The sequence below is a fragment of the Anomalospiza imberbis genome, chromosome 3 (genome assembly GCF_031753505.1).
Source record: "Anomalospiza imberbis isolate Cuckoo-Finch-1a 21T00152 chromosome 3, ASM3175350v1, whole genome shotgun sequence".
NCBI classification, from domain to species: Eukaryota; Metazoa; Chordata; class Aves; order Passeriformes; family Viduidae; genus Anomalospiza; species Anomalospiza imberbis.
The window spans coordinates 18,292,722-18,581,079 of record NC_089683.1 but is presented as its reverse complement, the minus strand read 5'-3'; the positions used below and the strand labels follow the sequence as shown (position 1 = coordinate 18,581,079).

Sequence of the window (288,358 nt, the reverse complement as noted above, 5' to 3'; positions counted from 1 at the left end):
AATACTTCAGCCAAACCCAGACTACACAAGGGCCTGAGCATCAAGTAAAATAAATTTATGCAAAATTAAACAAAAATGTTTTACTCAAAAGTTTTAAAAAAAATAAAAACCCAAACTGAACCAAATAGAGCAAATTACTTCTGAGACTTTTTAAAATTCTGTTGGATAATAAAATTAAAACTGCAGATAGTACCAGGGTCCATTCAAGCAAACATCATATTCATGGACTTTGTGATAATGTTTAAAACATTTTCTAATTTTTCAAAGAAGCATATAAGTTCCAAGGGCCAGTGCTCATTTGTCATTAGTAAGAAGGCTGTTATTTTGTGCCTGGGATGGTTTGGGAGAATATTGCCCAAAAGATAGTCCCCAAACCGTCATTCCAAGTAGAGAAATGTTGGATGTATGAAAGTAGCATTATTTCCTTTGAGCTTTTATCGCTCACAGTTTGGACCCAAAGATTTTGTTTATTCTCTCCCTAAATTAGGCGATTTTGTGGGCTGGCACTGGCCAGCTGCCAGGCACCTGTGAAAGCCACTCACTCCCCTCTGCAGCTGGTCAGAGGAGAGAAAATTTAACAAAGGGTTCATGGGTTGAGATAAGGCCCTGGAGAGAGATCACTCTCTGAATACCATTACAGGCAAAACAGGCTCAACTCAGAGATATAAAATGAATTTATTACTAACAAAATCAAGGCAGAATAATGAGAACTAAAATAAGCCCTTAAAAAAGCCCTTAAAATAAGCCCATCCTTCCAGCTTTACTTCATCCCCCTCAGCAGTGCAGGGAGATGGGAATGGGGGTTATGGTCAGTTCATCACCTGTGGCTTCTCCCACTGCTCAATGAGAGGAGTCCTTCCCCTACTGCACCGTGGGGTTCCTCCCACAGGAGACAGTTCTCCATTAACTTCTCTGGCCTCTCTCCACGGGTCTCCCACAGGGTCACAGCCTCCTCTCAGGCATCCACCTGCTCTGGTGTGGGTCTCCTCCATGGGCTGCAGGTGAATCTCTGCATCCCTGTGGATGCCCACGGGCTGCAGGGGCACAGCTGCCTCACTATGGGCTGCACCACGGGCTGCAGGGGAATCTCAGCTCAGCTGCTTGGAGCATCTCCTGTCTCTCCTTCTGCACTGACCTTGGTGTCTGCAGAGCTGTTCTTCTCATATGTTCTCACTCAGCTCTTTTGTGGTTGCAATTACAACTGCGCAACAACTTTTGTCTTGATTTCTCCTGAACTATGTTATCACAGAGGCATTACCAACATCTCTCATTGGCCTGGCCTTGTCCAGCAGCACATCTGTCTTTGAAGCCATCAGGGATTGGCTCTGCCAGACATTGTGGAAGCTTCCAGCAGCTCCTAACAGAAGCCACCTCCGTGGCCCCCCATGCTACCAAAAACAGGCCATGAAAACCCAATACAGTGGAAAGAAACCCCTTTCATTATATAATTCCAAGGGATCTCTGAGAAGAGATGGTGCCAGTAACTTTCCTTGCTTTTAGACCAATCCTTGGCATGGTCTGAGCGTAGGCATGATTCAAGGCACCATCAGCCAGCCAGAAATTTTTGAGGCAGCCTCTCTGCTTCAGAGCATGAGAGACTTCTTCCTTTTTTATTTTTTTTTTATCATCACGGACACAAGCTGCTATATGCAGATGCTCTTATGACCAAACAACAGTCCTGGGAAGTTCCTTTTAGTACTACAATCATGGCCAGAGGCCCCCATACACCACAGCCAAGCCTTTCCTTGAAGACATCCCTCCTGGGAAGAGTTTGTGCTGTTCCTCCTAATAACTGCTCACTTCTTTTTTTACTGTGGACTACAGGAACTATTGCTGAAGGCTACCACTCCAGGTTCTGCTGTGGAGATCTGAGCCTCTTGTTCAGCCATGGAATATATTGCTCTTATTTTAGATAATTTTCAAACTATTTCCTAACAGCAGGAAAAGCAGAGGATGGAGACTGCAACACATGGCACATGTATATCCACTTTTGATCCCCAGGACCCCCTTTGCAAATGAAATCTTGTACTTTATAGAGCTTCGTTTTCCCAGTAGTAAACTATTTAAATGGATAACCACATTTAAGCTACTCCTGGGGAAGAGCCAATTTAAGAAAAATCATCCAGGAATTCACTGCAAATGAGATGCTGCCTCTCCAAAGACCCTCTTCCTTGCCATCATGGTGACAGGCTTGGGATCAGCTTCTAACAGAATACCAGAAAGTTGGGAACTTGCCCATTATAACGTAAATTAAGATGGTTGGAACTATATAGACAAAAAAGGGGTCTTTCCCCCCAATTTTCCCCCAGAAAACTCCCCAGAAACAAACTATGTATCTTTCATGGCAAATAAAAATCAGTAACCATGTTAGAAATACTGAGTACAGCAAGGTGATTAAGGTGCAATTCTTTGGGACAGTTAACTACTGTAAGGAATTCTTATGAATTATGTATTGCATTTCAGACACAGAAAGGTGGTTGATGCTCCAAGTATTTCAGAGGCATTTTCACAATGCCCTTAACTACATGTTTAACTGTCAGTCGGCCCTGAAGCCACCAAGACTAAATGATCTTTGTAGACCCCTTCCAACTGTAATTTCCTATCCTACATCTAGTTTTTCTTTTTATAATTTTTATTAGACGGGCTATTGTAATGCTGTTATTATCATTATATGTATATTTATACCCCAGTTGAAGATGGCAGTAAAACTGTTATTGATTCATTATCAGGAATTCTGGGATATCAGCTTTAAGATGTGTTTTGCATCCACAGTTGGATCTATTCACAGGTGTTCACAAGCATTGAAACTTATAAATCTACTGCACAAAAAAATTAAGCCTAGTGTTCACACAGAATTTTTAAAGGGAACTACCTAATCTGGTCAGGATCAGTCCATTTAGCTGCTTGAATTGTTACAATGCAGAGAAAACTGCTGATCAACAGAACTGAAAAAATATTTCCCAGGAGTAAATTGGCATTTTGTCTTGGGAGAACAGATGTAATGTTCATGAAGCAGTACCTAGAAACAGCCAGCCTGTACTGATGGACAGAAGAGTTTCTCTGTCCATGGGTGGTCAAGCACACCCACAATTGCAAAATATGTCTAGCCTGGAAAGTGAACAGATATATAAATATCTCTTAGGATCACACAGAAAACTCTCTGCTACATGATGGGTTTTGTGACCTCTGTAGGGCTGCCTATTCACTCCAGCTTCCTCTTACTCAATGCACGCAGGAATGTGTTCCCCAAGAAATGAAAGTGCTATCTACTGCAATGGTGAGGTGCCTCAAATTAGCCCAATGGCTTAACTTTCTCTTCTGGCTGTTTTAAATTCAAAAGTCACCCACAATGAGCATGTTTATTTTTGATTGATTCGGTAGCCATTACTATTGCATTCATTAATTGTGGGCATTTCAAGGGCGCTGAAGTGTATTAATTGAAACAAGTTAAATCAGCAGTCATCTCTGGAATTATTCCTTTTCACTTTCTTTCTTGAACTAGTTGGCCTTGATGTCTTTGACTAAATCACCTGAATAGCATTTCATTGGTATTTCTAATTTATGCCACTATTCTGCTAACAGCCATCCATAAATGATCAGGGCTAATTTCCCTAATCTGTGGACATTTGAGAAACACTCTATTTTTTATTGTTTGCTCTTCAAAAAGTGAAGATGCTTCTACAATGGTTTGCTAACTCTGGAAGCTTGCCAGCCTTACTACAATTTTCAGCATTGTTCATGTCAAGAAGAGTTGGGTAGCATGAATCAATGTATGCCAAACTGGCTATAGGTCTATGCAGGAGGTCCACAGAGGTTAAAGAAACTTGTAGGTCAGTTGTAAGTAGTTCAAAGAATCCTTCATTTCTGCACTTTTGAGATTTTGCTTACAGCTCCCTTATCTACCAAACCAAAATCCCATTTGGTACAAGCAGAAGTTCAAAAAGTAGAACTCCTATTTGGCTCCTAGAAATAACATCTTTCCTTCTTTGGTAACTACAGACCTGCTGGCCCTAGTGTCAGGAAAAAGTATTAATTATATTGCCACTTTTAATCACATCAAGGGAGAGGTCAAATCTTAAAAAGCACAATAAACAGCTTTACACAAATCAAAACCTCCTTAATCTCCTTCTTTTACAGCCTGTTAAAAACCTTGAGTAACAAATTCACAAAATCTATTTTGTTTTATTGTGGTGGGAACTTGGGAATTTGGCTTCATCAATGCAAGTTATTTTAAAATCAAAAGAACACAATTTACATCTACAGTAGAGTGCTTGTCTACTGGCATTCTGTGATGGCTAGCTAAGGATTCACTAGCCCGGCCAAAGTCAAGAGTCATCCTTGGAATTTAAGAACCTTTTTGAAGTTACCATTTGACTGACCTTTCTTGTCTTCTTAATGTCATGCGAGCCAGTGAACTGAAGAGTAAAGTTCAGCTAAATCCAAAACTGTGCTAAAAGCACTACACACGCACGTCCTTCAATTTGCTTTTCTTCCTGTCGAGCATGACGAATTAATAGAGCCCTCTGAAGTTTACTGATGCAAAGCACTCAGTTGGATTCTCTTCCAAATTAAAATAACAGTATTCTTCTATAGATCTTGATAACACTTTTAAGAAATTGTGAAATTACCACCCTTCTGGTTTCTCTGAAATAAAGGTGAAACCAATTCAGAAATACACTTCTCAGCTCTTTATGGCAAAGCCAATCACTGAGAAGAGAGTATATTTCAAGACCTCCCACATCACATATATTATAATCACAGCTTATTCCTTGTCTGATATGGTAATTGCAGGCACAGAACTGCAGATACTGACTGGTAGAAACAACCATTCTGTATCTACCAATCTGGTAGGACTCAAACCAGGCTGAGTACAGAAACTGTCAGCCTAGTTGTCAGCATCACATTATGCCCAGTAAGCCTTGTATTGCAAACACTGCTTTTTTCACTGGTTATGTCTTCTGAAACATCCTTTAAAGGATAAAGCCAATGTGATTAATGCTAGAGAAATTAGATATTCAGCTACTGTTTCACTGGGACGTGACAGCCAGATATTAGACTAAATTACACAAAACCCTAAAAGTTAACTTTCAATCTACAGTATTTTTTGCTGATATTCTTCTGATTCAGATATTTTAGGAGTTCTGCAGTACGAAAACTTGTTTGTTTGTTATTTTTTCCCTTTACAGGCAGGCTCACAGAGGTGATACATGGAAATTGTGATCAAACTTACTGACTATCCCAAGGAAATCTGTTCTTTTGACAATTCAGCCCATGCTAAAGTACTGACAAAACCTGCAGAAGGCCTTACTCAAAGTTCATAGACCATGTTTTTAGAAACAGTCAAGACAAAGTACTTCTTTTCAAGTTTCCTTCCTTGCAGAAGTCTAAGGCCTAAATGCTGCCAGATACACAAGGGTGCTAAACTTTTAATCTTGCAGCTCTGCTTTTATTCAAGTTCATGGTCCACAAAGACCCTTAGGTCTCTTGACCAGAGCTGTTCTCCACCCTGTGCTTGAGTTCTTCCTTTCCAGGTACATACAGGCCTTTGCTTTTGTCCCGATTGAGCTCCAAAAGGTTCCCATCTATAAGATCAATGAAAGTTCCAAAAAAACCCCTAAGTCAGGAATACTAGTACACATTTCCTTTATTCCTTGCTTCTGGTTAAGCTCTTGCTAATGTTGCATACTCTTTCATTTTTCATAATTAATTTAAATTATAAATTCTTAATTTGGCTAAATTAAAAATTAAAAAAAAAACCTTTAAAATGAGACTCAAGGACCTGTTAGTCCAAAATTGTATTTCAAACAAAACCATTTCCTTACTTATAAACTTGTTCGCAGCTATGGTGACCTTATGCTAAAATTCCTGCTTAAAGGGGGAAGAGTGATTATAAGCCAATTACTTGTACACAAAGAAAAGCAGTACCAAAAATATTATGGTTCTTATTGGAGGTATTAAAATAATTACATTATAAGGAAAACAAACATTCAGAAACCTTCCCTCTTTACTTCTCAGTTTTGTGGCACGAATTTAAACAAGTTAAAACAGTAAACAACCAAATGATCATCAAAAGGTCACATCATAAAATTATGTTTTCACATGTTTTGAGCTTTCGTAAAATCATCTGAAGTTTCACTGTTTTATTTCTGCTTCATGCTGCTTTTATCTGTCCATACTTGGGTATTTGTACTTGAAACTGAATTCTTCTATGGTGTTGGAGAAGACACGGTGTGGGGAGATTCAATAAAGAGAATTGGTCAGATATTTTGTTCCAGTTAAAGAAATTCCTTACACGGGAGCCACAATGCAGTGACATATTAATATCACCACATGAATGTTCTGATTTTTAAGTGAAAGACCCACATGCCATCCTCTCCCACTCTCAAATTAGTTTAGCCCAAACCCATAAAAAAAGACCCCAAACCTAAAAACCACACTTATCCATAAAAATGTAACCATTTTAATGGGAGTTAGTAAAATTTTCCATCTCCAACATTATCTGCTGATATATGCCTGATACATCACACATGTTTGCAAATCCTCACAATGAACAAAAATAGAAACTCATGTCTCAGCCTAGGTAGGAATTGTAACTTACAGTATACTGGAGAGAAGATAAGTAATTATTCTTCCCATTGGAAAGGTGGTATCTGTCACTTCAGAAGATGTACACTCTATGTTTTCATAGAGAGAGTTCAAGGCTCCGAATAACCAAAGTCCATACTGGGTTTAGAGTTCCCCAGTAATCGCAGTTCTGGGCCATTAACAGACATCTGAAGCACAGGTCACGGAGCAGAGACCCTGTTTTTTTGCATCCTATTGCTGACTCCCAACAAGGAGAAGCTGTCCAAAGGAAGAACTGTGCAGAAGTTGGATTTAGTAGTATTGTAATTGACCAAAAAACACGCTGTAGACAATTCAACTGGATGCCCAGCATCAGCAAATTTCAATGACAACAATGTATTTCTATTTCTCTTTATAGAAAGATAAGAGTACCAAACTCTCTCATGTGAAAAGATTTATTTCTGCCTTTCATTCTTATTTGAAAGACACATGAAACAACAGTGATAAACACCACTGAAGAGACCCAATGGAATTAATAATTGTCTCTCCATAACAAGACTTGGCTAGCCAGCAATAAGTGAGACCTAAGAGCATGCAATAGGAAAAGTTTTCAATAGCTACTTCACACACATACAGGACTGGGAATGCTCACAGACTGGGTAAAAAATGGCCATGCCTGTGTAATTAAACACTCTTATCAGGATGGACATACACACAGGAGCCAAGTTAAAACTGTACAGGCAACCTTAATTATGACTTTTCTTGACTTTGAAATTAAAAATGCAGAACTAGATTAAAAGAACATGATTGAGATTGCAATGTCATTTGGCAGTGGTGCCATGAAAAAACAGGCACTATGATACAAAGTAAACTTGACCTTAGCAGAAAAGAGAATCATAAGACAACACATTTGGGTCATTGTATTTTTTGTAATAATAAATCTAGATGAAGCAATGGCAAATACCAAAATTTAATAAAAACTGTTAATGATAATAACAAATAACATCTTGCAAAACCCAGTAACATCTATACATCTGCTTTTTTTGTTAATTATTGATTTCAAACTATGTTTTCATTGCTTATCTATTCCACTTAATTGTAGTGTCTTCTGGTCTCCTAGTTAATCCAGCCTTGTGTCCTGAATTATGTACCTATGTTTTTGGTGAAAGGCAGAGCCAACACACAGATTTTTTTTTAAAACCTGAATGAAATAAAAATGTTTTGATGCACCAGTTTTGTTTCCCAAACATGACTTAAATTATTCACTAAGTTCTACTGTTTATTCACTACGATATAGTCTTAGTATATGAAAACCCTATACATGTTAGAGAAAACATAAATCCCCCATGCCATTCTTGCCCAGGAACAGCTGGGAATGGATGGATGGTTTTTACACACCCCTCACCACCCCCAACTCAGCCATCACAATCACCTGTGAAGGGCTGTACCTACAGTCTCTCATTTTTAAGGCTATCTGAAACAATGGAAAGAAAAAAAACCTTCCCATTTAGTTTTGGAGGAATCTGAAGGAGGACATGATCCTGAGATGATGGCTTCTGGAACATACAGCCATGGCAAGAAGGTCTGAGCAAAAGCTGTCACCAATAAAACAGTCTGCAAGTAGAAAGTCTGAGACATTCCTCACATTTCAGCAATTGGAGCATAGAAGAAACCATGGAGATTAACAAGGGAGTATCTGAACAGAGAAGAAAGCACATGAGCAAAGGAGGGTCAGAAAATCAGACTCAGATAGGAAACAGCTATGTATTCTTTGCATAGAGGATTGAAAAGAGAACTGTACATGAGATCAGCCTTAATGAGAACAGGCCAAGGGAATAGTATCATGGCATAATTTCAGACTTATGTGAGAAAACAGAGGAATTTACAAATCACAACTATTTCCTTGCTCCAGTACGAATTATATGTGTACATGAATTTGATGAAGGATTGGGAAAACTTATGGACTTCTAGACGCACAAAAGCTTATCTAGGAACATGTATAAAAATTAAGGGCATTTTTCTTATCTGGTGCAGTTGTCTGCTACTGCTAGGCCTATAAACAGCTCTAGAGATTCATTTAAATTAGTTCAAATGCTGGATTTTTAAACTATTATTATATAGTGTAATATCATCGTAGCAAGAATCCAATCTGAGGAATTATCTGAAGCATACTGAAATAATAAGAAATATTTCCAAAGGATTCACTGAAACACAGGTATTTTCCTCAGTTTCTGCTTCTAGCATGTCCAGAGAAAAAGTGCAGGACATGTTCAGTATAGCTGTCAGGTAAGAATCCAGTCAAACTAGAATTTGTCTCAAGATGATGTGATTATGTGCAAAACATGACCCACTCTCTGGCTGCTCCTGTATCCTCTGAGGAGCAGACTGAAAATAGATGTCAAGTTGAATGGCTGACTTTGTAGGAGAATAAATTTTTCGAATTAATTAAACTTCGTGTTTTGTTGTTTCCCCTCCTCTGCAAATTATCCAGGAGTAGATTAAAAATTTTATATTTTCATTTAAATCACAAATCAGACATATAGTCTGATTCTGAGCAAGTTCAAAAATTCCCTTACTGGTGTTTTTTTTTTTTATTTTATTTTGTTTTGTTTTTTTTTTTTTTTATCTGAATGGTTAAACATAGTAGAATAGTTTTACATTTGAAAGGAAACAACCCCCCCCAAACTATTTCCACAAATACTTACTTACATTTATTTACCATTTACTCTTTCTATGAAAAATTCTGTCAGCAAAGCTTTTCACAAAAGAATGTCCAAAGAAGATGGAGGGACACAAACAAGGAAGGCAAGTAAATATCTGAAAGCATTTTCATGCTGTTCACCCATTCTCTTATTTGCAAGGGCAGAAGCCATTGTGTCAGCTACTTATGGCAATCAAGTATAATTTGTCACAGATGTCCTGGTAAGTTTTGTACAATATGAAATCAGTCAAGGTTCAAACAGGTCTTGGTCACTAGTCTGATCTTGGGGACACTACTCTAAGGCAGCCTTTAGAGACCTGTGGTTTTTATTGGCTTCATATCTCACAAACAAAGTATTTCACCCAGCCTTTACATCACCTAGCTATCCTTGCTCATTATCTACCTAGGTGTGTTAACCAGCATTTCTTATATGAAATAAAAACATGTTATTCTGACACTGCGGTTACTGTCTCCTAGCAACAGAACTTCTTCTTAATAAGGCACTTGTTATTTTCAGGGGTCTATCATGAATACTTTAAATAGCCTTAGTTTTTTGTATAGATTCCCTAACCTGATCAATTATTTTCTTTTTAAGTTTGATGACCTATGAAAATGTTTTATAATTACCATAATAGCACAATAATGTGATCTCTAAAACACAAATCTCTTTGTACTAATGTTTCATTTCAACACTGCAGTTGAATTGAGTGAAAGAAAGTTATTTCTCACATTACAAGGGATTTCTGTTTAGCCAGTTTTATTCTCATGAGTACAGATCCTCATAAGCATTTTTGTAACTTATTACAGTAGATCACAAATAAGCATACCATAAAAAGAGAGGAGAGATTCATGTTTTACTAGTTTTTTCAAAAAAAAACCCAGTGATCTTTCTGGCTTTGATCAACACACAAAAAGTGGATGTTTAAAGGTAAGTGACAGTAGAAAAGAAAGGAAAGCAAAAGTTGGAAAAAATAACGGGAAAAGCCCAACTGAAATTACTTAGGCTTGCAATCTAGATATCTGGTGAATTTAAAACAAAATGCTAAGGTAACAGAACACAATATAATTTGTATCTGATGGACTATTTTATTCTTGTAAACTTTTTTTGTTCTTGTCAATCTTATAAAATTATACCTTCTCAGGGTAATTGTTGAATTCATGCAGAAATAAGTGCAATGCAATTTTACTTCTAAAGATAAATCATTCATTTGTGAGAAATGAGTTTGAAAAAACATAATGAAGGTATTTATTACTTCAATAATTTTTAAAATTGGTCAAGGTGATCTAATGTTCATATTTTGGTGACAATGTAGACATCATTGCAATTGTCACCTGCCAAAGACTGAATACACATTTAAAGTTATGTATTTCACATGTTATGTATTAATGTACCAAGTTGCAATGTCAATTTGCAAACTGCCTGACCTACAGTTTATCTTCTCAGGTGGACCTAAGGTCAATATGCAGAATGAGTTATCTAAAGAGGGGAAAAAGCAGCCAGAGGACAGAACTGTGCTACTGTCCAGCTCCAAATATACTGACCTACCACAAGGTCATGAAAGCCTGCTTGAGAAGAGAAGGCTTCAGAGCAGCTGAACAAGCAGGACATTTCCCAGGCAGGACAGCTTTCTTTGCTCCACTACTGAAAAAGGTGATGAAGAGGAGTTCCTCTGGCAGCAGCTTCTTTTGGTAGCCTCTGAAACCTTACAAACCCGTGTTCCCCTGATCCTGGAAGACCTCAGGATATTTGGGGGGGGATAGCTAGAAAGCTATGTCATAAATGTCCCTTTATCCTCAAGAACAAGGAATTTGCTAAATCTATAAGGCTAGCTGTGGGTGAGCTAAAATGTCACCAGGGACTGAGAGGGAGGGTTTGAGAAGTACTGAAAAGTCTATTGTAATAGAGAGAATTTCACTTCAGTTGGCCCCATCTTTTTCAAATCTCACCTTCCCAAGTCATCAACTTGACTGGGTAGCCCAAAAGGTTTTCCAGTCAATAGGATAACTGGCACAAACACTGTGCTATGTAAGCTAGTCTCATAAAGACATAAATCCACTTCACTGAACTTTTTGAAGATTAAAAAAAAAAATTGCCCAACAATGAACACTAGTTGCCTAAGTAACAGGTGACACAAATTGAAGATATTCCTATATAGAGGAAAAAGTGCCAAAGTATTTGAAATATAACTGAAACCCAGTGGAATGGATTGTAATATTAAGACAATGGAATTCAAGTTTACCAGTGACACAGTACATCACTGCATCTACATCCTCCTTTCAGCGACAGTGTGGAATTTAAGAATACCACGCACAAACCCAAACGGGATACTCCAGGTCATCCACTCCTTTCAAGTAGCAACTATCACCAGAAAAACAGATAAAATCTTTCTTTAATGGTTGCCCATGTTGTGGAGGATTTGAAAAAAAAAAATATATTGAATATCATTCTGGTAAACAGTTTACACTTAGATTTTTTGAAAAGCACACAGTTTGTTTAGTGAGCACATGCAGCAGCAACAGAGAGTGCAATACTGAGTTCCATTGACAGAAGTGTTTAAAACTGACTTTAAAAGTTAGTGGCTGGTTTGAAAAACAGTTATTATGTTGTGTTTATTTTCTTCAAGCAGCATGTGGTACAGAAAATATAAAGAATACAGCAAGAACTTGTAAAAGGTAATGTTTCAGTTAAGACTATGATGATGATATTTAAATAACAATTACAATTGTTATTATTAATATTAAAATTGCTTTGAAAGGACTGATGAAAACCACAAATATATAAATAATGAGAAAGTAAAGATAATTACAGTAGAATCTACTATTTTCTAAAGGATACAGGGCTTTCCAAAATGTTGTTAATTATTGATAAATCTCTTGAAAAAATAAGGTAATTTGTAGATGATTACAAAAACATAAAAATAAAAATTGGTTTCATTGTTAGAAGTCTATAAAAAGTTTAAAAAAAAAGTGGGAAGGTGGTGCTGATATGGCTTCTAAGATATCTAAATAGATCATTCAAAAATAGACTACAAAAAAAAATAAAGATGATAAAAGATAAAACTATTTCGGTTAACAAGTTCCATGGTAACTAAGTCGTCTCAATCAAATCACTAACCTTTTCTGACTGGTATGAGTTTAGTAGTAACATTTCTGTTGATAAAACATTTAGATTAAAAAAAAAATTGCTTAGCACTATATGACATATTGATTTAAAAATCTTACTGTTTTAAAAATGACAATATACACAAGTAGTGACATCTAACATGTACTGAGGGTCTCAAAAACTGCTTTAGCAGAACATTTGAAAATAGGGAAACTAAACAGTGAGATTATTCAAAGTTCTCTTTAGGTTGAAGTCTCATTAATATTTTTAATCAATGATTTGAGGATATTTTTGATGAATAAGAATAGAAAATCTTTGGCAGTTAAACACATTAGTTGACAGAGATTCGTGGAGTGGTAGGTAATGGGGGAGCTGCTTACTGCTACAAACAATCTGAATCACTTACACACAAATCCTCTGTAAAGAAACAACACAGGTTACAGTTAATGGGGGAGATTTTCTCAGTTCACTCCTTTTACTGAGGAGAAGACAGACAGGATCTGGTTTTACAGAGTGGTTCTTTTCTCATTTTAAAAATCAAGCTGCTTGCAAGGAGATTACATTTAGACAAAGAGTGGCAAAACTACTCTCAGTGACTTAAATCTGGGACAAGAAGAATAACTTAATAGTCCCCGTTCAACAGTGCAGCCTCCTGAGCTTCCCATTTTCCCCGAGTCTGGTGATGTTCTGGATACCTTTTGTTTTGGGGGGGGGTGGGGAGGAGGTAAATGGACATTTTTGTCCTAAAACTTTGGTTACCTATTCCGCAGAAGAGCCAGGAGATGCTCAGCTGAGAACACAACTCTGCAGAGATTTCCTGTTCACCAACATGTACTCCAAGCAGCCGGTGCTCAGCCTGAGAGAAGTTCACAGCATTTCTAGGTGAGTGCACAAGAGCCCACCACCACCACAAGCAAGGACAGGATGAACAATGTGTGTAGGTGCAACACAAAAGCTCAGTCACACAATCATACAGTTGGTTTGGAGAGACATTAAGACCACACAGCTCCAACCCTCCTGCCATGGGCAGGGATGCTCAATGTCAAAGGTAAAAAAACAAACCCCTGCAGTGCACTAGGCCCAGACACCTGAAGTACCAAGTGACTGGGAAACAATATATTTGGAATTTCACTTTACTGTATTGTCCAGTTAATTGCAAAGGCATAAAATAATCATCTTGTGCATGCTGGCATCAGTACTGCTCCTACAAAAATATTTGCAAAACAGAGACGTTTATGCTGAGAGACTTGAAAATGTGATTTTCTATGTATTTTAAGGAGAAATTAACATTGTAAGTCCGTTTAGAAGGTCCCTAAACTTGGCAAACATAAAAGTGGTAGTATTAACTGCAATAGTATTTGGCAAATTCTGTAAGCTATCAACAATTTCAAATCTTCAATGAGTAAGACATAGACAGAAAGTATACAACATAATTAAGTTCACAAATAAAATTATTGGAAGGCATGTCTACAGTGTGAGTAGATAGGGCTTAAACATCCAAGCAAGTGCCTGACCATACTCATTTACTTACTTTGCACAGCAACAGGTGTGACTAACCCTAGTCCAAAAGTGTCAGTGCAGCATTTCTCTTTGGCTAATAAGCCTTCTCTGGCAGAGCTCGGTCGCTCAGGTGCAGAGCCCTGTTCCACACCTATTTCACTTCCATCCCCAGCACTATCTAACACATTCCCTGGGGTGTCTCTGCACTGCAGGAGATTATCGACTTGTTCAAGAGGTGTTGTGACTTACACTGTTAAGCACTGGCTGTGAAGAGAAGGATGTCATTCTAGCCCTCAACCTAAAACCCAGACCTGCTTTCCTGTCTTTTTGTGAGCATTGCAAGAAAAAGCAGAGCTGTGCCACACCCCTGGAACTAACATAAGAGGAACAGGCAGCAACTGACAGAACCAGAGGACACAGTCTCAAGCTGTGTCAAGGGAGATATAGGTTGGATGTTAGGAAAACATTTTTTACAGAAAAGGTGATAAAGTACTGGAATGGCCTGCGCAGGGAGGTGGTGGAGTCAGCATCCCTGGATGTGTTTCAAAAAAGACTGGATGTGGCACTGGGTGCCATGGTTTAGTTGAGGCGCTAGGGCATGGGTTGGACTCTATGATCTTGAAGGTCTCTTCCAACCTAGTCATTCTGTGAATTCCGAATATTCCACTGGGAAACAAAATATATGCACTGATGGAAGCGGCCATCATTAGCTGCATCTGAAACATTCTTAATTTTGAATTGAAGACAATGTCCAGTTCCATTCCTGTGTTTAAGTATTTCTTTATTTGCCTCAAAAAAGCAAACAAAAAATACCCCAACACTGCAGATGTGAGAAGGTGAAGGCTATGTGGAAAAATCTAGTAATTATCTCATTAACAAGAACAAAATTTGTCAACTAAGTGTGCTATAGTATAAATTTCTCTACTCTGGATAAGAAACAGCACAGAAATACTCATGTCCTTGACTCAGCAGAAGCTTTCTCCATCAAGAACAGTGGGACCAAGGTTTAACTCAGAATGTCTGTTAATCACATGGACAGAGTAAGATTTATTGCATCTCTCATTTCTCACTTTTTAAGATTTTGGGATTAGTTTTCGAGGAAGACACTCAATTTAAGGGACTGTTACTTAGCAACCATAATCTGGTTTAAAACAAAGCTGTAGCCTGTGCTTTTCTTTCAGCAAGGAAATAATAGATCTCTGTCTTTATGTGCTTCTTAACAAATAAATAGCTGAGGAAACACCTAGACTGAACATCAATGGAAGGCTGCAAGCAACCTGCTGGTCGAAGAAGCATCCTTACATTGTTTGACCCTTTCCTCATTTTTGCAATCATGGCAAAGAAAGTCTCAGTTCTTAAAAAAAAACCACAACATATTTACTTGAAAAAAATGTCATCCGGACAGTGTTTGCTGGCTGATACAGAGCAGCCATGCCCATGGATGTGGGAAATATTATGCTTTTGAAAAAAAAATGGGAAGAATAGATACCTGGTGGGCTTTGTCCCCTGCAATAAAGATGCAGAAGATAGCAAGAAAAGCCAGGGAATATGTACTACCTAACTCTCAAAATCAAATATCAGAACAGAACAACTTTCTACCCATCTAAGACTCAAGCAGAGATCCCACAAAACTGCCAAGCATACTGGAGCTAAGCTGGACCCAATTGTATACTCTGACAGATTTTGGTGCTCCTAATCATCGTACATAACATCCTGAGCTACCCAAAGGCTTCAAGAAAAGGACAAGGCAACAACATATGGCCTAACAGACTGTTCATGTCTTCTCCTAAACAAGGCACAGCTTCACCTTAGACTGACCTTGCAATTACAGGCTGTGGGGAACAGTTAGGCACTTGGAAACAGCACAACAAATGGCAGAGACAGGGAAAGACTTAGAAATACTGAGTGCAGAGAGCCCTTGATAGGTAAGCCATTAATTCTGGTCACAGTGTCTGAGACAATCCTGCTCCACTCAGACCACTTGCTATCAGAATCTTAAAATGCAGCCTGGGAGTAGAAGAATCCTTTACCCTCTCCCTTCCTTTGCAGATGAAACAATGATAAAAGTTCCTCCAGAGATGAGCTTTTAGCAATTTGAGGACATGATTCTGAAAAAAAAAAAAAAAAAAAAACCTCCCCAAAGTGATAAATTTAAATAACTGAAAAGCAAGCAAAGTGGGTTAACATCCCAGCTTCCTCCAGCAGCAAGAATGGAATTTGAACAGTTTTTCCAGAGCAATTATTGAGTAGCTAAGGAAAAATTGGAATGCCACCTCAAATAACTCATGTGTATATGACATAGTTCAGGAATATTAATAAAATCCACACATCCAGAGCCTGAACTGATTAGAGCTTACGAGATACTGGATTCTGGGCAATAACCTCCCAAATTTACCGTAACTATTCTGTACCTAGTGTCATTCACGTGGGGCAAAAATAACTTGTCAACTCTTGACAAACCCCTAAATCTTAGAAATATGCTATTTTAAACTGTGAATTTGTTTTGGCTTTCTTAACTAGTCTTGAGCACAAAAACTTAGGGATAAGAATGTCCTTGTATGACTTCTAGACTGGAAATTGGGGTTGATGTATTTCTTTTAAAAGTACAAACATTAACATACATGTATCTGATGTGCATCAAAAATAAACATAATTATTATTTGCAAATATGCCAAAATCCAAATTGATCTTGTAATTTAGTGGAAAAAAATTATGTACACTGACCAATCTACAGGACTACAGTTAGCAACAAGTATGACAAGTAATTTGCATTTCTTGCCAGAAAACCAATACCCTTCTTTTACCCCCTCTAAATCAGAACTGGCTTTACATCAAGTGCTAGAGCTTAGGAAAGCTAAAATATGTTTTTCCTCTGTCTCATCCTTGTGTTTCACTGTGAAGGGGTTATTTCTCCCAGGAACACAGTAACAGCTGCTGGCTCTTTCCTCCATGATTTCACATGACACATTTCTCACTGGAGCTTTCAGCAATTTAATCTTATTGCCTTACTGCTTTAAGTGTTTCTTTCAACATGCTCAATGTTGTATACATAAAAATTAGATATGAGGAGTGAGGGGAAAATCCCTTTAATTCAACAGATTGCATGAAATGCCTCTGTGACTGAAGATGCTACAGCCATAGCTGAGTTTTGGGTGCAGGGAGAACATTTATTTTATTTCATTTTTTTAAAGTGCAATATGTGCTAGACAATGTTTATGTGGAGACTAGTGATTTTAAAACTGCCATTCAGTTTCCCACCTCCATCAGATCAGGTCAAGAATCTTGGAGAATTTACCTCAATGAGGCAGGAAAGAGGTCACCCATGAGGGTAAGAAACCCCGTAAGAGAGATTGCTCAACACCTGCACCACTGTGTCAGAGCACTCTGCTGCTAACAGAGGGCATTAGCCAGGGTTTGCTCACATTGGTATGGCTAAAAACCAAGGGGATAAAATTCAGACACAGCACCCTGATCAAACTTTCACAAATTTCTGACTGTAAAAACCATCGTGTTCACATTTTTACATTCAAAAATTAACATTACATCAATTAGTTACAGTTTCAGCTTTGAGGACTCTGAGCTATCTCAGCCAAAGACAAGAAAGGAACCCCCAGGAGGTCACTCAACCCTTACTTGTTTATTCAGAACATGAAATCTAAATCTCATTGATCTTCTGATCACTACAAATTATCGGTAAGCTCTGCATTAAACCAGGCTGTTGTAAATTGAGGTTGACAGTATTATCACTGAAATAAATGCATGAACCTTGTGTTTGCCAAAGTGTGACCTCCTGGACAAGGGGTGTGGCACTGTAGCACTGCTAGTACTGAGATTTTTAATCCAGCTACCACTCTCATACAAATTATTTAAATCGCACAATTAATTTTGCTAAATAACATTTTTTCACACTAAACCTGCACTGCGACTTAAAAATTAAATAACCCAAAAGGATATCAGTGCAACATTCCCATCTTCAGGTGCAGGATCACAAGACTCACCTGCATCAGGACATTAATGCACTTCCAGCCAGCCTCCTTGAGTGAAACCATCCTTTACAGGCATTCTCTCACCAGCTTGCATGTCGGCAGGATAAAAATTTGAAAGAACAAACCCAGAAATTAAATGTGAGTGTTTAGACCAGAGAAGAAACCTTATTAATAAAGTGATCGACAAGAATTTTTATATTACAGGAAGCAAAGAGATTACAGAACATAACTGGCAGCTGATTTAGGGAGCTGGCATGATTGCTAGGTTTGCTAACCAAGTGTATATTAACATCTTTCTCTGGTTTTGTCATTTTGTTGGAGTTTTTTTGTGTACTTGAAGATTACACATATTGTTCCTTAGTCAGGGCACTGTGTCGCCCCCTCAATGGTAAAGAATTACTTAAAAAAGTAAAAAAAGAAAGAAGAGAGAAAGAAAGATTTACTTAATCCTTTGAAAGTTTTTTGTTGATATGGACCAAGGGTAACATTTAACATGAGGCAAATTACATGGTTAAAATTATAAACAAGTAAAATTTCTTTGACAACCAAAGCTTTTATGGAAATGTGGAAATTGGCATGCCATGTCTGAAAGACAGGCATGTACCTGGGAAGAAACTGGGGACACCTAGAGAGAGGAGTTCCAATTGTAGAAATTTGCCATTTTTGTACATTCTTTTCCTCTTACAACAGCTAATAGGAATGATATGGTGTATCTACATACAAACATATTCACTTGATTAGTGACATGTTTATGTTACATTATCTTATAATCAAAATAGTTCACTTGAGTTTGAAAAGCCTGAAGAAATCCTCTTGACAAGAAACCTCAAGATATATCTACAGATGAACTGAAGAACTTTGGTTTGTAATTAAGGGATAGAGCCAGTAATTGCCTTTGGAGTCTGAAAGATTGGCACCACAGTCCCAAGTTATTTTAGGCACCTGTGTTACAAAGTAGAGTTGGGAACCTCGCTCTGTGCACACCTCCCTCCCTCCTTGAAGGATACCCTGAGCAGGGCCTACCAGTCATCCCAAATGACATCCAGTGGTACTTGTCCAAAAAATGATTCATCTCTTTGGGCCACAAATAGAGCATTCAGAAATCAGGGCATAACTCCACAGGCACAGAGTAGGAGGCAAGGTCTTATCTCCTGGCTCCTGTTGCTTTGGGTTAGAATAAAAATCCATCTGGTTTAATAATCTATTTCCTACTATGTTCAGTAGGCCATAATTAGAGGAGATTTTAAGAAATGGGATGAGAATAAAGTCATGCTTCCTGGTCATATAGTGTTGATTGTCCTAAGTTAGAAGGAAAAAGGCTTTCTAAGTTTGTGTGGCACAATCAAAGGTACATGGCACCTTTTAACAGCCAAAGTACTCTTCATGAATTCTTCATTAATTCCATTATTTTGTCTCTCAGACCATAATATATGACCAAGTTTCACAGTTTCATGTGTGGGAAGTAACATTTTTCTAAATTTGGTTATCTCTCAATTCTTCAAGTGTGAGTAGAGATGAGTAACCATTTCCTCCCTTCCATTTTTTTTTAGGACCCTGTTGAGGACAGTAGCAGCTCCTTAACTCTTGATCATCTCTATTACCCTTTTCTAGTTTATGTAACATCTCTATTGTAGCACAGAGACCAAAGCTGAGGCCAGTATTCCAGATGTGATACATTCAAGATTTATACAGTGAAATAATAAGGTTTTTCGGTTTGCTCTTTCACAGATGAGTATTTCCTAACATTTGTCTTTTCAAGCTTCTATTTTTTGAACCTTTTCTGAGCCGTAAGTTCAGTTCTTGGGGTGATGGGGAAGACCAAAATTCCCTCTTCTCTACTCTTTCCCACACCTCCCCCTGCCTTTATGTTCAGAAAATAGTGCTATAACAAGAAAAACCACAAAGGTCAAATACTCTCTTCATCCTCAAATTCAAAAACTCACTACTGAATTAATAGCCCCCACAGGCAGGAAAACAAGTAATTCTGATAATTTCTCTTTGTCGAACTAAGGAGTGATTTATAGTGATAGTCAGATATCACCTGATAGAGAACTTTTCTGTAGTAAAATGAAAACTCAACATTCAATTTTCTGAGGGAAAAAAACAGGAGGAGGTGACCCAGCTTCTACTTCTGCAGCTACTCCATGGCTCATTCAGCAAAAGATCCAAGGACAAGATACAGATTCCATCACATTTCCAGTGGCACCAGATCTAAAAACTCCAGAAAATACCCAGTTTAGATACTTCCCAAACTGATTTAAAAACAATAATTAAAAAAAAAAATACCTCCTCCCCACTGAAATTTTGCACATCAGTCTTGGGGTTTAGGTTACAAGGACAAGTTTTTAGAAACACCAAGATTACAACAGGCAGCCTGACTGATTCCTTCATGATTCGAAAGGGGAAAGTCAGGCCCAAACTAGACTCACACATCTACAGCCAGGAAGCCATTTGCAGCACAACATCAACAACTTTATTGACTCATTCTGGACAATGCTGCATATATATATATATTTTTTTTCTCCCTTACAGGTCAGTAGATGGCACTCTCTATATTTACTATCTTTGTGTTTTGCACACTTGTCAAAGAAATGCTGCTTCTCCTCAACCACAGTAGTAGATCACAAGTCCTTAGACAGCTTCTCTTAGAAGGGAGCTCTGTGCTTTACCGACTCCTTAGTGCAGATTTCAGTTTTCTCATGGCATACTGTCCAGTCAAGTTTGTTGATAAGGACCTGTAAACCCATGGAGACATGAATTTCACATATGGTGTGTCCTTTATGCAGTTAATGAACAATCCACTCTCCCATCTACAGTGTAATGGGCCTCAAAATTGGCCCTTTCTACAAAGGCCAAAAATGGTTCAGCATTAACAAAGCATCAGCATATGACAGCAAAATGAGGTATATGTTAAAAGAGAGCCCTCTTCATTTACCTGGTCAGGTCACTATCCATTTAGGGTCATATTGACTTCATTTAATTGTTTGTTTTTCATATTTGTAAAGCCAGCAGAGCCATGGGAAGGCAGACCTAATGCTTTTCTGTGCACATCATTTACGTAAAGATCCTTCAAACTGAAACCACTAGATAGTTTCATTTACAAAAAGAATAATAAACCAGTTGGAAGTAAAAGCTAACTGTTCCACAAGACACATTACAATCCAAAAGTAGTCCAGAAAAGAAAGTGAATCTAGGGTTGGCTGCTTGTGAGGGCGCCTGGAGAAGGCAGGCAGGTTTGGATTCCCTGCTGTGCAGAGCACTACTCTCATCTGGGCAGGACTGCAAAGCATCACACCAGTGAAGGAGTCTCACATGGGGGCACTTGGTTTCTATAAAAGCCCACTTCACACAGCAAGCTAAGAGTCATGAATACTGAGCAAGTCTAAACCCTTGTTTATCCTCACAGATCAGATGGGATCAGAAGCAAAGATGAGAAGAAAATACACGCTTTTTTTTTTGTTGTGCAGTGTTATAGCAAGTGCCACCCCATCAGCTAAATGGGGTGACATAACACCAATATAGTCCTTTAATACTTCCTTTTCTGAAAATGTTTCTAAACTATAATATATTAAATTTGATAAATACAATTACTACCAGCATTTAATTGATTCTTGATTACAATCAATTATATTTCTGAAACAATCAAGCAACCTACAATTAAAAGTAATTTGCTCATTAGCATGCCCCTACTAGAAAATTACACAAATGCATTATTTATGTAATTAGATACAAATACAGTTCATTATTCCACCTTTTATTCTATTGTTGCAAAGCTACACTTGTAGAATCTTGCTTTATAACTCTCCTTGCTTTATAACTCTCCTTTCTATTGACATGGAGATTGCACATATTTTATTTACCCAATTTCAACTTAGAAATCAAAACCTGAAAAAGACTCAATCCCTACAAAAACTATGATTAAAACATTCATGTGTCATATGGGTAAAAAGTAAAGGTAACAAAATATTTTCTAGGGGAAAACTTCTTATTGAGTTGAAAAAGGCAGCTGTAAATTTTTAGAGGTTTCAGAAAAGGAAATTATAATTTCTGTGTGCTAAGGCTCTTATATGAGAATTTGAGGGTGAGCATAAAAGAGGAGTTAGTAAAAAAATTACTGTGATTAGGCTGTTTTCAAGACCAAAACCAACTAATGGCATGTACTTACTCTATTATGGCATAAAAAACAGTTCAGAATTTGACAGTCATAACCATGAATTAAAGGATCTAATTTTCAGATGTTTTAGTTCTCTATATATTTTACAATTACACTTATGGCTATGATTGTCCAAGCCTGCTATGAAAATGTAATAAAATCCACAAACCAAACTCCACATCAAAATAATGTAATAACGTAATAAAATCCACACCAAAACACCACAGCTGCACCTGGTCAGACCAAAGAAAAAAGGACAGATTTGTGAGAACTGGAAGGGGCACCACTGGCCTGAGAAACAGAGGAAAAGAGAAAAGCATACTGGAAACTCATCAAGCAAGGCATGGTGTCCTGTCTGCTAACTGATAATAGTACTGCAGTAATTCCAAAAGGAAAATAAGTGAATATAGAGAAATGCAAAGACCTTTCCTCTGTAGAAGACTTAATAAGAAAAGTCTGCCAGACCTGTTGCCATGGGGCTCTGAAGCAATGGCTATCAAGACCTCACTTCTGATCCCTTATGTGGGGTGACTGCCACAGAATTTAAACCCCAAGATACCTAAAACAGTGGCCAAATGAAAAACCCAAGCAACAAAAGTCTGGAAATTTCTATGCTTAAGTTGCAGCAACCCTCATTTTTCAACAGCATTACACTTTACTTTCACTTCATACAAATGTTTTTGATATTTATCATTACTATGTATTATTATGATCATTAATAATTGCTTGTCATACACACATTGGTATTAAAGAAAAAAAAATTAGAAGAGTGAGTTAGTATCTAACTGTTGCTGGTTTCACTTTTCTGTATGAATAAAGTTCCCAGGGTTAATGGAAAAAGAGTGGGGTTTTTTTTCGGTAGAGCACCCAGGCAAATCCCTTCTCTCATCTTCCATAACCCTGGTGCACTCCTCAAGTGAGCTCACTAAGCTTCCACTCTCATCTGCTGGACAAATGACAGAGCATAAAGATAAGATATTCAATAATTGCTCATGCTTGCATTCTTTAAAAGTTAGAAACTGCTAATGGTAGGGAATGTCAGGAAATTACTGATTGTTGCTCCATCCACAGAGACAGTTGAATATGTAGCACACTTGTGGTTACCTCAGATACCATCACAAATTCTTCTTCCTAATTTTTAAGACACTCAGAAGATGCTAAATATTCACTCATTCCTTCAAGCCTGAATGAATTATCTGGAACTTTGGTTCTTGTTTTGCTACACAGGCCAGTAAACCACAGTCAGAAGCAGACACTTGAAGAAAAAAAGCAGCAGAACTCAAGATAGAGAGAATTCGTTCTGATGTTTAGACTGAGTAGGAATTTCTAAGCCCCACTGCAGTTCATTACACAGCTCCAATGAAATCAAAATGCACTAGTCTAGCCTGCAGTCCAATGTTATTCCTCATTGTGTCTGGCCTCACTTATAAAACACTTCAAACTTCATCTGTAAAGAAGCACGGCTGCCTTCAAAGGCATTAAGTCTTAAAAATCAGAGGAAGGTTCTTCCAAGCGTGTTTATTTGATCCAAAACATTAACATGCTGACAGCTGTTGAGCTGCTTCATTTAGCTGTCACAACAGACCATGGAGCACCATAGTGAAATGGACACTTCTGTGTCTGACATCTGCCACTCCTCCATTAACTGCTGCTTCACCACAAACATTCTATCGAATAATTGATTTGGCGAGGTGTATGCAACAAAGTGTCTTTTTTTAATGCATTAAAACATCTGGGGTTTTGCACTGAAAGGCTCTGCTGAAAGTAATAAAGTCCAAATAGAAGATTTTTAAACTGCCAGGTTTTGGCTATGGCACGAGAAGGATTCCCACAGAGAGGTAGCATGCCTCATCTAGTTAGGAAAGCATACCTTCTGTAAAAGAAGTTGAAAAGCCTTGCTAAAAATATTAACATTGTAAGCTTTAATAGAAATGAAATATCTTAGGAAAGCTTCATCTTCACTGGGCTGTTCTTAAATCCAAAATATCTGCAACTCAGTGGGAAACACAAGTCATATGATAGCAATTTATAATGTTCCACAGCAGAGGCAGAATAGAGTAGCCTTAATATCCAGGGGGAAAAAAAATCATCACAGCAGACAACTTTACAAAAATTAATCCTGAGAAACACAAAGTTCTCAGGACTCTTAGAAGGGATTGTAGTGCTTGAGAATCAACAGTTCTCAAAACCAGAATGAAAGTCAGGAATTCTCCTACTATCAAAAAAACCTAATGTCTGGGTTTGGAATTGACTGAAGTTAATACAAAAAACCTCCTTGAACCAAATTTGCCAAAATTGCAAGGCAAGACAAGGAATGCCACTGACATACCCACAAGTAATACCAGTAAACCATAAGACCTCATAGCAAGAGACAGCCTTTGACTTTCCCCTGGAGATGACAAAAGAATGATTCTGTGTATTTTCTCCACTTTGTAGAAAGTATGTTTGTAGCCCCAGATTTAACTGAGTATCTGAAACTGAAGCATTGCCTTTTAAAGACTTAAATAACATAGGTTGAAGGAATGCATTCAAAATATAAGTTCTCTGTTATTTGCCATCTGTCTTATCGAATGGACACATATGAAGTATGACTTTTGGCTTTATCCAAATGCCTGCCATTGATCTCCAAGATAACAACCTTCTTCAGAAACAGAAAATAAATAGAGAAAACTTACACTCTGCACCTTTATACATTTTACAGAACTGTTAAAATCCAAAATGAAATTAAAAACAATGAAAAGCATTCTTTCACAAGAAAGCAAAACTTGGCTGGCAGTGCCTTTGGAGTGCATCCCTCAAACACTGCTATATGATACCCCAAGGGTGTAGCACCTGATTAGGCTACTGGAATAATATCCTTTGAGAGTTTGCAATCAGCTGAGATGGTAATTCCAAAATGGGAACTCTGAAGAAGCTGATTTACTGTGGATGGGAAGAAAAAAGGATGTGAAAATAATGAAGATTGCTGACTTGTACATCCCACACATTACAACTTTTCTGTCTCATTTTAGAGATGTTCTACATGCCACTGGACCTAAACAATCTCATCTACCTTTAAAGTCAGATCTGCTCTGGGCAGGTTAAGCTAGGTGATCTCTAGAGTTTCCTTCTGGAGAGCCTATAATAACAGGTACCAAAGACTGAGGCCTCCAAACAGGAAAGTAGTTCTAGTTACAACACTTAAGTCTTATCAAAGTGCTGCTTTGATCTAGAATCAGGTGCCATTTAAAATAATTTATAAGAAGTGGGCATAGCATTACTGGGAGTAATGCATACAGGCAGGTGGGACTAATCCTTGATTACTAACAGCTTCCCATTACAGTAAGAATATTTTCATCCCTTTTTAACAGGCTGAGATCATTGCATAAATTTCCTCTATGAATAAGTACTTTCACAGGGCAATTCATCAACATCCTGAGATAAGTGGGATGACTTGCTCTATCCAGCTGGCCCTTCCTCTCCAATGACTACAGAAGGAAGAAAAAACTACTTCAGTCCAGAAGTCTGGCTTCTAGACAGATCAAACTCAATGACAGAAATCCCTTAAGTTACTGGCCAGGGAGGAACTCACTGGAATAAGGGTGTACATCCCTCTTCTTTACACAGCTCTGAAGGTGGCAGAGAAACATAAGCCCCACCCAAGAGCTATAACTAGTCATTACTTAGAGGTAGAAAGAAGAAACATGACTGCTGTGGGTTTAACTTGTGAAGTGTTAACTGTGAGTACATTACAAAGCCAAACTATGCAGAGCTAACATATGCACATCTTTCTTATCTGCCTGAAAATAATTTTCAGGGTCAAATTCACCAAATATACTAATAGAGGCAACTCCAAGTGCACCTTTAGTATCTTCTTAGACTATTAGTTCTTGTTTTACTTAATTTCAGTTTTCCTCAAAAGAATTACTAGGTGCATTTGTGTTTATCAATTATATTACCACTGAACTGTTTTATCTCAACAATTTAATGGAAAACTGAATTGCAGGGGCTTAGAATGGACTTTGAAAATGTTCCTAAGCAAATTATAGGTTGAAGCTTCAGGAAAAAAAAACAAATTAGTTTTGTTTCTTAATTTACTTTTGTGCTTTTAAAAAAACAACAAAGGAAGTGTAGGTGTTGCAGAAATTTCTGCATCTGCCAACATAAATGAAGACCCTCTTATTTTGGTGGTGTTATATAATCTGCTTTACTACAGTCTTGCTACATGGGTTACTGTCACACAGGGACAGATCTAGCCCCAAGATAAAAGCAGTATGCCAGGCTGCCTGATGCTAAAAGGACATTTTAACTTTCTTAGACCCTCCCTGCCCACAAATCCAGGCCCATTTAAATGAAAAAAAAACACCACTATTTCAAGTGCATTCATGAAAACTATTGAACAGTCATCACTGAAATAGTTTGAGGTTTATACTGGCACACAGCAGTGTAGAAACTGCTCCAATGTTTTTCAAAGATCAACAGAGCTGGAGTTCTGCATTAACACATTTTAAGGGCCCTTCTTAGAGTGGAGATTTTCATCAGCTGCACAGCCCTGCAAGTTGGCTTAAGTTCTTGTTACACTGCCACGGGCTAAATTCAAAATCCTAGCTTAGCACTGATGGCAAACTACAATTAGTACTGTTACTACACTGGAAAAAAAAATCATGAAATCCATCATTTTCATGGCCACATAAAATTTTACCAGGAAAATGTCCAACTTTTCTGACTTCTGTTCACCTCTGCTAATTTCCTTCTTTGGATTTCATATGAACTGCTATATTTTATAAAAGGAAAAAGAACGGCCAGAAAAACAAATTTGTGTGAAATTTGACATTGGGACAAAACTTGTAATTTCTATTCCTCTACACATTCATGGAAATGTCAAACAAAATATACTGACTGTCATTCCAGACAACAAATAATGTTCATCTAATTAAATATTTTGTTCTGGACATAATCTAGCATCAGTCATTCAGAGAACAACAGATGAAATCTATACCTTATAAATACGTGTTTTTAAAAGAATTTATCCAGTGCAAACGTTCCCAGTATTCCTACAAAAAAGTAGCATACGTTTGACCCATTTCAATATCCTCCTGCAATGAGCTACATTATTAAAATAAATATATTACAAGAAACTAAATCACAGCAGTAGAATATTCTATCTTATTTTTCTAAATTTGCTTTAGACTACCTTGAGTACTCTGTAAATTCCTGGTAATTTACCAAATAATACTCATCACAACAGTGAAGCCAAGTATTTTCAAAAAGAAAAGAGTTTGCACAGTAAAAACCCTTTAAGTGTTGTTTGAGTGTCTTGTAGTAATTAAGGTGAAATTCCTTATCACATAATCCAGTTGTAGGTCTAAATATGTTATTTTATGCTTGGAAGTTCTCCTCTGTGGAAACCCAGGGCACCGGGAATATAACTGCTCCAGGAGGGTCTCCCCTGCCAGGGGAGCCCCCAGGGAGTTGCCCAACTTGGGGCCAGCAAACTCACACTCCTCTAAGATCATATATGAACATTTAGAAGATAATAGTCTAATTATACATAATTTTAAGTAAAAGTCTTTTGTGTCCTTCTTATCTGATACAGTCAGATCTTCTTTTCTAAATTCTTCTTGAAAATACCCACAGTTTGGTATATCTCACTACGTGTTTGGAGGAGAAGAAAATGGGAAATTCATCAGTTTGCAGCTAACAGTAACTTATTAATAGCTTCCATACTGTGATGTGTTTGAGCAATAAATAGAAGAATGCCTAAAGGGGATATAAGGAGAAGTCATTAAATGCTATAATACACAGAGGAGCAGTGACCACTCTAGCCCTCTTTTTGTACTGTGTCTACCTGCAGCTGTGAGCCATGCTCAGGTAGGAATATCAATATCTTGCCCATGTTTCTGAGCTGTACTTGAATGAAGAGACATCAACATTTGTGCTCCAGTAAAGGCTGGGAAGGAGATGTTGGATTCGATGATATCTACTGGTATAAAGCTAGAAGGAGAGCTGAAAAATAAGTCAGAGGTATATCTGTGATGAGGAGGATGCCAAAGGACACAAGAGTCACTACAAGAAGTCACTTGAACAGCTATACAGAACAGCATGCAGCCACAAAGATTAACCCAACAACTCACAGGGAAGAAGCTGGTTGCTACTACGATGTGAAAGTCAGGCAATGTTACAACCAGAAGCCATGAGTTTAAGAGCAAGTACTCTGTCCTACAGAAAGTTGGGACTGAACCCTATGGACATATCTGACCTTTCATTCTTGAAATCAGGCATTAATGCCATTCTCAATGCACACACACACAAAAAAAAGTCAAATAGAGATGATAGCATGAGAGACAACTAATAACTGAGGTCAAAAATTCTGCCCATTTCCATGTAAAAGGACAGAAGTGTTGTAAGACATTAGCCTTGCTAAATCATGACTTCCTCATTGACCTCAAACACAGGAAAGGAGCTTACTAACTAGGTCAGATCACTAAAGAAGAGCATAAAAGAATGACACAAACAGCCGGAGCACAAGGAAAGAGGTCAAGACACAGAACATGACTATAAGAAACAAAGGAACACATGATCACAGCTGAGCAGATATCAGGTCAGGCAAACATCTGAAGCCAATCTGCCAATAGCCTGCCCTTAAAGTGAGTGTTCCAAAACACCAAAGAACTTGCATTATCTAAACATGAAGTAGAAGAGTATATTTATTTTTTTTAAGAGGAAAGTCTCAGACTGGTCAAATGAGATAGATACAAAAAAGCTTTGAAAATTAAGTTCCTTTCTCCCTACTACATCTTTACATTCTTCCTCGTCAATCTTGTTTGAATCCAGCAGCCACTTTGCCCGTCCTAGGTTATGAATACTCCAGCCTCCTTCTGACCCATATGCCTATCTCCTGTCTGTCTCCTAAGCTTCCCTCTCCTCATTTGACCTGTTTCAAAACCAAGATGCCACAGTCTACCCTCCAGAAACATGTCCCTCCTAAGCATGCTCTTAGGAAAGGACCAAATATCCTTCTCCAGAAATTTCCATATAATTCCAAGTTCAAGCAATCACAAGAATTACACAAGCTATTAAACACAAAGTATCTAGGCAATAAGCTGTGAACAAATAAATCAGGTTCTACAACTAGAAAGACTACATTAGCCAATGGTTCAGAGAGAATGCAGAGAAGATGCAGAGAAAGCCAGAGAGATTTTCTTGCATTAGTCTATATGAACGAGATCTATCAGTGTCAAGCTGAATTAACAGCAACAACAGTCAGAACTCAAATAAGAACACAGATTATTAATTACATTTTTCAAATTTAATTGGCCTGACAAGTATCAGTGAAGATCTATTTTAAAATAGTTGAACTGACATGAGGACTGATAGCAGCTCTGTGATGTCTCATGTCTGTGCTTTGAAGAACAGGAAAGAGGAGCTGAGAAACCATAGACAAGTCAAACTGAACCTCATACTGATGAACATTTCTGGATAAAGCAATTGTGTGCAGCTATATGGTAACAAGACATAAGTGGCAATCAATATGAATTCGTTAAGAATGAACTGACAAAACAATCCAATTTCTTCCTGTGTTGTGGCTAAAAGGTCTTTTTAGAAGAAGAGGAGTGATTGTCATTCATCTTGACTTCAGCAAGTCACAATGAAATCTGAAAACAGAAATTAGATAACTGTACCCACAAAGACCAATGTTTCACTATCAAATAGAAAGATGCATTGTATAGTGCTTCAGAGGGTCTGTCCAGGGTCTAGTCTTTTTTCAGCATTTCTCTTAACAATCTAGATGATAGATAGAAGAAAACATTGCTGACAACAATAGGGATTGCAAGTTTGTTGGAGGACTGGTGAACGATTCAAACAGGTTTTAACAAGCTGAAGAAACAGTGCTTACTCAAGATAAGATAAAAATAAGCTAGTTAGTAATCTGTTACTAACTAAAAGAAGTGGGGGGTGACACCTGGGGACTATTTCTGATCTCTGAATCACGATAATAACTGCACAATGATTTTAGGTATTTAAGGAAATGCACACACAGGAGATGTTCAACAGAAGATCAACAAGAACTATCAGAGGCAGGAAACCTAAGGCACAAAAGAGAAACAACAAGAAGGAAAGATTCTGTTCTCCATACCAGTGATGGACAGAACAAGTAATAATGGGCTCAAATACCAACCAGAAAGATCCAGCATAGATTTTAGGAAAATCACTCAATTGAAACTAATAATGAAATATTGGAATAGATTGTCAAGGGTAGCTATGGGTTTTCCATCACGGATGATCTACAAAATAGAACTGACAATCTGATTCTCCTGGGACACAAGGATGGCTTCTCCAAGTCTCTTTCAAGGCAGATTTCCAAAACAATAAATGGCTTTCTCCTTTCTTAACGACATTCTATCAAATACCTAAATTTCCTTAGTATAAACACAATTTGTTGTACAACAGACACTGATGCAGCATTTCTTGCTCTAAATGAGTTTATGGATGTGGTAATCCCAAATATGAGAAAACACTGGTGGCATCTTTGACAGCAAAAGTAGGGAGGGAAAAAAACACCTTAAAAATAAATAAACCAGGAGATACATTTTAGTTTTGATCTTTTAGCAGAATTACATTTATCCCACATCCATTTTCCCCTTACCAATAATATGCTTTCTAGTAAGGGTTTGGTTCTAACTGCTAAGTATGAATCTCCAACATTATTCAAAGTTTCCAGCCATAAAATAGTATCATTACTAGACTTTACCCAAGAATTTTCCCTGATGATGACATGTTGCTATAGAAGTCAACCTCCAGAGCAAAACTGGAAGGAAGAAGTATTTCAGTAATCACATCACTAATACAGCCCTAATAAGCTGAGGTTCATAACCTCTGGATGCTGATGGAATCAGATAAAACTGCTCTGACCAGTGTTTTAATCAATTATAATGTTTGCTGAAGGCCATGGTAGTGTAGCTTATAAATATATGGATGCTTTCTTCACTTTACAAGTGAAAACACAAAACAAGAACTGAATACAAAAAGACTCAATACAAAAACCACTAACTTCAATCCTTGGAATGTTTCAAAGCCAAAGGAATTTGGAGGCAATGATGAGATGCTCCAGCAAAGCTTCCTTACTTCATTAAAACTGTTGTGAAATAATTTCCAAGTATCAGGATGATACAATACCATTCCTTGTTAAGCTTCAAAACTTCTGTCACAGAAAATCCGTGATATATATCCAATTAAATTTGTGGCATATATCATATATATACATATATATATATGTGTGTGTGTGTGTGTGTGTGTGTGTGTGCAAGTTCAGTACACCATTCTGCATTGTGGCACCCATGCTGAATACATCACAAGCAAGCAATACCACAGCAGTTCAAAATAATGCAAGATAATAATAGAAAGGAAGATGGAAAATGAATTACAGAGGAGACATGACAGGTGAAGTCTCCAGACAGAGATTCTCAAAAAAATTACACTCAATTATTCACCCACCACCAAAAGCATCTGCTGAAGAGCAAAAGAATCCTAAAGTAAAAGAATTGCTATTGCTTCTAATTGCTTATGTTGCTTATAATATTTCAGACTAGAACATGCCCTGTCACAAGCACACACTTATTCTCATACCAGTTTTCCTTCCCACGAACGGTCTCAGTAGCAAGCCTCCTTCTGAAAACCATGTCATCAGACAACAAGTTTTTTGCCTTATGATATGCTGATAACAACTGAATTTTCTCAGGTAATTCTCTATTTCAATTTAAGAAAGAGGACAACTGGATTTTTTTTCCCCATAGCCTAAGTCATATATAAAATTATTATTAATATAAAATCTCTTGCCAAAGGCAAAACTATATAATCTCGTATCAAAGTCACAATTATGAAATCGCTTATTCAACTTACTTAAATAGAGAAGTGGTTATGACATGCTTTTGGTCAAAAAAGGCTTTTCATTCACAGTAATTGCTGGCTTCAGTGAATGTTATGTATTATTGACAATCCTGAAATATATTCAGATAGTTTCACTGTAGGGAGAGTATCAGGAGGATGGAGCCAGTGTGGTGTCAAGCCGTAGGACAAGAGACAACAAGCAGAAACTGATGTCCATAAAGTTTCACCTGAATACAATGAAGAAATTCTTTACTCTGGGTACCTGAACACTGGAACAGATTGCCCAGAGAGGTTGTGGAGCTCCTACCTCATTGGAAAAATTCAAGAACCATCTGTTTGCAATCCTATGCCATGAGCTCTAGGATGACCCTGCTTGAGCAGGGAGGCTGGACAGATGAGCCACTCTGGTCCCTTCCAATGTCACTCATTCTGTGATTCACTCCACCAAATAACCAAACAACTTAAAAAACAAAACCAAACCAAACCAAAACACAGCCAACCAAACCAAAAACCTCATCCAATAGGCTATGTCTTCATACTGCAAATTATCCTTAGACAGTAATCTGGAAATCAGTCTTTGATACAGTTGTGTTAGGAATAACATAGATATGTGATTATAGAGTGGCTAATAAACAGTTAATAAATAATCTGGAAATTATTTCTCCTAGTCATTTTTCAGAGTAAAATTGACAAATAATTGCTACCAGAATGGTAATGAAATAATAATATGCATTAGATAAAGTCCAGCTCTTTCCCATAGTTATATAAATCTGGCACATTTGAAAATGGAAAAAAAAATCCTATTGAGCTAAAGTGTAAATCTAAAACCACAACAAACAAGAGGAACAAGTCTACAAAAGGTGCTGTATGATGTCCTTTTGATTAAGAGGTGTAGTCCACAGTGTCAAGTCATTCCAAAAATGTAGTTATACAGCTTTTACACATTCACTTTTTTTATTACGCATACTTGTTGACAGAACTCAGTATTTTCTTTTAAATCCCCATCTCCTATTAGAATCTATTTTTTTACTTTAATGCTGTTAATTGAAAATGCTAACACTGCACTTAATTGAGGTCTCCTCTGAGCTTCCCTCTGAGACCAAGGAATGGGTTTCTTTAAGTTCAGTTAGTTTACTGGATTCTGATCACAGGACAGAAGTAGCCTCAGCTCCCCACTCGTCCTCTGTCTGGTGAAAAACAGAGCCATGAGGGAAAGCTATTATTTATCTTCACTAGCGTAACAGGAAGGAAGCTAGCTTCCAAATTTCCCCATATTTACTCCTGGCTGCATTTAGGGTCAGAAGGAAGAAGCAAAGTAAAGATGTCAAGTGATGTAGCTCAAACTCCCAAGCACTCAAGGAGAATTTTATCAGGCTGAATATGCTCTCTTCCAGGTCTCACAGCAATATTAAACTAATCTAACAGCAGAAGGAGTCTGACTATTCAACTTATTCTGTATTCAGTGTATGCTCTCTTAATTGTTTCCAATTACTGCACTTCTTTTCCTGGAAACAGATCGTGCTTGCCTGTGCTTGGCACCTATTAGCAGTGGCCTCACTGGAAGCACAGTGGCTACATTTCTGTGCATCCATCTGTGGATGCAAGACTTGATTGCATTGAAACCATGCTCGACTTGCCCAAAACTTGCAGTTTCACTCTACCCAAGGAAGGAACCTGGCTCATTTTTCCAAAAAATAAAGAATTACCTTCTCTCATTTTCTAAGAGCCTGATGGAGCTCTTCTCAAAAAGAGAGAGTTTGCTAATCTGGTCTTTTTTGTCTAGCCAGGAACTCTTATTTGCACAGGACAGTGCAATTTTTTTTTTTTTTTTGTTAGTTATTTACACATTCATTATTCTCCTAAAACAGTTATTCCTAATCTGCATGTTAAAACTTACCTGTGGAGTAAGCCAAGTAACTTAAACCAACAAAACATCCAGAGAATATTGGTTCAGTGCTTAAACTACTGTCTGTAGCTTTACTCACATCAGAGATGTGATTAGGAAATGTGATATTGTACTTACGTTTATATTATTTATATAATATTTATGTCTAGTTATAATTTCTTTCCCTTTCTTACCTGGATGCATTTGAATGAGCTTTCGAGGGTATTGTGCTTCTCTGGTTAGTAGAGGAAGTTTGTTTATTCAGTTTAGAAGATAACCTGACTGATGCCTGAAAGTGGGTATTAGAGAGACCTGGGATATAAAAAAGCCTTCTCATTTTGTTCATTTTCTCTTGGATAAAATCAGTCATATTCCAGGCAATGTCTGCTTGGACTTCTAAAGAAACCTTTACTTTCATGTAATGTATATGATTCACTTAAGCTTGTTCTTTTAAATAACACAATTTTTTTTTCCAAGCAAAAGATGCCTACATGACTTTAACAACAGATGATGGGTTTATAGAACCACAGAATTATTAACATTGGAAGAAGAGCTTTAGGATCTTCAGTCCTTCTTGGATAAATACAGTCTCACAGGCCTGTAATTTCCCAGATCCTCTGTCTTTTTGTAGCTGGGGATCACATTTGGTACCTTCCAGGCACCTGGGACCTCCCCAATTAGACAGGGCTGACAATAAATGATGGTAAGTGGCTCAGTGAGCACTTCTGCACCTCCCTCAGTACCCTTGGCTGGACCCCATCCAGCCCCATAGTCTCATGATCATCAAATGGATGCAGCAGGTCACTGACCATTTCCCCCTACATCACGGGGGCCTCATTCTTCTCTCCAGTGTCTTCTGATGAGCACTTCAGATACCTATCTTCCTATTAAAAGCTGTAATCTCTACCAAAATGGACTGCTTGCTAAGAGATCTGAATGTAGTAACAAAGAATCGTGAATGGCAACCACTGCCTTGCTTTCCTGTTTTAATGATGCTTCAATTAAACAACTCATCTTGGTAACAAGACTGATTTATCGCGATTTAGAACAGAAGCTAATTTTTTTTAATTAATCCCAAGATGTTTATAATAATAATAATAGTAATAGTAGTAGTAATAAGAATAATAATGCTGCCTCACCAGTACTCCTGGTTTAACATGCCTCAGTTGAGTAAGTACTCACTACACAGAAGCCATACAAAATGTCACCTGTAAACCACAAACCTTTGGCTTCTCCTGCACTGTCAGATATGCCAGGTAGCTTTCACATACTTACAATGCAGCAAGGTTGAAAAATAGATTACAAGGACAGAGTAGTACAAATCCCCATAGAGAAGCAGTGGTCAGAGTAGTAATAAACATGCAACTGCTTTCACTGTAACTTTGATGGCCAAGACAGGAGAGGTTGGGAAGAGGATAAATCTCTATTATCTATCTGAAGACAGTCTTGGCTTCAGTCTTCACTAAACAAGGAAATGTTATTTTGGTTTGCTTTGCCCAGAACAGCACTTCAATATATTATTACACCTTCACTAAGGAAACCAAATGAAGCCTGCTCAGACTACTAGCAGCCAGGGAGATCATTTCCAGCTCCCACAGTTTCTAATGTAAATTCAGTCTCCACTCACTTACTACTGAGAATTACCTACTAGCAAACAAACAAGCTCTGAAGCCTGAGTGCTCTCTAAGAGGTGGGGGCTCTGTGCCTCTCAGAGAGCAGCACGTGCCAACACACCACATGATGTGATCTTCTACCAATGCTATTCCTTCACCATCTCTGGCAAATAAAATAGTTGCACTTTTAACATTAGCAGGAGCCACTTCCTGACACAAAGGCAAAACCCAACTGGTCAGCTGATTCCAAATAAACAGCAGCTCCCATTCCACATCCCCACCCCTCACAGAGGAGTGAGCTGGAATATTGCATGAGAAAGTCCTCCTCAACCTGACACCACGCCTCTTCCACACTGGTTCCATCTTTACCATGTAACAGATCACACATACTAACTTTGAGAGGAGTGAAACTTGAAGACAATGAACAGAATATGAAGAACTTATTCCAATGAGTTTATGTTTATAATCTTTTATTAAAATGCATGGCTTCTTGCTCATCTGGCCCCAGTTTACAATTAAAAACTCTACAGTCATCCTTGGACTGCCATACCTTCTAGGTGGCTCCAGATTCTCCTCAGAATTTTTTCTGTACTCTTTACACTCCACCTCAACATGCAATTATTCAAATCCCCAGCAAGGTCTCAGAAAGGTTGTTAACTTACAAATTTTAGTTTCATACTTCGTCTTAAGTATTAAATATTTCTTTGAACACAGTGGTCTTAATTTACCTGTGCTGGCAGTTTAAGTTGGGTAGAGCTTTATTTCCAACATATGGCCAAGGGCTTCTATATTCCAAAAGATGGTAACATATTCTGTCTCTTCTCCATTAACTGTTCTTTTTCTTTTTTCTTTTAATTATTTAGTATATACAGGAATAGTTTAGTACATAAAACTACAGCTATTCCTCATTGCATGAGAACTTACATAGCTGCACAACAATACTGTTACCATAGAATATCTGCTCAGACAATCTCCCATTCCTGAAGTAATGTCATCTGGGAAAGAAATAATTAAAGAATCTAAAAAAACAATGGTAACATTATTTATCTAATCACAGAAAGAAAGCTTTTATGGCCACCCCAAGCAAAAAGGTTTCACTGATACATGCATGTTTTACCACATAGCCTGGATTCCACATCAAACCACCAGTTAAAAATGCATCTTCTCTTCAAATATAAAACCAATATCTACAGCAAAAGTACTCCCTACTAATTCTCCTGGTCCACAATAACAGACTATTTTGTGCATTTCAAAGAAACATTAAAACCAGCTGTAGCCCTGAGAACTGGGAATTATGCAAGGAGAAATCCTAACAAATCAACACCTTGACATCAGGAATGCATAAAAAAGACATTATAAATCCTTATATAAAGATTGTATTTTTAAAATGGAAAAATGTAGAAAAATATAAACCAGATTTTTTTTACATACTGGTATGATACAAATTGACCTCTGTTGTTTTAACAGATCTAGTTTTGAGGTTTGATTTCATTGAATTTTGAACACTCGAAATTTTATGTTTTACAGAAAACCTGGAGGAAAAAAAAGTCCAAATTCTTCCTTTCATTTACTAGAATTTTTTAGTTCAGCACAGTATTATGGAAAAAATATGGGAATGATGATATGGAACAGAACTTTTCCACGTGCTGTTTTTGCAAAGTAGAGACAATATTGATACAATATCAAAAAGAAAAAAAAAATTAAGCAGCCCTTTTAAAGTTGAAAACTTCCCTATGCATTGTGTAATAAGCGAATTCACAACTGATGCACAAACCTTTCCTAACAGGTCACCAGCTGTTGTCTTCGTATATCCCAGTTTGGCCTGGATGATTTGGATTTCAATTTCTTTGCTAAGCATTGCAACAAACATTTATTAATGTCATTAGAGTTTCAGGCATGCCAGACACTTCCTCAACCATCATTTAACAACTCATGAAAGACGCTAACATGTCCCATGTTAAATGTATTTCCATCCCTAGTGGGATGAAACAAATTGGGAAATGGCATTCCCTACTATAGACTTGGCTCTGCCTCCCACAGCAACTTTCAGAGCTGGAGCAGAATCAGCTAGAAAGGGAACAAACGGATACTGCAAATGCAGGGCAGAGAGTAACCAGCAAGGAATGGGGTACAACAGGGATCTGCAGAACTCAGCAGTGAGCTGAGTTTTGCCTCCCAGTCCTGAGGTGCTGGTAAATGACAGCTCCTGCTGTGAGACAAGGACAGGAGAACAACGAACAAATAGAAAAGAGGACCAAGATCCCTAACATGTAGGACCAAAAGCCCGTGTTGCTCTGCTGCCTGCTGGAAGGCCAGTGGTTGTACTTTGGGTAACACTGGTCTTCCTCCTCTTAGCACTAATGGCCTCTCCTCAATTCTCTTTTGTTAACACAAGGATATGCAGCAAGTCGGGCAAACATCTGCCCCAGGCTCAGCGTTGTTGTTGCCTCAACACTGGTGCCTAGAGCCAAGCTCAAGGCCACGGGGAAGCACTGGAGTTCAGATTTCAGCATGAAAGGATGACACCAAAAGGATTATATCCCAAACATCACCTACAGCCTCTGCAAACTCTTACAGTTGGAACTGGCAGAGGGGGCCTAACGTGAGCTAGTGCGAATCCTTCATTCCAGCTAGGGTATAATTATATGCTTCTGCTTGACAATGTGACATAGCAGGGGCAATGAAATATCCATTTCACAGTGAGGCCAGAATGAGATGGCTACTATGGATGGTTAGGCTACTTAATTTATGTCTCAGAACTCATTTGAATTCATTAAGCATTGCCTACTATATTCAACCTTGCTATAGATAGCTGCTTATAGATTTTATAAGAAATAAACAATTTAGGCATGGGCAATTTATTTCTTCCTGCAACCAGACTATGTTTTGTGAAATTGCACACTACGGACAAATACTTACAATATCTAATTTATAGAAAGTATGAAAACCAAAGACTTCAAACTGTTTCAGAATGATAGACAGAAGCAAATACATTAGAGGAAGAACAAAAACAAACAAACAAACAGAAAACACTTAAGGTATGGAAGAAGGTGCCTCAAACAGTGAAGATTAATGTTTTACAAGAAAGCCACTTATCACTTTCTGTATTTGAAAAATAATTAACCATGGGGTGGCATTTTTAAAGAAGAAAACAAGGCAAACATTTCCTGAATTCTTACAAAGTAAGAATGTAAATATGTGAAGACTTGACTGGAATGAAATAGAATCCCTCAAGTATGAGTGCATTGTTTCCTGTCCTTTAAAAACAGACTAACTCAGTGTGCACTTCATTAGTATTCTAATTGTCAAGTAGTGCTCAGTGGTTGTCTCAGGCTGTCTGATTAAAAATTAAACAAAATTAATTTTTTTCCATTACCAGATGCATTGAAGGTATAGGGTATTTTTAATTTTTCTTTTTTTTTTAAATTAAACTCCTATCCCAACACTTAGGATCACATGCTATCATAGTGGAGCAGTAACTCACTGTATTTTGCAAGAGTAGACCATGAAAACTACTTAATTCTGAATTTCAGTGCAGAGGTGTTATTCTTATAATGCACTGCTGCTGTTCTGTTCAGTTCAGCTGATCTTTGTGCCCTCCAAGGGTGAAAGAAAAACTGATGGGACTGTGGCTGTAGAACATGGCAAACAGCTCCATGACCTGCAACTCGCTGTGGTGCACATAAGACAGCTTGTTTTCATCTCTAAATGGACACTGTGCTTTGGTAAGGACATTCTTGTGGATGTGATCTTGGCTTCTGAGCACTCAGGCATTTATAAGTAAGATCTGGACACTGACAAAGTAGTCGCTTCCAATTATACATTTATCTAACATAAAACTGTACCAACAGGTGTTCCCCTGAATCATGAGGGCATTACTAAATATCAACAGAAAACAGTGTTTCAATAATGCTAAAAAGGATGCCCTAAAAAGTGAATTTCTGAACAGAACGTCAAGACCCTGGCAAAGATTTTCAGGCACATCCACAGACATCTCTTCAATTTACTCAAATAACTTAAACCACCTTGTGCCTTTGTTTCTTATAATTACAATAGGGATCCTTCTTTCTCTCTTTTAAAGTTAGATACGATGTAAACAAAATTAATTATGTGAGCAGACACTCTAGCTGTAGAGGATAAAACTGAGTCTATGTTCAGAATACCAAGATTAACAGGACCCAGAGTGTTCCCAAGACACAAGAAAAATATACAGTTATTATTTTAAGCTACAGCCAACTAGAATAACATGCCAATCAGTTTGATCAAGGTCAAGGGAGGAGTCATGTTAGACTTAAGTTTTTTGAAACTTAGACTATGACTCATTGTTTCATTCATGTTAAGCATGCTGGCAGTGACATTAACTATAGCATTTATAAAACTATTTTAAAAGACCAGGAAAAATAATGAACTTGCTAAAAAGTTGTACTGAACACACTAAGGTTGCATTAACCAACACCAAAACCTTCAGAAAAAGTACTGAGTGAACCTAGCAAGACAGATTTTCCTTTGTAATCAGGCTCTCTCATGCTGGGAACAACATACATAGACAAATACAGATAACATGATCAAGTCAGTTCTTTTTTTTATTTTGGAATATTGGTGGTTAAAAATTTTTATTGGCCAGGAAACAGAGCTTAAGAATTGCAGAATTCTTCTTAATACGACCCAGTTTATGCTCTCCTTCAGAAATTTTTGAGGGCTGTCAGGTATTGCTATGATATTCAACTTTCCTGCTGTATTTCCATGTGGCTTCTTCAGTGTCTTAAGCACATGTTGGTATGCAGCCACAAACACTAGGGCTGGACATAATCTTTCGGTAAGGCTCAGCAGAATTCTTCTTTCCCTGTGGAAATGGTGGTCTCACTTGCAAGATTATGCATAAATATTAAGGACAAAGACTAGGAAATTAAATTAAATCCCAAATTTGTTTCCTTGCAACAGGGCCATATCCATATAAGAAGTAAATGTTATTTGCAGTGGTGGACTGGAGCAGGTTAAGAGGAAAACAAAAGAGAGAATTAAAAGTAACAGGGCAACTCATTCAAAATTACTGAATCTATGCAAGTAGACATCAGATGGGGCCATGAAGCTCTGTTAGCATGTATTTTTTTTAATCAATTTATTATCGTTTTAGAGTTGATCTGAACACTGTCAGACCTTTTGTATTTTATACTTGATTGTCCAAGTCATTACTCTTTGGACACAGAAAGTGTTTAATGCCCAAATGCTTCATCTATAGCCCTGTTAATATAGTGTTAAAAGGTATTTTATTATGGAACAAATAACAGCGATTCACATGGGATATGTAGTGGCATTTAATACCAGTAATCTTACAAAATGTCTTAAGTATGAAAAGCTATTCTAATGAAAATGTCTTCATGTTTGGAGCTAAACATCTCTGTGACTTTTCATGTCCAAATGTAAAATATCTACTACACCCAAAAATTTGCAGGTTTTAAACTGAAAGGATTCTTTCCTGCAATGAAATTGTCTTGGCACCTTAAAATAAAATTCAGCAGCTTTAAACATCCCCAGTGTCACCTACTATGCTTTAACATTGTATAATCAACAGCTGAGTAATCAAACAAACAGTCCAAGCATACCAAAACTTAATCTTCACCCACCCGACTTCATTCCCTAGGCTGTGACTTTGCAAATTCTTTTTTGGGAGGTGAACTAAAGCGAATAGCTGGATTTGTAGTAAAGGGCACCTCTCTAGCATTACCATTTTTCACCAGAAACACCTACAGCTTCCCATTCCACCTATAAAGGAAACTGCCTACACTGCGGAGGAAGAACCAAGAAATATTGGCCTGCCCTGATGTTAAATCATTATGGCTATGACAGGCATTCTTACACATGATGCATGTGCAGCTGCAAATAAGGTCACTGTGTTTTCTCCTTGGCAGTTAACACTACGTGCTGAACATCTCTGCTTCCATTTTAAATTTACGCTAGCTTCACTCCCTTAAAAATTAGATGAAAAATTTGCAAAGTAATTAGGTTTCTATGTCTAATTAGAGAAGACTTAATTCACTACTGGTATATTTCACCTTTCTGTCAGCTAGTTTAGCAATGACTTTCACATATTCAGAGTTTTCCATACTGCTGAGCTCCAAACTAATTTGCAACCTTTGGATATTGTTATGTGCTTTGACAATAAATAACAGAATCCCCAGATTTCGCACTATGTTGTAAGGTGAGCCTTACGACAGCCACATTTTCAGATAAAAATCAGAGCTGCTGGGCTTAACACAATCATGGTGTAGGCACAAATCAGCTCCACATTGTGTCTGCAGACGGTCCTGTATTTCTAACAGCACACAGGCTTCATCAACAGCTGGGCACAGGTAGCATCCAAACCTAAACATTATAATTACTGTGAGAGCACAGAACTGTGGCAGTGTATATACACACACATTTCTGTCACCAGTTAGAGCAGATCAGTGTGGCACTGATAAAAATCAATGGCAATGAGCTTATTTAGAACAGACAGGAGCCTTGTCTTGAAAAAGCTACTTTTTTGTCAATTACACAAATTCATTTTAGCAAAGCAGCACTGCTGTACTTTTTAAAAGAATCTCATTAGTACTGGCTTAGCATTAGCTTGGTTACATTTGGAAAATCAGGATTCAATTCATTTGCCTATTGTAGTAGTATACCCTGGCGAAGACAGGATTCACTAAGAACTACTGTGGAAGACAGCTTAGTGAGAGTGTGCTGATAAAAAATATTATTTAAATAATCTCACTACAAGACAGCATCTCTCATCATGGATGCTGGCCAAGTGCTTCCAATATTTTGTGAGTTATGCAGCCAGAGGCAAAAACAAACCCAACAGTCACCAGGAGGATTTGTGGGGCTTCCCCTGGTAGCTTCCCATCCAAGTACAATGCATGCTTTCTGAGATCTGATACCAAACGTGGCAGGGCTGCTGCTAAGAGGGTCACCATGGGATTATTTTAATGTTCACTGAAATGGAAGCAATTTATTACATACTGCAGTAGTATTGCTTTCATTCAAATTATAAGAGGTTGCAAGCAGCCTTTTAAATCTGCTCTGCCTTTCCCTCCGGTCCCAGCTTACCTTCCAGCTTCTTGGAAGGATGATGCTCTGCGAAGCAGGCTTTGGAGGTTATACTAAGAACAGATCATTCAGTAAGTACTCTGTTGACCTCCCAGAGCATGCAGGGCTAGAAACATACATCTGCATGCCTAAATTCAGTTTCCCCAATGGCTTAAGAAAGGGATGCATCTGTGGAACAAGTTTCACACTTACTTGAATATTATCATAAAACATTTACATGATTTAATTAGATTATGTAAATGCTTTACTCTGATTTGAAGCTTTGCAAATCATAATGTCATGCTCTAAATTATGCAAATATTGAAAATGCTTTTCACAGCAGCAGAAGCAAAGACACAAGTGAGACAGTCCTGACACATGCCATTCTGCTGTTCTCTACTCATGGAAGACCACACAGAATGCATTACTGTAATCTTGACTTTTTCTATTAGGATTTCCTGCAGAGGATGTAGTTATTTCGTGCCCCCACTTTATGCTAAGCCCCAAATCCGAATTTGATTTGGAAAATGTTCTGTGGTTTATATCCACATCCTGACTAAGCAGCAAATTTTTCACAATATCCTTCCCCCTCCTCTGACACAACGTACACTTCATGGCAAGGAGATCTCAGCAAGATCAGATGCAGTAAGAGTTATTCATTGAACCATCTTCCTAAAGTGCTGAGCAGTGGAAAAGGGAAGTAGGTAAAACCTTAGCAAATGTTTTTCTCTGAAGTTAACTTAGTTCTGCTGTACTCCTGGAGAGAATAGTGCTGCCACAGTAGAGCACAAGTCTGTAAGAGATCCTGCACCTCATAGGACATTCTTTAGACAGAACAGGCCTTTATATGATGTACAGAAATAAGTTACAACAGGTAGAGATGGTACCAAATTATTTGGAGACAAAAGGAACAATCACGTGAGTCAAAAGAACCATCATGAATGAATTGCAGGTATTAAACTGTACCGCAGAGTTCGGTAGCTGAATTTTAGCAGGACTTCATTATTCAAAAAATTGCTTTGTTACTATTTTCCAATACAAACTGAGTGCACCAGCTTCCTCTTCTTCAATACAGCAGTTCAGTGTATCTGAAACACTGAAGTCTGATGTTGACAGATTTCAACTGCCAAAATGGACCCTTAAAGCATGGGGTCTCTAGGGTCACAAATCTTTCTATACCATCAGAATACCTCACCTCCAACTCCTACTATCCCCTGATATTTGGACACCCTCCTCCCCAAACTGATGATCCTGTCCAAAATTTAAAAAAAAAAAAAAAATCGAGTTTATGAAAAATCCTAAAATGTTTAAATTCTAAGGCAAGGGAACTTAGAGAATAACATGTCAGAGAGAGAGAGATTTCTTCCCGGGGAAGTATGGCTTCTCCTCAGCACACTGTTAAAGTGTACCCTACTTCTTTTCAGCCATGGGTGAGCAGAGTAGTCTATGTGCAAGTCAGGTTATGTCACATGGCCATTGGTATATCCATGCCAACACAAACCATCTGGGGTGACACCTATCTCTAGCAGCAGCCCGCATTCCTGGCTAACCATAGAATAATGCTGTCCATTTTTATCTTACACAGACTACCACTCTTAGGAAAGCTGCTCTCTCAGCAATCTCTGTCACCTCTGGTGTGCTGCCTGGCTATGGTTATGACTTCTGAGAAAGCTGATGGGTTGTTAGAAAAGGCAATGTGAAAGTCTGGGGGGAAAAGCCACACAAAATAAACATAAAACTGCAGACAAAGGTAATCCTGTTTGTGGTGGGAAACATTAGCAGCTGAAGGGTTCAACGGGGAAAAGACATCAAAATGCAAAGGTCTAAAATCCTAACAGGACAAATGGAGCTGGAAGATGGCCACTCTAGAACTCTGTTCCAAGCAGCAGAGAGGGCAACATCTTCCTAGCCAGGAAAATTCACTTCAGGTGTATCCCAGACATAAGACCCAGACTAGTGCTAGACCCAACGGCCTGTTAGATTTTTGCCTGAGACAGGCACACGCCACTGCCTTTTCCCACATACCTTGCCCTGCTTGCAGCTCTCAGATTATCATCAATATCTTGTCCATGACCACAAGAAAATACTTGTCTGCAACACACTTCACCTGTTCCCTTGCTCTGCTTGCTAGGCTTGCCCATTATCTGCTCACCTCAGCCAGTCATCACAATACTGCTCACCTTCTGGTTTTACAGCACCCTTTATATTCAATACTCTTCCTAGGACAATCCACCTAAAATGACACTTTTTTCACCTATGTGGGAAAGTTACAGCAGACAAATACTAAACTTGCAGGGAGAAATTTAGTTTTAAAAGTTCCATAGAGCACTTTTCAGGGATGCATGAGTGCTCTCTTTGCTATAAGGATAAAATTGATGCTCATCACTACTTCATAAAAAGTGAAAACATTCCATAAAAAGGCAAGTCATTTTGTAAAAACAAGGGGTAAGAACAACACCCTCTCAACCAAATAGTAAAGTGGTTTTCAAACACAAAGTAGTAAAACTCTCATTACCCTTCCCAGCAGAAATGATCCCACAATTAATAAATAAACCAGACCTGACTTAGCCTGTGTCATGGGCAATACCAGAAGAGCTCTAGGTACTTTTTAGCTCTGACAGGCCTTAAGTCAGGTCATAAGGCTGTCATACATGCCTGGCAGCAGAATTAAGATGCTCTTATTCCAGGTCCAACAATCTCTTTCCTGTGATAGGAATCCTTGAAATGAAACTCCCTATCCAAAACTGCACCCTCCTGTGGTTATCAGATGAAATAAATTGAGCACAGCTGACTGAAATTATTCTGATTCAATTATTTCAACTAACATATTTATCAGCCTCCTAAACTCATAAATCATAGCAATCTCTGTTGGGAAATTCAAAATTGATGTGGCCCCGCCTGACTCAGAGAAGGCGGTAGGCATCTGACAGCCTTGAGGAGCAGCCTTGTGTGAGTTGATTGAAATTTCCAGCAGTATTAATCTTAATAACCTCAGGTAGCTTCCTCCCCACAGCCTATGTCTTTCTGTGCAAGCAGCAAGGGAGGGAGCACAGCAGCAATTACTCCCTGGTTCTCTCCAGCTGACTCTGTTTTCTGATGAATATGAACATGTCAGTCATGCTCAGCCTTCATCCCTTCTCAGCTTTCAGCAATGACCAGTCCAAAACCTGCAGAATTTGTAGGACACAGAAACAGAAACCAGACTACCTCTCAATAAAGCAGCATGAAGACTCAAAACCAAAAGATTTTTCCCCTGCTTTACAAGAAGTGCCTGTGAACTACAATAGAAAAAATATAAAGCATTTTTCTTAGTCATTCACAAAATAGATTGAAGATATTCAAATTGTATTAATGCTGAAAATAGATGATTAAAACACAGACCAGAAATACGTATCCATCTAGGAAACTGAGCTCAAGTAACCATCCCTCACAAGTGACAGGATGGTCAGAAGTTGCTGAAGTTCATTGGTGTTTGCTTTGTGATGGATTAAACAGCTTCCGTTATGATGAGGCTTTCATTTGTGCCTTCCCCAACAAACTTTCCAATATTAATATGCACCAGATTTCTTCCACTTCACCCAGACTGACTTCTAGGAAAAAAAAAAAAAGGCAACATGAAAACATCTATGGCTCCATCCACCTATCAGCTGCTATTGGCAGACATGTATCCACCCAAGCCTAACTCTTTCATACATGAAAAGAAATGTGTTATGCAGTTACTCTCATGATGATAAAGACAGATTCTTAAGAAGATGCTTTCCTGTTTGTGCATATCATTATCCTGAGTTGCATAATCCTTTGCTTGGAAGCAGCTTTAGATAGGTAACCTCTCAAAATATTATATGCATGTATTGAGATATGGCTGGAAGTCCTCAAGTGCTTTACCCCACAAAGTGTATGCTGGAAAACAGATCATTCCTATTCACAACCTTTGCAAAGTCAAGTTCCAGGCATTCTCCCCACCCACTACTTTCCAGGCAGAGTCAAAACTTGCTCATTATTTGCCTTAGCAGAAACTCTTTCAAATTATGAAAAACTAACACTTGCAGGTTTTTTTTTCCTTCAAGTGTGTCTGAAGAAAAGTTCAATTTACCATTATATATTATGTTCCACCTGATCTCCTTGGAAAACAGAGTGATGTAAGGGAAATCATATAAGCTGTTGGGTAAGAATTCTAGCAATTCTCTGTAACAAAATGCATAATCCCCACTTTGTTGCATGAATGTGATCTCTTAAGTTCTGATATTTGCCAGTATTTTGACTGGTATTTATAAGAAAAATCTCTCAGTTAAAAACAAACAAAACATTCATAATTTGGCTAACATGTCCTCATTTTGAAACACATTTCCTTATCCAACTCTGTGCACTGCTGTTCCACAAAGCTCAAATATCAATACCATTTCTGCTATTTGCCAGTCTCCCTTGTCTTCTCAGTCCTCTGCAAATGTTTAGAAGCTGGCAGTGGCTCAGTGAGTTTGTCTGCCAAGTCTGTTGCCACCCCAGGATTCAGCTCATCTAGACTTGCTGATCAGTAAGTGTGTGATATCTTTGGGTTTTCCACATTCTCCTCAATTCATTCTGCTTAGGAGCTTTTCCACAGTCCCTCCTGCCAAAATCCTGAACTCGGCACAGCATCAGAATAAATGGACAATTTGCTGAGAAGGTACATTAGAGGGTCTTCCCTGCTCAGCCCAGCTGCTTGGCAGCTGTGCTTTAGCTCCAGGGCAATGGCAACCATTCGCCAAGCATCTTCACACTGGGTGCTTGACTCCTGGATTTAGTAAAATTCATTCATCTCCTTCTCCCCAAAGCTATCTTCTGTGCTGGAACACTAAGACTCCGTTATGAAGCTGGAGCAGCCATAGCACGAAAAGCATCAAACAAGTTTTCTCAAGAGTAGCTCAGAATCCTTTTGCTGTAAAGTAAGTTAGTATGGAAGGAAGAGTGGGCTTCAGATACTTTATTAATCACATCTAATATCTTGAGATGTTCTGACTACGACACTCCCTTGTAGTCATAAACAGGGGGATAAAGACTGTTGTCATAAATAAATATTTCTGCAGATTTAACTAGTGTGACTCAAGAGTAACAGCCCACTCAAAATTTTCTTCCTGCCTCTCATCTTACTGGTGGCTTGGGTTAATTACCCCATCTGATAACTTCACATCAAAAGGGAAAGAATAATGAAGAGCTAAAAACCCTAAACCCCAAGAATGTACATGCTTGGACTAATAGCTTATGGATTAGTAACTAACCTACATGAACCATCTTCAGTATCAGAACTAAAATGCTGCAACATAAATGGTAATTCTCTAGTGAATCAGTTAACATAGGAAGATTAACATGGTAGAAATTTAAGGACTTTTAATATCATGGCCAAAACAAGCAGATAATATCATTGGGTTTTTTAATCCTTACCCTGTATCCTTTTCTTCACTTACTGCCAATTTCTTTCATCTTAACTACTTCTCTTTTCCAAGTGATCCAAATTTCCCTGATCTTGTCCTTTTCAATTCACTTTTCATTTTGTATTTGTCAGTCTTCCTTTTTACTTTTTCTTCTCCTCTGTCTTTTACTTAAAGTCTGTTGATGTCATTTTCTTCTCACTTTGCAAGATTCTCACTGACCAAAGTGGCAGGTGGAATGAGCAAAAGCAATGTGCAAATTGTTCAAGGATCTAACCATGGCTTCATACTTTGGAGCTCCCTTTATGGGAAGGCCAAGCTTTGTGAAAAACCGATTTGCAGTTTTCTCTCAGTCATTTTACATGCTATTCCAGAAATCATAGGCTTTCTGCAGCTTCAGAACAGCACTCATATCTCAGGCATCACAAGCCAATTTTAAGCACTTTCTTCATATCCTCTAGAAAAAGAAAAAATATCCTGGATATTCTCTGTGAAGCCAAATGGAAGCTCATAGCACTACAAACTTGTATCCAAATGCTGATCTTAATGATGATTACCTACTTTTCACTGCTTCAGTTAAATCAAAGGCGTATAAGATACCACATGGTGTCTTACAGGGTCAGACTAGTCAGATGACACTGTTGAAGTCCATCTTCAATCAGCTGCAGAATTTCAGTCTCAAATACTGCCAGAGGTACCAGGCTGAAAGATTAAGAAATTCCAAATGCAGAGGCCAACCCAGAATTAATGCTTTCTGTTTCCTGTTGGGAAATTCTATCTTCTGGGAGCTTAATTCTTCACAAAGCACCATTTTAAACTAATTTAAGTGTTGCACATAATCCAGATCATATGGTTTCTTCTTTCCACTCAACTTAAAGGTACAAAATAAGGACTGTGGGCCTAGAGCAAACACCCAGACTAAGCCACCCAATGTTCTTCATTCACTCCAATGTTGACAAGCTATTCATTAACTTCATCGGCTCCAGGATAGATCAAGCTCATTTTAGCACTAACATCACAGGAAAAGTCCAGGCCAGTACTGACTACTGTGGTTTGGTGGTGTGTTGGGTTTTTGGGTTTTTTCTTAATATTAACTTAGCACCATTTTAGTTCAAGTTAAACAGATTGTTATTTCAAGCTTCTCATTAAATGGCCAGGATTTGTATTGACTTGGATCAGTTTCACTTAGATCATGCTCAAAACCTTTATAAAATATTATAAATTCATTTCTTCTTCAATAATTCACTTTCTGTGGAGTAAAAATACCACATATCAAGCCATTTTGTAACTCCATACCAGAGACGTATTAATATACAATTGTGAAAAGAAAAAGATTTTCAGCACCAAACTTAGAAAGAAACAAATTTTTAGACAGCTAGACTGACTTTTAAAGGAATTTTTAAGGAATACTATAACTCACTTTTTCAAAATCAAGACCTACTGACATTTCTTACCTGGACACAATCTGAAAAGAAAGAAAAATAATTTAAGAGGTGTTTGAAAACAGAGTAATTTTGTGCTTACCAATGGTGACTGTATAAACAGAATTCTCTGAGACACTGGAAACAACCCAGAGCTGTGAGATCTGTAAGATTGTGATCTGAACTTCCAAAATAGTGATGGACTCCTTGCTGTACAGAAATCTGCTTGCCTTGGTCATTATTGCCAAGGAATATTTTGCAACAATATTGTTTCTAAACACAATACTAGGATCCTGTAAGAAATTCACCTGAGACATGAGAGTTTTCTGAAATCCCCTATAACACAACTCACAACAAAAGTAAATATACAGAAAGAAACATGCAAAGAAACACACAGGAGCAATGTGCTGTCTTAGCTCTAGACACAAAACTTTAGAGACTAAGTTATTATTTTTAATTTCCGTTTTCTACCTTTTCTGGTAAATAGCACATGTCCAGGAAGTTAATTAAAGACTGGAGAACCACATAGGTATTCTCTACCAGTCCTCTTTGTAGTGTCCACCAATTGATGGCTCAAAGGATTTTTCTAAGCCAGGGATGCTGACATTATATTTTGCAACCTTTATTGGCTTCATTTTTCAAGTACTGTTTCAGTTACTTCCAAGTCATGTAAACTTTAAGATTAATGAGATTTTTTTTGGTTTTTTGCAGGTTTTTGTTGTTTTTTTGTTTTGTTTGTTTGTTTTTTTTTTTCCTGGGGGAAAGGGTTGTTAAAGGCAAGTGCCGTAGCTCACCTTCATGCCTGTGAAGGCCACTTTATTTTGTATGCATTGAGCCACCATATGCAGATTACATTCAATAACCTCTAGTTCTGGTATCAGGAGAGACAGTGAACAATCACTCCCTATTCATCCTCTCCCTCTGCCACTTTTGATTTTATGGACTTTTATCATTCTGTCTCAACCATCTGCCTTTCAGTCTATTTAGTTATCCTCATACAGGTGTAGCATGCTATTCATCATTTCTGTCACTCCATTTAAAATCTTTCCTTTTTACTGCATTGGGCTGAAGATGGAAAAAACCACAGCTACACACAGTATTATGAATGCACATACACCAGAGATTTATGAATATATATTATTTGGTGGTATTAACAATGCTTTATTTTCTTTACTTGCTTGCTAGTAATTCCCAACATTTTAATTAAAATTTTGACCCCTATTAAGCTGATGTTTTTAAAGATCTATAAAACCCCCAAGATCTTACTTCAAGTAATAGCCCTCTTGGTGGTCCACAGTATGTAAAATAACTGTTTTTTTCCATATTAGTTGCTTAACATTTCCTGCACTGAATTCCATCTACCATTTTATCATCCATGAGATAATGCCATTTCATAATTCTTTCGTCATCTTTACTTCTCTGACCAGTTTGCCAGATTTTTCTGTAGCCCTTTTTCCAAAAGGTCATGAGTATACTATGAAGCACATGCCTAGGCACAGATCCTTGTGGACTTCCCTGGTAATTTATTTTTTACCACAAAATGTGATTATTTATTCCTGCTTCCTATTTCCTTTTAATCAGTTATTTAACCATCTTAGAACCCTTCCTTTCATCCTACAGCAGCTTGCTTGCTCCAACAGCCTCGAATGAAACCTCGGCAAAAGCCTTCCGTTTCAGAAGGTCATTTCCATATTGCTGCCAGGGATGTACACATAGCCCAGATCCTGCTATACAGACAGCTTTACAATTTTTCATTCAAATTGGACCTGCTTGTCCCTTCCTTTCCAGTGTTCATCCACTCTCTTCTTCCCTGTTGAGTGACACACACATTTAACAATATTAAAACAAAAGATTTCTTGATATTATTTGTTTACAGAGCTTTCCAGTTCATATAAGCGTACAATATTAAAGGAAATACAGCCACATAAAAATTAGCCTGAAATCTATCCTGCATTTATTACATGTTAAAAATCAAGTCAAATCAATGCTAGGCAATTTCCCCGTCACCTTCACACTGCCAGCCATATACACCACCAGACAAAGTTTCATTAGACCTTTATTGCTAATGTGAACAAAGTTTTAAGGAGTTCTGCTGCATACCAAAGATATACTGCAGAGGATTTTTCACTTTGTTTTCCAGAGGGGAGGGTGGGGAGGGTGGCACACAGGTGGGACAGACACGATACCCAAAAAGATTTTGTGTCTGATGAAAAGCTCCACATAAAAAGCAGCAGCCCAGCCAAGTATTTTGATGTTCAGACAACTGAAGTACTACTGATTTAGAAATGTAGCTCTTCTTACATTATACAGGTGAATAGCTCATGCCTAATTACAGACTGAAATTATTTGAAATAGCACAAGTTTAAAATATAAACACAGAAAATCAGATAATCAGAATTTCCAATGAAACATCCATTCTGGAGCAGATAGGTAACATCATTAACACAAACGCAAACAATAGTACAGAGGATTTAATTGGATTACTTCACTCCTATGAATTTTTCCAAAAAAGCACCTTAAGAAAGTTAGAAATGGAATTCAACTGTCATCTCTTCTGGATGTTTTGGCCTATAGCAGTCAGTCATGTTCTCCAAATGTGATCTCACTGAAGCAGCCGTGTGGACACAACAAATCACATTTGGACACTTCGATCCAAGAGTGGGTAAGGACAAGCAGAGGTGAGCAGCACGCTGTCCCTCACCACTAACACCAAGAGTTGCCATAGCAACAGGAGGGATCACTGGAAGAGGTTGGTATTGATCTTTCTATCCCATGTTCATTGCCATTTCTTCAGAGTAGTCTTACACAATGCTACCAAAACCAACACTGTCACACATACCCAAGTTCTGAAGCTAAAGGGAAATGATAGTGTTGAAAAGGCAGCAGGGAATAGTTAATTTTACAGTTAGTCTGTGTACACGAAGAGCAAGCAGCGAATCTTCATCTTAGTGCAAGCTCAGCTGGGGGAAGACAGGATGTCAATATGTACAGGAATGTTTCACCATGCCTTCCACCTACGTTTGAAATTTCCTAAGCATTCGCCTACAGCGCAGCATCTGCCTGTTCTCAGCATTTGTAACAAAACAGTTACCGATGTCTAGGTCACCTATTGCAAAAAGTAGGATACAGCAAAGGATATTTTGTGCTTAGTTGCAAGCCTTTAACATCATGCCAGCATACTGCAGACTGGCATGGATCCAGAAGGGTAAGGAAGTCTAAGTAGACAAATATTAAATAGATTTTTCAGGTCAATAGTAGCATAGCTCCAGAGTCCCTCACAGCACAACTTAACCTATAAATATGGGATAACACATTACGCGAGTATATCAGAGATTTTGGTAAAGACTAATATTATTTCCAGTAACAATACATAGCTGAGAACTACATTTAGTTCATAATTTGCAGGACGTTACTTTGTTGATACTACCATAAGGCTCAAATGAAAAATATATTTTGAAGGTTTCACTTCCACAAAAAACATTCCTTCTGAAGACATGTAAAAATGGGAGAAAAAGTGTTTAAAATATTAGATGTTATTAAGAAAGCCTTTTAAGACCACTCCCAATCGTATTTGAAGCCAGAACAGCTAACAGAACGTGGCCCTAGCTAAAAGCAGAAGGCTGCTTTTTCAAGAAATGTAGAATATTATTCTTGAAAACAAGTAGATAATTCCTGCTATATGAACCCTACATTGTCCTAGTTTTGTATCAGCATAATAACATTTCTGTAATTCATTATATTTGCATAAAGCTGATGTAATAAAGCAATAATATGGAATGTACCCATTATCACCAGAAACTTTAGAGTTCCCAAAGTGATTAGCCCCTTAATCATCTAGGTAGCACAGCCTTCAGAAAATGCATCATAGTTTCTCAAGGCAAATACAAAAGACAATATTACCAGTACAGATATTCCTAACAAAATTGTAACTTTTTTTACTTAAAAAAGCCAGATCCTGGACAAAACCTTTAACAATACCTACCAGTTGTGTACATCAAGTTAACAACTCCAGAATAACTCAAACAAATTATAACAGTATATGATATTTAAGGGCTCTCGGAACCCTGTTAATAACCAGTCTCCCATCATAACTTAAAGATGCAAATAGCCACGGGTCTGCTGAGGACCATTCAACTGCATACACGCTATCTTCATGTTCTTCATAGGTAGCTATTACACTGTCCTGAAGGGGCTCTTTAATCCTAAAATTGAAAACAAACACCAAAAAAAAAAAAGTAAGGATTTGTGAACACACTTGATTTCAAAGGCCATATTAAGTGTCACTAACATCTAGATATATAAAATCCCATTTAAAGTATAAGAATGCAGTAGTAGGTTCTAAGGGAATATTTTATACCTTATGTTTGCATGTACTTATGTCTTACATGACAGCAAAGTCAAGTCAGTGGAAAAGACCCCATTTACAGGGACAAAGTAACTCTTACTCTAGATTTCAGTGCATTTCCTGTCTCTCAGAACCTATACTAAGCATCTCTCTCTCTCTCTAAAGCAAGTTAAACTACCTGGCATGATCTAAATGCACAACTTTTTACAAACATATTTTCTCTCATCATGTATCATCCCATCCTCTCCCCCTTCATTGTTAAATGAATTCTTAAAATAATACACAGTCTTAGAGATATGTAGATGGGTAAGAAGTTGCAGTCCCTAACATCAGTCTCTCCTGTGCTGCCATCTTGGACCCATTCTCTCCAGAATTATGGAAGGGGGATGAAGCCACCACTCTGAACACTGATTTTTCTCTCCCATTGCTAGAATTATGCAGCACCAGATCCTCATCTACTATTGTATACTCCACCTCCCACTGCAACAGCCAAGCTCCTGGTCACCTACATCATAGGAGTGACACAGATTGCCTTCTGCATTGTAAATATTCAAGAGATTTAGGAAATTCTCTGAAGTCCAAACCACTCAAGAGTCATTGATTCTACTCTGCTAACTGAGCACAGCCCTTGCCTCCATTCCCAAGGCCAGTCTCTCCTCTCAAAGCACCACTACAGTACATTATTCTGTAGCTACAGGGTAGGGGAATTTTCAGAGGATGACCCTAGAGCTCCCTTCAGCCACAGAGAGACTTGTCTCTGTCTCACAAGAATCAGTCAGCCCTTCAGAGACATCCCTCTGCCTCCTAGAAACAGCCTTGCAGTACAGCTGCAACTCTCCTCATGGAAAGCAAAGTCAAATAGCCTTGTGAATGCCACTCAATCATTTAAACAGATGCTGCTACTAGAGAAATGAAGTGTTGCTATTGGCTGTCTTTGCCCTTTCCTGCTGCTCTCTGAAAGCATGCAGTTCTGCAATCACAAAGCCTGGAAGGAAGCACAGTATAGGATCTTTGCAGGTTATCACTGCCCCACCCAGCCAGCTGAGCCAGCTGCAAACCTAACACTGCAACTAAAATTCAATTGAGTTTAATGAAGAAACCAACAGCAGACTCATACTGTAGAATAGCTTCAGATATGTATTTTCAAGCATTTCTACCATTTACTTGTGCTACATTAAAAGTCAACTAACCAAAAAAGGTCACAGCGCAACCAACGCCCAGTCCCTGGTTAATTGCAAAGAACAAGCTTGTTTTGCAGTTCTCCTGAATATGAACTTTGGTACAAACCATCTAACAGCAGAGCTAACAAACACATACAGACACTTCATCTCCTGCAACGTGTTTTTCTAACTTCCTGCTAACTGACATGCCTGGTTAAGTGAAAGTTGGTCATGTCCCCAGACAGCAATGTGCTTCATGCAGTGCTCACCCACTTACCCACAACTCCATTATTCTGAAGGTTTCAGATGTCTCTCTGGATAAGCAGAGGAGTAATGCACAGTGCACATGGCTGTCAGGGGACACGACCGACTTTCAGCTAACCAGGAATCTCAGTTAACCAAAGACTGGATAAACAAGAACAAATAAGCTTCTAGATTACACTAGTTTCTGTATGCTCACAGTTGTTTCAGTGTTTCATTTAAATAACACAGCTCATCTAATTTAATTTACAGGAGTCATAAGGGGAATGAGCATTCAGGAAACAAGCCTGTAGATGAATTTCTGTTTGGCATTTCCATTTATAACTACAGTTTTTAACTGGGTTTTATTATTGTCTATACACTGAATTTCCTCTTACAACATAACATAATGACATAAGGAGCCAACTTGTTTGTGATGAGTTTTTTCCTCACAACAGGAATCTCCTAGAGGCAGACTACCTTACCTGACGCTAAGAGATTTCCAAGAAAACACCTCAGATTTCTCTGCATTTTGGTTATGTTTGCATTTTTTTGGTAATCCAAGAATAGATTGAGGGCACTATTTTTGAATCTATATCAATCTAGGGTACTTAGAATTGTTCTGTTCCTGACTCGCACAATGATTTATGCACCCCAAATAAAATTTTACACGTTTTTTACACGTGTAAAATTTATTAAAGAATATACATGTATATTTATTAAAGAATCATCTCAGATTAACAGGAAGAGTAGCTGTACAGAGCTGGATATGAAATAAACTTTCTTCTACACTACTTTAATGTATGTATAATTCACATGGTTGCCAGAACACAGAGATAGCTGGTTTTATTTAAAAGCTGCAGGCTATGGATATAAAACCAGCTGTGTATAGCTATATATATAGCATGCATGTACAAAACAGCTATGTACAGCATGGATAGCTATGCTATATAGCTAGCTCAGTGTACCACAGATGTAGGTGTTTGGCCTACTGATTCCATGATTGAGAGACGGTGCTGTGCAAGGCCAGCAGCTGGATTCAATGAGCCTTGTGGGTCCCATCCAACTCAGCTCATCCTGTGATTCTGTGACTGTATTTGATAGCATACTTGCTAATCCCTTGTTATGCCTCACAAGCTTAGTAAGCTATTTTCTTCCTTGCCCGAGATCTTCTTGACCCTTAAAATGCTTCTTTAGTTTCTTACTTTCCTATCTATTTTGAAGATTTTATTCTGACCAAACTAAAATTCCTTTTCTTCTATATGTTCTTGCACTGCACCAAGTGACAATGCACCACATTCTTTTTGCCACCAAAAAATTGTAATATGAAATGTGCAGTCTCTACCTACATCATGCATAAATTTCAGACCTGTGCCACACAGAGCTGAAAATGGACCATGTTTTCTCTGTAGTCTTATTCAAATAGTACGACCCCAACCAGCTTCTATGAAAGGAGAGAAGCTTTTATTTTACTAGATAACTTTGAGGTTAGTTGTGTTACAGATTCAAGAAAGAAGCCTGTTCAGCCTTGGATAATTGTTTTCATGTGGAAAGCTGTTATTTCCAATTACTTCTCATGGTAACAACCACTTAAGTTTGCAGTGCTTGCAATTCTGTTTTGTCACCACAGTGTTCAATAAAATATGGTTTTCAGTCAGCAAAAATCATTAATTCCTTATCACAGTCAAAATTAAATCCTCTTTAATCTAAAAGTCACTATGAAATAGAAATAAATCAATAGAGCGGCAGCATGTACTGCAGCATCCAAAAATGAGTCCTGAAAAGTACAGCACTGGATTCTGGATTAAGCCCATGGATACAATTTCCTTTTGACTTCAAGAGAAAATTGTTTCTGGTAGGATTAGACAACACACTGCTTGCCTTTTCACTCACTTTAAAAAGCCTGAATTCAAGTACATTTATTCTTGAACACATTGTTTATAGACAATAATTGGCCATTCATACTGTTCAAAACACAAATTTTTTTAATTCAAAAAAGAGTTTTCTGAACTGCTTCCCCAGAAAAACAAGAAAACACTGTTTTTATAGAACAGGGCTCATAGATGTCCTAACATGAAAAATAAATTAAGGAAGGAATACTTACTGATGAGGGTTAAAGAAAGAAATACTACAGGAAAACCCGAAGCTTTTAAAGAAAACAGTCTTGGAACCGAGAAGTGCTGCTGCACGACATTTTGACCAGCTTCTTACACATCTAACAAAGTAGTCCTGAATCCTGGCATTCCCCAAAACAGAAACTATTTAACCTGTTTTAATTAAATATGTCTCTTGGCTGATTCCATAGCATAATCCTATGACTTCTAGGTTTCTCCAAGACATTAATATCAAAAACAAAATAGCATCAAATTTAACATTGCTGACAGCTGTGAAAATATCCTGAAAGTCTGCCTCAGCACGTTTGGCAAATACTTTTCAAAATATCGACGCTAACAAGTCTCTCTCCTGAAGTCACAGATACATATACAAAGGTGCTACGCCAGATTGCACAGTTCATATGTAATACTGTAAAACCACATGATTTATTATTCAAAAATCTCTAAACCACATTTCTATCATGAAAAGTAGATACCACCAACTTCTTTAGATAGAATTTTGAAGAAAGTCTCTTTCTACAGAGAGGGCAGCCACCATTTTCTCTTTGGTCCATTCCAATAGCAGAAGATCATTCTACCCATAGCATCTCATTAAAAACTTCATGATCTCAAGTGACATACTCTGTACAGGAAGAACTAATCCTTTACATCTCTCAGCATTAAATATAAAATATTGAGAAATGCTTGTCTTAGATCTTCTGTTTGTATTTAAGGACATTATGGCTAACATCTATGACAAAAAAGATGGAAACATAAGCCTTCAGGAAAAACACTAAAACTGTATTTTCTGATAGGAATTTCTGGTACAATCTTCAACAGATAACAAAGATTATCATTATTTTAGAACATATTGTCAAAAAATGTAACATAAGGGAGAAGGCAGCATACTGACCTTAGTAATCAGTTCTGCCAGTGAAAACAGCAAACATCTTAAGCCTGTAAACCCCATAGAAAACTAAGGGAACTGGTAGCTTAAACTGCAAAATTAAAGTTTTAGGATGGCTTCCTTTCCAGGACTGAAGTATAAACTCAAAATGTTATTGACCATATAAATATTTTCATTGTTATGGATACAGAATAAGTTTTTTCTCTTACAGAGTAAGTCTTCCATTACCAGTTGAGCCTTGTCACAAAGTTCTGGCTACAGAAGTCATGAAGAATAAAAACACAGCTGTAGATGTAGCATGTACCTTGCTGCTGGTGCTCCTATGACTCCAAATATTCTTCTCATGCTGCATATCACCAGCATACCAAACAGAGACCTACACAGTTCATATTTTAAACCTATAAGCCAAACAAACATATTGGAGTAACTGAAGAAAAGGAATCCTGACTGTCAAGTAAAAATGGCCACTAAACTGCAAGAACCTAGTAGCTTTCCTCTATTGTTAGAAAGAGTAATGTAGAATTAAAATTACTATCAGAATAATTTAATACAGTAACATATAGACTCACTCACTAACATCAGGATTTTGGATGACCAAAGACTAAAGGAAGGATATAAGACACTCACTACCTCCCTTAGGAGGAAGACAGTTCCCAGTGCTCTTCTAGTATCTTACAGGGAGCTGACAGTCACCTTCAGGAGATTTAGAACTCAGGCAAGTTCAGGGTTGAAGGGAGAAAGTTCTTGCAACAACCGAGTGCAAAGCCATTAAAGAAGGAGGTCAAGGAGAAGCCGGACAAGCAATTGCATCCACAGATGTGGAATGATCCCATGTTTTAGAAGTTTTGTTCCAACTTAGGCAGTGAAAATCACTCCTCATATTTTTATCCAGGCACATTAGCTTTCTTTTGGGGATGAAACCTAAATGGATCCAAGTACTCACCCTCATCTGTTCTATTTTCATTTATTTTGTACACTTTTCTGAACTAGTGTAGTGCTTCATTCTCAGCTGTGTTTTTTGTGGGTTTTTTTCCCATATTTGAACTGTGCTTTAAATAATCCAGACTAGGGACTTGACCAGAATATAGCATAGCTGTCCTTTGGTCACACGCCTATAGCTCTTCTCTGTGGAAAACTCCAGCCTCCTCTTAGACTACCTGTTTTCAACAGCAGTTTTGTGCTTCCCATGCAGAGAGCACTGATGCCTTTCTTAATTCAGTGTAAGAAAACACAGTTGGCATGTTTCTCCTAGACAAATTTCACAAAAACCATGCAAGCACAGCTGGCATGTTTTAGAACAAATGAAAACACTGTGAGAGCAGATAAACTCAAGAATATGGCTAATAGCAAAGGAAAACCATATATGGAAGAATCAGAAGTTCCCAAAGATTATTCAGAAGGCAGTAAATGTCCCTGAACTGCAAACAGTCTGGGGCTAGGAACATACCCAGAGGCACTACATCTCCTTTTTCCTACTTCTATTATTTTTCCTCCTGACTACTATGAGACACATGACACAGGGAAGCTGCCTGCTCTTGCCTTTTTTGACTGATGAGAGAAACAACAGTAGCAGTTAAACAGTAGGGAAAACACAGACATGACAGAGTCTGATCTAAAGCAGCAGTTAAGAGGAACTAGTTGATTTCAACAAGAGACAGATCTTCATGCAACAGTCCTAGTTATATTGCTTATTCAACCATGTTCTGGTCTCTAAGATGGGAGCAGATAGGCCCAAGATGTCAACACAGACAAACACTGAAGGAAGAAAACACTAAGAAGAAATTCTTATGAAGAATGGAATCCAGCATCTTTTAGTTTGTCTATTCATTATGCAATGAACTTGAATTCTTTTCTTTTGAAAAAAATTTAACTGCAAATTATTATTTTCAGCTGGGAACCTTAAAAACCAGACAACTACAACAGTAAATCTGGCAAGAATTATTGAGTGGGTAGACTCATGCATAGCTCTACACAGCTGAACAAGGAAAGGCTAAACTGTTTTGTCTCCAACCAAGAAATACAGTAAAAAACAGGAAATTTACTCTAAAAGATATTAAAAATTAACAAGTCTTAAGGATCTCAGGAAGGAGATTAAACTGTGCAATGTTTTCAAAATATGGGGACTTTACTAAGTAGAAAAAACAATAAACCTTTGAAAATAAAACTGACACATACTCATCATTTTTATATTTAATCCAAGGAGGTTTTTCACAAGTGATTGTGTTCAGGACACATAAAATGCAGAAAGAGTATTTTCCTTTCTTTCCACTTGATAGTTTAACCTTCTGAGAGAGATATGGTACTCAGTCTGAAGGTGACTGGCTAGAGACACTAGTTGTATAAATATTTGCTTCTCCTGGTATATTTCACAATACACCTGAAAAAGACATTCTCTTTATCAGTATTTATGTGCTGTTTAGTAACAAATCAGATGTCCTCCAAAACAGGATAAATGAACCTTGTGAGACTATAACACTTTCCTGAAAGTCTAGAACATACCCAAACAAAAAAACTCCAAAAAACAAACAAACAAAAAAAAACCCAAACACACCCCTCCCCCATTAAACCATAGAGTGAAAACCTGTATCTTACAAAAGAGACAGTACCTATGGAATGGTGTAACACTCTTCACAGAGGTCTCTAGGAGGCTATCAGAGCCGAAATATTTGGCACTAGTGGTTGACTAACAAGAAGTATTCCCAACAGCTGTTATGCCCTACTTCATTTGTGCACTCAGAACTGAACAGACATTCATTTGGCAACAGTTCAAGGCTGCAGCAGCTTGCAAACATCCTTCTGACTCAACTCATAACAAGAGGGCAGAAGAGGAAGCCTAAAACAAGATTTTTACAGTAACAAGCAAAGGTTACAGAAGATAATGTGCTTTCCCAGGTTTTACAGAAAACAGATGAGCAACTGAAAAGCATGTATTTAAAAAGCAAATGCAGAATTGATACTCCTGTAGCCTCTGGGAACCGGCAAGGGCTCTACATCATTACTGTACAAGTAATTCATGATGTGGTTTACACTCATCCCATCGCCACAGGAAAAGATGCATTATATTTGTTGTACTGCATTAGATGACCTTGAATTCAAAAACTCCTATTCTAGAACAATGACTTGTGTTTTAATGAGGCAACCTACACCGTCCACAATCCACAGAAGTTCAGAATTCCAAATAACCTACTCTACAATGTCTGTCAGAATGCTATTTACTTGTGATATTTTTAATGCATTCCCACCATATTAAAAAAAAATGTGGTCTCTTTCTCATTTCGACTAATGCTATTTATCTTCCATCCAGAACAGAATAAATTGCAATCTCCAGTCAAAGATAAGGAACCAAAAGATGTTCTTGCCCATGTCAGGGAGTTGAAACTAGGTGATCTTTAAGACACCTTCCAACACAACCCATTCTTTAATTCTATACTTAAAACACTGTAACTCAGTTACATTCCAGAAAGTAAGTATATACTGCTGATGTGAGCAAATTTTTAGGTATTTAATTTGATACTCCTTGATTTTTCAGGCACTTATAATACACAGATAAAAATCTTCTAAAGGAATCCTGTACATTTAAAATAAACCATTTCTATATATGAAGTAGCTTTCTTACTTAGTATTAAAAAAGAATAGTTTCCAGGTCCTTTAAATGAAGCCAAAACATCAAAACTATTCGGAGCAAAACTGCATGTGTATTAATAAAATGAAGGTTCAAGAGCAACCTTAAAAATGCAACTAGAGATGCAACCTAAACTTTATTTAGAATTTTAGCTGGAATATCTAGGAAGCACAGCTGAGCAACTAGGGGATCTTTTCTGTTATTTCCTTATCACATCTGACTATTGTTTATTTTAAAAGATCATTCAGGAGTTAATCTGCCTGTGTAATTGCAGACAGCTTTGTAGAGCTCTCCAGAAGAGGGCAATGGAGCTGGTGAAGGGTCTAGTAAGTAAGTCATGAGGAGGGGTTGAGGGAGCTGGGGTTGTTTAGTCCGGAGAAGAGGAGGCTCAGGGGTGACCTTACTGCCCTCTACAACTGCCTAAGAGGATACTGTAGCCAGCTGGGCATCAGTCTCTTCTCCCATGCAACAAGTGACAGGAGAGGACACAGCCTCAAGCTATACCAGGGTATGTTTAGGTTGGACATTTAGAGAAATTTCTTCACAGAAAGGGTGATCAGAAATTGGAATGGGTTGCCCAGAGAGGTGGTGGAATCACCTTCGCTGGGGGTGTTTGAGGAAAGACTGAGAGTGGCAATCATTGCCAGGGTCTAGCTGACACAATAATTTTCAGTCATAGGTTGGACTCTGATCTCAGAAGTCTTTTCCAATATAATTCATTCTGTAATTCTGTGATTCACTTTGTAGGAAGGAAGAGTTTGCTGAAGACCACTATGAAAGCTAGTCAAAAAATTAGAAAGCCTCAGCCCAACCTCAATCTACAGAACTTCCTATATACACATATATACACAGTTAGTTTAATAAAACCCCATCCCTACAAAATTCACAAGGAAAATATTTGATTCCATACAAACCAAGTGGATGGGTTTACAACATTTGCCAATAGCATGCAGTATTCTCTACCAAGAGTGCTGAAACCAAGCTTCTGGTTTTCTTGATCTAGGTCTGATGAGTTACTGGGTTCCAGAGCAGTCAGAGATATTAAGAGCAAAATTATTTAAAAAAAAAAAAAGTATTTATACTTCATTTCTTCTGCCCATGAAGAAGCTCATCATTAGACTGGTAACATTTCCCAAAGGTCCTAACACGTAGACAGCAAATACAAAAGCATATTTTCAAATTCTAACTTAACCCAGATTATTCTACATGCTTGACTTGAACCAGAGCTCCCTTAAAGTGAATCTTTTCACCAGCCCAGTGGACTTTAGGACTGATCCTCAGCATCACCATTCCCCTCCTACCAGTGAACGTGGAGTCACCATGCCAGTGACATTTAAAGAGTGCGTTCCACCCAAGACTGAATAAAGAACAAAGTGGGAATTCTAACTACTTACCTGAAAGGCCTGTACACAAAAATCCTAGTCAGCAAAGAAAAAATAGCATGTAAACCATTACAGTGAAACAGCAAATTATAAGCATCTACATAAAACTCAGGAAACTTCATACTTCTCTTCTTGATGCTGGTCCTCTTGGTCACTGAGTTCATCATCATCTACCATATGGCCAAATGGTTCAGAAGAAATTGATACCATATTAGACAGGATAACTCTGCTATCACTGCTTCCTGTAAGGATCAGCTGATCATGAGAATGATTGTATCTGACATTCCAGACCCTAAAAAAGTTCAAGCAGATAGAATGTGAGACTATTCATGGCAGATAGTGCATCACTGTTAAACAATTTTTTTAAGAACAGCACTAAAAATTAATCTTTTCAATGTTTTAAATTTGCATAGAAGTAGCATGCCTCCTTCCAAAGACTGTTTTTTTGCCATCTTCATTAGGCCTTTAAGCTTCCATGTCATCTGTTTTCCATGAGGCATCATTAAAATTCAACAAGTAAATAAAAAAAACAAAACAAAAAACCAAAACAAAACAAAAAAAACCAAATCACACCATACAATGCTATCATTCCTTGAAGGTATATGCCAATTCATTGTTGAGTAAGCCAGATAAATACTTAAGTCCTAAATACAAAAATTCCCCAAAGCAAAATATGGATTAAAAATAGCCTTTTAAACAAAAATCTCACAACATTCTTACAGTGAAATTGAAAATAGATCCTAAAACAAATGTAGGACTATGTTTCTCTTCAGTTTTTACATTTCATATATTAAGTTAATATCAAATGTCTTATGGTTCTTGTTTTGTTGATGTTCTTTGAATATTCTGAAGAAAAAAGGTATAAATAATGTGCCTGTTAATTCCCATCTTCATTTCCCTTAAAGTAGCATTAGGAAGTGGATCTATTTTGCAAGAATTATTCCAACCCAAATTTTATAAAATATGAATAATTCATCTTTTCTTAAGCACTGAAATTTGCAGACATCAGGCAAGATTCTCTCCTTACTCCAGCCACAGGCCAGTGCAGTAGATACAGGCTCTAAATCTTATTTCAGAAAATAAAATTATTCACTTGCATATTCTGACTTAAGGACTGTGAAGAACATAAAAAACATTGAGCTGCATTACTGAACATTTCAACCATGTGACAACAGAAGGATAGATGGCAGCTGCTTAGTTACTTCACATCAGGTGCAGCACATTGGGCTCCATTTGGGAAGGCACACCTGTGTCCCAGCTGGGCCCCACGGGCCAAGTTCTGTGATGTGCTTCTCAAAGGTGCACCCCATCTCCCAACAACGTTAACAACAGTTTCTTGCCAATTAGACTAATGTTATCTAAACTCTTAATTTACAATTACACAAGGAACACTGACATGCTGAAACTTTTTCTCTGTGCAAAAAAATGATTATGCACAATAGTACAAACACAGTTTGCATTGCTCCTAAACGACAAAATAATTAGCTGAATAAATTATATAAGCCATCCACCCACAAAACAGCATGCAGATAATTTGTTCTACCAGTGGGAATGCTCCTCTAGTGTCTTCACTGGTTCAATGACATTTCTCGTGTCCCAGAATTTCACCTTGCAGTCATCTCCACAGCTAGCCAGGTAGTACTGTTTATTTGGATTAAAGTCCAGGTCTCGTACCAGCTGTCCGTGTGCATTTTCTATACAATATATCTGCCTGTAAAACATTAAAAAAATTTGAATGGTCTATAAAAAGCTGACTGCATGCCACCTACAGAAATCTGTTTCCCTGGAAACTTGCATAATCCCCTTAGCACCCACAACCTAGAGTTCCCATGGCTAGTGCAGAGTTTAGGGAATTCCCAGTTGTTAACAACAGTGACTCGTATAGATTTCTCAGCTTGCTTTGATGCTTTGCACCTTCCATGTTTGTTTCCATTAAGATCATCTGGAGTTAAAAGGAAATAGTAATTCCAGATGATTCTAGCACAGCTCTGTAATAACTGTTATAAATGTCTGCTACTAAACCACAACAGTTTCAGGTAAGAACTTCTTCACCCCTAAGTAGTTATACTAGTTCCCTATTTATGACATCTACTTCAGTAGGAAAAGCTGAGATGCAAAGGTTGCAACAGATATCAATGACAGCTTTTTATTATTGCTCTGTACTGAATTTACCTTCTTGAGCTCTTGCATTTATCACTAATTTACCTGTGGCCCTTAAACTACTCAGCCAGACACAACCACATCCATCTGGACCACTTTAGAAAACATCTGTAGTACTGCTAACAACCTAGCATATCTATTCAAAACACCATGTGCCATCAGTTTGTGTCCCTACCTTGCCTCTTAAACTTAGGGATTGTCTGATTTTTCCTGTTTCCACTATTGTATGACCAATATATCATCTAAAGTTCTGCTTAGACTTGACTGTCCCCTACAATCTTCACTGGAACTTTTCAACACTCCATGAGCTTTTTGTTTTTCTTCAAATGAAAAATGTTTCTCTTCAGTAAACATATTGACCAAAAATTCCTACTTCTTGTGAAAATTACATATACTTATGGTCTTCTGTCACAATCAGATAGTCTCTTGCTGTTAATACTTAACTACTAATACAAAGCAAAATAGCTCCAGAAGGAGAGATTCAAAGTTATCAGGTCTGTACTAAGCCCTATCTTGACAGCTCTGGCTGTCACCAGTGAAATTACTAAGATATCTAGCATCAACAGTCTTCTCAGAGTTTGAGAGGCTAAGGATATCATTCAGGTAAGCCTTTCTACCAAGTATTCTAGGAGTGGAATTCAAGCTTCCACTAATCTTTTTGGAATACGTATATGGCAAAAATACTAAGTCTCAAGCATGCTTGCTGTGGTAAAACACATCCTTCCTCCTTCACTGCACCTTTCACTCTTTCTTGCATCACTTAGAGATGTGTATAAGGGCTTAAAAATACTACTGTCCATTGTATATTCGGACAACTCACCATGAAAGACTTTATCCCAACTTAACTATTATTCTGACCATTTGATCTCTTTCCTCCCCAGATATGAATATTCTTTTTGTCACTTTTCACCCTATCTACAGCAATAATATGTACACTAAACTTTCTACTTACATCATAAGATTAATGCCAGACCACATGAACATTTTCTCCAGCTATTGGCTCCACTTTCTCATATTATTCTTCTTACATATTATTTAGAATTTAGCCTTGGAGTCTGAATTTTCCTGATAAAGTTCTCTCTAAATCCAATCAGCCTAGTGTCCGTCTTCTCTGCTTCACAAGCTCTTCTCTGATTAAGACTGCTTCTTAGTCTAGTCTAGGACTCTTCCTGAAAATCTTTTATTTCCTCTCCCCTTCTTTGTTTGTTATGTACCCCCTCTATCTTGCAGCTATCATAACCACCGTCTGCAGGAGCGGCTATTGTAGCTGCTTCTAGTATTTCTCTTCACTTTGCTGGTAGAACAATTTTCTGCCCTTGATTCCCCCCTCCCCCTTCTTTTTATGCTTCTTATACTGCCACAGTTTATATTGCCCTGACTTTAAATTCCTACTTCTAGCCTATCTAATTATTATGAAATATTCACATAATAGACATATTACAGCCTAATTGAAGTTGAAACTTACTATTGCACATACTTTTTGAGTATATTGCAAACAGCTCTTTAGCATAGCCTAGTTATCAAACTGGTTTAAGGACAAACCAGTTTTAAGGACTTATTTACTCTGGGCTTTACTTAAAGTAAATACAATAGTGGGGTTTGCTTCTGTTAACCAAGCTACCACTTTCACTGAGAATCCAGACTACAATATCCACATAACCTAGCTTTCATAGAAGTTACTCAGAGAATTTTTTAATGCAAGATAGAGATGCTTCTTCTAATGAGACAGAGCATGAAGCAGACTTTACAATATTTAATATTCTCTCTTCAAAACACAGGCTTTGGTGAAAGAGCTGCATGCTATACATTAGAAAAAGAATTACAAAAACATTACAAAAAAAAGGAAATTAATAAAACCCCTTCTTCTTTTGTCCTCTCTTTCCACTCTCGTCTTTATAAGGCGTCTTTATAAATTTAAGTATACACATTTCATAAAATTAGATTTTTATGTATCAGTTTACAAGGCAAAGAACAGGACATTCAAACATGATTTTCAAACACTTCACAGGAAGTGACTTTTAATTATTGTACTTTTAACTTTCCTTCATTAAATGAATCTTTTTGGCAAAACCACAAAGACTAGCAAGCAAGGGATTTATTGCTACAACTCTGAGCTGGCAGGAACCACTGAACTAAATTTAAAGTCATCACCCTTTAAAGCAACAGAAGTTATTACAAGACATCAGTCTTCTCGGTTTAGTGATAAATTACCATGTGCTAAAGGGATAAAGTGTACTTTTAAAAAAGCTAGAAGAAGCTTTAGTAGTCATGGCAACAGATGTGCACAACATCACTCCTTTGCTTATCAAAATCACAACTAAACAGGGGGGGAAATGCCTTATTAGGTATATTCAAAGCTTTTATTTGGTTATGATTTTGACAGATTCAGTGATTTCTTATAACCAGCATGCTACAATCATTAATATAATATAGAGCACTGTTAAAATCAGAATTGAATGGCGAACTTGACCTGTGAATTGCCTTCGAAGATTAAAGTCACCTTAAAATGTTATGAAGATAGTTCACAGCATAGTCAGGACTGTTGTTAAACCATTTTCAGGTTGAATTACAAAACAGCTTCATTCAGATAATTCCTATGTATTGAACAAATCCTTGTGAGACTAATACATGGTTCAATAAAACTCAATATACAAGTTAAAATTGAAGCTGAGGGGGAATATCAGAGAAAACTTTTTGTTAAATTGTAACTATATCAGCTACGCAAGCCTTTCTATTCCTTTTATAAACTGTAGGTTTGCCACTTATCATTTCAAATAAAAAAAATTATGGTAGGAGCAATGCAAAAATCTGCCTCCAAAGGAGATTGTCTTTTCTAGAGAACATGACTGCAAGCTCTCCTTACCTCATGCTCCGTGTATCCCAGCCTCGGACAGTGGTATCATTGGCTGTGGCAATCTGGGTACAATTGTGGTGTGGACTCCATCTTCCTGAAGTAAATTTTAATTGTCCTTTCCCTTCCAAGGCTGTGGAACTAGAGAGCTAAAATAATGAAACAAAGCTGGCAATGTTTCTAAATGTAACACTAAAATGAAATTAGTTGCAATGAAGACAAAGCTACTCAATAGCCTATTGCTGCGAGTGCAACAGTCTACTAAATCCAAAGATTGAAGGGAAAAAAAAGTAAAGAAACAACAAATAAAAGCTAGAGCTGATTTCTGATCACTAATTTTTGAAAAGGCTTATGCAGTGTAATGTATGCCGAATTATTAGAAGTACTTTAATTCTATAAATTAAAACCTTTTCAGATCATTGTTGTAACAGTAGATAGACAATACAGGCACACTGCACAGATTTGTAGCTGCCACACACACACATACATTTAGCTTCATTAGCAGTCCTATAAGATTTTTTTCCATGTCAAAATGCCAAATTTCATCTGTAGTAACAGAATTATGGTGTCAAAGACTCTTTTTGATGTATGTATAGCAGCTTCTAAAAATAATGAAGTCAAGGCCCATTTGCCCATGTCACCACATACATGCCTGTTAAAATAACAGTAGATACTAGATTACAAATCTACAATCTGTGAGATAAAAAGGTTTCAGTTCCAAAAACAGGCTTCTATGTCCTGGAGCAGGCAGCTCTACATCTCCACAGTTAATGAAAAGAAGGTCCTAAGTAATAAACTTTCTCTTTGAAGTTGCATAGCAAGTTATCCCCTAATTTCATGTGAACATGGGGGAAATCAAAGCTGCCTACACTGCAAATTACTTTTACTTCCAATCACTTACTGAAACCGTTTAATACCTAAAGAGGGAGGGGAAAACCAAAATATTTGCATTTAATTAGGTATAAAATTTACACAAATTTCAAGCAGCTACACAAACAGCAGACTTATTTGGTCATCTTTCACACAACTTTCATATTTCAAAATGTTTCATTATGAGGTATTTCACAAAAGCAGATTACTGCACTGGATCCTGTTGGATCTTAATGCAACATCAATACACTATTTAATAGTAGATTTCACAGCACAAATATTATGCTTTGATGGATGAAAAAGACTAAAACATACAAACTGTTTACAATAACTTTAACTGATATCAGCAGCAAAATATGCTGTCAATACTAAACTGCCTAAATCTATTTGTATATTGTATAAATGTTCATGTATGTATTTTTCTAAATTTTTATTACTACAGCTCCAAGAATATCGTATCTCTTTAGCATTACGATTAACAATCTAGAAATTCCAACTAGAATTTTTTTTAAAAGAATGTGGAATTCCCAGCATGCAAGAGATATACTGCTCATGTGTTAATGAAAAATGTAACACTGTGGCCAAACCTACTCCTCTAACACCATTCCTCCTCTAGAACAAATGCTGTTCTGAAAACCTTTCTACAACTTGCAGGTTATTAATAGAAACAAAAAACACTGCATAGGACACTGGACAATAAAATTCACTTTTTGTTTTTTTTGACAGACACTAGATTCCAGGCTCAACAGAATATTCATAGCTTGTGTAGGCAATTTCAAAAATTAAAATAAGTTTCTTCAGTAAGCAGACTTGGCCATTCAAAGTTTAGACTGGGGGAAGGGAAGCCATGTTAACACTACGACAGAACCAACAAAGGAAGTATATTTTCTCACGTATTTAAAAAAATCTGCTCTTGAGATGGAAAGTATCATATATTCAAAATATGACTCAAGGCAGATGGTCTTCGTCAGCAGTAGACATTACTTTCTCCAGCATTCCAGACATACATACATATATATATATATATATATGTGTGTGTGTGTGTATCTTCTCATTTTAACTTTTATAATGTAAGCTACTATAAAAAAATCAAATTTGTCTTCTTTGCAGTCAAAAGTTTAGGGTTGAGGCCAGCACACACATACTGTGATATTTCTTAACAACATATGAAAAAAATCACCTATATGCTACATGGGCCAATTCACCCTTGCCTTCATAAGCAATTCATAATTAAATTAAATGACATCTTTCCTTATACAGATGTCCAGCTATATGTACAGCCAAGTTCTTAATTGACTCAGTCTTCTTTTTCATGTCATCTGTGAACCTGAAAACAACTTTAAGAATTTAAAGGACAATTTGGAGATAAAGAAGAGAATTTTCACACATAAAAAGGAATTCTAATCTAACAGAAGGAAGTTGACAAGTTTCCTTCCTAGACATCCAAGAAATAAAGGAAACAAAACTGGTAGCTTAGAATCACAAATGCAGGTTCAAAAACTCCTGAGTTGTAATTTTAATTCATACAGAATATATGGACAGGTAAGTGCTCTTTTTATCTTGAAACCTTTCCTCCACTTTAAATGCAGAAGAGCTAAAAAAGAAAAGCTTCCTAGAAAAGGGAAGGAAAACATGACATAAGTGTATTTTAAAAATTATTCTTGCATGAAGGATCTGTGCTGCCCAGGGGACGAAGACATACAGGTGTGAGGGCCTCACTAGATACTTTAGGTAAACAACTCACAGTATTATTTTATAAATACAAAATGGCACATACATTAAGGAAAAAGGAAAGGAATAGAGTAAGATTGAATGTCTACTTTTAGACAACAAAATTAGGACTTACTCTTGCAACGTACAAGGATCACACTGATTTCAGAAAAGGAGTCTGGAGAAAATGAAATCTTGAACAGTTTAAAATGGTTACTGGAGTATGGATGGATTTTACACTATTCCTAAATGCTTAGCTGGAACAATGCCTAAATCTGGTGGCACAAGAAAAAAACTAGATGGGCAGCATGATATTATACTACAGTTGCATGAGAGCACCACTTTAAAATAAGAAAAAAAAAAAACCTCTAAAAATTAAATAATGTAATATTATCAAAATAGAACTGTTTATGTTATCTTCAGTGAAGGAAGGGGTTTTACAAAAACAAAGTACCAAAATATGAAAAAAATCTGTCCTAGGATATCCTAGATCTAGGACTGATGTCTGTGTATACAAATCAAAATATCAATGACTCCAACTTATTTTTGTCAAAATATCAAGGGCTGAGGTTGATTTTCCTGCTTCAAGTTTTCATTACATAAGGTCTGACTTGGAAAGAGGAAAAAACAGGCACTATCCTTCAAAAAAAAAAAAAAAAACAAAAAACAAAAAAACCCAAAAAAACAAAAAAAAACCCAAAAGAAAAACCAACAAAAAAACCAACCAACCCAAAACCCAATATATATTAAATGTTAAAGGCTACAGAAATTATCTAGGAGAACCAGAAGCAGCATGGAGAGTGAACCAACTGTTCATGCCTTCTTCCAAGAAAAGAGCTATGTGACCAAGAACAGAACAGGAAAGTACTTAGAAGAAAGATATATTAAGGGCTATACTAAGTAGGCAAACTCAAGCAGACTATTTTGAGATTGACATTAAAAGGCATGAGTGTTTTTCTGACTTGTTATTGACAAAAACAGAAAGGTTGATGAGGATTGTAAATTAAGTTCAATTCCTCCAACTGCAGGAAACCATACCACATAGTCCTTTCATAACTGTTCTTGACTCCCAAACCATCTTAAAACTATCTGCCTTTTCAAATTGCCTCATCATATTGGCAGCTCAGAGCTATTCTCAGAATAACTAAGTAACAGAATTCACATATTTTTAAGTGCTGAGTTACAGTAGAAGAGAATTTACATTACAGTAAGAAAATATTTTTCCTTAAACACATGTTTTCTGCTTTATACTAAAAAATTAAACTAAACATCAAGTTCATCCTCTGAAATACATTGTTATTTCTATATGCTGATGATGCATTCCAAATTCTGCCAGCAAAAAATTTCATTATTTCACTCCTACTTCTATTCTATCATTAAGGAGACCATTAAATAAAATTGATTCCAACCCTATGAGCTGGTTTCTAGTCTCATTCTGACCCAGTAATTTCCCTTTTATTTTTCTTCTGATAGTTTTCTGCTCTCCTATAGTTAATCTGTATTTATTCCGGTTGCAGTAATAACGGGGAGCTAAAAAATACTCCACTAAATTCCACAAGGTATTTCCTGCCTTGAGAAATAGCACCTTTCTTGCCAAGAAAGCATCTCATGCTTATTCCTAACATTATCTCCATTTGGATACATTACTTTTTATCCAGATACCCTGTGAAATCTTCCCCAAAATATATTTTGCCTTGCCTGGAATGCCACTGCTTGATATTATCTGTTGTTCTGAACCAAGACCACATGAACGCTGCTAAATAATCCAGAGAGGACAAGAAATCGAAAAGGAATATAATTATAATAGTTTGGATTTAAATGATCACAACCACACCTCTATTTGCCCCCTTTGTGAAAATATATGAACACCAGAAAAATATCTAGATTTTAATATCTCTATTTCATTTTGTTCCACTCATCTGCCATGCCAAACATATTGCATTTACCCAAGGAAGAGTTCTAGCAATTTGTTGACATCTGACCTCAAATCTGTACACAGAAATATTAACTGTTGTCTTCTCAGCAGATTCTATCCACACCTTGTGCATTGTCTGGGCTTCTCTTGGGTCCAGCTAATGATTATAAATGGCAAAGAATAGCTAATTTAATTGCAAAAGGTAATGATGCAGTGAGCATAAGATTAGTTTCACCCCAGAAGGTAATGTCCTCAAAACAATAATAAAGGGAGTGATCAAAAGGACAGGAGAAGCTTGTCTTAATGTAAATACAGGCAAATTGAACACTGTAAGGCAGAAGCAACTTAGCAAAAAAAAAAAAAAAATCACTGAAAGAAAATTAAAAACAAAATCCCAAACCAAAACCAAAAACCCAAACAAACCCACTGAACTGTACAGTAAATTACAGTTAGCAAATGTTTCCTATCCCAAGCTGACTAGATAATTCAGAGAATGAACACACCAATAATTTTATTACCAAGAAGCTCTGAATCTATTGGGAACTGTAAAATTCTTCAGGCTAATTTTAATGAAACAATGTGACTTTTAAATCACAGGCAGATACAGAAAAGGAACCAAGTAAGACTCTGAAGTTTTGATAACTGTAGAGAAGCAGAAATTCTGGCCAATACAAAATTTTAAAGACACAGATATTTTCAGTTTTTCACCCATATTATACCTGAATTTTAGACAAACTTTCATAAACATGAAAGGTCCATAAAGACTAGCATTTGGTTTACCCCTTGCTATTAACATGGCCTATAATGTGTACTTATGCAAAAAAAGGAAGCATTTGAAAAGTGTTGTAAAAACAGGAAGACCAGTAATGCACCAGTGTAATGAATACCTCCTTACCTCTATTACCTCATACAGATACAGCGGACTTGATCTTACTTTTAGTTAACAATGCTAATATTATTCAACTTGAACAGCATCATGTGTTTTTTACAAAAAGAGAAAACAATTCAAACACACTGACATTCCTATTATTTTAATCTTAGGCTCTTGATTTAATCAGTTATAACAACACATATACACACACAAAAGTATATTGTTATTTTACTTATATAGCAATATATATAGCAATATGGGTCTATAGCAATATGTATATTTTGTAAAGATGTTCTCCCCTTAGCAATCCCTTCAGAATATATAAGTTTAGTAGTGTTGAGGAAAACATTCAGTAGAGGTAGCTTGGTGTGCAGCTGCAGTGCCAGATGCAGACTGAGCTCTGGATGGTGGAGAGAAATGAGGCAAGGGGCTGGGAAGAAGCACTGACCATTTGCACAACAAAAGGCACAGGGACCTGTATCACAGTCACTTGACTGGACACTCAGAGAAACAGCAGGAGCAGAGGATTGAGAAGGATGACCCCAGACTTTTGCTGCATAGACTGGGAGGGTACAAAACCCCATAATTTTATTTATTCAGAATCCCTCATGAGAGGCACCAGCCCAGACTGTTGTTTTGCTGTTGCACCGTAATTAAATGACTTAAGGGATGGAGAGGACTGAGACGCCGCTATGGGAAACTGGGTATGTGTGAGGGTGGGGCATGCAGCGAGTCAAGTGGGGACCTGTCAGCCCCCTGGAGCTGCCCAAAGTCTCTGCCCATGCGAGTGTGACTGCCAGAGTGACTCCTGGATGGTCAGACAGGGACGATTCCTCAGCACCAGCTACATCCTGCTTAGCCACTGCCTGCTTGAAACAAAGCACGTTTAGGTGATAAGACATCAGGTGGCTAAGAGATTCCAAAAATGGACAACCTTTCATCTTAATGAAGAATAAAGACAACTTTTCTTGTCATTTACATAACCTCTGTGTATCTGCATATAAAGGAAATAGTGTGGGGTTTTTTGTTGTTTTGTTTGTTGCTTTTTTTAAATTTGCCTTAACATGGCTCTTTTTTATGTGGCAAGACCTGATTTCTTTGCTTTAGGCTGTTCTCTATCTGTTTTCCAGAAAAAAAAAAAAAAGCTCTTTTTTTATTAATATCTCATTAATATCTCAAGCCTCTCTTTACATTCTGATCAAAAAACATGAAAATACAAATCATGTGCTTTTTAGAATTATGATATATTATGCATGCAACAATCCCTTACAAACAGGATATTCACAGAAAGCTGTTTCACCAACAGTTCATTAGCCTGCAAACACTCCTTGTCCATGATGATAACCAAATGGAAAATATATTTAGTACTTACCTCTACTAATGCTATCTGTTTTATAACCAACCTGTTCTCACTGATTTCTCTCACATCCTAAATACTACATCAGCAAAAGCTGGGGTAGAGTATTGATTTATGGAGGAGGGTTTGACTCTTTTTTTTAAAGAGAAAGCCAACTGTGTAACAAAACATTGCTTAGTTTTTTTATTGCTCCTTGTAACTGTCAGACCTACATATTTTTTTGCGTATAAAATTGCTACAAAATAAAAGTTATTATTTTTCAGCCATATATATGGAAGTAAACAGGGAGTTAATCTCTTAGTAAGGAGGTAATCTTCAAAGATTTCAGAAATGCACCACAGTCACTGCTAGTCCTGAAAAAGCCTATGATACTGGACTTCAGTATTGTCTTAATTTTCAGCTTGTCTTAATTTTCATTTCTAGCAAGTCTAGCACAGGCCTCTTAAAGAGATGCTTATGCTTTTGTCAGTCTTGTTCAGCTGGACTCCAGCTAGCTCAGGAATCTACAGACATGTTTAAGACAAATTTGATGCAGACAAAAATTCAACATTCAAAAACTGCAAGAATTCCAGTCATCTCTGAAGTGATTCACTGGGCTCAAGATTTTGATGCATGGAGGTATGTTTTTTAATAGTCAAGTTTCAGTGAACTTTCTCCATCAAACTTCACTTTAAAAGCAGTGTATGACTTGGTATTGAAATAAGTATAATCTAAGAACAACTCAAAATTGCTGGAGCAGAAGACTGATTATGCTAAACAGTTATTCTCAGGTAAAATTTTAATCACAAATAATTCTTGTTTACAGTACAATCACATGAGATACTAGATTATTTTAGATGGAAATATAGAGGATCAGTCAAATTCAATATCAAGCCTCCTCAGAGCCTGATAGTAAAATCTGAACATTGTTAACTTCTGCAAACACAGTTTTTTAACAAAGATTTTTAAATGCTCCTATCTGAAGATGTCAATTAAGGGTTGATATATCTACTTCATTGGGTAAAGCAGTTTCTTTGATACAGAATTTCACATTTGTTTTTATTATTTTCCTTTCATAAAAAATAAACATATAACAAATGTCACAAGTTAAATTCCCTTAACTCCTTTATCACTTACTTTGCCTTCTAGAGTCCTTTTGTGCCATCAACATTTGATGTAGTACAAGAATATTTTAGAAGTGCCAATTAAAAGAATATTCTACATGAGTAATGCTACTTGAAATATTGAAAGAATCTGCAAGCTGAATATTGCTTTGAGGATAAAAATACTGATTCCCCAAATAATGCTGAAATTACAAAATTTGGTAGCATCTATTCTTCTCCAAAATCACACAGATCATAATTCTAGCAATGGAAGGAAAATGGAAATCATATCTGCACACATGTCTGAATGATAGAGTGGGGGTTTAGTTTTGAGAAAATAAATAGTATAAGACGACAAACCATACAAAATTCTAGTAAATAATTGCCAAGCAATATAAAATGAGGAATAAAAACCCCTTAAAATTTGGCATTCATGACAAGATTTCCACAGAGAAACTGATAATACACCAGACAGCATCCCAGTGGAAATCACAGAATCATAGAATGGTTTGGGTTTAAAGGGGCCTTAAAGATCATTTAATGCCAAACCCCTGCCATGGGGGAGAGGTCAGGATTAAGAAAAAAATCTGACAGTGTTATGAGAAAGTGGTCAAACAGTGAAAATACTAATTAACATTTGCTGCCGTGCTCACCCACAACAAACATTCAAAAGAATTTCAGCGAGGACAGAATTTCACAAGGAGTGAAAGTAGGAGAAAGGGAAAATGCTAAGTTGCCTAGCAGTCTCAGTGCTCCAAGGAGAAATGAGGACTCATAGCATGGAAGCAGTACCAACACCAAAGTAGTTTTTCAATATTGCAGAAAGGTTTGTGTATTATCCAGACATTAGGAAAGAAATACTGACTAATGCAGGTGAAATGCAAATCCAGGGGATACAATGCCACAGACAAGTTCCTGGAGGTAAGCTGTCAGAAACTCTCAACATCAGTTTGATAAAAACAAAGCCTTGGAAGGCAACATAACAACTATTGAAGTTGCAGATGAAAAAAAGAGCTGAAGTTTCTCATCTAGAGAAGGAACCCATAGGGCTTATTTATAAACATACAGTATTAAAATATATTATATGACATTGTCATCTATTTGTATGCAGTCAGGTGGTATAAACAGGGAAGAGTTTATGGACACAGTGTCTTGACTAACTTGGAAAAACTGATTCTGCAGCATCCAGGAAAAAATTAACCCTGAGCTGAAGAGTAAAAAGTGACAACAGATCAAGTGAATATTAATGTCCTTGACATAAAGAGTTTACATTTATAAGTTCAGACACTGATCTAAATGACTATACAGAATGAATCAAAGTTTTCTATATACATTCTGTAATATGGCATAATCAGACAAAAATCTATGCCAATGACACTTTTTTATATATGTTCCTGAGTAAGACATTTTTAACAGTAAGTGAAATAATCTGAATAAACTGTACATTACTAAATTAAACTAACATTGAAAATTCAAAGCAGTACATAGAAAATAGAGAAACTTATATTATGCTTATACAATCAAGAGTTGTAAATTTAATAACGGGCTGCATGGCATTAACCAACCTGAGTTACTACACCATTATCTGCATTCAGTAACCACTGGCTTTACTGATCATCAATTTTTCTATTTGCAGATATTCACCAAATCAGCACTGCTTTATTCTACATTACTTACTATAAAAGCAGTAGGACAGTAAGGGAAACTCTAGAACAAAGAAAACGTTTACCCACTAGCAACAGATACTAAAATACTATTCTTAAACACTTATTTAAGACAGTGGTAGAATATTCATTTTCCTCACCTACATTAGGCAACAAGATACTTCTGAAGGAATAGTTAAAAGATAAGCAAATTCTAGGCTAAGAAATATTGTTGTTTGGACTACATTCAAGTATAGCATGTTTTGTCAAAAGAAAATTTCTTACCACAGCTTTGGCTGAACTTTCCTGCAAATCCCACAATAATATGTTGTTATCAGCCAGTGAAATAATCTTTTTACCATCTCCCATCGGTTCCCACATAACACTGTAAAACAGAAACAGAAAAACAAAATAAATAAAAAAATAACCCAACATTAAAATCCAGAATTTGAACTAGAAGGACATTTTAAATCCTGTAGCTCTAATCTATACCAAAATATATTAAACCATAGTCCTTCTGGTTTCTTTTAGGTGAAATCCACCACATATTTTAAGTCCAACTCTCCCATTAACTAGCAATTTCTAGCAGTCATTCTGCATACACAGAAATACAACCAGAGACCTTGATGTACACTAATTTTAGAAGGCTTTAGTTTGAAACCTCAGAGTTGTTCATATGGAGTGTTACGCATCCTTTTTGAAGGTGCACCAAAATCATAAGCCTTAGTTTTGATGCAATTCTGCAGCTGTCATCATGACTTAATCAGTATATACTTTTAACCTGTGATTCACTTCATGCTATACAGGAAGGAATGCAAGAAATCAGTCCTCCTCTCTTATTCTATCTCTTAAAAGCAGCATATTTAAGCCAGTCAGTATGGGCAACTCAGCTAACTACACGCACTCTCAGCCCTAATAAACTTGCTGGAGGTAACAGTAGGATTGAAAGAATACTCTCATTTTATGAGAATAGGCTTCTATTTTTGTAATTTTGTAACACTTTTATAACCAAGTTTTGCAACCTCCCAATAATCTAGAGTAACAATATACCTGAAGGTAGAGATCACAACTTTAGTATCAATAGGTTAATGGAGAAACTTCTTTCCATTTTAAGACTGAACCTTCAGCTATCTAAAAGCATTTGATATGCTGTTTTCAGCTTCAGAGCCCAGTTGAAGTCCCACTGCTTGAAGTTTATCACAAGTCCATGACTAGACACAAGTTTTCTAGTCATGGACTTCTCACAAGTTTCTTACTTCTCATGGACTAATCACAAGATTGTTTTGCTTTTTGTGTGAATCAATTCAGTAACTGGATGTTTGGAGACTGAAATGTTATAATTTATGGTTTAAATATCCTCATGAAAGACTTTTGCCTATTACAGCAAAACTGTATAAAAGCTGCAGAGAAAACCACTCAAACCCTGAATGGGGCCTTGGGCTGCACATAGATGGAGGTAAGATAAAGTGACTCAGGCCTGGGCTGGGGAAGAAGAACACATTCCCAGAGGGACCAAGCTTAGCACCTTTGGGGACCAGACCACAGCCCAGGGCTGTCAGCTGCCAGGCTCAGACAGACCCTCACACCAAAGGGTTGGGGGAGAGAGGCTTTGGGTGTATGGTGAAAAAACCTCTGGTGAGAGGCGTTGAACGCCCATCCTCTGCTGTGCAGAGCTCAGCTGTGGGGCCCCTTCACCCTGGGAAAGGTGAAGGGGATGTCATGGTCCCCCAAAGGCCCCCCAGACCCTGCACCAGAGCACTGCAACATGATTCAACAGATCCACAGTGTTGCAAGGGACAACATCAAACTTGCCCTCCCCAGGGAAGGCACATGGGCGTTCCACCTCAATATTATAAACATTTTTAAAACCATTGCATTCCATTGCTTTGTGGTGGTAGTGGGTAGTGGAGGACCCTCACCACCAAGAAGCCAGATGGAGGGGAGCCACGAGATGTCACTGGGACCCTCAGAAGGCTGATCTTTCTACCTCACCCCTGTTACTCTCTGCCCCCCACCCCTGCACATCTTTTTCTATTTCTTTGTTTTCCCTTTCCAGTCTTTTCTTTCTTTTATCTTTCTATTCCTTTCTTACTTTTTCTCTTGTTTTCTCTTTGCCTCTTTTCCTATTAAATAAAATACATCAAGTGTTTTGGCACCAACATCTAACCTAGTTTAATCAAGTTTTGAGGTATATTTCAAACCTTTCTGGGTTTGATCCATTTTATTCACAGAGACTTAGTTTTCCTTGCTCTTCTGTGTTAATTTGGAATGTTAAAGATGAAAGAAGGTTGCACAAATAGATGCAGCCTTGGGTAACTAAGCCCAACATTAGGCAGCCACTAGCAATCTTCCTAACCCTGCACTGCACACTATGCATGCTTCTATTTTATCCCAGATTTCGCTTTACTCCTATATTCCTAAAACACTGGATATAATCTGGCTGACACCAGATCCAAGTGATGGAACTTCATCTAATCTTCATCTTATGCTATAAAACACAAGGAAAAGAAAATAGGAAGTTGCAGGTAAGAGAAAGAAGTGACAAAGTATCTTTTTTCCCACCATTCATACAACAAAACACAGTTATTCTTAGCTGATACCTTCCTCTCAAATTACTCTTGCTCCTGGTGTAAACAGTTTCATCAGTTTTTATTCTGCACTTTTAGTAAAACAAGCATCAGATACACAAGGCAGATGGCTGCACCTGTTTGCTGTTTTGTAAAGAAAAGTCTGGAACTAAAACTGAAAGGATGCATTGGCTGACTTCTTACCCACTGAACTTTTCTGTAAGGCAATGCAACAGAATAAAGAAAGGACTAACTTCTGCACCTATATTCTGCTGGAAGCATGACCTGCATCCCTTATTGTGTTGCCAATCCATGAAAATTACCTACCTATAAAAGCCCATTTGTAGTGAGTTTTCTTGTATTAGGACAAAATCACTACATTTAGTACATTAAGCTACCATCATGTTTTCAAATGTGTTTTACCAAGAACATGGTACTAGAACAATTCTATGATTTATTTTAAATTTGGCTGTTTTGTCTGTAGTATTGCCAATCTTATTCAACAATACACACTTTTGAAAAGTATGGTACAACTTGGAAAAAACTTAGAAGCAACTGAAAATGAGTGTTAATAATAAAAAAGATGACATGCAGTTTCAATTACATGTTCACCTACATTTTGCCCATAACAGTGTTAAGAAACCAACTGGCACTGCCATGTGTATTTCAGAATTTCATTTAGTTGCGCTGCACAGATACATCAATTAGATCCTTCAAATAGATGAAAATATTTTATGAAAACATATAACAAGATAGAGAAAATTAACACACTATAACCTGCATGTGATCACAACTAACCTTCCACAATCTGGTTTTCCAATGTGAAATTGAAAGATATCAGGATGGCTGAATAGCTAACTAAGAAATCTTCAAGTTGATTCTGATCACATTTATTTAAGTCCATCATTTTATTTACATATTGCTGAAAATATAACTGGTATTTGTTTGTATATCTACATGTTGATCTATGTAGATATATTTTTAATTACAGACAATGAAATCTGGTTTGACCACTTACCCTTTAAGAGTCTTTTCAGCCAGAGATCAGTATTTTTTATGCCTGTTGATATATCTGCACCTTTCCTACATGAATCACTGATTTTTTTCAGTCGCAAAAGCTAGATTGAAAACAATTTCTTTGATGTTTTCAAAGGTACATCTTTCCACATCTTTAACCATCACTGAACTTCAAGGTAAAAGAACTTTTCCAGCTGAATACAGTGTACTAATTAGAGCCAATTCTAACTGAGCTGACATACCTTGCAAAGAAAAGGTCTCTCCAACATTCACTCTGTCCTTGTGGGATGCCCATTTTACCTCTATTTCATTTTTCATTTATGGGTGTGGTTCTGGTGATCATTCATTAAGATTTTTTAATCTTAAGTAGAGGTTACTCAAATCACTTTTTGTAATATGTTCAGCTATGTTCTGTACTCATGACTGAATGTCAAACATGTAATACTATGGAGAACAGGAATTATTGGTGAGTGAAAAGAAAAAGTTACTTTTGAAGCAAGATACAAATTTCAGAGAAACTGAAGTTTTCATTTAGAACAGTTTTCAGCATAGCAGAAATGGTGATAATGTCTAAAAAGGAAAACAGATAATCCAGGCAGTACCATTTTCCTCAGTGTGCCAACAGTTGCTGATGCTTACAGTTTTCAGAAATGGACAAGAGAGACATCAAATTCACAGCTGCCACTCAGAAACTGAGTGGCAACTTCACGGTTGCTCTTTAAATAATCTATAAACAGAAGATAAGCAATTATATATGTTGTATTTTACCCTATTTTGTTATCATCTAACTCAGGATGCTTCAATTAAGCTTGCAGCTACTAGTTTTTAGTATAAAAAAAAAAAATTAAATCCTACAGATAACATTACCTTAGCAAAAAATAAGAGTATTTAAAATAGTCACTCAAATGCACACATGAAAGGACCCCATTATCTTCTCCTATGCAGAAAAGATAGTTAACACCTTTATCAATAAACATACAGAGCTTTTACAAATGAACAATTCAAAGTCCTCCATTATAGACTAAGGAAGAAAAAAGCAACATGGAAACACTTTCACTGACATGAACTGTAGTTAAGCCACAAGTGCATTAACGTTAACACAGCAGGCATTAACAACTGCATAACTGCAATTACAGAAGTAACAACCATTTATTTCTACAAATGGAAAAATTTTGCTAGACTGAAAACTCTCGTGCATTGAAAAATGGAAAACATACCCATGCATTTGGTAACTCAGCAGACCATCCTGCAGCTTCCCTGTAGCCCACCAGAAAAATTCACATATTAAGAACGCAAATATTGTGCCTTCTTTGCACTATGATGATTCCAATTTAAAGATTACACTTGCTTATCAGATAATCAGGACATTAATTCTAAGAGACAGGAGATCAGACCAAGTACAGCCTGGAACCCACATTCTTGTTCCCTACCCAAGTGCTCTACAAAACAGCCGCATTTCTGAATGAAATCAGTTCTGGCTATTTTACAGTGTACTGAAGTCTGCTGCAGGGAACACAAGTTACACTTGATCTCAAAATTCTCAGACACTGAGATCTAATTTAGAGTCCAATTCAAGATGCGGTGAAACGAGAACCACAGCTTCCTAAAAAACAAACCTAGAAGGTAAGGTGAACATTTTAGCTAAACAACTGCTAAGCAATGAGAATTAAGAAATGAAGGGTTATTTTGGACAAGAACCCCAAAGATAGCTGGGCTTTATTGTGACTCTTGCATTATTATTACATTCAGAAAAATTAAACTGCTTTACAAACAAATAAAAAAGCATCCAAACAAGGATGTGCCCCAGAAAAATCACTAAATTCTAATTTTTTTTTTCATTAAATTATCATTGTGTAGGTCTCTACAACACACTAACCACGGAGCAGCTGCTGCCACAGACACCATTTTTATTCTGTTGCTTGAACAGGGCTTTAAAAAACCCCAAAGTGAATATTATGGATATTTGACAGGTCAGGAAAGAAACATGTAACTGGCTTGTCCATAGACCAAGTAAGGTGGTCAGCCTAGGAAAAACATTTTGCTAGTATCAGTGTCTGTCAGGAAAGCACACAGTTTTGCAAATCTCTTGCCCAGCCTCTGGACACCTCAGAATGACAATATTTTTTTCCATGTACTAAGGCAAAAATTAAGGGCTGAAACAAATTTATTTGCAAAACAGCTGGAGTGATCAAAAACAATCTCTGCAGACTTACTTTAAAGAAAACACGTATCTACTTTTGAGAGGGACAATTTGAGTATTTTCATAAGGGATTTTTCAAAGATGGAAATATGGATATAGCATATCCTTAATAATTTATGCTGTTTGTAACAAACTGTGTGGTTGGTCAGGGGAATAATACCTAACAAAGCAGAATATTCCTCTGAGTATATTTCTCCAGTGAGTTAAAACATATGCCTAAGATGATATAGGTTGCCTAGATCTGCACTGATAGTTGAAGAAAATCACCACTCCTGTTCAGAAGAACAGAATGCTAAAGTTTACACAGACCTAGCATAGATGTACCCTCTAACACCTCTAATCCAGCAACTGTTAATTCTGGGGGAATTTGAGGTGAAGAGACTGCAAAAAGTAGCTGGGACTGTAACTAATGTGGTCTCCCTAACTTACCTCTATATCACCATTGCCCGAGCCTGAACACTGGGATGGATGGACTGTGGGAAGCTGCAGGGCACCCCTTCAGGTCTCACGGACATTTTACCAAATAGATACACTTAATCACAAATGTACCAGGGTCAATTTTTTCATCCAATAAACATCCAAGAGACATTTCAAAACCCTGAATTTTTAACTACTATGTATGCAAGTGTCAGCAGCAACATTGCTGTATCTAGAGTCATCCCAGAATATTGTGCTGGAAAGAATACTACTCTAAGGGATAAATATTCTAAATAATAAATGCTTAATGGGGTTTTGGAGAGCAAACTGGAATCTGATACCAAGAAAACAGGGGCACCTGTTCAGTTAGTTCCTCATGAACATTTAAATTTTTCCTGCATAACTAATTTTTTCACAGTTCTGCAACACTGGTTTTTCTTCAACATTTCTCACTAACATTTTAAGCAATTCAGTAAGACTGAACATAAAACTATTATAGTAAATAGAGTAATAGTAGAATAAACAGAATTATCTATCTCACCAGCAAAATCAGTTGAGGCAGACTTCAACCCTCACTTTTTTAGTGGTATGAATAGCTTAAGTGACATTACAAAGAGGAAGAAAGCCCCTTTTAAAAATAGTTCGATTTTCTTTCAGTGGGGAAAAATCTCAAGTAATTTAGCAGTAAAACTGGGGAATATAACAGCATGGTGAGTACAGAAACTAAACTATGTTCAAGTTGGGACAGAAAAGTGAAATAGTACTCTACAACCCCTCTTTTGGTTTTTACTTGTAGAGTAACACAATTCCTACACTATTTTCTGTATCATGATTTATGAATCCAAACTAAACACAAACAACTGCAAAGAACTCATAAAAACTAATTTTCATTCAAGCATATGGTATCTATTTAACTTATTAAAAGTTATAATTTAACTGAATACATATAGTAAGTTCACAAAACTGAATAAATAAATATTTTCCCTTTAGTATTTGCTTCAGTGTCAGATTTTAGCTTGACTAAGTTTCCCTCTGCTTTACATGAGTAGAGTCAAATTCTGATTAAAAGCTAACATAATAAACAGGGCATATAATACAAAGTTCTATTATTTCAGCATCCAATTAATGAATCACACTTATTCCCTAGAAAAAGTGATTACATTGAAGAGCTTAAAGTTTTAAAATTGCATGATACTAACCATTCAGAATTACCACAAACATTCAAGGGAATGAAAACAAGAAAATGAGTGTTCTAAATTCCTCTGCTGGTTTGAGACATATTTTAAATGTAAGAAAATGTAAGAAAGTCATCTAATAGTTGAACAGTGAACATTTGTATTTATATATAATAGATTATTTTATTTACAATAAAGACAAATCAAAGATTCAAGAGATCAAAATCTTGTTAAGAATTCAAGATCACATGGAATTATGAAGAGAGCAGAGACATAAATACAGTTTAAACTTTTACCAATTTAGAAAGGATCAAATATATGAAGGGCATTATCAGTACTGATAAGAAGCTGTTAAGATACATTCCCAGTGAAAGTTGTCACTTGGTAAGTTATTCCAAAAAATTATCTCTATACTTACTGTAATATCAGAAGTGGCTGATGGAATATGCGGAATGAACCAAGTGTGGAAGAATTACTCTTAAACGCTGACAATTTCAGATAGCTCTGAAATTTTGTGAATCATGTGAAGATACAATTAATATCTGCCAGGCAGCTGTTAAAACCCAGCCCCCCTTGTCCCCCCACCCAAAAATGCAGAGTTCAATTTATACACCAGAATATGCAACTGACAGTCCTAACACTCTCAAAGAAACTTCTATGCAAATATCAGAGGGAGCTCTGTCCTCACAATTATATTTCTGGTAGTGGGACATATGAAGTGTTAAAATACGATAAGGTTAAAAAAGTTAAGATTGCATTTGTTACATGTCTTTGCTATAAAATATATCTAACAGTTACTGTTCCACATATTCAAGACTCTATGATCCCTCTAAAAGTCTTGTTACTTTCAGGTTTATATTCATTAGGTACAGACTATTAAATTATTTTAGACTTTATTTTTTTTAATGAAACCCTAAGGTAGAATTTTTACACATATATCCTGAAGCCTACAGAGAGGTACTATAGAAGAAGTAACATTGCTAACATCATGACAGGAAAGAGAAGTGATACCTGAATAACACATGAAAGTGTTAGAGCTATGAAAAACACCATTTTCACTTTTGAGTTTCATATTCTCTTACTTCTTGGCGTTTTTACTTGAAAATGTTTTGGTATGGTTTGTTTTTTGTGGGCTTCTGGGTTTTAAAAATAAATTTAAAGGCCAAAAAAGTAAGTAAAACACTACTGCATTTCAGTCATCTGTCTTCATGGCTTCAATTATGAATGAGCCTAACTTTGATGAGGTGACTGTGTGCATTAATGGAATGAGCATGATGAAGCAATAAAATATTATGTATTAAATCTCTACTCAAGTTGAAAAGACTATAAGAGCGAATAATTGTACTCCTGTAAAAAGCCAACCTTAATGAGGTTGATTTGTACCGTGTACGGCCAAGGAAGAGATGGTACTTCTCTGTACTCTATTTGGAGACCTTCAATTAAATGCCAAATAAAATCTAAGTATTTCAAATCTGTGGGAATAGCTCATTTATAATAGCTTTCTCCTTTGTGAATTTAAAGTTCTAATTTAATATTTTAGTGATAAACATCCTGGAGTTCTTGAAACATCTGTGACTCTAAAGAATTTATAATTTCTCTTCCTCTCTACATTCTCTTAGATATGGTAATATTTGCATGTTCATATCTAGGATTGATTGAGTTGGATAGACAAAAAAAAAAAAAAAAAAAAAAAAAAAAAAAAAAAAAATCAACCTGAGCTAGTACATCAGCCTAATGAAGTAATCTATCATTATTACTAACATATTCATTCCTTTCAAACAAATTTTAGCAGCTCTTGTTTTCTATATAAAACATGAATTCTTCATTCCTCACCTTTCAGGCTTCTCAGAATTGAGCCTCCACTTATATTGTCTCTGTAACCTCCATTCATTTTCCCTTTACAGTTGTATTTCACTATTCATCTAACAGTCTCCCCTTATTTATTTTCATTTTATTCCACATTTACTCCATAGATCACAGTCCAACTTACTTCAAATTTTCCCCTCTCTTTTGAAGTACATAGCTTAGTACTGAACAGGATCTACCCTATTTTATATCTGCCTATTTTATATCTTTGGAAAGCAAAAAGTAGGATGCTAAGCACTGAGAGGCAAGCCTGCTTCCAGTAGATTCAAGAGAAACTCCCTGCTGTGTTATGAATTCAAGATCTCACAGATTATACTTTCTCTTATGGCCTGTAGTATCTTCCTTCTCCAAGGACTATCCTGTCAAGTCTACTACCAAAAAAGTCTGCAGCAAAACAGAGAGAAGTAGAACAGGAGGTTACTGTTCTAAATACTAAAATACAAGTCTTCAGGGGTTTAACAGACAAGAGTTCTGGGGATTCCTCCAAGCTGCACTCAGAAGAATAATCAAAATCTCATTAACTGCTGTCCCGTTTCCTTGGCCTCTCCTATGTGCTAAACAGTACGTTGGACAGTACTGCTTCTTGCAAGATATCCAGTGGCAAGTTCCTTTAGTTGAATCTTACAACATCGCATAGATCAACATGCTTACTGTTAAAAAGATTTAACTCTGTATGAATACATATACTTATCTACAGAAGGAATTTATTGAAGAGATTTTTTTTCTTTTTAAACACACGAATTTCTGTGTGTATCTGGGGTTTTCCACACTGAAAGTAATTCACCCAGTATTTTTGCACTTGAAATCCTTCCATTTTGGCTTACATGAGGAACAGCAGGCAGAGGATGAAAAAATCTTAGGCTAGAATCAAACAGAACAACTAACAGGCCTACTTTTTGGCCTATTTTAAGCATCTGTTTAATTTTCTGTTTATGCCATACAAGAGTTTGAGTAAAAATGCTGATGAGTCCCAAATACAAAGCTTGGAGTCAGTAAATCTCAGAAACTAAAAATGAAAGGTTATACTCATACAGTATATACAGTATATATATATAAGTATATATATACAGCAGCTCATGCAATCCAGATAAAATGGAACTGTAGAAAAGCAAAATTATTTTTCACTTGCTTGTAATGTCTTGGATATTAGATTTTTGCCAAATGTTTTGTCAAGACTAGAAAATTATTTCAAAAAATCTTGAGCGGGCGGAGCACAGTGTTCAATCACACACCATCAAAGTTTAAGATTTTAATCACAATCAATTGAAAATCCTCTTTTGGTCGTGGTTCACAAAAGAGAATTGGTATTAAACAGATGTCTCTGTTGGTTTTTAGTAAGAAATTTCAGAGAAATTGGAGCACAGAATTCCATAAAGAAGATGAGATAAAGGTAAAAAAGTGCAGAATCAGTTCTTAACATCAGTACAGAGTTGAACAAAACCAATACCTGACACACCAGACCTGAAAAAAAATCCCCCCTTTGTGTTTCTTAGTGCATGATACTGGAAACAAAAATCTATGAGGTAAATTTCAGCTACCAGGCTTACCTTGAAAAAAATATGATAAGGAAGTAGAGCAGGGTAAACATGAGCAAAACTACAAGCAAATAAAGCCCTGAGGAGGGTAGTAGATGCTAGAATACATAACCAGTTGCATGTTCAAGATAGTTTTGCTTTTTTCCCTGATTTACAATCAAAACCGAATTACTTATGATCTGCAACCAGACCCATAAATCTTATGAAGCATCTGTGCAATGGATACCAAAACACACAAAAAATATCTTCCTACAAGCTGCTATCTGGAGCCACTGTCACAAAGGCTGACACCAACATTACACGCTGCACCTCTAAACTGTACTGGCAACTCTGCCCACTCTTCCAGGTCCAGCATGTAAAGATATGAGAGAAGCCCAGTTTTATATTTAATCTTTTTTAGCATGCATTCTGACTAATAATACTCAAAATTAACTTAAAAAATGAAGCCTGTATCCAATCATTCATGGCTGCATTCACACTGCTCTACTGCATGCTGTGGATTAAGCAACCCCTTAAAGTGCACGTGGTCACACTAAACTTGGGTCCAGCATTCAGCCTGCGGTTTTCCAGGCAAAACATAAAGGGTATGTATGCTCTCATGGCAAGGCAAATAACAGATCCTTCTTAGTGCAAGTATATGGTGCTAGACCACCACTGATCTCATAGTGGTTGTGTACACCAGAACGCTGGTCTTACATAGTGGTTTGAAAAGTGTTTACACTTTGCATTGAGGAAAATAGTTCTTCTGATTTCTGTTTGGTTCTAACAGCAACTGAACCCTTAGTGTCTAATGGCGTCATGTTTTTCTAAACACTTAAGTAGTGTAATACAAAAAATATTTACCTTGCTATTTGTAGCCAACACACCACTCAGTGGGGTGTGGCCTTTATGCGACGTGTTTACCACAAAAGGCCTAATTTACTCATTTATGAGTTGTGTCCAATATGAGTGAGACAGGAATAGAAAAGTCTGCTCTAAAACAAGATCCTCTAACTCAGTTGTGCTCACCAGAGATGATGTGAGTATTCTGTTTACACCTTTTATCTCCCTGTAACACTGAACTTTTCAAATCTCCATGCATATATATACACATGCACATAGGTAAAGGGCATTAAATAGCAGTAGATAATTGTAAGACTTAAATACTGAACAAAATCAGATAGCAGATGACTGAAAACTGTGCATGAGCTTGTTATAAACTGTAATCAGAGCAAAAAAAAAAAATTCTGGGCATTCATATAATTCACATCCTGATAAAAAGCAGTGATATGCCTCCTATTCCTCCTTTAGTGATCTGGCTACCATATAGAGTTCTGGCATTCCAGCATCAGATAGAAACTGAGTATGGAAAATTATAAGACAAAAGGCACAAAGCTTAAAAAATTAAAACAAATAACAAAAACTCTCCAATTTAGCTTGGAATATTAATTATCAAAAAGTGTCCACAATAAAAAGTGAATTGAAATAATAAAATAATTACAAGGAGGAGTGCTCATATTAAAATATGTAGCAAAGAATTAAAGGATGCTACTACGAAGAAATTTAACACTCATAAAACCTGTATCTCAGAAAAAAGTCATCTATACCATTTCTGAATGCACTGATATGTCTTATCTTTTCAAGACCTGCCTAATAGTACCTTCAATTTACTCTTTTTCTTTGGTTAAAATTTAATCTGCAAGGCTCAAACTAGACATCTGTGGTTAGAAATGGATACTAAAAACTTATTATATGTCCTGCATCTGGTCAGGAAGCAGTGGGAACATGTCATATACCCACATCCATAAAGCACCAAACTTGCAAATACACAATGGACAAATTTAACTTCCTCTTAAATAACAAAAAGGGAAATAAACCTCCATAATAACCTCTGCTGTATTGCAGCTCTCCTTGTCTTGACTTATACAACAGATAAAGAGTACACAGGCACCATGTAACATAATGAATTCTTATCCTTATGAAACAATAAATTACTCACACACTAAATCAGTTGAGTGAAGACTAAAAAAGAAAAACTTAGGTGCAACATCAAATTTACATTCTAAAAGATTCAAATTCTAAGTATTATACCTTTGTGCAACAAAGATGGGGGCAGGTGGAGAAGAACACTTTCAAACAGTACAGAGGCTGTTACTCCATATGTGTTTGCAGGACTTTAATAAATGTTTTTAATCTATGAAACATCTGGGACTAAAAATCCAATTTATACTTTTTTTTTAAAGATGGAATACTTTTAAAGTGCATAGCATAGTTTCTACAATATAAATCTGCACAAAACTAACAGCATGGGTTTATCCTTTAGGCTTTTGCTAGAAGTATAAAATATGCAGAATCCTACCAGGCCATATTGCCATGGGCTGTGTTGTCAAGGTGACAGAGTAGCTCCAGGGTTTGAGTGTTGCTTGATGAATCATCAGGGGATTCATGACTGCCTGATTCCAATTCCTTCGGCATCCTCCAAACAGCAGCACATGTCATGACTTTAGTGTCTGAAGCTAAGCAACAGAGAATAATGTCAACAGATCATTGTATAGGAGATGTATTTTGTACACACTGCACCAACATTTACACAAATCTATAAGCAATGCACATCTGCTGCTTGAAATATTAAAAAATATTATACCAAGATTAATTCAAAGAATGCACAATGTGGCTACAGACACAGACCTCAAGTTAGCAGTCAAGTTGCTGCAAAACTCCTAATTAGCATGTATTTGACATGCGTCTCCCTGAACAAAAGCAAAATTAGGTGCTCATGAAAACTCTTTGGGACGCGTGTTTTCCAGGTTTCATTCCCCATACTGATGTTAATGAAAATGACAAGTTACACTGCTTGATTCCTTAACAGTAAAGATACAGACATCATTTAAACACTTTTAGCAGCTATCTTCAGTTTAATCCAGAGAGTTATCTCATATTCTTTACTAACAGTAACTGTTTATTGCAAAATTAGGTTTCCCAAGTAAGTACGTGCCTCTAACCCCAGCAAACTGAAGGCTTCCAAAAGACAAACTGAACTTACATACATATAGCAAAGTATTACAATGTATGAAGAACAAGGCAACTGTAGATTGAGGAGAAAATACCATATGGTCTGTGTACATACGGCATTGCCCATCACCCAGTACAGCAATTTGTAGCAGTGCAGAATGGGAGGAGACCAGAGCAGCAGTGCATATGTTCACGCTGTTCCAGCCACTGGTCCAGGGTTCACTGAGGATGAACGGGTCAGTGTGATCCACCCCAGCAGGAACAAAGGAACCAGACACAGCCATGGGAAGCAAAAGCAAGGGGAGCAACTGCTGGCTGCAGGATGAGCTAAATAAGTCCAGAGGATAAGCAGCAATGAATGATACATCTTCTTTTCTGAGGTCATTTTAGAGGCCTCTATCTCCAAGTACATTTTAGCTGATTTTAGTCAAGAGTGCTTGATTACAGAGCCGTGAGCAAATGTGACCAACTTCATCAGTGGAAAGGAAAGTGGCAGCAGCTGTATGTAATGAGAGTGTTTTCAAGAGGAAGCAAGGACACTGAAAAGGCCTTCTCAGGCTAAAATGGTACTAACAGAGGAAAAAACATGTATTATAAAGGTCACCAATCTGGATATTCTATATGGAAAAAGAGGCACCCAAACAACACCGAATAGGACAAAAAGTAACTGATACATAGTAAGTCCTGAATACAAGAATGCAGACATGTTTAAAATGCAGTCATATGAAATTAAAAAAAAAAGGTAATTAGGTCAAACCTGTAGGAAAAAAGGCCATTTCTGTAACAGGAAACAGGGGTAGGAGGAGGACTTAGTATGATTTCAGAACACACAATCACTGGATATTTGATAGATTGTGCTGAGCATAAATTATATGTATGATGCTCATAACTGTTCTACAGTAATTTGGATATACAAGTTGAATACAGTAAAAAAAGACCATACATCTAAAGATGATAGAAAATCCCTTATTTATCAACACTTAATTGAATTTTTTGCTAATTGTAGAACATGCTAACTAAATAGCTAATTTTGAATCATTTCAGGTAAATTGTTTACTCCAGATCCACGTGCCACTGAGGAAGAGAAGAAAGCAGCAGTGGATGGCTACCTTTCCTTAGCAAAGGGCAAACCCCACACACAGTGTGCTTTGTACACCATGCAAGTAATAAATAACTTTAAAGTATAATATAGCTAAAAAGGAGGAGATTTATCAAACATTTCACTTCAGTGTGACAGAACAGTAATGAACAGTTTCTGGTAGATTAAAACTACTAAAAGGTCTGTACCATGTATATAAAAGCATTATCTTTTTCACTATTACCAAGATCACGGCAGAGAACCACAAAAGCAAATAATGGAAAACAAACTACATGTTCCTCAAGCCATCTTTCCTCTCCAGCACAGCACTACAAGTCTTATGAGAACTTCAAAATGTCACAAAGAAATTTAATATTCAGGAAGCAGAGTTAAAAAAAAAAAGTAGCCTGCACAAAACATTTGTCAATACACTGATAGGTCCTATCTTCCCCAAGAATTACCTAATAAATAATACCTTTTTCTTTTTAGTTGAAATTTTACCTACAAGTTTTCAAATAGTAATCAGTGGTGATTCTTAAAATTTGTGGTACAATCTGTGACATAATTAAAAATGAAGAATCAACTATCACTTCTGAAATAGTTTTGGGATGGAGGGTTGTGTTTTGGGTTTGCTTGGTTTGGAGGTTTTTTTGACATTTTTGGGGTGGTTTTTTGTTGTTGTTTTTTACAAACTAGCTAACAAATAGAAATTTTTATGCAGCCAGATTTTTAGAAGAATATAGAGACTGATTTTAAGTATTGTTCACTTTTGATAAATTTAAAATTACTTCTACTAGAATATATGTAAGTATAATGAGATTATGAAGGCCATCTTACATAGTAGCTGCCTGAATAGAGAAACCAAAGGGGCCCTTTCCACTCATGTGTGACATGTACAGCAATATTCAACACTGATGTTTCATTACCCTGGTTCAGTTTCAATTCAGATTTCTCATTTCATTTACAAAAATCTGCTGTTATTCCACTTTTCTTAAAATTCTCTGATAATTGTGAAGCTGCCTGTAAAATTTGCATGATCACCTCCTACACCACATTTTTTTCTGAAAAGTTACAGCAGACCACATTCTTATGGTTTCAGCTTTTCTTGCTAGTAGATGGCTAGGTGGTCCCAAAATTATTTCACACTGTGGTTGGTAAAACACGGAGCAAATGTATTAACATTTCAATGCCCTGTATCTCTTCAAGAAGCATTGAGAACATGTCATATACACACACCCATAAAGCACCAAACTTGCAAATATACAATGGATAAATTTAACTTTCTTCTAAATTATAAATGATAAATTTAACTGTCTTCTTCCTTTTTCCAGAAAGGAAAAGGAAACAAATCCCTGTAATAAACTGCAGTACTGAGCTCTCCTTGTCTTAAGCAAGAGAAATGAGTAGTTACACAGGCATCATATAATATGAATTCTCATCCTTAACAAACAATAAATTACTTCCATATAGGCAAATCAATTCAGGGAAGACTGAAAATCAAAGACTGAAGTGCAACTTCAAATTTATATTCCATAAAAAGATTGAAATTCCAAGTATTGCTGCTTTGTGCAGTAAAGGTTTTAGATTGAGGAAGGTGGGGAAAAATACATTCTCAAGACATCTTTCCTCTTACCACAGCACCACAGTCTTAAAGACAACCTTGAAATTATATTTTTGCTTCTTCAAACTGGAGTATTAGTTCCTTGCACAATCAGATTTCCAGACTGAAAACCCTAAAACAACTAAACAAGCATAATTTTGAAGACTGAAGGAGGCCAAAGCATAAGTGTATATGTTTGTGTGTATATATATTGAGAGAAAACCCCCGCAGCAACCTGAGGTGATCCAGGGTCCTGTAACACTTTGGTGGTTTGAAAACTGAAGTACAGGTTGGTGCAGAATTTCATACGCAGAATTTTGTGCAGTTCCATGCCTGTTTTACTTCACTGGGGCTAGTGGTGAAGGATAAATTAAATTGCACATCAGAAATGGATAACGATAAAAGCCAACAAGCGCAAAACTTTGACACTCAGCACAGACATTATCCTCTGCTTTCAGCTGGGTTTGATGATGCTCAGGGAAAGTGAGAGACCACTTTCCAGCTGCTGAATGTCCATCCATCTTGAACAACTGTATGTGCATTGCAAATATTCTAATTTTAAACTTTGGAGAAACTCTGGAATTAGATACATGGCTGAAATCTGTAGAACAAAGACTTTATTCAGAGTGCTGCTAACTTCTCCTTGGACAGTTCTGACACTTTGTTAATTCCCAGATGTGTGAAACCAAAATGGAATTTCCACAGCTATCCAGAGAAGTAATTTTAGATATGGCTGGCCTTAAGGAAGGCTTAATTTATCTATATATAAGGAACTTTTTAAAATATACCATTTTCTCTCTTGTAAAAGAGAGGGCAAATCTAAGTGCTGTGTCACTCTTCTGATAGATGAAGTGGAGTTTCTTCTGGGCCACAATTCCTCTTAATCAAATAACCACTAGCTACAAACCTACAGAAATCCACAAACAGGAACTCTCACTACATAGGTATCGGAGCCCCACAACAAGCTTCCCATGGCCACATGAAAAGCTCACTAGCAGTGTCCAGTATTTGTGGCATTACCTATATAGCCTTATTTCCCAAGTGATCATATGAAAATTTAAAAATCCAGTGTTACTAGGTAATTTCACCACCACCTCTGTAGCGCCATTGCTTATCTAGAATGCCTACAGGCAAAGAGAAACTCCAGGTTTTCCCATATTTTACTATCTTCACATCACATTACTGCACATACACATACAAAATGAGTGTTTTTATCTACTAGCTCTCATATTATCTCTTTAAAATGCTAAAGACAAGTATGAAACTAATATTTAAAAGACAATGCCAGTTATTCTGTAAAAGAAAGAAAAACAAGCTAAACACATAGTGTCTCCATATCGTCTTCCTTTAAGGAAGGCTTCTATGCCTTCCTTAAAACTCTTTATATATTTGGAAACCATTTTTGCATCCCTACTTCATAATGAAATGAGTGTTTATGTCACAGCACCGATGCAGAAGAGAACAGATAAGGTTGTGTTGAAGTTTTATCACTGAGTGTATTAACAAAAATGTTACAGGGTTTAATAAGCACTATTGAACTTTCATAGAGACTAAGTCAAAGGTTTGAAGCAGGATGTCCCACTGTATTCCTCACACATTGTTCACATAAAATGATCCAGAAATGAGACAATTAACTACTGAATGTTTGTCATTATTCTTCCTCATTCAAGAGGGGGAAATATTTGTTCCTCCTCATCCCTTATCTAATTCATCCTACATCTTCAGTCTATCTTTTACTAGGTATAGCTTAGAATGGAGCTAAATATACTTGTTCAACCACAGCAACCCTCTGTTAAGCACCGTTTCCCCAAGTCCACCAATATTATCTCCTGGGCAGAGGATAATATCTGCTAAAGTGACTGCACATAGTTTCATCTACTGAGTTCTGTTGAAATTATCCAGGCTTACAAACAAGCAAAACAGAATTTAAGGAATAAACAAGTAATCCCATACTTTGACAGCACTGAATTAGGAAGCAGCTACACATGAAGCTGGTAGCAATAAGGGTACAGTAATCAAATGTAGGAAATAAACTTTGCTAAGTTCAAACTTTGTTGAGTTCAGCCAAAGTCTAAGAGATAATCACAGCTATAGAACATGAGGCCATCTTTGGTGCCTACTTTACAAGTTGAGCAAGTGAGAAAACCCTCTGCATGCAGAGCCTACAATTTGCAAAGGGTCACAACATGGTCAGTCAATACCAATCTTCCCTGCAGCACTCAAAAGGACTTCTCAATGAGGACTATTTCCATGACAATTTTTAGCTTTATACTACCAGCTGGCTCCAACACAGGAAAAAAAAGTAAAAGCTGTAGATTGGTGGGACATCCCATTTATCTTCATCCAAACACTGTTCCCCTTGGAGAATTGCTCCAACTTAAATTAAGAGTAAGAAATAAGCCTGGGGAAAAAATACTGGCCTGAAATTTAAAAATAACAGGAAATTACTGACCAGAGTTCAAAAACAAACATGTCTGTAAGGTTAACTAAAAGTACCTGTTACTCCTTGATAAAGGTCCTTCACACACAACAAATCAATTTGTGGCACTGCTGCTGCTGAACACAGTAGCCAGTAGACATCCCTTAAAAATTACACAATCATTTCTGTACTAGATGCAAAAAGAAAAACCTGTGGATATAAGAACACTGCTGATTCCAGATGTAATACAGTTGTTCAGGACACTGAATGACTGAAAGTCATTCCTGCTGTTGTAGAAAATTAGAATTTTTTATGAGCTGGTAATTTTTTAAGCTAGAAGGGATGGCCTGCATACTTCACACCACTCTTGATTTTGCATCAGCAATTCCTACAGTTGAAGACTTGCAGAATGAAAGAAATGAGCTTTGTCACATTTCCAGACTTTGACAGAAGAACTTAAAATTTTAAGAAAGTCAGAATTCTTTATAAAGATTCCTTCAGAAAATGCCACAGACTGCAAAACTACAAAGAATGCAACTGAACATCAGATACTATAAAATCTGTTTATACAGTCTTAATTTATTCTCTTTAATAAATAACAGCTTTAAAAAGGACTTAACACGCAACCTCAGTAAACATACTAAGAAACCAATTGATATCTGGACCACTGATGCAGTAAATCAGAAGAGTCAAACAAGAAATACACAGTCTAAATTGTCCCCAAGCAAACAAAAAAAATCCCCAACAAAACAAAAGGCAAAAACCCCACCTGAAACTACTTTAGAGAGACTTTCTTCAAATGTTACTAAAATAAATATGAAATACAAAAAAATCTAAAGAATATATGGAATACAAAACCAAACCCTCAATGTAAGTGTGGATACTAATCAATATTCTGCAGTTTCAGCAAACGAGGATTAAGTACATTCAGAATCACACCAGCTCTGTTCGTCTTCCTCTTTCAGGTGTGGACAGATGCACATTTGGAACTTGCTAAAAGTCAGTATTATTGTTCACCCACGTTCACTCACTGGAGCTGTTTCTGCAAAAGGGAAGCTACTATCTTTTGAAATAAATACAGATATTAGAAAAAAAATACAGAAGAAACTTATTTTAAGAGGAGTAATTAAAATTATTTTTATTATTTCACAACAAAGTTTAAAACAGTATTTTAAGAAGTTAGAACCCTTCTTAACCAAAGTGTTAAGTGGATATTACTATAATATAAATGAAGTACAAGAAGAGAGTCCATCAGACATTTATGAATGCTACCACCTGCCCCTCCCATCCCTCCACTCTTACCCAACATATTCAAGTGTATCTTAATCCCAATTATACAGGTCCATATAGAACAACATTCCAGTTCACTGTTGTTCAATCAAATACCTTTCATGCTTCTGGCATCGCTTGCTGAATAAACCCCACCCTACTGCTGCAGTCCTGACCTGTCAGAAGCTTCCAGCAGACCAGATATAGATCCTCCATAGCCATATAATTTTACATACCACTTTAATCTTTGTGTTCAATTATTCTTTATGGTCTTTCTTAATGGAACACAAGATATGTCACCCTTGATTGCTCTTCCTTCTCCCAAAATTCAAGTCGATTATTGCTAGCCTCCCAGTCTCTTTCTGAATAATTCCAAAACACATTTTATATGTACACCAGTAATTTAGTATTTTAAAGTTAATTCTTGATCATCAATAGCTATACACACCCGACTGCACTATCTACAGGAACAATATTTTCATATTACTTTTTGCTGTCACTCTACTTCATTCCCCTGTGTTTAACCTTGAAACCTGAATGACAATGCTTCCTACATCACTGCCTGCAGACATTCACACTGAAGCTGGAGGAGCTGAAGTATCAGTGCCTGACAGGGTTTGCTCTTTGATCAGCTCAGGTGGTGCAAAGCCAGCTGTCTGCAGTTATTCTGTTGCCCAGGGAACAACAACTGAAGTGTGTACTTCCTAAATCTGCTCAGGAGGCCCTTCTGCAGCATTGCCACAGCAGCTCGTGCTGTGCAAGGCTGAAGTGGTGAAGCTGCTATAGCTACAGCCCAGCTGGTGCCCATTAGTGCTCTCGGTATGACAGGAACAAGCAGCTAGTGCTCAGAACCCTCCTCCCTTCCACTGACAAACAGCACTCTTCCTTATCAATCAATGTGAACATTCTTCTTCGAGTTTAATAGAATTAAGAAATAAAACCAAAATATCTCAGGTATGCATATTTTGTTTTAAAAAAGAATATGACTTTCATCCTTTTTAATCAATTAATAAAAAATAAACTGTATTCTGTTTATTCAACATCATGTCCTTCACAGTGAAAAAAAAAGAGGGGGAAAACAGACCATTTGTTTTCTGGGTTAGTAACTTCATCTTTTGTCCTAAAAGCCTGTGTAGTTCTTGATTTTACAATTTTTCTGAAATACAGAGGGTGAGATATATGTAGGAATAAAGAGCTAAAAGCAATTTAATTTTCTTTCCATTACTTAAATGCACTTTTTAGCTAACAAAAACCAGACATTTATTAAAAAAAAAAAAAAAAAAACACTGAACAAAACAAAAAAAAGCAAACCCACAAAACATGGAAACACAGCAGCAGCAGCTCACTCTTTATCCTAATAATAATATATGTTTGCATTGTATATACACATGTCCAAGGAGGTTTTAAAAACCTCACCTGCTGCACACTAATGCAGCTGGAACGATCGAAGAGTGCGCAAAGGCATGGGGTATGACATGGAGAGACAGGTAAACCCATCATTTTCTAGGGAAGAACAGGAGGAAGTGTGCAGAAAGCAGGCAGTCAAATTGGAAAAGGCATAATTTGCACTTTTTTATAGTCTGATGCTTCCTACGCTATCCCAAGGTGATTTGAGACAATGTTTCAGCACAGATCTTTTTTGACTATATACTCTGCAGATATACATCTGTTTGAGGGAGGTCAAAATTTACTGATTGCACTTCTGGAACTCTGCCATATGGGGACAGCCCAAGCAAAGAACTGCAACCATTGCTATACTGATAAGCTGAACTCTGCTCCTCAGGCAGAATTTGGCTGCAATAATGTAAAAGCTACAACAACAGTCAGAACCACAAAACAAAAAGGTATTGGCTGGCCATATAAAAATAATTTGTGAGATTTAACTCTGTGCTGAGGAAAGCTGCACAGTATACCAATAAAACTTAATGAGGGATATTTACATGTTGGCTTCTATCATCACAAAGGCAAGCAGAGCTGAACAGCACTGTCCACATTGCTACTTTTACACACACAACAGTTGTCTCATGGAGGCACCATGGCAGCTGTCAGTGAAATAAGGTGAAATTAAACCAATGCACTTAAATTCCCACTTGATATTTCATAAAGCATTTAAAACTGCATTCCTTAACAAGTTGATGGAAACTGCAGACCACTTATCCCCCTGTTGAATCAGGCACCTTAACAAACAGTTACATATTCAAGAGTATATCTATATAACCTCAAGCATTCCCATTCTACTCCATAGGAGTTCCAAAGACAAATGTAACTTTTGTAATAAAGTCTGCCACAAGCAGGACAAATACCACTCCATCCAATACAAGCAATTTACATGGCTGCCTCAAGCTTGACGAATCAATCTTGACTAACCACTAGCTCAATTGGAAAAGGTAGGTTCACTACCCTTTACATCAGCCTTCCATGGTCTCCACTTGGTACTTCCCCTCAATAGAAATCCAGATGTGTGGCCACAACCAGCAGACACAAAATTTCTTCCAGCAATAACTTGGGATTCAAAGCTTAGATCTCAGAATCATAATCTGCTTGTATCTCTGCAATAACTGGACAATTTGGGTAGCTAGCTTCCAGATGTGCTCACACATCAAGCAAAAGCAATTAATGGAAGAAAATAATTATAAACAACTGCAAGCTAGATACACTATTTTGAGATACACTCAGTTTTCTGTTCATTAAGTCAGTTAAAAGTGCTACAATAAGAAAGGTATTTTTACTAATACAAGAAAAATAAGTTGTGGTTGGGATTTTTCTTAGTTCAAGGTATCAACTACTATCACATCCAAAAAGTCTACAGAAAAAGACTAAATATTGCCCTACATTAGTCAGTAGTTTTCTCAACTTGGGGCATTCAAACAATACATCATGTTAGTTGGCTGCTATAACTATGCAGTTCTCATTTGTTTACATCTTAGAAACACTCACAAGAGAGAAACCCTATGGCAATTTTTTATTGAACTCAAGTGCAGAAAGATATGTAGCACCTTCCAAAAAAAGCTTACAATCTAAGAAAAGTAATTATGAAAACAAAACCAAATAGAAACAAACCCAGAAATACCTTGGCAGGCAAATCTTCAGCTCAGGGATAGGATACAATTCCTTTGCTAGTACTGACCAAGTACACCTTATGTTAATGTCAAATACAGAGTCTTATTGGTGTGTACAATCTCACTGGGATTAGAGGTATGGATCTTTAGGAGGGATGTATCAAGAAGGTGAGAAGGGAGAATCACCCTTTATGATCAGCAGCAACCAGAGTGTATGGAGCTCCCAGCTCAAATGAGAGATTACGGTTTAGGATTAGAAGGTAGACCAAAGCGGCAACACGCAGATGGTGTCTGCTAGAAGGATGAAACAAAGGATAACACAATCTTCTGCCAATGAGAAGGAGTTTCATATTTATAGTCTCGGTCCTTGTGTATGACTTTAATAAGCTCAGTGTCTAGTGGTGGGGTCTTTGCTATCCTCAGGATTGAGGGATCCCAGGCTGCCAAGACCAGTGGGAAAGTCAAGTTAGGAAATATTTAAAGAAATTGGATCCTAGTAATGCATCCACAAGAACTGAGGAATAGACAATGTATTTATGAGGCCAGTTTCAATTAACTCTGAAAGGTCATGGTGCTGGAGAGAGGTTCCTGAGGACTTTGAGAAAGTAAATGGCATTCCTATATTTAAGATTGGCAAGAAGCATCTATACACTAGTCAGTCTTCCCTTAGTCCCCAGGAAGGTGACAGATTTAGGAGAATCTGAAAAACATTTCTAAACATAAGGATTGGGACTACTCAGTACAGATTTATGAAGGAGAAATCATGTCTGACACATACAATTGCATTCTGCAGTGAAAATTAAATTAAAAACAGGCTTGGTAAAAATGGGGAAAGCAGTTGATGTTATTTACCTTTAACGAGCCTTTGTTCCATAATGTCCTCACAGACAAACTGAAGAACAGGAGGGTTGGGCTCAAAACTGGTTGAACGGCAATTGTCAAAGAGTTGTGGTCAGTGGTATAAAAGTCATCTGGAGCCAGTCACTACTGGTACGTCTCAGGAGCTGACAGAGTGGCCAGCACTGTTTATCATCTTCATTAATCACCTCAGGGAACATCAGAGGGACAGAAACAGGATGGAAAAACAGAGCAACAGGTACCTCAAAGTTCAACAATGCTCTGCAGAAAGGGCCCTGAAGGTCGTGGTGATTGCAATTTGAGCATAAGGAACAGTGGAGAAGTGCTGTTAGTCTACTAGATGGCATGTGCACCCACAGTGGAGATCATAAAACTATGCTGAGCTGCAAAATAGTCACAATATCAAATGAGGCACAAATATTAATCTCAAATTCTCATACTTCCTGTAGCTGCCATTCAAAGTGCTGCAGTAGCAGAAATGTCCTAAGTTTTATGTCTAATGGTCAGAAACATTGATGCTTGTTTGATGACACATAAAAAAAACCCACCTCATACACACAAGAGAATTAAGGCTGCAAACTATCACTCAGAATCAGGAGAAAAATCTCAAACTAAAATAGTCTTCAAAACATTTTAACATGTTTCATATGAGGACATGAAGATAATAGAATATGCTACAGAATTGATGTCATCATATAACTACAATAACTCAAGATTTGCTACTTTATAAAAAAATTATCATTTTTCTAACTATTTAAGCTATTGCTAGTACTTAAATTGTGATGTTGATAAGTCAGCAAGAGAGAAAAAAAAAAACAAGAAATAAGAAAAAATCTTTATCATTCTCTTAAGGGTATAAAGCAAGAGACACTCCCTTGGCCTCTCCAGCTTTCCAAGAAGGATGGGATAATGGAAAATGAAAGCAGGCTATCTTTTCATGGTAGAAAAAATGTCACAAAACATGGAATGCAAAAAAAGTGAGGTTGCAAAATGTCATAACATTTACTGGAAGGAACTTGCCAAGTATACTTGGCTTCCCTTGTCTTATTTGGGAATAACTCTGAAGTCTAATACAAAACTAGACTAATATAGAGAAAAGCAAGCCTTTAACTTTCACTTATGTAACAAACTCGTTGCACAAGAATGCCTAAACACAAACTATAAGAATTTAGGTGTTTCTGCAAAATGTTACTTAGTGCAACAATAGCATCGACTGGAGATAGCAAAAGAACATATTCTCTTGCAGTCTTTTACATTTATTGAGATCAATATTTGAAAATAGAGTTTACAAACTACTTCAAATTAGAGGCAGAAAAACACTTCTTTTGTTCTAAGTTAAAAAAAAAATAAGAAGAGGAAGAGAATTAAACCTTCTAACAGTGAAAGAGAGAAGTCTGATAATTTAAGAGATTATCCCTCAGTGACAGCACTAATTCAGAAGCATTTTATCCACTTTCTGCATTTAAAACACTCTTTTCAATATCAGGACCATTCTGCTACACTTGAATTTCTGTCATTTTCTCTCCTCCCTCTTCTGACATTCATTTTCTTTTGCTTCATACCAAAAATGTTGCAATTATCCTGATAATCGCTGTCAGATAAAGATGAGATCCTAAATCAAGAGATAACAAGGATCTGTGCTTCAAGTTAATTATATTATACATGGTCCATGATCCCCCAGCTCCTGCACTTTTCACTATGCATCTGCTCTTACACACTGGCTGAGACACTGCTGAGCTTAACTCCTACAGCAGTCTCACATACAAGTAAGGTTACAGCACAGACTATGATATGACAGCGACGTTACCTGTCATCTGGACAGAACTTAATATACATCTATACATAGAGGCCTTCAAATTTAAACAGAATTAACATGGAACAATTTCTCAAGCTGTTCATCACTTGGGTAGCATTTTTTCATCACGTGGATGAGAAAGTCAAGCATTTAATTTAAAACCTTACTGCAAGCTACTTGTAAAGAAACACTGAAATTACATACAACAGCTAGAATTCCTGGGAAAAAAAAACATTAAAAGAACATTAAGAACACCAAGGACATTTATTTCTTCCTTCAAACTATGGGAATAAATCTTCTTCTGTACATCCCACCACTACTGCTGAGAAGAGGGAATATTTAAAGATGCATTCCACTTCTGTGCCCATTTTAATGACTGTAGCATATCCCATGGCTGTACCAATGATTTCCCTACACAGAATGCTTTCATTACAGCAAGGCAAAAGTGTCACCTGCTGTCTTCAATACTAAGCAGATGAAGCATCACCAGCAGCATTATTTCCAGTATCCTTACGGATGAATTTTCTCTGCTGAAAGTTTTTTTAATACATGAGTTCACTGTGTGTAAGTGCAATGCACCAGACAGCCATAACTCATTGTAGATTTATTGTTTTGAAATAATGGATTTTTAAAGGCAAATTATTTCCAACAAAATTAAACATCAGTTTTGTGTTTGTATGCTCTGAATCCATAAATGCAAGCTATTTGTAAGAAGTAACCACTGCACCAGGGCACCTATCTTGCTTGAAAAAACCCAAGTGAAAACCAGGATGTGTGCACACACATGCCCACCTGCATGTGGAAATTTGCAGGTAACAGCTTTGTCCAGTCACACTTCCTCTTGCCCTCTGGTGGCGTTCAATGTCCCTACATGAAACACAAGTGCAGAACCTATTTTTGCAGGAGTTTAAAAATACATTTGAACTAGGACAATAAGTGTGTTTCCACGGATTTGAATAAGAATTTGAATTCTTAGGAGAAGCAGGGGCAAGCACAAATGCAAAAGATGACAGCAACCTAGAAACTTACTAATTACGCTTTTAAATTTAGATTAGATAAAGATTCTGCTTTTGAATTTTGTTTTATCTCTTCTTAGTAAAAGCAATTAAACCAGCTTTATCTCATGGATTTAAAACAAAGATTTTTCTGAAAGGCCGAAGTTAAAACCAGAGGAAACATTCCACTGTGAGCTCCTGGAACAGCATCATTAGTCTAACAATGTCAACTACCTAATCTTGCAGACCTGACATTTTTAGGTAATTTTATGCCATGGAAAATGAGAGAATAGAAGGACTCAAAAGATGAGCTCCTCTGTTTACAAAAGTTAGTTAATGCATGTAGAGAAAAACAGTTCAAGCCATCCCAACATGATGCTGTACTCTAAAGTGGTAGTTAGAGCTCAGGAAAAAGCTTTTTATATCAAGATTGACAGTTTTCTGAGCCTTATGTGCAGCAGTAGATGAGGAAGTCAGCAAAACATTGGCATCCTTACAAAGGGCACTGAGAATAAAAGAGAAGTGATTGTTTCACAGTCCCATGAAATCCTGATAAGCCTTCCTATGAATTCAAAAATCACCAAGCTGGCAAACAACTCCAGCACATGGTCTGATTCAGCATTTGGTATCTGAAAGCAGATAGAAAAGAAGTACCTTCTTCAGAAGAAAGAACTAGTACAAATTGAGACAATTATCATTGCTCGAAACTTAATTTTGCCTCAATGAATGCATGCATGTAATACCCAGTAATTAAACATTCTCTTCAAATTGAGCAGCATGAAGCTTTCGCTTTAATTCATCAAGATTCTTTAAGAAGAAACTCCACAACACCTACTAATCCTTATCACAACAAAACCACCCCACGGCACCAGACACTGTAAAAATGCTATACAAAAAAGGATAACTGTTTCAAAATAGCTTCTTTTCTAGAAGGCTGAAATTATCTCTAATATTATATTACTCTTAATTTTGTGGAATAAGCCACACAACAGAACCACTGTATTACTGAGATCAGCAGAACAGAAATTCTTGACCAGATCTTCATACCATAATTTATTTTATATACATCTTTATCACATCTTTAATTTCTGAAGTACTTGCATGTTTCTCTTCAATAAATTCTCCAAAACAAACAGTCTCTGTATTTTATAGAATTCTTCAATGGAGAACTATGACAGGTATTTTATTTTTTGGCAACTTACTTAAAATAATGTCAAGTGCAGGTCTCCAGCCCTGAGGCCAGAAAGCAAAATCAAACTGAATTTTTTTGCAGGTTAAGTTAAAAGAAGGAGGCTACACTCCAACTACTCATGAATTTCCTGGACTACATCATTGTCTGAAAGTACAGACAATGTAACTTGGCCCACACCAAAACTGCTCAGGGAGCACCCCCATAGTTTAACAGTAGGCTCTACTGCAAGTCAGTCCCTAAGTCAATGCCATGGCCCTGTTCCAAGTTATTAGAATACATATATAACCTTATAATAGTCTAATATCCTGAGATTATTTATTTTACTCTACAGGTTACAATTTCCAGCAAAAAAATTCATTATAGCAATATTGCTGTAAAAAAACAACCAACCAAACAAAAATAAAACCCCAACAAACATACAGTCAGCTGACTGATACCAAAACCTGATTATTCAACATTAAGACTTTCTCAGCCAGCAAGTTCTATCCCTCACAAACTAGCAGGTAAAGATTGTTTTCTTAAACGGTTTTCAGTGTTGATACAGCTCACACACACACTTTCCACATCGGCTTCCACCCTACCTGACACCATTAGAGTAAATCATTCCAAATATCAGACTTTAATGCTGTTATTTTTATCGCCTACATTGTGACATACTAATTTTCAGGTTTTCAATTACATAAAAGTACTCTTGTGGTCATGAAAATACCCTTGCAACCCAACTCACAATTGCATAAACAATCAGCATTATCGTTTCGTTTAGTTTGCTGGCACAGTTGAAAACAGCTAAAAAAGAAGCTGAAGTTTCTAGACAACTGTTCATCTGATAGCAACAAAACTAAAACTTGGCAAATTATTTTACCAATCCTTTCAGTAAATGCCACAGAAAGGAAGAAAACAGGAAAATAGCAGAAGTTGCCACAGATAAAAAAGAAACAAAATGCAAAACAAGAAATGCTAATCAAAAAACAAAAGATGCAGACATTTAACCACGACAATAGATTTTTGTATGGACAGACACTAAATGGCTGCTAACATCTAAGGATGTTATCCCTAACATTTCTCAAGCCTCCCACTGATTGACTGCCCAAAATCTATTTTACCATCCCATACCTCCTTGTGTTCTCACATATCCCTGATTTTGGGATCTCCTTCCTCAGGATCTCCTTATTTCTCCAATTCTACCATTGCCTTAATTTCCTCACTTTGTCTTTCAGCAAGCATTTCCCCTATGAGACTCATGACAACAACAGTACAGCTGTCTACAATTAGGCTGTTGGACATGGTCCTTTACTCTTGCCCCTCCAAGCATATCTTTCTCCTGCACCCAGGGTAGCTGCATACAATCACATCCTAAAAATTCACCTTTGCAATAATGGAGACCACTACCCAGATCCAACTGGAGGTTCAGCAGGCACACTATTTGCCATCTATGCAGTTTTTGGTCTGGATCATTTTTTTATTTCCTCTCCTTTATCTCCCCATCATATCATGCAAACCCACCAGCAGTTTGCCTTAACCCGTGACTTCCCAAACAATTTTACCATTGCTAAGTTTCTGTAGAACATTTAACAGAACACAGTAACTACCCAAGCAGCTGGCCATTATACCGTATCAAAATCCAACCAAGCCACTAAGTTTCTTTGCTGACATGCTAAATAGATTCATCTGCATCTCAGAGCAATGCATAAATCTCAGGGTTAATTCTAGCTTATAGGATAGAATGAAAGCTATATTCAGGGTTTGCAAATAATGCTGTATAAGCTATAATTATATTTATAAAACATTATTTTAGAATGACAGTTTCCCCAAATTGATCACCATGATCATTCATTTCAACCTCTTTACTTATTCTGGTCCACAGAGACCAGATCCAAGAGTCACTCGAAAAGAAGCCATCCATTGCTGGCAAACTGGCAAATGGCTGCAGAACTCTTTAAACAGCTTACAGAAAAATCCCCCTGAATTCCCCATTCCTTTAATGATGTAGCTGAAGTTTACTTTTTAAGTCCACAGGAGACAGTCTGCCTCCATTTCAACAGTATCCCAAAACAGCAGGTGAGAGACAGGGAGGGATGTACAAACAAGGCAACAGATCAAAAAGAAGCTCTGTATGAAACAAAGCAAATTCAAGGCATGACTCCCCCCAGCCCCCAAACCCACAGACAACCTGCACCCACCACTGCACATCCACCTAACTTGGAAATTTTTCAAACACCTCATAACAGTGTATGATAAGCTGGAATGACAAAAAGAGCATCATCAACATATTTCCAATTATTATCCAACATCATATTAATCATTGTATCAATATAGGGATCCAAATTGCTTCAGCCATTTGTAGAGCTGAGGCTTCCATCACCTACTTTACATACAAAAATTATTAAACACACCCCAGCCCGTTAACTGTTGGTATTTCTTGCTGTCTCAGAACATTATTAAAAGTCCATGAAACGCCTTTTTGAATTCCCCTGCTATAGCCTGAATCTTGAGGAATACTGAGACTGTATATAGATAATTTTCCAATGGAGTCTAGCACTTTGTCAGGTCTCCACTGTTCAAGTTCCCAAGTGACTCCCCTTTAGTGTGATTTAGAGGGTTTTGTCAATTCACTTTTTCACAATGAAAAAAATATCCTAGAGTAGGCTAGGATGGTCTTCTGAATAATGAAGCAAGCATCTTTCAAACTTGCAGCAGGAATACACATGTGAAATGATATTCCCCCTAGCAGTTGAAGAGAGCACTTGGTTAGTTATCGACTTCTTGAAGACTAATTTATCTTCATTTTTCAACTTATTATATTTAGTGTACCATTATTCTCATTGGTTCATATCATTATTTGGAGGGTATGTTCTTGACCCTCAACCCGCCCCATAATTCTTCTTTTCTGATATTTAAATGTGGATTTCTACTAAGAAATGCTATGATATCCTCAATTATGTTGTCACCTTTCTTATTCACTTTTTAGAAGTGCCACTTCTGTCCAATTTTAATTTCATGAAAGTAATAAAAAGGAGAATAGTCAACTAACTACAACTAGTCAGAACAGCAAAAAAGAAGAAAGGTGTAAAGTTCCTATGATTGTTCTGACAGGGATTTTCCACTAAATACAGCATCCTCCATTTTAATTCTGGGCTACTATAAAGCAAATTATATGATTTCTGCTTTGCTGAACATAACTTTAGGATATTAGTAAGTATCTTAGGCAAACAAGCACATATAAATTTTCAGAGATTAGGCATTAAACAAATTACAATGCAACTGTAGCACTCTAGCTCATAGTCACTTTTATTATCATCACCCAAAAACCATCTCTAAATTGCATTGTTCTCTCAAGAATCCAACCTTTTAGTTTTTTTAAGACCTAGTCTGCCTCATACTGAACTTTAACAATCTAATTTAACTTCTAAAGCTAGAAGACTACCAAACTCATTTCTCCCCTTGATTTTTACCTACTTTAAAGCTGGCAGTAACAATCTTATTCTCTTCAAGAGGAAAAAAACCACCCCTGTTTTACTTCAGTTGATTTGCTGTAGTAGAAGAGAAAAATTATGCATCAACATGTCACAAAACTGACTAATAGTGCTTGAGTTCTGGATACCTCAGATATTAATTTTACAAAGCCTTCTTCCCTTGTCCCTGAGATATTTAGACTATAATCCTTCTTTTCTCCTTTTATACCTAGCTTCTTTCATATATTTATGCACTTTCTCTCTTCACTTAGGGAATCTGTGATAAAATACAACATTCATAATTCTCACAACATCAATTAGCTGCCAAACACATTTGCAAAAAGAGGAGCTACTTCTCAGTGTCTCCTGAAGACACATCTTGTCTCTTAGCAATGTCAGTTATACTGGGATGGTCTTAAAACCTTTCAAGCACACCACATTGGGGAGTGAGTTAGAAATGTGTAGCACAGGCAAGTGCCGAGCTGCCAGCATAGCAAATTCCTAATCTTTTCTGGAGGTTGGACAAGATTATACATAACTAGCAAGCCTATCACTTGAGAATAAAATCATCTTCCTATAATATCAGTTGTAAGAGTATAAAATTTCCTAAGTGGCATATTCATGATCAGTGAGGGGGGAAACCACTATAATTGAGGCAGGAACTGAGTCTAAGAAGTTCTCCCTTTGTAATTATGTGATTAAGTCAGTATTTTTGAAGAGTGTGCATGAGGAGGGGCATGAGAGGAGACATAGTTCCACAATTTTTTCTTTATATTTAGACAAAATGTCCTAGAAAATGGAATCTCTGGTTAACATCCAAAGACACAATTGTTCCAATGCTACTGGAACCACTATTATTCTAGTTGATGTCATAATTGAGAATGAAAAAATACAAGGCTTTATTAATGATGCAATGTCAAAATTAGACAAAGTTGTTAATACTGATACCAACAAAAAAAGGCTGTTTCCTTCATTTTGACTTCAGAGTCAGGAAGGTATTTTCCTTTTGAAAACCTAATTGTACATTGATACTCTAGTAAAATATCTTGAACAAAGAATACAGAGCACCATGTGATTTAACTTTACAGACTGTTTAGAGAACATAGTTCCCAAATTACATAATCAGCAAGGATTTAAATTTTCCTGTGACTTCTTGTGAACAAGAAAGTTATCTGAGCCATCTTATTTTTACTTTTTACAGGGACCTTCTTTTCTTGAAAGCATAGCATGTAAAAATATGCAGAATCAATGTCAGTAAATAATAAATATTCTGATGGACTTTATGTAAAAGGGCAGTAAAGCAAAAAATATGAGTGGAGAGTCTGCACCCAATCATGGAAATGTGCTATACTTGGCACTTTTGACATATTTTGCCTAGAGTTTCTAAAAGCAAAAGCTCATCTCAAAACAATGACTGAACTGTGGTTGCTACCAGTTTACTCATTTAGGGGCAAAAAACCTGATTTTATCAAAAGTAAGCACTTAAAGAAAATAATCTAGTGGACAACAAGGAAATTATTTTTTATTGATGTAGAAGCATAGCTATTATGACTCATAAATATATGACTTTGTTCTTCATTAGGTGTAATAAATAATAAATACATTTTAAGTTCTACCTCTTTATTCCTCTTTCACTTACAAGTCAAGGACAAGTAAAAATATTTCACATACCCTTTAAGGCAGGAGAAAAAAAAAAATCATGCTCCCAGAGAGTGACAAGGCTAGATTGTTTCTACTTCTGAATGAGGTTTCCTATCAGTATGATTCAGGAGAAAACAACCCATAAACATTTACATATCCACACACACGGGAAAAAAACCTTCAGATCTAAGCATGATGGTGGATTTTATAGAAGTAGTTAAAAATATTGTCTTTGAAATTAAAAAAAAAAAATAAAACCAAAAAAAAAACAGCAACAACAAAACCAAATCAAATGTAGTAACTTCCCCATATAAGAGGATTTTTTGAGTTTTGATTAAGACTTCTGGTATATCAATTGAAGGCATCTCTTAATCAGAGTAGTAAAAGCCTCCAAGAATGATTACAACAGCACTCTTCTCAAACATACAGAGATGGCTTAAACTTTACGTTTGAACCTCGACCCCAGAGACAACCCATTGTTACCTGCTGAATGCACACACCCACTTCCCACACAGAATTCTTAGCACTCAGAAGAAATTATCCAAAAGCTTTACATATTACATTATTTTGCTAAGTTTTATCCCCTCAAAAAAAAAAAAAAAAAAAAAAAAAGAAAAAAAAAAAAAGAGAAGCAAACCAGCATCTCATTTTTATTTAAAAACATAGAGCAAGATTGCTGCCATCTGTGACTTTCAGGCAGTAGTATTAACTATCAAGTAGTTAAGTAAAAAATAAACAAGAGTCTCGATGTCTCAAAGAGTCTCGATGTCTCAATAATATAACAGGGGATGATAACAACTGGATACCATGGAAAGATTTTCACTGCATTTGAAAAAAGAAATTTATATTCCCCAAACTTCCTATATAAAAGGCAGATTCCTCTTAACAAAAATCAAAGATCAGCTGTGAAAAAGTGCCCTTCTATTTGAACGTACAACATCTTTTTTTCATACTGCAGTTATTATAACTCTTTGCAAATATGCAAAAGTAAAAGAAAACTCAGTATCTTTCCCAATATAAAGGAGAAAATTTCACCCTATTCCATTAGCTCATCCAGTGAGCTAGGAAATGGAAAATGTATGTAATTCCACTTCTCTTCAATGCCACATTTTATCATTTTTTTAAGCAACTTCAAAAAACAGCTATTAATAATGGACACATCTGATATTTCTTCAATCTCCCAGTTTCAACAATGTTCAAGTCTTGACAGAAGTGCTGGGCCCAGACACAAGGGATGGGCACAATACTCACAGCTGTTCCTGAAAGCATCATCTCATGTGACTTGTGGTTCAATGAGAAAATGAGTTGAGTCTTTTTAAAACAACAAAGAAATGCAATACATTAAGAGTTGTAATGGTTTCCATTGCTTCATTTGGCTGCATTACTACTTGAAACAAGTTGTCTGATGAACTCAGTATCCCTTATTACAGAACCCCACACGTGTGCTTTCAGTGCTATACATTGCCATTTAGAGTCAGTAATCACCATTTGAGAATGAGAACTTGATTTCTGTTAATGGATGATAATTCTAACGTAAGATGCATGAAGAACAACAGAGCTTAATATTAAGAAATCAGATAAACTAAATCTAGAACACAAATAATCTGGAATAGAAAACATTCATATCATTTATTAGGTCCAATAAAGGAAATTGGAAATCTCATAGAAAGGCTCTCAATCAAAATGCCCACAATAATTTCAATGGAAAAACCTACTTAACTTATCTTCTATCATTGGTTTTAAAAAATCACCTAAGATTTGTGAAAGAAATTCACATTTTAGCAGTTTTATTTCAATCCAAAAGAATGAGGAGAATTAAGCAATCCTGGAATCCTCTCCCTAGTACAGCCAGAATGCTGAACAGCAGGAACACACATCTCTACAACTGTTCACAGATGTACAAAGCCTGAAACTCACTCCTTAACTGTAATACTCTTGGACTGCTTTTCCATGCAAGAACAGACTAATATTGACTAGACGAAATAATAATTATTTCAATTGACACCTCAAATTTCTTGTCACAGAGAAAAATCACCCTCTTCCCCAAGTGATGCAAGTGGATTTTTCAAGCCTCATGACAGAAAATCTTCACACCTGTCTCACTCAGGAATTGAACAGAGATCCTTAATCTCAATAGTTGTGCATTTATGGTAACGTTAGACAAAGAGAATTCCTACTGAGGAAATATTTAGATAAAAAGCTGTAGCTCTCTATAGGCATTACCTGCATTTCACACATAAAAAATAAAATTATATACAAACTTCATCTGCAGTTTTAAGTAAAGCTTGATGGCAGCATATTTTGAAAGACATTTACTTGCACTATCAAAAGCAAACATCAATAAAACTTATGCATAAAGTAACAGGAATATATTTTATTTGCCATGTTTTGCATTCATCAGACAAGCATAAGGTTCATTTTGCTGCTTTTCTTAATATGAATGCAGAAGTTGACTTCTAACCAAGGTAACCCAAGGATATGACAAAAATGAGGTATGGGGTAAAAGGGCTGCATATTTTTTTTTAGAAATCTGTGTTGATAATTCCAACTGAGAGTGTCTGCGCATAGCTAGAGGTTCAAACTTTACACATTCAAAAATACCAAAGCACTTGTACAAGTTGAGTGTATTTTAAAAGGACTTACTTTTATTGTAGCAGGTTGCAAGTACACCTTTATCAGCAGGACTTGTACTAATGTGCCAAATTTCACCCACTTGATGAAGGAGAACATTTTTGTTTATAATGTTATTTTCATCATCAAAATCTATGATGTGAATCTGCAAATACAATGAAATAGAACATTAGGGTTTCAAATGTTTTCCTGTGGGTCTTAATTATACACAATGACTACATGGAACAATTTAATGGGATTTTTATAATCGATATCAACTTTAATTAACTGTTATACTAACAATTTACTATATCATTGATTTCATGCAGGATTAACTTTTCTAGGAAAACACAAGCAATTTCCCTGTTTGAGGAAATACCATGCTTATTCTCGATTTTCAACTTAAAGCTTGAAGGTGATTTTTCATTTTATGGCTAATAGTAAATAAGCCACATATCACAATTCAACACTTCTTATAGCAATAAATAAAAATAACAACATTACAATCCTTAGTCTAAATGTCTGCATCAATTCTGTATCCAAATCATATAATTCAAATCATCTACAAAGAAAGAAAGAGAGAAAGGACTCTTCTTTGAAGCAAGAACTTTACACTCAGTAAGAAACTTTGACAGTTCACTTTAGCAGTCACATATCACTACCAAGATACAAATCTATTCTTTTCATACTATATGGAAACAAAGTAACGAAAGATGGAGCAAAACAATAATATTTAAATATATAGATAATATTTTTAAAAGACAGAACTAAGTTTGCTTTTTATTATTTTCATTTGTGTTTGTTGCAGGTTTCTTTGCTATGTGGGTTATTCTTAATAGGTCTATCATTTTTCCCGCCCTTTTTTTAGTCAGCTGTTTTTCCATAGTTGCTGCAGAAATACAAAGAATTTAGGAAGATTTTAGACTGGCATAATGTACAAAAGGAACTTTACTCATGGTACTAATTCCCCTAAGCTCAACAGTGGACAAATAAATTTAGAAGACTCAAATTTTGAAGAACTGTATCCTCATTAAAAATTAATTTTCAAAGTTGCGTGAAGAATGAAGGGGGGAAAAAAAGGCCAAGAGTTATCATATCATCATGACTGAATCAAGTTAACTAAATTAACTACTGAATCATTGCAAAAATCTTAGCTATGAAGAAATACAGAAGGTTTTCTTAAAATACAGAAGCTGCAATATAGGTCTCAACTTCGTTTTAACACTATTATTTTTAAGGGGATGAGTTTACCCATTACCTTTTATTTTATTGCCCAAACAGTCATCAGAAACTCCTTCTTCAAACATAATCCTGTACCTCATCACCTATATTATTCTTCCATTTTGTCATCCCAGGCAGGGAACTGCCTCTGCAGTTGATTAGCAAGTTGTCTTTTGAGACTTCATTTGCTGCCTTGAACCTAGGAATCTATTCAAGAATCAGAACACTTTCCATGTACCCCAACAACTGCATATCCATCTTAGAGTGACAAAAAAGATCAGTTTATCCTCATACCTTGTTTTTGTTTGGAGTCTCTTTTGGCAACTCAGGCCAAGTTTCTCACCCAAGAAAGTGAACCATAAATATAAACCCCATTTACTACAGTCACACACATCTTTTCCCACACCAACCAGGTTGAAAATCACTCAGCACATAAGGGAGTGCTCTTTACCCCATCTGAAGCCCTTTGAAGGCACAGATAACCAATCTCTCTCTGCTGTTATGTTTCCAATCCAGCTGACAACATGGACAGTTGTAAACTGCTGGAACACACAGGTAGCTCATGAAAGGCCTACACTGAGATTTTTGGAAAATATGAAATTTAATTCTTATGCAGCAGTATTGCTTACATCTTGTGAGTTGACAAATTACATCTTTCACAGCTACTCCAATCAACACTACCTACCAGAATAAGTTGATCAGCATAACAAAAATAACTGCAGAAGTTCCCCCAGTGTTTTTTTGCTAAGCATCTTCCTATTGATTTGAATACATGATATATGGAATAGTCACTTCGCTAAATACTAAGGACAACAGAAATGTCATAGAAAGTATTCTAATACCAAATACTGTACACCACCACGTTCACCATTAAACCATGTCCTCAAGTGCCATATTCACACTTTTTTGAGCTCTTCCAGGGATGACGACTCCACCACTTCCCTGGGCAGCCCTTTCCAATGCTTTACAACCCTTTCCATGAAAACATTTTCCCTAATATCCAGCTTAAACTTCTCCTTGTGTAACTTAAGGCTATTTTTTCTCACCTGTCCTGTCTCCTGCCTGGCAGAAGAGACCGACCCCCACCTGGCACAACCTCCTTTCAGGAAGCTGTAGACAGTGATAAGACACCCACACCCCTCCTCCAGTCTCCTTTTCTCCAGAATAAACAGCCCCAGCTCCCTCAGCTGCTCCTCATAACCAGTTGTGCTCCAGACCCATCTCTATCACTCTTCTCTGGACCCACTCCAGCACCTCAAAGTCTTCATTGCAGTGAGGAACCCAGAACTGAACACAAGGTTTGAGGTGCTGAGTACAGAAGATGCAATGCACTATATAAATCATGAAAATAAATATTTTAAGTTCTAAGACACAAAACTGAAAATAACGTGAAGAGTTCTGAGAATGAGATGAGGAAAGAATAAATTACATACTTAGATATTTCCAATGCATACAATAAACACAAAGTTTAGCAACAATGAAAATACTGAGGACAAAAGTTCCAAAATTACACCATACAGAACACAGTGCTACTACTTAAGCCATTTGCAGCATGGACCAAATGCCAAGTACTATACACTATTAATATGTCAAATATTAACATAATGTAAAGTCTTATAAAAACTTTCTTTTCCTTTGAAATACTAGTATTAATAGGAAATTATTTTCACCTAAAATATATTCTCCTATGAATACCTAAAATTGCTTTATACAGCAATACACCTCAATGAGGCAAAAGTTATCAGGCGAGCTGTAAAATTATTGCTCTTTCATTTGCACTACACTTGCCCATGACCAGAAGGGAAGAAATAACCTGCAGATGATAAAACCTCTTGCTGTGCAGGACTTAGTAAAGTATTAAGTGTTGCAAGAAAGCTCATAAGTTTGGTCAGGTAACTAAAAAAGTTTTTAAGCAAATGTAGAGACCTAGTGCTGAATTAAGTTATAATGAGCTGAGCCTAGGGCACTTCTTGGGGATTGAGGAACTAGCTGAGAAGAAATTATGGCCTGAGGCACAGCTAAAGGCCAATAACCTCCAAACATATATGAATACACTAGAAATTGCCCTGCATTTCTATCATTAATGTTATTCACTGGAGAAAGAAAAGCACACATTAAAAGTTGAAACATATGCAAACATTTCCAAAATACATAGCATATATCCAATAAACTTACCAAAATCAGAAAATTTATATTATTAAAGATGTGTTGGCTATCAGCTGGTGAGAACTACTCTCCAACAATAATTTTGTATCAGGATTTAATTAGTTGAGCAAGTTGTAAAACCATCACAGAAATCACAGTTAAAAAAAAAAAAAACACCAAAAACATATTATACCAAATATATGAAAAGCAAGAGACAGCACAATCAAAAATATAATTGCATGCACTGAACTTTTAATTTTAACTAAGTGTGTCTGCTACTTCTTTTGTTACTATTTGCCCAAGTATTAGTTAAAATGTAAATAAACTGAATATTCCATCCCCCTTATGCCTTGGAATAACTTTTCTTGAGTCTCATCCAGTATTATCATTGAGTAATGAACTCAAAACCTCACTGGGAATGGACAGCTTATGTGTCCAAAGCTATGCTTCCAAGTGATTTTGGGCAGCCCATTACAGGCCATTTTCAAAAGAGTTGGTTACTCCATTCAATGCCAGGGACTACTGTGGTGGGTGACAGCCTTAGCTAACAGACCCACCCAGACACCTGCTCTCCCCAGGAAAGACGGGGAGAAACCAGGAAGCATAGGAATGAGATAGTTATGTGCCAATCTACAGACAGGGAGGTCACTTACTAAGTAATATTCTGGGCAAAACAGACTTGGGTGAATGAATTAGTTCATTGGCAGTTAAAATAAACAAGTACCTTCTCTCCCCTACTTTCCAGGCTGAACTTCAACCCAGACTCTGATCCTTTCAAATGGGGCAGAGGGATGTGGCCAGTAATGGTTATGGGTGTTTTCTCTCTGATGCTCTTTGCATCTCACTCTGCTCCTCTGCTTCCGCACAGGGCCTTCACGAGAAACTGACTCACCTGTGTCCTGAAGTGGATTCACTGGAACCAGCCATGTCTGGCACAGGCAACCCTTGGGCTCTTCTCAAAGGCCACCACTGCAGCTCTCCTGCTACCCAAGCCTTGTCACCTGCACTCAGTACAACCTGCTAACCCTTTCAGCCTCAAGAACTTGTTTCAGTGGGATCTCTACTGAAATTCAGTCACAAACATTAAATTTGCTGTATAATTACAACTCATACACTTAACCTCAGAAAAAACTGCCCAATAGAAACTGAACCATGAAAGTCACTCAAATTTTAGTTTGAATTGTTTGAATGATCAGAAAGGACACAGCTGATTTCCAGTAATAAATATTGAAAAATCCAGTTTATGAAGCATCACGTACACTGAACTATGCATGTATCAGGAGTCCCATTAGAAGCAATTAAGGCTTAAAGACTTTTGCTTTACTTTGCATTTCTTCAGGGGTTTAAAGATAGTTTCAGAGCATTTATAGATTCTAATTAACAAAAATATGGCAGCTTCTTTACTAAACCAATCTGATTTAGTCATACAATTTAGCGATATGATTTTCAGAAAATACACACAGCTTTCATTTACCTCCATTTCCTACCAATGTCTTTACATTCTACCCACAGAAGCCTTCAACGTGACTATCAATGCTCATACTCAATAGGGGGAGAAAGGAAGAGGGATGATATTGGAACAACGTTACAAAAAGTGGTAAAAATTACAAGTGACATTTGACAGAAAAATTACCTGATTATCATATCTAAGAGACTGTGTTCCAACCAAAAATCTTATTGCATCTGTTTCTGCTGTCTGAGGTGTTAAAGCTCGTGCCTAGGGAAGAAGAAAGCCATTAGAAAAGTACAATTGATAAAATACATTAATTTCAGCAAAAATCTTGAAACTTATATATCAATTGTCATTGTAAGCATTACATTCTTACAAATGGCAGACTTTCTTGGCCTTTATGCCCACTTTGCTTAATACATTTTTTGTGCAATTTCTCATACTTGTGAGGATTGAGGAATACACATGCTAAATACATTACCTGATCTCCATTATAACAGGGATAACATTAAATGCAGCATCTCTTCCAAACTAATTTTCCTTTATCATCTGAAAAAACTCCATAGAACAGTGGACAATTTTTAACTATTGTTAAAAATAGTACAATATCTAAGGAAAACACTGTTTTTACAAGAGTTTTCACACCACTCAGGTTGAGTATGCCGGTGTAGAAATTAATTTTTTTCTCATCATTAACCACCAAGTTTTGAAGCAAATTAAAAACCAAGCCTCCTTTTTTGTGCTGCAGCCCATTAGAGATAAGAATTGTCTGAATGATGGGAGAAGTAATTTGTTACTTTATCTTTAAAACTTTTGTCATACTGTTATTTCTTTGTTATATTATGTAATGGCATTGCTAGAGTCTCTGCCTTGCTTCTTCAACTTATACCAACCACAGTCTTGGAAGAAGCCAAACCAAGCAGTTAAGGGCCATGGGAGACACTGATAAATAAAGCACAGCTTGAACTAAAACAACAATCACTAGTTTGCACTAATCAGTAGTAGAGACTCTTAGATAATTTTGAGTAAATGGAAGGTAAACTAATACTCAAAGGCATTTTTAGCAACTATATATTGTGAGGAATATCTGCTGTTTCTCCATGCAAAAGGTACCTTAATAATATTGTTTCATATGATTTTTTTATCTAAAATTAAATCTCTGCAATTCACATCCTATTTGGCATAGCTCATATCTCTCTAGACACTAAAGCAAGTATTTCAAGCAAATACTGATGAAGGATTCAGGTGACTGCTGAATGGCCCTTCTTACTGCCATCCTGTTGTGCAGCTTGTTACCCTTGGATTCAGGAAGACTTGAATATCATTCTATTTGAAACTTATTTTCAAATTGATATTTAAAAGATGTCTAAAAGCTTGGAAGGGAATATCTGGAATATATTAGATCCCAATACCCAAATTTAGAGCAATTTAATTCTAGAAAAGCAACTTAAAGATATTTGACTTTTCTGAAATAAAGCAAAGCCATGCAAGCCATTGTCCAGCAATAGCAATAAGGAAAAACTAATTTTTTTGAATCATCTCTGGACTTGTATAGAGCAGATACTGCTTTCCTGGTATCTGAAATGTGTATTTTAAACAGTGTAATATTTTGTGTAAGATGGAGCATAAAAAGTTTAAAAATGCAACAAGCCCATAAGTAACAAGCTATTAGTCTATACCTACATTTATAATATCTATATAGTGGGGAAAAAAAGAACTAGAGAACATAATGTGTAGTTTGTGCTCAAAATACTCATGAAGATCAAAGATCAGTGTGAATCCATACCAATGTGCTTTACTTTCTTATTTATGCAGCACTCATCTACAACAAGTCCAGAGTGCTCCTGATTGACAGACACAACTTTAGTCCATCAATATTTTTGCAGAAAAGTTTTTGTCTTTAACAGAATTTACATTTGCAGATCTTTACAAGCAGTTCTTTTAATTTAAAATACTTGCTTTGAATTATTTTGAGAAAACACTAGAAATGAGCCAACAGCTATGTAACTCCTTCAATCAAAGAAGCTTCTGTTTTTATACATCAAAGAGAAGTAGAGACCTCCAGGATCTTTAATAAAATAAAGAAATAAAAGAGGTTTCCATCCCTTTCAAAGCTTTTCAAGTAGGTCTGGTCAGGCTGCTTCCAAAAATGCATAAAGTTGGACACAAAGTGCCCAAAATAAAATTATGTATATACGTAGTAACATTTATATCATCAGCTTCTCTAGCTCTTCCTTAAAATAATTTTCCATTTTTCAGAAAGAAAAAAAAAGGGCATGAGCAAAAAAATATTTAGACACATTTCACTAGAAGAAACATTATTATTCCCTGACAAAAAAAACCCTGCAACATCCATACATCAGACACAAAATTCAAACTCATCAAGCCTTCATAAATTCAGAAGACTCTGATTCATAATATCAATATCAGCACAATCGACTTCCATGTGTCTCCTGCACAAAAATGTGTGATTTTGCCTACTCTGAGTTACTTTGAGAGAAAAAGAAGTTCTTTCAACAGATGAAGACACCAAGTAATCCTTGTAATGAACAATACAGCTGAATCTGGAGTGCTGTCAAGATCAAGGAAAGTGCCTTAACTCTGTCATCTTGCCAGAGCAGGTTGCAAATAGAACCTCTCATAAAGCATCCTGCCTTATGACCACAGCTCATAGATAGAAAATAAGCAAAAAAGTGCAGTAAAATGAATATTAATTAATCTTAAACCAGCGGAAATTATTGTTTTTATAAGTCTGCACCCACAGAACACAGAACTGTATATAGTCCAAAAAGAGTTTACTACCAGGCTTATGTGGAAAGGGACTTTCCACAAGGGCACATAGTGATGGGACAAGGGAGAATGGCCTTAAGTTGAAGGAAGGCAGGTTTAGATTGGATACTAAAAAAAAAAAAAAAAATCATTACTGTGAGAATGCTAAGGCACTGAACAGGTTGCTCAGAGAGGCTGTGGACTCCCCATCCCTGGAGTTCAAGACCCAGCTGGATGGAGCTCTTAATAACCTGGTCTGGTGAAAGGTGTCCCTGCCCATGGCCGAGAGAGGTTGGAACTGGAGGATCTTCAAGGTCTGTTCCAACCCAAACCATTTTAGGATTCTACCCAAGGTATTAAAGTTTTACTTACTAAAAAAACTGGCATAATGCTTAGAAAATAACCAGAATACACATCTGAAAGACACAAGCAGCAAGTTAACAAGTAATCCTTACACATGCTCTCAACATCCCACCTGATAGTGCTAGACAATGCAACAATCTATGCAATTACATAATCTCATTTTTAAAAAAGGCCTAACTCTAGGAAAAAAAATATTAGCAAGCAAAGTTTGAAACATTGTGAACCACAAAGAATTTTTGGCTACACGTCCAAATTTCAGATTTATCAATAGTCCTATGAGGAAATGCTCATAGTTTAAAGCAAGAGTTTTACAAAACAGGACAACAACTGAACTGCAAATCTACTACAGTAAATACACATGTAAAGAACATTTAAAACCTAGAACAAAAGCATGACAGACAGCTGCATCAAGATAAAATAAAAGAAACAACAATCATTGTAGCAGAACACAGGTAAGACTAACTGGAGACTGGGCATCATGTCTATGCCTACACTATGCTCGGTGTGATGATGGGCACAGATCACCTTCTACTTTGCCCTTGACAATTTAGGCCAACTGCAGAAAAATAAAAACCTTGGATAAAAAGAAATAGAATGGAGTCTATTGTACTTGACAACACCAAGAGATGATCCAGAAGAACACAATGACAAAACTCAAAAGGGGTAAAGAAGGTTGGTTTAAACTAAGTGCATTATGGAACTGCAATGCACTGATTCTCTACACTTTGTTCTTAATTTCTTCTGAAAAACTTTCACTCCTCAACACCTTTTGAAATGCCAGCCAAATGCACAAAGTTGTGGTTTGGTTTCTTGTTTGCTTGTTTTGTTAATTTGACTATTACTATTTAAGGCATTAATAGACAAACAAAAAAGTACTTGCTCAACACATGTTGTGCTGATGCATTGCATTGGTTTGGTATTAACAAACAAGAAAACAAACAGACCTCAACATTTGAATATTTCTATTACATCAATACAAACAAAAAATATTCTTCAAACCAGGCATCATTTGAAATTCATACAATCAATCTGTACTACCAAATCGTGAACTTACAATGCAAAATGTAAGGATGCAGTATTTGGCTTGCAATCCCTAAATCTGAATTTAAAGTTATTTGACCATCCTCTTATGCTGAAAACCAGGACTAGTGTACTGCTGCTTGGGGTGAGGAGCTGGATTTGCTGATGCCTCATTCTGGAGGCAGAATTCTCTGCTCCCCTAGACAAGCCCCAGTCTGCTAATGTCATGGATGTTATTTTTGCCTTCTGGCACAATTTCAATTTTCAAGTACACTTTGATTTTTACTTAGGTAAGACAGCCTTGTTTCTCCCACCACAGTAGGAGGCTCTCTCAGTGACTCTAATAAGCTGCAGTGACTATCAGTGAAAAGGTTGGCAGCACACATGCCCAGGTTACTTTCAGTGCTCTCAGACAGCTGTTTTCCTCAAGTCTTTCACAGCACAAGAATTCCTACTACCAACGTATTTAGCGCATTGACCCTATTCCAAAGCTTGACAGATTCTGTAAACCCTCGCAGCGACAAATGCAATCCGCACACCAAGACCTGCACAGTACAGTCGTCCTCAGAAAACTCGTTCATTTCTCATGAAGGTAACAATCATCATGTAAAAGTTCCTTCAAGTTCACCTAACTGTATCTTTATATTGTCATTTTTCTGTACCACACCCAACACCAGGAAGATCCTACTAGTTGCTTAAGGGTCCTAAAAATACTTTCCAACTGTTTCACTTCATGGATTATGAAGATCCTTGGGGGATTAGTTAAGAGAGCTTTGCCACTTTGCTGCTTTTGTTCCTCTAGTAACACTTTAAACCACAAAGGTTTAAAATATACAGGATTGGCACTCATGAGGCAAGTAATCTTAGAGAATAAAGAGAACTGACACAAAAGCTAGGAATTTTAGTAATACATTATTAGGCAGTTTTTTAAACTGATTCAATTTTCAAAGTAAGTCTTCCAAAGACATTGCTAAAGCTGGACCAAAAGTATTAAGCACATCCTGCTTAGGCTGCTCTCTCGGAACCCACAGGAGACCACAAAAGCTTCCCCCAGAGAAGAGAACACCGCCCATAGGAGGTATAAGCTCTGCACTCCCATACTGGGAACAGAGCCGAGCCTGAAAGCCAGCACAGCTTTCCCTAAGGACCTCACAAGCAACACATATTTTCCAAGGAAGACCCCTTTTACCACTTCTAGTAAATCTACACCTGGCTTTTACTCCATCACAGGTAAGTCAGCTGAGCTAGTCTCAATACATTCTGATGACAGTAGGTGTACACACATTGGTCACAGGTCTTCCACAATGTATTTCAGTTGGTATTTTGCTTTGAGTTTCTTACTCTAAGAAAACACATTTGGCTTTAGGGAAATTAGGTTTCATCTTATTCTTGCAAGCAGGCAAGTCCTAAAAAATCAAGTGTCTGTTCAGATTCATAAACCTGTTAACAACTAACAGACAACACAAAATGGGCCAAGTATCACTTACTCAAGAAGCACAATGACCACAGTGCAGAACACTAACTCTATCAAAGCATCAGCACACTTTTTTCAAGCCTGCTTCAGCCAGACCCTATCTCAGGGTGCTGCTGGAGCTGCCCATGGGTAGCACATGCCTATGGCCCTGTGCTCAGCCAGGCAGATTTCTGTGGTCCTTGCCTCCTGCTCATTGTCCTTTTTCCTCACATGTCTATTTACTTTTGACATGCAACATAACAGTAGGAGTATCCAGTATGCTGAAATTTAGCTCAGTGTTGTGGCATCCCCAAAACCCATTAAATGTGCCAAACACACGCTCCAAAATGATCACTCTCTGGCATAAGTCATGTTCCTCTTCCCTCATCTCATAATGCTGGCTGGCTTCTGCATGCTTTTAAACAAGCAAGATGTAGGCTTGAGCCAAATGCCTATCCCAGAAAACACCTCTTCCCACTGCTCATTTCCAGGGGTATGTTATCCAGTCAATCTTGAAGTAAGGCAAACATGGTATTTTGAGACATTCAGTGGTGCTTTCACACCAGTTCAAAACATCACTGTTTAAACCCTCAAGAAAAAACATGGGGGAAATTGTGACTCCCTGAAAACAAAAGTCAATTCAACATGGGGTAGACATACCATGTTTTTCAGGTTAAAGAATAAAGCCCAGGTCAACTCTACATGGGACAAGAGCAACATAATTTCACTGACAAAATACAGCACTCAGCAATATTCCTGGGACCTCATTCATCACATTCTTATAATTGAGGATATTGATTATTTCTACCAAGATTCCTTTTAGAAGAACCACCATGGTATTGAAATGTTCTGCAGCTGCTTCTGTTGCTTTGTATTCATCATCATGAGCCACAGTCACATCACTCAGTACCTCAATTCAAGGAGTATCTCACATTTTCATTCACCACTCACTGTAATCTTCTCATTTTCACTGCAGTCGGACAAGCAGAGCAACTATAGTGAGACTGTCTTTTTAAAAGTCACAAAAAGTGTCACTCACACATAATTTGCATGTCTGTACAATGTTCATATTACTTACAGACACACCCAAGAGATTAAAAAAGAGAAAAATGTATTTGTTCATTATTGTAAGTTACCTTATATATGTCAATACATCAGAACACATTCTGTACATAGAAATGAACAGAAACCATGCAGAAATAATGTTAAGTTAGTTGGTGGGTAGCATCTAAGAGTAATCAGCTTTATGTTCCTATGAACATGGTCACATTAGATCAGATGAAAAGCACATTTACACAACTATACTTTCTCCGGTGGCCAAAGATGGACTTTTACTGACTGCTGGAGCCCAAATGTAAGAAGCAAAGACAAAATTTTTAAAACTGGGCTGAAAAATTAGTCTGAAGAGACACTTTCAGACAAAAAGCAGTAATTGTGATGATACAGCTGACCATTATTATCTAGCAACACAGAAGAAATGATGATTTAAAAAAAAAAAAAACATCTTTCTCATTAGACTTTGAGATGGAAGTTGGAAAAAACAGGTCAGTTTTAGGTTACAGTTTCTATATTAGTGTCTCCATTTTCAAAAAGCACAGAGATGCAATTTGTTTTAAAGACACACTGGGAGTTAATGGAGATCAGCAACAGAGCCTTCATCTCTATGCTCCCCTTCTGACTTACACATAAATCATCTCATCTTTCCTCACCGTCTCCCTAAGTGATCTGTATTAACAGTAATTTCCTTTTATTATAGCCATTTTATTAATCCTTTTGCCTTACCCTCCTGCCAGACAACTCCAAAAAGTTACATACTTCACAGGAGACAAGAAGCGTGTAGCATGGTATGGGAGGGAGGATACACAGGTCCATGGAGGTCCCAGACAACACACACTAGCTTGCCCAAATTCCTGGAAGATGGACTATATGTGACTTACTAGAAATGAGCTATGATTTTTTTTTAAGTACAGGATATATATTCTCTTCTGCAAAAGAGATTTAAGTATAAGTTTCAATAATTTTGAAGTACAAGTTACAGCCATCTCAAGCCAATCACAAAATTCAATCATACAAAACAACATACTATCAGACTTCATCAGATTTCAGTAGATTTAACATTTAGTGCAGGTGAACATTACATAGCAGCTTCTATACAAGAGGAAAACCAAACAAATACAAAATTTGCTAATGAAATCTATTGGTATAGTCAGGACTACAGAGCACACTACTCAGTACGCAGAACATTTGGTACAAAGAACCTGTGTACGTTACTTCTCACGAACACTTCAGCAAAGGTGCCAAGAGAAAAAAAAAAAAACATGTACATGTAGATATTTCTATTACTACATTTACTGTAGAATTAATTGCTTTGTCAGGAGGTGCTGGTTTTCTTCTCAGGTATTACTGCTATAATGGCTAGTGATGGTAAGCCAGCCGCAACACAGCTAAGTAAAGCCCTTAGGCGGAGGAGGAATGAATTAGGGTTCCTCTCACTCTGCTTTCCCAGAATTTACAGAAACCTCATTAAACTCAACACCTGTGTTCCTCTAAGAAGAGGATCAATAAGTTTCTGAGTTAGACAGTTCCATTTCCTTACAGCCATAAAATACCGAAGTGATGGACAGATTTGTCGCATGGGACAAATGCGCACACATGGATCTCACAGGGAGATCCCACGAAGTTCACGCAGATTTATGGTGGGGCATAACCCAACTAAAATTTGTAACTTACTGGAAAGAGTTTCGTGTTCTCTCCTCAAAAAAGCAATTTTAAATCTTTTTTTTTTTTTTTCTGACAAGGCAGAATCACGGATTTGCAGTACTTTGGTAGCACTCCAGCGCCAGACAAAGCATTTTCCAGCGGCGGAGCAGGGAGCGGTGCCCGGGCAGGAGCCCCCCAGGCACCGCGGGAAGGAGAAGGAGAAGGAGCCGGGCCGGGCCCTGCCCGCCTGCAAGCAGCGCGCTTTGGAGCGGCAACGACGCCCGGCCGCTGTCCAGCCGCCCTTAAATACCCCAGCGCGGCTGCCAAAAGCCACCACAACCCGGCGGTGCCCGTGGTGCCCCGGTCCCGGCTCCGGGGAGGAGGGAGGACGCCGGTCCCTCCCGGGCGGGCTCTGCTCTGCCCCACTACACACACCCGACGCCGCGGCCAGCGTCTTCTCGAAGGCAGGACCGGCACCTGCCAACCTTCCCTAAGCCTCCGCTCTCGCTCACCTGGAACTCAAGCCCGTAAATCACCGGCGCGTCGTCCTCCATCGCGACCCCCCCAGCCCAGCCAGGCAGCCACCGTCGCGTCCGATGCTTTCTGACCCTCGGCGCGGCCCGTCGCCGGTCGCTTCCGGGAGCTGCGCGCGCGCAGCCCCGCCCGGCCCGGCCCGAGCGCAGGCGCAGTGCGGGGGGAGCGGCGCCGGACGCGGCGGCGGCGCGGAGGTGACGGGACGGGACGGGAGAGAACGGGACGGAATGGAATGGAATGGAATGGAATGGAATGGAATGGAATGGAATGGAATGGAATGGAATGGAATGGAATGGAGCGGAGCGGTTGCGCGGCCTGAGGGGCGTCCGGGTGGGCGGGTGCTCTGTGGGGCTGTGGCAGGAGGAGGCCGTGAGGGAGGCCGGGCTCACCCCCGCCGCGGGGTGCCCGGCCCGGGGCTGCGGGCACTCGCAAGCGGCGCTGCCGCCGCCGAGCGCTCCTCCAGCTTAGCCGGCCCGCGCTCGGCAGCTGCGCTGGTGATCGCCCTGAGCCCACGCTTCACTTTGCTGGAAGCGGGACCTAGCGGGTCTTTGCGAGCAGGAGAGCAAATGTTGAGTCACTGGAACAGGTTGGCCGGGGAAGCTGGGGAGGTCCCAAACCTGGAGGAGTTTAAGGCCAGGTTGCATGGGGCTCTGAGCAACCTGGTCTAGTGGAAGGTGTTCCTGCCCGTGGTAGGGGGTTTGGAATCAGATGATCTTGGAAGGTCTCCTTCCGAACCAAACCGTTCTCCGATACTACTCTGTGATACTGTCTCAATTGTGTTTAGTGGGAGGCATTTGGTCTTCAATCTCAATAGTTATACGACTTGTAGAAAAGATAAAGTATTTTCAGAATTGATTCTGTGATTAGACGTCAAATGACAAATGTCAAAGGGGAGATGTGAAATAGTGAAATTCCTATTTTTTAAAGCAAGAATTTCACTCTTTGTATGGTACTTAGGAATTTTGCTGTGACACCTGAGCAATATACAAGTAATAAAACTAATTCTTGTTTGGTGGGGGCTTTTCCTTTTTCAGTTACTATGGAGAATAATGAAAGCAATGCTAAGGATGCAAGGAGCACCTCAGGTGAAGATGACAGCAGAGACATAGTTCAGCAGAAAACTCAGGAAGAAATTCTCTTTCATGAAGAAACCATTGATCTTGGTGGAGATGAATTTGAGTCTGAAGGGAATGAAACTGTATCAGAGGATTCAAATAATTTTGTAGATAAACTTAATGAACAAATGATGGAGAGTGTCATTATTTCGGATTCCCCAAACAATAGTGAAGATGACACAGGTGAACTTGGTTGTCTTCAGGAGATAGTAGACCAAATGGAAGCTAAAGCTAATCAGAAAACACAAACAGAAGTGGATAACGAAGAGTTTTTAAGTAATGAGAGTGAAACAGAACATGAAGAAACTCCTAAAGACATTTCTGAGATTGGAACAGATGATCAGGCGTCTTTAAAGGAAGACTCAATTCAGGAAGCAGTGAAGGAGGAACCAAAGTTGGGAAACAAAGTTCCTGTTGAAACAAAACCAAATAATGTTGACGAGAGCACACCTGAGGACCGGATGTTGTCACCCAGTACTACCAAGCCGTCTTCTGAGGCTGAGCCCATTCCTGTGTGCACCATCTTCAGCCAAGCAAACAATGCTAGTTCCCAGCCACAGTTGTTCCTGCCTGATGGTTTTGAGTCTCAGATGGTGAAATCTCCCAGTTTTAGTAGTATAATAGAGACTCCAGTGAAGTATAATCCACAGGTGGTTCAACCAAGTCCTAGTCTAAGCAAGTTCTTTGGTGACACTGTTAACACTAATACTTTAGCCTCTGATTTTTTTGATTCATTTACAACATCTAATTTTATTTCTGTTAGTAATCCCAGTGCAAGCTCTTCAGTTCCAGAACAAATGTCCTCTCTTTCTAATGGTGGAGATGGTTCTTCATCTAACCCTACTTTCCCTGTGCAAAATGGGAGACCTGAAGCAGGTGGTACCTCAACATCTCTAGAAATAACTCAATCCCCCAAGCCATTCTCACAAATCCAAGCTGTTTTTGCTGGGAGTGATGACCCGTTTGCCACAGCTTTAAATATGAGTGAACTAGATAGAAGAAATGATGCTTGGATTCCTAGTGAGGAGACAAGAAATGTTCTCATTTCAGTTGCCACACAACAATACAGCGCCGTGTTCATAGACAAGGAGAATCTCACCATGCCTGGATTAAAATTTGATAATATCCAGGTAAGAGTCTATTACTGTATCTTCCTCTGTGATTATATTTTAGAAATAGTGTAGAAGATCTGTCCTATAGTCTGTATGTCACGGTACTTCATATTGTTGCTGATGGTCACCTTGTGTGTATTACTTCAATTCTAATTAGAAAATGCAGTGTCACTGCTGCCTTGTACAGGGAGAGGCTAAAACCAGATCTCATTTATTCATAGTGACATTTGTTTGCTGCACTGAAAAACAGTGTTGACAGTTTCCGTAGAAGCCAAAGCTGTTTGTATTTTTAAGTACTTTATTTCTGGTCCTCTGGGTTAGGAAGATAATACTCACATTTGGCATATATACACACCTCTGAGCTGTGCTACAGAGTCTAAGCAGACAGCTTTGTTTGTGGAATTCCCTGTTGTAATTGAGTGGGAAATAATTTCACTCATGTTCACAGTGGTCTTAATAATGTTAACACTGACTGAAAGGGCATCATTTCTATCTTCCCTAAGCAATGGAAAGGTATAACCTCTAAGAAAGATTGAGTGCTGCAGCAAGCTGCTAGGAAGGGATAACCCCAAAATTAAAAGAAAAAGACTAGAGAAGATCACAAAGCAAACAACATAGTAGTGAAAGTAATTGTCTTCTATCAATTTCTAACAGGTGAGAAGGCATAAAGCATATTTTTCAGAATTTGGGAAATTTTACTCACATGTATTCAGGATTTCTCATGAAGTAGTTTTATCCTGGCTGCTCAGCCAGGCTAACCATCATGATGTTTTGTTTTTTTTCTTGAAACAGGCTAATCCTACTCTTTGATATCTATGCCTCTGGATAATAGAATTGTTATGTAGATAGATGGTGTTGAGAGTTGGGATGCTTTAATCCTTAATTATGCATAACAAAGACCATCAGTCAATAGTCAAATACAAACAGAGAGCAGTCTGCAATAACTTCCAATCTGCACGAGCTATCAGAAGAGTTTCTGGAGTGAATCAGGTCCAGAATAATAGATGAACTATCTGAAAGATCTTGGGTTTCTGTCACAAGCAATAAATACCAGTTTAGACATATGCCACACTGCTGCTACTTCTTTGGTTTGCTTTATCTTAAAACATTAGCTTGTAATCACAGAGCCAGATAATTAGTGTGAAACAAAACACTGTAGCAGGAAGCTATTCCTCCTCCAGTTGTACCCAAAATATCCATTAGACCTTGATGAGTTATTCCAGTGTGCACTCTTTCTCTCCTGACAGCTAATCGGTTAGACAGATGGAGTGATCCCTTCTGCAGTCTCCAAGGATGATGGCCTCCTTTTTGCAAGCTTCCTTTTTTACAACAGTTCTCTTTCACCTTCCTCAGCACAGTCAGGGATTAAAGGCTTGTTTCTGCTGATCATTCCCTAAATCTGGGCACGTGCAAATATGCAATTCTACAGTTTAGTACATAACTGAAGGGAGGATGTTTGACAATGTCTGTTATGTATTTCTATGAAAGACCTGATGTAAAATCATCAATAGAATTAAAGGAAATCCTAATGCTTTCTTCATTGTTTAAGAATTATAAGAGTTTTCTAGACATGTCCACAGGGACAAGTTCTGAAGTGCTTTATGTTTAGAAAACTTTCCTCACTTTCAGTTACTGCTTTTCTGTGGCCTGACTGCATGCCTTGAGTGATTTGACATCTAGTTTGGTATCATTGTTCCATAGTATTGCAAATTGTGCATTTAACTGTAACTGTAATTGTAGAGTGCTTGAAATGTCAACTGAAACATTGTGGGAGGTATATTTTCAATGTTAAAGTAGCTTCCAACAAGGGTCATTACAGCTTTGGTATGAATAGTTTGCTAATGATGAATGTTAATGCAAGATGTTAAACCAAGCTACATGCAGTGGACAGAGAAGTTGGTTGAAAAATGCATTTGCAGTGAGTGAACTCTAAGTGTGCTTCAGGGAAGGACTGAAATTTCACATTATATGTATTGACGAGCTTGGAACTTTATTTTTTGCCCTGCTTGCTCAGAAAGTGTATTGTAAGACATGTCTTACGTAGATAAATCACACCAAGAAAAATACTGAATGATTCTTATTTCAGCTGCATGTTACTTTTTGACAATCACTTAAAAAACATTGTTTTTTAAACTTATGTTGGGATGTGTATGGGAAAGATTGTCTGTAGCAGTGTTCTCAAAGTGTCAGAACAAATTTGAGTTCTGCTTTTTATAGTCTTTCCATTGCACCTTTTTTCATGAGTTCCTCTCTTCTGTCATTGTCCTTTGTTTCATTACATTCATTTTTACTGTTTCCTACACCAGAGGACTGTTGGATCAAAAGTACTGTTAGGGGGATTTAAAAATTCTTCTGTATTTATGTCATTTTGCACACACTCTCTTCTCTTGATTCTTTGGGCTCTTTTGTCAGGCAGATCTGTTGTTTATTCGTAGGGTAAGTGACATCATTAGAGGTAAAAAATGTCCATGTAGTGAAATGGTAGTTCTCATTCCTTAAGAAGCTAGACAGAAAACACAAATATATTTCCCATCACTGTCCATGGAGAAAGTTGAAACACTTAACGTCAATTGTCCTTGTCATAGCTAAGCTCTGCTGTTATTATATGCAGTTCACTCTCTTTTTAGGCAAACAGCTATTGAGCTCAGATAACCCCGTTTCTCTGACTGATGCCTGCAGCTAGTTCTTTTGAAATTTAAAACACTTGTTGAAGGGTTGCTGTTTACTTTGGTTTATGATCTCTCAGGGTTTATTTTCTGTGGTTATTTAAGGCTAACTTACTGTGTGCATGTTTATTTTTGATCAATAGATTGCACCTTTCAATGTTAACATACATTACAAAAACCTGTAAAACTTTCTGGTTTTTATAAGAGCTTTGAGGAATACTTTATAAGATCTGTGAATGACAATAGTAAAAGAAGCAAATAAACCTGAATGTGTCAATGCTAACTGAAACCTATACATGGAAGAAAAAATATAGCAAATTATGTAGAGTAAATGTAGAAGTTTCATTCCAATGCTGTATATACACATGCAGTTATATTTATTACACACGTAACATAACATTTTATTTTGCTGAAATAATGTTTTAAATAGTCTCATTATCTGTTTTCTTTTTCTGTTCCATGAACACCAAGGGAGATGCAGTGAAAGACCTAATGCTTCGCTTCTTGGGGGAGCAGGCTGCAGTGAAGAGACAAGTTTTAAATGCCAACTCTGTAGAGCAGTCATTTGTAGGCTTGAAACAGCTAATTGTAAGTAACAGTCATCATATAATATATATTTAATACTGTGTTTCTCTCAAGATAATTGGGAGCTACTGACTGAGGAGAAACTGAGAAAAAAAACTGTGTATTAGTTTATTCCTGACCCTTAAATAGTACTAGCCAAACTACAGTAGTCTTTAATGGGAGTGACACTGGGGTTTAACTATTTGGGTTTAAATCACATAGTAAACATTTTTTTACATGCAAAAGTTACAAAAAATTATTTTAAGTGACTGTGAGTTTTTATGTAATGCAAATTGTTGCAAAACAGATTTTAATAATGTTTTTGTTTACCTGTGTATGTACTTATGTTTTCACCTCAGTGTTTTACAAAAAGACATAAAAGTTGTAAATGGCAAGCCAAACTGGTGTGATGATTTCAACTGCCTGATTTTTTACTTCAGTGCAGAAAACTAAAGCAAATTACTTCCAGAGGAAAGCTTAACTTAATCCTTTCATTAATGTAAATATTTCTGTTCTGAAAATAGTTGTGTCTAGCAGCCTTGTAAACCTTGCCTCGTTCCTTTCACCATTGCATTCCTGAATAGTAAAATTCATTACTATTACATGACTGAGCCTTACTTAATCCGATGACATAACAAGATAGTTTGGATTTACTTTATTTCTGAAAAAATGGATGAAAAATTACTGAGGAAAAGTAGTGAGGAATTATCAGGACAGGCTATATTTAGTATTTAACATCTTTTAATTTAATTGTGTGACTTTACATGTAAAACTCCCAAAGAGATGACTTTTTTGTGATGTTAGGAATAGTCTAGGGGGTCTCAGCAAACACTGTTAAAGGAATTCAGAGGTAATTTTAGAAACTAAATATGAAAAAACAGATTGTGATCTCCACCCTAGACATGTTTTTCTGTTTATCTCAGTATTTTACTTGATTCGAGAGGGGAAAATAATCTTACACAAAAGTCTTGTACCCTTCAGTGTCTTGAGTAGGAAAAACTTCTTTTCCACACTTACTTTCCATCTTCTGGAAGAGAATTTTTGATGTGTGGGAAATGCCTTTCTATTTAACCCGGTAGTGGTGTCTATGCAAGATGTTCTTCTATGCTGCAGACCGTCTTCTACCTTAATTAATATGCTGCTGCTGATCCTGTTTTTGACTTGAGCCTCCTCTTAAGCATCAGAAGAGTAGTGTTAATGCTTTTAGACCCAAAGCAGTGAAGCTAGGAGGCAGTCTGCAGCTGTAGGATATTTTGTTACTTATGTTACTTATGTTTTGTTTTGGTTTTTTTTTTAATTGCCTTATTTAGAACTGTGGGGTTTTTTTATAAAATAGAAACCATTTGGGTAGAACTTAGAATGTTCTTTGGTTTTCAAGGCTTTCAGTCATTAGCTGTTGGCTGGTTTTGAGTATGCAAAATAACTTTCTCAGTTTCATTTGTAGAACTCATTTCTTTTTATGATGAGAATTAATTGGTCTTTTTTTGTTCCCTTGCAAACATTGCATTTCTTCTTAAAGTCTAAATGCGGAAAATTTATTTCTGATTGACTATAGTCTTTAAATTTAAAGGGATTTCAGACTTAAAAACATTAAAATCCTATGCTAGATGATATTAACTGAAAAGATAAATGCTTTTTACATAAGTAATAGGCCAGAATGACATATAATAACTATTCTGTTACTAGTCACAAATTTTACTTTCTTTATGAGTGAATTCGTGACCAAATATGTTCAGCAAATAAATCTTTGAATGCAAAGGACAATTTGCAGGCAATATTTATATTTATATTTATATCTAGTGAATATTGGAAATATTGCTGTGCATTTTCCAGAAAGTGAAGATTTTTTTCCTTAGCTGTTTATTTGGTATCCTTTTGTGCTACACATGAACATGAGATTCTTTGTCACCCAATTCAATCCCTTGCAGCAATTTAGAAGAGTGTAGTTTGAATAACTTAGAAGAGTGTAGTTTGAATGCATTTGCAGTGCAGAAGAGAAATGCTTAGAATTAGGATAAATTTCACCTTTAGACTGCTATCTGTTATTTAGGTGTTTACATGTGAGTTGTTGTCTGAACTCTTAAGTCAATAGAGAACTAATAGTACAGTCCCTTATCACAAGCTAAATTTAGATGGGTTTCCATCTAAAAGTCCCAACAATTATCACACTCTGTAGGAAGACACTAGTGACAGCTGAAACCAAAAGTGAATGTTTAGTCCTGTTATGAAGAAGTCTGTTTGGATAAAATTCTCAGATGATCTTGGGCAAACTCCATTGAATTAAGGGGACAAAAAAAAAAGGAAAAAAATAAAAACAGTATTCTGAGCCTGTCTACTTCAGAGGAAACTGCTTCCTTAGTGTCTAGTTACTATTTTAATCCTGCATGGATGGAAAAAATATGCTCACCACTATACCAAATCTTCAAACCACAGATCTTCAGCTGCAATTCTGAAGCTTTTCTATTCTACCATATGATTAATTATGTTAGCTTATTTGGCTGTTTTAATAAATACAAATATACTGCTTCTACTTTCAAAGGCTATTCCAGAAGTTCATTCCTTTGGTTGTTAATCAAAGGCATTCTAATGAGTCCTCCCTCAAAATCTTTTTTTCTAATCAAAGCTAAAGTTGTTTGCAATAATTTAAGTGTTTTGGTCTTATGTTGCTTTTTAAGTAATTTTGTTTTCCTTACTATTTGCATCTTCTCCCCTGCTACTTTGTATGAACAGACAGCCATGGCATTTCCACTTCTCAGATTTTCTTTTTAAAGCAAAAAATAACCCTTCACTAGCCATCTCATCATGGATGCCTTCGTAATCATCTTTGGAGCTCTTCTCAGACTCTCTCCCAATTGAAACTAACGTCTTTTTGTTATCACTGCTCACAACTCAGCGCGTTACATTGTAAATGACATAAGCCTTGTGTTTTACCTTGTCTGTTGTTCTGATATTGTAAATCATCTGATCCCTCTTTAGTGATGTGGTCCTTATATATTGACAATACCACCTCCTAGGTTACATCTACAAATGAAGATACCACCGCTTTTAACCAGGGCCACAAAGGAATACCTTATATTGGACTGTTTCCAAGGTGCATTCTTGAGTAGTACTTTCTCACATTCCTGTAAAAGTTCCAGTACAAACACTTATGTGAGTTAGATGCAGTTAGTGCTTGCAGCAAAGAATGTTGGAGACTGATGTCCTTTTGGGGGGATCATGCAGTCTGCAAAAGCTTCCTCATGTACAACTAATTGTCAGAAAACTAAATTTAGCAAGAAGTTGATAAGCTCAATTTCCAAAGGTCCACCTTTTCTGATGAGATCACCAAGAGTAGCATCACGTCTAAGATGAATAGTTTTTCACCAGGAACTGAACTCAAGTTGTTAAACTTGGTAAACAAAATTGTTCAGCATCAATTTGGTCTCTAGATTATTTGAACGAGATTTTTACTAGTAAGCCAAAGCTGGTTTATTGAACAACTGTACTTCCACATTTTCAGTTTCTTCTATGGGATGGGCAGCAGTGAATTGGAAATGCTCTACTGGTAGCAAAACAGTGTGGAGGTGGTGTAGGTGAATTAGTTTTACAACTTTAGGGCTTTAAAGAGATAAGGGACTGCTGGAGCAGTTCTGCACAATAATTCTATAATAATTTGTGAAAAGAGTATATATCTGTACTGGATAAGTTTTTATATTTCTTAACTGAAAACAGAAAATCTGGGTTTTCAATTTCTAAAATGTTTTATTAATCTGGCATAGGAATGTGCATTTAAATCTAGAGCAAATAAATGTAAGCAAGATCGTGTCACAGTGTTGCTTTGTTTTACAGACGCAAGTACAAGGTGCAAGCTGCAATTGAGTTGGTTCTTGTTATTCCATATTTTAGACTGGCTTTTTACCCCCATTTGAACAAATAGCACAGTCTTGCTTACCAGAGGTCCATCTGATGTTTGGAGTTGTAAGGTGCCTGCAGCCAGAGGAATTCAATCTTTCAGAGTTATTATCATACTTACAAAAAGAGTGCTGTATCTTGCCACTGTAAATATGTAATGTTTCCTCTAAATATGGAATAATATCCTCAAGCTGCTCGACTAAGAAAGGGTTACTAGCTACATTTTCTTAACTGATGTGTAAATGCTCTACCTATGTAATTTACAGGGGAGAAGTGTGTCATAGCTAGTGGAGGAGGACATTTTAATCACTTTAATGGTATTACACTGTAGAGTTAATGACTCCCTTTGAGTCTATTTTATAAAAGTAATATATTGTTACTTTTGCACAAGTAATGTTGCGCTTTTGCATATATTTTCAAATATAACAAACCTGGATACAGTGGTGTAACATACATATTCACTTTAATAAGTTATAAATTATCCTTAAAAATAGGAGAGGGGATTCTTCTTTTGTTTCTAAATCAGTGAGCATTTTCCTACAGTTTTATGGCTGATTTGAGAGAAGGTGGGAGCAGCACAAACTGTAAATATGTGCTTTTGGGAAGAGGTTTCATTTCTATACTAAGAAGCAGCTATTTATTGGAGAAAATGTCAGTGGTTTTCCTGAGAGACTGAATAAAGTTATAAATTGTCTTTGTGTATCAGAGGAGTTCCCTTTTCATCACTGAACACATTTTCTGTAGATTTCCAGTCTGGGTGCCTCTCTGCTTGACAGAAGAATTACATTTGAAATCTGTCTTACTATGCAGTTTCCCTGTCTGTATAAACCTCCCCCAGGATTTCTGGGCTTTTTTGAAGAACAGAGAAGTTCTGCAAGGACTGATGCATTGTCTGGTGGATGACTGATCTGCTTGGCCTACCTTTGATGTGTGTACAGCAGTTGGTACTGAGATGGTTAGGATTTTTAATTTTTGGTTATGGATATGGATTTTTTTTAAATTCCTTTCACTAGATAAACATCTAGTCTAATAGTGTTTAAAAAGTACAGAAATCATGATGTCTGGTGGCTTTCATTAAAAGAACAGCAGCTCCATGCTTTTGGGGGGAGTGGAAAGATGATACTAACATTGTGTGGAGAGTAGTTCTCTTCTTCCAGGCTCCTTTTGTGTTAGTGAACTATTTAGCAAAAATATTTGGCTGACAGTATTTTTTCTTAGAGAAATTAGTGTTTTCACACAATTACAGCTAGACAACCATATCCTCATCATCACAGAATAATTATTTTTGTCTTTGAGAATGTTCTTCAGTATTTTTTATGCTTTATCTGAAGCTGTAGTGTCCATATTTGCTTTGGGTCTCTACTTATGACTTACAAACAAAATTCCGGTATAAGGAACCTGGATTCTTAGAACTATGGGATTGTAGATCATAGAAAGCACCGAAGTGCAAGGCCTGCAAGATTTTTAGGGATGTTTGAAATGGATAAAGATTTCTAGTGGACTGGCAACTCTTCAGTCTGGTACAATTTGCCTAAGACAATAATTTGTCCAGTTAATGTCAAACTAGAGTTGTACTGCCAGCACTCTTCTATTAAGATTCCACAGAGAATTATGCTTCATGATCAGCAGGCAGCTCTAATTTTGAAATAATTTAAAATATTCATCTTGCAGCAAAGACTCTTTTCACAATAATTGTCAGACTTGCTTCTCTTGGCTGTCTTGTTCAATGAAGTATTTTTTGTCCATGCCTGAAATAGAATTTAAAAGATTGCAGCAACTGAGTTGGTCATAAATGATCCATTATAATTTTTTGATCCTAACTCTCATTTGGGAAGAGAAGTCGAGCAGTTTTAGTTTAGCGGTTTTTTAGTTTTTGTGTTTGCTCCTGTTCTAAGGATAATAAGAATGTAGTTTGTCTCTCCAGAAGAGGAATGAATTTCAGGTAATTCATGTCAGTATCCTTCATCTTTTCTAAGTTGATACAGGTAAATGTTGAAGTATATAATAATGCATCATTAATTCCTGCTCTTCCATAAGAAAGTAGATGGCTCAGAGTCTGCCATGCTGGTTCATGGTCTTGCTGTCAGCCAACTTGTACATTTCCAGTGGAACTCAACTTTATCTGGCATCTGACAATGCAGAGAGGAGAGGTGAGGTGGTTAGTGCATGGTGATCTCTGTTGTGGCCTGTTCGCAGCCTGTGTGGCTACAAAATGGGGGCCAGAAATTAGGAAAACTCTTCAGTTGTTACTACTGGTTTTTCAGTGTGACTGCTGTATCAACACGTTTTCTAAAACAATGGAGAGAAATTAATAAAATACCAACTCAAGATTAGTATCTGGACTTTGCAACGACCAATATAAATTTATTTTATTCCTTCACATTTTATCAGACAACATGATTATTTTCTATTACAGTTACATTTTTTATGTATTAAGAAACTATTTGAAAAAAATATTACTTTCAGGAATAGCATATATTTACTTTACAATGACCTACTGGATACATGTCTCTTTAAAAACTCCTCTGTATAATAGAAAAGTATAACAGCTTAAAACCTGTGAAGCATTAATCTGTGTTTTAAGTGTTTGGTTTGTTGCATCAGACTATACAAGTCAGAAACATTATTGGGATATTTCCGTTGAAAAACTGATTAACAGTGTGAGAGTATAGTTTGATCTGTATAACTAGGAATGTTTTTGTTCTATGAATAAAAAAAAATATTTTGAAATTAGTAATTCAGTGGAAATTCAAATGTTTACATTTTGTAGGTGAAACAGTTGTTATTGTTCTGAATTTATCATTTATGCATTGTATTCTTCCTTGTTCTTTGTTTTTGATTAATAGGAATTTTGTATCCTGAACAATGCTAAAAGTTTATTTTCATTTAGTGAACTGTACTAGGGGTTTATTTTCATTAGGTGAACTGTACTAGGGGTTATAATCTGAGATGCTGCAGTCAGTGAGATAAGAATGAACATTGAATACTTTATGACCATAGAGTAACTTTGATATTATTGATAATACATGGCTGGCAATTTTTTTCTCCTTTTTTTAGGAGAAAACAAAATTATTAATATTATAGCACATTCATTTATATAATCAAACATGATATAGCTTTAAGTTTAGAATTCCATATGGTATTGTATATTCTTTTGTTTTAGTGACCTGGTGATATTAATACTTGATTTCCGTTTTTGCCTGATTAGACATGGAGCTTTGACAAATGACATTCTGCTTCTCACCAGCCAGCTCTTCTGACCTTGTCATTATTACTGATGGGAACACGTCGCTGCTGCAGGCAAAATCAGCAGTTGTGCATTTTAGGGACTTGATGATTTTGCTACTTATTCTTTTCTTCTTCCCAGAGCAGTAAAAACTGGAGGGCAGCTGTTGACTTGTGTGGGAGGCTTCTAACTGCACATGGTCAAGGCTATAAAAAAAGTGGACTACCTGCTAGCCATACAACAGATTCTTTACAGGTGTGTTTAAATATGCCCTTGTCACTTTTTACCAACAATATTCATAACATGATCAAACTCCTTTTCCTAATGTAACATAGAAACTGAGGTTATTTAAGTATTTTAGCAAGATACTTTTTCTGTTTGCTTATGTAAAGTAGGCCTTCATTTAAAACAAACTTAGTTTTTTTAAGGAAAATCCAATCTTGATTCTATGTCTTTAAAGGTTTTTCCATTAGTAAAATGGAATATGTTTTGCTGTTTTGAAAGACTCACTCTAGTAAAGTTCATGGCACTATCTAGATTGTGAACTTTATAGTAAGATTGCATGTTAGAAATGTGTTTCATGTTGCATAGAAGGTAAGAATCCAAATTAATAAAATATTGCACGTGATTCAGATGTGACCAGATGGAACTCATGTTTTTGACCTTAGTGATTATAAAGCTCACGGAGTTTCACCAAAAGATTTTAAGGATACCCTTGTAAAGTTGGAAAAGCGGTTAAAATACCAGACTGATAATTCATATGTGTAAACTCATTTCAAAGAGAGATGTTCTAATTTTGAGGCAGGCTAATTTTTAAACTTAGTCTTCAAAATCTTGAAGAAATCTTGTTTATCTTTACAAACAATTAAACATCGGTCCTTTGAACTTTGTTTTAATGATTTGATGAAAAGTACTATGTGAAAGAGCAGGTAAATATAAATCCTGATTCTTTTCAGTAACAGAGAAGCTTTTTACTCAGCTTTTATCAGAAAAAGTTGAAAAGTTGAAATTGTATTGGATGTGGCTTTTGGTTGTGTATTGGATTTGGCTTTTGATTGAAGCTAATAACAGACCTTGTCTTTCCCTTTTTTATATGTATTAATTTTTAGCTGTGGTTTGTGAGACTAGCACTGCTGGTAAAACTGGATCTGTTCCAAAATGCAGAAATGGAATTTGAACCATTTGGAAATTTAGACCAGCCTGATCTTTATTATGAATATTACCCTAACGTGTACCCTGGACGTAAAGGTAAAAACTTGATTTATTAAATGCTTTTCTTTTTTTTCTGTTTTTAACAGTCATTATAAAATATTGGTTGGATTCAGGGGGGTTTTAAGGCTAAAGCATAGGAGAGCGATGGATTATGTTGGTTTTGGTTTGGTTTTTTTTCCCCAGAAGAACATGATTGATAAGTACATTAAAATATTGCTCACATTATGGAGGTAGTGATAAGAAGTAACAACAGGTAGAGCAATATAGGTAGGCAGTGTATTTCATGATGCTGCTACAGAGGAATATTTTTAACAAGTAAATATAATATTTTAGTTCTATGATACTGAAATTAAAAACTACGAAACTTGAATAGTTCATTTTACCCAAAACCAGGCTTGAAAGATGATGAGAGAGTTTGTGGAAACAGACTCTATAAGCTGTTTTCTCTTCAGTTCATCCAGGTAGTATCACTATGCTATTTTTAATACTTGCATGTCCATATGCTACTGCAGGTGTTATTTCCTGGTTTCTAGGATTAAAAGAAAAAAAGCCAAAATTTAGAAGTTAATAATTTTCCTTAATTGAAACATGATTAGATGTAATTTTATTTGCTAAATAATTGAAAGTAAGTAAAATCAGAGATTTACTGTGTGTCTTATTATTGAAGAGAACAAAAACAACACCAGCTTCAATTCTATATAAGCAGTTTGTCTCAACTTACAAATGCACTACTTCCCACTGCTCCAAATAGCCCATAGGTTAACCTCCTAGTTTCACTACTCAGGATATTCTAGTTCTCCAGAAGTCTGGGTTTGAAAAATTGCTATTTTTAAGAGCAATTTTGCTCTTGTTCAGACTATTTTGAAATTTTATTTTCTCTGTATATGTTATTTAGAAAAGAATAACTTAGTGATGCAAGGACACTGTTGAATGTTCTTAATGTTCTTTGGCTTTCTTATTTGAACCACAGTGTGTAATACAACATTTGGAGGAAGCAGTTGTTACAAGCAGTGCCACTCTGAAAAATTGCAGTCCATTTTACATGAGATGCTGGTAGCCTTGATGGGGTAACCTAGAAAGATAGAAGATTTTAATGTTTCTGAGGAAGGGAAGTTGGTGTCAGACAGTTCACGATTTTTTGCAGATTATTTTGCATAGTGGTGCAAAAGATCAGTTGCAGCCCAGAAAGGCCAGTGTGGACTGCCTAGAACAACTCCCTCTGACGTTACTCATCGTCCTTCAGGTAATCACAGGCAATCCACTGGGAAGGAATTGTGTCACTTGGAAGAGTGAAAGCGGTCCTGGTCATCAGGTTGGACAGCTTTTTGGATCTGGTGTTCTTAGGGCAGCTGCACACACGATGCTATAGCAATAGTAGTCTTCCACAGACCATATGTATGTCTCCACATCTTTTTCAATATTAAAAATAAGCTATTTTGTCTTAGAAAAATCCTTGCAGGTCATGTCAATATTTGAGGTACTTGAGTGCTCATGCCACAGATGATACAGGGAGCAGCAGCTCTGGACAGTCTGGCTGGGTGTTCAAATCACCTGTCCTGTGACTGAGCTTTGGATCCTGGAGCAATCACTCAACCACTGTGGCTATTTCATACAAGTTATGAGGATACTTATGGTGAAAAAAGGTGAGCTTAAGGAAGATAGTCTATTTCATTATTATATGCCTCAGTTAATTTGTAACAGTTGAACATATCAACTGGGACCATAATCTGATCACTTGTAAGGAAAGTAGGATCAAGGTTGGATGGAGCTGGCCTGCTAGTTGTAGATATCTCATATACGTCCAACATGATTATTATATGGGAACAGCTATTAAACATTCTTTACATAGTTTTGAGGAGAGAGAAATAGCATTTCCAGGGATGTAGGAGAACACAAGCAGTTGTTTTTTGTCTAGCCTTAAACTATGCTATGCTGGGTAATGGATAAAGAAATTTAGTATACATGCATTGTTAACCAGCTAATTTAAATAATAAAATACAGATAAATCATTCCTATATTTTAGTTGAAATATATTAATATGAATACACAATTCACTGCTATTTGGCAATTTTATATATCATTTTGTGGTGTAATAAGCCTAAAAGAAACTGTTTAATTTCAACATTTTAATTTTGATTCATGGTATATAAATGAAGTAAGCACTTAAAAGTCAATTTAAGAAGTGAGAGTATAGATATAAATTATATTCCCATTAATTGTGATACAGATAATACTTTGCATAATTTCTTTATATTCAAAATATTCATAATAAAAAATATAGTACATTAGGAAGTTTTCTGGTTTTATGCAGGAAGTAGGGGAAGTTCAAAACTTACAGCAATGAGAATAGCCTTTCATCCATTAATCTCTGAGAGATCTATCTCAAAGGATTTAAGTTACAAGTAACTGTATGAAAAGTGAAAGATGCCTTTCCATTAATGTAACCTTAACATGGCCAACATAGTCCTCTTAATTTCCCTCTGAAACTTGCCTAAAGCTGTTTCCCTTTCAGCAGTGCTGCTAATCTGCATTTCCTCCTCGTATGTTGTATGGCATTTGCAGCTATGTTGTGCATTGATCCCACTATTGTTGTCTCTGTCATGGCTGTAAGATCAAGTCCTCCTGGAATCTTCCTTTCGTGGTTTCCATGGGCTCTTTGTTCAGTCATCTGCATTGCCTGTAGGAGTGCAGCCTCTCAGGATGTTGATTCTGCAGGGATCCTTGTGTTGGCCAGTGGGGTTTGTTAAGGCACTTATAGATCATTCCTGATTGATAAGGAGCAGAGAACAGACTGTTCTAATTTTCTAGTAAAATCTTAAAATTCCTTAGTTATAGATTTAGTTATTTTAAATTTATCTGCATAAAGAAGCTAAATAGTCCTATTTTACATATTTTTTCTTTCATAATTGGTAGGTCCTTAGGTCAGGAACCCTGTTTCAGATTGCTTCCTGCACATCTTCATTGTTCCGTGTGGGATACATAAGGCTGAATTTTTGTCATCGTTCTCATGACAGAGGATTTCAGGATTTTTTTTAAGGGTTTTAACTTTATATTTACAGAGTCTGACCCACTTCTATTCATACCATTTGTGCCTTTGTTCCTTGTGATACATAATAAACTCTCATATGATAGCTTGCCTAAACTGAGACAGCCTTTCCTTTGGTAATGCTTATGTGTTTCTGGACCTGTGAGAGCCAGCAATTAAAATGGAACATTAAAATGCTGTTTCATTCTTTTATGAGGTAATTTGGTCTTGTTTCTGGTTAATAGAGCAATAAATTCCAGAAAAGTTAATGCTACCAACATGAGTCTTCTAAAGCTACAAAACTTGTGAATAATTTATTTTGTATTGCAAAGGGGGAAAAAATAAGCTCTGCGTAAGTAAAAATTGAACTTCTGTTCCCCTGACCGGAAGTTTATGTAACGTGGGGTGGGGTTTCTTTCCCTTTACCCTTTTCATTTTCTTTCTGATGATGCAGCATCATCTGTATTCCTCTAAATAAAATCAGTCTTCTATTCTCTGGTGGAAAGGGCCGAAATTAGGAACATGGCATTAAATGTATGTGTATGTATGTGTTCTAGAAACTTATTCATAGTGTATTCCTTCCCTTGAGCTCTGGTTTCAATGCCAACACAGGTTTTTAAAAGTGTGGCAGTGTTGTGACTAGGGATACACTAGTGTGTCCTGCGATAGGATGGCACTTCTGGGTGGATAGTGATTGTTTTAAAAAATAACATAAGTTTTATATATATGTACATAATATTTTTTTCTATATCTGTAAAATAGTGTGAGTCTAGATATCACAATTGCCTTTGCATTTTTCACTATTGCTATTTTTATGACATTAGTAATGTCCACTGTATTTAAAATTTTTATCAGAAATACAAGAAAAAATTGATAGCGAAAATTTGTGTGTGATTTCATTTTTAATGTGTCCTTAGTTACTCAAGCCATGGCCTTAATTTGTTTCTTTTATTCAGTTTTGAAATTCCAGTCGTTCTAAAGGAGTCATATCATACATGGTCTAGAACTGTCACACCCAACCCATGTTGTTAACAAGTTTTCATCTCTGATGTCTAAGGTGAACTGTAATAATTGTTGCTACCTTTTGTAAGCTTATAACATAGCAAAAATTGTGCTGAGAAACTTGTTTTATGTCTGTTGATACAGAGATACTCTGTTAGCTGTGAAAACACTTATCCAAAGTATTTCTCTAATACCCAGAAAAGACATTTTACAGGTGTCTGGACTGTGTATAGTGCAGAGGACTAAGTACAGTCAAAAGGTCAACTTGAAGCTTGGTCCTGTTTCTGAATATCAGCCTATGCCATAAGTAAGGACAGACATGGATTGGGGAAATTTTCTCCTTTATGTGATGCCTCTGCAGCAGTGTTTGACCATTTTGAGTTTGCTGTCTTCCTTTCTTTTTCTCTTCTACTTGTCCATGCCAGTAGGAGGCAGGCTGGCTGAAGCTTCCTTTTTTTAAATGTATGGTGTCTGATGATGCTATAAATCATCCTTTTTTTCACCTTCCTCAGATTTGGTTAGTGGGATAACTGTGGCAGAATGTGAAGTGGTGTGGGGAAAAAAGATTAATAATAATAATAAAAGGATTAATAATAAAATATTGTGGTAGGTAGAGAAACAAAAGGAAATAATCAATTTGAAAACAAAGATAAGAGAAGAAATGCACAGGCAAAAGAAATTATGCCTTAGAGAGTGCCCCTCTTTTTTAATAAATTTTGCAAGAAAGCAGAAAAAAGTACTCTACTTTATTGTTACACGTGGTATTGGTTTTTTCTCATGTGTTACCACAAATACTGCCTTAAGTTAACACTCCCATTTAGACTAATTGAGTCTTGGCAGTTGCTCAGGAGAGTTCTTCATTCAAGCTCATGTTGGCAGTAAAAAACATATTAAAATACCTAGTGGAACTGGTTGCCCATTATTTTGTTTTCATGATTGTATACCTCTCCACTGCCTCTTTAAATTCACTGTTCTGTTGCTTCAGAGCTACTGTCTACCTGTAAAATCAGCTAATACAGCTTGAATAAATACCACTCAAATGTTGTGGTTCCAGTTAGTTGTTCAGGCTTCTCAGACATGCAAATAGAATTTTTTCTGAAATAATACAGATATTTTAGTTAAGAAATATATGTATAATCTAATGGTGTAGAGTACTGCTAAAATACTTAATTGTGCATTCTTTCCCAAGGCTACATAGTCTCATTGAAAACAGTGCCAGCTTTACACAGGATTTCTTAATACTATGAGCAAGTAACTAATTTCTAAATTCTGCCTTATTACAGTTATCAGTAGGTAAGATTTAGGGTGATCTCTTTGCTGCAGGGCAATTTTTGTAGTTTTCCTGCATTGTTTCTGTAATGTTTTCCTTTCTTCAATGCAAGTAACTCCAAATAACTGAAAAAGAATTTTGAAGCTTTTTAAAACCAGATCATGATTCAGAGTTTCGTCATTTGCAGTTAAATTGTAAGGTATATGCAAGCATGTAATTTCAGATAAAATTTTTAAAATATTTCCTTTAAATGGTTACAAACATTTAGTCTCCGATCTCATCTTCAGTCTCTCTGGATTGAAGGTAATAAAAACTTGGAAACTAGTCTGTTGAACTGGAATTTTTAAGTGTACTTTTAATTTCTAGTCAGTGAAGCTAGGATTTGAAGTTCACTACATTATCCCTCTTAAAAATCCTATAAATTACACAAATACACTGTTGATACAAGTATGTTTGTGCATATAAAGGCAAGCATATATACATCTCTCTATGTATATATATGTATAAAGCAGAATATTTTTCAGAAACTCGATTTTTGTGTATTTCTCTTTTACCCATTGAAGAAATTAATTGTTTCTTTTGTTTTGGTTTGGGTTTTTTTACTGTTACAAAATCACACTTTATCCTTTCAGTAATTGATAATCTGCTCTTCTTTTTTTGGGGGCATTTAAAATTTGTTGAACAAGCTGTGGAATGCAGATCAGAAAGCATTTCTGGTTACTGGTTTGCAACAAGAAAATTCAAGGATAAAGTAGCTGGTCATTGGCATACTCTTCTCTGCTCCAAAAGGGCTGTAGATGAGGGCTGCAGTTTGAATTTGATTGACATGAGGTGATGTTTATGTTTTGACAGTTATGAAAATGTGCAGCTGTTCATAAAGAAACAGAAATTGAAATCTGTGGGCTTAGAAAATTCTACCTGATCTTGCTCTTTGTTCCATCTGTTCCCATGCTTTCAGTGTATCCATTTTCCTTTCAGCAGACCTTTTTTGACTTTTTATTTTTGCCTTTTGTATGATGATAATACATATATATACACATACGAATGAGATTAATTAATGTGAAAGTGACAATCAAACATCGCATTCTTTGAAAAAAAAAATCTCCAGTGTATTTAAAAGTAATTGCTAAAAAAATTGTCTTAAAATTAAACCATTTTCCATTATATATTTTTTATCTATTATTATGAAATGCCTAAAGAGGAGCAACAGAGGTCAACTGTAAAACATCAAGCTAGAATAAGACCTGTTTAACTTAAAAATGAAATTTCAATATATAGCAGTAATTGTAGGGTATTGCCTTCTGTGGAAATTATCTAAGCTTATCTGGTATAGTTTTACTGTGTAAGAGGACATTAATGTTGAAACTGAAAGTATGAAGTAGAGAGCAAAATCCATTCTTCTGTGCTCTTAACTAAACATTTTAATTACAGGATATGCTAATTGTTTTAAATACTTCCTTGACATGTTGCCCTGTTAAATGCAGTACTGAGTGAAATATAATAGAGTATATGGGTTTGATTTGAAGTAGTTTTGCAAAAGACAGTCTATGATAAATTCAGTGTTTATATAAAATTTTCTTGTCCCTAGTGGGATGCCACAGGAATAGATATGTATGCCTGCTTATAATAGAAACCTGTTAAAAAGAAATATGTCTTTCCCTGCATGCTTTAAGTGGCCTAAAAGTGAGTAGGTGAAACTTTTCAGACAAGATAATGTAATGCTTAGTCTAACAAGCACATGTATTATATCTGTTACAGCTGAGTGTTAGTGCAGTCAATTGTACTTTCTTTTTTTTTTTTCCCCAATATAAGTGTGTTCATTGAGGAAGTATAGTATTTCCCCCCCGCTAATCTTATTTTTCATTAAATTTTGTACTCCAAATTCTACAACCTGCCTTTCAGACCTTCCTAGTACTATTATTACTGATCTATTCAAGTCATCATTCTTCCCAATTTTCTTGTTAAACCAGATAATGTAAAATGAAAATCAGTGTTCTGAAAATCTTTTTTCCTTTTTTAAGTCTCACCTCTTGTCAGTTCTAACACAGCTGCTAATCAGTTACAGAATTACATTGGTGAAAAGATCTCTTCACATGCATTTTCTGTTACTGCCATGTATTTCTTTTTGAGAATTGTATGTAAATTGTATTACCACCTTATAAGTAGCAATTATTGAAAATTTTACCAAATCTAAGTAAAATTATGGCCTTTTTTTAAAACCAGAAAATCAGTTTATTACTGTAGGAACTGAATTAGATACATTTCCCATACTTCATATAATTTTAACTAAAAAGAAGTTTACTTGTAGACCGGAACGTATCTGAGAAAATGCACTTAACCAAAAATCTCAAGAGTTTATAAGCAGTGTATTTAAGGTCTATATTTGGATTGAGTGGCTTGAATAAGTGCTGCAGGTTTTTTATGAGCAATTTGCTCATCTGATTTGGCCTGAAATTACACAATACTGTTTACATGGACTGGTAAGAAAGCATTACCAGTGGTAAAAGGGTGTTTCTTTTCTCCTTTCCCCAGCTGTCACATTTGTATGAGAGCACGTGTACAGTTCTGTCCTTTCTCCAAAAAAAAAAAATCTCCTGCTATTCAGAAGGATTACAAGGACTCTGAAAAAGAGGGCAGAAAGAGTAGTGTTTCTGATATTTTAAATAAAGTTAGTAGCTTGCTTAATAAGCAATAAGTAACAGACATTGATTGGATGGGTTTGCTGGATGTTTACAGTAAAAATTCTTCTGTTTATGTCATGAGTTTCAAAAAGAAAGAGAAGAAACAGATGACAGAGTTTTAGATGCTCCTGTGAGAAATTGTAATTCAAATTCTGGTTTGAAAATTCTTTACAGTAACTAGCCTTACACCTCAAGCCATCTTTCTTCTGGTTTTGTTTGAGAGACCTGTCACCACACTTGATGTAGTGCTGAGGATCTCACTAGAATGTTTTTTGGTCACAAGCTATGAAAGAAATACTAAGCGATTGAGAAATAATACATCCATACAGTACATTTTGAAGTAATACAGTTCTGAATGCCAGTTACAATTGAGGATTTAGTTGTAATAGGAAATAAATCAGATTCTTATGGAGTCTAAGTTGACCTGGAGTCACATTCATCATTCTGACATCCTCTGACACCACTTCTGATGATGTACATTGTTAGTGGGTTGTTCTTTCCTCTCACAGGGATTGTAGTAGAGTGGTTTCATTCAACAGTGCATAAGATCAATACTTTACAGAATACAGAATTCCAAAAAACTGTAGCACAAAACATTATGTAACTTTTATTAAAAATTGCTTATGTGAGATGTTTCATCTGTGCTCCATTAAATACCTGTCTATTTGTATGTTGAGTTCTGGTACTAATTCAAGTTTTTTGTACGAGTGTTTATTGAATTAACCTTTTGTTGCATTTTACAAGAGGATGTAAACATACAAACTTGTTCAGAATTGACAATGCTGCGACAAAATCAGTAACCAAAATGTTGCTAAACCTTTAGTTTTTTTCAGTTTTTTACATAATTTTCCTCCCCCTTTTTTACCTTTGCCTCAGAATTCCCACTGAGTGAAGCAGAAGGTACATCATCAGTAAATTAAGACTATCCTCTCCAAAAGAGCAGTACCAAACTAGCTGGTTTTAGGCACTGCTTTTTCTGTCAGGATTACTGAAGTTATTGGATTGTGGCTTAGATTGGATTATTTATTAGTTATTGGATTGTGGATTAGAACTTGGTCATTGGAGAGGTGGTGGAGATAGAACCAGCCAGAGTTCAGATTTGCTTCCATAGGTTTGCAGTGCAGTTTGCAACATGTCTGCAAAGCAATCTTTATCTGGTATTTTGGCACAGAATTTACTCTTAAATAATTTTCAACTTTCTTTTTGTTGTTGTACACTGCCTACACTAACTGTGAATCTTCTGTCATGCTTGGCACTATTCAGAATACATACATTAAATATTTCACATCTTTTGTGACCGGTTGAATCAACTTCTGCATATCTCTTAATAGAACTTCAGAGGCAGTTTTATTTTCTTAATGTGTTTTCCACATACGATGATGCATGAAACTCGTGTGCATCTGTTACAGGAACACAGCAGTCAGGGAAGCCATCGGGAATAGTTAGCATCAGCAGAAGAGAATTTATGTAGACATAAGTGGCTTACTGTGAAGGTCATAATTAGTGAGTCTTGTGATTAAAATTTTGTCAACCTTTAAAAAAGTCTAGAGGCAGTGACTCATTTTGTATAGCATTTACCTCTTTGACATACAAGCCTGTTAAGAACAGGTGCAAAAATCTATTTAGAAAGCTCCTGAGTCCTGTTTTTGAGAAAAGATAAAGCAAGAGGTAACTTGAGAGAGAAATCCCCTTAGAATATGTGTATAGCAAATGTACATATTAAAATATTAGAAATGCGGTGATGCCTTGGAGTGGCTACCTAAAACAGAGGCTAGACAAAATTAAGAGAATAAAAGTGGGTATTTATTGAAGGCCTTCAACAGGTGCACCTTGGGCAGTCAAAAGCCTCTGAAGGGCTGCACCCAAAATGGACAATGGTCACAAGGTTTTCACACGATTATAAGTGTGGTCTATTTACATATCAAGGGTTAATCTCCAATTACAGCTTCAGGTAATGAAGTAATTTACTCCAAGTTTGGCCCTCCCAATTCACTGTTGTTTACATCTCTTGGGGCCTGAGACAATAAGGTGCCCATGAGTTTCAGGCCTAGAGAGGAATTATTTTGTCTGACTAAAATGGGAGAGCAGTAGCTGACAGGTGGTGGAGTTTTAGAGTTATACACTAAAGCAGTACAGGATCTGAAAAATATAAAAGCTAAATCCGAAGGCATTGGTGGCATGGTATTTTGCAAGGTCTACATTCCCATTATGCCAGCTCTGATTTGGTTTCAGTAGTGGTGTTTAGTTTATGTTTGGTATTGTTGTCTGTGTATCAGGATTATGCAGTTACCTGAAAGCAAGATGTTGCACACATTAGAGTTTGGGTGAACTCCTGAAACTGCCTGTGAAGTCAGCCAGGATGCCCATAAACACAGACAATGAGGTCTTTGGCAATACTACTACTACTAATGATAATTATAATAATTTAATAAAAACAACAATAAAAACACTAACAACAACAGTAGTGATAGTAGTAAACTAGTATGAATTTCTTTTTCTCCCCAAATATTGCTTAAAATTCCCTATTCTTTGATGTTTTGAATGAACCAGAAATTTCACAAAAATATGCCAAGCATTCTTTGAAGGCCAGTAATTTAATCTTATTTCTTCTACATTGGTTGTAAAATATACATTATTATTAAATGCTAGTAGTAATGTAACTGCAACTTAAGTAAAGTTCATTTTTTAAATCCTTCATTTTAATTAAATAAATTTTCAGTGAAACATTGTATTTCTCAGTACAACTTGTTTTTGAAAATTTGAGTTAGATGCACCTTCTTCTTGCCTTCTTGAATATGGTTTACTTGTGTTTCCCTATTTAAAATGTTTTAAACATGTCACATGATATAGCTGAAAAGTTTCCTATTTTCTCATCTTTCACGTTTTTCATCAGTAGAAGAAAAAGATATGAAGGCAAAATGGATTTTGTGATATAAGTACTAGTGAGACATACATTTTTTAGTATAGGCAAATCACAAACTGATCATTATAGCAAACACACTTAACAAAATTAATTGTGTTTCTAGGTTCCATGGTTCCTTTCTCCATGCGGATTTTGCATGCTGAGCTTCCTCAGTACCTAGGAAATCCTCAGGAATCACTTGACAGACTGCACAGTATGAAGATAATCTGCACCAAGGTAACAAGCATCTCGAGGCACTAACATTTCTTAACGTTTAAGAAATAAATTTTACTGTCCTTATAAAGAACATTAAGTTTCAATTATGACATTTTTTACTTCATCTTGATGCAAATAAGCAATTTGCTATTAAAAGTAATGAAGTGCCTCTCTTCCATTTTAAGAGAGATCCTTCTTTGTGGTAGCTCTGGCTCAGTTGAGTAGAACAGAGGACAACATTCATGCTTTTGCCAGACAAAATGTGGAGCACAGTAAGCAGATGTGTTTAAGGTCAAGTAGGAGAGATTTCTTTCCTTCACTCAGCTGTGTTTAGCTTGCTGAAAATAGTTGTTAATGACTTTGATCCTTCAGAAATAGTCCATATAACTGGTTTTAGAAACAACAGTCTTTTAGGAATATTAAATAAAACCTGCTGAGTTTGGTAGGAGTTTTTGTTTTGATTTGTCAAATGCTATAATAAAAAATTATGGCCTAAATTATAACATGGGATTTGTCAGTGCTGAAACTGGAGTCATGGCGTTGTGAGCAGTAACTTTATCCATGAAAACCACCAACCCTGAACCATAAGCATTTTGTCCTTAAATGTTTTTTTCCACAGAATTCTTTCCCAAGTAGTCTAATGCACCAGTGACCATGAATTTTACAATGTGGTAAACTGTAGAAGAATGCAACATTGGTGCTTTATCTATGACACTTGAAAGTTCAAAACTGTACATAAGATAAACACATGTGATTACTTTTCATTTTCAGTATTCCTTGTAAGTTTCCTATATTTACTCCTTAAAATAAGTTGGATAAGGGAAGTGGAGGGATTTGATAATTGCCAATTGTGTAGGTGTAATGGCATTAAGCGTATGAAATCAACTTTCTTCTAACACAGTAATATATAGGAAAATCAAATGTTTACAGTAAAAAGCCCAGTTCTTTTTATTATGAGGGGAAAAATTGAATGGTTTAGGTAATAAGAGGTAAAAGTGGTATTTTTTGTAAAGTTGGAAAGAATTGATTTGGAAACTGTTGAGAAATATATCTAATTTGGCCAAGAAATTGTACTTCTTAGCACTTGAAGACTGCTGTTACCTCCCACCTAATATCACTGGCCGGCTATTCTCACCAGCCCTCTTCTTCATAAACAGTCTTCAGTTTGAAGTAATTTTGTTCTAGGAAATGCTATACACCTCTATTGCAGGATTTCATGGTGCTTCTCTGCGACGTTGCATTCCTTTCCCCGGTCCTGCGCAGCTCCAGAGAGCTTGGAATGGTGCTGCTTCTGGGCAGGACTCGGGGATGCTGCTTGGTTCCGGGCGCTTTTGCGTTTGCGCACCGGGGATGGGCTGGCCATGTTCTGCTGCCAGGCGCGAGGGATGAGACGAAGAAGTAAGGAACCGCCCACTCTGTCTGCGTGGTTGGCTGGAGAGTTTTTATTGGTGCGTGGAGCTGCTATGGAGAAGCGCTGCTGCTCTCCAGTGCTGCGTGGACAAAATGGCGGCGAGCACAGAACGGAGTGGGGTTTTATAGGGGGCGAGCCGAGGGAGACGCAAGCCCCCCTCGCCCAATGGGGGCAGGCTACGAGGGAGTGATGGGGACTGGGGTGGCCAACGGGGACACGACAGGGGCAGACACAGGGCTCCAGGGCGAATGGGGTTGCGGGGCTGGAGTAACTGACAGGGAAGTCTCAGGAATGGTCAGGGGGTGGTTGCTGGAATTGATCTGGAGCTGTTTCACCGCAGGGGGAACAGGGGTGTACAAAGGGGTACACAAAACTGGCTAAGTAATACATACAAGAACTCCTAATCTGAACCCAAAATCTGGGATGCAACACTTCTACTAACATTTGCCTGCCTCATTCTGCAGCAGATCAGCTGTTTCACATCTTGGGTTTATGCAGTCTGGTATTAAGTGCTTCACTGCCCTCAGTCATGAAGGTGCCACTGGGTTCCAAAACTGAACTGGTTTCTAAGTTCCTGAATCTTGTAACGAAGAGAGAAAACTGAATGTGAGTGAGGGAGTGACTGCTGAGCAGGGCATCCATGAGCTATCTTGCAGACTTGATTGAAGTGGCCATATCTCAACCAGTGTGATCAGCCATGATTCTCTGCAGGTTAAAGATTGCTGGTCAGTAGAGGAATGAAATAAAAGGAAATTAACTCTGTCCCCACACACACACTCCTTTACAAGACCTTCAAGTCATCTACAGCTTTGAGGTAGCTTTGCCTCTGGTGTTTCTCTACAAGTGCATATCCTTAGAACATATCCAGAGTTCCAAGGAAGCTTTTGAACTACAATACGACATTTTGTTTGAACATGAACTAGGCTGATTATTTGTTTAAATAAGGGAAATGGAATATGGTGGAGAAGATGAAATAGAAATAAAGGAGAGTTACAAATTAATATATACATATTTCCCTGCCCATGAAGTTCTTGAAGAACAGGTCTCTTTACTCCTGTTCTCAGTCCATCAATTGCTAGTGACCAGGTCACTGCAAATTCTGTGTTATCCCTTGTACCCTTGTAGAAAGCTGCTTTAAAGCTGGCTCTACATCTTTCACAGGCTCTTCTGTGGAGTCTCTTGTTCTCTGCACTTGGTGTTGGTGCAGAGGTTGTCACTTCTTTGCCTCTGCCTTCCTGTGTCTTGAGTTTGCAAGCTTTTTCCCTGTGTTAGTGTGTTCAATTCCAGCAAGAAAGACAACAATATCCTAATGGTCCTGACAGCTTCCTCTGAGGCAGGATATGATAGCCAGGACAAGCTATTGTCTGTGCTGATGAATGCTTCTTTTTAAAGTACAGTAGACAGATAACTACTAACAAATAAAACATCCTTCTTGGAAATATTTCTGATCAGTTATTCTGGATACCTCATTTGAGATTACTTCATTTGTTTGCATTCATTTAAATACCTTAGGTTTTGGAGCAATTCAAGGACAACTGTAGAAAGAAGAGTGTGAAGAGGGACAGCTTGTAAAAATAACTGTGTTTTTAAAAGACAGTTGAAAATTGGTGGTAATTTAACCATTTGAAGTCAGGGCTGGCTGATAAAAAACATTGTTTATATATGTTCTGATTTTTGTGTAGAATGCTGTTTGTCCAACAATCTCGATTACAACTGGAATGTTCAAGAATATGGTTCTAATACTTACAAAAACTCATGGCATAACCAAGAAAATAACATAAAGTATGTACACTCATTAGTCTTAATATTTGTATGTGACACTTGGGAACCATTTGGGTTATAACAGAATTAATTGGGGAGCTTTCAACCAAAAGCCTCTAGTGTTTTACCTCCCTATTTTAAAAAGTGGAAAAATAATCTTTGGTCATCCGTATTTACAGAAGGGCATACGAATCATCATTATGTAAATGAGATGATCTTAGAGTCATAAAAGCTAGAAGAAAGAAAAGACCTATTAGCTCACCTAGCCTGTCTCTCTGCAATGCAAAGTTGTTTTGTAGTTTTTAATGAGCCAGCCTATGGTGCTGAGGCCACATCCCCTGGGAGGTTATTCCAGGCTAATGGTAGTGCATTCTGATCATAAGAAAATTTGTCTTTCTATTTAATTTCTCTTGTTTAATGAAAGGGTGAGTTTTTTTCCTATCCAATGCTTGCTTTTAATCTGCTAAATTCTTCATTGCTTTTTGTTGTATATATTCTACAGACACCTGTCAACTTCAGATTAACCATTCAATTTAAAGATGGAACGGTATTTGTTTTGGTTACTTGGTCTTTACAGCCTCCATCTACTTACATATCTCTGGTACCTGAAGCAGGATTGGGTTGGGTGCAAAAATGTTGTTTTAATTTTTCCTGAATACATGTTTCCATATATATTTTTTCCTGTAATAATGTTTTTTACCTTTTCCAGTATTCCTGCAAGTGTCTAATCAAGATCTGGTTAGATATTTTGCATCTTCTTCTGTATGAACAACATTTGGGAAAGCAATTATCTGCAGTGCCAAATGGGTGTTATAGGCTGGGAGAGGAGTCCAGTGAAATTGTTGCTGTCTCTGTATTATTGCTGGTCTTCCCAACATGAACTGCCTCAATGAGTTGTTGCACCTCTCAGTCCACCTTGAAATAAGTGGTCTTTGAACAGCCAGGCAATAAGAATAACAATAGTAACTTAAATCACAAAAGGATTTGTTCTTTTCAGTTGTTCATTTAAAAACATAATCATCATCACTTCAGTGCTAATAATGCTGAAGACATACTAAAAAATGCTTAGCTGGAGACCAAAATGTGAAAAGGACAACTAGCTATCAGGCTAAGTCTAAACTCCTCTTGTTTTAAAGTACCTATGCTTCGCTAGATGCTTCAGGGAGAGCTCCTGGAAATTTACACATTTCATAGTATATTTCACTTTTAAACCTGAATCCCTCAACTGCCAGAGCCATACTGAGCTCTTCTACCAGGTGAGTGGAGCAGGGGCAAGTGGGTTAACACTCTTGCTTCCTAAAAAGGCCTCTGCAAGTGTTACCTCTGCAAAACTTGTCAGAAGTACTTTGTGCCATTTACCTATCAGCCACAACTTCTATAGTTCCACCACTCTCCTAATAATGTTCCTCCCTGGCCCTTTCAATACACACTCTTCCATATCTCCTGGCCTTCTGTTTTACTCCCAAATAGGTGAACTTTTCGGTCTCTTTGAACTTTTCAGTCTCTTAGGTTTGATTACTATAAGCTTCTAGTGGTGAAGGTGACATAAGTTTTCTGGTTTTCCTATGTCACTTCAGTCTAGAGAGTATTTGTCTTGACACCTTGTTTGTTAAGTTCATAGAAACTATGATGACCCTGTACCAATCTGAGTATTCAAAAAGCCAGAGTTCCAGAAGCACCAAAAAAGGCTTAATGGTAGTATGCATATATTAGGAATTCTGGCAATGATAGATAGGGAATGAAACAGAAGACTCGGTGAAGTAATACTAGCCAGTGAAACTAATTAGTGTGCATAACAATAAGGGTTCAAAACAAGAAAAAGTACAGGTCATATGTAAAACTGATTAATTAAATGGTAGAAGTGTTCAATCATATTTTTCTTCGTAGTAGGAACATGAGTGGTTAGAGCTATGCCATGTGATATTGCTAGAATAAACAGTTTGCCACCTAAATATTTCATATAGATTAAATGGAATAATTTACACTGAGAAGCTGTTAGAATCATTAATGTTACTATTAAACAGTTGTTGGAAAATGGGGAAATACCAAAATACTGGAAAATTGCAGGTGATGTTTTTGTACTTAGGGGCAAAAGAGAGATAAACCTAGGGAATAAAACAATTAGCCTCAAATTATCGTCAAGCTCTATTTTAATGATGTTGAGCTTGAGGTCACAGCTAGATATCCCCAAGTAATGTCACAGAATGGTTAATGTAATACTCTAATTGTATGCTAATATCTAATTCTTCCTTTTTTTATTATGTTACTGAGAATGTTTTCAGAGAAATCCATTGTCTTTTTAAACAAGACAGCATGTTGCCTTGATGAAGGCCCCTCATTATGTTTATACCATTTAAAGAGTAGGAACTCTGGGCCTTACTTATCCTGAGAGGAAATCACTAGATATTGTGTAGGGGAAGAGAAAGATCAGGGTTTTTAGACCACAGAAAGTTGATTATAAAGTGGTTTGGATTTGTTGGAGACAAGAATGTGGGTTTTTTTCTGACAAGGTGTCGTGGTTTGACATGGAAGTGATTTTTTTCAGGAAGTTGAGTCAAACCAATCAGTGGTCAAGTTTGGATATTGGCACCTGAAGTGACCACTGAAGATAAGGATACGCCTCTGAGAACACAGGGGGTTAAAAGCAAGAACTCCCAAGAGCTCGCTCTCTTTGGTTCCGGTCAAGGTGCTGTGCAGACCTCCCCTGCCCAGCCATGGGGCTGGGTGGGGGAGGGGGAGCCATGAGGCCTGGTCAAGGTGAGCCGAGGGGTAGAAGGACTGGAACCGAGCCAGCTCCTGTGGACGGAAGGGTGGAGAGAAGCGGAGATGTCTTTGTCATTCCTCCCCCCCAGAGGGAAGAGATAGAGAGTCTGGACGGCACCTGTAACTTTGCCGGCGTGGAGGAGAAGGAGGCGGGGGGGAAGGCGCCCAGCCTTGGCCTTGGGAATCGGCTGCTGGGCAGAGATATCAGCCGTCCAGGGAGTCTGAGCTTTTAACCCTTTCCTGAGAAATGAAGGGTTTGTAAAATATTACTCCTCCTTGATTTGAAGTAGAAGAGAGACAGTCTGGGATCCGAGATGATGGAAGAAGAAATTCTCGAGTTGGAAGGAGATGATGGAGTGGCTTGTGGCTGGACTTTTCTTGTTAGCCATAGACTGAACCAAATTCTCCTAACAGAAGATGCACTTAGGGGGGTGTGTTGGTGTGCCAAGAGACTTGTTTCAGTGATTACCAGCAGAGGAGTAGAGAGAACAGAGGAGAGTTGGAGAAGGTGTGGAGAAGTCCTCTATCTTCAAGGAAGAAGAAGAGGAGAAGAGGACCTCTGTTCTTGGACCCTCAGCCCCAGGGGAAAATGGGGGGAACTGTAGTCCCAAAATGAGAAACTGAACTGTTGTCTCTTTTGGTCCATGGCAAAGCATCCTTAAAGGAGCCCTATGAACAGTCTGTCCATGCACGGTGGTGAGAGCACTGTGACATGGAAAGGAGAGTGTCACCATGGCAGATTTTCTCAGGGCGGTTGCCATGTGTGACATGGAAACACAAGGGTGGCAATTGTGTTTCCTGGGGAGTCTGTGGCACAAGAGAGACTCCTGTCTCCCTTGTAAGATTGAGTATTTGAATATCTGAAGGGTAGCAACTTGATCAGGATCCTGGGTGGTGTCTCACTGTTGAGTTTGTTTAGAAATTAGGTGGGAGGAGGAGGGGTGTTTTGGAAAGTCTTCATCCAGGATTTAGTGTTTGTAGTTTTTATAGTAGTAGTAGTTTAATAAAGTTCTTTCCTTTGTTACTAAGTTTGGGCCTGCTCTGCTCCTGATCACATCTCACAGCAATTATTTAAAAAGGTACATTTTCATGGAGGTGCTGGCATCGCGCCAGTGTCAAACCATGACACAAGGTGTCTTATTATACACTAGGCATTTAACATTTCAGGTGGCACTTAGAAACCAAAGTGATTTCTAGGTGGCTGCACTGCTTTTGAAAGTGGGACTGAGAGTCAGTCTTGCAGGCGTGCCACTGCCAGCTCATAAATTACTGTCAGCTAAGCTGCAGTATCTGCTGGTGTATGTTCATAGCCTCTCAAAATCTGAGGTAAGGCAGCTCAGTCTAGCCCTTTGTCCAAAGTTTACAGTAAACTATATTACCTTGTATTTGTCATGGCCTAACAATTCTTACCAGGAAAATTAGCCTGGCTCAGCTGACGGGTGGTAAATGTAATACATTCGTTGTATGTCTCTCATTGCTCTTAATTTCTTTGTAGCTGAATTTATGAACTTCAAAACTTCACTCTAGTGTGTGAAAAGGGCTTTGTATCTCATAGAGCAATTTCTTCCAGCTTAATATGTCTAAAATTGGTGGCATGAGATGACTTTCTGGAAGTGCAGATTATCTTGATTGGCTGTAGAAAACACCAACACACTTTCCAAGGCCAGATTAATTCTATCAGTCTTCTTTTTGAGGGCTTCCTGTTTTGATTTGAAGTGTACTTTGTTGGTTTAGGAAAAGACAATTACTTCTTATACAGCCAGAAACTAAAAGCTTCTTCGTTTGGAAGTGTGCTCAGTCCCCAGAAGAGACAGTGCCTTGTATTTCCTGTAACCACAGTGGCTGATTAAACAGCAAGTGGCCCTAATAGTTTTTTGAAAGAAATCTCAGGCATTATTCTGCAACCAAAGTATACATCTGTAATAAGAAAAATGGGGTCATCTGTGGGAATTGAAAAATGAATTTGGAAAATTGTAATGGAATTAGGAAAAGGAAAGTTGACTTGTGTTTCAAATGGAGCCTTGCATGCATACTTTAAAAGTGCTTCCAACACAAGCTTCATTAAGTATACATTTCCGTTCTCCCAGTAAAACAACAAATGTTGTTCATTTCATTCACTCAAAAATTTACATAATTTTAAATCTATGATAAATTTTAAAAAGCACTAAACCCCAAAGTTTGAGAAGGAAATTGTAGTAAGACCTCAGAGGAATACTTCATTAAAGACCAAAACATGGAACTAAAGAAACTAAAGCCCATATTTAGGGTGAGGAAGTCAGGAGGCTGTGGCCTTCTCTGAAAAAAATCAGTTTTGACTTTCATAGTGGTCATTTTATTTAATGTTCATTCTCTGGTGGAGCATATTTCCTGTTCTACTTATCAAAATGTGTATGACCCTAGAGTGTGCTGACATTTATTGTTCTGTAAGTATCATAATTTGAACTCTAACATCCTTCTACAGTATGATGACTTTCTTACTTTGTGCAATTGATCTAGCTATGGTAATAACCAGTAATTTTGAACTCTACCTAGGTGAAGCATTCCTGCATGAATTGGTTTACACAGAGACTGTCCATTGTAGATAATTTGCATTAAATATATAGTGCTGTTTAAACTCATGTTGCTACTTTAAAAAAATTACTACAGATACTAGAAAATTTGGAACAAGGCTTAGCTGAAGATGGAAGTATGACTAACATTACACAGGAGAACAGACAAGGTAGGTATTAAACATTTTTTTCACAGACATTGTGTTTTTATTGCTTACCTAAGTATGCCAGAAGTTTTCACAAGACTGCCCCAGACTGGTTAAAGCTGTAGTTTTCTAATCTTATAGCCTACTCAGCCCCTGAAATGTTACACCTTGTACTACTTTTTGCTGAATTAATTTTACAGTTTTGCCCTTGATCAAACTTGTGCAATAAATCAATTCTTTTTCTTACTTCAGAGAAACAACATGGCTGTTATCCTTTAGTGATGAATATATAAGTGTTTTGCTATTGCAGCTAGATAGGTGTTTCATCCTTTGGCCTTGGCTGACTGACTCCTCTCAAACTTCATGTCTGCCATCCACTCAGTTTTTTCAGATTGCACTACCACCATACAGTGGCTACTCTGGCTTAGGGTGCTGCTGCAAAGATGGCTGAGTCTCACTGTAACTGCATGGTACTTAGACTCCTGAAATATTTAAGGCTCTCTTTAGAATAATATTTAGATTATATTGAGCTATGTCATCATTTTCATTATTGTATATCCAATTATGTTTTCTCCTGTTCCTTCTATCTTAGTGATGTTGCTTCAATAGTATAGGGCACATTACTGCACAAAACAGGGTGCTCAGGAGAAGCTTTTTTTTTTAAACAGAATTTATACTTATGAGGTTATTTGAGTGTACTTGGAAATTAGACAAGAGGAGACATTTTAGGCATTGCTATGGATTTTATGGACCCCTCGTGATGCCCAGCAAGTTCAAAACACACACCAAGAAAAAAAAAAGCTTCCACCTTTAGCTAACAGTCTAAGGAATGTTACCAAGTTCTTTCTAAGAGACCAATCACACAGAGCCCATGGAAAGTGTAAGTCTGGCTCTGAGATAGAAGAGGCTGGATAGAATTAATACCAGAAAAAAATTATAAATAATTCTAAATAATTCCTTAAAACTGTCTGTATGGAAGGGTGCAGATCTGTTTGAACTTTTTTCTACCTGGTCTTCAATTTGACAGGATGTAAAAGTTGCTTTAAAATGTCACCATACCTGACTTGATACATCTTCTGAATGTGTCCTAAAAACACAAACACATGTGAGCAGCATATATCATAAAGATATTTGCACATATAGTCAAAAGAATGCATTTACTACTCTTCTCAAAAAGTTTACGAAGAATTGAAATAATCTTACATTGAAGTTAGACACAGCACTTCATGAGTTTCTGTTCTTTTCTCTTGTATCTAACAATTCTTTTTGCCTCTGTTCACTTACTTTTCACTGTTAGCATTTTCTGGCAGAATTTTCATCCTTATCTCCACATCTTTTGTTTCTTAAAACTTTAAAACCGAGGTGTTGATCCCCCTTTAAGGTACAAAGACTTTTTACAAGCTGTATCATAATCCTGTGTCCTGCAGTCTGCTTCACTCATGAGTTACTGGCTCCTTGTTTTTCCTCTCTGCTTTAGAGCTCAGATGGGCTCAGAAGGAGACATAGTTAGAAAAGCAGCAGCTAGTAGTTTTCAAGGGACATGGCTGCAGAAAATTTGGAGCGATTTTTATATGTCTACTGTGCAGCTGCCTCTAGGTTTAAGACTGCCAAAAAGCCCACGGGACATTTGCAGAGGCTGTTGACTGCTGTTGTCTGTGGAGGTCAGCCAGGTCTGCTCCCTCTCTGCTTTGTCTCTGCATTTGGAGCTCCAGGAGGCCGATAATGGGTTTGCTTTTTTCATTTGAGACTTGCTGAAGCAAACCTTATTAACTTTATATGAAGACAGCCCTAATTCATTATGGGGATTATACTTAGCATGTAATTTCCATGCTGCTGATGTAAGAAGGTGCAACACCAATCAACTTAACATGTGCATCTCTAGCCTGGAACAGAGCACCTCATTTGCCAGTTTTTCAGCAGGCAGAGAGATTTAGCATTGCACCACTTGCCTGGTAACACATTCTGTAAGATGCCAATTTTGTAACTTCACAGTGCCTATTGAAATGAATGGCAATGTGGAGTACAGAGCCCTTGAAGAAATCAAGGAAAAGCAAATGCTTTAGAGTGGAAGCATGGCTGCATGGACCTCCAAAGAGTGTTTCAGGCATCTCAGTAAAACACAGTGATCTGCTGTTGGGTTTTGGTTTGTTTACTGCGTTGCAGTTTTTTTTGACCCCTTTCTGCCTGTGTTAAGAAGCCTCATCACACAGAGCTACAGAATTTCCAGACCAGGTTCCTGTTCAGTTTATAGCACAGGCTGAAAACATCTGGTTTGCATGCTTTGTAATCCTTTTTTGACAACTGTAGCTGGTGCTATCTGATTGTTAACATGAAATGTGGATTTCTCCAGTGTAGGAATCAACATATAGTTTGTTGTCACCTAAGTCCTAAAAAACTGAATGTGGTTAACAAACTATGAGAACATGCAAAAAAAAAAAATCTATTTACTTAAGTGAAATTATGAAGGGCAGTTAATTAATTATCTTTGGATTTTACAGATCCCCCCAAGGAAAGAAAAAAAGGAAATGTGTCATGAAGTATTAGTTCACGGTTTACAGTATTGTCTCCATTAGTAGCACTAGGGATGTGTGGTCACGGGGGAATTTCTAAAACAAAAGCTAGGAGTAATGAATGATTGTAAGGTATAGTGGATGAAATACTGGGTTCAGTCTTGGACCTTACATTATAACCCTCTTTTTGACCAAGATAATTTGCGAATATTCATGGGTTGGATTTTTTTCGTTTTCTTATTGAAGAGGATGGAAGGAGTTTTTTAGGAAAGGTGATAGCCATTTCACCAGGCTCTTCTTATTTGTAATGATTTCTTTGTGTGCTCAAAGAATTATCTGTGTAATCTGCCATGCTTTCATCAGTGAGTACATTAATGATACAAATGAGTGGTCTCAGTTATCACAATTTTATTGAAATAGCCTCTTCTCCCTTCCCCCACTCTCTTTCAAATCATTACAGTGACCTTGACAGCTGCTTGACTGAGATACATATTTTTTTCAAATGTACTAAATGAATAGTCCTGATATTTATTTTTGAGGATTTGAGAAATATTTCTAGCATTGATCTATGGTATTGTAACATGAGGGAAAATAAGGGTCTGTGTGAACTGTTCTCTTACAACATCAGGAGTCTTTCTGCAAAGCAAGAGGGAGAAATCTGCTGCAGTTTTTAATGCCTGCAAGCTCCAGGAGAATAGGGAAAGCAGACAAGCTTGGCAGATTTTTTTCAGCATATCTCTCAGCCAGAGGCAAGCACAAACAGTTCCAGACTCAGACATTTCTCACTCTGCATGTTTTGGCTCTTAAATGACATTCTAGCTATGTTTGATTTTTTAATTTATCACATTTAATGCTGTAGATTACATGTTTTTAAACTGTTGCTCATTATCACTTGAATCCTTTTATGCACCTTTTGTTCTGATGCTGGAAAATGTGTGGCTTATTTTGGTGTTTAATATTTGGCCTGAGCTGAGAGCTGAGTGACTGTATATTGCTCTGCGTTGTTGCTTTGTGTATGGTACCCTGAGCTGCTTGAGCAATTCCCTTGGAGAGATGCAGAATTCTCTGATGCTGCATCAGGGCTGAGGATTAAAAATTCTAGGCTAAAACCCAGTGGTGTTAACGAGGGGGACCTTTCAAAATCATAATTCATAGGACCAGTAATTGATGGCAAGAAAGAACCTCTAATTTATTTGTGCAAATTCACAAGCTGCTCTTATTTTGCAGCCTCTGTTCAGCTGTGGAGGTCACGTCTGGGCCGGGTGATGTACTCCATGGCAAACTGTCTGCTAATGATGAAGGTACGTGGGTGGCAGAACTGCAGAGGTACCGTATATTCCAGAATAGAATGTCAGAGAAAATGCAAGTGAATTACTGGTGCAGAGATAAGGGAAGACTACCTGACAGTACATTAAGGTTTTGCTTAGTGAAGAATTAATTAGGCTTAATAATGTCTTATTTAATAGATAGCTATTTGCAGTAATGTTCTTTGGGAGCATATCTGTACTTATTTGTCCCCAAATCATCCTAGAGAACATGCAATAACAATACAGAATTTGCATTTTTAAATTGAATTTTTCAAACACTTAACTAAATGCTCTAATTAAAAGCAATTATGTGCTCTGCCTTTTTCAAACTGTGCACTAGGAATGTTGCTCTGTTTGTGAGGTTTAATAACACTGTAACTTTTGTATCTGATAGAGATCTGAAACATCTAAATACATCCTCCCTTGTCAACTGATCTCAGTTATAATATGTCTTCTTTCAAGTTTAAATCCTCACTAGTGGATAGGGGTGGAAAAGAAAGCAATAAAAGCAAAAGTGACTAGCTGTCACTCCTGGGGTTTTCTACTTTGATTCCTCCTTACATTTTTTAATCAATTGTACTCTGTTTGGTGCAGCATACTTAGCTTCTCCTTGTATTCAGGAAGTAGAAATAAAACAACTTCTGCCTATCCTGTTGTGGTCAGGAAAACATGGGTGTCGCCATTCTTGCAGCAAACTGCTGTTACCCTGAGCCTAACTGTGCTCTACAAATCAATTAGCAGCAACAGCCTTGGAGCAGGGATGTCAGCAGTGGAATCTTCACAGGCCAAGATTTGCACTCCTGGCTCCCTGCACATCGATTACCCATGCCAGACCTTATCCTCTGATGTTTACTGTGCTACTTCCCAAACAAGGCTCCATTCTTAATATTACAATACCTCAAAAAAGTATAGTTTGTTCTTTTTTTTTTTTTTTTAATAGCTATCTATACAGCTTTACTTGAAATGGAATACTCTTGTAGTGGGAATTAGGGGAAACACACATTTATTTTTATGATTATATTGTAATAAGAACATTTCTGCCTTGCATAGAAATAATTGTTCATTAAAACAATTTGTCTTTTGAAGTAGGTACATGACATAGGTTCATTTTTTAAAACATTCTCTTTTTCAGTAAACAGGTGAAGAAAAGCATGAGCTGCTATACCAAACAAAGCAGAATATATAAATAAAAAATACTGGTATATATTTTCAAGAAGTTCACTTTACTTTTTGCTGTGAATTCGTTTTTAACGCGTATGTTTTTCATGTGTACACATAAATCTACATGCACGCACAGTTTTCACCTTCCTCTGGTTTGATCTTGTTAGTGCTATTTTTTTTTTGAGTAACAGAAATATATTTATGAATACCAGTTATCATCTTTTTGGAAATGATATTTCAGAAATATGGCAGCTCAGATTCTTCTTAAAACCTGTTGTATTTAGGGCCTGTTCTCACAGCTGTTAAATTAGAAATTTATGGTTCACAATAACTTCTAAATTACCCACAATTGCATGTTAATGCATAATTACTTCCATCTGAAATTTGCATTTGACTATAGGGTATTTGTGAGTATTTCAGTTTTCAGGAATATCCCCAGACCCCTCTAAGATGCAGCACTCCTGTAGGTCATCTTCTCCATCTTCCAGAGTATTCAGCATGAATCTATTCAGATTCGTTTTAAACACACTTTTGTAAGTTCTCCCATGAACAATTACATTAATTTAACACGATTCCACTCTTTTTTGCTATTGTATTATATACTTTAAAAACTGCATTTTTTTTATTCGAGTGTTTCAAGTGGATGTAATTTAAGAAAAAACCTATTTCATTCTCCAAATCAGCGCCATCTATTGCCATCTAGTGACCATTTACAATATTGCAACACTGTGCTTGATCCCCAGGTACTGGTAGGTGATAGAATGCCTTGGGCAAGTATTTGATGATGATGATTATAATAATAATAATAATTTATTAAAGTAAAGCTATGTGACTTTGGTATGAAAGAAAACCCCAAACATATTATCTTACTTTTAATGACCTCTTTCCTTTGCCAGAAAAACTACAGTAGTATTTAACAGGGAACAATCATGTCAGGATTGACACTTGAAAATTTAAAAAAATCCACTTTGATTAGATGTTGGCGCTATAACTATTTAAATCTAGATTTGTTATCATCAGTTCTTAATTAGGTTTATTTCATGTCATATCTTTCCTGCATTACTTACCTGAATCAAAGAATTCTGTTTACGTAGTACAATGATTTTTGCCTTTTTAAATATGCCTCATTTGTTTCACAGTTAAACATCTCCTTAAATTTGGAGATGGAGAGGTATCTTATTTTGGGGTAGAGAGTGAAAGCAAAGCGGTTCACCCAGACACAGGAAATGACTCATGTCTCCTACACGCTGGGAATGTCTTTTCTAGGTACTGAACTCTGTCTGCTGTGTCCCTTTATCCATGTGACCAGTGACAGTTTGGTAGTAGTTCAAGGCAGTCTTTCTTTCCTGTTATCTCCCTTTCTTTGTATAACCTTTCTTAAAGGTGTTCTACCTTCATTCTGTGCACCACTGTTGGACTTAACCAAATGACAAAAAAATGTTGGATCCCAGTTGTATCAACTGATATCAAACAGCTTTCCTGTTTCCTGTAAACAAGGGGAAACTTCAGGAAAGATGTGGAAATACAGCAGGAGGAGAAGGGGAAACCATATAACCTCTCACTGTAGACTTCCATTTACAAGAACTGTGGGCTTATGTCACTATGAAAGCATATCCTGAATATAGCAGCATGAGAGGAATATTAATTTAACATAAAGCTGATGATGTGCATTGTTTCGTTTCAAAAGTCTATCTGCAAAATGCTTGTCACTTTACTAAATCACCATGGAAGTGTCTTAAAAACTTTTTAAGTTCTTTTCATCTGAGCTAAAATTGCTTTTGACATTAACTTACCAGATTTTTCTCTCTCTAAGGAATAAACACTTAAGTATTTTCCATATATATTATAAATGCACTCTAATTAAAGGCACGTTTTGTGCTTTTTAGTTTTCTTCAGTGTTGTGTTAGCTTTTGTAGAACTTGCCCTTCATAAAACAAAAACATTAGAATTTATTTTAATCTGGATATAATACAATTAAAATGGTACCAAGAAGGAGGTAACAGCTTGTGCTAGTGACACAAGGGAATGATGCCTGAGGACTTTGGTTCCTGTATGATTTAAAGGAGAAAGTCTTTTGCCTGAATGCTGCAGTACAGCTCTCTGGATTCATAGCACTGTGAACCTCTGCCTTGATAACCCTTCCACAACTGCACTAGATAGAGAGGAAGGATAAGTTATCCCTGCCCTCTCTCCCCAAAACAAAGTATTTATGAACTACCTACTCCTTGCAACTAAGATTTGTAGTCTAAGGTTTCTTGAACTTACTCTCAGAATTCTACACATTATGGTCATTTATGCTTATTTCTAATTAAGTACTTAAGGGTGGTGATGAGGGAAATATGAAAATGTGTAATGCAGTAACCATGAAGGGAAGTACAGTTATACTGTGGTGCGTTAGAAAAAAACATACTCCAGCAAGTAGGTCCAGTGGCATACTAGAACTATTTTATACTATTTACTATTATATACTATTATATTTTATAATAATATAATAATAATATATTATTATATATTATTTACTATTATTAGACTATTTACTATTTTATACTATTTACTATATATATATAGTAAATAGTATATTTACTGTTTACTATATATATAGTGTATATAGTATATGTAATGTTAGCCCTAAATTTCCATAATAAAAGAGGTATTGAGTTATAAAACAATAGGCCAATTCTCTTTCATATCCTAAATAGTGTAACTTCAGACCTTCTTTTGGGATTTTTTACAAAGGTGTGGAAAACCGGAAGGCTCTTAATCTTTTTAAATTAACAACCATGACAATATGTCAGCCCCATCTCTAAGTCTTAAGATCACAAGCTGTGGTCATTGGGGTTTTTACTGGCAATACTTAATATGTTTTACTCCTCACAGCCACACCTTGTATGAATCAAGACTTCACTTCTCAGAGGTGGTGTATATTTATCATTCCATCAGACAATCTTTGGTGTATTATGTCACATTAGCAAAACTGTGAATGACAACAGTCTTTAGTAAGTGAGACCAAATATCATCTATTTTACAATGTGCTCTATCAGAAGAAACTGTTAGATAAGATGCCTCTGTAACTCACCACAGAATAGTATTATTCTCTGTCACATGTAGGATATTCAAGAAATCTCCTAGTGCTTTCATCATAGTGTGGGGAGAATAATAAATGCATATTAAACTCACTGAGGAATCCATGGGTGACCACAGATTGAGGTTATATTTAGAAGTATGCCTAGATACGATGATGTTTCACAGTTTCATCCTGGGGCCATCCTTGCTTGTGCCTTTGGACATACATAATTTAGTCTCTTGTCATCTCCTGGTAGACATGGGTCCTATTCCTGACAGATGCTGCATGGCATGTGGGTAAGCACAGATGTGAGGTGCTGTGCTGTTGTATGGAAAGAGGGTGCAGTGACCACCAACAGAGTGCATAGACTCTTAATGTTCACCTCTAGTCTCACATTTCAGGAGCTGTCAGTGTTTATGTACTTGTAATGCATATTGTGTTGGAGATAAGGATAAGGAGTGCAGAAAAGGAGGAGGATTTCTTTACCTGTCTAGGCCAAATCTATGAAGCCTCTGCAGCATGGGTCTCAAAGACTTGGCTGCTTGTTCCTACTAAGGCTGGCTGCTATGTACACAAGGGAGCCTGTGCTGCTGTGATGATGCAAACATTGCCCACTCAGGCAGCTTCTTGTGGCTGAGGTTTTTCTGCAGTCAGTTAATGCTAAAGCTGTAAACTAAGCTGGCAGAAGCACTTTTTTATCAGCTTGCTGCATGGTCTCCTGGGAGTTGTTTCTGCATCAATTTGGGGATGGGACTGCAGAGCCCCAATCCCTCATGGTTGTGCTGTGCATCTTTGTTGTGTAGCCAGAGCCTTAGAGTGTGCACAAGAGTGAGCACTGTGTAAGGGGCAGCTTTAGACCACAGAATTTGATACAAGAAAATTATTTCTCTAGTGACCGCATTTGATGCTTGAAGGGATAAAAACCACAGTCATAGACAATCCTTCAGATTTAGTAGATTATACTCTTGGAAGAATTAATAGGTACTACAGTCATGACTGGGGTTCCTCTAAAGAGCTAGATTAATGGGTCCCTATTCCAAGTTTTTTTATGAGTGCCTAACACAGTTGTACTCCATGATCAAGTAAGTCCTTTACTGACAGCTGTTAACAGTGAAAATTGAAGTTTTCCTAAATCATAAATTTCTGAAAAATTATGGTTGCTTTAATTTCATCACATTTGAGTTATGAATGATAAATGTCAGCAGCAGTTAAATAAATATACCTGTGTATGTGGCATGTTGGTTTTCCTCTGAACTCTTTTTATTACCAGTAATAAGTGTGAATTTGTCATGGCACATTAGAATTGTAATAAACTCTAAATGTTAATAAGTAATTGTTCAGAATTCATCATTATACTCACAGTATGCAAGTTATTTGCAAAAGAAAGGTCCTGCAGAGGTCCTTTTTCCTTTTTATTTCCTCCTACTAGTACAGGACATGTAATTTCTCTCATATACAGATCCGACTCCAAAGACTTATCTTGACTTTTTGTTTGTATGAAACAATATGTTTCAAATAGAATGGTTTGGGTCAGAACAGACCTTTAAAGGTCATCTAGTCTAACCTACCCCTGCCATGCACTGGGACCTGTTGAACTGGACTGGGTTACTGAGAGTACCAACCAATCTGACCTGGAATGTTTCCAGGGATAGCGGATGCTCCATATCTCTGGGTAACCCCTTCTAGTGTTTCATTGCTCTCATTGTAAAAAATTCATTCCTATAATCTAGTCTAAATCAACCCTCTTTTAGTTTAAAACCATTACCCCTTGTCCTATCACAACAGGCCCTGATATATAAGCCCATTTTAGATACTGAAAGACTGTAATGAGGTCTCCCCAGAGCCTCTTCTTCTCCAGGCTGAACAACCCCAACTCTACAGCCTTCCTTCTTGAGAAATGTTCCAGCCCACTGACTATTTTTGTTGCCCTCCTCTGGACCTGCTCCAATACGTTCATGTGTTTCCTGTGCTGAGGACTTCAGAACTGGATACAGGATTTACTCTTTTGAAGTGCATCCTCAGGAAAAGAAATTCACTACACGTGGGGAACATTGCTTCCTCAAACCCAGCAGGAGATGAAGAAAAACAACCTTTCCTAGTAGCTGTGATCACATTAAGGACAAGTTAAATGAGTACTATAATTTGACTAAGACTAATGGTAGGGCAGAGAGTATCCCAAGATGTCTATGTAGTTTTTTAAGATTATTCTCCGTTGTCCTTTGCTTTCTAATGCCCACCACAATTCTTGTATTAAGTTGAAGGGTAGGACTGTTGGAAAGCACTAAAGTGTTACAGCAGAGAGAGTCCTCCGCCTTTGCTTGGCCTGACCTTTGTAAGCAAAGACAGGTGCTCTCTGCCTCTGCTCACGTTTCTCCAAGCTGCAGCAACTGAGGCTGGTACAGCCCTGGGCCAGTGGATGTTCCTACAGCTACAGCTGGTCTCAGCACAGAGCATGGGCAGTGCCTTTCATCTCTGCCTGCCAAGCCATGTGGCCAGGCTCTGAAAACCATGTCCTGTCAAGGTCCTTGAATTACTGCAGTTCAGCCATGAAACAGCTGAACTGCAGGAACCAGTCACATGGGAATTTCTTTCCAGTGGAAAATGGGACCCATTTGTTTAATGTTCTGTCATTGATCCTTAGCTGGAGGCTATACTGGCATTCCATCTGGAGCAGGCATATCTCAAGGCAGCCCCCTGCAAGCATGGCCTTTGTGCAGACGTGGTGTCCCTTGCAGAGATTTTTGGAGATCAGAACCAGTCCTCCCCTCACTCAGTTTTAGCCCAGATACGTTTTCTATTTAGATTACCTGCTTTTACGCAGTAAGAAATTCAGTTCAGGTGAAGGAAGGGAAAAGGTCCTGTTCCCCTTGGTAGTAGTGCTAGTTTGTCATCTGAAGATGTGCAGGAATTGCATTTTCTGTCATGTGATGTTTTTCACAAGAGCATGTGCACAGACACTTCACAAAACTTTGGAATATAGTTTGTTAAACAATGTAAATTATATACATATTTGGAACGTGAGACACTTCTCAAGTATGTATACCCCAGTCACAGCAAAGATGCTTGACTTTCATCCTAAATCATAATCTAAGGCGAAGAATGTTCAGAGTTTTAGTTTGTGGCATTTAGCTACAAAAAGAATATGATCCTCTTAAAAAAAAAAAAAAAAAAAAAAAGATCCCCTGTGTATGCAGTTCCAGTATAACCAAGAAAAGACCAGTGTAGTCAGCCACTAGTGCCTACAGTGATTGATAGAAATTCTGTCCCACTGACAAGCTGCAAATATTTTAATTCTGTTGGAATATGTGTTTACAAAGAAGGTGACACAAAGGCTGAAGTATTCTGAGGTTAAATACCTGATTGTATGCTTTCCATCCTTAGGACTATGTGCTGGCTGTAGATGCTTACCACTCTGTCATCAAATATTACCCACAGCAAGAGCCTCAGTTGCTGAGTGGAATTGGAAGGATTTTCCTTCAGGTATGCATTTTATTCTAAATTTGCTAGGTAATACTGCTGTTGATAGCTACATAGAGAATAATCATTGTATTTAAAACTGTAGCTGTTCTTGTAGGGCACATGTCAAATTGTAGAGGCAGTGCTCAGAAACAAAAACCCTTCTACCATGTCATATTAGATACAATTAGGAAATATGAAGCATCTATAGTATGTAAAGTGCATTAGCAAACAAGTACCATGCTGTAGAAAGTTATGCTAATATTTTATTCAAAAAGTGACATTCTGTTTTCCCTAAAATTAAGGGTAAAGCTCCCATTGACGTCAGTGACACAGAACTTCACTAAAACTCTCATGTCTCACTGCCTCAGACTGCATGCAACTCTCAGTCACACTGTATAACTGCCATCTTCATCTAGAAGAAATTCAAGAGCGTCCTTTTTTTGTCCAGATCATATCCCTGAGAAGACAGGGGAGGGCACCTTAAAAGAAAAAACAGTATACAGAAAAGTATAATAAATGTCCATGTAACTGTATTTAATGGCAAATAAAAATAGATGTCTTTTTATTTTTCATAAAATTATGCATATAAATGGCATCTGATTCTTTTAATTTTTAGTATCTCACAAGTTCTTTGCAGTTCTTTCATATTTCTGATACTGATAATTCAAACTTTTCCTCTTTTATCTACTTACTTTTATTATTAATGATAAATCTAATTTTGGATGTTCAGGTATTTACAAATTATCTTATTTGGAACATTCCTGTAATAAAATTATATTGAATCTGAGTAATTTACTCTTTAATAGATAGTTATTAGCATTGCTTGCTTGAAATCATAGAATGTCATTCTAATTCAGTTATGGATTTTCAGTTCTCAGCAGGAGCATGATTTCACAATGTGTTAGACATGTCTGTCTTTAAAAGTCTCTAGTTTAAAGTGGAGCACTACTGAGCAATTTTATGACATTGGCTGTGTGCATTAATTATTACCTAAATAGGGAACATAATAATTATGCATATTAAAGAATGGTACTGTAAATATACAAAATACTAAAGGAAATACAAGTTATTAATAGTTCTGGTCTTTCTGGGAAAATGGCTGGGTATGTTACTGGCGCTGCCTTTGTGACAAGAGTGTCTGCCCTGATGTCACACCCAAAGTCTGTCATTCCGTTTACTATGGAGAAATTTTCACTCCCATGAGGAAAGCATCTCCTAACTTACAGAATCATTTTAAATCACTGACCTCCACAATGCTGGCTGTGACAACAGGCCTCCAGTTCTGAGGAGTTTTATTGTCAGATCTGGACATAGCAAAAGGGGTTATGAGAAGTCCTTGATATTTTCATGTGACCTAGATAGAAGTTTAAAAGAATGGTCTCTAAATGCAAATCTTTTCATTTCTTCTAGCACCTTAAGGAGATAAGGTTTTATTGCTTGGCTTGTTGTCTTTTTCTGACACAAAATTTTCAGCTTTGTCTGGGGTGTACTAGTGCAACACATGTAAGATTTTGATATATTAAGAGAAATAGGCAGTGTCCAGTTAATTAAAACCAAGCCATATGAATTAAAGAAAGATAAATGTGTTGCAGTCCTGGGCATCATCATTTTGGTAAGATCACTCTGTGGTAAGTGTGCACTGTTGACAAGGCACTCTCTGGAAAAAAAAATGTCTTGCAGGTAAAATAAAAAGCAGTTTTCTCATATTCAAATGTCACAACTTCTCATAAACAAGTAGTAATTCCCAGATAACCTCAGACTGTGCTGCTGACTTTGAACATTTACCACGAGAGGCGTAAGGCAGCCAGATTCCAGTTGCTTATGAGTCACAGACACTGTTTGACAGTAGACATCACACACATAAAACAAAACAATAAAGTATAATTCAGGAGTTTAACAGAAAAAAAGTTGCAACCTTTTTCAACATGTAAAACTTTATTTATTTTACTTTGATTTATTTTTTCTTAATTAAATTGAGCTAACTAGTCTAAGGCATCATGTCCTCTTTATCTTCACATGTAAGTGGAACATAAGGAGGTCTAGATCTGATGTACAGTCTTTGCCTTAAAAAGTGGGAAATGGGCATTATAGACATGCAGAATGGAGGAAAAGACAGGTTATCACAAAGAAATTTTCATAAGGACTGTAATTCTTTCAGCAGTCACCTGACCTATAAAACAGAAACAGTGAATGAAATAGAGAAACAGTGAATACATTTTAGTCTCTAGGATTATATTGTATAGCTCTCACTGGCTGACCTATCCAAAATTTCCACTTGAATAAGTATATTAAGAAAAAAATTTTAAAGCTGCCTGACCTTCCTCTCTGCAATAAATTGCTGCAAAACTGAGTCAAAATCAATAAAAAAATTCTAGAAGAAAAATAATCTTGGTTTCCAGACAAACAACAAAGTTAAGCACATATTATATTGGAGGCTCTTTGTTAGGGACTATGATTATTTGAGGTTAACAGTAGAATCTTCATTTTTATTTGATGTGCTATTTATTATTGCATACTGAAGTCATACTTTCTGAGCTAAGTTAAATAAGTGATAAAATGATAAATAAGTGAATTAGTAATAAAGACCACTTAAATTGGTTAAATTACTTTGATGACTAATTAAAACCAGTTATTTCTTTTAAATGATCTTTCCCACCAAATATTTTTAAAAGTAAACTGTTACCCCTTTGTGGGAAAAATTATATTTAAGAGTTTGGCATGTTTGCTGAGAAAATACAAGATGCTGCTAAGAAATCAGAACTATTAATGATCCCAAATAATGTGTAATTAGTATCAAAGTATACTAGATTTGGACTCATCAAGCTCCCAGGAGAGCAAACTGGTAGCTTGCTTTAGAAATTGATTGTTCTCATGGTTAAGGGATTCCCAGACTAAAAATACTTGAGGACAGATTCAGTTACACTTTGCCAGCATTATCCTCTAGTTAAATGTAATTATTTTCTTGGGGATTTACCTCTTTAGTGGGGTTTATAGAGAGAAGTTGTATCCTTTGTCATTACAAGTGAACGTATGGCATTTTAGAATGAATAATATTTGTTTCGAGTCCAGTTATATAACATCTGGGATAAATGCATCTGTTTTGTTAGAAAAGACTATTAATGTGTATTCCAGAAATGCTTGGTAGATAGACAGCAATTGACACTACTACATCTTTGACTGCAGTGTTCAATTGGATCATCTCCTAAATGCAAAGAATAATAATTTCCTTATGTTACACATGGAATAAGTCTTGTGGTTAGAGGTGAAGCAGTATCTGTTGTATTAGTGGTGTCAGTAGAACTTTGGGTACTGCCACTGAGATATTCCCATACGGAAATTGGGTAGAAATGTAGATGAAGCCTTCAGATGGATGGATGTTTGCTGTCTCTGAAAAGTGCAGTTGGAGAGTCATTTGCTGATGACTAGGACTTACTAGATGATCTTTTCCACAAGGATCTCTTTAGGGTTTGTGGTGTTTTTATAATTTTGTTAGGTAGTACTTGTATGATGAAATGTGAAGCATGCTTGTAAAATGTACAGATGATGCCAAGCTGGGAGTGGTACAGACACTATGAAGGGCAGGATCAGAATGCAAAATAATCTTGACAAGTTGAGAAGCTGAAATGTTAAATTGGCTGTGGTTCAAACAGCAAAGGCAAGATGCTACCAAAGACTGGGAGTAATATACAGATACAAAATGAGAAGCAACAACAAGCCTATTTCCTGTAGAAAGAAAATAGGCTGAGAGTAAGAAGACTACACAAGGGTAAACAAATTGGACTTCCAGATACTTGGCATAAAAGCAAAATTTATATTCACATGTGAAACATAAAGTGATTCCTGCTTCTCACTGCTGGTGAGAAATCAGTTATATTATAGAGACTCTTATGTGGGCACTCAGGGAGGATGTGAAGTAAAAGGAGAGAGTTCAGAAAATCCAGAAAGCATTATCTATGAGAAAGGGCTAAACACTGCTCTGCCTGAAAACTGGTTTTCATTCTAGAAGGGGAATAAAAACTTTTCGAGTATGCAAAAGACTGTAAAAAAAGAGGAGTTGTACATTCTCCCCTACCACTTTGGACAGGACAAAAAGCTGAGGTAAAAAGTGCAATAAGATAGAAGATATTTTCTAATGACTAGGGCAATTTAAGAATTCTGGATTAAGTTTCCTAGTAAGACTCAGATTTGTAATATCCACCACCTGAGAGCATTAAGGAGACTTCAGCACATTTGTCACAAACATTTTTCATATTGTTCTTAAACAAATGGGTGGTCTCTTGAGGGCCCCCTTGAATCTCTCCACCTGAGGACTGCCTGGTTTCCATGGCTTTATGCTTCTGAAGTAGTTTAATTTTGCTCCTTTTGATAGATTTATTTTACCCAGTAGTAAGTTTTTGTCTTCTTCCATCTCTCCAGCCTGAAAAACATGCTGGTAACTTCTTTTCCAAATAAGTGGTCTTCTTCAAGTATTTTTTTTTCATCTCAAAGAGCAATGTATGTGACACACCTTTAGGTGAAATGCCCCTTCCTTTTTAGAAATCCCCTCCCCCATTCCACTCCCCATCAAATCTGTACTTCTTTATGCCAGTTTTCAGATCTCTCATTCCTTCATCCTGCTCAACTCACTTTTTGGTATTTTTTTAATCTGCAAATGGATCATCTTCCCAATATCCTTAGTGGTCTATTGAACTGGAGTTGTTTTCTGACACGTGGTGTGATGCACTGAAGATTGTCCTGCGGCCCCCTGGCTACGACCCAGAGGCTGTGGGTTAACCAGGTGTGAGTCCTATGCTAACTACAAGGCCACTGGTGTCTGTCTTCCCTTCCTGTGGACTAATGCCCCATTTCATTTGAAGTAACTCTGACGTGTTCTTATTTTCAGCTCCTTTTTTGAACTGTGGAGCCAGTTACAACAAAGGAGCTAAATGAGGATATGGGGCCTCCCTGCCCTACAGTCCACGAGGGCTCCACAGCCCCAAGCTGACAAACTGCCTTGGGCAAACTGCACATGCTTTTTGGGTGCTTTTCATGACCTTAATGTGGCTCTTCAAATACATTGTTTGGTAACAGGTGTTACCCAGTCACCTTGGTGTAAAGTGATTGATAATGGACTTCGATATGTTGTATATGTTTTTATGTCCTTATAAGATATAATCACGATGTAGCTCTTTTCTTCTTATTGTGGTAACTCACTTATGATTTTTCTGTCTAGATTGGAGACATAAAGACTGCAGAAAAATATTTTCAAGATGTTGAGAAGGTCTCTCACAAATTGGATGGACTACAGAGCCAAATTATGGTTTTAATGAACAGGTAGGTAATTTAATAGCTAAATAAAATGTAGTTCTAAAAGTATGCAAGGTGATCATTAAATTACCCTTGAGACAACGTGTTCTCTTTCTCTCTTTTATGGGACTTCATCTGTCATAGGTGAGACTGAATGGCTGCAGACTCAGGAGATCTCTATAACTTGGTACAGTTGTATCATCCTGCATTGAAATTGTGATCTTTCAGTTGATTTTATAAAGCTTTTCCTCATTCTTTCCGGCACTGTATATTTTCACTGTGTTTTTTCAATACACATTTACATAAATATCTCTTATGAGAGGAGAAGTTATTTTGGGCAGTTATCCTACAATCACATCTGCCAGGAAAGTACCACCTGGTAGCTTCAAAGGATGCTTGAATACACTGTAGTAAATCGAGCTGTGTGATGGGGGACTCACTTTGCAATGGTTAGCACATTGGCTTAATATATTTAGAAGATACTATTCAAAGGTGCTCTGAAAATTATATTACAGATGTCCCGAAGAGAAATAATTCTGGGAAGAGAGTATCTGCATTTAAATTAATAAAACACAATGAAGACTGTTGCTTTCGTAGGCAAAAAATATAATAGCTGAGTGATACAAGTTGGCATTCCATTTGTCTGTAAATCCGTGTCTCCTTCACACTCTAAAGAACAAATGTCAGAAACTCTCTCATCTGTAACAGGAAAAATAAAAAATGGTGTCCATTCTTTTTAAAATGTATTATTACCTTGGGTTTTTGAGTAGAACTCATTTATATGTCACTTACTTTCTAGAGCATTTCTCCACCTTGGTCAGAATAATTTTGCAGAAGCTCATCGATTTTTCACAGAAATTTTAAGGATCGACTCATCAAATGCTGTGGTAAATCTTCAAATTGCTACATATATAATGAACACCTAAATTATTCTCGTAATACTTCATGCATGGATTTAATTAGTATCCAGAGTATGCTCAGAGCTTTACAGAAAAATGGGATGTGGCATGTGTGCCAAAAGGTTTTCAGTATCCATAAAGGATAAGATGGAAAATGGGATGGGAAATTAAGAACCAGTCTGTATGAAGGGTGTGAATACATAGGCATGCCTGAAGAAATTCCGAGACACTCTTTCACGGGATCTTTGCAAAAGCCCTTTTTTTTGCACTCACTGTTTTTAGCATAGACTTGCATGTCAGAAAAAGAAACAGCAGCTGCCAACGTATATAAAATTAACTTTATTTCTCACAACATTGAAAGGATATTGTAATTTTAAGCATGACATTTTTAACACGTTGCATATCAGAGCCTTGGGTTCCTGTCACAAGCTGTTTATTTACCTTTGGGTTTCCTACACCTGGCAGTTTTCAGTACATGGTCATGTATGTGTTCCTGAGAAGTCAGACAGCTTACCCCCAGTAATCTGCTCCAAGGCCATTTACAGACTGAAGGGACTGAGTTTAAGGAATACAAGAATTGCATTATTTTGCAGACTGTAAAATAGCGTGTATTATAAATCACACAAGATCATGTAAAGTTTCCTGAATGGACAGAAAAATATTCTTTACTAAAAGGCCATGTTCTTTCTTTATCTTCAGCTTTCAGGAAATATGAAAGTTTCTGCTGATAAACATGTTATAACATGTTTTCAGTTTGTACTGTTGGAATCTTTCAATAACTCATAAAACCTGTTTTGTGTGGTAAGGAAAATGGAACCTGACTTGATCATTCATAATGTATTTAGACTGCCCTATCTGCTGGATTTACCTGAAGTCAGCTGTAGAAGCCTTTGTGATAAGAAAGTATCTTCCTGTTGCTTATGTGGACACATAAGCCAGGAGAGAGAAAAACACTTCTGAAAATATAATGAAGTAATTTTTTTTAAATCTATGAAAATGCATGTCGAGGCTCATGTGGTTTCTGAAATTAGTTTCTCTTGGCTTTCAGACTGACTAATGTCCTATACTATTTATATTTCATTTTAGACTGTCTTTTAGAGTTTCAGTTCTTAAAAGTCAGCAGGTCCTACTGGCAGAGGGTAAATCTTGAAAATTATAAGAAAAGGACAGCATTGTATAATTGATAATGTATTTTAGTTTTGCACACAGATGCAGAATAGTAATTCTTAGCATACAGTAAATATGTTGTAACTGCAGATGCTAGACTTCTTTTCCTTCTGTCTCATCACCTGTAAATACATACATACATATATATATATATATATATATATTTATAAACAGTATTTGTTTACAATATATTTTTCACTAGGCTAACAACAATGCTGCTGTTTGTCTTCTTTACCTGGGGAAACTGAAGGATTCCCTCCGGCAGTTGGAAGGAATGGTTCAGCAGGACCCTCAACACTACCTGCACGAGAGTGTCCTCTTCAACCTGACTACTATGTATGAACTGGAGTCATCTCGCAGTATGCAGAAGAAGCAGGCACTTCTAGAGGCTGTAGCTATCAAAGAGGGCGATAGCTTTAATACTCAGTGTCTCAAGTTAGGATAGGTCATTTCCAACTAATTTTTTAGAGCAGGGCTGATTTTTAAAATTGTATATACTCTCGTTAATCTGTAAATGTGAAATAAAATCTATTCAATTATGAGTATTCAGTGCAATTACTACAGAACCTGTCATCTCTAAAAGGCCTGTCATTGCAAAGACTTTGTGCTGACTTAGAGCCAGCTTCATCCCTACAGGTCTGTTCCTGTCTCGTTACTCCTCATTACAGTGCACTATATATGTGTGTGTGTGTGTATATATGTGTATATATATATATACATGTGTATAGTGTGTATATATATATATGTATATATATATATATATATATACATCAACTACACAGATTATTTTATGAGAAAAACTGAATTTAACCTTATATTGTCTTGATAATTTTTCAGTAGTCAATGAACAAACCACGTGAGCTTTTTTCATCAGCTAGGAGTTATTGACAGAATATCAGTATGCGTATTTCGGAAAGGAAATTCTGAATGCAACCTCTCTTCATTTGCTTCTACGGTATGTGCTTCATTTTGTCCCCATCGGACTCCTGAATATTACACCTTTGTGTGTCCATGGCTGTCAGAGGAGGCTGCTTGATAACCACCATTCAGGGTCACAGCATGGCTAAGGTTGGGAGGAACTCCTGGAGGCCATCTGGTCCAAGTCCCAGTAGCACAGGAACACATCCAAGATCATGTGAGGGAGTCATACAGTCCTGCACAGTATCCAGTTTCCCACAGTATGAGGGACTATACTAAATGGTCTCCCTGTACTTCCTTGGTTTTGTGTTACTGTTGGATCTTTTAGATTAAAACACGTGGATTCTGCAAAGCTGCTCCACTCTGGCATTCTGCTAGGTAGAGAAGGGAGCACTGCCAGTTGGAGTGGAAACACAATGGATTTCAGCTCAGTTCCTCTCCTTTCCCATTATAAAACAAAAACACTGAGCATGAAGTATTTCCCAGGGAAAATGATGCAGAGCATGAGGCAGAGGTATCTAAGGGTTAGGCCACACAGAGTGGAAGCAAGTGGGGCTCAGGACACAATGCAGTTATCAGTGATGCAACAGTATCAGCATACACTGATTTTGGTATCCTTCAGAACACAGATTCTTGGAATCACAGTACCACTGTGATACCAGTGTATTTCACATCTCTGCCCACATTTCTCCCTTCATCTGTATCATAAAGATTTAATGCAGATACTCCCACTCATACACAATATATGCATCTGTTCATAGGGGAGTTTTATTGTTCTGAGATTTAATGCCTAGCAATTGGACTAGTTTCTTGTCACAAATCACTGCCATGGGACAATTCCATAAGTGTGTTACATTTTTAATACCATATCCATCAATTAATTCTCACTCCCTTTAAATACACCCACCTGTATTTTTAAGTAACCAATAATTCATTTTTATGCTTGTCCATCTGGAGATACTGTACATGGGCCAAACAGTTGTCCTCAAAAGTCAAGTTGTTTGAAAACTTCTGCAGTCTAGACATGCAGACATAAGGATGCTGCAAAGGTGCTGGTCACCTGAAAAGACATAAGCCTACAGCTTACATAGAAACAGAATTTACTCCATTTTTACAGTATATTTCTGTTTTACAGGCCATACTTGTACACTGAAACAACAGCTAGTTGTGTACCAATCAACTGAAAAAAAAAGAAAGTAGTTGGTATTTCTGTTTCTGACTTGGCCTCTAGGTTGAACAGCTGGATCTGAAAGAAACTTGTGCAGCACCCGGGTAGACTTGTCCTAAGGTACCACTACTAAAGTCAAAAAATGAAATATTCAGCACCACCTGCTTTAGCTGGGCTTAAACACTATTTGCATAACTTTAGTGAGTATTAAAATAGTAAATTAAAAGTAGTTATATTGGCATTATTCTTTATGAGGTTTTACATTTGTTTTAATTTCTGCTAGGATTTTAGACAAGGCTTAACAATAATTGGACAGATTCTCAGTTTACATTGATAACTGAGTTGAAATCACTGTCATTTTCATTTTGTTACAGCTGTTAATCTGATCAGGTATGTTACTCCCTGTACTCATTTTTTAATTCTGTTAATATATTTTCACAGAATCACAAGGTTGGAAGAGACCTTCAAGATCATCGAGTCCAACCCGTTCCCTGACACCTCAACTAAACCATGGCACCGAGTGCCACATCCAGTCTTTTTAAACACATCCAGGGATGGTGACTCCACCACCTCTCCGGGCAGGAGTCACCCTTTGCGTGAAAAACCTTTTCCTAATATCCAACCTACATTTCCTTTGACGCAGCTCGAGACTGTGTCCTCTGGTTCTGTCAGTTGCTGCCTGGTGAAAGAGACCAAACCCCACCTGACTACAACCAGCCTTCAGGAAGTTGTAGAGAATGATAAGGTCTTCTTTTCTCCAGGCTAAACAAACGCAGTTCCCTCAGCCGTTCCTCACAGGGTTTATGTTCCAAGCCCCTCACCAGCCTCACTGCCCTCCTCTGGACACGCTCAAGCGTCTCAACGTCCTTCCCAAACTGAGGGACCAGAACTGGATACAGCACTCAAGGTGTGGCCTCACCAGTGCTGAGTACAGGGGGAGAATGACCTCCCTGCTCTTGCTGACCACACTGTTCCTGATACAGGCCAGGATGCCGTTGGCCTTCTTGGCCACCAGGGCACACTGCTGGCTCATGTTCAGTCTGTTGTCAGCCAGTACCCCCAGGTCCCTTTCTGCCTGGGCACTGTCCAGCCACACCATCCCCAGCCTATAACACTGCAGGGGGTTATTGTGGCCAAAATGCAGGACTCGGCACTTGGACTTATTAAACTTTATCTTGTTAGACTCTGCCCATCCATCCAACCATTCCAGGTCTCTCTGCAGAGCCATCCTACCTTCCAACAGATCAACACATACTCCCAGGTTAGTGTTGTCTACAAATTTACTGATGAAGTATTCAATACCCTCATCCATGTCATCAATAAAAATATTGAACAGAACTGGCCCCAGCACAGATCTGTGAGGGACACCACTGGTGACTGGCCACCAGCTGGATGCAGCCCCGTTCACCACCAGTTTCTCCAGCATAGGTCCCTTTTCTTGGGCACGGGGTTTTCTTTGGAGATAAAATAACCCTGGTATGTGACAATCATTGTTCTCAAAGATGCTGAGAGCACTGAACAATTTACCAGGACATGTAGTGATAGGACAAGGGGCAACAGTTATAAACTAAGGGTAGGTTTAGCTTGGACATAAGGAAAATATTATTCTTCTTGATGTGGCACTGGTATAGTTTGCCCAGAGAGACTCCCCATCTTTGGATGCATTCAAGACAAAGACTAGATGAGTTTTAAGCAAGCTGTTCTAGTGGAAGGTGTCTGTGCCCTTGGAGAGGGTTGAACTAGATGTGCTTCAAAGGTACTTTCCAACTCAAGCTAATAAGTTTTTTTACAGTAATATGTAAAATAATACAAAAGAGATTCACACACATTTAGCTGAAGTGTCATGTTGCATTGCTGTACCCTTGTCTGTGTTTTCAGAAAGTGTTGTCTGTTCCAATGCTAAGTAAAAGTAGCATGATCCATCATCATCCAGCATGCTGAAGCCACTTGCCTCTTTACAACTGCAATAAAAAGATTGTTTGGTTCCATAGTTCCTGATACTGCACATGTAAATGACAGTCTGTATTCTGATCAACAGAGAATAAAAAGTTATTATCCTAGTCAGAGTCCAATAGCCATTGTAAAAGAAACAAAATCTCATTTTCCAAATTTCTCTACATTCTAATTAATGTATATTACTACATAGGTCTCACTTCAGCATGTTTGCTGTGTTCTTATTAGTAGTAGCTTTTACTCAGATAAAAATGCTATTAGAGGAGACTTGGACTGGGTGACCTCTATGCTCAGCCAGCCATTAAACAAGTGACATCCTGGTAGACTTGCAGAATAATTAAAATCTAAATGCAAAGGCATATTATCACTGCTGGATGTATGCAAATTGTTAACTGTTTATGAAATGCAGGTAAGACTCAATGTCACTTTATGGCTTGGATGTAACATACATACAAGTGTTCCCTAAATTCTGCCTGTTACACATCTGAATGCTCTACATGATGTTAAAACATTAAAGCTAAGGACAAACTTTGTCCTCAAAACATTAATTACACCAGGCAATCCTGTTAAATTCAATGAATTCAACTGAATTTAATGAGGATTCCTGGTGTAAATGAGGGCAGAGCTCAGTTCTAAAACACAGCATGCATATGTCATCTGGCTAAGTGAGAAAAGCTGTGGAAAGCAGAGCCTGAATGCGTTGATTGTTGTATTCAAATCTTAAAGCTTAATGTGCCTTAACAGAAGTTTTGCATTTAAATTCCCACTTTTATTAAAAGAGGAGAAGAGCTGTATTTCAGACATTCAGATAATTACATTATGCACAGAGACTGATCCTCAAAAGAACTTGAGCATCTCTCTGGCATTTCTAATACCTAACTGCAGTTCAGGTGATAATGGCATCCCCTCACCAGCTGGTCACTGACGTTTTCCTGGTGCCTCAGTTTTCAGACTGAACACATGAAGTGTTCCCCAAAGGCATGTGCAGACATGCTTGAAACTCCACAATGGACTTCAGCCAGTGTACTGGAAAAGATGGTCATTCCTTCACCTACCCTAACCTTCATGTCAGCAGGAGCGCTTGGCACACTCTAGATGAGCTCACTGACCTGGTGGAAGAACTCACCCAGCCAGCTAAGGCCTCTTCAGATACATCTTCATCCTGAGGCTGTCAACACAAGGATGTGCTGGGAATTAGCACACTGCCTGGGTAGGCTGCTGGGTTTTCTGCACTATAGGCTTCTTAAGAGGCACACAAGTCCCTCTGTGAAGCCTTTGCTGCAGGTGTTTCGCAAATCCAGTCAGAGAGGGGGATAAGCGGGGTATGATCTTTATGCACAGCTAAGTTATGTCTCTCTCGTTTGTATGTCAGCTTAATCAACCACATGTGCTGGAGCTGTCTGAAAGAGGAGCGCAGGATGTGTGGTACTGGCATCAGCAGTTGCAGGGAGAAACACACATTCCCTCACTGCTTCAACTTGCAGCCAAGCAGCAGGCAGGGTCAACTTCTCTGAGGTTGCTGAGGTAGCAACCTATAATGCTGCTGTCATGAGCGGAGGCCAGGGAAATTAAAGATGTTAAAGTGAGTTAAACCAGTACCTCACGCCCATATAAGAGTTCAAAGGAAGATGCCATCCACTTCTTCCATCCTGCTTTCTACCCACTTGATTAAACATTGAGGAAGGAATTATCATTCCAGTGAGGTACCTTACAATGTAGGAACCTGCACACAGTTTCTGGCATTTGAACAGCAGTTCTGTAGTGCTGGATGCAAACAAGCCCCAGCACAAACCTTCAGGAAATGGTAGCAGAAAGCTGCTTTCCCACTTAGTTCTCCCAGCCAATCTGGGGATTACAAATTTAAAGATTCTCATCTTCAAGAGATGTGAGAGATGGTCACAACCCTGGTCTTAGGAAGAGAAAAGTGTGGATGGGGAGGAGGACCTAGGTGCTGCCTTTCCAAGCTGTTCTGGATCGACACATAGATTTTCTGTCCTAGATTCGGGCAGTCATCTGCAGATGTTTATTATGTATGAGAGTCATTAAAATGAATCCACCCAAAAGGCAGCAATAATGGCTTATAATTTTCCCACAAAGAGGGGAAAAAATTGGATGTTACTTTTTTGAGGCAAAGATGGAAGGGGGAGAAGGTTCCACTTTGGCTTTGAAACTGTCAAAACTGTCAGTACTAAATTAAAAAACTGAAGTAAAGAGATGCAGAACTAGAGTTGTTTATTAGAAGAAAAAAGCCCACAACAATTCCCCCCTCCAAAAAAAAAAAAACAAAAACAAAAAAAACCAACAACAACAACAACAAAAAATGAACCAAACAAAAAAAAAAAAACACCCCACTATTTTCAATACAATGTGTGAGCAAGTACTTCAAATGCTGGGACACACTCCAGTGGCAGGCAGCAGGACTGAGCCCCCACCCAAAACTGAGGCAGAAGCCTGTGCATAACCCAGCCACCACTTTGTTTTGTTACAGCATCACCAAGGACAGCTCACCTCCTTCCCATGAACAGCAGGTCAGCTTTAAGTTGCCTGAATCATTTGGGAAAAATAAGTAAGCCTGAGGGTGGACCCAAATCAAATTCTCCCAGCTCAAATGCCTGTGATCATAGGGGAAACCAGAGCCCAGAGCTCAGCTTGGCTGCTCCGGGCTGTGTCTGTGACCAAAGGCAATCCCAGAGCATACCCAGCCCAATTTTCTACCAGCTAATATTGACAGGCACAACAGTTTTTAATTGGTACTGTGAGAAGCAGCATAGAAAATGAAACAAAATGAATGCAGGTATCTCAGAGAGAACTACAGCAGGGGAGGCCAGAATTGAAAGGTTCACAGTCCTTTAACTGTTGACTCTTTCCCCAAGCATTTTGGTTTGTGAAATTTTGCTTCTTTGCCTTACCTGGGTACTTATACAGTTAATAAATAATGAGACCTAGCGACTCAGTTGCACAAAAATAGGTTTTTCAACTTGCAGGTATAGCAGAGTATTACCTTTTTGCAACCACACAAAATGTTTTGGGAATCAAGCTGTAAAATCACAATGAGTGGCAGTAAATCAGATGAAATCTGCATCTTTGAGCCAGGAGTATGAGTTGATATGTTTATTTGGCTTCAGGAAATAGAAGACAACTGTCAGTGACCCTATTCTCAAACTTCCTCCCCTATTTGAGGGAAGAAGGAGAGGATCTGAGAATTTTATCATTTTCCCAGGCAAGAGTCCCAAACAAATGATGTCATTGTCAAGCATAGCACAAGTCAGGTGGACAGCTTGGCCAAATATCTAAATCCACAATATGGCTACAAAGAAATATTCTTCAAAGCAGTGCTCAGCTTGCATCTCAGTCTTATGTGTGCTGGTGTTTGCCAGCTGATATTAAATGAGTGCCTTTGTCAGGAAACTGTCCCTTCTCATAAGTTCCGAGTTCAAGCTATGTCCTGGAACCAGACACCTGGCAGGAGAGTGCCTGTTCTGCCAGTAGGACCCGATGCTCTGAGTACATGAAAATTTATACTTGTCAAGTTCAGCAGCCAGGACAGGCAGCTACCAGCTCTCACAGCTGCAGGTAGCAGCACATCCCCTGCTCTCAGGCAGCCCAGGGCAAGACACTCACCTATTTTTAGACCCTCCTCAAGCGGATGTTACTATTTAACTACCAACTGGCTGTGAAACGTCTTTTCATTAAAAAATCCAGCCAAAGAAACTTTCCCCATGACATACAACAAGGGAGCACAGCCACCAGTTTGCCCACTTAAATTATTAAAAATCCTACTGTCCTGCCACCATGCCCACCCTGAAGCCCCCTGGCTTTGCCTGCCTGGCAGAGGCATGGTCAGCTGCAGGGGACATTCCCCAGTGTCTCGAGGAGAGTTGGGGATCGGCTAAGACAGCACTGCACTGTCTGCCTTGTATGGAGGAGAGGCGGCGTCCGAGGAGGTAATGAGGGAGCCGACTCAAGGCCAGGGAAAAAGTGTCAGGTTAAATCTGAGCTCTAAGGAGCCCCGAACGCCATTGTATCGGACAGCTGAAAGTGCCTTTGAGGCTTTTGCAACATCATAAGTACCAGGGCGGTAACCAGGGGGAAGGGACACCCACGACCCAATGGGGGGATTCGGGGGAGTGGAAGGCGGAGGGACAGACAGACACACAAACCAATGGGGGAAGTTCAAGGAGGGACCCCTGGCCCTCATCCACTCACTCAATGCCCAAGTTGGAAGATTTTGGGAGAGTGGGATGGGGAGCCGAGTGATGGACAGGGTACCAGGGAGGGGATGGGGATGACTGAGCATTTTCAGGGAGACTGGCAATGAGGGAAAGGCGGAAAAGCTCGGGGTGGAACCATTGGGAAAAAATGGGGGGTGAAGGGGCAAACCATTGCAGAACTGTTACAGAGATATATACAAACACAATACAATGACTCCTCCTTTTCCTTTTAAAAAGGAAGGAGGGAAAACTTAACAAACAAAACTAAAAGTTCAGTTTTTTTAAAATTGACCCGATCCAACCTGAGAGTCCCCATCCTTTAAAGAGTCCAGTCAGCCAGTCTGAATCTGCAGTCTCTTTCTTAATGTCCTTGACCAGCTGCTGCAACTGGTCTATTCTTTTATGGGCGTCCTCAGCCTTTGATGTTTTACTTGGGGCTGAGGAACGATCCATTTGGTGCTGAGATGGAACACACTGATCGGGAAGAGCAGCTGCAGGTCGGGGCTCAACTTGATATTCATGCTGGCTGGGTCCAGGTTAATGAAATCTGAAATGAATCTTATGAACAAAAAACATTAGGTTAGAGGGAGGAGTTAGGGATTTAAAGGGTGCGGCGTCTCTTCCGCCTCCAGCAAGCACTGGCTACCTGTGCCATAGTCCCAGACCTGGATACTTTGGGAACGTAAGGTTTCACCCACTTGGAGGGGACCCACTTCAAATCTGAGGGGGTGGATACATATCCCCCTCCCCCAGGTTATTATTTCATAGGGTCCTTCCCTCTCCCATGTTTCTGGGTTTTTTACCATGACTGGTAGATGAGCCTTTAGGTTGGTCTGACTACTTTCCAGAAAATGCCTGGTAATAGGTGGATTCAAGTTCTCGTACATGCAGTTTAAGAAACTGATGGTAAACAGAGCTTTGGACAACCGTACTTGAGGGGATTCCACCTTTATCGCCTGTTGCTGTTGATGAAGAACCCTTTTTAGGCTCTGGTGGGTCCTCTCCACCACAGCTTGGCCTGTCGGGGAATAGGGGATGCCAGCTTTTTGCTCTATTCCCCATTGTTGCAGGAAGCTCTGGAACTCCTTGGACTTGTACGCGAGGCCATTGTCTGTTTTGAATGACTTTGGGGATGCCCAGCATGGAGAAGGCCTGCACCAGGTATCTTTTGATGTCAGAAACCTTTTCCCCTGTGTGGGCTGAAGTGTAGACTACACTAGAGAAATTATCTACTGAGACATGGACATATTTGAATCTGCCAAATGACTGCATGTGAGTCACATCCATTTGCCACACCTCACAGCTTCTCAAACCCCTAGGGTTTGTCCCTGAGCTATGGGAAGGGAGAGAATTTTGTTGGCAGCTGGGACATGCGGCTACAATGGCCCTGGCCTGTTTGCATATCAGATAGAACTGATTTTGGCCTGATTGAACACATCTGGAAGTGGGGCCATCTGTACTGGTGCTGCGAGGGCATCAGCTCTTCGATTGCCCTTGGCAATGAACCCTGGCAGGTCAGTGTGTGGCCTGACATGCATCACATAAAATGGTTGCTCTCAGTGGGAGACCAATTTTACCAGTTCAAGAGCAACTCATACAATGCAATGTTGGAGACTTCCTCCAAGATTGCATTCTCTGCTCTGGACACTACACCTGCTACATAGGCTGAATCTGTGACCAAATTAAATGGTTCAGAGAACCTCTCAAAAGCTCTGACAACAGCGGCCAACTCAGCTACTTGAGGTGATCCTTCCACCTCGGCAACATCTGCCTCCCACTGCCGAGTCTGAGGATCTTTCCAGGTCACGACTGACTTGTGAGATGTTCCTGATGTGTCGGTAAACACTGTCAGTGCCTTTAGAGGTGTTTTGTTCTGAATTGGTTTTAGTGACAATGTAAGTTGGACATCCAAATTGAAAATCTTGTGGGCTGGTCGATGGATTGAAATTTGACCAGTGTAGCTGTCCAATGCAAACTGCAGTGCTTCGTTTTCCTGAAGCAGACGTTCTAACATTGCTTTGGATAGATGGCCCGATTCTAATTTTAATGGAATGTGGATACAGTCAAAGTCACACCCTGCTAACTCCCTGATCCGGACCCTTGCTTTCCGGATCAGTTCTGCCACCAGCTGTTGTGGCCGTGTCATCTTCTTGGACCTGTTATGACTGAGGAATACCCACTCTATGATTAAGAGTGGGTCCCTCCGGTCCCGGTCCTTCTTCCCTACTTGGGTGACCTCCCATTGGAAGATCACCCCATGGAGGTGTGGTAGCTTACCAATTATGAATTTGAAGGGCAGGCCCGGTTGGTAACGGTGGGCCTGCCTGGCAGACATCTTGTGCTGCACTTTCTCCAGTGCGACCCTCGCTTCCTGGGTAAGGGTCCTAGGAGAACTAGGCTCCTCTCCCCCTTTCAATAAATTGAAAAGAGGGGCTAGGTCTTCAGTGGAAATAACCAGCCAAGGCCTCACCCAGTTCAAAGTCTGGTGAAGAAGTAATGTTAATGTTTGGTTCCCTCCACCCGCCCCCCACAGATGTTCTTGGCTCCGCCCCATTTCTGTCATCGCACAGAGAAGGACTGCACTTAGATTTTAGTTTTTTGATGGCCCTCCTTCGGAAGCAACCTTTTGTTTTTGTTGGGCCTTCCTGAAGTTAAGAAACTGTTGCCTCAATGGGCAGTTGGGCATCCAATGCCCTGGATCCCTGCAAAGATGACATCACAGGTCTGCTGGGGGAGGTCTCTTAAATGTCCGTGGAGTGCGCAGCAGCTGGCTGCTGGATGGCAGGTCAGGGACATCGACAGCCGTCACCTTCCTCAGTTCCCTCTATTTGTGATGTCGATCCGCAGATGTGATTGTGACCTTCCTTGAGCACACTTCTAGCATGGACTGTAGGGTCGGCGGTGGGTCAAGGGGCAGACTCAGGATTGCAGCTTTACACTTGTCGTTGGCATTTTGCCAAGCGATCTCCATATGGATTCCCTGCTGCACTCCCAGGTCCTGTACCAGAAGGTCCACCACCCTGCAAAATTGCTCAACAAACTTAAGGAAAGACTCAGAGGGAAACTGAGTTACAGACAGGTAATTATCAATGGGGACATCCGGGCGCATCCCAAAAAACTCCTTTTCCGCCACCTTCACGCTCTCCCGGAGAGCCTCCTTAGATTTTTTTGCGGCTTGTTTTCCCCCCTCCGCCCATTCCCCCTCCCCGCTACGGTGATCAATGGACAACAACAACTCATCATCATCCATCGTTATGTCATGGTCAGCCAATAGTGTTGTTAAAGCGGACCGTGCTTCCTTTTTCCACGCTGCCTCCCCTACTAAAAACTCTGCAGAGAATAGCAAGCACGAGAAAAGTGTACGGAGATCAGCAGGAGTTAAGACATTTCCCGAAATGGTGGCCCTCAACAGTCCCTTGAAATATTAGCTGTCCCTACCAAAACAGTCAAGTGGGGACCACTGGGGCCAGGGTGCCCCCCTCCTCTGCCTAGGGATATAGGTGACTGGAGGTGAGACATGACTGACACATCCCAGAGTGGGCGGAGCTGGGGGTGTGGTTTGGGCGGAGATGGGAGGAGCTGGAAGGGAAGGTGGAACACCGGAAAGAGGGGAGGAGTCAGGAGACAGGAAGGGGTTGGCTGATGGGCGAAAAGGGTTTAGGGGAGGAGCAGGAAAAGGATCATGGGGAGAAAAGGGCACGTGGCAGGAACCGCCACCTTTCGTGGCATCCGCCATCTTGCGCTTCAGGGGAGATTCAAGGTGGAAGATTCTGGAAGAGTGGGATGGGGAGCCGAGTGATGGACAGGGTACCAGGGAGGGGACAGGGGAATGACTGAGCATTGTCAGGGAGACTGGCATTGAGGAAAAGGCGGGAAAGCTCGGGGTGGAACCATTGGGAGAAAATGGGGGGTGAAGGGGCAAACCATTACAGAACTATTACAGAAATATAAAATCACAATACAACACTGTCCATTCACAGTTTACACAGAGTCCCCTTCAGAAAAGTTTTCTCAAGATGTTCATGAGAAAATGGGGTATATGCCACTTTGGGAAAGTTTGGATTAAAGCAGAGAATAATACATAAGTACCAAAAAAATGCTATCTTTAAACATCTCAGTTCAGTAACATTTATCCTATTTTTTTTTAATTCTAATCCTGGAGGAGCTGAAATATTTGCCTGAGTTAATGCTGCCAATATGATGTTGCTGGAACTACTTCCATGAATTTTCATACTACATCAATATACCAGGATTTTCACTAGTTGTGGTAAAACAACCATGTTTTTGGACCAAAAATCAACTTCACTTTGCACTTTTTTTTTGGGGGGGTGGGGGGGGTGCAGAGGGAAGAAAGAAAAAGACACAAAATCCATGATGAAAATAAACTGCATTTTTCATCTGAAGGAATAGCATATTCTCCTTCCCATCTCTCTGCTTTCTAGAATGTTTTCTATTAACATTTTTTTCTGCCCAGCTGTTTCCTCCCACTATAATTTCCCACATAACCTCTTTGCAGGAGTGGAATCTTTATACTGGCCCCAAACTGCTTTTTTCTGGCTGACAAAAACCACTTTCAGAGTGCAAAGCTTTCACCCTTTCAAAGACACCTATAGCACTAAAGGGCATGGACTCCAAAGTGTTGACAGTCAGACCCCCACAGCCCCTGTCACCTCTCAGCAGCAGAATGCATTGTGCTATGAAAATGATAAACGATCTCCAGTGGGGTGATCGTGTGTTATTTTGACAGCCAGGAGATGGGAGCTGTACTGGGTGTATATATTCCTCCAGAGAGGCAACAAAACAAGGCGGTTCAGTCCTGCTCCCCAGGTCACATCCTACATCAGCGAGCTGCTGAAAGCAATTGCTGCGGGCAGGTGCTTTACTGTCCATTCCTCATCACTGCTCCTAACTGTAAATCTCTCCCGAGGAGAATGCATTACCTGCTCTCTCTTCCTGGTCGCTCCCCCAGCTTGTTGGGACTGGCTGCTCTCTAAGTGGGGGTTCCTGAGGTCCTGGGCTGCTGCCCCACCTCTCCTTTTGCAGAGAGAGATCAAAACAGAAAGGCCCATAGGAGGAATGAACAGTCTCACCTTGGCTTCTGACAAAAAAAAAAGGAAACAAAAGCTTAGAAGAGGGATGAATTAGATGGGATACCAGGGACTGATACCAGCACCAGGAGAAAGCAGTCATTTTACTTTACATTCAGAAATCCAATTTTCTGTGGCATATAAATCAAAGGAATAAAATCTGCTGCAGGCAATAACTGTCATTTATTCCTGCACCTTGAAAAATCCCCAAAGTTTCTGGGAGCAGGAAGCCCCAGTGTGCTGTGCAAGAGGACATTCAAGTGCTCCCTTCAGACAAGTGGCACACAAATCCCTGAGCCGGTAAGGCACATGTCACAGCACAGCCTCCCCCATGTGTGTCTGACTACAGCTAAACTTCCTATTTGCTCCTAACACCGATATTTCAGACACTCCTATGCAACTTCACTCTCAGAAACATTTAAAGAAATAAAATACCTAGAAATGGTTAACAGTAATGCTGCTACAAAGTGAGAAAAACACTGTTACCTACTAAAGAACAGCTGTGTACACACTCATAGGAAAGAACAGTGGGAAAGTTCAATTATCCATCATCTGCTACATTAGGAAGACCCAGGTAGGGCCATTTCAACCTCCTCCTAGAGTTGTTTATTTAGGAGACTGCGAGGCAGGAGTATGTATTATATCTGACTGAAATCAGCACACAGGCTGCAGTCAGCTCATCATCCACTGAGAGCTGGAGCAAGCAGTACATCTACTCAGCTGACATAATTCATCACCGAGAAGAGTAAAACGCTCCAGGGCCCACTGCTGAGGAGCTCCATGTCCTGTGGAAGCACAAGGTGTTTACTGAAAACCAGCCTAGTGTCCCTAAGTCTACTCTTCTCCCTCTCACAGCTCAAGAAACTGAGGCACAGTGAGTCATTTGTCCCATGTTATAGAACAAATCAATGCCAGCACAAGGAATAAAAGCTGATTAATAATTACAGTAACACTGCTGTTCAATGAGTCCTAAATGTCAGCATGAAGAATAAAAAAAACCCCAAACCAATAAAAAAATCAACATACCTAGATCAAAGTCATTTTATTAATAACTCACAAATTTGCTACATTTTACTGAGAAAACCACAGCTTTATGTACCAGGGTAGAACTTGGAAAGCTGCATACTAAAATGCAGATTATGCAAATTTATCTTATGAACATTTTTAGACAAGAATGAAGGAGGGTTTCTTTTCTTTAATTAAAACCAGAATCCTACATACTTCATTAGCATGGATTCTGAGCAAAATGAATATTAATGTAGCCCACCTCTCACAATTCTACCTGCCAGAAATACCAAGGAAAAAAAGGTTAGAAAATGGATTCCTGAGCAACTGTAAATGCAACTAGCTAATGTCATTGCAAGGCTGCTGGCATCTTTGGAAGGTCACAGAGATCAGGAAAACCTTTTTGAGCAGAAAAAGGCAAATAATACTGCCACCTTCAAAAAGGCACAAAAGAAGATCTGGGGAGCTGCAGGCTGCTCAGCCCCACTCCAGTCCCCAGGCATGTTACAGAATAAGCCATTATGGAAGGTGCTCCAGGCACAAGAAATACCAGGTGATGGGGGGCAAACAGTCAATGCCAATTCACCAAGAGCACATTCTGCTTGATGCTGACTGCCAGGGGCAATGGCCCTGTAGCAGAGGGGACACCATAGGGGCCATTCACCTTGACTCCAGCAAGGCTTTCACTAGTGTCTCCCACAGCAGCCTTGTAGCCTGGCTGAGGACACAAACTACTGGGTGGATAAAGAACCTCAGGTCCATTGGGCTCGAAAGTGTCTCTGGTTCAAACTAACTATCAGGTGGTTACAAGTGACATCCCTGTTACCAGAACTAAGGCAAAAGAGAAGGGAGCCTAGCCCAGGGCACTGGTCTGTGCAGCCTGGAGAGGAGAAGGCTCAGAGGAGACCCAACTACTAGAGCAGGGACTATGAAGGAGACAGAGCTGGACTCTCCTCACACATGCAGTGAAAGGGCAATAGACAACTGCAAACTGCAACCAGGGAGTTGGCCATGAAGAACAAATGCTTGGCCATAGGAGCAGCTAAGTGCTGGAGCCAGCACCCAGACAGGCTGTGGGACCTTCACCACCAGAGATTTCCAAACTGCACGGTCTTGAGCAACTTGGTCTAGCTTTAAAACTGGCACAGTAATTCACAGGGTTGGACTAAATGACCTCCAAATGACCTTTCAATCTAAATTTTTCTATGATTCTGTGATTCCAAATTCCTATGTAAATACAAGACTAATCAGTGAAAACCAACAAGGCACATTTATCCTGACAGGGCTTTGGGATGTTCCACCTGCCAGGTCTCAGACACCATTATGTTCTTCTTCAGCCAAAAACTTCATGTACTGTTTCCGAGCAGGAAAATCATCAGCCGGCCTGTTGTACGCAGTCCAGACGGGTTCTCCAACAAACAGTCTCATTGCCTTCACGTAATTCTGCCAAAGAACAAGAAGTGACAAATCATTTAAGAGCTCCTTTTCAAGGGATCTTCATTCCAAATTTAAGGTTCCACTCACACTTCGGCAGAAATTTTTGAAACTATTTCATGATGGACTGAAAGCTTCACACATTCCAGAAGATTATAGCACTATACTGCTGTTCCTGCTCCCAGTGCCTGCAGTGGAAGACTGTGGCACCTATGCAGTGATATACTGTGTCATGATCAGTGCCTTCAGTTCAGGCAGAAGCAGTACTTCTCCCCATTTCAAAGAAACCAAAACCATCCTGTCTTATGCAAACCTTTGCACTAGATCCACAATACTCAGCAGTGCAGCATTTAAATCCTATTTGCTTATTTAAACAGCACCAACCCAAGTACCCAAGATATTTACACAATGCTTTTGGGGAACACCAGAAGCGTCACAGTCACAGCCACGAAAACTGAATGGGAAGTTCATGAACTACCCAAAAAATAAAGCTTACAGGAAATGAAAAGTCTCCAGATTCCAAAAGGAAAAGCAACAGCCTCTAACACCAGCTAACCAAAAGTATGCTTGGCACAGGATACAACTGTGGCAGCAGAAAATGGGATTTTACATCCTGCAGAAGTGCTCCAACCATGGGGTTATGGGGAACTCTCCTCTTCTGTCCACTATGCTATAGATTTAGACCCTACCTATTCTGTAAAACACAGACAGATGATTATCTTACACCCAGTTCAGTAATGGTAAGAATAAAGTTAGGTACGAAAAGAACTTAGCTGCAAAATGCCAGGGTCTAGAAGCATCTAAAGATTTTACTTTGAAGATGCACTTCTGGACTAAAGCTCCTGAAGTGAACAAACACTTAAGACTTCTTGGGGACTCAACCATAACACCTGACATTTTGTCTGTGTAAAGAAAAAACCTGAGAGTAGTAAATGTAGCTTATTCACTGTGGATCTCAAGATGCAGATGGGAAAAGTCGTGTTTTTTACCAAAGCAGCAGCTCTGTTTTTCACATGTATAAACACTGCTATCTGGACAGCTGATTCAAAACAAAACCATTCTCAAAGCCATTCTCTTCACCAGACATGCAACTTCACCACACAGGAGACAGCACGTTTCCCCATTTTGCAGGGGTAATGCTGAGGTCACAAACACATCTGTAAAAGCCCACAAGAAGAGAAACACAGACCAGGACTGTAAGTGCCAATCTCAGACTCCCACTGACAAAAATATCTTACCAAAGGAGGTCCGGTGGAGCCAGCATGCAGCTTAGCATACAGCAGTTGCAAGTAGTGGCTCCTTCTTTCCCCGAAGGTGAATTTCACACTTGTGAAAAATGTCACTGCTGGACACAGACATGCTCTTCTATCCCCATAAATATACACAACAAGGCAATACAGAATGACCCATCTACATCTCATCCACCTCAACCAACAGCTGGGACAACAGTGGGAGGGACAGCTCAAGGCTTGATATGCCACAGATATTATGTGGCAATGACTTACAGCTGAATAGGAGAAGCTGAATTTGTGACCTGGAGATGAAAGGTTCAGATACTGTGAATTATTTATTACTTTTCATTCTCCTCCTTCATAGTTAATATGTTTTATTAATGAACTGCAAGTCTCAGGGCATGTGGTTACTAATGTGATATATATTCATATGGATTTGTCATCAAAATTTACGGTAATCTACAACAACATACGTTCTCATCCAGTGTAAATCGGTGATATATGCCAGCAGGGAGGGTTATCATGTCTCCTTTTTCCATGGAAATCCGAATCCATTTGTCATCTTTGTCTCGAACATCAAAATAGCCAGATCCCTCCAAGATGTAACGAATTTCATCATCGAGGTGTAAATGTTCTTCATAAAATGTTTTTATCTAGGAATAGCAAATATTTTGGAAAACTACTGAACATGGGAAAGCTGCAAAAAAATCTGGTAGAAACACAGAGAAGCTGAGAAAGGCTTTCAAAGAGTAACTGTGTTTTAACTAACAGAGGAGACCAACATGGGTAAGATGGCCAAGCCAGCCAGTCAGCCTGTCTCCAGACACATCTAAGCAGGCTTCTACATTTCCTCTGGAGGGCAGGAACTCCTCTGACAAGAAGGAGCTCTAGCTGTACGTAACCATTCTCTGAGTAACAGTAATGCTCACAGACATTCGAAAGAGAGATGGGTAAAACTTCCCACTGCAGGATTTGGTCCTTGCGCTTGCTCAGTTCAATCATTTTGTGCTTTCCCCCCACCAACACACAGCACCAAAACAAAGCCACAGACTATCTATCCCCCCTCTTTTACACTTACGTAGAGCTGAATTAGCTGCACAGGGTACTACCACTGCCTGTGAAAATGCAGTTACTGCCAAACACAGCCTATCTACAGCAATCTGATGTAAACAGTGCGTCATGCCTGCCTACACACAGACCCAGCTCCAGGCTCTCTTGTCCAAGACAGTGGCAGCAACATTTTCTTTTTTCTGGAATGGCAAATTCCTTGTACATTCACAGAAAACAAAACACATTTTAAAAGTTCAATTAACGGAGACCTGAGAGGTTTAATGCACAGTGAGCAGTGCAATGCCAGGTACCATCACCACCTGCTCAGGTCTGAATGATGTTTAGCCACACTTCTGCAGATGTCCTTGAGGCAGAAGTGATCCAGCACAGCAGGATGAGCAAAAGTCCCTATGTCTTGTAAAGAATGGCCCACCTTTGTGTCACATAGAGCCTACCCAGGCCATCTTCCTAATGAATTACTACCTAATTCACCTTCTCACCAAAACAAAACCACTAGAACACAATGGGCTAAAAACAAACTGGTAAATGGAAATTTAATAAAAATATGAAAGTGTCATTGGGCTGCTGTCTTCAAGTCAGAGCAGCAAGCCAGCAGCACCTGGAGGTTAGGATGAGAAAGCTCCTTCTAGGAGGCTCATCTAAACAGTGTTGAGCTGCTATGAAATTGTCAAGGTATAAGCTCCCCAAGGTAAAAGAATCTACTTGTACAAAGAATGTATCCCTCCAATTCCATGTGGTTAACACTCACTTAAAAAAAAGGCATTATGCAAGCAGCCATTAGGATGTCAAAGCCTTCAAAGCCCAGGCCCAGCTGGCAGCTACTTGCCTTCATCACAGAAAGGCTCTCTGAGAACAGGTCAGCATTGGCAGAACTCTCCTGGCAGGAATCTTAGTTATGAAATGACAGTGATGGAAATGATCCTCAAAACCTTTGAGGGCAATCTACAGAAGCAAAAAACCTCTATTATCTTTAAAATTATATCAAAAGTTCTTTCTTAATGTTCAGGACTTCAGTACAGGATGTATTTTAGACGTGGAAGCCTCATCCCCGAGTCCCGCTGGGCTGTGCAGGTGTCCCACGCTGGCCGGTGCGGAAACCCGCACTGAGAGCAAAGTTTCGCGTACCTTTTCCTCATAATTTGGAAGCTTGTCTTTGTGTATGGTCACTATATCCATCCAAGAATAATTTTCTGCTCTCCGAATCTCTTTCAAGCATGGATCAGTCTCATAGTTATCAGCATCCAACTAAAAAAACAGGCAGAGGAAAAATAATAATTAAAAAAAAAAGCATTCGGACGCCATTGCTGAAGGCGGAACTCCGGGCACTCGTGGGAATGCCGAGGTGCCGGCAGTGCCGGGCCGGCTCGGCCGCTGCACGGGGAGCTGCCACAGGGACACGGGGCTCCTGCACCGGCCCCCGCCCCAGCTGCCTCCGCTCTGCGGGCGGCGCGGTCCGGCCCGGCCCGGCGGCTCCCCGCCGTACCCTGCGGTACCACCCCGCCGTACCCTGCGGTACCACCCCCGCCGTACCCTGCGGTACCACCCCGCCGTACCCTGCGGTACCATCCCCGCCGTACCCTGCGGTACCACCCCGCCGTACCCTGCGGTACCATCCCCGCCGTACCCTGCGGTACCACCCCCGCCGTACCCTGCGGTACCACCCCCGCCGTACCCTGCGGTACACCACGCCGAGGCGGCGCAGCTGCTCCAGGCTGACGGCGCGGTTGGGCCGCTGCCGGTGCGGCGCCCGCTGGTCCTCCTGGGACTCGTCCATGTACCAGGCCTCCACCATCCCGCCGCCACAGCGTCCGCGGGGCCGGGCTGCCGGCGCGTCCCGCCCCGGCGGGGCTCCAGGGCCCGGCTGCGAGCGGCCGGGCCCGCCCCGCGGCCCGGGGCAGAGTGTTACAGGGGCGCCACGGGCCGCTCCAAACACGCTGAACAGGGGGCGGTGCGGAGCTTGCGTTCGAGGGAACAGCTTCAGGCTGAGAGCCGAAAGTCCCCGAGAGACCGCCGGGGTTCGGGACTTCGCACCCGCAGCAGCGCCCCAGGGTAACCCGAGTGAACGGCCACGGGGTTTGCAGCGTGTCGGCCCTCGCTGTAATGCTCTGACGGAACTTACTGCTACGTCTCAGGCTTGAAGGCCGGCATTGCAACCCCACAATATGGAAAAAAAAAAAAAAAGAAATTAGGCAAAAAAAAAAGTAAGACATGCTTGCTCAGATAACTTGTGTTGTCTCCATCCATGAAGATGCAGCCTCAGCGTTCTCCCCGAGCTGGAGTAAACAAGACATCCTGGGTGTGTCCCCTCCAGCAGCCACACTTCTGCTGTCTACCTGATCCTACAGGGCAAATAAACCAACAGCCAGCTAAGCACAATAGAAGAATGGCCAGACAACTGAAACAATCCCTCCTTAGAATTTTTCTTCATAAAAAGAGTTTCTAACTTATCAAGGTGTCTCAACCACTACTATTTCAATTCTCATAAAAAGTTACCAGATCCATTTAATGTATAATATGTTTAAGCACTACTGGTTATCAAACAGATACTCTAGAAACTGTGCACAAGGCACATGGAGGATAAGTAGGTGTTTTGGGACAGCCAGCACTGAATATCGTGGCTGCTAAATGCCAGTATTCTCCTAAAGTTGCAGTTCTCTGAAAAGATTACTTCGACATCCACCATCCTCTGCAGGCCCTCAAGACCCTTTTAAGTCCTTTTGAGAAGAACTGTTTGTTTTCCATCCTTTAATCAGCCTTAATCTTGTAACCTTCCTCTTGGCTTTCTTCTGTCCTGAATTTCCAGAATAAGAATAAACATTCACATGAAATTGGTATGTCCTATTAGATTTTCTATTATAATCTCCCTATTGGATTCAGGTAATCAAGTGGCCTAAATTCAGTATTACGCAGTTGTTATGATTTACCCACCACAGTCTCACAGGTTTTCCAAAGCTCCTGCTTAAATAATAAAAAAAAATACTGATTTCCATACAGGAAATAGGATTTGCTTGTTTAACATAATGTGTAAGATAGGCAAGTTACTAGAAATCTGATTGGGGTGATTGGTCTTTTCTTTGCAGCCAAACTTGTAAAGTAAATAGAGAGTTCTGTGCATACATACAAAGAAGCGGAGGGGGCCCAATCAGTGCCCTCTCTTACCCCTAGACGTGCTTCAATGTGTAGTTTTGGATGAGAGAAAAAAATAAAAACCTTCACTGACCTATTAACTACTGGATAGCCAGTTTCCTCCTTTAGCCATGTGATTAAATATGCAAAACCTCACACTTTGCCTCGGGAAAGATATTATAATGCATGAGAAGTATTAAGTAACAAATTTCTTCAGTTCTAACCATCTGTATAGAAAATAACAAATATAAAAACATTTCAGTGGCTCCTAGCTTAAACTCTACTATTCAGTGGTACAGAGGTACCATACAGAGAAGTTGACATAGATACCACAACAAACCTGCTTGCTTTTCCTGTACACTTGCATAGAAAATAAACCCATGTTGATTACTGGTAATTACTCTCCAATTCAAGTGCACATTAGCCATTCCATTAATCTCATAATTGACTGGAAAAAAAATGGAGTCAAATAGTTGAGATCTGGAAGGTATGGAGAAGCTTATCTTCTGGTCCCATTTCAGATGAAATGTCAATTACTACCTTTGGAACAACACTGAAGAGGAACTGACAATGCTAACAAGAACCAGTATGAATTAAAAAAAAAACTACTTAATTGAAACAGGAAGCCAGAGCTGAAGAGCTTGGACATTAATCACGTAGAGAGAATAGTAAAAAATTCATTGTTTTCTTGTGACCTGGCTTTTTCTTTGCTCATGCTACCCTGAAAAATAACCTGAAAAAAGAAAGCTACTGGTGCTGCAGCTGGCACTGTAGGTCAGTGTTACAAGCCCATCTGTGGAGCAGTTATTGCCAGTATCAGAATGCCAGAGAACACCAAAGAAATCTGTTTTAGGTGACCTCCTACCAAATCAACCAACCCCAAAGTCTGCCCCAGCTGTTTTGGGCTGCAATAAATACCTCTGCACAAAAAAAAAATTTATTTCACTAAGAAGAAAATACAGAGCACTTTGACTTAAAATTACTTCTTCAGAAGCCTGTCATTAAGGTCAGTTCATAAGTACACAAGACAGCTAAAAACAATGACCACAGCCCTTCCAATAGATAGAGAAAAAACAAATATGCAGTATCAACAACTAAATATTCTCAATTGTAAAACAAATGCAATAGAAGAAAATGTGGGGTTTTCCTTCCCAGAAGTTGGTATATATTTAGTGCTTCAGGCCACAAAGAAGTACAGCTCAAAGTTCAACTCTGGAACAATTACAGCAGTTCAAGTTGTTACTGTCATGTTAGGCCCCTTCCTCTCAGTGCAATAGTCTCTAGTCCCAGGCCATCAGCACTTTTGTTTACAAGCTCCTTCTCTTGCTAGTCTATCAGCTTCTTCATTTCCTTGGAAGCCAGCATGACCAGGAACATGCATCTGTCAGGACAAAATATAGGAGTGTTAGAAGAAAGGAAACCAGGAAGAAAGTAGATACATGAAATTTGATAAAGCAATGCTCTGTCATTGATAGTACAGGAGCACCTCCTCAGAGGTCCTCACCTAATATTTAGCCCTTAGGTTTTCTTCCCAGAGATTTTCATTGTCTCTCTTCTTCTAGTGAAACTCTTGCCAAACTGTGACTATAATCTTTATGGGAATTAGTGAAAAGCATAAGGACCAACTAACCTATCCTTTAAGAAATGCAGAAAACAGCTCCAATTCAAAATTCCCACCTTCCAGCATTCAGTGGTTAAACTGAGTTGATCTTTCCCTAAAAGCCAAAGTCCTCTATTCCACTAAAAGCCTTGGTAGTTACAGCACTCACTTAGGATACATACATAGGATATTAAAAGCTCCTCTCAATTTTCAGATGTCTTAATTGTCCATCCATGAATCAGTAACTGAAAAAAAACTTTATACCTTAAGCCAATCCTTGTCAGAACTAAGGGTGGAGTAGGAAGGTGAGGAAGAAAATCAAGCTTGGTATTTGACAAGATCTGAGAGAGGATAAGCATGAAGTGGGTGTGAAGTGACATTAGAGTCACATGGCAAGGTTTTAGCACCACATGGGGGGCTGCAGGTGTGGATTCTGTGAAAAGACATGAGCAATGCCCCTACATGCGACAGAGCCAGATCCAGACAGCTCCAAAAAGGACCCACAGTTTGACACAGCTAAGCCCATCAGCAAAGCTGATAGATCTTCTGTGATAACATGTTTAAGAAATGGTAAAAATGCTGCACAACAGCCAGAGAAAAGAGTGAGAATATGTGAAAGGAAGAGTTCTGCAGGCACCAAGGTTAGTGCTGAAGGAAAAGGTGCTCCAAGCACCTGAGCAGAGATTCCCCTGCAGCCTGTGGTGCAGACCATGCTCAGTCAGCCTGTCTCCCTAACAGCCCAGGAGGGCCACAGTGGAGCAGAGATGTGCCTGCAGCCCATGGAGGACTCTGTATGCATACACTCCTCCTGAAACAAAATTCATCCCACCTTTTCTAAGAGATTCAGGTTTAAGAAGTGTGCACAAAGGAGTATCTTTTAGTTATCTAACATATTCCCAAGAACAGCTGAATTTAGTTGGTCTTTAAATTTTTATGCTTTCTCCTCAACGGAATATAGGAGTAGCTATAGAAACTCTAATCAGCCTGTAAATTGCAGCCACCAACTCTGTAACACAGAGCAACATGAATACCTGCAATAAATTCCCATTTAAAAAATTGCACATTAAATATCTACATGGTCCTGTTTTCTCCAGAGTAAAGACAGAAGCTGAGTAAACATGCCATTAGCAGCTGCAAAGTCAACTGGACACACATTTTCTCAAATCAGTGGTCTTATACCATAATTAGGCTAAAATTTAAGAGGCAAAGGAATATATTTCCTTGAAGTGCTAAGCACTAATATTAGAGGTTACAGAAAAATACATTTTACCAGAAATACCTGTATAGAAGTTGGTTTACTTCTTTACTGGAGAGCAAAACCATTTAAAAATTGTTATTTTAAAGACATTCTCGTACCAATTTTCCTTAGAAGAAATACAGCTAAGGTACAGAAAACTAGTTATTGGGGTTACACACACTTAAGTTTTCCCAGTTTAAAAACACTCATGTGTTTGAGTTACTCCAACAAATCAACATCCTAAATAGTTCTGAAAAGCAAATACAGAAATTCAGCTATGACACAAAAACCAGTTATATTCTAAGGTTAGATTTCCAGGAAATACAGTAGAAATTGCATCTACTAACAGCAAACAAACTAAAAATAATTATTGCAGGCATTTTCTAAGCAGTAATAAGAGACAGGAAACAAATAGAAATATTCATTTAAATAAATACTGGTTCTAATAATCTAGCTAATTTGCTTTAAATACAACAAACAGCTTCTCTGTATTTGCAGTTTTACTTAAGGATGTACAATACAGTGTTCTACAAAAGTCTTAGTTATGATCACACTTTTAAGTTTCTACCAGAAACATGTTTAAAATGTCATTAAGAATAAGAAACAAGGAACTTACCCACTGAATTTCTATGCCTTTTGCTAGATTATCAAGTCTTTCAAAATCTTCTTTATTTATTACACTTCCTCCTGAACTTGTTCTCCAGCCATTTGTTTTCCAGTTGTCAACCCAGCTTGTAATACCTGTGCAAAGGGAGTATCACCATAAGAATGCTATTAAAGAAGCCAGCAAGGATCAAGATGGAGCCACCAGTCTTTTAAAAGACATTACCTCTGTACAAAGTCTCAGGCAAAAAAACTGGAGACAAAAGATAATTCTTGTCTGGTTCTCTGATGCTGTCTTTCAGGATTGTCTTTTTGCATTATTACCTGAATTACCCAATCATGAAATTAAATATCTGTTCTTCCAAATACATATTTAATTCAAAGACTACCATCTTATATATGCATTGTACACAAAGTATCTCAAACTTCAATAAACTGAAGCTAAGGATTTGCTTGATGATACAGTAAGCAAAGCCTACTGCTCACCAGGGAGTTTTCTATACTACTCCTTAAGTAAGGATTTTTTTTTTTTTTAATATCTTTGCTGGTATGGACAATGTAAGACATCCTTACTGCTTTCATGACCTGAACCAAATAGGAAATCTCCAATCTTGCATGCAAAACCTCCTAAAAACCAAATTACATCAATTTGTACTAAACTACAAGGCTCCTTCTATGGCATTTTTAAATAATAACACCTAGACACATCTACAAAATACCTTTGGTTAAACAAGAATGGCACTTGCATCTCAGTGACCCAAAATGCAAAATGAAACTGCAAGCAAAACCAAAGAGACTAAAGACAAAAACAGCAACATTTAATTTTCAACCATAAGCTGCACTAAAGTTTTGTTTAATGTTATTTCAAAAAACCCACAAAATCAAATCTCCAAAATTATCTGGAAACAAAAAACAGGTACTGCCTTTGTAAAATTGGGAAAAAAAAACCAAAAATAACTAACCAACCAAACAAAAAGACTTATGCAGTTCCAGATTAACACAGGAACAAAATCTGAAGATCTTGAGGAATTAGGAAGTTTTTTTTCCCCAAAATTAAGTCTTATTGGCTGCTTCATATGGTTTTTATGGAGAATAAAATTAGGTTTTCCAGGTCTTTTAATGCATACTCAGAGCACATATCTCTGGCTAGTCTTCCACTGTAGCCTAAAAGCTTGGAAGCAAGAGAACTTTAATGCACTTCAGAGGTGTGTGTGTTAAAGACAGCCTCTCCAATACATGCAAAACAACAAAAACCCTACAGGTCACCACATCAACTTCCAAGTAATTTCCTGAGTACAGCCTTAACAACTTACACATGAACATTTTTTCTAGATTTTGTGTCACATTGAACACCTCAAGACACAAATCCTGGTGTTACTTCTGTCAGCATTTACTATAACAGACACTTTGACTCTACTTCTATTTCATGCAGTTAGCAGGCAATGTCTGATACTCTGAGGTTTTCCCCCAAGCAGTCATACATGATAAGTTATGCATTGTTTTCCTTACATTCCTCTCTCTAGGACTTAGAATGTTCTGTGGGTATTACGTAATGAAAAAGCATGCAGTGTCTTTAAGGATCAGGAAAATTAAAATCGTTAACTTACCATTAATAGTAAACTTGCTATCAGTGTAGATTATTAACTTCTTGATGTTTTGACTTTTGGCTTGCTCTATTGCTTTGCAGGCTGCCTTAAGAACATTTCAAAACAACCACAGTTCAGAAAGGATTTTGACCACATGGAATTCAAATACCAATGAAGTACCTGATGCTAACACAGAACTACATATATTACTGTAAACTCTCCACCAATGGTTATCAACATGTATTAGTGTAGAGGATCCCAAAATTGTGTATTGCAGATGACACCTTTATGATTCAGGCAAAGAGGCAGGCACTTAAGTTTCAACAGCAAACAAAACCTCGTAACATTCTGACGTTCAACTCTGTGCTGAAGGAGTAGCTCTGTGACACATTTTCTAACTATCAAAACCTCTATCAACACCAAGGCATTTTCTCCAAAATTTTGAGGAGGAAGAATTCATATCAGTTCCAACAGTCTGGATGCCTTAACAGGTTGGGGGTGGTTTTGGTGCTCTGAAATAATACAGGGAGAAGTGGCTGGACATGGATATAGAATGAAAAGCTCTTGTGACAAATCTTACCACTGGCACACCAACATCACCTCTAAAATGAACTTTGTAGTTTTTAAGCAGCTCAATTGCCCATTTCAGTTCATCTCCAAATGTGGAGTGTGGAACAGCAGCAATACCATAACTAAGAGGAGATGAAAAGAGAAGACTAAATGTGCTGCTCTCAACAGAAGTTAGTCAGGAGCCTAGAATTGGTTTTTATATTTGTCTAAAGATTATGATACTTTGATCCTGCCATCACGAGAAGCTGACTCTCAACCAATACTCAGCAGTCCTCACTCTAAGGTCTGAAACACACACATTAAAAACACAAGAGAATCTAGGTAGAGTTGAGAGTAAGACTTTCTAATGTAAGGCTGTTTAAATAGCTCTGCTCGGTGACATTTGGGAATGCTCATGGTGAATTACCTAGTTCAAAGCCAATAAAGAACAATAAAAGTTGAAGATAGCTATTTGTTTGAAGTCACAACTCTGAATATTTTGCATACTTCTCTTAGAGCTCCATACTGGTTTCTGGAAACCAGAGTTGAAAAAGGCATGAAAGTGCAGCTGCAGTCTAACACGGAGAAGCATTTCAGGACATTTGCTACTTACATGGATTTCTGCTCTTTGATTAGTCTGCCGTCCAGGAAGTCTTTCACTGGTATTTCTGTGTCCAAAGAACAAACAGTAGATTAGTTATCCCAAGTATTCAGAAAAATGTATAATGGCTACACATTAAAAAAAATAAAAACAAGAACATTATTTCCAGCTGATTTTTCCCAGAGAGGCTGCTTTCTGTTTCCCTCAATATCTCCTGACTCAGGCTCATAACACTGTCGTTATGAGTCTCAACAACAGAGTTTCATATTTAAAAGGAGGCTGATATTGTAAAACACAAAAACCAAACAGAATATATTAATTTTAAAAAATCCATTGAGTTACTTACAAAGGGTGGCCTGGTCCCCAGTAGACACCTATTCCAGCACATGCCCTGCTACGTCCATTACTAGTGCAACAACCATCTGTATAAACAACTGCAAAGTCACCTACAAAAATATTATCAAAATCAGCACTTCTTCAAAAAAACTATTTAAGACAGAAGAAATGTTTGCCAGTGTATTAATCCCCAAAACTTCCCTCCTCAGAGAGCCCTTCCAAAAGGTAACTACAGAAGCCATGTGAATCAGCAGTGCAAAACACCACAAGTCCCACTACAGCTTGACACCCTCACTGCTCACAAGCCAGTCAGCCTCAAGAACTTCTGCCCCAATTCCCACACTTTTCACTAAAGTTCATATCTTCTTCAAAACTTCAAAGCTACATCCAATATGTAGCCCAGGCACACATAAAATCACACCTACAACAATATGATTAAGCTATATATTCATACTAGTTAAAACCAATCAAAATTACACTGAATGACAATGTGAACAAATAAATCATGGTTCATATTTTCATTTCAAAAGGAAATAATGGGCCTAATGCTGCTATATACAAACCTCCTTAAAAGTTTTGTAATAGTTACACTTGTTGCTTGTCACAGAGAATAAACAAATGAAAATAATTCAAGGAATGATCAAAGACCTCACCCATATATGAAAACTTATCTTCACTGACTCTTGGTATTGAGCACACTGACTGTACTTCGTCATGTTTTACACGCTTTGCAATCTGCTCTTCGTTGGTAGACTGTTCATATGGCCTTTTACACGTACTGCAACACATGGTATTTAATTCTGGTTCCTCTCTCTTGCTACCATTTTCTTGTGTTACAGCTGGAGGACCAACTGACTCTTCAAAAAAAAAAGTTAGGAAGTTGAGCAAAATCAAATTTTATTTGAAACGACTGCTTCTAAAGACAACAGCTCTTAGTAACTATTAGCAATGTTACTCCGTTATCTGACACGCCCCCCCCAACGATTATCGAAAAGAAATAGAATACACTAGTCATTCTTCATTCCAAGTCAAACCGAAGAGGAGATAGACATGCAAGGGCCCTTACACCTTAACACAGACACGGAGCAAGAACGCTCTCCAAACACCCACAGAAACACTTTCACTGCACCGGCACATCCATCGCCGTGTCCGGAGGCCATCGCCACGGCACTGGCCGGTGACGAGGAACGAACAGGGGCTGGTGCCCGCGTTTCGGCAGCAGCCGCAGCGCCGGCAGAGCCGCCGTGCCTGCCCCGAGCCCGCGGCGGGACGCCCGCCCTGCTCCCCCTGCTCTCCTCCCGCTGCTCTCCTCCCGCTGCTCGCTGCCGGGCGGCGGGACGCGCTACCTGCCGGCTCGGGCTGCTGCTGCTGCGGCCCCGGGAGGCCGGCGCGCACGAAGGTCCAGGCGTCCTTCTCGGTGGCGAACTTCTTGAAGCTAGCGGAGGGGAACTTGTTCACCTGCTCCTGGCACTCCGCCCTGCAACAGAGCGGGCCGCGGTGAGGCCGGGCCGGGCGGGCTCCCCGCTCCGCCAGGGCCCTTGCTCACCAGGTGCGGTAGACGCCGGCCCGCCGGCCCTTGCGCACCGCGTAGAACATGGAGCCGCCCCTGGGGACGAAGCAGGAGTGGCTGAGCGCGGCCACGAGCCAGCGCAGCATCCCGCGGCCCCGCCGCCATCCGCGCCCACCCCAGCACCGCTGCGCCTGCGCGGCGGCCGCACTCACGGCAGCGGCGGGCCCTCCTACGGACCGCCAGAGAGACCAAAGTACCAGAAACTGCCACGGCGCAGGGTTTTGTGTGGCTTGGCCTTTTGTTTGGTTGGTTTTGTTCCCTCCCCCGCCAATAATGGTGATTTTAAAACCTAAATCAGCTGTTGTTTGGGGGTGGGGCGTGAGGTGTATGAGGTCGCAGCGGCTTTGCACAAGCCACCTCGTTCTGGAAGCCCCGTTTATTTGCTAAAAGGCAAAGGAGAGCTCTCGGATACGCTGACATGTTTAGCACGCCGAAAGGCTGGAGCTGAACAAGGTCGTTAAGCTGGCTCTCATCCTGCTGTCCCGGCTCCAGGTGCGTGTGTTCCAGCGGAGCCCCGAGTGGCCTCTGGAGTGAGGAGAAACACCTTCACGGAATCGCAGGGTTGTTAGGGTTGGGAGGTGTTATAAACGCCAATCACTTGGTTTTTAAAATTTTAAAAGTTTAATAATAATAAAATGGTTATAAAAATAGTAATACAATTAGAGTAATGAAAATTTAGAGTTAGGACAATTACAAGACAATAAAAAGCAAAGAATTACGGACGTCCGGATGCTCTCGGGCACTTAAGCCCAATAAGCATGCCTTGTGAACAAAGGAATAATCTTTAAAAGCAGTAGCCTGTTGCATATTCATACATCTCATACATGATGCATAAATTCCTTGCAAATTAAGAACTTTTCTGGTTTTTGTCAACTTCTTCCCCTTAATCCTGGTGGTTCCATAAAGACGGAGAGAAGGTGGAAGAATGTTTGTCTTTTCCGATAAGGAGGCCGTAATTCTTTATGGGCCCCCATCATTGTCATCTCTGTGTGAAGAGTTTCTTCATTATCTCATCTCTTGCTTGAGTTAGTAAAAAAAACCCCACATACATAGGCTCTATTTTAACTACAAAACTACATTTACCATACTATTAAAATGTTAATACAGCACTTCTAATCAATATAACATAATACATATAGTATTCAATTTAATATTTGCGAAAAGCCAATCATAAAATATGCATTTTTCACAGGAGGGACCTGTGGACATCATCTGCCATGGCAGGGTCAGCTGGGGCAGGTGACACAGGAACATGTCCTGGTGGGTTTTGAATGTCTCTAGAGAGGGAAATTCCACGATCTCCCCGGGAAGCTCTGTAAAAAAGTTCTTTGTCATGTTGAGGTGAAACTTCTCATGTTTTAGTTTATGGTGACTACTCCTCGTCCTGTCGCTAAGCACCACCAAAAAAGTCTGGCACCATCCTCTTAGCACCTGGACTGCCATGTACTGGGAGACCAGAGCTGGGAGCTGGATGTGTGCAAATTCAGTACCTCAGCTTCTGACAAGATCAAAGTAGCAAAGATGGGGGCACTGGTGTGGCGACCTCCAGAAACAGCCCAAGGTATCCAAGCTGCTGTTGTACTTCCCTCCTAGCTCTAGTACAGATCCCTGTGACAAAGATCACCACATGATGCCAGATCTGCGGAGTGTTGTGTTCAAGAATACAAAACACTGGCATTAATTTTGCCTTCTGCAGCAAAACCAACAAATGGGCTCAACATTGTGCATAATGACTGTGTATTAACTGGATAACATTTCTCTTAAAAACCCCCAAACCTGAAGAGCTTATGCATTTGACAGGCCTTGGTGGAACTGAGAAACAACTTGGTCAGTGTTGTATGAAAATATAATTACTGCATTTTCCTTACTTCTTCCAACATATTCATGAGACTTCATATACTCATAGCATCCTATAGCTGTTGGGATACTTTTGTTACACATCTGACTAATTTATTCTTTCCACTTCTTCATCATGCCCATTCTGAGACTGCATGGCATAAGAATCTTAATTGCATTACTTTGTAGTTACATAACTTCTTTTAAAGATCACAGGTCCACAGTGGTTCTTAAAAACCTGTCATATATTTTGAGTACCAGGTATTACTGGGTACCAGGCACATTGATCACTCAGGATCAAGGATGTAGATCCTTCTCCTAATATAAAATCAGTGTCCAAAAGGAAACATCTCTCTTCACCTTTTTTTCTCGTTGCTGTTATGCAGCATCCTGGTCTGTTCAGCACTCACAGCATAGAGGTGGGAAGGTGCAGATAGTCTCATCTTTATTCATTAATGCTCTGAACAGTCATGTTTTGATCCATCCACACATCACCTGTTCTTTCTCCCTCTCATGAGTGGCTTCTCAGTATAAACTGAGTGCGTACTACTGGAGACATACTTACAGATATGCATACATACTGATGAGACGATTCCTTGTTATCTTTCTTTTTGGTACTCAGGTCCTGAGCACTGTTGTTTAGCCAAACCAATCTCTATAAATCCTAATCCTGGCCATCGGTATGAGCTGAGCAGTTTTTTCCCATTCATTGAATTAATACTAGGAAAGAAGAGTGACTTGGGAGAAAAATGGGCACTGAACAATCTGTTTTTCTGACTATCATAAATTTAGTGAAAATTATAAATTTATTGAAATGTTAGAAAACATGATGAGCTGCATTTTGCAGATGCTAGGGTTGTTTAGTCTGGGATGTTGGTGTCTTTGTCAGTTTTTTGTTTACAAGAGTTTATTACTCCACTATTGCATTGTGTAAAGCAACAAACCACACACAGCATTACACGGCAATAGCAAATTGTTTGTACAAGCTTAAGCTAGCTGCTCTTGGGGAATCCAGGGAATCTAAGCACAGAACCGGTGCTCTGAACCCCATTCCTGGGTCTAACATCCCTGGACAGTATGTGCAAAGAATGGCACACCTGCCTCCAAGTGGGATCTAACCTTGAGCAAGAAACCTAAATCAGCCAACAGGGAAGTGTCAAGATGGGAATCTTTTGTCAAGGAAAGGTTTTACCTCTACTTCAGACAGATATACAGCCAGGCCCCTTCTTTTGAAATTAAAAAGTACAGCTTGTTCTATTTATCAGTGTGCAAGTGTTATTTGTTAGGTAATAACACCGTATATAATAAAGAGTGCTTCCACTGATGACAGAGTATGTTGAGCCCAGAACGCTCATCTTGAGTTAGGAGTGCCTGAACACAGCTGAAGACTCATGCATTATTTCTGGTCTAGTAACAGTCTGGTAACTGTGATCACTGTGACACTGTCTTAGCGGAAGCAACTGAGAGGTCACGTTTACAGAGGCAGACAAAACCCAAAGCCAGGCTGCCCTGTGCTGGCCGGCGATTGCCCACACACTCCCGGGTTGCCAGCGCGCTCCCTGGCATGGCTTTGGCCATGGCTGTCAGCACAGCGCCTCGCTGCAGGCCGGGGGTGACTGTGCCAGCACTGCTCCATCACGGCTCTTCCGCCTTGAAAGGGATGAACATCAGGGTGAACTCCCACGCCCCTGAATTCCCGTGGAATGGTGAAACGGAGAGGGCGGGGAAAAACACCACCCACTCTCCCACTGCTGCTGTCCTGACAGCCCTGGCGGGAGAGAGGGAGAGGGAGAGGGAGAGGGAGAGGGAGAGGGAGCTCCGCGGCGCAGGCAGAGCCGCGCTTCCTCCGCGGGCTGCGCAAACCGAGCGCACCGCGGTGCCAAGGCCGACATTCTGGCGGCTCTTCCCAGGAGCGGCATTTCGACACCAGAGGCCGAGAGTTCCGCCGGAGAGGTGCGGCGGGGGCGGCCCACGGCGAAGGCTCGGTGTAAGAGCGGGGGGCAGAGCCGAGCAGAGGCGTTCCCTCCCTCTCCTTCGCTGCCTGCCGCACGAAGCGCAAGAGGCTGAGGCGGGACGGGAGGGCAGCTCCCACCGCCCGCCCCGCGGCACTGCGCATGTGCCAGCCCGCGCCCCCCGCGCCAGGACCCTAAATGTCCGCTCGGGCTTCGCGGCGGCGGACCAGCGGTGCGTTCGCAGCGCCCGCCTGCCCTTCTTCCGGCTCTGGCTTCACCCGCGGTGGGCGGGGCCAGCGCCTTCCCGGGCCGCGATCTGTGCTGCTCTCGCGAGAGCTCCCCCTTTTCCCGGCCGGCGCGGAGCGAGGTGGGTGCCCGGGCCGGGGCCGCCGTTCCCCCGCCGCGGCCGCCGCGATACGGGACCGGGCGTGGAGCGGGGCCCCCCGCGGCACCGCGGCGTGGGGATGCGCCCGATTACCGCCCGCCCGGGGCCCGATGGCCGCCGGGGTGCCCGGGGTCGGGGGTAGTCTGTTGACGGGGTTTCCCTCCTCCCTCGGCCGGCGGCGCCCTGCGGGAGGAGGGGCCGGGGTCGGGAGCAGGGCCCAGGAGTGCCGCTCGCCCGTCGGGCGACCCGTGGGGCTCTGTGCGCGGTGGTGCCGCTTCCCTGGGCTCCCGGGGCCTTGCAGCGGGCCCGAGGTGGGCAGGCCCCGCTCTCCCTGGGACGCTTTTCCTGTGGCCTGGTAGTCACCCCCTGGTGCGCCGTGCTGGGGCCGGCCCGGCCCGTGGGGCGTTCTCTGGCTGTTTTGGAGCGTGTGGCTGCGCACCCGGATTGCAGAGTCCTGGCTGTGTTTGGAACAGGTGACACGTGCTTGATGACAGCCGAAGTGTTCTTTTGCGTTGCAGAAAGGCCATGTTCAGCTCTAGCGCCAAGATTGTGAAGCCTAATGGCGAGAAGCCAGATGAGTTCGAGTCTGGTATATCCCAGGTACGTGACTCTTCCTTGTTCTCTTCCGTAACTCACTTCAACTTATAGACATAGTTCTCCAGACCCTAAACCATGAGATTGATCTTTGTCAACGTGTTTTTTTTCCTAGTTTTACTTGGGAACTGAGACAGCCTCTGTTTCCATCACTTAAACTTGTTGGATGTTGGTGTGTCTTACAGGAAGTTAAGTCTTCGATATTGACTGTGGTTAAAAGTCTATACTTGCTCTTTGGCACTGTAGACACAATTTGGTCTCAAGTGTTCCCATGAACTGAAGTGTATGTAAAGGATTCCACAACTTCGCTTTTGTAGGCTCTGCTGGAGTTGGAAATGAACTCCGACTTAAAGGCTCAGCTGCGGGAGTTGAACATCACAGCAGCTAAGGTAGGCTGGACCTTCTCCACTAAGAGCTGGGTGGTGACTTGTTCTGTGTATGTTTACTTTTTGTGGATGTTAATGTACTAGGTGAATTGTGTCTTCAGCCCTTATGGCCTGTGATAGTTTTGTTAGGTGCTGTTGTAGCTTATCTTCTGGTATTTGCTGCTAGCACATAGGATTCCGTAATAGTGGTTTTTTTTTAGGAACTAGTCTGAAAAGTCACTATAAGCCCAAATAGCAATTTAGTATGTTAAATAAAAGTGTTTAAAAACGATTATTCTACTTTATGTCTCTGCAGACTGGGTTAGGGGTGTGAAACTGGCTTTTTCATGTAGATACTGGCTGGAAATGTAGGTGTTACAGAAACTTAGTCGGAAACATAAACTGCAATACTTTTAGTAAAAACTAAAATTTTTGTGAGTCTTATGTAGGTGGTATGTGGATTAAGGCAATAGACTGACTTGATTGAGTAGCTTAGCCTGCTTCTATGTTTCTAGTTTTGGATCATGCAGGCAGATGAAACATCAAGAAAGAAAAAGAAGGTGGCAATTAGTGGAAAAGAAGAAAGAAAGTTAATGTTAGAATTTGTCAGCCTGGGAGACTGGGTGGCAGCAATGAAGCAGGTCACTGAAATCAGAAACTTTATTGGCCTGCATTTGGTTTTTGCCCAGTCTTACCAGTACAGACACAGGGGCCTGACTGCTTAGAGTTGAGTTAAAGAATCTGGGAATGCAGAAAGCAGCTTGGTGTATGAGCTGAAAGGCCTCTGGAAGAAACCACTTCTCTGGAAGTACAGAAGTGCCAGCTGTCCTTAGTGAAATGTTTTTAGAAAAGCCTTTATTGTTTACTTAGCTGCTTGATTTTATTTGTGAGAAATCTCCCATGGGCATCTGAGTTGGCTTATATGAGAAGGTATCTGGTGAAAAACAGTCCATCCTTCCATTCTGTTGGAGAATGAGGCTGTCTCTGCAGCTAATTTCATGGGAGAAGTGCCTTGTAAGCCTGTGCAAACTTTGGGTTTGGTCAGCTACTGGAGAGACAAACCAGGAGAGAAATAACCTGTCCTAGTGTATTGGAGGGGGGACAAATGTTTTGATTGACTAGTGATGCAGGCCTAGGCAAGTGGCTGACAGAAGGTGATTTCCATGAAGCAGTAGATAAAAAGTAAGAGATTTGTTCCCCTAAACTTTGTCTGGAGTCTGCATTAGAGGCAAGTAATTTTTGAAACTTTGTATCAGCACAACTGCAAATGTGATGGTAAACATTCAGTGTAGTTACAGTTCTAGCACCTGGCTCTCATCTTGCAGAAGGAATGGGCTTTGCTGTTCAGAGGATGTGATTCTGAAAGGGGTGGTGGGATTTATTGCCCAGTCACTCCTCCACAGCAAAATAAGTACTCTGATAAAAGTTTTTCTGCTCAGTGCTTTGTCTCTAGAGCATTAAGGCAGGTACTGCTCTCTGATGCACACCCTGCCCCACAGAATCAGAAGCAAGACTATCAATACCTGTGCTCAGGATTCATGGTCAAACCAAACATTACTTCTCAACCCCCAGCTAATGCTTACTTTGTACTTCTGTTCCAGGAAATTGAAGTAGGTGGTGGCAGAAAAGCCATCATTATCTTTGTACCAGTTCCTCAACTTAAGTCCTTCCAGAAGATTCAGGTGCGGCTAGTTCGGGAGCTGGAGAAGAAATTTAGTGGAAAACATGTGGTGTTCATTGCTCAGGTAAAAAACCCCTTAGAATCACAAAAATATTGATTTGAAGAGATATCTGGAGGTGATCTAGTCCAGGCTCAGTCATGTTCCAGTGTTGCATTACCCATTCAAGGTAACAGTAATTCATTGTACCAGCAGGAAATATAATGAGTGTGTGGTGGATGTTAGCTAAAATGTTTTCAGCTGCCAGCAGTGGATACTTGGTGAGATGTAAAGTTGTTGCATGGAGGATATAACTTTCTTGTTCTGGCCACTCCTTCAGAAGTTTGACACACAAAGCTTACAACAAAAGGGAGCAAATATTAATAGGAACTTTGCTACACTTAGACAATCTAGGTATTTAAAACTTAAGTTACTAGGAAAGGAGGAAAAAAAAACCACGTTAGTTCTAAATATATGACAGGAGCTAAGATGAAAAGGTGTTGGAAGGATCTCTGGGCAGTACTTAAGGGTTGGACAAACTAGGGATCTGTCTGCAGAGTGGACAATTTGTTAAAATGAAGCTAGCTGAAAATTTTTAATGCAATTTTTAGAGCCAGAGCACCTTACCCTGAATCTTTATATGGCCAAGAAGATTTATTTTAATGAAGTGCCTCTGGCTCACTTCACCTAAAGGTTCTTGACCCAGACGGTGGTTGGGCACTGGAACTGGCCCTCCTGGGAAGTGGTCACAGCACTAGCCTGACAGAGTGTTGTGAGGTGTTTCTGCAATACTTTCTGGCACATGGTGTGACTTGTGGGGATGTTCTGTGCAGGGCTGGGAGCTGGACTTGATGGTCCTTGTTGATCTCTTCCAACTCAGCATATTAAGTGATTTTTTAAGGTTCTGTGATTCTGTAATCCTGTGAGAATTCCTTATCAATTCAGTAATCTGCATTTTAGAAGGAAATGTGTGATTTTAAGTATGACATGACCCAGTGTGGATAATGGTAACCCCATCATGAATACAATCATGGAGAAGCTGTGATATGATGGTAGAAAATACTGCAGGTGGCTAAAATTGCATCTAGAATGTTTTAAAACATCTACACTTGCAGTAGGAAAGTAGAAAATAAGTTTTACTGTCTAACATTTAGATCCTAATTTTGGAACAGGTTATATGTAGGCCAGGGTTTGATCTGAATTGTGCTGTAGATCTTACTATTATAACTAGCATTTCAATCTCAGATATCACCTAGCTGTCTGTGGAACTGAGCTCACTACTCTGGTTTGCACCAGAGGCTCAGTCTAACAGAAGTTGGAAATTCCCTGGGATTTCTGTTCTCAAACAAGTGTGTTCACAGTGCTGATGAGAAACAGTAAACTACTGTGATTGTATTCCTGGAGAGAGAGGATGAAGTACAAATCTTCTATTTCAGTGCACTGAATACAGGAGTAGTAATTGAGAAATACAGCAGTACAGCACTTCACCTTCTGCAGGCAACTCTAGTTCTCTAGTTTCTAATGCTGATGTAACTTTAAGCATACTTAAGTCTACCTTTTTGGCTTTTCATGCATTGGTTTCTCTTGTTTCTGAGTTCATTGTAACCACCAGATACTGAGAAATGCCTTTTTATTCTTCTCTTGACTTAACAGAGAAGGATTCTGCCCAAGCCAACAAGAAAAAGCCGCACAAAAAACAAGCAAAAGCGTCCGAGGAGGTTAGTAAATGATACTGATTCAATGTGACAGCCTTCTTTTGTACCTGGTAGTTTAGTCAAGTAATGGCTAGTTGAGTTTTTGAGAAGTCATTCAAGTGATTGGGTGGTCTTGTCCTTTCTCCTACTGCTTGAAATACTGCTATGTATCTGTCATTTGACTGCTAAAGTGTTCTAGCAAGGTCACTTTGGGCACTGTGTTGCATTTCTTAGCACTTGGTTTGTATTTCCTTCTACAGCTGTAGCAAATTTTTAGCTAGCAGTGCTGGCTTAAGGAGCCCCAACCTGCTGTCTCTGTTACCACAGTGTACTGACAAGAACTAATTTTTTTTAAGTTGTAGGAAGAGCCTCTTCCACATCACATATTAGACTGTGTGCAGAAGTCAAGGCTGGCACACTGAAGGGTTTGCAATGAGGGAGAGTGTGGCTGAGGAGGGATGTAGGTACGAGTACTAGTCCCTCTGGATATGAATTTGATAGCAATAGTATAGAAATGTGTGTTAAATGGCCTCCCTGCTCTCATCTAGTCACTGGATTGCTAGACATGCAACACTGCTACATCTCTGTGGATGTCAGTGCCTCATCTATATGTTGCTATATCATTGTGTAAGTTTGTGTCTTAAAGGTTTGTCCCGTTTATGACATGTGGCATGTCTTGTAGCTTCTCCCTGTATTATTGTACTCCTCCCCAGTATTATACCTGTGTTATGTGTTACTGTATTTTGCAGTCTTCAGGCATGGATTTTAAAAGTACTCATCTAGCTGCAGTCCTGCCTTTGGAAGACTCTGCCTGTGTTCTTTCAAAACTAGCACTGCACAGTGGTTAGAGAAGTTGGCATTTGTGTCTGAGTAGCCCGCTGCCACTTTCTGCATGATTAAAGGCAGGTGTGCAGGACTGCCCCTGTCTCAGCCTGAGATGAGATCAGGCTGCTGTGCTGTAGATGTCTGTCTCCCTTAGCTGTGCCAGTCTGGGTGGGTGTGAAGTGCTGCTGTAGACACAGGTGTTAGTTACAGTGATACTGCCCTGAAACTGTGGGTCAGGATGCTGCAGATCAGAAGACTTACTAATCTCTAGACTAATGTAAAATAACCTGGGCCACCTTTTCTCATGTTGGCTCACTTCTGAACAGTTAGGAGCACACATGTAGATTTCAAGCAGTCTTCTAAGCGTGGACTCAATTGGCCAGCTAGTCTTTTTCTGTATTACATTGGTCTTCTAAGCTGCTTGGGTTGAGGCAGATGAAGAAACCAGTGTTTCCAAAACTGGGTCTCCCATGAATGTACTCTGTGCAGCTGGGGATACTTATACGCTTAAACTTTTCCAGTCAGTGTCTCTGGCAGAGTTGCAGATGGGGCAATTTGGTTTTGATTTAAATATTTATTAAATGTGTAGAAACAGAAGAATGTTTCAAGGCTCTTGCTGCAAATTAACGTGTGCTCTAAAAGGTCAGAAACCTGGCTACTTTTTCTTGTGCAGTAATTAAGTTTCTGCATTCTGTAGAATTTAGCTTTTCTTTTTGCATGCCCTGTGTTTGTGCTGTATTGTCATACTGTGGCATAGAAGAGATAAAATGCCACTGAATTTTCAGCCAAAGCATGCTATGGAAGATTTAAACCTTGTCAAACTGGGAAGTTTTCAAGAGGATGTGTTTTAACAACATAAATGTGGCATTTCAGCCGTACACTTACTGCAGTGCACGATGCTATTCTTGAGGACCTGGTCTTCCCAAGTGAAATCGTGGGCAAGAGAATCCGCGTAAAACTGGACGGCAGCAGGCTTATAAAAGTCCATCTGGACAAAGCACAACAGAACAATGTTGAACACAAGGTAAATAAAAAAACTTTTCTCATGCAGGTGGGGGTGACATTCTGACATCCCCCAGAGACTGCTTAGGGATACAGCAAAAGACTTGCCTTTTGGCTTGTGGAGATGCTTTGGTTTGTATTTGGAGTAGGGTGCTGAAATAGAGGCAAGACAGTTTTGAACTAAAGCTCTGGTTCAACTTGCCAAAGCCCCTGGATTATAAAGTAGCTATATTGGTTCCCTCATGGGACCAGACAATGTTTTATTGGGTTTTTTTGTATAAATAGGGTTGGTTGGGTTGGTTTGTTATTATTTTTGTTGTTTTTCAAGTGAAGCATTTAGTTTTGACCTTAAACAGATGTGCTCAGTAAAGCCTGCACTTCACATGTTTTTTTTCTGGTGGGGTGAAATACGAGTCTTGTGTTTGGGCCTGCTTAGCTCTCAGGGTCTCATTGTTGAAAATCAGAGCGAGCCCAAATACTCTAGAGGAAATGTATCTTTTGTGTAAATCCTCAGCTACCTTAATCTAGAAGAAAGTAATTGGCTCGAAGTGAAGATACATGACAGATAATATAGTACCTTAAGTATGTTAACTTAGACTGGTTTACACAGCATGTATAAGCAAGATTTATTTGTCTTCACAGGTGGAAACATTTTCTGGTGTGTACAAGAAGCTCACAGGCAAAGATGTGGTGTTTGAATTTCCAGAATTCCAGCTGTAAAATGCAAAATATTGCTGAATAAACAACTATTCATATAACAGAGTAATTTCATTAAAATTTTGAATTCCGTAAACACAAATGGGGATTAACTGGTTCATGGGACTTCTCTGCTGTCTGGAGAGTGACACCTGTGAACCAAAGTATTAACTCCCCAGCATTTTAATGGTAGCCCTCCTAGGTTTTTATTGGCACTGTTGCAACACAACTGGACAAGAGTCTAGAGTCTGCAAAAAGAATTCATACTGAAGAACCTAAGTATTCCAAATCTCAACTGGGGAAAATAAAGAATTGCTGTAGAGCAGTAGAACTCCTCTGAGTTTTGCACACAAGATATCAATTGGAGACTTACATGTTCCTGACACTGAAAGAAGTCAACTAGCAGGTGGTGTGTGACTTACAAAATGTGTAGAAATGACATCTCGATAAGGGGTTTGAATTCTTGGGAAATAGGTTGGGGGAGGTACAGGTTTATTTTTGAGGTAACTTTACTTGCTCTATATGGTAGCATTCCTTACCAGTTCTTGCCTAAAAGCAGGCTCTGTAGTTTCTCACCTTTAAGACAGAAATGGGAAGGAATTTTAACTTCTGATTGCTTGACTATATCACTGGACAAAAACTATGGGTTTTTTAGGTATTGATCTTGCTTTCAGAAATATTTTTTTTAGATTATATTTTAACATGGTTCTGTACATGCTCAGTGATATAGGGAGAGGTGGGAAAGAACTAGATGCATCAGCATCCAAAGGCTGATAGTGTCTCAGTTTTGACTTCAGTATATGTGTTAAAGAGCCCTTTACACAAGCTCAGGGTGGTGTTGGTCATGTAAAGTTCTGAGCTAATTATATGAATCTAGTACTTGATTGTACTAAACATCATATTAGGAGTGTTTAAGATGGTAGAAGACAACTAATTTTGAAGTCAGTCTGATAAGTGGAGAGCTAAGTTCGGAGCAAGTTGTGTGACAGTAGCACTTAAATAACTTGCATTTTCCTACCTGAGAGTAGGTGGAGGACAAGTACCACTCACTGGGGGTCTTTGTACCTTTACTTCCCTTTTCCATTTACAGTAGTTTTGGTTGCTTCCCATTTGATACCTATTCTTTAGCTATGGAGAGCTAAAAAGTTAAAACAAGTTCTGCATTGCTTTTGCATTGAAAAAATGAAGACTTTAAAATTTATGGCATGACTTAGTAGGGCAGGACGGATAGCCGTGCTGTGTCTGGTGCGGAGAATGTGAAGAGAAGGAAAATGTGCCCTGTTGCAATTAGTAGTTAATTTCCTGTTACTTGCTGACAAGGCTTGAGTATTTGCACAAAAAGCAGGCTGTATCTTTGAAGAAGTTTGTTTACCATAAGGGCTTTTCCTATCTCCTTTTCAAACTTCTGTCTCTGGAGTATAACTTAATTCCTTATTTATTCCTTGACTACTTACTGTTCATCTTGAATGATTCAGCAGAGGTGAATGCATCAGTTGCCCTTAGAATTAGATGAGAGGAGTTGGCAGGTATATAAGAACCCCAAATCCTGTCTGCTTGTGTGGAGAATAATTGTAAAAGCTCTTACAGTAGAGGACCCATAACTTTTGAATTCAAGTTTTCATTGCAAAAATGGATCTTATTCAGATTGGAAATGCCACCTTGTCTAGTCCCCAAAAAATACAGTTGAGTCAGACACACTACTAAGCTTTCCTCTATAACAGTCACAGATGGCAGCCCGTTCAAGCAGACCTTGGCTGGTGTGGGCTGAAGAAGCAGCTTGGGGAGTATTTGGAGACTTACCAGATGTTAACTACCTTTAGTTAGAGGTGGGTGAGTCTGCTGGGGCTGTGTAACCTCTGCAAGGAGAGGTGATCCTCAGCAGGCTTTGCTAGACAGCATTTCCTGCTTTATAGGGAAATGTAACTCAGGTTTCATCTCTTCATAGTAATAAAAATGTCAGTTGAGTTTCTTCTGAAGCACTGGGAGGGGGTGAGCGGGGGAGGAGAAATCCAGTAAACTCAACAGAAAGATTGCAAACGTTCCCAGGCATTGCCAGCTGGCTATAGATTTTTCTTGGCTCTTGTTGCAAGCCCTCTTGAACTATATGATCTGCAAAGGCTCATGATGGCCCCATAAGCAAATTCTTTGAGGGAAAGGATAACGCTGCCGAAGCTCTATGGCTTTTACATCAATTAAGCTACAAAGAGGTGAATTTTTGTGGCATAAAAATACAAGGCTGTGTGTTTGCAAAAGACTTTAGTCTTAGTTTACCTTTATTTACAGACTCCCTTGTGTGTTTGTGTCAGTGATACAGTCAGACAACTCCCTCTGTCCCTTGACAAGCATACTAAGTGCATGCCTGCAATCTGGAAAGTCAGTTTGATGCCATCTGGTCAAGTGCTAATGAGTCTGCTGGAATGCTGGTGTCAAATGTTACCTTAGCCTAAGCAACCTCCATGTGAGATGATGCTAGACTTTTCCTATATCTTTAATATGCTGGCACAGTTGAACTCTGAACATGTGATTGATCATCAGTTTTATCAGCTGCTCTGGGTGAGAAAGTGGTGGGGCATTCTGTCCAAGACTCTGCAGCAGTAATATGTGGGTAGTACCAATGTGCAAAGACAGCCATACACTGAAGTTCTTTCTTGTAGTAGCTCCAAATTACAAGCAAGGGCTTTACATCTGTTAAGTGCTCATGAGACTTTCACCTGATCTTAAAGCTTTAATTATTTCATATGAATCCTTTCACAATGTTTTCAAATACTTTTGCCTGTGAGGAGCACTGATCCCTGGTGATTTTTCTTCGAAAAGGTGTATAGATGTGTCACAACTGTAGTGTAACAGAACTTGCTTGAAGTTTTGGGTGGTAGGTGCTTGACCTATCTTGTATTAATAGGGCAACTTGATGTATGGTAACATCATGTCTGAGTAGCCCCCTCTTGAGTGTAAGTGGGAGCAACTGGTGAGTTTCAGTGTATGATCACATGCCAAGCAGCGTTCAAAGGAAATCCTATCACTCCTGCATTGTGGACTGAAATAATCAGTTTCCTACTCCTTTGTTTTTCCTGAATTTTCCAAGTGGTGGGCCTGAGTTTGATTCTCAATTGCATCTGAAGGTCAGAGCAATGCTGAAAAGCTACACCTTTTCCGGTTTGTGGGATGTACTATCTAGGCCACTGGACATTTATCAGAATGACAGAAAAAAAGATGTCTATTACAGGAAGTTACGAAGCCTCATAAAATGAAGGCTGGTGGTGAGGCTGAGAGAATGTGAGTTTCTGTGTCTCCAGTAGGGGCTGACTGCAGCACTGATCAGTGTGAACAATTCCCTGCTGTTTAACAAAGTGCCTTTGCCCTGCCCCTTGCTGCCTGCCTTGAGGGTGCTAGTGTTAAAACCCTGCTGACATGAACATCTATGTACTAGTGCTCTCTTCCCTACAGAGGTACAAGTAAAGGACCTTATTTATGTATTGCCTTCAAGAGGAGAAAGTTTGCTGGATTTGTTAAGTCTATGAGCTCATGTATCCCCTCTTTTACCTTCCAGTTACTCTTTCTTGTTTTCAGGAAAATCATTCTTAAGCTTAGTGTCATGCAGTTGGTGCATTTAGCTACTTGGTGTTGCTAAATGATTAATAGCTAACATTCCTAATTATTATTAAATGATTAATAGCTAACATTTCTACTTATTGTGCATTGAGTTAACATGTGTGTCTCAGTTATGAGCAGCAAAAGTAGAATTAAATCCAAGCACTGAAGAGATTATTCCAGTCTTAGAGATGACTGACAGAAAAAGCATAATTGCTGCAGTGAATGCTGCTTTATCAATTTTTATACAAAAAAAAAATTAATTCAACATCACTAATGAAGTAGAAGGTCAGATTTTGCACAGTTGCAAATAAAGTTAATACTGTATTGTTGTGGCCCCACTGATCTTTCCCACTGTACATCTCATGTACCGCACAGAAGAGGTGGGAAGGAGAGCTTCTGCTCTCTGTGCCCACATGGAGCAGAGGTGCTGGGGCAGTGCTAAGATGTTCATATGGCAGATGGATATCTTCACAAGGACGGATCTACAGGCTTTGTTTTACCAGGACTGTCCTAACGCTTAATAAAGTTGTTTCCTATTTTCTTGGGTAAACAGATACTGTTATGTGAAGCAAAGGGAATAGGACACATCACTGAGCTGCCCTGGGAGCAGAGGAGGGGGTTGCACTTGGCTTGCTTGTGTGCATGTCTGTACCATGGGGGAGTCCTGATCTGCTGCATCTCCTTGCCACTTATAGAAGTTTCTTGGGGGTGCCCTGGGAGGCCTAATAAGGGCTGGTTAGTGAGGCAGCTCTTAACTTTCATTGACTAGAACAGCATTTGTGATGGCCTGCAATAAACTAAGCTCCTGCAACTGAGCTCAGATACTTATTTTTTAAAGAGTTTGGGTATTGGAAATTGTCATCCTTTGTGGAAATCTGATTGGAAAATACTGATACCATTGGATGCTTTGCTAAACCAAAAGGAAAATCAGAGCCTTGTCATCTTCTCTTAAGATTTTTTAATAACCATTGTGTTTTTAAATAGGTATTGTGTTTAATCCTCTTACAGATACAAAGATAATGCCAGCTGACTATGTAAAATGTGGAATTATTTTCCTGGATGCTCCTAAAATGTATTAACATAGTTTTTCTGTTTTCTAAAAAAGTTTTTATTATCCTTTTACAACCAGTTGGATTTTATCTGCATAGTTTTGGTTTGGTTTGAATCCAAGAATTCTACTTGTAGTTGTGTCAATGTGAAGAAAATTTGTGTAGGGTGTCAAGCTGAAGTAGCTGCCTAACTGATGTCTTGCTGTATAGAAACATAGAATAGTTTGGGTTTCAGGGGACCTTAAGGATAATCTACTCTAGCCCTCCCTGCTGGGGGCAGGGACACCTTCCTCTAGATAAGGTTGTTTAAAGCCCTATCCAGCCTGGCCTTGAGCATCTCGAGGAATAGGCATCCACAACTTCTCTGGGAAATCTGTTTCAGTGTCTCACCAGTCTCACAGTAAATAATTCATAGTGTCTAATATAAACCTGCCCTCTTTGAGTTTGAAGCCTTTCTGCTTGGCCCTGTCACTACATGTCCTTGTAAAAAGTCCCTCTTCAGCTTTCTTTTAGCCCTAACCCCCTTCAGGTAATGGAAGGTGCTCTAAGGTCTCTCCAGAGCCTTCTCCCAGCTGAAGAAGCCTGACCCTTTTAGCCTGTGTTCATTAGAAAGGTTCTCCAGCCCAGCTCTGATCATGTTCATTAGCGCTCCTCTGGACTCATTCCAACAGATCCACATTTTTATGTTGGGAGGGTCTCAGAGCTGAATGCAGCACAGCAGGTAGGCTCTCATGAGAGAGGAGTAGAGGGGCAGAATCACTTCCCTCAACCTGCTAGCAATGTTCCTTTCAATAGAGGCCAGGATGTGGTTGGATTTCTGGGCTGCAAGGGCACATGGCTGGCTCATGTTGAGCCTCTCATCAGCCCGCAAGTGCTTCTCAGGGCTGTTCTTGATCCATTCTCTGCCCAGTCTGTGTTTATGCTTGGGATTGCCTGCCCCAACCCAGGTGCACTTGGTGTTGTTGAACTTCATGAGGTTTGCACAGGCCCAACTCTTGAGCCTGTCAAAAGAGTCTCCTGTTTCCTTGCAGAGAGGACTCACATTTTCCTTAGTCTTCGTTTTATCACTGATGTACCTAAAGAAGCTTTTCTTGTTGCCTTTGATATCCCTGGCCAGATTTAATTCTCTCAGGACATGTTAACTTTCCTAACATGATCCCTCATTCTTCAGACAATCTCTATCCCTCCCAGGCTACCCATTCTTGCTTCCACTCTCTTCAGGCTTCCTTTCTGTGCTTCAGTTTGTCCAGGAGCTCCTTGTTCCTCTGCACTGGTATACTGTAGCCTCTGAAGGCTGTCCCTCTCTCTCCAGCGAGGGTGGCTGAAAGACTTGGGAATCAGCTCTTGAAGTGCTACAGTGTCCCAGACAGGCATGTTAACATAATAAAGAACTTAATAACCAGAGGCCATTGTGACCTGGTGATGACCTAAGCTGCTCCCACATGGTCCATGCATCAGTACCCCAGTTTGCACATAGTCGTAGCCTGATTTAGATGATGCACCAATATGGCTACACAGCTTTCAGTTGGTTTTTCGGGTGGGAAAAGGTTATTTATGCCCTTCTGTATGGGAACTATGCCTTTCTCTCTCATGTGAAAGAAAACCATGTGCTTGTTTATTCTCCCTTTTCTAGAGAAAGCACTTTCACTGCATTTATAGCATTTGCCCTTTCCTTTTGAACTCTGGTCATTTATGTTTGTTTTCTTTTTCTGCTTCCCCAGTGTTGAGTCCTACCTTTTCTACCAACTTTCCCTGAATGGCTCTGTTTCTCTATTGAATTCTGTTTCTGGCCTCCAAGTTATTTTCCTGTGTTTACAGGGAGAGTAGATATGTATGTAAATGGAGTTGTCTTCGCCATGGTAATATGATCTTCAAAGGCTTGGACTACAGTCACTTTGCTACATTCTTTACATAAAATGTTTGTCTTGGCAAGTTTCTGCCAACAAAGTGCTGTGAGGGCCCAGTCCTGCTAATTGCCTTCTGATGGAGCCTTTATGCATTAAAAATGGACTTTACAATTAAAGTTGCATGGTCCTTAGACAGTCATGTTAATGTTCTACCATTTTGTTCATTTTCTACCTTTCTTTACCGAGGTAATCTACTGAGGAAGAGATCATTGGCTCTTAACTTTTCATGACCATTTGGTGTGTGTTAAATACAGGAGTCCATAGCAGCCGAGTAGGATAGCCAGGTTCCAGTCCAACATGGAAACCTGTATGTAGGCAGTCCACAGGGAGTCCTGAGTTTGAGGATCACTGCCTCTTTTTGTACCTTTTTTTTGTCTTTGCCATTAAAGCTGGTCAGCGTGTGCTGTGGACTAACTAAACAGGAGCTGTCATGGGCAAGAAGGCTGCACAGGCTTAGGGAGAGGTTTGCTGGGAGAGAGGATATGTAATGTCAAGAGCAAAGCAGGAAGAGAGTACATCAGTACCGTGCTATCAGCTTGTACTGCAAGCCCCACCACAGCACAAAATTCTCAGTGGAGTGGACCTACACCTCAAAAGAGATCGGAAAAGTGATAAAGAAGTGAACACACAGATTATTCTATTGCAGCTTTCTCTAGCCCCTCAGTCTAAAACCTTTTCTGTGTTCTGATACTTTCCTAATCTTGAGACTGTGGAAAATGGAAAGGAACTTCCTGCTACTGCCCTTAGCTCCTGTCCTGGTTTTCAAATAAGAGGTCACATATTGAGGGTTACCCAGGCTTCCAGCCCACTGGGTGCTTGCTTAGAGCATGATGCCTCAAACATTACCTGGAAGAACTGCGAGGGGGGAACAGTGGCATGAGATGGATGGAGACAGATGAATCACATGATTTTTTTTGTAGCTATCAGAGCTACAGTCTTACAAATACAGCAGCTTTTCATCAGAGGGTATTAATTGATATAGTCATAAGTAGTACTCTCTATTTGCCCTGGAAATTGAGAGTGAAGCCATTTATATCTGTTGAAATATAAACTGCTGTGACTGAGGGGAATGTTCTCAAAATCCCATTTCCCAGAATCAGCTGGCCCCAGTTTTTGCAGCTTGAATGTATATGGAATACTGTGGTTTATCCAGGCCTCAAACTAGTCTAGCTGTTTAAGGTAAAAACCAGAGTTGTACAACTGTTTAGAAGTTATAGTGAAATAGTGCTAAATTTATATCAAAAGATATTTAATAAAACCCCACAAAATATCATGAAGATGCCTGCCATGTGGATAATTTAGCATTTACGTTGTTGTGGGGTGTTCAGACATGGCTCTGAAACAGTTGCCTGTTTTACTCAAGTCAAGAATGCTGCAGACAATTGCAAGAATAGAGAGAATTTCAGCAAGGGGAGTGTGTTAATTATCCACACAAGATGGTCACATTCAGTGCTGTGTTTCATGTGTTTTCATATCTGCTGAAGCAAAGCAAGAGAAGTGTTGTGCTGGGGCAATGTGCATGCATGGCTTAGAGCTGAATAGATGTAAATGGTTAAAAAGGGGTTCTCTGCTAGAGAGGAGGAGGGGAAAGTAAGTGTGCATTCCCAAAAAAGTACATTCCCAAAATAAAAAGCTTACATCATGGACCTCTTCAGTTTTCCCACACTTCTTCCCTAATTATTGTCCTGCAGGACAGCTGATCTATTTCAAACAGGAAGCTGTTTACAGATAACACTTACAACTGTTTTGTCTGATTTGTTGAACTGTCAAAAAGAAAAAGACAACCTCTTTTCAAATTAAAAACTGTCAAACTTCTGTAAACAGCAGCAATGAGGTTCATCTGTGCAGTGTCCCTGCAGGCACAGAGCGTTGTGCAGTTCCCATTCTCTCAGCAGCCATAAGGTAAGAGACTTTTATGCTTTCACTCTGTAAAAATATGTAGAAGAAAAAGTCTGGGTATTTTTTAGGGAGCTGCTTTGTATATGGCAAAATATGATTGACAGTCCCCCAAATAGAAGGGAAAGGTAAAGGGAAAAAGAGCTCACTTGAGTCTGTTGGATAACATTGGACCTTTCTATTGAGAAGCACCCATGTGGGTTAGATCACTGAATGCCAGTTTAGTTTGGGAGGGGGTGTATTTAAAATGTACAAATGCCATTGGAGTAGCTCACTTTCCTTTTAGCAGGAAAGGACAAAACAGTGCATGAATTTTAACTTTTCCTACAGTTAAAACTTATTTTACTTCATTCTTAAGTTGTAATTCCTAGTAACAGACACAGGCAGTTGTCTGTTTTTCACTTTGAAAAGTGATCTTTTAATACACTGCAAAGCAGAGAATGAAGACTGGCATTGCAGAAGCGAAGGTCCAATAAGGGTTGGAATTACATCGCTGGATTATTAAAAGTAATCTTGGTGAAAACCAAATTGTGTAGGGAGTAGTACCATGCAGAAATGCTTAGTGAGATATAAGGGTGTATAATGATACAAAATCTTGGTCCAAGTGAGCAGGAATGAGTGAGAGTAAGTCATATTTTAGTAAGCAGCAGGGCACATGCCTGCTTTTCAGTCATGAGCTATGAAAAATAGGATTCATAATGGACTTGCAAGTTTCCATTCTGACCTCTGTGCATACATAATTGTAAATTTTGGAGGGGAATTGTTTTCTAGCAAAATCAAATCACTGTGGAGAATACCTAACTTTACTTGTCATACAGTGAAACGGAGCAACTGGACTGGAAATACTCTGACTTTCTGTATTGGTGTAAAACCAATACACTTTGATTCTTGGGTATTGAAATATTTTTAAAATGTTGCAAATGTAAAAACTGCTGCCCTATATTTTCCTCTCTGTAGCTGAGATCTTTGTATTTCATATCTATGTGAGTGTTTACATGGTCATGAACATTTAAGGCATTGTAGTAATCAGAAAATATAAAACAAACACTAATTTAAAGGTGACACAATGATACTATCCCTAAAATTTTAGTATATTACTGATGCAGCATGAATAAGGTGTGCCAGGGTTGTAGACAAGAAGGCTTCCTTCCAAGTTGAGTATTCATTTTAAAAATGTTTGAACTCTCTTTCATAAAATTCTTAGATGTATCTGTTAAAATGAAATTATTGTTTTAGTTAATACATGAAAGATAATGTGTAAGTTAAATTCATAGTCAAAATAGCATTTAAACATGGCATAGTCCTACAGTCAACAGAGAATTACTCTGTGGAAGCAGCAGAAATCTGTGCAATTTCTAATTGTATGCTATGTTCAAGGCTATTTTTTTCTGATTATTTTGAGTGATTTTACACTGGTTCTAAAGCTCTTTTTAGTCATCTCTAGGGCTGTCCAAGAATTCTTGAACCAGAATCCTTTTGAAGTAGGAAGACTTTTGGCAGAGCAGCTTTTTAAAGAAAAGTGTCAGTTTTCTGGGATAGTTCAGTTCTTTTGTCAAATTATTTTGGCTGAAAACCAGGAGAGTTTAGCCTAAAATATTCTCATGGCGTCTCTTGGGAAGTGTAGTTTGTGCTTTGCACTGCATTTCACTACTGGCTGAACTTCGTAGCTGAACCACACTTCCCGTAAGTCTGTGTGGTCAGGGTCTTGCTATTTTAATTTCCCTTGATGAAAGGAGTGTTAGGGTGTATCTTGGAAAAGTTAGTCTTATGAAAGAGGCACAGACTGGGCTCATAAGGCATCAGCTGGTTGATAACTAGTTGGCAGCTTCTTAAAATTTGAGTGTTTCCTTCTGGTTTGCACAAGCCACAGGCCATCCTGGTTTTCAGCCATGAGAGTAGGACCCTTCAAGAGAGTGTCAGCAGAAAGTTGAAAGCCTTTTGTTGTTTTTGGCCATGCAAGCACCTGTACGAGGGAGAGACTATTTAATAACATTTCTAAGGCTTTGTTAATACTTCTGCCAACTTTTGTGCTGAAAGTGTTCCATTTTATATATTTAGAACTGAAAAATGGAAAGGAGTATGGCTGGAAGTTAAGATTTTTTAAGAACTCTTAAGAGGAAAACAGCCTACTAGAAGCCTGACCCTTTAGAAAGAGGTGGTTTTGAAAATCCAGCAAGGTGTCATCTCACCCATCTAAGTGGCTCTTCATAAAAATGTAGTCCTGGGTCATTTGCCTATAGTTGTATAAGATATTAGTAGTCAAGAAAATAACAGAAGTTGGTCTGCTTGAGCACTTCATCAGTGCAACAGTCTCTTAATCCAAGGATCCCTAGCTTCTGAGAGTATTTGGATGCTGCCCCATGAAAACTTTATCAGAAGATTGGTTAGGAGGTCCATAGGGTGTCCTGGAGGCTAGGACAGAGCAGTATGACAAATGGTGAGGAGTTATAGGATTTACGTTAGTTTTCTTCTGCACTGAATCATAGAATGGTTTGGGTTGGAAGGGACTTTTGACAATCTAGTCCAACTGCACGTGAATGAAACATGGACATGAATAAATAGTTTCAGTGCTGCAAGCTGGATACCAGACTCCAAACCAAGAGCTGGCTATGCTTACATACAATATGGAGTGAGTGGAGGAGAGTTAGGGGCTGAAGACAGTGACTCACCACAGTCAGACAAGTGTGTGATGGCCACAGCAGCCATCTGAAAATTGCTTCTGAGAGGTGTTCCACAATTCTCTCTGCTGGATGTGGAAGTGGATCAATTCACCATCTTTAGTGCCAAATGCTGCCTGAACTAGAGTTCTGGAAGGTGGAAGCTTACCTTGAATTTGTGTGCTGAGTTGTTCTTTACGCATGGGGATTTTGAAAAATGGCTCTGACAAAAGTGTTTTCTACAGTTCTCTTTGAGAACCAGACTGCTGCTACCCAGCTGTCACATAAGCTGTTTTCTGGGGCCATTTACCTGGGAAGTAGGAGGTCTAAATGCAGCTCATTGCGCTGCTCCAAACCTCCACTTCCCATCTGCTGGAAAGGTGCCATTGTAACTAACCAACACAGTAATTTGGTGTGCTTGGTGGAGACTGAATGATTTTGGATGCATTTCCTTGACGGAAATGTGCTAGGTGGGAGAAGAGTGTCTTGTTATTCTCCTCAGGTGAGATGTTGACCATCTCTGGTCTGTGCAACAAGAAAAGCTTAGGCACCCAAGTTTTTCAGTAAAACCACAGGAACCTCCTACCTCTTAAGATGGCTGGATTGTTAGGAGATGGTTTTGGATGCTTTCTTTGAATCTGGGATGAGGCCACAGAGAGAGATTCAGAGGTAATGTTGCCAGTGTTGAACTTAAGCAGCTCTCACTTGGAGGTTTAGGGGTGAAAAATGGGAGAAAAGGATGAAGAGTGGAAAGAAAAACTGCTTCAGCTTTGGCTGTTTTTGAATAGGGGCTTTGAAGAATGAAGCTGTATCCATAGATGTGCTTAAGTTCCTGGTGCCTGTCATTGGTCTTAGGTATGGCTCTCTCTGTGATTATTTTCTTTTTGTCCTGTTTGCTAGTTGCAGAATAAGCATAAACAATAACAACAACAACCTTCAGATAGTACTCTAAGATTTTCTGTTTGAGTGATTTTCAGGCTTAGTTATGGACCACCCCAAAATCTCCTGTGATGGTGCTGATGATTTTAGGAAATACTGAAACTTGCTGACAGTAGGTATGCATTTATTCATCTTTAATGGACTCTTTAGAAATGGTCTATGGGCCTCCAAGAGACCACGGATGACATGTTGAATGCCAGGGTCAGTCTGCTCTTTGGAAGGACAAAATTATAAAAGTGATAGTATAATTTAAATTTTACTTATTTATAGAACTTTTTATTGTCATCAGAGAAAGTTTTGTAAGATATCTAATTTTTAGGAATTAAAACAAAGAACTTTAAAAATTTTGATATGAAAGAACCAGCACTGTTAGATGGCACAGTAATAATAGCCAATGAATTAAAAACACCAGACAAGAATCTAATGAAGGCCTAGCACAGGAAACAGAAAAAAAACAAAACCAAAAACCTTATTAAATAGGAAAAGAAAAATGTGTATCAATGAGCTTTGTCAGAATGGTGTTAATAAGAAAACAGGTCTCTGATGGCTCACTGGAGTGGAGTTATGTTCACGAAATGTTAAGGAAACAGATACTAAGAACATGTGGAAGAGCAAGAGAAGGACTGATGGTGCATGCTGAAGAGACTCCAGAGTGCTGGATCTGCCAGCAGCACCTACAGATGCACTTTTAGTGTTTCTCTCTAGCTGTGCAATGACCTTGCAGTTTAAAGCTAATGTAGAGATGAAGTGAGATGATGTAGTGATAGCCATGCTATGAGCTGCAGCTGAAAAAACTCTTTATTGGACGTTATCTTCCTTTGCTGTTTAGTATCTTTGTGAATTTGGTTTGTTCAGCCAGAAGAGAAGGTTTTGGGGTGGCCTAATTGCAGCCTTCCAGTACCTGAAGGGAACTTACAGGAAAGATGGAAAGGGACTTTTTTCAAAGGCCTGTAGTGACAGGACAGGGGGAAAGGGCTTCAAACTTAAATTAGATAGTAGAAAAATATTCTTTACTGTGAGGCAGTGGAACTGCATGCCCAGAGAAGTTGTGGATACACCATCCCTGGAAGTGTTCTAGTCCAGGTTGGAGCTCTGAGCAACCTGGTCTAGTGGAGGGTCCTTGCCCATGGCAAAGAGGTTGGAACCAGGCAATCTTTAAGTGCCCTTCCAACCCAGGCCATGATATCATATATGATATATATGATATGTCAGAATTGCCTTTTATGTAATTGTGTAGTGTCAAAAACTCTCTATTGTCGTTCTCTACTTTTATGACTGTTGTACAAAACCTACAGAGGAGCTTGGTGGGCAACTGGCCTCCAGCCATGGCCAAGCCACCAGGTCTGACAAACTGTCTCCTAAGCAACTCCATATTTAAACATGCATTTGCCTAGTTATGCTTAATGTACAAGTGATTGCATTCACACTGTTCCTTGATTTTAGGGAAGATGATATTAAACATTGCAGCTACAGTGACTGAGTACACGGACTTCCTGTAATGTATAGAACTGATGATGCCTCTGTATCTTTTTGACAACACTGAGTAACTGTGGCAAGTCTTGGTTTTGTTTTAATTGTTCCTTTTCTTAAGTGACCTGGCAGATATTGGGATTTCAGGTCAGTGTACTCTTTAACACCACTGAAGCCTCTTATTTTACTGGTAACTGCACAATCAGAACAGTAGCATTAGTTTTTGCTCCTATACATACCCTATAAATTCTGAGCAGACAAACGTGGAAGTTCAAGTGATCACTGCTCAGCTGTTCTGCAGCTTCTTAATTGGTGCACAGCTGCCCTCTGGTCATGTTCTACCTGTGTGAAAGGTACATCTGCTGCTATTGTTAGAGAATTTGCTGAGTACCAAAGCAGTGGAAATGCCAGTAGTTATCACTTAGCATAGCTTGTTATATTATTCCCTAGAAATGTACATTATTAACATACAGAAATCTCTCAGGGCAGTTAGTTAGATGGAAAGACTTCAATGAAAATTTTTCTAAGGGGGTTGTCATCCTCAAGAATTTTTTGGTAGCAGAAGCATCATGGTATACAGTTAAGGGAAGTAACACCTTCTTTATATGAATTCAGATAAACACCCTTGCTTGCAAATTGTGTTCTTCACATTCTGTTTACTTCTGAATTAATTTTTCAGATTTACAAAATGAGATGAGATTGTCAAAAGCATCTCAAACTGCATGCAGTCCCTTGTACTCCTTCTCAAATTTTAAAAATATTTGTCAACCAGTGCGTTGTACATGTTAAAGTATTTTGAGTGCACGTGTTGTGGCATGTGTAAGAGCTGCTCTGGGAGGTTTTGTCACTGAAAGATATTTCTGCTGGGTTCCTTTAGGCAATAGCTTTTACATTGGATTATGACTATTGCCAATGATATGGACTGATTAGTGAGTCTGCTGTAGCATACTAGTGTAAGTATACTTTGACTTCTGAGAACTTTGTTAATGTCTAGAATTGAGTGCCTTTGTGTGTGCTTCAACTAAGTCACATCAGATGCATAGAAACCTGTTTATTTTCCCACGGCATTTTGTTTCTACAACCATTTCTGTGTACCAGCCAACCATATATTTTCTATTAATGTGGGCAGCTGTTTTGATAAATTCCCCTTTCTTTTGCCTTCTTTACCTTATCTGTATTTGGAAAGGGGTGTCAGAGCTCTAAGAATAAAAGGACATTGGGTAGTACTGTTGCTATCAAGATGACCTGTCACTTGTCCAGTGAAGACATTATAGAATCATAGAATGGCCTGGATTGGAATGGACCTTTACAATAATCTGGTTCCAACCCCTCTGCCATGGACAGAGACATCTTCCACTAGACCAGGTTGCTCAAAACCTCATCCAATCTGGCCTTGAACACTTCCAGGGATGAGGCATCCACAGCTTCCCTGGGCAGCCTTGTTCCAGTGCCTCACCACTCTCACAGTAAAGAATATCTTCTCAGTATCTAATCTAAAGCTACTTTCAATTTGAACCCATTCACTGTAGTCCTGTTACTATATGCTCTTGTAAAAAGTCTTTCCACATCTTTCTTTTAGACTTCCTTTAGGTACTGGAAGGCTGCAATTAGGTGACTCTAGGAATCTTAAATATGTCAGCCTTTCCTTGTAGGAAAGGTGCTCCATCCCTCTGATCATCTTTGCAGCCTCCTCTGGCCTCGCTGCAACAGGTCCATGTCCTTCCTGTGCTGGGGACCCCAGGGCTGGATGCAGTACTGCAGGTGGGGTCTCAGCAGGGCAGAGCAGAGGGGCAGAATCCCCTCCCCACGCTGCCTCTGACGCAGCCCAGGACACGTTTGGCTCTCCAGGCTGCGAGGGCACATGGCTGGGTCATGTCCGGCCTTCACTCACCAGCACCCCCAAGTCCTTCTCAGCAGGGCCGCTCTGGATCTGTTCACCCCAGCCTGTGCTGATACTGGGGGCTGCCCCAACCCAGGTGCAGCACCTTGCACTTGGTCTTGTTAAACTGCATAAGATTCCCATGGGCCACTTCTCCAGCTGGTCTAGGTCCCTCTGAGTTGCATCCTGTCCTTCAGGAGTGTCACTGCACCACAGCTTGGTGTCATCTGCAAATTTGCTGAGGGTATACTCAATCCCTTCATCCATGTTACTAATTATGATATTAATTACATTGGTTCCCATACAGACCCCTGAGGGACATGACATCACTGATGTCCATCAGGACACTGTGCTGTTGACCACCACCCTCAAGATGTGATTGTCCAACCACTTTCTTGTCGATCTAACACTCCATCCATCAAATCCATATCTCTCCAATTTAGAGAGAAGATATTGTGGGGCACCACATCAAAGGCTTTACAGAAGGCAAGATAAATGACATCTGTAGCCCTTCCCTTGTTCACTGATGTAGTCATGTGTAGAATCACATAGGATCACATGTAGAGTGTTAGTTGGTCTTTCAGCCTGAAAGTAAAAATAACCTTTTGTTGAAATATCATTGACACTGCCTCAGTTCAAATGCAAGATTTTGATCATGAAAATGTACCACAGTGTTTTGTTATATTGAGGATATCACTACAAGAAATATGTCCTTGTCATTTGAGGATAATACTCTTGGATCCTTTCCATAACTCTTGGTGGCTTGCATGCTATTACAAAATGCCTGATGTTATGTTTCCTATGTTCTGTATCTTTTGCTGGTTATTATTTTCCATTGCAGCCTAGTATTTTGCCATATCTTTCCTTCTTTTAAAATGTTCCCACTCTCATTATGTGCTGGGTTGTTTTTTGGTTTTGGTGGGTTTTTTTGGTGGGTTTACTTGTAGGTTGTTTGTTTGTTTTGTTGTTATTTTTGTGTGTGTGTTTTTGTTTTTGTTTGTTTCTTTGGGTTGGTTTTGTGGTTTTGTTGTTTGTTTATTTGTTTGTTTTTCTGGTAATTTAGTCCCTTGATTTCTTTCTCTTATGTATCTTCCTGCTTTCTGTATGCTGCTGGCATGCAATGGCACAGTTTTGTAACACACTGAAGGCCATCTCAGCTGCTGCCAAGGGCATTCCTTTCCTTGGCTGGCATCATTTTTCACAGGAATTATGGCCATTTTATCCTTGCCAGGAACCAAGGAACTAAATCAACTGAAAAACATTACAAGCAGAGGAATATCCTCCTGCTGGAATAGCAGCCTGTGCTAGCTGGGATCAGCTGGCCGTTGGTGACAGCGCAGAGAAGGGGAGGCTAATGTGTGACTGCAGCAGGAAGCCAGGCTGCTGTTAACCCTCCTGTAGACTGACCTAGCTAATTAGCAGTGATGGGACACCTCTCACCTAATTTCACATACCTGCAAGGCTGAACTAGTGATGCTCAGCAATGAATAGGTACCTCCAGAGTCAGTTACCAGTTCTGTTCTGTGTTGGGATGAAAAAAATCCTGCTGCCAAGGTGCTTTTTTCTGACTTGGTTACACAGAGTGCTCAGGTTGATTTTTCTCAGACTGACCACCTAAGCCAGAACAGTTAAATCCCCTCCAAGGGTCTGTTTAAAACTCACCTCTGCTAGCTTGAGGTCTGGACCTAAGCAGAGTTGTCCTGATAAACAGGCATCTGCTAATGGCAGCTGTGCTCTGTCTTGTGGTTCATTTTTGAGGTGTCATACTTGAAGCATTGGGAAGAACTGGGCAGCAGTTCAAGTGGCTTCCCTTTATTCTTAGAACCTCCTTTAACTGTAGTTGTCACTTATCTAATGTGTGAGAAAAGGGGATCAAAAGCTGTTTCAGATTTTTCTTGTTTTTTCTTCTCAATGAGGAGAGGATATTGTGGAGTAGGATATTGTGACAACCAAAAGCAAACCTTTTTCCTGTCCCCTTGCCCTCTGGGATGGTGCCATTGCTCCTTTGTCCTTCTCTGCTACTCTCCCCTGGCCAGACCTCTAATTTTTCCCTTTTGCTCTATGTCCACTAGTAGTCTATATCCTATGGCTTGTCATTTGTTTTTATTCTTCCTTTAATCTCATAAACTGTTTTTCATAGATTTTGGCTTCTCTCTGGATATTCCTGACCTGTCCCTGTGTTTTTACATGATCAGTTGTGGGACACAGAAATCAGAAATCAGAAAACTCATGAGCCGGCTTTGTCATCAGGCTTCTTCTCTGCTTCCTTTCATCCTTTAATGTAGCATGCCTGAGTGTAGTCTAATTTCATCTGTTGTGTCCATCCAATGTGAGCAATTACTCTCTTGGGGAGCTGGAACTGTGTGTTTTAATCCTTTTAAGTCGAGGATCTTCCATAGTTGTTACTTCCCACCTTTTGGATCAATACTTGAATGGCATTTCTGTTGTGCAAAAGGCAGGTGCCACTGCTGGCATGGCTGGGATGATTGGATGGGGCCTTGATAGACTTTTCTGCCTCTTCTCTACACCTCCCAGAATGGAGCTGCAGGACCCCAGGGTGAGTTTGCCTTTTCAGCCTGTCCAGTCCCCCCAAGAAGACAATGGTCAGGCCCACCTAGGAAAACTTCCAAACACCTCAAGAGTGAAAATGTGTTGCAAAGTGTAAGTTGAGTGGGCATAATATTGCAGAGATACCCCAACTTCTGCATCTAGTCCTAAGCCTCTGTGGAGGGGAAGGGCTGAAAAGCAATGCCTTAAAGCTTCATAAATAAAATTACAAATGCATATGTTCATATTATGTATTTATTAATGTACAGAAATGTTCCCCTGCAGCATTCTCCACATCATTCACTGATTCTTGGTGAATCCTTGGATTTTTATTTCCTACAGATAGCTGTGTGGGGATTGCATGAAGTTCTCATGTAAATGCTTTATAGGCAATGGAATGAACTGAGACATTTTAGACCCCTGTTTTAGAAGAACTGATAGTTAAATTAGAACCCTGTACACTAATTTGTTTGTTTGTTTATTTGTGATTGAGAATACAAACATTTTGATCTGACATATAACAATGATGGCACCCAAGATCACAAACTATTTTTGTAAAATATAGCTGAAGGCAGAAGAGATCTTGTAATCTAGTAGAGACTTTGATTGAAACATTGCATGAGAAATTCTGTTTAGTATTTCTAGTCATCTCTGACCACCAATTTACATAAAACCAAAAATATACTATGGATTATTCTGCAAATAATCCATAGATTGTCTAAAAATCCATAGAGAAGTATTGTGAAAAATTTGGCACTCAGGTCCCATCTCCCTCCAGTTAAAAGTTTTGAAAACTTGCCCCTTTCTGGCACTACTTTATCTCACCCTTGATGAAGTCTTGTTTTTACACTTTCAGTACAGATGACAGTAAGTTAATTCTAACGTGAACTCACTGACTTCAGCAGAGCAACATCAGGATGAAATTTGTCCCAATTTTTAAAAACATTCTTGATGAAAAATGAGACTACTATACCTATATCTGATAAGGGCATCTATGTTGACAAGCTAATCATACCTTACACCTCACAAACATTGTCTGAGGAAATGGCTCTATTATGCCAGTATTAAGTGTACTTTAGGGAGTAACCAAGGACTTACTATCAGTTTGCTTTTTAGGTAAAGCTAGCTTCCCATCAGCTTAGACTCACTCTTTTGTCCTCTACAGCAAACCTCACTGTTCTTCAGTGTCATCAGGAGATGAAATGTGTTATGTCTCTGCTTTATGCTACTCCATGCTCCATAGATTTCACAGAGACTTGGTAACCATGGCAGTTATGGTCCTCGTTTTTGCAATTCTACAGTATTAATACATAGGGATTTTTTTCAGTCTTTCAAGTCCATTGCTTTAACCTTTAAATCAACACGTAGGATTTAACTTGAGAGCATTGCAGTGTTATGATAATGATCAACCAATGCTTAAGCATCTTTGTAATTGATTCTGATTTTTATAGTCTAGCTAAATGGCAAACATTTGATTACTCAAGGTAATGTGCAAGGGAACTGAGAGGACAAATGAGAAAATGCTTAGATAAAGTTAAAGAATAGCTACACAAAACAACTGTAGGTTAGGAAGATTAATAAGGGTGTAATGGAGAAAGATGAGGCCAGTGACACAGGTTTCGTCTCCAATGTGAAAGGCTTCTTCCCCAGGGAATGATCCACATCCCTTGGGCCAAGGGGTGAAGCGCAGCTTGTGTCAACAGCACTGGAGGCTTGTCCCTTCTGCTTCTCCTCGCTTCCCCCAGAAACGTGTCCCTGCTCTGATGTGGGTGCTGCTGGTAGCCCTGGGACTTAATTTTTTTTTTTGGTCTTTTATCTGTTCAAGGTGTTTGAAATAGCATGGGGACGGTGTCACAGCCTGCTGTTTTGTGGGTATGGGGTTTGTTGTTTTTTTTTTTTTTTTTTTTTTTTTTTTTTTTTTTTGTGGGCATGTGTTGTATCTCCTAGAATTCAGCTTAGGGCCTGCAGTTGGCTTGAAGATACAGGAGCTGCCAGAGAGTTCTGCCAGGGAGGTGTTGAGATGTGGATGACAAGGACTTGAAAAGTCAGGGAGTGAAAACTGTTGAAAGTTTTTGCTGTGTCTGTAGTGCTGACTCAAACCAGCTTGGGCAAGTCACTCACCAAATGTGGCTGTGGCTCTGCAGATTTGTGTAGCAGAAGCATACTCAATTCAGAATATAGATAATTCAGCTCAGATACCTGAGAATTAAGTATAATTTTAAAAATAACAGCAAAAAAAAAAAAATCATAGTGTGAAAACTACTCAATGAAATAAAACCAGCTCAAAGATGAGTCCTATAGGATTATACAGAGGATTACAGTTACTCTGTAGCTATTGGCTGGCTGAGCATTAATGCCAGCAAGCATCACTTGTCTTCTGCATTTTTCATCCATTTAGTTTCAGCTTGGCAGATCATCTGTGTTGTTTCTTCTAAGTCCAAAATAATGGGATAGAATTAGCCACTGGCACTTTTGGAGCCACTGGTAGATACAGGGACTTCATGCATGAGGCATTAGCTGGCTCAAGTCATCTCCAAGCTCTCCATCCCCCCAGAGCTGGGAGAAAGTGTGGGAACTCAATGAGTGCCAGCTGGCCTGGTTGGTCCTGCAGCAGCTTTGAGCAAGCCTGTGGGGCCTTTGGGATTCTCCAGTGACTTCTCAAAGACTTGTCATTTGAAGCTTGGCTTGAGAAACCTCTTCTCTTTTGGTGACTGTGGCAGATTTCCTAAAGCTGAGAGGTCTCAAAACTTGTTTTGAAATTACTGTGTTGGTTGCATTGATATGTTTTCATTTCTGATGGAAATTGAGGCACTTAATTAATTTTTATTTTTAAGTAAGTGCTGCCTTTTTCTTCTATTTTTTTCCAATATTTTCAGCTTTCACTAATTTAATGGCCACTGTTAATGGCCATAAATTTTACTTTTGACCCCTACATAGGCAGTGAGAAAATATTCATACTTTTACAAGTGCTGAACACATTTAGGTTCCTCTCTAGCATTGATTTTACCAGTGCTGCAGATACTCCAAATACCAGGGCCAAAACAGTGGTTTGAAAAAACAGCTTGGTCCTCCTTTATCTGAGGACCAGTTTCAGTGAGATTTAGTTTTCTTAAATGACTTTATGCATCTAGGTCTGAAAGGGCTTGAAAGCAGGTCAGAAAGGCAAGAAATTTTCTAGTATTTTAAAGTGAAAGTGTCTGCTGGACCACATACCTGGAGATCAAACTGTTATTTCAATCACAGAAAGAAATTTTAGCTGCAGAAGGTTTCTTTTGAAATCAGGGAGAAAATGATATACAAAGTGCTTTTGGCTTGATTTCTACTATTAATGTGTCCCTTTACTGCAACCACAGATTCTAGAGAGTTTTTAACGTGCAACCTCCTCAGAGATTCTTTCTGTTAGTGCCTCTTCTCAGATCAAGGTATTTCCCCGAGTATTCTTATGGATCTGGGTGTTGTTACCTGAATGACCTTAAAGAAGCTTCTTTTTCTAGAACAAGTCCATTTCCTCTGTGAGTTGAGTTAACATGTGGTAGGGTGGTGTTGTATCCCCTCTGTCTCTGAGACAAGTAAGCGCAGCAGCAGACAGCAGAGAATGTGCTGAAGCTTTGTTGGAGATTTTGTTTTCCCCAGAAAATCCTTCATATGTAGCTGCTGAGGAGAGCCAAGAAACAGCCTTGACAGTTCTCTGCTGCTCGATGTCTGTCTCATCTCTGAGCTGTGTAGGAGTTTGCAAAGGCAGATTAATATTTAACATACCTGGAGCCTTTGATCTTTCAGTTGGAGTCTGGATACATCTAAATCCTCATAAACTGCAGACAGAGGAGATGATGTTGCCTTTTGTTCACTTATGCAGAGACAGGAGCACCACTGTAATTTCAATTTCTTCTTCCATCTCAGGCCATTTCATTCCACTCTCCAATTTGTCCATCAAGAATCCTTATCACCAGTCTGCCAGGTGCTCATACTGAAACTGCCTAATTTCCAGGCTTTCAGCTGGGTATCTGAACCACTTGGCTAGAAAGCCTCTTTGTATGATGTTCTGAATCCTAAAGTGCTCTCACTACATAAAAAAGGTGGGATATGCTGCCTAGGATGTCCTGCAGGCTGGTGATTGGGTGCTCTCCTGGGGTGTAGGTGGGTCCTGCAGGCTAAGGCAGGTAGGAGCCACATCCTCTTGTTGCTCAGACGGCAAACCCTGTCTCTCAGGGGTGCCTGCTGCTGAAAGTGTCTGAAAGAGACTTCCAGGCACATCCTCCTGGCGGGCTGAGGCAACCACAGCCTTCCTCCATAAAGGAGTGCTGGTCCCTCATTTGGCACTGCGAATCATGTTCCTTCCAGGGACCCCTTCATTTTGCAGTCAAGCAGCATTGACTATTTAAATGCCAACACTGGCCTTAGAAACCTTTGAAGATCTGGAAAAGCACCCTTTTCCTCAACCTTTTTTATTGACTAGTTCTTGTTGTTCCCTCTTGTTTGCTACCTGTTGTGAGTCAAGAACAGAAAAAAGAGGCAGGACTGTCCAAATTCCTTGTACCCTGGGGTTAGGAATCTTCTTCAGCGGAGATGTAGCAAGATTCAAGCTTAAAGTTTCTGAAGTAATTTTAGTATGCTCATGAGGATCTTTTGGAGAAAAGTGTTCTCACAGAGATTGATACTTCAAAACTATCTCAAGACTGTGGTCAAATAGTTTGCATAGCCTTAGAAAATAGCTGTAAAGTAGCTGATGACTTGACCTGGTTTCTAGTACTTGTGGCTGGCCCTGTACACAGGCAAGGGAGGCTGTAGCCCAGAAAATCAGAGTTCAGCAACGCAGCAAATGTTTTCCTGCTGGTTTTGTCTGTCAGAGCACTGGGGATCTGGCTTGGTTGCTGCTTCTCCATGGCATCCAAATTTCCATTACTTTTCCTTTTCCTCCCTGACTATTGCAGTTCTTTAGGACCACCTTTATCACAGAATCGTGGAAAGGCTTCAGTTGGAAGGGACCTTAAAGATTTTCTAATTCCAACCCTGCTGCCATGGGCAGGGCATCTTCTACTGGACCAGATTGTGCAGGATCCTGTGCAATCTGGCTTTGAACACTTCCTGGGATGGGACATTAAGTTTTATGGGAAACCTGTTCTACCTAATCTAAATATCTCCTCTTTCAGTTTAAAGCCATTCTTCCTTATCCTATCACTCTCTGTGTAAAAAGCCACTCTCTTTTTTTATAAGCCTGCTTTAAGTACCAGAAGGCCCCCATGATGTTTCCCCTGTGAATTCTTTTCTCCATGATGCCTAGAGAGGCTGACTTAGAACAGAGACTAGACAGAGTTAAAGGAATAAAGTAGATATTTATTAAAAGGCTTTTAAAGGATTTATCTTGGGTAGTATAAGAGCCTGGCTGGGGTTCTGCTCAAGATGGACAACTGGTTATGAGTTTTTGCACTTTTATAAGTTTTGGTTTATTTATATATTTGGGTTGACTTTCTAATTACAGTTTTTGGTTATGAAGTCCTATTCTCTTGGTTTTCTCTCTTTAATTTGCTGTTATTTATGCTTTTTGGATCTGAGGCTGCAACAGTTGTCTTTAGTTCTTAATCTGGAAAAGGATTATTTTGTCTAACTACCTTGTGAAGTGAATTTACTAGCAGTTAATATGAAGTTCAGAGTCACACACTAAGGCTGTACAGAGTCTGAAAAACGGGAAAGCTAAAACTAAAGACATCATCCAGGCTGAACAGCCACAACTCGCTCAGCCTGTTTTTGTAGGAAAGGTGGTGATCCTCTGGACACATTTTAATAGATCCATGCATGGCTTTGTGATGTGCCTTCTCCTCTAGCTCCTGTTCCTCATCCTTGAGTGGCAAAAGTCAATTTTGCCCTGTACTCTTGAGAAGCCTCAAGTGATAATTGCTGCAATTGTGACAAAACTTATCATGGCCTAAATATTTGAGCAGCAGTTCCACCATCTCCTAGGTATTCTTTCTGGTTGGCAAAGCTTGTCTATGAAGTAGCTTGTGCCTGACCCATTATAGGACTGCATGGCAGGTTGTGGAAATCCTCAGATAGTCCCTGTTCCTCCCTTGCCCCATGGGAAAATTACCCAGCATTACCTTTTCCCTAGGGTTTCCTGCCCTACTGTAGCCCATTAGACTATGACTGCATTGAGATCTCTTGACTCAAGAGCTCTTCCCAGCTCTAAGCATAGATGTCATCTTTTAAGGTGTGGTCCTCCAGCTGCAGGTCTCTCTCCTTTGGAAAGAAACCTGGGGAAAAGATTTGGGTCAAAAGGGACTCATAGCGCATACGAGTCTTTTCACCAGAGCTGGATGATCAGTAAGAACTTAGGGGTGTATTGTGGCATCGCCCTGTCCCTCAATGTGGATGTAGCAACAGATGGTGTAGCAAGGGGGTTGTGAGGCAGAGAAACCTGGTCTGTAACTCTTGCAATGCCCTCCACACATGAGGAAGGAGACAAATTCTGCTCCCATCAGATTCCCTTGCTATGGTCTCCTAGGGGATAATGGAAGCACAAATTGGACAGTAATTCAGAGGGACAATTTATTCCCCCAAATCCAAAATCATCTACTTGGCCTTGCTGCTAAGACATCTGTTATGCCAGTTAATACCTTCAGGCCATCCCAAAAATAACAGTTCTGCTCTCCTAGATCCCCAATATGTTGAGGCATACAGACCCACATACTGGTCCCACACCTGTGCCTACTTGACTTATTTTTTAAGAGATTCACGGAGTGGAAATTAATATAGCCCAAACTTCTTGCTCTGGATGAAAAATGCATATGCCCTTATGGTGGCTATAAAAGATGATAAAAAACCTGTTATGACTTTCAGCTTATTTGTGTACTACTGAGCTCTGGTTAAGGACAGACCGGAAAAACATATCAGAAATACATAAATAACACTTTTGTCAAAGTATTTTTACAGGCCTCCTAAATACTGGGTTTTTACAGTCCTTTCACACAAACTCCATTTCTTTTTGGTTGTTTACTGGGACATCTCTTCACAGCGTAATTTCAGGCAAGCCATTTCACTTGTCAGCTTAGACTAGGATATGTTTCAAAGGTGATTCTCTTCAGGAGTTATTGAAGACTCTGATTCAACTTTATTGAATGATACAGTGAAATATTACCTGCCTTCCCCCCTCAATGACTTATATGAGGGCTATTGTATCAGACAATTTGCCTGGGCACAATTCCAGTGCTCAGGTAGATGGGAAGTGAATTTTCAGGCCTTTGAGTTGGTCTCATCTGTTACTGAATTGCCTTTTTAGAGCAGTATCCACTCTAACGGGAACTTAGTACTGACAACTTTCAGGCAAGGCCAGGTGGCCAAGAAGGCCAATGATGTTCTGCCCTTTATCAGCAATGGTGTGGCCAGCAGGACCAGGGCAGGGATTTTCCCCTGTACTTGGCCCTGGTGAGTTTACACCTCAAATCCTGTTTTCGGTTCTGGGCCCCTCACTGCAAGAAGGACCTGGAGGTGCTGGAGTATGTCCAGAGACGGGCAACAGAGCTGGTGAAGAGTCTGGAGCAGAAGTCCTGTGAGGAGTGGGGTTTAGCCTGGAGAAAAGGAGGCACAGGGGTGACCTTATTGCTCTTTACAATTACTTGAGAGGAGGTTGCAGCCAGGATAGAGATGGTCTTTTTTCCCAGATTACAAAAAATAGGACAAGAGGAAATGGCCTCAAGTTGTGCAAGAGGGAGTTTAGATTGTATATTAGGAAAAAAATACTTCATGGAAAGGGTTGTCAAGCACTGGAACAGACTGCCCAGGGGAGTGATTGAGTCACCATCCCTGGACATATTTCAGACATGTAGATGTGGTACTTGGGGACATGGCTTAGTGGCAGATTTGGCAGTCCTGGGTTGGCTGATGATCTTAGAGGTCTTTTCCATCCTAAGCAATTCTGTGATTCTAAGCCTATATGCTGCATTATCTCCTTTTACCTTTCCAGATAGCTGCCTCCAGTGAGAAATCATGAACACAGAATTGTCTATTGTTTAAGATCCTTCTTGTTTAATTAAATTTCTCCTGAGCTTTATACCATCAAGTCTAACAGCAAAAAAAAAAAACAAAAAAAAACAGCTAAATGTGCTGCTGCCTGTTTCATGTGTGTCTGAGGATCAGATAACCTGCTTGGAGGAACTACATGTGTGCTTCTCATGCTGTGTGGGTTATGGCACACAAATATATATTGTGTTTGTAGTGGGATGCTTCATGGGTTTAGAAACTGTTGAAAGCCTTTGGAATTCTTACAACTGTTTATTCATTCTTTTGTTTAGGAGTCAGTGACCTGTAAGTGCTCATTATGAAGAGAGATCTGGTTTTCTTGGTGACTCTAATTAGCCTTGCCTTCCTGTCACTGCTAAGATCTGGATATCCTCAACACATTGCAGAGGAGTCCTGCTCTGTTCAGATTCTTGTTCCAGGCCTCAAAGGTAATGTGAAAGCCTACTCCATTATTCAAATATTAAACTTTTTGTTCTAACAGGCTCATTTGCGTAACTGACAGTTTTAACAGAGACAAAGAAGGTGCCTCTCAGTTGTCCTCTTATTTGCTCCTGTTTATAGCCTCCTTAAAAATGGAGTTTTAAGGTCCATAAGGTGAAATTAAATGGTTCAGAGAATGCATGCCATTTTCCCAGATTTGCTCGTGGTCACTAGTACTTGTTACTCTTATACATTGCCTGCTTGCTCTCTCTGTGTTTATACTGAGCAGTGGTACACATACACCAAAAACTGTAACATCAGGCCCTACTTTATACCTGGTGAGGTTTTCTTTTCCATTTTGCAATGTAATAGGAATTATTTTGAGTTTTCTTGTCTTTTGTCTTCTTTTGATTTTTTAAAAGCTTGAATACCTCTTAGAAGAAAGCAAACATGAGTAAGGTTTTTGACATTTCTATAGTTTTTTTTTGAAAAAGGCAACATTTTTACAGAACATGCACCCAAACTCTTGTCCAAAGAAGGTGGTATAATAAATGATTGATATTTTCATAGGAAAAAATATACCTTGCATAAGAAATCAACCACTGGGAAGAATTAGCATTTTAAAGCAACGACATCCATTATGGTTGTTGAAATCCCAGCCCTGTTTAGTCAATAACAATAATTCCCCTTGTGGAGGCTATGATATTTCTGTTGAAATATAACACTTTTGAACATCAGCAATTAAAAAAAAAAAGCATTGTGTAAGAACCACACAACAAACCTTTCAGGTTTTTTTTGTAATTATGCCTTCTAGTGTCACAAAACCCACCTAACCACAGCTGCTGCCATTAATCTTATCTGTACAAATCTGGGCTTTCCCGAGTTGCCTGAGAGCCACAGTAGGGACTGCAGGCATTGCATCTTCTGGTTAACTGATTGGGAAGGGTGAGGCTCAGCTCTGTTCTGCAGCTGTTCACACAGCTAAATTGTGAGCCCAGCTTGGCCACGGGTTTGGCTGGGTGTAAACTGTCCTCTCCAGGCATTGTCAAATTTGTGTGTGGCTGTCCCCTGCTTGAGGCAAGAGAGCTGGGCTACAGGGATGCAGGCTGTGCTTAGCCAATTGGCTTTAAGAATGTGTTTATTTCTTAATATTTATTATTGTTTTGTCTATTATTATTAATTATTATTATTATTATTATTATTATTATTATTATTATTATTATTATTATTATTATTATTATTAATACAGCTTTGGATGCCTGAACTCAGCCAAAAGCTGTTCTTTACTATTTACTTCAATAAGTGGCTTTTGATCTTAATAATATGTAGACTTTCTGCAGATGTTCTAGTTAGAGAGAACAACACTATGTCCAGGACTTCTGAGGTTTGACTAAGACTTGAGTAAAGTTGTTTAATTTGTTTGATATATTTACTGTGTAAAAGGCATGGGATAGTGCTCTTAATGTGACTTACAGAGGAGAACACACCCAAGTTAAATATATGTTATCAAAATTTGCATGAAAGATCAGTCAAAGGGTCAGATTCCACAGCCCTAAGCTTTGAAAATATTTTTCATATCAAAGAACTTGACAGGATGAGTTTTATGACTTCTTTGCATTGATTTTCTTTTTTTTAATAATTAGTCAAAATTAGCATTTATGATTCCCATTGTAATGCAATAATAATAAAATGATGATTATTAACATTATTATTATGATGTGCAGCAAAGGTTTTTAAAGTGTGTAAACTGTGCAGGACCCTTTGGCAGATGACAATACTGAGCCTGGAAACCAGACAGAGGCCTGAAAACCACTGTGTGGTTAATGATTTCACTCAGTTTCATAAGATATAAGCCTTGCAAAATTGAGAGAGATTGATGTACACATTCAGTGAAGCACAAAATGACCTGATACAGACCTAGTTAATGTGAAATCCCTAAAAAGCTGTCAATGCTCCAGCTATGCTGTTGGGGGACTGGCTCAGAGAGGTGGTGAGATATTCCTGTCCCCCACTGGCACAACTCCAACCCATTTCACTGGCCAAGGCTTCCTTTAAACTGAGCACACATGTAGCCACGTGCCCAAATTTCAGCTGCCATGCAGCAGGATTTGCTCACTGCAGCTTTTAGATCTGCATCATCTCCTCCTCCTTCCCTGGGCTGCCAGCAACATCTCCAGTGGTGGAGAAATAGAGTGCCACACTGCTGCTGGGCATGGCTCAGTCAGAATCTGGGAAAACCCGGTACAGGGTAAAAATGCAAGCGATTAGGGAGACCATGGGATAAGTGAATGGCAGAGAATAGACACTTAAGAGGTGGTGCAAAAAGAGAAGCCCAAATGGGGTGATGAAGGACAAAGTCATCAGGGAAGCATAAAGGAGGAATTTTGGAAGAACAGAAAGAGATAATAGGGAAAAACAAAGGAAGAAGAGCTCAAAAATGAGACTGAGTGGAGAGACTGGAAACTAAACAAATGTAGAATGACACAAAATCAATTAAGATCCCACAGAGTAAAAGAGAAAATTAGAAGGGGCATGAGATGAGAATGGAAGTGGAAATAGATGAGGAAGAAAGCTGCTAAAGACACCAAGAATAGTAAAAGCACATATGAGATTAAAGTCAGCAGTTTAGGTCTTAGGGACAGGTTTTGGTGGTTTGTGGGATTTTTTTTTTTTTTTTTTTTTTTGGGGGGGGGGTTGGTTTTGTTTGGTTTGATTGGTTGGTTTTGGGGTTTCTGTATGTTTGGGGTATTTTTGTTTTGGTTTGATTTTTTGGTGGATTTTTTTGCTTGTTTGTTTTTTTTGTAGTCATTTTGGTGGGGTTCTTTTAGGGGGGCAGGTTTTGGTGGGTTGGTTATTTTTTTAACTCGAGTATAAAGGAGTAAGATGAAAAGCGTAAGGGAAAAAACATGGCTCTGACAATGCAGATAGCAGACTGAACCATGTTTTAGAAAGCCAGCAATATTAATAATAAGAAAAGTGTGCTGCGTGTGAAAAAGCAATGGATGATGAAGCCTCACTGCACAGCTCACTCATATTCTTCCTAAAGTCCAGTTTATTTTGACAGGCACATGAAATTGAAGTTACTACTATTGTGGAGAAAAAATAACACAGAACAGCCCTTCAAAGCTTAAATTCTCAGCTTGTCATCTTGCTTTGTCTCCCTTCTAGAGTCTAAAGCAGGAGATGTCTTAATAGTCTCAATGCTGTTCAAAACATAAAAAAGTTAATGCTACGTTAGAAAACCCAATTTTTTTACATCCACACTTGAGACACCAACTCACATGGGGAATATGAGTAATAGAAAGAAGTTATCACCAGACAGGAATGCTTAATAGCTCACATAGTTTGGCAGGGCTAAATTTCTTTTAGGAGTATGGGGCACCTCAGCACTGTGGAGCCCTACTAACTACATCTCACCCTGTCTCAGCTGTGTAGACAAGGCTGCATTGTGCTGACAAATAAAGTACTGTTGCCTGCAGTGGGGCTGGAGCAAATATGCAGGAAGGATGGAGAGAAAACTGAGCATGAGGTGCAAGTGCTAAGGAACTGTGGCTGGTGGAAGAGGCCACAACAGACCAGTCAGGTAGGGACCATAATGCACAGATCCCAACCTCCTGCTCTGAAGGGACTTGGTTGTAGATCGAGGGACGGGAGACCAGAAAGGAGGCACAGGGGTGTCTTTCTTTGTTTCATGAATCAAGAAGTTAAACATTATTCCTTATTGGTGAAAAATTAAATTGTTTGAAATATCTTGACAGAAAACTGTTTTGTTGCCCATGACACCTGCACAGGCTTTACTTCCTCAATTTGCACAATGATTAGGGTACAAACAGCAAGAATAGGGACTTACACAAGGCAAAGCTGTGCTGTACCACTGACCAGTCCCTCTTGGCTGAGGTCTTGCTCCTTAAAACAGCTGATAAGAAAAAAATGTCGACTAGTCTGTAGCTGGGCCTTTAATGGAGTAATCTCCTCCTGGAGAAAGTTTTTAAAACACCCACACTAAAGAATGCGGTGTCATCGTATTATAAGAATAAATGCAGGCAAGAGTAATGGCCTGAAGCAAGAGTGATCTGTTTTATTGATCCCTAATGCACAGCTTTCACTCTGAAGAACGTGTAAAGCAATAGGCTGTAATAGCCTGCTCTCAGCCTCCAGAGAGCAAGGAAAAATCATTGTCAGGATTTATCTTTGGGAAGCAAAGAACTCATAACCAGCCCTGAGGGGTGAAAGGCAATCATACAATGCCTATTGGTTACTTGATAATAAAAATGTGACGTTCCCAAATGTGCCAAATTATAGCCTGTTTCATACTAACAATATTATTCACTAGGGGTTATGTGAAGTTTGTCCTCATTAAGGTCAGAGAATGGCCTATTTTTGCATGTCTGCAGGCAGGGAAGATGGTCTGGAGCAGTCTGAAGAATGAAAATATAACAGATGGAGGGCTGAGTTCTGCTCACAGCCACCTAGGTCTACAATATAGGGAGAGATGGAAAGAGAGCTGGAGGCTGCATATTTGAAATGCGCCATGGTGTGACATGTTTTGACATGTCATCTCTGTGACTCTTCTCTGAACCACAGCTGTCAGCTATGCCAGAGAGCTGGGCTTGTGGGGTGCATGATAACCATTGACTTTCCTGCTGTAGTGCTCCCATCAGCTTCCTGGAGAGCAGCTAATGCTCACTCTCCTCCATGGAAATACAGTGTTGGGATATCATATGTGCTGTGCTAACTCTGGATCTTACATACCAGCACATTATTTTCTGTGGAAACCATAGAACTTTCTTCTCCTTCCTCATATAAATCCTGTTTTGTCAAGGTGGCTATATAAAGAATTCTGTAACCTTCTGTTTGTCAGATATTTTAATTTTATGTCAATGGCAGACTACAGTACTAGTGTGGCTGTAGTGGGCAAAACAAGCTAAGCATCCCCAAATTTTTAATGAAAGGCACCAGGGAGGCAAACACTTTTTACAGAAAGTGATGTTTAAATATGCTGAATATAATGATGCACCACAAGCTATGTGCATGTAAAAACACTACATAGTGGTTCATACATCAGAGATTAAAAAGCACATTATATATAACTCAGGATACAAAGTAGGGAGTTAATGCTTTCATGCTTTAAAATGATGGATGTCGCAGTGCCTTCTTATAGGTCACAAAAATGGCCTTTTTTTTTTTTCTTTTAATTTGAGGTCATAGTTAAGCCATTTTAACTTGAGATTTAAAGATGTTCTTAGCAGAGGCTTGGAAAGAGTTTGGTGAACACAGAAGTTTATGTGCTGAGTTGGGGTCTGATTCTGAATCTTCTGCTTAACTGAATTGTGCTGTTGGCTTTTTGAAGGTGAGTGATATAAGTAACATCCACAAAACTAGACCTGTTGTATGAGACTTCAGTAATGTATTGACAGGGTTTTCCAGTGTCTGCATCAATTGAAGAAAAATCTATTTTCTGTCCATCAAGTAAAGCTGTTAAATCAGATCACATCTACTTCTGTTTCTTTCACTGGAGAGAATGGCATTCTTGTCACGGCTGCTAACAGAAAACAGTCCTAGTTTAATAAGATTCTTCTTTTTGTTTACTTTTATAACAACAGGGGAGGCTGGAGAAAAAGGGGAGAAAGGTGCTCCAGGTCGTCCAGGCAGAGTTGGACCTCCAGGAGAAAAAGGTAACTTTGATAAAGAAGATATTTTGAAAGTCATTCCTGAGAAAATGCTGTTTTTTCTTATGAGATGATGAGGTGGGGGTCCTTGCTCCCTTAACTGGGTGACTAATTAATCATTGGCCATTTCTGTTTACTGCTGTTGTGGTTTAACCCCAGCCAACAGCTCAGCCCCACATAACCACTCATTCACATCCCCTGATTGGATGTGATTTGGATGGGGGAGAGAATCTGAAGGGTAAAGTGAGAAAAGCCATGGGTTGAGATAAAGACAGTTTAATAGGGAAAGTAAAGGCCACATGCACACCAGCAAAGCATAACAAGGAATTAATTCAATACTTCCCAAGGGCAGGCAGGTGTTCACCATCCCCAGGAGAGCAGAGCTCCACCACACATAATGTGACTTGGGAAGACAAATACCATCACTCCAAATGTTCCCCCATTCCTTCTTCTTCCCCCAGCTTTACATACTGAGCACAATGCCATACATTAGGAAATTTCCCTTGGGTCAGCTGGGGTCAGCTGTCCTGGCTGTGTTCCCTCCCAGCTTCTTGAGCACTCCCAGCCTCCTCACTGGTGGGGTGGTGACAAGCAGAAAATGCCTTAGTCCTGTGCAAGCACTGTTCAGCAATAATGAATGTTTCTGTGTTATCAACATTGCTTTGGTCACAAATCCCAAATATAGCACCCTCAGAGCTACAATGATAAATATAACATAATTTAATTTAGCCAAAACAAGTACAACTATATGCAGTCATTTGTAGACTAAGTATTACCTTCTGGTTAAAAAATATATATTTTGGAAATAAAAAAATCATAATGTCTCCTTCATAATTGCCTTCTGCAAATGAAAACCTCATATTAGATCAGAGGGGAAAAATTCACAAGGCTCAATTTTCTTGGTTTTTTTTTTTTTTTTTTTTTTTTTTTTTTTTTTTTTTGAATTTGAACACTCACAACACTTAATTAAAACCATTGAGGGAAGGCAGTAAGCCATAACAGGCAAAGATGAACATGAGTGTTCCCACATGTTTTGGATATGGGAAAATGGTGATAAATTTGTTTGCATTGTATTTCAAAAATATTTTGAGCACTTGAGAGGAATGGTGCTCAACAGTATTCAGTTATGCAGCTGAGAGAAACATAGCATTTCTGTCCTGCAGGAAATTCTGTTTTTTTACATTTGTTTTCCTCCTGAAGCAAAGAGGAAATTTGACCTTCATAAGTTTTCCAGGAGGTTTGTGTTCTGAAAGGTTCAAATTAGCAGGAGTCACATCCTTTGATGTCAATATTGAAATTAAAGATTGACATTCCTGCCATTAGAAGGTTAGAGTTAGCTTTTACTGAACTGAGTTTACAATCTTTCTTTCAAAGCAATTGTAGAGACAATCTATACTTCCTTGTGGTGGTGGCATGTTCCATTATGTTGTTCTTTTAGGCACTTATGGAAGTCTGATACTGATTACCCTGGGACCAAAATCCATAGCTAGAGCTCTTCCTCCTACAATACATTGAAAAATGTATAACTTCCATGAAGGGTGTGTGTGTTCAGTCAGTGTATTTCCCTTATGTCGATGTACTTTCAATAATGACTCTTGGAAAAAAAAATATTGGAAACTACAATTTTGGCTCTTTTAAGGCAATGCAGCCTGAAGTGTAGTATGACAGAATAATTTAGGTTAAATGGTTGTAAAGAGCTCATCTAGACCAATCTTCTGCTCTAAACAGGGCAGACTTCAATATTACAGCAGGTTTCTCAGGGCCTTGTCCAGGAACTTTTGAAAATCTCCAAGGATGGAGATTCCACATAAATTTTAATCAATCTATTTCACTGTGTCATCATGAAAGACCTGTTGTAGCTTGTAATCATTGTATCTTGCCCATTCTCTGTGTGTCTCTGAGTAGAAAAGGCTGCATATTCTCTAGAAACTGCTTGTAAGTAATGGAAGACTGCAATTAATTCCCCCCTTACCTTTCTGTATTCCAAGTTAAGTACAACCATCTTCCTCAGCGGGACTTCAGTTTGCTTCTCATGTATGAGGGCCCAAGAGTCTCTGGGTCCTCTAAGGCAAAGGAGTTTTTTACCCAGCCATGGGCAAGACTTCATCAAAGTGTCACAGGTGAGGCACTTAGGGTCTGGCTGAACCCATGATATTCCTGTCAACACATTTCTGCAGCGTGTCAATCTCCTTCTGACTGGCAGGGCCGCCCTCCAATGCACCAACCATTCCTGCCAGCATGGAGCATCTTCTGCTGCTTCCTCCCTTTCAGCAGTGAAGGACTCCTTAGCAGCTGCTGGTTAGACTTTGTCAGCCTTGCAGCAGCACCAGCTAGCCCCCTCAGCACCCTTGAATGCCATGGGCTCCTGAGAATCCAGGTGAAGTTGTCCCTCACTCAATTGTCAGATGCCATGAGTAGTTTGTCCTCCCCAGATCTTTGCTACCAGACATGCAGAACTGGGAGGTCAGAGAGCAGACCTTGCCAGCAGAGACAAAGGCAAAGAAAGGACTAAGTGCCTCAGTCCTTTGGCATGAGGTTGTCTTGACAACTTTTTCAGAACCCCTCTCATCATGCTGTCCTACATGTTTCTCTATCTTGGCATATTTTCATGTCACTTCAAAATGCTTTGGACCATCTGGGATGTGGAAGTACTCTTTTTCAGTCTGGGCAATCCATTATGTAGCATTTCATTTATTTATTTTCTACTGTAAAATTGCATTTGTTTGAAAAATAGTTCTCATAAGGGCAACAGGTATACTTAATTAATGCTAATAACAGTGGTAATATTCTAGTTTTTCATACCTGCAAAAGTCCAAAATTCTGATGAGACTTAAAGAAGTCTCTGTGTTTCCACTGAAGTGGAAACACACTACAAGAAAACATAAATTAAACAGAAAAGAGATTAACGAAAATAGAATATTAATGCATACTGTATCAGTATTTTTCCAGGTAGCACTTTCAACTAAACACAGGCAAAATTTCTTACTACTTCTGTAGCAACATATGTTTCTTCATTCCTTTTTGCATACTCTTGCTACCAACAAGCTCTTGCTTCAAGTAAGTTCTAATTAACTAGTTTTTTCATTAATGCTGTACATTTTGTAGATATTTGTCTTGATCAACTCCTTTCCACAAATGCTTCATCAAAGGAAATAACACAGATACCTTAAAAAAATGTGGATTATATGGCAGCACTTTTCATCACGGTACTATATCCAGTACACTTTGAATGTCACAATTTTGACTGCATAAGCAAACAGACTTCACAGATGTAATTTCTGGTCTATGGAAAGGACACAGAAGAATATCCAACTTTGACCTGGAAAAACCTTTCAGTCTCCTGACCTTTCAGTCTCTGGTTAACCTCCACAGACTGTGTGCAGTGTGCAGACCTGTAGCTAAGTTCATGCATAAATACTTTTCTGGACTCTCAAGCAGCATGAGACTGAGTATATTTTCTTCCAGCAGACTGAGGCTTTTCCTATTTCTAATATAGAAGATGGAACATTCAGACAAAAATAAAATATAACAATATGTTTGGCAAAAATCATTGTTCCTTCACTTTTCATTTACCCCTAAAACACCCATGGATAGCAGCCCTGCTTCTATGGAGTAGTCTGTTGAATTTCAGTCAGTGAGTTAGCATGTGTTCAACCCCTCATATTTCTTTTTAAGCCTGATAATTTTTGTCTTGGTCTAATATTTGGTTCCTTCTGTTGATGCAAGCTGCTAAATTCAATTTTATTTTTCTCCTCTTTGAGTAAGTGATGGTTTACATGAGGGAGAAACTGCAATCCTTCTGCCACATTTATAGAGTTTTCTACTTTTGGTCTTAATTTACATTATCAAAATCGCACTAATCTTTTTTCTTTTCTTTTTTTTTTCTTTCCCCTTTCTTTGTTTCATTTTTCTAGCAAGTTCATCTAAGAAAATGTGTTTAGTTTCTTTGAACTTCATAGGTGTATAATAACCATAAAATAACTTACAAAAGAAACTATCTTCTTATGGCATACTTAACCTGAACAGCTCAAGATCAGAAAGTGCTGCAGATGTTTTTATCATATCCTTTCCTCATGATATTTTCAGATTTTGGTAACTTGTAAATATTAAAACTTTCTGGTGCTTACTTGAAATAAATCTTGTTCTGGCTGTCCTGATGCTTCAGGGTGACATCAGAGATACTGATGTCTTTGGGTGCTGATTAAGGTTAAATTCCACTTACTTTCCTCATTGCTTTTAATTAATTGTATAGGTCAATTATGATGCATGGCATGTCAGCAGAATATAAAACTGTGTCGGCCTCATGGAGCGCTGGGTCGAGTACAATGGCTGTTTCAGATGAAAACAGTGTGTACTGCAGTGCACCTTTTGGGCTGTGAAGTTCACAGAATTAACTTTCCCCACTTGCACTGATGGCTGTACTGTGCTCTCCCCTGTTGGGAGTAAACTTAGTTATTTAAATGAGTCCTGATGCACATTGTTGAGGCCATAGCTTCCATGTTTTCAAATTCCACACAAATAGTTCAGTAACAGTACCATCCTGTGAATATTCCCAGAGTGCCTTACAGCAATCAAAATAAGAAGGGCAAAGTGGATTTACACTTGGAATGTAACATCAAAGGAACAGAACATTAAAATTATATTCTTCAATATATTTCAATTTTCTTAGATCCATAGCCATTTAAAATCTATATTATTTTAGTATTTTAATTTCAGCCTTTATACATTGTACTTAATTTTTATACAACTATAATGTTATGTGATAGAGTCTCACATACTGTTCTTGGGCTTGGAACTCAATGATCTCTACTTTTGCAGTGTTAGCACAGTGATTTTGGTTTTTGCCAGCTAACACTTTCCCAGGCAATTCTTGGGCCTATTTTGGGAGCTAACACAATGAGCAGCTTGCAAGATTATCCTTGCTTGAAGGGTAAGAAAATTTAGTATCATGGAGTGATACCCCATTCTTGACTACCTGGTTCCCACTGCCAGGGAATAGTCCCAGGCATTTAGTTTACTAATACAGGCACAGCCTCTTAAGTAGAAGAGAAGACTCATTAATTTAACTGGATTGGAGCCAGAGTGCTCAGTCATTTGTATAATCAAATTCTAAAAAGAGGTAATAATATCTTAATTTATATTTTATTATTACTGATTGCTCATTAATATGTAATCAATCAATCCTTTGCATTTCTGAGTCAATTTCTACATGAATTTATTGCTCGCTAAGGAGTGCTGCAGGCAGTATTCCATATAAAAGTCCTGACATTGACAGCTGTGAATTCACAAAGTGGGTATCTGGTTCAAAACTGCCTTTCAGTTCCACCTGAACTCAATAGGATTTTGAGAAAATCCTGCTAAACTGAGTGGGCAAAAAAGTGGCAGATGGGCTTCAATGTAAATAAATATATTGCCTAGGGAAATTAGGGATGCATGATTTAATCTATACTTAAATGATGCCAAAACCCCAAACTGTCACTTAAAACTCAAGGACTGCTCTGAAGTCATTATCAAGAGTCCCAAGGCCAAGAGAGCACTGCCCATCATCACAAAAGGATGACAAAAGGACAAAGGACAAAAAAGGAAGCTTCTTTTTGCAGTTGATTTTGTTGGGTACAAAAGCCTGATATGCACTGTCTCAAGAATGTTCTTCTGGCCTCTGTCTCTCAAGAAGGACTTGAGAGGTAAGAGATGGGCACCAAAAATGTGAAAAAGAGGAGCTGCCTCATAAGGAGAAACTGGACAGACTGAGACTCTTGCATCTGTACAGAGTAGTCTGAGGAGGCTTATAATCAAGATTACAGAATCACCAGATCCCATCATACCTGAACTAGGAGGCACTCTCTGAAGCTGCTGGGGACAGAGCCAGCAATTCCACCTGCAGATAGTGACTGTGGTCGTGGGATCTTCCTGGACTGCAACTTCTGCTGCCATCACAGGAAACAAAGTCTTGGGCTAGAGGGACCACTGGTTTGAAGAAGCTTGCTAATATGTTGTTAACATAATTCTAGCAAGATAATGTTTCATAAGGGCTGTTATTTGTCTTTGCTTGCCTCCGAATAGAAGCTCCTTCATTCAAGAATATACTGCACTATTTTCATTTTGGCTTTGAATGTACTTATAAATCCTTTAAACATTTCTGTTGCCTTTCTAGATTGGATTTTTTCTCACTAGCTCTAGTTTCCTTTGCAAATTTTCTAACTAATCTGGTTATGATACCTGTCTAATATGAGTGGGATGGATCACTACTGAGAGGTGCTTATTTTTCCACTGCCTGGTGTGGGACTTTAGATAAATATCTTGGACTAAAAACCCTAACTTTAGGATGGCTAATGCTGGGTGAAATTGATTTGCCCCAGCTATATAAAATGCCTCCTCTGATTATGCACTGCTCATTCATACAAGAATATCTGTTTAACCTTGTTGGTGACACAGACGGTGGGACCGAGTGCACCCTCAGCAAGTTTACTGAGACCACCAAGCCATGTGGCACAGTCAACATGCTGGAGGGAAGGAATGCCACCCAGAGGGGCCTGGACAGGCTTGAGATGGGCCCATGAAATTCAACAAGACCAAGTGCAAGGTCCTGCAGCAGGGCTGGGGCAATCCCAAGCACAAATACAGACTGGGCAGAAAATGGATTGAGAGGAGCTTGGAGGTGAAGAACTTGGGGGTATTGGTTTAAGAGAAGCTCAACATGAGCTGGCCATGTGCCCTTGCAGCCCAGAAATCCAATCACATCTTGGGCTATATCGGCAGCAGGTTGAGGGAAGTGATTCTCCCACTCTACTTTGCTCTCATGACAGCCCTGGCTCTGGGGCCCCCAACATAAAATGGACATTGACCTGTTGGAGCAAGTCCAGAGGATGGCCACAAAGGTGATCAGAGGTGGATGGGACACCTCTGCCTTGAAGACAGGCTGAAAGAGTTTGGCTTCTTCCACATGCAGAAGAGAAGGTTCCAGGGAGACCTTAGAACATTTTCCAGTAAAGGGGACCTACAAGAAAGCTGGAAAGGCTTTTTTTTTTTTTTTACTTTTTTTTTTTTACAAGGGCATGGAATAATAGGACAGGGAAGAATGGCTTTAACTAAATGAGGGCAGGTTTAGATTAGATATAAGGAGGAAATTATTTAGTGTGAGGATGGTGAGACACTGGAACAAGTTTCCCAGAGAAGCTATGGATTTTCCATCCTTCAGAGAGTGTTCAAGGGCATGTTGGATGGGGCCCTGAGTAACCCGGTCTAGTGGAAGGTGTCCCTGCCCATGGAAGAGGGTTGGTACTAGATGATCTTTAAGGTTGCTTCCAACTCAGCCCATTTCATTATTCTATTATGAGATGTAACTTCTTGTAGCCACTGTTCCCTCACCAGTTGCTGACCTTCGTTGGTGTGGATAATTCAGATTTTTCAGTGTAAAGCAGTTCTGTAGCCTGCTGACATATTTGGAATTTTCTGATTTCCAGTTGCCAATAGTTTTTTTTTTTTTTTTTAATGAAGTGTCCTGAATGTAGATTACTACTACAGCATTGTTATATCCTTTAAAAATATCATTCTCATTCAAGTCAGGCTAGCTATTTGCATTGGGAATGCTGACTGGTGCGAAACTATTGAGGTGCACTGGGGGAAAGACTTTTTAATCTTCATCTATATATTATGTTCTCTTCCTAAGTATCCTCTGCAGATTGCTGTAAAAGATGGCACTAGATTCAAGAGGCCTTTGGTGTGGTATGGTACACTTCTACTTTCCTTGTTAGGTAGGTGACTGTGATGTCCTCTATGTCAAATCATGAGTTTGATTTGATTTGTCTTAAAATCAAATCTTAAGTTTGGGAAGAAAACTACTGCTCTCTTCTTTTTAACGTGATTTGATTAAATTTGTCTGTGTCATGGCGAATTTGCATTTCTGCTAGATTTGTTTTTTTGATGCCTTTTTCTAGGTAGTTTTATACCTTCTTTTCTGTTCCAACTAATCCTAATGAGATTGCCCATACGCTGTGACCCCCATTTATAATATGGCACAGAGTGAAACCCCTAATTTTTTCACTTGTTTTGCAGCCCACCATTCATTTCTGGAATTTTATTTCTTCACTTGTTTGTGGGCCTGAAACAGCCACCAAGAAGATAATTTAGAATTTTCTTGTCTACTGTTCCTTCCCAAATCCTTTAAATCTTCTATAATTGGTTCCAATGTATGCCACCTTCATCTGAAAGATGACAGATGACTTTCTTCAGTTCTCTATTCACTCTTTGTGTTTGATTTCCTATTTTTGGTCTATGGAGACTTAATTTCTTTTATTGTCCCCATTTCTTTCCAGCTATCACTTCCTGATTTCATTAAGACTCCTCAGACTGCATTTTTGACAATCATAGGGCCACTAAAAAGGGCTTTATAAAAGGTATTAAAACTTTTGAACCCCTCAAGGCAGATGGATCTCTCTTGAAACTTTGTGATTTATTCTGCAGAAGAACCAGAATAAGCAAGCCCCTGGAGTGGAAGCAGGGGTTAGTCACTGTAAGAGAAACCCAAATGTGAACAATTCTTTTAATGAGGAAAGGAGATTTAATGTATGTCTTCATTGCTTGAGATAACACACTTTCCTTTTACTTCTGAGCAGAGCACATGGGTTTTACTGGCTGTGGTTAAGAAGCAGTTCATTTTCTGGGCAGTTTCTACAAGAAAGAAAGTGAAATAATTTTATATATTTAATTTTATTTATGCATTAGATCAATGAGTTTATTTAATTTCAGGTGTAGCAGTCTGAAAAGAGAAAGAATTCAAACTTCTGATAATCTTTAATGGTAATCCCAATTCATTAATATTCAAAGCAAGGGACATCATCTTCAGAGCAACTTGATAAACTCATTACAGGGTGGTACTCCCAGTTGGAATAGATAAAAAATATTTTTTGTTTTCTGGTGAAAGCCTGTGTCCAGTAGTGTTTGAATTTTATACTTGTTAGAAACAAAGGAAAATGATTGATTGTAGGACTTGCCAATAATTAATTAGACCAACAAACCACACACTTTTAGCTTCTCTCAGTTCAGAGGAAATTGTTTCTTTCTCGCTCATGCCATCAAGTGACAGGGTTTACTTGAGACGTCATGGAGTAATAGATATAACGTCTCTTAGCCCAGAAGTGATCAGTTTGTATTCTGAAACTTGTTATTGATTTCACATTTAAGTTAAAGGTAATTAAAAAATGGATAATAACATTATTCAGCTTTCAAAAATACATATGTCTGTCCAGATGCAGTAGCAACAGGGGGCAACAGATCTTCATTTGTCATAGATCCACAGCCAAGGTTGAGCTATGACAGTTTGCACAAGTCCAGTTGCTGGATCCCTCTGGTGGATTTTCCTTCTAGCTTGTCTCATTGTTTCCTTGCACCTGTGTAGTCAACCAGAGCATAGCAGATGTTGGTTTCAGCAAAGAAGCAATCTTTTCAACAGTCATTGAAAACAACTTCACAAATATTTTCTAAAGCAGGTTTGGGCTGGGATTTCTGCAGGATAGGAGCCTCAGAAGGCATTCATTCCTGTAGTTTCTCCATACCCCCTCTCCTTTAAAAGTGTGGTACAGAGGGAAACCTATCTCATTTGACAGTATTTATATTGTATAAATAAGTCATTAAGAAATGTCAGTTGTGCTTGGATCCTTTAGGTCTTCTCAGCTCCATGATAGTTTTGATCTGCTAATCTGTGTTTGAATGCAGCAATCCTCTGTATTTTCAACATAATCCTGTCATGATCAGCTGAAAGAAGTTTGCAAAAGCTTTTCCAGTGGTTTTCAGACAAGAGGTGTTGACAATTACACATTCATGCCTTGTTAATGTCAATTGTTTAGCAAAGATAAAATCACTGTCTAGGTTGCTATATGTAAGCTCTTCACAAGGATTGAGCTAGACCTCAGGAGTTCAGTGAATATTTGGGATATAGCATGGTTTTGTTCATTGTAAAAACTGACATTGCAAACATAGTAGACTCTGAATGAACCAGACTGCATTGCTACCTTGTGCCTTTCATCCTTCTGTTATGTTTAGGAGAAATGGGGGACAAAGGACAGAAAGGCAGCATAGGACGGCATGGAAAAATTGGTCCTATTGGTTCAAAAGGTATGTTTAATTCAATTATTTCTCCATTTGTGTTTCATGTGAAAAATGTGTGATCATTTCTATTTGAGAAAAGTTTAGGGGCTTGAAAAGAATGGCTAACAAGCCTCACAGTTTACCTTAGTAGGAATTTTATCACACTGTAGTCAGCCAGGTCACTGAGATCTTTCAAGTAGTTACCTTTTGCTGTTACAGCAGTATATTTTGTCTTAAAGCACTGTGAGTGTCCTGGTTTGAGGATAAATAAAGAACTTTGCACTGTCACACGAGTGTGGACAGTTAAAGAAGATGGGAAGATGTGTTGTACTTTGGCAGACTTTTAAGAGCTAGAACATGTGTTTTCTTATGTTGACTACTTCATAGGCTTCCTACGTGACTTTGGTTAAGTCATTTGGACCAGTGTTTACCTAATCATCTAGATCATTATTCAAAATTTAGGTATATCCAGCCCTTTTCCCTCTACAGCATCTGAATTTACTGGTTCTGTGAAGTTTATAAATGTCAAGAAGTGGATATTGATACATGTTATTTGGGTTCAAGTTTCATAGGTATGGCTGGCCTTTGTTATGGAATGACTAGGACAGAAAAATCTTTATTTTTGCTTGGGCATTTTTCTACTTTCCACATTTGAATTTTACTTGAGAAAAAAATAAATGCTAAATGAAGTATTGACAGAAAAGGCAGCATTAACATTATGTTATTTTTTATGTCTTCAGGTGAAAAAGGAGATAATGGTGACATAGGACCACCAGGTCCTAATGGTGACCCAGGTAATCCATAACACACCTTGTTTATGTGAAAGACTTTTCATCACTAAAAATACATCTGTTTACATACTGGGGGAAATAATGAATTATTGGTACTGTAATATTTCACTGTGATATTTTCAAAGGACTTAAAATCATTGAAGTTGCAGCAGTTGCTGGACTTGGAGTGTATATGCTAAAACAGTATCTCATACTTTCTCCAAGGAGTAATCTCTCCAGAAGCCTAGTGGGAACTAAGTCAGACTGACTGAATCATTCATCACCAGGGCAAAGGGATGTCTCTGCATAACTCTTTTTGTCTACCAGTCAACGCAAAAGGGCAGGCTGGATGCTCCTGCCCATCCATGGATTATAGTTCTAGGAGCAGGAGATTGTCAAGAACACAGATAACAGAATGAGTCAGGCTGGAATGGACCACATTGGGTCAGCTGGTCCAACCTCTGCTCAAGCAGGGTAATCCCAGAGCACATGACTCAGGATTGTGTCCAGACAGTTCTTGAATATCTCCAGTGAGGGAGACTCCACAACCCCTCTGGGCAACCTGTACCCATGCTCAGTTACCCACACACTAAAGAAGTTCTTCCTCATGTTCAGGAGGAGCTTCCTGTGCATCAATTTCTGCCTTTTGTCCTATTGCTTGGCACCACCAAGCAGAGCCTGGCTCGGTCTCGTCACCCTCTCTTCAGATTCTCATATGGAGGTACCTGGTTCTTCCAGAGGTATATAGATGTTCTAGAGAAACAGCCTAGTGTAAGAAGGGCAAGCCTTGCAAGAGTGGCAGGTTTGGATTGGACTGAATTCATCCCTTCCTGGCAGAGTGCATTGGAGGTGCACAGATTAGATTTCTCATGAGAAGACAATTTGTCACTCTAACTCTTGAGCCAGTGTGCTGTGCACCCGGCCAGCATGCATGGTCTGGCAGGGCAAGTACCCTGTGCTTAGACTGACTTGCACAACTGAGCAGGGTAATTTGGAGGTCCAATGCAGATTTTAATAATTGCATACAGAACTGCAAACTGTAATAAATGCAAATGGTAATTGATCCTCATTTTGAGATTTGTGGTCAGAGATGTACCAAGTATTCTTTTAGTATTCACAGTCAGATTATCTTTGTCAAACCTATACCAATGTGGGTTAATAGATGATTTTCTATTGTCTAATTTTATTGTCAGAAGTATTGTAAATTCTGTACCTTCAAACACACAGAACTGCATTTTGCAGGTAATTATGTGAAATGTGTGGTTGGAATTTTGGATCTGCTGTGATATGTTCCTTGGGAAGAACTTGTAAGCAATGTTTTTTGCTGTGAAAGAAATCTTTGAGAAAACTAAAGAAAATAATTTTACTGAAAATGGGAACTTTTGGAAAATGTTTTTAGTTAAAAATATTGTGGATGTTTTGCAGAGACTATCTATCTTTGCTTAGGTTAGTGCTAATCATTCAGGATGGAATATTTGTAGGATGTGAACTGAGCTGTTCTGCACAGGCCCAGACACCCCTGAGAATCATATAGTGGTGCAGGGTAGTAAAGTCTCTAATTTTCTGTCTGTAACTTGCAAGACAGCTTTCTCCAGGGCTGTCATGCTGGGCCTTTCCATAAAATTGTTGAGATAATTGTTGAAATTAGGTAGGTTTTTCATTTGTGTGTATCTATATAATTTCCAGGCATCCCTTGTGAGTGCAGTCAGCTAAGGAAGGCTATTGGTGAAATGGATATTCAAGTAGCCCAGCTGATGACAGAGCTAAAATTCATAAAAAATGGTAGGTTAATTTTATATAAGTGTTTTTCTTTCTTTTTGCCTCATTTTATCGGTGTAATCACTCGTAAAGAGTGTCACCCACCATTCCACATCTGATTTGTGAAGCTGTTTTGGGGTGTGCAGTGACTTGGTTTATAGAAATGCGAGTGCTCACTTTTCAGCACTGCCCTCCCCCGCAGCTGTCGCCGGCGTGCGTGAGACAGACAATAAGATCTATCTGCTGGTGAAGGAGGAGAAGAGGTACAAGGAAGCCCAGCTGTACTGCCACGGACGAGGAGGGACGCTGAGCATGCCCAAGGATGAGACTGCCAACAACCTGATTGCCTCGTACATCAACCAAGCTGGGCTCACCAGAGTCTTCATTGGGATTAACGACCTGGAGAAAGAGGGGAATTTTGTCTATTCTGACCGGTCGCCCATGCAGACCTTCAACAAATGGCGCAGCGGGGAGCCCAACAACGCTTACGACGAGGAGGACTGTGTGGAGATGGTGGCGTCTGGGGGCTGGAATGATGTTGCCTGTCACATTACCATGTATTTTGTGTGTGAATTTGACAAAGAAAATGTCTAAGCTGCTCTGCTCTTTATTGTAAGACAAATGTTAAAGACAATTGTACAAGTTGCTCCATGTTTATAGAGTACAAGTGAAATTTTGCAAGTATGTGGCGTCAGGGTTGTACAGCTGTAAATACAGTTTAGGTATTTCAAATATCAGAATTACCCTTCAGAAGGGAAGAGCAGTAATAAGGTGCTTTGTTGGCTTTTTTTTATGTAGGAAAATATATCTATTTAGATAAAAATGTGCTCTGGGGCTATATTTTGCCCTTACAACAGTTAACAAATGTGATTACATGACTGTAAGGGAAGGCAGAATTTGGCTTCTAGTTGTTAGAATGGTTAGAATTAGATTCCTGATATTCTTTTATCTTAATACAATTTGTAGTTATAAATGTTAATTACTTGTAGTGCTACAGGGATATTTTGGCAACAAGACATATTTTGTATACTCCAGTCAATAAGTACAAATATTACTGTAGGTTTTTTGAATGTTACAACTTTATTTTTTTTTAACTGGCCAAAGCAAACCAAAAGTCATGATTCCTACCAATTTTGTAGTGTTTCTTCATTGATCTATTCACAGATGTATGACCAAAGAGCATTTAAGTAAACTGAATTTTAGTGCTGAGGGAGGACAAAGTCTAGTGAAAGGTGTCCCTGCCCATGGCAGGGGGTTGAAACTAAATAATCTTTAAGGTCTCTTCCAACCCAAACTATTCTATGATTCCATGATTCTATGCTATGACAATTGTTATAATTTAGTGTTGATGGTTTCCATCCAGATGGTGTTTTGGGGTTGGCTAAATGTAAAAGTAACAATTCAGTTTTCTGCATTCCTTTGTTGAAAATCATTCAGTACATGTACATTACGTATTTCAGATACTAAATAATTCCCTAAAGTAAACATTTCACATTTTTTTTAGATAATCTTGGTGCATCTTGTTACAAAACAGGCAAAAATATCAGCCTTCCAAAATTTAAGGCAGACTTCATATATATGCAATTAAGCTCATGAAAATAAATTAGCAATCAGTTCCTTTTAGTAAGAAAACAGCTTAAATGTTTACACAGATTGTTAAAATAATCCCCTGAAAAGCAGAAAAGTTTCCAAAATTTTCCTGTGTATATAGCAGTAATAAATAACTTTGCACAAATAATTTATGTACCAAATTTACAATTGCATGTGATGGAAAATGTGATGTATATTTAAAAAAACATCCCAGCATAATTTCACAAAAGAAATTATGAGTTACTTTAAATCTTCCCAGGAGCCAGTTGCATGCCACCTCATCTCACTGTTAGGCATAGAAAAGTCAAAAAAATTTGCAAAATCTCTGTGTTTCTTTAGGAATAACTTGCACAGTGTTTAAAATGATTTTTAAGGATAAATGATCCTTGCATAACATTCTGGTCAAAATGTATTTCTGATCATTATGGCAGATTGGCATATAGGATATCCACAGTGGATATGGCATGTGGTCCCAGAGATTTCCTTACAACATGGAAACCAACTCCTATGAACTCTGCTGTGCTGTGGCACGTAAACAATCAATGACCGTACAATGCTGTTCATATCCACAGATGCTGACATTGTTTGATTTATATACCTAAGAGAACAAACTGTTTTGTTTGATATATTTACTCTGTAAATCTCACTCCTTTATATATATATGTTTGCTTTAATTTTGAAGATCACTAGCAGTACTATGGTATCCTATAGTATTTGATTATCAGCCCAGCTCCAGAGAAATCACTCAAAATGAATGGGTTCTTTGATTGCTTTATTTTCTTTTAATAAAGACAGGTATGATACCTGTGTGTTAGTCATTCTTCCAACTGCATATTGAAATCTATTAAATAATGTGAATGCCTTTCTACACTAATATTCAAAGACTCTATAGAATTTGCAGGGAGCTAACAATTCCAGCAGAGTAATTTGTTTAGAGTAGTGCCTTTTGAATATCATGATTGTTTCCTGCCTGCTATAGAAATCCTCAGAAACCATTTAAATCTCCAACATACTTTTATCAAATCATTGTTGCTATATTAAAACAGTCCAAACCTGAGATACAGATATTTGAAGCTCCCTCATTATGTGTACTGAAGTTTCTGTTTTTCACCTAGGTTTTGAAGGTTTCTGTTGTATTGTTCAATTTCCTCAGAAAGATGAAAAGAAGCCTTTTAGGGAGATAGGAAGCTTTTTGAGATGCCAAATGCTCCTATTTTAGCTGAAGTCACACCAGGTTTTAAAGATTTCCTCGATATGTGTATCATTTAAACAGTCTCAATTTCTATTAAAATTTAGGATAAAAAGTAAAAGCAATGGAAAAACATATATTTTTCCTGGTTTTCATGTTCTTCGGGATATTTTTTTGCAGTGCTTTATATGTGAGGTAGAAACTAAATTAGTTTCATTGTCAGATACCTGTACACTGGCTGCAGCCACCCTTATTTCAACATTTGGGCAGAGGGAGCAAGGCTAGTGTGTAAGGTCTGTTGCTGTCCTGCGAGGGGCAACAACAGCATATCTGATATTTACCCCTCTGAGGAACTGGGTGGGAAATGATGGAGGCATTGGAAATGAATGAGCCCTCCATAATTTCTTTCACCCTCTAGTTGCTGATGCCTGTTGGTAGACTTTTGCTGGAGGCAGAAATCAATGTTGCATGTAGTGCTCAACCTGCATGAAGCCTGCTGACATGCTTGGTAAGGTTTCCATTATTCTCCCTGGAATTTGGAACTATTGTTTTTTTTAAAAAATGAAATGAATGATAATTTTACTTGGAGTGTTTTCCATATGCATTAAAACCTGCAATTGTAATAGAATTACTCATTTTCTGTAGCTCTGCAGAAGCCTTTGGAACATGTCTGTCTGGCAAGCACAGGTGTTTCTCAGGCTATTCTTATATTCTCTATTTTTGATGGATAATTTTTCCTCATAAATATATCCCCATAGCCCTTATTTATTCTATTATTGAATAAAGGGCATTCTTTGGCATTTTAAAAAGACAACAATAGCAATTGTTTTTTTTAATGTAGTCACCCATTCATGTTTTGAATGACTTATTCACATAAAAGGTGGATTTCATTCAACTGTACTCTGCACCTTTAGCTGCTAGGGCTGTGTGTTGCAGTATTGATGTCAGGGCAGACGTGCACCACCCTTCTAGGAGGGGGCTTGGTGAAGATAAAGCGTTTAACTGGCTGACTCCAAGGGGAGCTCCGCTGCCTGTTAGAGCTCTGACTCACTCTGGACATCTAGAGAGAGCACTGGATCACGTCTGGTCCTGATCACCATCCAGATTTGCCACTCCACAACCTCACTGCTCGGTGGAAGGTGCTGCTCCCACTTGCCTTGTTATTCTGCTCAGCTCCTGGCTCACCATCCCTCGTGAACCAGCTGCTCCTCACTGTGCTCTGAGAGCTGACATGATTATCCCTGGAAAAATGGGTTGGCTGCAGGTTTGTTAGCAGCAGAACTTCTCCCTGACTGTGAGTTTTAAACATTCTTATATCACAGAGAAGAACTGTAAAAAAAATAATATTCATATGTGGGATAGAGCATCCTTATTCATGTAAGTAAAATGGAGTGCTTCATTTTTCATAAGCTCTGGAAATGCCAGTTCAAATATGCTTTTCAAAATTGCAGTTCATTGGACCTCTTTTTGTTACAGTTCTTGACGAAAAGTGAAAGATGATATTAAAATAATTTTAATTGTAAAATATGATGAAGTTTCACAACAGAGGAAGAATTTAAGTAGACATTTTTCAAGATGTCTACTTTTAGAATTTTTCTCTAAACCATTATTTTGACCCATAAAGGGATTTGATTTTTATAATATTGTTAATATATTTTACACCGTGTCAATAACAGTGATCTGTATAATGTTTTATATATTTTACTTTATTTTTTTGGTCTTGATTTCCAATGGGAACAAGTTATCTTTTTGAGACTTCTGACATGCTGAAAGACTGTGACATTGGAATTGTTTTTCCTCCTGGGCCTGCTATGACACTATAAATGCCTTGAGTACAAAACAATAGATAGTTCAGCCTACATTACATAGAAGATATTCTTACTGATTATGAAGATTATTCATTTAAGTACTATGCCATATAACTAGTAGTTTATGCACTATTCCAAATGTCCAAACCAATCATTAGATAGGATAAATACAAGCCTTTTGAAACCTTCAAATGTTACAAATATATTTTCATCCTGACTTAAATAAAAAATTTATCAAAGTAAAGCAGAAGTTCAGGGTTTCCCCTAGGTTTATATCCCTGTGGGACACTCAGTGACTTGTGATGGTCATGGCTGAATCAAATCTTCGAGAAGAGAATTAGCCAACAATGCAATGATGTGTGACTTTACCCTTTGCACTTTCTGAACTGCATCCCCTTAGGCTTTGTTGGACCAAGGGCTGATGTCTCTTCACTGGAGATTCTCATTTTCAATTTTTGTCTTGCCTGTGGTGCCAACAGGTTCATCTCTCTACATGTCTGCCACAGATTACGGATGAAGAGATGGGATTTTTTTCCACTGTGGGGACCTGGAAGTGCTTGTAAAACTGGCTGTGATGGGGAAGGTATTGTGCAAAACTGGAGCTGGCCACTCACTGCTCCACTGGAGTGCATATTCCTGACGAGAGAGAGTCAGTCCAGCTTACCAAGAAAAAAACTGATCATGTTATTCTGGGTAAAAAGAAACCAGAGCTTTAAGATTTACCTAGGGAAATAATTGTGCAGTGAAGGGTTTTGACTATTTACTTTACAGAGTAGCTGTGAGAAAGCTGTTTGGTTTTAATTTTACCGTTATAGGAGAGTACAAACTCTGTGAAATGGGAGAGAAAGGGTTTGTGGAGAGGACGCAGTTGTGTGCTCAATGTGTTTTTCCGGATGTGAGTCTCCTCCTAGCTCAGAGCTTTTCTATTGGATGAGGAGGGAATCCTCTCAAGAGGGAGAGCACAAAATGGAAAAGGTGGAAGAAGCAGCGAGTGGAGAACTGGCAGTGAGTGGGATGCCCATGAGGCAGAATGTAAATGTTACCTCCAGCCATTCTCCTGCTTCCTGCTAGGGAAATGTAATTATCTTGCCCTTTCTGTCAAAATGTCTCACTATAGCTCTGGATGTGTAACTCACAAAAATAGAGTGAGGTGACCAATTTAGCCTAATATCTGTACCTAAATAAAGCCCAGTTTGGGTCTATGGACAAATAATAGCATCCACCACACTTTGGGTATATTAATGGATGAAATCACAGGGGATATAATTAAGCACTGCTATTCAAAGGCTAGCTATGTAGTATTGATGAGCTTCTGGATATTCTTTACATATAAAAGTGTGAGTGCTGCCAGGAATTCAGCAACAGAAGGTCTGGTGTGCAGCTGAACAATACAGGTGTTACCATACTATCATCTAGTGGCAGTAAGAGTAAAAATGAAGGAGTGAGTGGTATTTGCTTCTGCTTGCATCAGTTACCATATGTAATCACTGATATTGTATTGAATAACTGACTTTCGAGCTCTGAAGTCTTTACTTTAGTCAGCTTTCTTTTTTTTTGTTTATTTTAATTTTTTTTCCTTTGTGAAAGATTATTTTGAATTATTACAAGGAGACGTGCACTGATTTTAAGTCCAATTCTCAGGTGGGAGTTTTGACTAAGAAGTGAGAAGAGTGCCCAAATGAGCTTAATTATCATGCCTTGGAGTGAAGAAAAAGAAAACAAGTCAAGCTGTGCTCTACAGGCCAGCATCTAAATTGCAGGTGCAGATCTTCACCTGGCATCAATCAGCTCCAGTGAAGCCAAATTGATTTATACCTGCTGAGGATTTGAGAGAGTATTGTCATCAATTCCAGATCTATGCTTATTTTGGAAAGAAAGAAAGAGAAGTATTTTTATCTTTATAATTTATTCTGAGCACTTCAAATGTTATTCAGAGTCTGAGCCACTGTAATGGGTACATCTCTCATGAAGATTTCTGAGCAATAATCAGTTTTGAGACAAATATTGAATGTAAAATAATTGAAGTAGGTCTACGATGCAAAACTTTATCCTTGCAAGTACACAAGGGGTATAATGTAGAACACAAAAGAAGCAGTAAAAGCATTCAACACAAAGAATAAGTCCTCTATCATTTTATATTCTTCTGTGAAAAATAAACCTTTGCTTTTTGCTGTGTTCAACGTTTATCCATAGGAGAAGACAGGGTGCCATCTAGTGAAGAAAATATTTCTTGCATACCTAAAGAACAACAAATCCAACTTTGTTCCTGCTTTATTCTTTAGTATGAAATGAATGATATGGTCATCCTGCAAGAGGGAAAGTGTTTCTGTGTTTGTAAAACACAGAAATAAAAGGAGGTAGAAAAATGCAAAGAAATGCAATTTCCTTATTACAAAATGCCCTGTACATATACTTGTTAGCTTGTTTTACTTAATCCAACTGCCTGCTTATTCCCCAGCATTACTACTCTTCTGGTCTACATAAATAAATCCAACATGTGACATATTAGGTAAAGTTTGCTACCTTTTCCAAATATCCCCAGCTGGGTTAGCAGAAAACTTACAGTTAGCCTTGATTCATGGAATTCCTTTTTGGTCCTGATTTTTGTCTACAGCTTCTGAAAATGGAAGATAAAGTGCTTTATCCCTTAAACTTGTGTTGCAAAAGTATAAATGCGTTACAGCTATATGTGTTAACCTCATGATTAACACTCAGTTGTTACATCTCTCTTAAAAAATATTCTTTGAGACTGCTGTTCTGGTTTACACAGTGCCCCCAGTTTCCTTCTTAAAGCTTATCTTCCTTTTGCATCTGGTCAGACCCAAAGTGAAGTTAATTACGTGTGTTGCTTATATACTGTAGTTTCTTGGGAATTGATTTGCCTGTGCAGTTGTTTTGAACCATAAGCAACATAAAAAGGATTCTTTGAAAATATGTTTTAACATATTTTTGCTTTATAATAAATAGAATATCTACAAATCTAACCCATGAGACAAATCTGCTTTATGATTTTAACTTAAACCGAAGTGGGCTGGATTCTAACAGATGAGAAGTCAGTGGCCATTAACCTTGAAGCTCAGGTAAAGCAGGGCCTGAGTTTGCTGACCCCAGGCTGTACTGTGGCATGTCCCCTATCAGCTGACCAGAGACACCTGGTCTGAGGCTTTTTGGCCAATTTTTCACAGGCCCACATCTCTGGTTTTAGTGCCACTTGTAGATCATTCTCAAGAAGGGCCTGCCTCAGGTGCTGACTGCTCCTTTGATCAGCTGTGTTAACCTGGTGTTTGAAAAACAGAACTAATGTGATTGTATGGTATATTTCCTTAAAATAACTTTTGAACCTTTTAGCCATTGTCAACCAGATGTGACATAAAGTCTCTGGGATTTGCAGTTTTAAAACACTTTATGTAAAAATGTGAATGGGTAGTAAAGAAAGATCTTCCTCTTCAGGAGATGGCTGCAGTGGGAACGCGCCTGCTGTTAAACATCAGAGAGCCATCCTAACCACAGGAAAAGACTTGATGAAAAATTGTCCTTTCTAGGCACTGAAGACATGAACTAATACTGATGGATACTATAGGAAACCAGCCTTTCTTCTGGATTGCCCACTGAACAACTCACCTGCTCTGTGATGTCCAGCTGATGTTATGCTGGCTGCAGGGAAAAGGGACCATTAGATCACTTCTCACTCTAGAAGAGAACATTTTCCATCCATGTCATTTTGAGTCAGCTTTGCTGTGATTTGAGTGTAAATTATATTTGATCATATTTATATTTAATCCCACACTGATTCTATGCCTTTCCCCTCCATTGTTGAAATCACTAACCAGGGATAAAGAAAGAATTTTCAAAACCACTCAACATTGTCCTGGCTCTCCTGGAAGCAAGAAAGGGAAAGACAAAACTGGGCAACAGAGTCTTGTGCATCCCACTTTTTCTGCTGGATGGGTTCTGCATGCTTTATTTTTGCATGTATGCGAAGTATAATGTTTTTTCTCCCAATGGCTGTATTTTGCTTCCATTACTCTTTACTTGTTCATGCAGAGATGGGATTTAGGAAGTAAAAAAGGCCTTTGCTATTTAAACAAGTAATGTATATGTGTGACTGGAGACTACATATAAGTGCATTCACAGAAATCCATTTTTAATAGTGAGCAGGCAGGGAAGAATCATTTGTCATAAGATTACAGAGGGGAATCTTTAAACCTGTTATGAAATTTTTAAAGGTCTTAAGGAGTATGATAATGATTATGCAGACTAGGTTTATTGCTAGGTATGTAGTTAAAATGAGAAGAAATCAAAAAACCTCACAATGGAAATCAGTATTAACTGAGGTATTGTGTGTGAAATTAGTCTTGAAAATAAGAAAATAGTATTACATGTTAAAAAGGATTAAAGGGAAACAAACATGGAGAATAATTAACTGGGCTGCTCCTTACTGTTAAGGGTTCTGGTAAGCCTGTTTTACCTCTAATTGCCCTGAAGGTTTCTTTTTTTTAAAAAAGGTCTTCAAACTAGGTACTGTTTTTTGGCTTATTCTTACAGGATAGGATCTCTAAGATACAGGATAAGATCTGCATGATCTCTATCCCTGCTTCATTACCAATCTTGTGATGGAGGATGCTCATCTGCTGTGACAGTGTGTAGGGTTGCTGTACTGGGAGCAGCACTGCAGTGGGCAGTCTGACTTGGTAGATTGCATAAGTGAGGTCAAAGTTTGCATCCCTTGGGGACAGGCCAGTGAATAAATTTGCTGAATGTCTTGGATGTACTAGGGTGCCTAGGGCACAAAGCACCTCTGCATGAGGCAACTGAACTGAGTCCATCATGATAATCAGTTCAGCCTTCTGGGTTTGCCAGAGACCTTGGCTGAGGTCTGGTGGTTGGCAGTTGTCTCCTCCAGTTTTAAACATCAGCACTGCCTACATATGCATCTGAGCTAGTCACATGTCTCTCTAGTCTGTGGGGAGAAATAAGTGCATTCAGGATATGATTCATCTGTCTTATTTTAGATGTCTAAATCGGGATAGGAATGTTCCTTGTTCTGACTCTTCATTTCTTTCATTTGCCCTGAGGTGAGGTCAAGGTGACAAGCTAAAATGCAGACTTTTCTGACTGACCAGAGGAATGCTACCCATCAAATCTCAGCAGCCTCCATCACAAAATCCCCATTATATGGAGCTGCCACTCAAATGTTTTGCTGACCAGTGGTGCTTGTCATGTAAGGTTATGAGGAGAGGTTGTAAAAGGTTTAGAAGGAGATGTGACATCCACTAGAAGAGCATGACCTGCGACAGGTGACTTTTTTGTCACACAGTGGATCCAGATGCCTCTTCTATCATGCAGCCCAGTGTGGTCCAGACTCATGAGTCACACTCAGAAAAAAAATCAATGCTCTGCCTGCAGAAAATAACTCTTCTTTCTTTCTTTCTCAAACTGGCAGTTATGATCACTGTGTGAGAGGCAAGCTGAATTTGTTCTTACTTCTCTTTCTCGCATGAGAGAGAGAGACAATAATGGTTGCCTGGCATTGTTTCTTTCTTCCCTGCAAACTGTGATATTTGCCTTTCCTTGTCTGTGCTGCAAAGCAATAAATAGCACCTCCAGGAGAGACAATGGACACCAGAAAGAAGAAACCACTGGCACAGACATGGGCAGAGACCATTTCAGTGACTTCCATGCACAGATGTTCTCACTTGACTCATTTCAGTTGCAAAAACTCAACACAGAAGCACGGTGTGTGTGCTCCATAGCCCAGATGGGAACTTGACATACCGAATGTTTTAAAAAGATTACTGATTTCCTGCTTATAAATGTAAAGTCAAACAATTGTTTCTGATCTGGGGAACAGTATTTGAATCTCCCACAACATAGAGTGTGTGTGGCATCTCTGCCCTGTTAAGTGTGTGTTGGGGTAAAATGCCATTGTGTGGAGGAGTTTGAGACATCCTGTGGTCCTGTCACAGCAGTCAGTGCTGATCGGCAGAGAGGGGGCCAGGCCTTCAAATCCAGCAGCGTCACTGGGGTGTATGTGCACCACTGTATTGTAACTACTGAGAGGACAAATGTCTGGTGATGCATAATGAAAATGCTTTACTGAGGTGCTGGTATTATATGGGTGATATATTTCTTTTTAATTTGACGGAATAAGCTTTGTATGCTGTGATGACATAGGAAAGGCTGAAAGATTCACTCTCCCAAGGTTAATTGCAATCAGATTTTTGAGACAATTAATTTTAACAGGGGAAGAGAATCACAGGTCAGAAGAGAGAAAGGGCAGGTTAAAAATATTTGGATGAATTAGAAATGTTCTAGTCAGCAGGGTCAGGTGAAATCTGGTTGAAGGTTGCCAAAGCAGTCGCTGAACTATTAGTAATTGTCTTCAGATGCTTGTGGAGGACCAAGAGGTCTCATAGCCCTAGAGAAGACTCCTCCTCCTCCTTTATTTAACAAAAAAAGAAATACAAGGTAACTCATCAGGCAAATGTACTAGATTATCAGAGCAAATACCTAAAAAAATAAGTGAAAGCACCAAGTGGATCATAAAGTAGTGGAAATAATAATGGTGGGTTTATCAAGAACAAATCACATCGGATCCTCCTTTATGTATTTGGCTTCGTTGCTGATCTGGTAGATGCAGGAAAACAGTAAGATGTTGTATTCTTGATGCTTGCATGTCAAATGGTGTATAACTCATTGCTATAAAGTGAGTGCACTGCTTAATAAAACCTGCTAAGAAAAATTATCAGTGCTTTGGGGTAAAAATGAGAGGAAATTTGAAGTTAGAGTTCTCTGAGTTTTATCCCGACCACAATTCTACTCAGTATTCATGTTGCTGTTTTCCATGACATAATGAAAGAGTAAGGAGGACTTCAAGAACTGTGGGAGACAGTATAGTGTTTAAAATTGATTTTTACTGTATGGAAAATTGCCAGGTATCAATGAATGAAATTCAATAACAGAAAGGGAAATGTATTGTACATAAGAAAAAGTGACAAGATGCCCCAGAATATGTGAAATATGAAAGAGACTTGGAGGTTTAGGGTTAATATCAGTGCTAAATTGTAAAAGATTAAAAGATTCTTTTGTTTATCAAGATATTTCAGTCTGGGATATGCTCATAACGGAAATGGAAGGGAGTTAATTTCTTTTTCATTGTATCATTGGGGTCTCAGCTGGCATAATGGACCCACTTCTGAGCAGTGGATACAGACAAAGTGTAGGGAATCCAAAGGTGAAACAATAAAATTGATGAACAGCTGCCAAGTATGACCTGTGAAATAAGCTCCATTTAATCTAGAGAAGACTTAAGTAAGGAAGTGTATGATGCAAGTGTGTGATGATGAAAAGACTCTTTATAATGATGACAACTGATTATTTCCAATATCTGCTCATGATGTGGCATGAAAAAGTAACTTAATTGTGAAGCCAACAGGATTTGATTAGGATACCAGAAAAAATCTAACAAAAGGGACACTTATTCTCTAAAACAGATTTTATAGTGAATCAGTGCTATCTATGCATTATTGGCAAGGGCAAATCAAGTAACAAGAGGCTGAGCTCCTGTGGCTGATGTTGTGCTGTGCTCCTGGCGTGGTGCAACACAGACCAAGGGTAGCCAGGAGAATGTGCCTCACATGAAATCTTGCTATAAGCATGTTAGGCTAACTTCTGCAATGCTGAGATATAAATAGCCATATGTCTTTACACCGCAAAAAGAATTACACCCACACATACAATATCACTCCAAAATAAGGAAATATAAACAGTTAATTTTTGGCATTTTGGAGTCAAGTATAAGTCCAGGGATTGTTTGCTTCTAAGAGGTATAACTTTGCTTTGGGATCTCCATAATATTTTCTAGACTTTGATCTCCCAACAGACGGCCTCTAGCAGATACTAGAGTGGCAACAGGCATAAAGAAATTATTATTTTAAAGTTTCTAAGTAATATTTTTGAGAGGCTAAATTGCTTTTCATAGAAATATAAGGGTAGTTCTATTGGAATTAGTTGTTCAACTTAAATATTTGTTTTCTAAAGTAATGTCAAAAAACCCTTGTAAATGTTTCAAATAGAGCTTCACAACATTTACTTTTGCTGAGGATGATTCCAACTACCTTTATCTGATAGCTTTTGGTACTTGTATGGGAAGAGCTCATGAAAAGTTGGTGCTTTCCGTACTGTGGATGCTTCCCACAAATCCATGGACCTCTACTGTAGCTCATCCCTCTATTCAGATGTTGCTTCCCTGTTTCAAGACTGTATGACCCTATCACTTTTTCTTCCTCTGCCACTGCCCTGCTCCTTTTCCCACACTACCATATGTCCTCCTGCTCAGGAGGTAAGTGATAGATGGCATCAGCTGTTGGACTCAGCAAAAAGAAGAGTCAGAGTTAATACTGAGTATGTTTTTCTTAGAAGGCTTCCGTGGGCTTCCCAATCTTCACATGGAATGCCCTGGGCTCATCACTTTAGTTTATGTTCTCCAAAATGCTGTTCTGGCAACTGATGATAAAAACATTGAAAGTAAATTACTAAGTCTCTGACTGAAAAAAATATCACAGCATTTCCCTAAATCTATTGATTGCATCTCTGATGCAAACAATGTCCTGCACCAGCACAAAAACCTTTCCTAGAATAAACCTGGGCCATCTTAAAATCTAAGCTATGCATGCCATGGATCAAGATCCCCTTTTGCCCTGTGGTTCTAAAACAGTCCTTTCTATCTGGTCAAGTGGGAATTTGGGAATCACCCTTACTAGCAAAAATTATGATTGTGATAAGAATGTATTTTTATAACATGGCTCTACAATAAAAACAAAATTATTTGTCAGCCTTACATACTTGAAGGAAATAAGATTTTTAAAAACTTAAATTCTGTAATTCTGTCTCCCCTAATACCTGCCTCTCATGTGTTTCAGTAGCATATATTGTAAAAGATAGATAGTAAAGCAGTATCTTGAGACGATGTGTGAGTGCTTTTTGAAACTAACAACTAATTCCAGTCATATCGGTTTTCTTGGCTGCTGAAAGGGCAGAGAACAAGCTGCAGACATGAAAAACTAGTGACCTTTTATAGTCTGGTCCTTACAAAGCAGAAAAACTCAGTATTTATCTGACTTCTTATGTGTAAAAGAAGATGCAGAAAAGAAGTAAACTTCTCTTTCTAGGTGAAGATCAAAAAGTATTTTATAGCCCATAAAAATTAAGGTTCTCAACATCTTTGTGAATTAGGTAGTGATCTAATTTTCCATGTGGGCAAAACTAAGGCACAAACAAATAATCAGATTCATCAGCCATGTCATTGCAATCTTGTGGTAAAAATCAGAATAAAGTCTGAAAATCTTCAGCATAGTCTTTTGCTTTAATTGCTGTTTCCTAAAATAAGTGGTTCTCAGCAATTTTAGTAGATGTATGGGTTGAAATTCTGCTAATATAACTCATTGAATTTTATATTGAATATTTTAAAGCTTGGAAATTAGGTTCTTGTCTTCTGAGGATGGGCATGAACAGCCTTCAGCAGAGCTCATAAAAAGAAAGTTAATTTTTGTTTGGCAAAACATTCTCATCCCTGTACTTTACCGTAAACTATAGGTCACTAGCATAATCCCCCACTTTTTATGTGCCTTTGAAGTAAATGGAATTATGTACTATAAGAGAGAGACTGTTAATGAAAAGATGAAAAAATATCCTGCTGAATTGATTTGTATATGAAATCCCATGCTTATACCCATGAAAGAAGAGAGACTTTATTCTTTAAAATTATTTGTAATTAAAAGATTGTTTTTATGGTGCATTACTGAATCATTAAAAATCAGAGGGGGAGAAATCAAACTAGCTGGTAGAGGAGTGGCAGGTGGCTGCTGTTATTGGCAGAAGTGTATCTCAGAACTGAACTCTGCAAATGTCATGTGAAATAACAAATTTATTAGAAGTAGGAATTGCACACACAGAAGCTGACGACCCTGAAAAATATGCAGGCAGCTGTGGGACTGCAGGCTAGAAACTACCCTTCCTATCTGTATTCAAAACCTGCGAAAACGCTGTAACAGATTTAGCAATTTCAAAAGCTGCTTCTCCTGCCTGCCCTGTTTTTACAACAGAGCTTGCCTCTACTGAGCAGAAGAGGCAATATGGGACAGGTTGTGCCCACTCCTGGCCACACCTTGCATATGGACACAGTTCCCTCTTCACAGTGGATGGGGTTAAAACACTGAAATGGGGTGACTAATGTGAAATACAAATCCAGTTCTTACTGCTGGGATAATGGCAGCAGTTTCTGTCAGAAAACCGGGAGGAGCTTGACTAGTAATGTCCTTACCAGCAGGAGATGAGCAGAGCCCTGCTCCTGCAGTGGCCCCATTTCACAGCTACCTGCCAGGCTGCGTTCGCAGTGACAGGCATGCCTGTGCTGCACTGCCCTGAACTGCACAGGAGGTCGCACCGACTTCTGGAGGTCACCTGGTCCAAGCTCCTCTTCAAAGCATGGCTGGCTTCACATGTGGCATGTGCGCTGGCAGACATTAATATTTAGTCTGTAAACTAATTTAATGGAGCTTTTCTTTTTCATGGGATCTTCAGGACTGGTTCACTTTTAAAGAGTAGGAACACAGGGCACAAAAAGGTGATTTTTTTTTAAAGGGAGATATGAGTGATCATAAATGAAAGCTGATATGTAGGTGCTTTTTGTTTGTTTGTTTGTTTTACTTACAAGTTTTCACAAAATATTAACTTTCTGTTTTCTTTTTTTTTTTCTTGATAAACATTTTTTACTTCAGGTGAGATTTTTGCTCCATCAGAAGAGCTATTCAAGGTATAGTAGGCTGATGCTCAGTTTGCCCAAGAGTAGAGAATTTGCATATTATTACAAAAATAAAGTAGGCTGGGTGAGAAAAGAAGTAATCATGGTGTGCATAAACAAAGATGTAGTTCACATGTCTAGTTTCATGTTGGTATTACACAGAAATTGTCAACTCTACAGTTAATGTTAGGATTTTTTACTCATGCTCTGTTACCTCATATTTGTTATTCTTGGATCTCAGCTTTCCAGGTGAGGTGGGTTGAATTTTGCATATTCTCTATAAGCAGCGGTGAGATAAGATGTCAGCCTCTCCTGAAGATTATGGGTGGTCCTGGAGCTCCACTGTAAGCTTGAAACTTCTGGTTGTCATCCAATACAGCAAGAAATGAAAGTTCCCCAAAGAAAATCCAACTATTAAGGATGAATGATTCTAGAGGGTGGATCAATAAGATAAAAAAAATGGTGACCAATGTGACAATCAAGATTTTGAAATTGTAGATGGAGTGAAAATTTATGAGCTTTAATCTTACATTCCTCAACTGTTCACTTCAAATGTGAAATGATGCAGAATGTGGTGAGCAAACTTCAGTAGAGGATGTGCTAAATATTTGAACCATATTTGTGTTCTTGCTCCAACATGTCCTTTCATTTTTGATAATGACAATGTTTCAGCAGCATTCTTATTCTTTGAACAAGAAAAACAGGTAAGTATATTTTGGAATGTTGCCAAACCTTTGAGAATTGCAAGGTGAAAAATGAGAGAAACAATGTAATTTCACAATTATCAAGATCAAAACTAACCTCCAGTTGGCCAGAGGACTGGCATGCCCTTGCAAAACCCTTGGGTTTTTTTCAGTTTAAGACCAAATCCAACACAAGGACAAAATTTCAGGAGTACAAAAATTAGTATGAGAAATAATTTATAGAAGACAAAAAAGGTAAAATTAAAATGAATTTTTTGTCCATCTTGTAAAGGAGGATTTGTGAAGCAGTATTGCCAGTAAGATGAAAGGCTGAGAAAGGAAGCTACTGGGAATGTCTGGCAGCTGAGTTATCAAGGAACTCACTACCCATGTAGCTCAGAGAGCTTGGGAAGCTGCTGAGGTAGGATGTTTGGTGTTGTCTGTGGCATGTGGAGCCAGTTGGCTGCAGAGTAGGGCAGTAGCTCCAGAGAGTTCATCTTTGTTGTATTATCTTGGTTTCCAGCTCTCCAGGGAATTGCTAAACCTTATGAGCTCCTTTGTGAGCTTGGATGGTGTCTGAGAACTCTGCCAACCAGACTGCTTATAAAAACCCCACAGAACTCAAGAGATTAGTCAGCCAGAGCTGGCTGGAAAAAGGACTTTAGCAGCCATGCACCCAGGAGATGGGCAGTGGGAAGAGTGACCACAAATGAGTAGATTTTCCTCAAGGGTTTCAACTGAATTGGCAAATCCCTTCAGAATGCTTTCATCCTGTCACATCCATTATTTTCTGGTGACTGTGGGTAAATTTCTGAAAAATTCCAAATCTAAGAAAAATGCCAAGTGAAAATCTTCACATATATGTTATTTTCACATAATGCAATGATGAGAAGTATAGGCAGAAATTTTTTTTTGGTCCACTGAAAATGCAGGCCTTCAGCTTTTATACTCCTTTTATTGTCCTCTTGTTTAGCCAGTATGTAAAACTTGTCTGTGTTGGGCTGTGAAGAGTTTTGTGTATATCTGAGTACTTGTTGTGGTGACATAAGTCTATTCTAAAATGGTCCTTACAGCCAGGAAATACAAATTTTTTCCTACTTTGCACCAAAATATATTATCTCTGAAAATTTTCCTGAGCTTGACAGTGGCCATATGCAGGTGCATTCAGACTGAAGGTCTGCAACTGAATAATTTCATTGCCAAAATGTAGATTTTGGCATGAATGTCAAAACCAATGATTTTAATAAAATAAACTGGACTTATCCAAAAGTCCAGATAAAATCAACCAAATCTTCAACTTCTTTCCTTAACAGATCAGGATCCCATGAAGATATTGCTCTTTTTTTTTAATTAATGCTTACTATGAATACTTAATCTGTTTTAAGTCATACATGTACGCATTTTTAGATAGTCACATGCGTTTTTCTCAAGAGTTTTTCAATTAAACTTCTCCTTTCACATCTAAAGGTAAAGAAAGCTTGACCACTCCATTTTTCCCCAGTCTAGTGGTTTTCTGGCAGCCAAATCAGTAAGTGAATTCTATCCCTAACAATAAATAAATAAATAGTATATATATATATTCAGAAAGTTTTGATTGAATACAAATTCTTTGAAAGAAAATTGGGATATATTATGGGGTTTTTGATTACTTTGCAGATATAATTTGATTTTTGTTTCACAACCTGCATTTGAAGATAGTTCTCAATGTTGCCACACTTTCATGTGCCAAAAATATTACTTGAATGTTTAGAGACTGTGCATATCTCTTTATATTAGTTACAAACAAAAGAAAACACATATTCTCTATCTTTTTCCATTAACAGGTATGATTAATCCATTACCCAGCTGGGAACACTTGGCATTACCTGTCGTGGGTTAAACCTTTCTCTGCTGGAAACTGTGTTCCTCTTATACCAATTCAACAGCATGTTTGAAGCAACAAAACAGATTAATTTTGAAAAAAGGTAAAAAACTAGTTTCTGAAAAGTTGCTAGACTTCATAGAGAAAGAGCTATTGGATCATTACATTGTATAGTTAAGGCCACAGATACGCTATTTTTGGAGGAATTGGATTTTAGAGTTCATAGTTGGTGTAAGTAATTCTTTAAAATCTGATGTTTGGATAAAAATAGTGTTACAATAGCTATGTCTTATCAAGGACAAAATGGCAGTGGGATTGAAGTGGGAAGAAAGAGCAGCTGACTTCATTGCTTTTTAACACATATGTTTTATGCAGCATTTGCCATTTGGTGTTTTGAAGATCATATCTTTTGGCTATAAGAAGCAAAATCCTTCATATAAGATACAAGGCCAGCAATCAGCAGCCATCCAGAGAACCATTTTCTTTAGAGGATTCCTGAACTACATCCATAAGAACAAATGTACCTCCCTCAGAAGAAAACTGTGGAATTAGTGCAGGGCAAATCTTCCTGTGTGCCTCTGTCTTCTGATGGCTGAGATGTAACAGCTTGAACAAAGCCTAGCCCACACAGGTGTCGGGTACCACTGTGGTTTTCCTTCAACACTTTTTTCCACAGCTCCCTCTGAGATCTTCATCTTGCCTGGCAGATCTCCAGCTTCACTGCCAAGGGATGTTTTGTGCCTGGCTATCGGCGATGGAGAGACTGGGATGACTGAGCTGGATCAGAAGCCAATTTTATTGAGAATACAAAGGATTTAAATAAGGTTTACTTGTATGGCACTTATATGTAGGATTCTATTTTTGGTAACAATTTCCCATTGGTTATACATTCTTTATGTCATCAGTTACTTGGTAATCATCACAAAGTTTTACAACATGTCTCTTGGTCACTTCCACACCAGAGAACAGTTATCTGTGTTTGTCTCTCCCATGCTTTCTGCTCAATCAGGCCTAAGATATCAGGCTGCTTTATCAGTTCCATTGTACTCCCTGTCTTATCTCCCATACCTTGGCAAAAGGAACTTGATTGTTAAGAAAATATAAAACCAAAGAACTCAGGTGCTTTGAAAGAATTAGGTAAGATTTTTTTTCCATTGGAGGTAATACCTTAGACATACCTTCATACACCTTCTGTTTGACCATTCAGATGAGATGCAGTATCACTTTAGGTGTGTGATAACTATGGAATATAAGTTCTTTATTATGTTTACACTATTTTGAATCATCATCCCCTTAAAAAATGATGCTCACTTATTTTGCTGTAAAATATTAAAGTGGTAAAATGGCCCTCATGTATAACATATTTCTGCTCAGAATACTTTGTGTGACAGGTAAGGGCCAGAATATTTATTTTGTCCAGAGAAATACGACAGAAACAAAGTGGTATAGAGGCAATAAACAGGAAGTCTGTAGAAAAAATAATATTTGATTCCACATCTTCAGAGCCTAGCATTAGGACTTTTATTCCTTTCCAATAATCACGGATATTTAGTATCTCATGCTAGAAAAGACCTGGTTTTCATAGCTGTTTTTCTGTTCCTTTCTGGTTCATGCTACTCTTTGGGTCTGTGATGCAGTGAGTAATACTATAACTAAAAAATATTTCTTTTGATTTATTGCATTTCTGTTTTTTGTGTCTCTATTTAATTATATTCTTCACTGATTATAAAATAAGAACAATATTTTATTTGCTTAAGGATAAGCAGGACAAAAGTAATTCTTTGTTTTACTAGTCCAAATGAAACTTTTTCATATTGTCTTTCATGTAAGGACTTTTGGTCCTTAGCACCCTTTTCTGTTCTGGTTGTCCTATTGGAAAGGAGTAAAATTGTTGAAGAAATCTAGTTAAAATAAGAAGCTCATAATGAGTGACATTCTAAACTCGTGATGAAAGGGAAGGGAAAAGCATCTCCACACAATCCCCAGCTGAACTCCTCGGATCTTCACTGTCTCTGCTGCTTCAGGAAACTGGCTGCCCTCCTCCATACTCCATAGGCACTTCAGCATCTGTAAGGGAAAAAGCCGTGAAACAGAAACACAGGATCGGAGAAAGGAATGACTCATGCAGAGAAACAAAAGCCTCATGTTTCAGGGAGGTCTTATCAACTTTAAAAGCTTATTTTCTGTTCACTGCAAAGTGCTCTGTAACATCTGCCCAGAACCTGGTGCTATTCAGGACATTTGACATGCTCAGCAATTAACCCCAGGAGGTTTTAGGATTCCCACCACCTTTGTGGGTCTGCCCCTGTGTGCAGAGCACACGTGCAAGCCACCCAACAGGTCCAACTCCTTGGGGCAGAGCAGGTGGGATGGGCAGCTGGGCAGCAGGAGGCAGGAAGGCACTGTCTGGCTCCTGACTGCCTCAGCTGAACCTCGAGGAAGGGATGGGGCTGTCTGGTCCCCACCGTGGGCTCGCTGGGGTCATAAAGGGCCATCAAGGTTTGGGATGAGAGAGGGGAGAAAACCTTCATGAAACCTGCCAGGGACTGCTCTTTCCAGGCCTTTGTCCTTGACCAGTTAAGCTGTCTCTGTTGATGGGCTGCCCTGGCCCCTGAATTCATAAACTGCCTAGGTATTGCCAGGCTTTTGTCATTATGAATTACTGTGGAACAACTGAAATCTGCTCGAAAATGCAAAAAGGAGAGGGAAGAGGAGGAGGAGGAGGAGGAGGAATGGAAATACTCTTCCCTACCATGTGTTATGCTGGAAAGGCAAATTGTCTGCTTGAGAAGACACCTAAGTTTCATTCAGCCAAGTTGCTCCTCTGGGAAATAGTGACGATCAAAGGGGTTTTTTCTTTCTTTAATACAGTAATTAATTTATCACCCTGCAAATCTTTTCAGAGCTGATCTTAGAACTGTCTGTTCTCATGTGGGGTGCTGTAACAGAGTTCAGCTGTTCCTGCTCTGAGAAGGAAACAATAGGGTTGTCAGTAGCAGCAAGATAAAACTGTGATTTTTTTTCACCAGTGAGAGTAATGATGCTCACAGCAGGAAGTGAATTCTAGTAAGAGCTTTTAGGAATTTTATCCTGAAATTCTGTGCAAATAATGAATAATCTTCCCAAATTTACAGATTACTCTGTTAGGGCTCTGTTTTGTCAAGCAAGTCAAAACAGTAAGATTTATTCAGTTTTACGGTTGCTCTGAAGAACCTCAGAGTACAGCAGAAATAGTCAAGAGCCTCATAATCTTCAGGCACACTTTGCTGCTACTGCCTTAGGGAAACTGGAGCAAAAAAAAACATCCAGTGGCCTTTTTTCCTTTTTTTTCTTTTTTTTTTTTTTTTTTTTTTTGAAGAGTGATAGACCTAATTGACTGCTGCAAAACAGAATTCAGTAATTTGAATATAAATTCTGAAAAACCAATAAGCCACATTTGTATGTAATCAATCACTTCCCTGTGAAATTAAGGAATTCTTTTTTTTTATTTCATGAACAAGATTAGCTAGCTGGCAGATCTCAGCTTGAATAAAATAAGTTTAACTAGTTTAGATATCCAGCATGAGCTGTTGCTTAGCTCAATGGAAGATTGCACAGAAATTTTGGTCAGATTTCATTGAAAAAAAAAACTGCAGAAATGAAATCTGGCATATAAATATAATGGTGCTTGTCTTCTGTTATCCACATAATATCTCCATGGATCACCCTCTTCAGACAGCAAAACCTTTTTCAAAAAAACATATTTTAATTGACCATTTACAGAAATCTCTTCCAGAACTGAATAAATCTGGCCATGAAACTCCCACTCTACATACTTACATATACACATAAGTGCAACATATCAGATTAGATATCAAGAAAATTACTGTAGACTTGAACTTAAACTACACTGATTTAGTGCAAGTGTGTAAGTCATTGTGCTGCTGTGTTGGAGACGGGTGGTGCTGTCACCAGCTACAGCCATGAGGAGATGCACAGCAGTCTGCAGGTAGAATTTAGGCTCAGGGCAGGGAGCTGCCAGAGGGCATTCCCTCTCCTGTCTCAGTAAATTAGTGTGTGCAACCGTGTTTTGTACTGTTACACGTGGCTTGTATCTCTTGCTGGCTATGTGCAGACAATTTGTGGCAGAGTGGGATTTCTGAGCAGCCCTTTGGAAGTGGCTTAAAGTCTCCAAATCGGTGGAGGCCTGTGCCTGATGGGATTTTAGACTCTGTGGTGGTGACAATGTGTTATATTTAGTTTCCAGTTCTGGTAAGTTAAAGTGATGTTATCCATGTCCTTTTTTTTTTTCCTCTCAACCCTTAGATAAGGATTTGAAAGTGAAACCAAAGTATTTTTAGATTGTCTATTTAATTTGAATACAAATGAACATTATCTACTATGTCTTTTTTTCCTCTACAGTTACATTGAAATAGGAATTAAAAAGCCTGAGGGGAAAAAGAAAGAAATGATAGTAAGTGCTTAATTATGAATACTGCCTGTTTAAATTACTATGAAAAAAAATACCCATTCATTACTTTATGCTTGCATAATTTATGTTTATATGTTAATGTATGCTATTTCAGGGAAGTGTCTGACATGATAATAATATCAATTTACTTGAGATTTGTTATGTAAAATTTTGGATACAAAGAAAATGTTACTCTGTCCAAACTTTCCTTTGTCCTTACTGTGCAACTATTTAAACATCAATTGACTGCCAATAAATATTTTCAGGAATTAAGAGCAACTATTACTCTCTTACATTCTTTGCTGCAGACTGTAAAAGTAGAAGTTCAGGCAGTGTAAACTGTAGATAACATTTAGTGATTAATCACAGCATCATGACATTGTTGAGATTGGAGGCGACCTCTGGGGGTCATCCAGTCCAAACCCCTACTGAATGAGGGGACAACTAAAGCAGGTTGCTCAGTGCCCTGTCCATTTAACTTCTAAATGTATCCAGTGGATGGAGAATGCAATCTGTCTGGGCAACCAGCCAATGTTTGACCACCCACACTGAAAAAAAGAGTTGTTCTTTCTTATCTGATCTTGTATGGATTTCATCCCAGCTGAAACTGATGCCAGATAAGTAAGATTTTCTCATTTTCCAGCTTATGTGGAGTCAGATACTGACCAAATCACATAGGTGTTAAGTTAGCTTATTTGGATTTATACTGCTACAGAGGATAAGAAACATTCAAAATTAGAATGTAAGTACTATAAGTCATAAACATAAATCTATATGACTTCATCACACAGAATAATAGCCCATTTTTCTATCTGTTTATTTTTCAAACAGTTAAGTGTTAGTTCTGTGTAATTCATCTAGTATGGATTACAGGGAGTTTTTATGACAGTATTGATACAGATAATGCAATGTTAAACTATATATCCTTTCATAGTAATTTTTGGCAATTTGACATAGCACATATACACTTGCATTGTGACATCTCTGCTGTATTTATCATTATAATAGCTTGTTACAGACAGGGTCATAACAGACAATATGGAACACTGGTACTACTGAAGTCCCATTTATATCCTACAAGTATAACTAAAGTGGTTCAAGTGGGAATTTAAGCAAAACAAATGGTGGACTATTTTAAGACTGCAGGAAGCCCTGAGTACGATGTGCACATGCAGAGTAAATCTGTTTCATGCATCACAGAATTAACTAGGTTGGAAAAGACCTTTGGCATCGTCAAGGCCAACCTATGTACATGCCATTATCATTCTGAATAGGATCTTCTCATTTTCCCATATGGCACTGAAGGCAAACAGGATTGAATTCATAACGGTTAAAAGGGAAAGGCCTTTGATAAATTTCTACATTTTGAATTATAACTGGATTTTGATTCAAAATAGAGACTTAAAGTGATTATTTTCTTCCTCTGTCACTGCTTTGATAAAAAAGATATAGTGAAAATGAATTGGGCTAGACTTCTGACTTTACTGAAACTGTGCCATTCTTACTGAGAATAAATAAATAAATAAATACAGTTTACCTTAAAGTTAATAAATGAAGTTAATCCCACCCTATTTCTTGTATAAATAAGAAATATAAATCTTGGAACTTATGTTATTGCTTTGATATCTACTTGGTATAAATTACTAAACTACACATTTGTAAAATGCCATAATAACTCCCATTTAAATTAACATTTTTAATTACTGTGAATAAAAAAGAACAGTAAGCTTATATTCTCACACCTGAACTATAAAAGCTATTTTAATGAAACAAACATTTGTGTCTAATTTGAACAGTAGCATGT

At 38.6% G+C, this 288,358-nt stretch overlaps 6 protein-coding genes and 1 long non-coding RNA gene across 19 annotated transcripts; 4 read left to right on the top strand and 3 right to left on the bottom strand.

The window, feature by feature from the left end:
* The first annotated feature begins 7,160 nt into the window (after window positions 1–7,160).
* On the top strand, window positions 7,161–7,560 carry LOC137472013 (uncharacterized). The gene is made up of 2 exons (XR_010997969.1): window positions 7,161–7,289; window positions 7,447–7,560. It is a non-coding gene; the product is annotated as an uncharacterized lncRNA (long non-coding RNA).
* A 43,831-nt stretch (window positions 7,561–51,391) lies between these two features.
* EIPR1 (EARP complex and GARP complex interacting protein 1) lies at window positions 51,392–126,994 on the bottom strand. 3 transcript variants are annotated; one of them, XM_068183531.1, is made up of 9 exons: window positions 126,841–126,994; window positions 118,207–118,290; window positions 113,241–113,373; window positions 90,587–90,743; window positions 77,757–77,856; window positions 68,036–68,172; window positions 64,556–64,723; window positions 63,137–63,304; window positions 51,392–53,465 (listed from the first exon to the last, which is right to left on the bottom strand). In XM_068183531.1, exons 1-9 carry the CDS (start codon window positions 126,880–126,882, stop codon window positions 53,291–53,293), a joined length of 1,164 nt encoding a protein of 387 aa, XP_068039632.1. In that variant the 5' UTR covers window positions 126,883–126,994; the 3' UTR covers window positions 51,392–53,290. The 3 variants fall into 3 exon arrangements, with proteins under 3 accessions (XP_068039632.1, XP_068039634.1, XP_068039633.1); XM_068183533.1 differs by lacking the exons at window positions 118,207–118,290; window positions 126,841–126,994 and adding an exon at window positions 117,227–117,248; XM_068183532.1 differs by lacking the exons at window positions 118,207–118,290; window positions 126,841–126,994 and adding an exon at window positions 114,466–114,627.
* TRAPPC12 (trafficking protein particle complex subunit 12) lies at window positions 126,987–179,769 on the top strand. Its single transcript, XM_068183530.1, has 12 exons — window positions 126,987–127,056; window positions 127,897–129,107; window positions 132,227–132,343; window positions 139,578–139,691; window positions 140,546–140,684; window positions 151,653–151,765; window positions 160,326–160,398; window positions 164,112–164,185; window positions 171,798–171,896; window positions 177,088–177,188; window positions 177,961–178,048; window positions 179,430–179,769. The coding sequence occupies exons 2-12, from the start codon at window positions 127,902–127,904 to the stop codon at window positions 179,670–179,672; spliced, it is 2,367 nt and encodes a 788-aa protein (XP_068039631.1). The 5' UTR covers window positions 126,987–127,056; window positions 127,897–127,901; the 3' UTR covers window positions 179,673–179,769.
* Window positions 179,770–194,813: 15,044 nt separating this feature from the next.
* ADI1 (acireductone dioxygenase 1) lies at window positions 194,814–199,321 on the bottom strand. 4 transcript variants are annotated; one of them, XR_010997009.1, is made up of 5 exons: window positions 198,955–199,321; window positions 198,432–198,551; window positions 196,709–196,888; window positions 196,429–196,537; window positions 194,814–195,012 (listed from the first exon to the last, which is right to left on the bottom strand). XR_010997009.1 is itself a non-coding variant. In XM_068183527.1 (4 exons), exons 1-4 carry the CDS (start codon window positions 199,096–199,098, stop codon window positions 194,881–194,883), a joined length of 576 nt encoding a protein of 191 aa, XP_068039628.1. In that variant the 5' UTR covers window positions 199,099–199,307; the 3' UTR covers window positions 194,814–194,880. The 4 variants fall into 4 exon arrangements, 3 of the variants coding, with proteins under 3 accessions (XP_068039628.1, XP_068039629.1, XP_068039630.1); XM_068183527.1 differs by lacking the exon at window positions 196,429–196,537 and having other exon boundaries at window positions 198,955–199,307; XM_068183528.1 differs by lacking the exon at window positions 196,429–196,537 and having other exon boundaries at window positions 198,979–199,300.
* Window positions 199,322–201,569: 2,248 nt separating this feature from the next.
* Window positions 201,570–208,650, bottom strand: RNASEH1 (ribonuclease H1). Of its 4 annotated transcripts, none has more exons than XM_068183516.1 (8): window positions 208,491–208,650; window positions 208,291–208,421; window positions 207,598–207,801; window positions 206,955–207,054; window positions 206,621–206,675; window positions 205,480–205,564; window positions 203,886–204,010; window positions 201,570–201,813 (listed from the first exon to the last, which is right to left on the bottom strand). In XM_068183516.1, the coding sequence occupies exons 1-8, from the start codon at window positions 208,598–208,600 to the stop codon at window positions 201,727–201,729; spliced, it is 897 nt and encodes a 298-aa protein (XP_068039617.1). In that variant the 5' UTR covers window positions 208,601–208,650; the 3' UTR covers window positions 201,570–201,726. The 4 variants fall into 4 exon arrangements, with proteins under 4 accessions (XP_068039617.1, XP_068039618.1, XP_068039621.1 ...); XM_068183517.1 differs by having other exon boundaries at window positions 207,598–207,795; XM_068183520.1 differs by lacking the exon at window positions 208,291–208,421 and having other exon boundaries at window positions 208,491–208,611.
* A 3,908-nt stretch (window positions 208,651–212,558) lies between these two features.
* Window positions 212,559–219,583, top strand: RPS7 (ribosomal protein S7). The gene is made up of 7 exons (XM_068183515.1): window positions 212,559–212,669; window positions 213,206–213,287; window positions 213,599–213,670; window positions 215,248–215,391; window positions 216,958–217,022; window positions 218,697–218,847; window positions 219,468–219,583. The coding sequence occupies exons 2-7, from the start codon at window positions 213,213–213,215 to the stop codon at window positions 219,543–219,545; spliced, it is 585 nt and encodes a 194-aa protein (XP_068039616.1). The 5' UTR covers window positions 212,559–212,669; window positions 213,206–213,212; the 3' UTR covers window positions 219,546–219,583.
* A 6,873-nt stretch (window positions 219,584–226,456) lies between these two features.
* On the top strand, window positions 226,457–266,819 carry COLEC11 (collectin subfamily member 11). 5 transcript variants are annotated; one of them, XM_068183521.1, is made up of 7 exons: window positions 226,475–227,970; window positions 245,742–245,897; window positions 251,493–251,564; window positions 261,600–261,671; window positions 262,385–262,438; window positions 264,101–264,196; window positions 264,357–266,819. In XM_068183521.1, exons 2-7 carry the CDS (start codon window positions 245,768–245,770, stop codon window positions 264,764–264,766), a joined length of 834 nt encoding a protein of 277 aa, XP_068039622.1. In that variant the 5' UTR covers window positions 226,475–227,970; window positions 245,742–245,767; the 3' UTR covers window positions 264,767–266,819. The 5 variants fall into 5 exon arrangements, with proteins under 5 accessions (XP_068039625.1, XP_068039622.1, XP_068039627.1 ...); XM_068183523.1 differs by having other exon boundaries at window positions 226,493–227,970; window positions 264,375–266,819; XM_068183522.1 differs by lacking the exon at window positions 226,475–227,970 and adding an exon at window positions 230,928–231,476.
* The last annotated feature ends 21,539 nt before the right edge of the window (window positions 266,820–288,358 follow it).

Excerpts from the sequence above, each read along its gene's own strand:
- EIPR1 (XM_068183531.1), bottom strand. The coding sequence starts at position 126,882 with ATGGAGGACGACGCGCCGGTGATTTACGGGCTTGAGTTCCAG. Across the intron at positions 77,857-90,586 it reads GCCCATGGCAATATGGCCTG|TGTTATGTGGGAACCGATGG; the intron begins GTAGGATTCTGC and ends TCTGTTTTACAG. Across the intron at positions 53,466-63,136 it reads GACCAGCATCAAGAAGAGAA|GATTAAAGAGCCCCTTCAGG; the intron begins GTATGAAGTTTC and ends TTTCAATTTTAG.
- RPS7 (XM_068183515.1), top strand. The coding sequence starts at position 213,213 with ATGTTCAGCTCTAGCGCCAAGATTGTGAAGCCTAATGGCGAGAAGCCA. Across the intron at positions 217,023-218,696 it reads AAGCAAAAGCGTCCGAGGAG|CCGTACACTTACTGCAGTGC; the intron begins GTTAGTAAATGA and ends GTGGCATTTCAG. Across the intron at positions 218,848-219,467 it reads AGAACAATGTTGAACACAAG|GTGGAAACATTTTCTGGTGT; the intron begins GTAAATAAAAAA and ends TTGTCTTCACAG.
- RNASEH1 (XM_068183516.1), bottom strand. The coding sequence starts at position 208,600 with ATGCTGCGCTGGCTCGTGGCCGCGCTCAGCCACTCCTGCTTCGTCCCC. Across the intron at positions 208,422-208,490 it reads GCCGGCGTCTACCGCACCTG|GGCGGAGTGCCAGGAGCAGG; the intron begins GTGAGCAAGGGC and ends GCTCTGTTGCAG. Across the intron at positions 201,814-203,885 it reads AAGGCATAGAAATTCAGTGG|ATGCATGTTCCTGGTCATGC; the intron begins GTAAGTTCCTTG and ends TTGTCCTGACAG.
- COLEC11 (XM_068183521.1), top strand. The coding sequence starts at position 245,768 with ATGAAGAGAGATCTGGTTTTCTTGGTGACTCTAATTAGCCTTGCCTTC. Across the intron at positions 251,565-261,599 it reads TGGACCTCCAGGAGAAAAAG|GAGAAATGGGGGACAAAGGA; the intron begins GTAACTTTGATA and ends TGTTATGTTTAG. Across the intron at positions 264,197-264,356 it reads GCTAAAATTCATAAAAAATG|CACTGCCCTCCCCCGCAGCT; the intron begins GTAGGTTAATTT and ends CTCACTTTTCAG.
- TRAPPC12 (XM_068183530.1), top strand. The coding sequence starts at position 127,902 with ATGGAGAATAATGAAAGCAATGCTAAGGATGCAAGGAGCACCTCAGGT. Across the intron at positions 140,685-151,652 it reads CGTGTACCCTGGACGTAAAG|GTTCCATGGTTCCTTTCTCC; the intron begins GTAAAAACTTGA and ends TTGTGTTTCTAG. Across the intron at positions 164,186-171,797 it reads ACTGTCTGCTAATGATGAAG|GACTATGTGCTGGCTGTAGA; the intron begins GTACGTGGGTGG and ends TTCCATCCTTAG.
- ADI1 (XM_068183527.1), bottom strand. The coding sequence starts at position 199,098 with ATGGTGGAGGCCTGGTACATGGACGAGTCCCAGGAGGACCAGCGGGCG. Across the intron at positions 198,552-198,954 it reads GGCGGGGGTGGTACCGCAGG|TTGGATGCTGATAACTATGA; the intron begins GTACGGCGGGGG and ends CTGTTTTTTTAG. Across the intron at positions 195,013-196,708 it reads GATTTACACTGGATGAGAAC|AATTACGTGAAGGCAATGAG; the intron begins GTATGTTGTTGT and ends GTTCTTTGGCAG.